The 288358-nt window shown below is 42.2% G+C and overlaps 4 protein-coding genes across 4 annotated transcripts; 2 read left to right on the top strand and 2 right to left on the bottom strand.

Moving 5' to 3' along the window:
* Positions 1 to 65380: 65380 nt before the first annotated feature.
* Positions 65381 to 194812, bottom strand: LOC126416049 (WW domain-binding protein 4). The gene is made up of 6 exons (XM_050083520.1): positions 194658 to 194812; positions 107613 to 107685; positions 96413 to 96547; positions 87562 to 87814; positions 82633 to 82927; positions 65381 to 65711 (listed from the first exon to the last, which is right to left on the bottom strand). Coding segments are annotated over exons 1-6 (981 nt in total). The 5' UTR covers positions 194660 to 194812; the 3' UTR covers positions 65381 to 65488.
* LOC126416052 (uncharacterized) lies at positions 129325 to 145374 on the top strand. The gene is made up of 2 exons (XM_050083523.1): positions 129325 to 129354; positions 144775 to 145374. The coding sequence occupies exons 1-2, from the start codon at positions 129345 to 129347 to the stop codon at positions 145077 to 145079; spliced, it is 315 nt and encodes a 104-aa protein (XP_049939480.1). The 5' UTR covers positions 129325 to 129344; the 3' UTR covers positions 145080 to 145374.
* On the bottom strand, positions 186613 to 192026 carry LOC126416050 (calmodulin-lysine N-methyltransferase). Its single transcript, XM_050083521.1, has one exon. It carries the CDS (start codon positions 191915 to 191917, stop codon positions 190961 to 190963), a length of 957 nt encoding a protein of 318 aa, XP_049939478.1. The 5' UTR covers positions 191918 to 192026; the 3' UTR covers positions 186613 to 190960.
* Positions 194804 to 256006, top strand: LOC126416051 (post-GPI attachment to proteins factor 2-like). Its single transcript, XM_050083522.1, has 4 exons — positions 194804 to 195328; positions 227040 to 227286; positions 235266 to 235481; positions 254679 to 256006. The coding sequence occupies exons 1-4, from the start codon at positions 195140 to 195142 to the stop codon at positions 254804 to 254806; spliced, it is 780 nt and encodes a 259-aa protein (XP_049939479.1). The 5' UTR covers positions 194804 to 195139; the 3' UTR covers positions 254807 to 256006.
* Positions 256007 to 288358: the final 32352 nt, after the last annotated feature.

The raw sequence follows: 288358 nt of genomic DNA, 5'->3' as shown, positions 1-288358 counted from the left end.
GTTATTATTTTTTTATCATTCGGTTCTTAGTGCCGGGAGTCTCCAAAGAGATGCTCAGCTCGCCTTCGATGCAGCTTTTTTTTATTTAGGGAGAGGGGATTGCGATCTGTCAGGAAAGAAAGGTATTCGGAACGAACTGGTTGTGGCCTATAGTAAGGGACTAACTCAGGAATTTGCCTAAACTGAAAATGGGAAACCATAGAAAACCATTTTCAAAATTTCCGGCGGGTGGATTCAAATCACGTCGCCTCCCGCATCCAGGGATTGCTATCTCAGAGGCTCAAGACGCAGAGCTACGCCAAGTCAGTGGAAAATTTTGAAATAATGGTTGTTTTACATCGTTTAAAATAAAATAAGATGCATCATCACAAAAGACTGAATTCTGACATTGCATGTTTTTCCTTTAATTGTGCATGTTTAGTCATTTAATAGTGCCAGAATGCAAGCATATTTTAAGATTTAATTGTACAGTGAATTGTTAGCTTTAGTTCTTATAATATTAGAAAAGCATAAATAGATTTAGGACCAAAGAGGGACGGAGGGAGGCAGAACGCAGTTAGTTCGGTCGAATTCAAACAGTCCGCTGAAAAAATATTTTATAAACGAACTATAGAATGTGCTGTCATCACATACCTTTTTCCGCTCTCCACAAACCCCTCCCCAACGTTCCGTATTGGAGCTGGTTTCATAATTGAGAAGTGTCCTGGTGAGCAGATAGGACAATTTTTGCCTTTTGGGTTACTAAGGATAGGGCATTAAACAATTTTTTTTTTTAAGAAATGCAGCCCCCACCGTTTGGGCGATAGTTTTGTTGATAAACGCGATTTTTGGGCCACTCAGACAAATCCAAGTGTATTTTTATGCACTGGTTTTAATTTAATATTTTTTATAATGATATTTACCGCTATGCTTTCTTGTGAAATACTAAAATATTCCAACCCCAAAGTTCTACCAGCCTCCAAATAACGAATCCAGTGGTAACATTAAACTGCTATACATAGGGAATTAGGCTATTATAGCAGAGCGTAGATACCTTTAGCTTACGATAATGCTGGCGGACGAATCAAAATCGGTTTTCCTCTTCTTTCTTTTACAGACTTATCCATGATTAGAAACTATCGCAAAAGCACACACCAACAACAAACTGTAGCACTTACATTACATTCAACTGCAAGTAAAAACTGAACTGCTTAACAAAACAACAACTGAACTGAAGCATGGTTAACAACTGGTTTTGGCTAGAAGAGGGATGGGCGATAGCCGATAGGGCTATGGATGTATAGATAGTTTAAATCTGTAGCTGGCCTTGCTGGCTATGGTGCGTATTCGTTTTTCGTCGTATGACTGAAAATCAAAAGCTCTTTCAAATTCACTACTCGGCGACTAGGTCGTGTGTAATTTCATATAGGTGACAGGGGAGGGTCCCCACTTTGGTTACATCGTTAAAATGAAACGGCAGAGATTACACTATTATTATAGAGTCATTGTGATAGCACATGTATTTTTAATAGAAGTAGCTGTAAAAGTCTGTTTTATTAAATGCTATTGGTTCACGGGGTGATCGGCGTCGGTGTTAGCCGTATCCAGTTGTGACTGGTGCCGATCCTCTATCCCAGTGATGGCCAAACTTTTTTGTTCAAGAGCCAATGCTCTCATAGTAGGGTGAAACGCATAGTTGTGGGCGTATGGAAGAGGTTGGACTGAGAGGGGGAAAGTAAAGTGTCATCTCAAAGGGATATTGGATTTTCACAAAACTGTTGTTATTAAAACACATTATGAATCTGCGTAATTTATAAGGTATCACACCAAATATTCTTTAACGAAAGGAAATAAAATATTTAGGAATTACATGCATTCTTCTCTAGGCGTACAAGGTGACTAATTTTCCGTACCTAAGAGGTTAGTATGTCCAATGACTTCGCAACAGGATCCCATGCTTGTTTCTCTGATTTCCGTACATACGAGGGTAATCCCAAAAGTAAGGTCTCCTATTTTGTATAAGTACAGAAGTCTGTTTGTGTGGCAGTTGGTCACACTGTTATGAAGACAGCTTCACACGCTGTGTGTGAACATGCGCACGCCGCGCTGAGGCGCTCAGTCTTGGCTTGGCAGCCGTTGAGAATGGAGCTCCCGTTGGATGTTACCGCCTAGTGCGAACTGCTCGCTATTATTCGGTTTTTGAACGCAAAGGGCACTGCGCCGATTGAAATCCATCGCCAATTGACGGAAGTGTATGGTGAGTCCTGCATGGATGTCAAAAATGTTCGTAAGTGGTGTAGAGAGTTTGCGGCTGGTCGGACCATAATTCACGACGAACAAAGGACCGTCAATTTCTGAGGAGACAGTGTTGAAGGTTGAGCAAAGCATGCGTGAAGATCGGCGGATCACCCTCGATGATCTCTGCACGTTGGTTGCTGAGGTTTCCCGAAGCACCGCTCACAGAATTTTAACGGAAACATTGAACTACCGGAAGGTGTGCGCAAGATGGGTGCCACGCATGCTGACTGAGGCCCACATGCGGAATCGAGTTGATGCTTCCCGCGCATTTCTTCACTGCCTTCCAGCCGAACAGGACAACTTTCTGGACTCAATTGTCACGGGTGACGAAACCTGGGCATATCACTTTACACCTGAGACCAAGCAACAGTCACGCCAGTGGCGGCATCCTTCTTCGCCAAAGCCGCGGAATTTCAAACACAGTCTGCCGGTAAAGTCATGATAACGGTTTTTTGAGATCGGAAAGGGGTATTGTTGGTCGATTTTATGCCCACTGGGACCTTTTTTTTTTAATAAGAGGTGGAGCCCCTCCACGCCCACACCGGCATGATGGCCAACACAAAAGGTCTACTGCCATCTCTGCAAAAGGGTTAGTATTCACTAAAGTGAGGTGTCGCAGGCTGTGGGTACTGCGATGTTTGCGTACGTCTGGTTTGGATTAACCATTAATACGCGCTCATCTGGAGATAGATTGGTCGAAATCTGACGAAGGGTAGCGGTTTGAAAGGCAGAGGAAAAAAAGTGCCAAAGCAAGAGCCAAGGGAAAGAAAACCTCTGCGAAAGTTAGGTCGGGCGGCAAGAGCAGTAGCGTTTGTCTTGCTGCCTGCGATAGGTTGTGCTAGGTTAGGCTTTGTTAGTAGTGGGTATCATGCATGTCGATACCTTGACGTTGTGCGTTTGTGCTGCTCGGCGGCTGGCGCTGGGTGCTGGTACAGAGTCCTCGTTCAGCGTCCTGCAACCTGCAACAGTTAGGTTTGTTATCGGTCTTGTGTCCGATAGGTCATATACCGGAGGCACAGTGTGAGGGAGTGTTGGGAGATTGTTCGTGCGTCTGTGGGCGAGCTCGTCGGTGTCCCTGCTGTGGCCTGTTGGTCGGCACTAATAGCAGCTGGTAGTTGCCAGTCAGTGTTGCTGATATGCAGGGGCTTACCGGCGTTTGTCGCTGTTTGCGTATGTTAGTTTACCATAGGTGGTTATGCCCTAGCTAGCAGTGTCTTTGGCCGCTTGTGTTTCCACCTGTGGTTGTGAACGTAGTTTCCCAGAGTGAGGATGAAAGGATTGTTCGAGTGTCTCGAGTTCCTGTATAGTCGTGTGGCGTGTTTCTTGAATACTTCCTTGAGGGTATCAAGGCGGTATTCATGGTGAAGATCCACGGTGCGTGTGTAGCGTGGAGCATTGCTGATGATTCGTAGCACCTTGTTCTGTATGATCTGCAGGCGGCGCAGTCGTGTGGGAGCTGCATATCCCCAGACGGGAGCTGCGTACGTCATCAGAGGAACTGGGACCACAATTAACGCTGACAGGTACTGTGAGACTCTGAAAAAACTCAAACGGGCAATTCAGAACCGGAGAAGAGGAATGTTGAGCAAGGGCGTACACATTCTCCATGACAACGCTCGCCCACACATCGCTCGGCAAACCGTTGCTCTCCTGCAACAGTTTTAGTGGAACATAATCACCCACCCACCCTATAGTCCCGACTTGGCGCCCAGTGACTATCACCTGTCCCCTAAGTTATAAGAACATACGGCCGGAAAGCAATTCAGCTCCGACGACAAGGTGAAAGAAGAGATTCGTAACTTTCTGAACAGCATGGCGGCGAGGTGGTATGACATGGGCATACAAAAACTGCCACAGCGTCTACAAAAATGCATCGACAGAAACGGTGATTATGTCGAAAAACAGCTAAATGTTCAAGCTGTAAACTGATGTAAACCATTGTAGAAATAAACAAGTCTATGTACTTATAAAAAAATTGGAGACCTTACTTTTGGGATTACCCTTGTATTTTCTAGGCTTTTTCACGGCCTACTGTCTAAAAGAATAGGAGACAGCTGAGCCACACTGCTTTCGATTGGGCTTTTGTATTAGGCAAAATACAACAGAACAGAGACGGTTTGAAACAATATGACTTTATATGTTGAAAATTGTTACAGAGGGACAGAATGGTGGATGATATCTTTATGTGTAAAAGGGTTTAGAGGTCACTTTCATCTGTTGCATCATACATATTTTTCGGAAGTAACGAACTCTTATTGGGATAAACGCCTTGGCCACTTTCCACAACAAGTGCTGTGACCACTTTTCACGATCGGACGCCATATCGGCGTTAGTGATCCATACAGAAACTATCAGACTGAAAGAAATAACAAGGGACTATATTTTTAGGCCAAAAGACATTGCTTAGACATTGATATGGTGAAAAGTGACTATTCTCCATCCAAATAAGGTAACAGGAATAATATGAATGACTTACCTTATATTAGATAACCCAAAAATCAAAAAAACGTTTTACTAAAAAATAACGGAATAAGCTTCCTCTGTGAATCTCACTGATAACGGGTGGCGGTGCATATCAGAACTAGTGTGACCTCTCCTCGGCAGGAGCAGCACTTTTCAGGGCAAAAACTACGCAAAGGCCACTTTTCCCCCCTAATCATTTTACCAAACCTTCTACTACCAATCTTATTGTTAACTGATAGGTAAGCTCTATATACTAACCAATAACAAGAACTGCAATTTCTGATACGATTGCAGTCGTTTACCAAATTTTTTGAATGTCATTTCTCTTTTACTGATTGCATTTTATTACAACTGCCTTAATTTTATTTCATATTACTTGCTACATACATGAACCACATTTAAACATGACCGTCTCTATAATGCGCATTCAAGAATCCACGTTACTTCCGTTTGACATTTGTACCATAGCAGCTGAGCAGCTGATTGGTGCTGGTTCCGCACGCTCGTGAATTGTCGGCACTGGAAGACAAACAATAATATATCCCCCGTATCACTTGCATTAATCCTGCAGTGGCTGCGCTACATACGACTCTGCCTCTGATGTAAGCGGGAAAATTGACTGCTCACCGCCAAATTCACGAACGTCAATTAAAATTGAGTAATTCTTAATATACAGAATTACTGTCTGTATTTTTTTGTCACTGAGCAAGAAAAACATACGCTTAAGAAGCTGGTAACATTAGTTAATATTTTTTGATTCTGCTGTTAGGTAGTTGCTGGAAGCATATTGTTATTCTGGTCTTCAGTCCGAAGACTGGTTTGATGCAGCTCTCCATGTTGCTCTATCCTGTGCGAGACACTTCATCTCCGAATAACCACTGCAGCCGACATCTTCCTGAATCTGCTTACTGTATCCATCTATTGGTCTCCCTCTACGAGTTTTGCCTCCCACACTGCCCTCAAATATTAAGTTGGTGATCCCTTGATGCCATTGCAGTCTACACTTATATGCTCTCTACTTCGGACATCACAGTTATTTTGCTGCCCACATAGCAACACTCATCTGCTACTTTCTCTCTTTTCCTAATCTGATTCCCTTAGCATTATCTGATTTAATTCTACTACATTCCATTATCCCTGTTTTGCTTTTGTTGATGTTCATCCTATATCCTCCATTCAAAACACTCTCTATTTCGTTCAGCTGCTCTTCCAAGTCCTTTGCTGTCTCTGACAGAATTACAATGTCATCGGCAAACCTCAAAGTTTTTATTTCTTCTCCATGGATTTTAATTCCTACACCAAATTCTTCTTTGGTTTCCTTTACTGCCTGTTCACTGTACAGATTGAATGACATCGAGGATAGGCTACAACCGTGTATCACTCCCTCCTCAACCACTGTTTCTCTTTCATGCCCCTCGATGCTTATTACTGCTGTCTCGTTTCTGTACAAGTTTAAATAGCCTTCCGCTCCCTGTGTTTTACCCCTCCTACCTTCAGAATTGCAAATAGTGTATTCCAGTTAACATTGTCAAAAGCTTTCTCTAAGTCTACAAATGCTATATGTGTAGGTTTGCCTTTTCTTAACGTACGTCCTAAGATATGTCGTAGGGTCAATATTCCCAAGCGTGTTCCTACATTCTCCGGAATCCGAACTGATCTTGCTCAAGGTCAGCTTCTACTAGTTTCTCGGTTCTTCTCTAAGGAATTCGTGTTAGTATTTCGCAGACGTCACTTATTAAACTGATAGTTCGGTAATTCTTACACCTGTCAGCGCCAGCTTTCTTTGAAATTGGAATTATTGGTTCAAATGGCTCTGAGCACTATGGAACTTAACATCTGAGGTCATCAGTCCCCTAGAACTTAGAACTACTTAAACCTAACTAACCTAAGGACATCACACACATCCATGCCCGAGGCAGGATTCGAACCTGCGACCGTAGCAGTCGCGCGGTTCCGGGTTACAGCGCCTAGAACCGCATGGCCACCGCGGCCGGCTTGGAATTATTATATTATATTCTTCTTGAAGTCTGAGATTATTTCGCCTGTCTCATACATCTTCCACACAAAATGGAATTTTGTCTTGGCTGGCTCTCCCAAAGCTGTCAGTAGTTCTGAGTGAATCTCGTCTACTCCCGGGGCCTTGTTTTGATTTAGATCTTTCTGAGCTTTGTGAAATTCTTCTCGCAGTTTCATATCTCCCATCTCATCTTCACCCATTTCCTTTCCTATAACATTTCTTTCAAGTTCATCTCCCTTGTACAGACCCTTTGCATACTTCCATCTTTCAGCCTTCCCTTCTTTGCTTAGGACTGGTTTACCACCTGAGCTCTTGATACTCATACTGCTGCTTCTGTTTTCGCCAAAGGCCTCTTTAATTTTCCTGTTGGCGGTATCTATCATTTCCCTAGTAAAATATGCTTCTAAATCCATACATTTGTCCTCTAGCCATTCCTGCTTAGCAATTTTGCACTTCCTATCAATCTCATTTTTAGACGTTTTTATTTCCTTTCGACAGCTTCATTCGCTGTATTTTTAAATTTTCTCCTTTCATCATTTAAATTCAATATCTCTTGTGTTACCCAAGGATTCCTGCTAGCCCTTGCCTTTTTAACTATTTGATCCTCAGCTGCCTTCACTATTTCATCTCTTGAAGCTAGCCATTCGTCTACCGTATTCCTTTCCCCTGTTCTAGTCAACCGTTGCTTGATACTCCCTCTGAAGTTCTTGTTCTTTCAACTTATCTAGTTCCCATCTCCTTAATTCCATATCTTTTCTTCCAATTTCTTCAGTTTTAGTCTACAGTTCGTATCCAATAAACTGTGGTCAGAGTCCACATCTGCCCCTGGAAACGTCTTACAAATTAAAATCTGGTTCCTAAATCTCTATCTAACCGTTATATAATCAACCTGAAACCCTCCCGTGTCTCCAGGTCTCTTACACGTACACGACGAAGTTTTATGCGATGTTTAAATTATGCTCTGTACAGAACTCAACCAGGTGGCCACCTCTTTCATTCCATTCCCCCACTCCATATTCACCTACTATTTTTCCTTCTCTTCCTTTTCCTACTATCGAAATCAAGTCCCCATCAGTTAAATTTTCGTCTCCTTTAAAAATCTGAATGATTTATTTTACCTCATCATACATTTCTTCAGTCTTTTCATCAGCCGACCAAAGTGGCCTTGCAGTCTAGGCGCTACAGTCTGGAACCGCGCGACCGCTACGGTCGCAGGTTGGACTCCTGCCTCGGGCATGGATGTGTGTGATGTCCTTAGGTTAGTTAGGTTTAGGTAGTTCTACGTTCTAGGGGACTGATGACCTAAGAAGTTAAGTCCCATAGTGCTCAGAGCCATTTGAACCATTTATTTTCATCATCTGCGGAGCTAGTTCGCATGGAAGCGCAGCCGCACGACCACTTGAGTTTGGCGAGCTCTGCTCTTACCCACGGGTGGGCAACCGGCGGCCCGTGGGCTGGATCCGGACCGTCATTGGTACGGAATGAGAGAGAGAGCGAGGCGCTACAGAAATCTGCAACGGAAGTTTTTAAGACAGCTATTACAAAAGGTCGTAAGTAAAGAAATAACGTTCACGACGCGTAAATAAAGGTATACATCTGAATATGGGGTGAACATAAAATAATTGTATTGTCAAAAACGCGTCTTTTGAGGTACAATTTGTTGGCATCGTGTTTCGGGAAAGGGGTTCACTTCATATCGGTGCGTTACCCCATAAACATTAACGTCAGTGATGCTACAGTTTTGACTTCATGCACTGAGCGTGCCGCTGTGACGAAGCAGACCGCGAGCTAAGTGAGCAATCAGGCTGGTGGGCCACCAAACGTTGCAGATACTTTAACCTGAGAACGAGGTCCCTTTCAGACGTGGAGTGAATTAATTCCAAAATGTGCAGCCGTACGGAACGAACGACGAGAAAGTATAACAGAGACCTTACACTCTGGACTCCCGAATCGTGTCGGATTCATTGTCGACAAGCAGGCATGGTGAGCCTGTGAATCGCTGGAATGTTCTTTGCAGCGTATGTCCCCCCAATAAGACAACAAACGCATCCACGTGAGCAAGCCCTTAGGCAGGCAACTGAATAATGAATAGTACGAGGGCTATTCGAAAAGTAAGGAACGATAGGTCGCGAAATGGAAACCACAATGAAAATCAAAACTGTTTTATTTGCAACAGTTAGCTACAACTTCCAGCTACTTATCTCCATAGTCGTCGATCCGACTTAGGCGTTTGTCGTAGCGTTGTACCAACTCTCCAATGCCATCGTTATAGAAGGCAGCCGCCAGTGCTTTCCACCAATTCTCTACGCTGGCCTACAGCTCGTTGTCTGTGCCAAAATGTTGTCTTCATAGCCAGCTGTTCACGTGAGCAGAGACGAAACTCACAGGGAGACAGTTATGGGCTATATTGTGGGTAATCAAACATTTTCGACTGAAAACGATGCAGGAGCATCTTCATTACCCCTGCAGAATGCGGCTGAGAATTGTCTTGAAGAAGAAAACGCACGTCAGTTATGTAATGTTGGCTGCATAGCTTCAGGCGAAATTTCTCACCAGGTCCTCGTACTTGGCGGGAGACACTATTGTTCTAGGTATCTTTATGTGCTCCCTGTGTGTTCAGAACTGAAAAGAACGACGTAACACGATCGACGAGCATACTAGAGACACTGCCCAACACACCCGTGCAAAACTTCATCAGATTTTCACTGTGGTTTCCATTTCGCGACCGATCGTTCCTTACATTCCGAATAACCCTCGTACCTTGTTTCAAACACAGCTTGTAGCTTTCTAGAGAGCCTTGTAGTTTCCGAGGCTTTGTTTCCATGCTACTTTTATCTCCGAAAGGTAGCTGGTGTAGATTTGGAAATTCATACACGTAAAAATATAAACACTTTTATACTCTGATTCACGAACGACGGCGGTTCTCGCAGGTCGAGGCAGGGACTGGTATTGCATTTTCGCCGATTCCAAACGACAGTTGCGATACACGTGCTTGAAGAAAGCGTATATCCTGCAAATTATGTCTCTCCCTTGCTTACATAGAAGTTGTCGCTTCCCAACAGCGTCAGCAAAAACAACTCGCAACAAATGGAATAAAAATTCTCTAAATAACCCGCTACGGTGAAGTTTAATGCTCGCAGTGACTATGACATTCCCAGCAGAGCGTTCTGACACTGCTCATTGGCTGTCGAAGCATGCGTGTTGTAGGTGCGTAGAACAAGCCTAAACTCGATCGCCATCGTCGCTGACTAAAGCTACAGTAAAATAGCCTTTGTAGCCGTGGCCGGGGGGGTGGGGTTGGGGTGGGGGGGAGGAAACGACCCCATTGACTGCCCATCCCTTCCCCTCCCCCTCCCTTGTTTCCATGCCCGCTTTTATGTGATGGAATGTGATGTCTAGCCAAAATTCAGTTTTCTAGTAGGAACCATCCGTTCTAGTAAACGGCTAAAACGTCCACGCGATCCCTATCACTGGTTAGCTATCTAACAGCTTCCAGGGACAATAAAAATTTGTTTTTGTGTATTTCACGTAATAATTAAGCTAATGTAAAAATATGAAATGTTGAAATGATCTTCTTATTAAGAAGTATAATCCTACGTCAAATGCTTTATCACAGTAAGCGAAGTATTAATATCAGACAATGTATGTATTGTCCTGAAACAACTTAACTCATGGCGTGCATATTACACAGACTATGTTCATGCCGTATTTGAGAATGAGAGTACTTCGCATTTTCCAACAAGCTTTACATACAATTTCGAATCGATGCGAATATTTTTCTCGCTGACACCCCCCACAAAATAAAGAAAGGATAGAAAAGCTTATCGCTTACTACATTTTCGCTGTTTGTGTAGTAAAAGTTAAGCATCAGGACAGACGTTTTAATCGATTATTTCTTTAATATTAACACAGTATTTGGGCTGTATTCACATACAGGTATACCACAGAATTTACTTGCAAAATTATATAATTGTATGACGCGTAGTTCTACATCTACATGGATACTCTGCAAATCACATTTAAGTCCCTGAGGGTTCATCGAAGCATCTTCACAATTCTCTATTATTCTAATCTCGTATAGCGCGCGGATAGAATGAACACATATATCTTCCCGTACGGGCTCTGATTTCCCTTAATTTATCGTGGTGATCGTTCCTCCCTATGTAGGTCGGTGTCAACAAAATATTTTCGCATGCGGAGGAGAAAGTTGGTGATTCAAATTTCGTGAGAAGATTCCGTCGCAACGAAAAACGCCTTTCTTTTAACGATTTCCAGCCCAAATCCTGTATCATTTCTGTGACACTGTCTCCCATATTTTGCCCTTCTTTGAACTTTTTCGATGTACTCCATCAGTCCTATATGGTAAGGATCCCATACCACGCAGCAGTATTCTAAAAGAGGACGGACAAGCATAGTGTAGGCGCTCTCCTTAGTAGGTCTGTTACATTTTCTAAGTGTCCTGCCAATAAAACGCAGTCTCTGGTTAGCCTTCCCCACAACATTTTCTATGTGTTCCTTCCAATTTAAGTTGTTCGTAATTGTAATTCCTAGGAATTTACTTGAATTTACGGCTTTTAGATTAGACTGATTTATCGTGTAACCGAAGTTTAGCGAGTTCCTTTTAGCACTCATGTGGATGACCTCACACTTTTCGTTATTCAGCGTCAACTGCCACTTTTCGCACCATTCAGATATTTTTTCTAAATCGTTTTGGAGTTTGTTTTGATCTTCTGATGTCTTTATTAGTCAATAAACGACAGCGTCGTCTGCAAGCAACTGAAGACGGCTGCTCAGATTGTCTCCCAAATCGTTTATATAGATAAGGAACAGCAAAGAGAATAAGAGGCGTGGCAACTTCCAATAGACTTTGAAAATAGCTAGGGTTTTGCGACTTCAACCATAAAGTCTTCGTTGATCCATTATGAACTGTGGGACAATGGCTGGCATTTATTTCTTGATGCAATAATTTACCAATAGCCGTATGTATTGTAGAAATTTATTTTATGAACTTCTTACGTGCTACCAGACTCGGCATTACATTGATGCCATCTTCAGGCCCCACACGTCGCGTGGGCACCAAGAGCTGTTGCATAACAATTTGATTAACGGATGCAGTTGTATGGCTCCTTCCATGTATAGCGATTTTACGACTATGACGTGTGAGGCCTGAAGATGGCATCAATGTAATGCCGAAACTGGTAGCATGTAAGAAGCTCATAAAATAAATTTCTACAATACATACGGCTATTGATAAATTATTGCAGCAAGAAATTGTTGTGTACATAGTTCCGCGTAGTCAGCGCGTACACAACTTTCCCACTAGAGCGCGCCCCGCGAAGCACAACAGCGTAGGCGCAGCGCTTGTCCATCTCCGCACTACGAGATGGCGCTGCCTTAGAGACGGACCAATTCTGCTTCCGCCGATCCGCGTATTAATATGTAACGCAGCCAATGAGATTGCTGCTAACGTAGAACCTTTTCTCCTCGCGGATCACACTTGCGCAGTGATACCTGAACGCGCGAGGTATTATAACGAGTGTACAGACCTCCGATTAGTCAGTCTGCATTAGTCTGCATTTGTCTGCACCAGTCTGTACCAGTCTGCATTAGTCTGTATCAGTCTATAGTCAAGATTCAGTCTGCGCCTAATAAGATTATCATATTCCTGTACATAGCCATGAAGAGAAATGTATAAACACTTTGTCAAGTACCAGAGATATGTGAGAATAAGATTAACGTACCGAGACCAAAGGAACTTCAGATTGTCAATTGTAAATAGCATCCAGAATCAAGTTAAGTAATTTTTATGGTTGTTATTATTTTAATACATGTGTGTGAAAATTAATCAAGTTCTGTTTAAAGTTGGACACCGTCAATCTGCTACTCTAAGCGTGCAAGTGGCATTTATATCGTCTGACCTAACGGCAGAAGATCAACACGCCACAATAAGACCACGAGACATATTGCTGACACTCGCCTACTTCGTTAGAGCGACAAGTCAAATCATCTGATGGTGTGTGTACCGAAGGTCTTACACTATGCACACCACAGAAATCAACCATAAAGGTTTTTCATGCCTAACGTCAAATATTCAACGCGTTACCTGGTTCGCAAAATAAAGCTGCTTTATGTATGGGAGTTCGATTCCTTAAGGAACCGGTTTGATCGGTGGGTAAAGGGGGGGGGGGGGGGGAGAGAGGTGCTACTGGTTATTTCTCGTTCCATAAGCTTCGCACTGAAATATTGTTTGGACAAGATAGTCGAGAGACGTATTTCACTTGTCGTGAGGAAGGTGGAGGGCAAGAAGGAGATGCAGACTGGATAGCAGAGCAGCAGATATGAAAACATGGCAATATTTCGCTTTTTATGGGTCATTACTACGGCGGAACATAGGGCAAGCAGGGCCGGAAAGACCCCCACAGTGCATTGGCGGGCCTTCCGGTCGCCCGCGGTTCTCTCACCAGAAGCTGCGCGCTGCGGCTGCGGCCGGCCCTCTCGCGGCGCGGTCTCTTCCCCGGGAGAATGTATTGCCCCGTATTATACATTTTTTCGCCGGCACGGGGGAAGAGAAAGGAAGTACTCCTCCCTTGCATCAATCTGAGGGCTGAATGCTGCCGCCGCTACAACTGGGGGGCGGCTATTTAAATTCAATTATCCTCGCGGGCCGGGTGATGAATGGCGGTGCGGACGCGCGGCAATCCATCACGAGCGGACGTGAGTCACCAGCGCGGCTCCTTTGGACCGGCCCGAGGCTCCTCGGTGCTGTGGCAGTGGCTGTGGCCGCGGTCACCTGCCTCCGGCCGCCACCGCCGCACCCTGCCAAGACCTCCAGGAGCCGTACCAACTTACTCCAAACAGTACCTTTTCGTCTTCTCAAATCATTCTCCTCCAACTGAGCTTTGATTTTATCCACTCTGGATGAGAGGTCGTGGTTGTGAACGTCAATGTTAAAAAATATATCGCCTCAACCCCTTTTTTGTAGTGTAAAACAGTAAGATTGACGCGTTTCGGAAGTCAATCTTCCATCATCAGAATAATAAAAAGTAAAAGAACCTGTTAAAACTCGCTAAAATGGAACATGCACCAGGTACCATAAAATTAAAACATCGTGGCTACTTCCCTGGTTGCAGACGTGTCTTCCAAGGCGCATCTCCACATAGTCGTCAAAATATAAAAAAAAAAACTCTAAAACGGTGTCGCCTATGGTGTTCAACATCTAACCACATGGCTCTCTCCGCTATCGTCCTAAACCGCACCGTGCGTCTTCGTTGATACCACACACCACGTAGCCAAACACGACACTGAGACGTGCTCAGAACCAGCCAGCCCAAACACGACACTGAGACGCGAGTGAGCTCACGCGCAAGTAAACAAGGAAGTCACAGAGATGTCTATACAAACAGATAACGTATACATGTTCCAAGGACCTCATGAAATGATGGTATCCTGCCAATTGCTAAAAATGTAGTTACTAAAAGAAGCCAGTGATATGTTTGAAAAAGTTATTTGTATCACCGGTTAGCTTTTCATTCGGTGTGTTCTGACTATCCACGCTATGTATCGTAATTTCCAGCTGTTCTAGTAGATCCAGCTTTTTGCCTTTGTCCTGTCTATGTAAAATAACGAGATCCTGGTCTATTCCCAACATGGGGTGTCCCGTTTCCCAAATATGCGTGGTTACAGCTGACTTTTCGAAATTATTAAGCCGGAAAGAATCGCTATGTTCTTTGTAACGTACTTTAAAGGACCTACCAGTATGGCCTACATAGCTTGCCTTGCACGCGTTTCACTGAATTTTATAGACCCCAGCTCTCTCATATTTATCGGTTTCTTGCTGCAAATTATTTCTTAGAACAGTTGGAAATTACGATACATAGCGTGGATAATCAGAACACACTGAATGAACAGCTAAATGGTGGTACAAATAACTTTTTTAAACATTTCGCTGGTTTCTTTTAGTAACTACATTTTTAGCAATTGGTAGGATACCATCATTTCATGAGGTCCTTGGAACATGTGTACGTTATCTGTTTGTATAGACATCTCTGTGACTTCCTTATTTACTTGCGCATTAGCTCATTCGCGTCTCAGTGTCGTGTTTGGCTACGTGGTGTGTGGTATCATCGAAGACGCACGGTGCGGTTTACGACGATAGCGGAGAAAGCCATGTGGTTAAATGTTGAACATCATAGGCGACACCATTTTAGAGTTTTTTATATTTTGACGACTATGTGGATATGAACCTTGGAAGACACGGCTGCAACAAGAGAAGAAGCCACGATGTTTTAATTTTATGGTGACTGGTGCATGTTCCATTTTAGCGAGTTTTAACAGATTCTTTTACTTTTTATTATTCTAATGATGGAAGCTTGACTTCCGAAACGCATAAATCTTAGTGTTTTACACTATAAAAAAGTAGTTCAACCAATATATTTTTTAACATTAACATTCTCCTCCAAATTGTGTGCACTAGTGCATCCTCTCAGACAGCTGACCAAAAGCGGTAAATGTAGCGACAAGTTAAAAATGGTTCACACTGTAGAGTATCGATCGCATTCGGCCAAAAAATACGCCAGAGCAGAAGTGAGTTGCAACAGAGTAAGCAGCAGGTGGGCTAGAGCGTGACATGCTGCAAAGCAAAACATGGCTGACGCATTTCGAAGCAGAGCCAGCTGAGCGCAGCATAGCAACAGCCGACACTGCAGTACGCTATTGGAAGGATGGAAGCCTTTCCTCACTTGTCACCACGGAAGTGTTTAGAGTACGTGCCTCAAACCATAAACGAATACAGTATGGAGCGTTTAAGTATTCAACTATTCGTGTATTTAATGATTCTCGTTTCAGTATAACAGTCTACACCATGAGCCTGTGACACCCGAAGCACATTCCCACTCCAGTGTTCGACCACGACACGGGGCAGCCTTCCTGAGTCACGAGGGAGCCGCCCGCTCATCTACATCTACATTTATACTCCGCAAGCCATCCAACGGTTTGTGGCGGAGGGCACTTTACCTCCCCTTCCTGTTCCAGTCGCGTATGGTTCGCGGGAAGAACGACTGCCGGAAAGCCTCCGTGCGCGCTCTAATCTCTCTAATTTTACATTCGTGATCTCCTCGGGAGGTATAACTGGGGGAAGCAATATATTCGGTACCTCATCCTGAAACGCACCCTCTCGAAACCTGGACAGCAAGCTACATCGCGATGCAGAGCGACTCTCTAACAGAGTCTGCCACTTGAGTTAGCTAAACATCTCCGTAACGCTATCACGCTTACCAAATAACCCTGTGACGAAACGCGCAGCTCTTCTTTGGATCTTCTCTATCTCCTCCGTCAACCCGACCTGGTACGGATCCCACACTGATGAGCAATACTCAAGTATAGGTCGAACGAGTGTTTTGTAAGCCACCTCCTTTGTTGATGGACTACATTTTCTAAGGACTCTCCCAATGAATCACAACCTGGTTCCCGCCTTACCAACAATTAATTTTATATGATCATTCCACTTCAAATCGTTCCGCACGCATACTCTCAGATATTTTACAGAAGTAACTGCTACCAGTGTTTATTCCGCTATCATATAATCATACAATAAAGGATCCTTCTTCCTATGTATTCGCAATACATTACATTTATCTATGTTAAGGGTCAGTTGCCACTTCCTGCACCAAGTACCTACCCGCTGCAGATCTTCCTGCGTTTCGCTGAAATTTTCTAATGCTGCAACTTCTCTGTATACTACAGCATAATCCGCGAAAAGCCGCATGGAACTTCCGACACTATCTACTAGGTCATTTATATATATTGTGAAAAGCAATGGTCCCATAACACTCCCCTGGGGCACGCCAGAGGTTACTTTAACGTCTATAGACGTCTCTCCATTGAGAACAACATGCTGTGTTCTGTTTGCTAAAAACTCTTCAATCCAGCCACACAGTAGGCTCTACTTTGTTTATCAGGCGACAGTGCGGAACTGTATCGAACGCCTTCCGGAAGGCAAGGAAAATAGCATCTACCTGGGAACCTGTATCTAATATTTTCTGGGTCTCATGAACAAATAAAGCGAGTTGGGTCTCACACGATCGCTGTTTCCGGAATCCATGTTGATTCCTACAGATTAGATTCTGGGTTTCCAGAAACGACATGATACGTGAGCAAAAAACATGTTCTAAAATTCTACAACAGGTCGACGTCAGAGATATAGGTCTATAGTTTTGCGCATCTCACTGCAGGAAGTTCACGGTCATCGTCAGCCCACCGCCGAGCTGCCATCACGATCGCGACTGGAGACCTAGCTGACAGTGGTATTTGAGTGACACCACGCTCAGCCCCACTTTTTGATCTGCCGGCAGTGCCAGACGTCTTTTATTTCACATGAGAGGCAACTCAGCGGCTCCACTAAGCTGTTCCCGATGTACTATCGAAGACGTCCAGAATAAAGAAATGAAATGAACAAAACTGCTGTCTTCCTGGCGCCTCATTTCACTCCCCACAGCTGACAGTTCAAGGGTCATTCAACAACACAGGCTTTGGGCTGGCAGCCAGACGTCATTCAATACATCCCACGATATTTCAGCTGGGCACCTGCCAGTCTTCCTCAAGTGAGCCATCCAAGAGTGACGAACACGTCCTCCATTCTGCAGTACATAGCACGCTGTGAGTATTCAGTGCATGCCTCAAAATCAGATTGACAGGCGAGACCACACTACCCTGCGACAGCACCCTCTCTGGCGGGACCATAGAACTCAGCTGTCCTCTAGGATGCAGCTCAACATGCACTCTGTTGTCTTTGATTAGAGCAAATCATGGAGACCGATGGAGTGGGTTGGGTTAGGACACTGTCCAACTGGTAGCCACTATCATGGTTCATCAGATTTTCCGCCATGCGTATTTCCACGGATTCTTCAATAATGCAGTCCCAAAAAGATGTTGCTGTGGTCAGAATCATTGTTTTACCACACTCCATTGAATGTCCAGTCGAAATACAGTGTTCGGCAATAGCAGACTTGCTTGGTTTCAAAAGCTGAATGTTCAGTGCAGCATTCTTTTACAATGCGTGTGGTCTACATCTACATACATACTCCGCAGTCCACCATACGGTGCGTGGCGGAGGGTACCTCGTACCACAACTAGCATCTTGTCTCCCTGTTCCACCCCCAAACAGAACGAGGGAAAATAACTGCCTATATGCCTCTGTACAAGCCCTAATCTCTCTTATCTTATCTTTGTGGTCTTTCCGTGAAATATAAGTTGGCGGCAGTAAAATTGTACTGGAGTCAGCCTCAAATGCTGGTTCTCTAAATTTCCTCAGTAGCGATTCACGAAAAGAACGCCTCTTTTCCTCCAGAGACTCCCACCCGAGTTCCTGAAGCATTTCCGAAACAGTCGCGTGATGATCAAACCTACCAGTAACAAATCTAGCACCCCGCCTCTGAATTGCTTCTATGTCCTCCCTCAATCCGACCTGATAGGGATCGCAAACGCTTGAGCGGTACTCAAGAATAGATCGTATTAGTGTTTTATAAGCGGTCTCCTTTACAGATGAACCACATCTTCCCAAAATTCTACCAATGAACCGAAGACGACTATTCGCCTTCCCCACAACTGCCATTACATGCTTGTCCCACTTCATATCGCTCTGCAATAAGCCATACCACAATGGCAAACTCTCCTCCCGAGCAGGCCGTGAAGGCCCAAGGGTACCGACCAGGCGCCGTGTCATCCTCAGCCCATAGGCGTTACTGGATGCGGATATGCAGGGGCATTTGGTCAGCACACCGCTCTCCCGGCCGTATGTCAGTTTCCGAGACCGACCACAATGGCAAGGTGTTCTGTAAATTCTGGCCTTCCGCAACAACAAATTTATCTCAAAAGGTCTGCCATCTTTAGACAGTGTGCGGAAAAACACTTTCATCTGAAATTTATAGAGTATTCTTGCTGTCTTAAACGAAATGTTGCGAACAAAAGGAATGAAATCTAAAGATTTTGGCAGCGTGCTCTCCTCTCTATCCACTTCCTGGTTCTTGGTTTTAATTGACAGTGCACTGTTAATCTGCCGGGTAGAATATCATTTTTTCCTGAAGCTGTCTTTAGGTAGGAGAGCTCTTTAGGCAAACTACCTAGATCTGGAACTGAGCGAGCTCTATGTGCAAGTTTTTTTTCAAGCACGCTCATAGTTTGCAATGGGTGATGACAACTGGAAGCTTGTAAATGCAAATCAGTATGAGTGGGCTTCCAATAAACTGAATGTCTCAGACAGTCATCATTCTTCAGTCTAATCCATTACGTCTTCCGCTGCACGCTGTGTTGTTCTTTAGTGGATACAGGAGCGAGGAACAGATGTTCAAGAAGAGCAGAGAATTCAGATATTAATTTATTCTACATCTAATATCAGATAGTTCGAACCTAAATACTTCCAGTAACGACGGAAGCTGAAGAAATGAAGTAAAATTTGTGCCATGGCAGACACTTTTTTTTGGTTGATCTCATTTTGTTCGTATTTGATCGTTGTATTTGTTCGGGGTGGACGTCCTATGACACTTGTTCAAGTTCAGCGTAGATCCATTAACTCACCTCTTTTTCTTTCAGAGGGCAGCTAACCCTCTGACCGAACACGCTGTGTTGTTCTTTAGTTGATACAGGAGCGAGGAACAGATGTTCAAGAAGAGCAGAGAATTCAGATCTTAATTTATTCTACATCTAACATCAGATAGTAAAAATAATAGATAACTTTGCTGCGGTTGTTACAGCGTCAGTTTGCTAATAGTAGCTTTGAATGTTGAATGATACACAGATACAAAAGATTTATAAATCTCTCACTCTTCAATACAACGTGTATTCAGATGTTGAGCCCTGGGCACTACAAAAGTCTATAAATTTTATTCGACTGGCAACACACAAAAAAGTGCTCATTACATGAATGTTCGAACTTAAATACTTCCAGTAACGACGGAAGATGAAGAAATGAAGTAAAATTTGTGCCGGCTGTGGGTCTCGAACCCGGGTTTTCTCGCTAGACAGAAATGCTGACCATTATACCACTAGTAAGCAAGAAGACCCGGGTTCGAGTCCTGGGCGTAGCACAAATTTTAATTCATTTCTTCAGTTTCCATCATCATCGTACATAAAGGTGAGACTTAAATGTCTTGGGGAAAATTTAATTATAAGATATTTAAATACACACGACGCTGGAGCTCCGAAGAGGGGATGCATGCACGTCGTTGGAAACGGCGTAATAGTTCCTGCCAGCGCCCTCGCTCCGCGCTGGCGGCTGTAGCAACCGCGATGGTGTTAATTGACGGCTCGTGTGTTTGAAAGTGCGACCGAGCGGATGGCGTCCGATACCGAATAACCAAGACATCCAATAAAGGCAGACAATCATTGTTCTCTATCTCCATACTGAACCGAGTGTTGTTATGAATGGAGCTAAGATGATGTAATTTATCTTTGATAATGATTAATATATCTTCGGCTGGCTGCTGTGACCGAGCGGTTCTAGCCGCTTCAGTCCGGAACCGCACTGCTGCTACAGTCGCAGGTTCGAATCCTGCCACGGGCATGGATGTGTATGATGTCCTTAGGTTAGTTAGGTTTAAGTAGTTCTAAGTCTATGGGACTGATGAGCTCAGGTGTTAATTCCCATAGTGCATAGAGCCATTTGAACCAATTTATTTTCTTCATGAAGCAACATTGCGAAGGTATCGTCCACCTATCTCGAAAATACAGTTGGGTTAGGGGCATCTCATTCAAGCATTATCTCGTCGAAATCGTTAGTACAATGATTGGCCACCACGGGGCACGGGGGGCTGCCCATGTCCACGTTGTCAGTCTACTCAAAATATTCTTCGTTTGAACGTTGAGTAAACAGCGTGCCGAAACAAAGCACTTCCACCTGAAACCTATTCCCAACTGCTGCCAAAGAATCTGCGAGAGGGACCTATGTAAGAAGGTACGCCTATGGCCGCGCCGATCGCAACCCAGAGGACAGCTGAGTTCCGCAGCTCCACCAGCGAGGTCGCTGCCGCCGGATAGTGCGGGCCATCTGTCAACTTGATTTTGACATGCCTGGAACGCACACAGCGCGATATGTATTACGGAACGGAGGAAGTCTTCGGCAGTCTTCGATGGCTCACCGGAAGAAGACTGGCAGGTGACCCGTCTAAACACCGTCGGGTGTAATGAACGACGAGCGGCTACAAGCCTGAAATTTGTCTGAACATTCAGTTCACCCATTAAATTTTAAAATTCACTATGACAAATGATCCCGCTTCAGTGGATTCGCAAATTATTCGAGGAGTTCCATTATGAGATGCTAAGCCAACATGAGTACGATCGTTGAAAAAAGTAATTAGATAAGCGTACACTGATGGGCGGAAACATTATGACCACCTGTTTTGCAGCATGTTTCTTCACCTTTTGAACCCAGTACAGTAGCGATACTATGTGACCTAGATTCGATAAGTGCTTCCAGTGAATTACGGGTCGGCTATTTTTGGATGCGCAGCTGACACCCGGTAGCATCCCTGATATGTTCCATTGGGTTCAGGTTACACTTATTTGTTGGCCAAAGCATCAACTTGACTTCACTGCCACCCTCCTCAAACCACTCTAGCAAGGTTCTGATTTTGTGACATGGGACAGTTTTCCAACTGGAAAAACACTCACAGGAACGACATCAAGCATGAAGGGATGCAGATGGTTCACAATAATTTTCACATAGTCTACAGCTGTCATGATCTCTTCGACTACTATCACACTTCCCATGGACATCCAAGTTCCCCAAAGCATAAACCTACCCCACTGACTTACGTGGGAAGGTTACCTGTTTCGAGCAGCCATTCGCCTAGATGACGGCATTTCCGGAAATAACCGTCTACCTGGTGTAACAAGAAAGGTCATGGACCCTACCACGCGTTTTCACTGATCCACTGCCTAATCCCGTGCCCATTGCTATCGTACTTCACGATTTCATTAGGTCAACATGGGAATATGTAGGGATCGTCTGCTACGGGCACCACGTTCAACAATGTGCCCTGAATGGTGCGCTCCAAAACACTTGTGTCTGCATCAGCACTGTACTCTGTCAACAAATCTGCAATAGATCGCTGGCTACTCTAGTTAACATAGTAGGCAAACCTTCGACCTCCATGTACTGTGATGAAATGCGGACGTCCAACAGAATCTGTGGAAAATGGTACAAGAACGGTGAAGCCGTTAGTCATCTACTAGCGGCTTCACCGTTCTTGAACCATTTTCCACAGATTCTCACGAAAGTAGGACGCGAAGCTTCGCCGTTTCCCAGATGCCCGTTCTCAGGCGCTGGACCATAACAATCTGCCCTTGGTAAAAGGCGCTTATGTCAGTGGATTTCCCAATTTGCGTATCGTACAGTCGTTGCAATGATTCCTCATATGTCTCTGCTGTGCTTACACACTGTCCTTACTGAGTCGCATGTCCGCAACGTTACCAGGTTGATCATAATGGAACCAGTTGACTTGTGATAAATTTGTGAATTTCTTTTACTTTTTAGTTTTATCTTTGCACTTGCCAGTATAATGGAAGTCTACTATTCTGCACTGGAAATGACAGACATGATTTTCTGTTATGATCTGAAAAATGAAAGCAACCACGCCTCTTGTCCTGTACACCGTCTGTCCAAAATGTTCCGGGACTAATGTTATTCTTGGCAATTGCTATAGTGGCAGATTGAACTAACAACTGGGAACAATAGATGTGGGAAGTTTCAAACAATTCCTATAGATGGTAGAGCCATAATGAAGCGTCACAACTGCGTCTACTGAAATCACTCGTTACGGCAACATGCTGTAACTGAACTGATGATCGATGAGTCATGGTGTTATCAAACGACGAAATTCAGAATGGATATCGGATGATTTGCCAAGAAGAAGGTGTGAATGACAAATGAATTCTGAGGACAATGTTTTTTCTATCCACTCTGCGTAAGTAGAACGCAGCTTATGATAACTCGCACTGTTTTTGGTAAATTAGGCACTGGCGGGACGAGACAGCCGGTTCCGGAGGTAAATGACAGTGGAGTTTATGAAGTGAATGGATAACCAAAACGAGTCCAGAGTGTAGTAAAGTCCTCTTGAGCATATACAGGGTGTCCCACTCGACAGAGGGCCCACAAACAAACATTTGCTTAAATTACGCTTAAAGGCTTTGCACAAAAATCAGGAAATGAAATTAAATGAGCGTATCATATTTTGTTCATGGGGAAATAAAGGTGAATCACGAAAGGTGCTGGAAGAGACAACCCTCGACTTGTAAACACACTTGAACACGATGCTGCAGATTCTCGAATGTTGCTGCCAGAACCTCTGGTGTCATTGCCTGAGTTTCACGGATGATGTTCTCTCGTAACTCTTCCAATTTGTATGTTTTGATCCTTAGAAGTTGCCCCTTAGGCCACCCGAGAGGAAAACGTCAGGTTATGTTAAATCAGGTGACGTTGGGGACCACAGTCGTTTCGAAATCACTCTGCTGGGTAAAAATGATTCGACCTCAGTCGTGGCCACTTGAGACATGCAGCATGTGGCGTCATCCTGTTGGTACCAGCCGAGGATAAGTTCTTCATTGTCCAACTGGTTCACAAATTCCCATAGCATTTCGATGTAAACTGCACTTGTCACAGCAGAATCGAAAAAAATTGGTCCGATGATGCGACGCTATGATATTGCACAGAACGCGCCAATCTTTTGTGAATGCAGCTGTTGTCGACTGATGCATGTGGATTTTCATTACACCACAAATATGTTCTGAGACTTTACTTAACCAGAGAGGTGCAACGACGCCTGATCACTGAACCATGTGTACTGCAATATTCCTGCCCTCTGAGCAATAAATCGCTGAAACCAACGGCAAAATGTAATGCATTTGTCTTTTTCATTGACTTTCAGTTACTGAACAACTAAAACCTGTATGCATACATGCCGGCTCTTTTCGGAGCTCTGAGACATGTGCTCCATGTCATTCCACATTCCTGAGACAAAAGAAGAACAGACTTAGCAGGAGAGGCCAACAATCATTGTTTCACGTCAGTCACTTCTTCTTCCGATAATGGCGGCCATCTCCTGCATGAAGATCCAATTCCGTTCCACTGTTCTCCATCTTGTTCACTAACTTTTGTATGCAGCATTTAGACGTACATGCTGGTCACCAAACACTCGCTGACATGTCTTAATGGAACCATAATCCAATATGTTGTTGTTGTTGTGGTCTTCAGTCCTGAGACTGGTTTGATGCAGCTCTCCATGCTACTCTATCCTGTGCAAGCTTCTTCATCTCCCAGTACCTACTGCAACCTACATCCTTCTGAATCTGCTTAGTGTATTCATTTCTTGGTCTCCCCCTACGATTTTTACCCTCCACGCTGCCCTCCAATACTAAATTGGTGATCCCTTGATGCCTCAGAACATGTCCTACCAACCGATCCCTTCTTCTGGTCAAGTTGTGCCACAAACTCCTCTTCTCCCCAATCCTATTCAGTACCTCCTCATTAGTTATGTGATCTACCCATCTAATCTTCAGCATTCTTCTGTAGCACCACATTTCGAAAGCTTGTCCAAACTATTTACCGTCCATGTTTCACTTCCATACATGGCTACACTCCATACAAATACTTTCAGAAACGACTTCCTGACACTTAAATCTATACTCGATGTTAACAAATTTCTCTTCTTCAGAAACGCTTTCCTTGCCATTGCCAGTCTACATTTTATATCCTCTCTACTTCGACCATCATCAGTTATTTTGCTCCCCAAATAGCAAAACTCCTTTACTACTTTAAGTGTCTCATTTCCTAATCTAATACTCTCAACATCACCCGACTTAATTCGACTACATTCCATTATCCTCGTTTTGCCGTTGTTGATGTTCATCTTATATTCTCCCTTCAAGACACCATCCATTCCGTTTAACTGCTCTTCCAAGTCCTTTGCTGTCTCTGACAGAATTACAATGTCATCGGCGAACCTCAAAGTTTTTATTTCTTCTCCATGGATTTTAATACCTACTCCAAATTTTTCTTTTGTTTCCTTTACTGCTTGCTCAATATACAGATTGAATAACATCGGGGAGAGGCTACAACCCTGTCTTACTCCCTTCCCAACCACTGCTTCCCTTTCATGTCCCTCGACTCTTATAACTGCCATCTGGTTTCAGTTTCACAAAAAACACGCGCTCTTCGACAGAGTAGCGATACTTTATCATTAAACACTGAAAACTGAGCTCCAGCTACAGCGAAGCCCAGAAACATACTGCTGCGTCAAACAACGTTTCAGAGTGCTGTGCTGCCTTGTCAAACGTCACAGATTACATGGTGCAATTTCAGCAGAATTCCTACATATGTTTGTGGGGCCTGGTTCCTAGTGGAACATCCTGTACAACAATCCAGCAATCGATCCAAATTGCAAACGTAAATCAGGCAAGGTCAAGATGGTGGGTAACCAATGGTTTCTGGAACGCAGGTTACTATACGCACAATTATGCAGCCGTCTTTTCCAGTGACTAACAGTCTACTTTCCACAACGAAGACACTGTTCACAGACGAGGCTGGTTTCACGAGGCGGTATTGTCAATTTTCATAACCAACATATGTGAACCGATGAAAATCCATGCACAGCTGAAGAAGCAAGGCATCAGTGCCACTTTTCAATTAATATATGGGCAGGAATTGTTGGCGACAGACTAACGGGACCTTACATATTATCAAACAGGTTGACTGGTGCAAGGTATCTTCAGTTCGAATCAAATTACTTGCCTTTCTGGTAAAGAAGGTACCGTTCCAGCAACGGGTGGAGATGTGGTTCATACATTTCCTCCGTGATGTCCGTGAACACTTCACACAGACAGTTGATGAGCAATGGAGCGTTCGGAGAGGTCAATTACGCTGGCCAGCTCGTTCCCCCGATCTTAATACCCTGGACTTTTGGTTGTGGGAACACTTGAAATCTTTGGTGTATGTAAGCCTCATTAAGGACATACCAGCACTAGGAGAACGCTTCATCGATGTCTGCCAGCGTGTCCATTACCAACTTAGAGTTTTCAGAGGGTGTGTGATTTCCTATAACGCGTAACAGAACCTCGTCTTACTACGAATGAACATTACACTGAGAACCACCCTTAGTGATGACTCTCAACTGCAGGTCGTGCGTAATAGCAAGCAGATTATACAAGAAGCTTTGAAGCTTCACAGTAACAGAAAATATTTGCTCATTTTTTTTAACTGCATTCGGTACGTCATTCGTAATAGCAAAAAGCTTGCAGTAGATGGTATTTGTTTCACAATAGCGAAGACGAAGAAGTGCTCATAGCTCTTAAGGTATACATTTGAGAGCCCATGTTTACGGGACATTTCTTTCTTGGTTTGGTCCGTACTACGAGTGGCGAACAATAAGCAATGCAACACATTTTTTTCGAAAGCAGGTTGATTTTATTCAGCATTCCAATTCAGCGTATTATTCCTCACTCTTTCGGCTACAAAACCCTATTTTTCAACGTATATCTGTTAAGTGCAACAGCTTTAAGCCACCTTACTGGCAGGGCCTGTATGCCCGCGAGGTGCTGTTCTGCTGGTGGGCGTCAGAGCCAACGCCTTGTTGCATCAATAAACTCCCTGTTATCTACACCACTCGCCATTAAAATTGGTACACCACGAAGGTGACGTGCTACAGACGCGAAATTTAGCCGACAGGAAGAAGATGCTGTGATATGCAAATGATTAGCTTTTCGGAGCATTCACACAAGGTTGGCGCCGGTGGCGACACCTACAACGTGCTCACATGAGGCAAGTATCCAACCGATTTCTCATACGCAAACAGCAGTTGACCGGCGTTGCCTGGTGAAACGTTGTTGTGACGCCTCATGTAAAGAGGAGAAATGCGCACCATCACGTCTCCGACTTTGATGAAGGTAGGATTGTAACCTATCGCGATTGCGGTTTATCGTATCGCGACATTGCTGCTCGCGTTGGTCGAGATCCAATGACTGTTAGCAAAATATGGAATCTGTGGGTTCAGGAGGGTAATAAGGAAAGCCGTGCTGGATCCCAACGGCCTCGTATCACTAGCAGTCGAGATGACAGGCATCTTATCCGCATGGCTGTAACGGATCGTGCAGCCACGTCTCGATCCCTGAGTCAACAGTTGGGGACGTTTGCAAGACAACAACTATCTGCACGAACAGTTCGACGATGTTTGCAGCAGCATGGACTGTCTGCTCGATGACCATGGCTGCGGTTACCCTTAACGCTGCATCACAGACAGGAGCGCCTGCGATGGTGTACTCAACGACGAAGCTGGGTGCACGAATGGCAAAACTTCATTTTTTCGGTTGAATCCAGGTTCTGTTTACAGCATCATGATGGTCGTCCCGTGTTTGGCGACATCGCGCTGAACGCACATTGGAAGCGTGTATTTGTCATCGCCACACTGGCGTATCACCCGGCGTGATGGTATGGGGTGCCATTGGTTACACGTCTCGGTCACCCCTTGTTCGTATTGACGGCAATTTGAACAGTGGACGTTACATTTCAGACGTGTTACGACCCGTGGCTCTACCCTTCAGTCGATCCCTGCGAAACCCTACATTTCAGCAGGATAATGCAAGACCGCATGTTGCAGGTCCTGTACGGGTCTTTCTGGATATAGAAAATGTTCGACTGCTGCCCTGGCCAGCACATTCTCCAAATCTCTCGCCAACTGAAAACGTCTGGTCAATGGTGGCCGAGCAACTGGCTCTTCACAATACGCCAGTCACTACTCTTGATGAATTGTGGTATCGTGTTGAAGCTGCGTGGGGAGCTGTACCTGTACACGCCATCCAAGCTCTGTTTGACTCAATGCCCAGGCGTATCAAGGCCGTTATTACGGCCAGAGGTGGTTGTTGTGGGTACTGATTTCTCAGGATCTATGCACCCAAATTGCGTGAAAATGTAGTCACATGTGAGTTCTAGTGTAATATATTTGTACAATGAATACCCGTTTATCATCTGCAGTTCTTCTTGGTGTAGCAGTTTTAATGGCCAGTAGCGTATGTACCGCTTCCCGCGGAGCGCTCCTTCAGTGGTTTAAACGGATGGAAGTCGGAATGTGTGAGATCCGGGCTATTGGGTGGATGAGGAAGAACGGTCTAATGTAGTTTCGGGAACCCTTCTCGGATAGTTAGACTTGTGTGAGGCCTTGCGTTGTCATGTAGAAAGAGAAGTATGTTTGCATTCATTTTTGTGGCGACAAACACATTAAAGTCGTTTCTTCAATTTCCTGAGGATAGCACAACACAGTTTAGTGTTGATCATTGCACCATGAGGGATGACATCAAACAGAATAACCTGTTCAGAGTCCCAGAAGACCGTGGCCACGACTTTTGCCGATTGAAGGTACGTCTATGAAATTTCTCTTTGGAGAAGAGTTGGTGTGGCGCCACTCCATGGATTGCTCTTTTGCTTTCGGTTCCAAGCGATGAACCCGTGTTTCATCGCCTGTGATGACGTTCGACAAAAAATTGTCACAATCAGCCTCGTAATATGGATGCAATTCCGCACAGACGGTCTTTCGTTGCTCTTTCTAGTCTTCTGTTAAGCAGAGAGGAACCAATTGAGCACGCACCTTTGAGTAACAACCATGTCGTGGACGAGTGTGTTCGCACTACCGACAGAAACGTCCAGTTGTGCCGTGACGTGTTTGATCGTGATCCGTCGATCACCTCGAATAAGAGTGTCTGCACGTTCCAACACTGCAGGAGTCTCTGCCGTGTGCGCAGGAAATCGGAGAAGTTTGTGCGACCTCGCGATGACGAGAGGTGCCTCGCCCAACGACTCACTGTGCTTTTGCTCACTGCCTGCTCTCCTTAGACATTCTGAAACTCAACGCGTTACGGACGGCATTTTGAAAGCGATGGTTAGCGCTGCAACCTGTCATAACTTCATGAAACTGTTGAGGCTGAAGTAGGAGTATTCCACGAAGTCCCACAACAAATACTTCATTTTTACAACCGAAAATGGCCGAGAAAAAAGTCTTGCTTTACTTTTTTAACGCCACTCGTACCACCTCCCAAAATGTGGAATAGTTTTCTTTCGGTACCCTGTATATCTCTCAACAAATTAATGATATTACAGTACTTGAACAGCCAAACCTTCCCCAGTAAACATCACAGAAAATGCACATGCAACGTAACCAAGTAAGCTTAGGAATTTGAAGTTTTCCTAGCACAGAAACTTGCCTAGCTCTGCCTGTTCAGCTGAAACCATTAGCTTCAGCTAATTTAATTGGTAACTGAGCTCTTAAGCATAACAGGCATTAACCGTTGAAAGTTTATTTCGATGCAAACTCGTCTCTGAATGGGTGTTGGTCTATCGCTGTAGCTGCACAACTGTGCGATTCCTGGATACGGTTTTTTGGAAAAATTTGCCCCATTCCATGTCCTCTACTTGCTCTGAGCTTGTTATCAGGATTTTTTTCTCCTCGTTGTATACCATGTGCGCCTATATCGACATCTACACTACGTAAACCACTGTAAACTGCGTGGCATTGGGTACTTCCCATTGCACTATACAGTGTGTCCCATTTATCTTGACCATCCTAAATAACTCTTTGTCCAGGTGCAAATTACAAAATGTTTCAAGCAAATGTTCTTTACCGTCAGGGGGACATCAATCAGCTTGATTACCTTCATTGTAGCTTTGTGTTTTTGTTTTTTTTTTCAAAGATACGAACAACGGTATGACTTTTTTAAATGGCACTCTGTATTTTTTATTCGATAATTCATTTCCTCTCCTAAAGACCTATTCAAAAATGTATCACTGTGTACCATTCACTGAAACAGAACGTTATTAATTACATAACGTAACATTGACTTTGAGCCCGGGATCACAAACTCGTCCACTTGCTGGAGTTGTCAGAAAACAAATGAAAACCAAGTAAAAATATAACACAAAATTGACTTTGACTCTCCTGTACCATTGCCCAGGAGTAGAACATTCAAAGGTGCTCAAAGTGGTGACCCTGGACACCAATACACTGATGCAGTCGTTGAATGAAAGAATTATTTACTGCTTCCAGTGTTGCCTGCTGAAGAGAATTTCAAGCAAGCACGATACGCTCCCGCATGTCCTCTAGAGTTGTTGGAATATCGCGATAGACAACGTCTTTAATGGATCCCCAAAGAAAATAGTCCAGAGGATTTAAATCAGGAGACCTAGCAGGCTATTAACTGTTCCTCCTCGATCAATACATCTGGCAGGATACCTACGGTTCAGAAGACGACGTGCACGCAAGACATTATGTGCTGGACATCCATCGTCTTGATACCACATAAACATTCTGGTTCTTAGCGGCACTTCATCCATAAGAGGAGGAAGAATTCGTCTGAGGAAGTTGGCATACGCTGTGCCGTTTAGACTACCATTGATGAAATTAGCGCCAATAATTGTAGTACCAAGCATCCCACACCAGACGTGAACTCTCCACTGACGCTGATGTTCCATATGTCTAACCATCGTGGGTTGTCGCTGGACCAATAATGAATATTCGTTGTATTTACCTGTCTTTTGTTTGAGAAGAAACATTCATCGGTAAATAGAACATTGGAGAGAAGTTCGGGTTGGCGAGGGTTTGCTGCTGGGCCCACTGACAGAACTGTACACTATTGTGAAAATTATTCCCATGCAATTCTTGATGTTGGTGTACATGGTAAGTGTGGTGTCACCGCCAGACACCACACTTGCTAGGTGGTAGCCATTAAATCGGCCGCGGTCCGCTAGTATACGTCGGACCCGCGTGTCGCCACTATCAGTGATTGCAGACCGAGCGCCGCCACACGGCAGGTCTAGAGAGATTTCCTAGCACTCGCTCCAGTTGTACAGCCGACTTTGCTAGCGATGGTTCACTGACAAATTACGCTCTCATTTGCCGAGACGATAGTTAGCATAGCCTTCAGCTACGTCATTTGCTACGAACTAGCAAGGCGCCATTATCAATTGCTATTAATCTTGTGACGCATGTACCGTCAGACCGATGTTCACCAATTATGGATTAAAGTTAAGTATTCCAACAGCTACGTACTTTATTTGCTAGACTCAAATCCTTTAACTGTTCCATACCTCACGCCAGCCTGCGTGAGCTTAAACGCGTGCCTTTCGGCTTCACCTCCTAGTGGCTTGGCTGTCTTGCCAAGTCACAGCAGTAAGAATGAAACCGGCGACGTGTAAGAATACGATGTACATTAGTTTTAGGAATGCCAATCTCGTGTTCAAGTTGTCGTGTGCTCACATGTGGATTCATAGCAATGGAAGCGAGAATAGTAACTTCGGCAGCTTCGTGTGTGCGAGTACTACGACGATTGCGTTGTCGTGGGTTGAAACTTCCAGTTTCCTGAAGCGTCGCAACAAGACGAGAAAACATCCGTCGGGAAGGTGGGTTCATGTCGGGATATCGCTCTCTGTACAGTTCCGCTGCCTGCGTAGCATCTCGCCTACCTTCAACAACAACAATAAAATAAACATTATGTCGATGCAGTTTGTAGGAAGGACAGTCTTTACTGTATGCCTGCTCTACACAACAGTACTTAAAAGGACTGAACTACTGTACTAAATGTACCCGTACATAAGGAAACAGTATTGCTGATACTGTTCTGCTAACTTACATTCCCCATAGATGAGTAGCATTTCTACCTTCTCTTCGCTGGTGTACATTCTACTCACACAACTCTTCAACTGACGATTGTTGACGGAATGACGGGTGTGCATTCTACTTATGTTTACATATGTCCTCTGTCAACATCAGCATGTGGATGTGTTCCATTACCCCGAGTTCCTGCACTAAGCGCTGGGAGCGTCAACGTCGATGTTGTGTTATGTAATTAACAACGTTGTGTTTCAGTGAATGGTACACTGTGATACATTTTTGAATAGGTCTTTAGGAGAGGAAACGAATTATCGAATAAAAAATACAGGGTGCCATTTAAAAAAAGTCATACCGCTGTTCATATCCTTGTAAAACACAAAGCTACAACAAAGGCAATCATGCTGGTTGATGTCCCCTTGACGGCTAAAGAACATTTGCTTGAAACATTTTGTAATTTGTATCTGAACAAATAGTTATTTAGGGTGGTCAAGATAAATGGGACACCCTGTAGATTAGCGTTTCTTCTTGCTCCATTCGCGTATGGAGTGCGTGAAGAACGACTGCTTAAATACCTTTTCACTCGCGGAAATTACTCTAACTTGCCCTCGCGGCCCCTAGGGGCTATACTGAATTCCTAGATTACTCACAACATTGATAACTGAAATTCTAGAAGAAGGTTTTTTGCGGAATAGTTGACGTTCATCTTTGAGCGTCTGTCAAATTCCGGTTTTTCAGCATTTCCAAGATTCTCTCCCGTAAGCTAGTCGAGCCTTGAAGCTGTTCGCTTTGCCTGTTTTCGTATAAACTTACTGTTCACTGATAAGCAATGCAATGAGAAGGTAGTCCGCAGAATCAGCGAGGAAATAAACTTGGAAAGAAAATGGTTCAAATGGCTCTGAGCGCTATGCGACTTAACATCTGAGGTCATCAGTCCCCTAGAACTTAGAACAACTTAAACCTAACTAACCTAAGGACATCACACACATCCATGCCTGAGGCAGGATTCGAACCTGCGACCGTAGCAGTCGCACGATTCCGCACTGAAGCGCCTAGAACCGCTCGAACACCGCGGCCGGCAAAATTTGCAAGGACACTGACAAACACAGAAGGAAAAGGATGATCAGACCTGATTTGAGACTTACTTCCACGGTACTAGAGGCATCTGTAGAGGGTAAAAACTGCAGCGGAAGACAACGACTGAAATACATCCAACAAACATAGGAGGATGACGGGTATAAGTTTGGTTTTGAATGGATCTCACACACTAGAACAATATTCCAGGAATGGGTCACATGAGTATTTTGCAACTTGTCGTCCACTACTTTTAATAGTGTACGTTGCTTATCTTTATCACGCTATATTAGACTGGATTTAACAAAAAATAAAAATAAATGAATGTCTCAAATCCGCAGAGCATTATTTAAACGTTTTCCTGCATAGTAAACGTACAAGTAACTTGTCCGTGTTTTAGTAATGTGTGACTTAATAGTGTGTTGTAAAAACACTAGTGTTATCTGTACGCGCTCAAAATGTATGACCACATCCCACGGACGTTTACAATTCATTACGTTTTTCACCGATTTCTGTGACTTTTCAAGACGGTGCACATTTCAAACAAAAAAAGAAAGAAACCGAGGCTGAAAAATGACCACACTGCATTATTAAAACTATTGCTTTGTACCAAGTCTACAAATATTGTCCTTCCACTATTAACGAGGCCCACGAGAAAAACGTGACACTGCAGGTCTTACGAGTGCTAGCAGCCGTCTCCAGCGGTGACCAAGTAACTATTTCAGACGAGTTTAATAATTCTTAACTGCGTGTTTAAATACAAGCAAGTCTTCGATAACTCACGACAAAATGAAGACCTTTAGTGACTAACTCCTCCCGAACAGGCCATGAAGGCCCAACGGCACCGTCCGGCCGCTGAGTCATCCTCCGCCCATAGGCGTCACTGGATGCGGATATGGAGGGGCAAGTGGTCAACACACCGCTCTCCCGGTCGTATGTCAGTTTCCGAGACCGGAGCCGCTACTTCTCAATCAAGTAGCTCCTCAGTTTTCCTCACAAGGGCCGAGTGCACCTCGCTTGCCAACAGCGCTCAGCAAACCGGATGGGCACCCATCCAAGTGCTATCCCAGCCCGACAGCGCTTACTTCGGTGATCTGACGGGAACCGGTGTTACCACTGCGGCAAGGCCGTTGGCCTTTATTGAGTACCTTTCCAATTAAATATTGATTTCCCGTGGGCCCTGCACGGAGCTGAGCGATCGTGAAGTGTGGCGGACAAGCCGACTAGTGTGACGTCACAAGTTCGTTGCAGGGCCCGTATATCTCGTTGGCCCCGCTATTAATCAATGACGTCATAATGTCTTACACAAAATTGCATTTTCTGTAAGTACTCACAACATATGGTCGTCTCCCATTGCAGTCTATAATTTGTTACATTTTTTGACTAATTTTCTCCCACTTTTCGAAAATGTTAACCAAAACGCACATAAAAATGGGATTGAAAAATTAGCACTGACCTGTTTGGTATGTAGGTTGATTACTTGGTTGTAAAGTTTATTGACGTTGATGCATTTGAAAGTGTGTATTTTTCTACTCAGCCAATAAGAGCAATAATAATAGTAATAATAATAACATTCATTTAGTAATATTCATTTATAATTGCAATTTTTACAACAGTGTAATAGACCCCTGATGCAGCACTAGCTGAAATCTTGGGGCAGGAGATGCAGGTGTTCGAGCTTCTGGCGACTGCACCACCACAGCAGCAGCCTACAGTCGACCTGCCAGATTTATCGGATCTGCCATTTGAGTATCATGCGCCAACACAGCTGCAGCAGACAGCTGCCGCAGACACCTGAATTATGTGATCTGGAAATGCAGTCAGCGTATGTATCCCAGGAGCAGAAACATGGTGATGCGTTATCTGATGTACAGATTCATCTCAGCATCCTACAGTTCTAATATTTAACAATTAGCACAATGCATCAAATTCGATCTTTCTAAATAGTGGCACTGTTGAAGGATTAGCTCCTTTCAAGTATATAAACACTATGTACTGCTACTGTAGTTCTGCAGTAATAAGGGAACACACAAGTTACCTTTATCACGATCATCACCACCACTCATCAGATTGCTGTTAAGAGAATAATCTGTATAACGTACAATCTAACCGTGTGATGATAAATGTCTGGTTGTAGCTTTGTCCTCAGGTCATGAGTTCAACATAATTGTAATGATCGGAAATCCTCAATGTGATGTAATGCTTTCAGACTACAAGTGACATGTATTATGACAGAATTTTTCAGATATATCTGTGATGTTCAACAGTCAAACGCCACTAGATTGTCACACAGTAAGTGCTAGGAATTTATAAGAATGGGAATTCCAAGAAGTGCACTCGCTTTCAGAAATCATCATTCAGAGACATGATGTGCTCTATCTCGACCATTCAGTGGACTGTGAATGAACGTCTTCAGTGGTGCGAGTATGTATATGAGTATTTAGGAAATGTGTGGTATGTGCTTATGGAGCCTACCCATCAAAACACTTCAGAGGACGTTTTTACAAAGAATTTCGATAGGTGTTGTGCATATTTAACCGATATGTGTGGTGCATCGTCACTACCTGACGTTGTTAAGAAATTCCATATTTCCTCACATTTTTTGATTGATTGAAAAATTAGTACAATGTAACAGATACATACCAAGTCTATGAGGAACTTGTCTTGCATTACTAATCACTAACGTCGTAGTGCATATTAAAAAACAAAGGTATTTTCTGTAAGCCCCCGAAGCTATGAACACCTCCCATCGCTCTTTACATTATTGCGACCTATGTTTTCCCCACTGCACTCCAAAGACGAATGTGAAAGCGAGACTAAACAATTAGTACGCTATAACAAATATGTTTTAAGTCAGGTGCACAGCTCTGTAGATCAGTAACACAGTGCCTAATGTCAACATGCCACTGCCAGTGTTGCCACTGCTCCGTGAAAATACTAGCGTGCAGCGTTCACACCTGCCGAACACCTCTGTTCTTTTCATATTGAGTCATAGCTGGTGTCCAGTAAGTCATCACAGCATCCTATGGTTCTAATATTTAAAAATTAGCACAGTGCAACAAATTCGATCTTTCTACATAGTGGCACAGTTGGAGGATTAGCTCCTTTCCAGTACCTATATAAATATATATGTAGTGCTACTGTAGCTCTGCAGTAATAAGGGCACACAGAAGTTGATTGGTGTGGATGCACACTTTCCAGACAGTCATAACTGAGTATAATGGTTGTAAATGACGCTCTGTTGGCCTATAGATTTAATTACCGGTATACATGCTAATAATTTAGGATGAGATAGTTAACACACATAAGATTATATGTATTATACATAAATATTGTAATGCTAGACACAACCGATAGTGGTTGGTTGGTTTGGGGAAGGAGACCAGACAGCGTGGTCATCGGTCTCATCGGATTAGGGAAGGATGGGGAAGGAAGTCGGCCGTGCCCTTTCAGAGGAACCATCCCGGCATTGGCCTGGAGTGATGTAGGAAAATCATGGAAAACCTAAATCAGGATGACCGGACGCGGGATTGAATCGTCGTCCTCCCAAATGCGAGCCCAGTGTCTAACAACTGTGCCACCTCGCTCGGTCAAACCGATAGTGCAACCACTAAGAACAGAATTTATTTATCCACATTTAAGTAACCAACAAACATACAAACAGCAGAATAAGCAGTAGAATACATTCTGAGGGGGAGTGCCAGCTGCACCAGACGTCTTCACATAGAGGCAGGCTCTGGTAGATGGTGCAGCAGATGTCATGCCGTGGACACTAGTCTTGTGACCCACTGCAGGTGGCCTCTGTTGACCAGTCCACACAGTTGCCATTGGCAAACTATCTGAGCGTAGCTTGCTTGTGGCCTGTTACCATGGCATGTATCCGTGTATGATGTAGAGTGCTATTGCACCCGTTCCCCTTGAGGAAAGGGCGCTTCTCTGATGCAGGCACTGAGGTGACTGAGGACACATCCACGGCCTCTGTGCTAGGCACTGCAGTTGATGATGACAGCACAGGAAGGAGATTGTCATCTGGAACTGATGAGTAGCAGTGGAAGTGGCACAACCACAGACATATATGGTAGCCACGCCCCTTGAAGCATCATATGTGAGGACTGGTAATAAGAACACTGGTAACATCTTTACATCTGGATCCTAGAAGTGGTGGAATTTTGCTGATGGTGAAAGCGCTGGTCATTTGAGTAGAGGTGTCAGGGACACTGGTGGTGATGGGCCCTACAGTGCGAGACTGGGGGAGGTGCTGAGGGAGGAGGTGAAGTTGGCAGCAGCGGACCCTTGGCCCTCACAGTGGTGCAAGGACACAGCTGTTCATGATGGCGCACCACGAGACCCTCATTCATGTGTACCATACAGAGGCAGTGGCTGCAGCAGCTGTGGACCATGGCCAGAACCCCTTTCAGTTCACAGCCAAACACTTGAGCCTAGACCACTGAGACGGAAATGAACCATGATGAGAAAAGTGCCAATGGATGTTGGTGCAGGAGGATATGTGGCTGGTGACCATGTAGTGTCTCAGCTGGACCCCAATCCCCCATCAATGTAAACCTGTAGGAACTCAGGAAGTGTGTCAAGGTGTCATCCATGAAAGAGTTTGTAAAGTACTTCTTCATCTGAGACTCGAACATGCAAACAAACCATTACATCTCACTGTTACACTGGGTGCGAAAGTGAAGGGGCAGTTACTTCATGATTGCCTTGATAGGTGTAAAAATCATGAAAGATCTGAGACACCATCTGTGGACCATTATCGGTCACACATGTATAAGGCAATTCTTCAGCAGAAAAAAATTTTGAGAGGACCTGAACTGCAGCTGTGGCTGACATGGAAAGACAGCGGATAATGTATAGGGAATTTCAAGAAAGCATCAATACCCAACAACTAGTAATAATTTGGGAAGGGTCCCACTAAATCAGCATGGATGCATTCCCATGGATGCTGTGTTTTGAGCCATGGAGAGAGAGAACAACACCATTAAACACTGCATATGCCATGTCAGCACGCAGGACACCTTATAGCATGTGTAGTCAACCACTACTATTACTACTATGTTGGTGACAAACACACATAAGTGTCAGCTGCAGGACCCAATATCTTACCAGATAACGTTTATGATGGGCACTGTCCATTGCTTGACGTATGCCCGCAGGAATATATTTTAATTGGTCAAGTGAGGACAGTTCATCATGATTTTAACACAGACTGGTCCTTCATCAGTGTAATAGTTTTACCAATAGAAGCAGGCTGAGAGCTTTGCCTAAGCATGCCAACTGTTACTCTGCAGCATTCTGTAATAGCTGCCTATACCTCAATGCATAGTATTACGTACACCAGAAGATGTAACTTAGAAGCTGTGAAACTAATCATGTAAATTTATAATTGTTTTCAATAAATACAGCTATTGCAGATTATTATACTTTTCATTCAGTTTTATATTTTAAAAGTTTTAACAGCTGTATGTAAACACCTGCATTATACTTTATGAATGGACAATCAATTATGCTGGTAAGGGACCTGATCAGAAATGAGATGCATCTCATCCACAATGGATAAACCAAAAGCACTGAAAGCCCCAGACCAAACAAATTGTCAGCACCAGCATCACCCACTACCATAAAAATCAAGGAATGAACCACAGATGTACACACAGTGGGAGCCATAAATTGTCACAATATTGGGATATACTGCTTACTGTAGCTCACCAAACATCAAGTGATGGAGACAATACCAGAGATCACATTTCCACATACGTTTGTGAGTTGAGCAATGTCGCAGCTGTACCCCTGTCCATTTGCAGTGCTCTGAACACTTTGTCCATCAGTAACACTTAACAAACAGTTTGTTCATATGCCAACAATTAACATCCATGTCCTGGCAAAAACACACACACACACACACACACACACACACACACACACACACACACACACACACAAATATGCACATAATTCCTAAACAATGTCAGATAGTGACATTGATGTACTGTACAATTTGCTTAAAAAAGCACAACACTCCTCGAAATTCTTTGTAAAATTGTGTTCTTGTGGGTAAGCTCTGTAAGCGCACACCACACATTTCATAAATATCTATATAAAAACTTGCACCACTCACAATGTTCAATCACAGCACACTGGATGGTTGAGTTAGTGCACTCATATCTCTGAATTTTGGTTCCTGAAAGTGAGTGCACTCCTCGGCATTCCCATTGTTATATATTTCAACTGTTCTCAGGTGCCTCCCAGCAGATACTGTGTCATAACCTTGTAACACATGTGACTTATGACTATTGAACATCGTAGATTACCTGCAAAATTCTGGCATGATACATGTCATTTGCAGTGCGAAAGTGTTGCATCATACCACTACACTGAGGATCTTCAGGCATTACCATAATGTTGAACTCATGGTCTGAGGACAAACCTACAGCCAAACATTTACTATTATTCACACATAGATTTTGGATTATAGATAATAAGATCACTTTAATAATGGTCTGATACATGGTGCTGATGATTGTGATTATGGGAATTCAAAATCTGTGAACAATAGCTGTCTATCAGAGAACCTGTCACTGTGTTGCTGCTCATGGGGTGCAACTGCTGATTGCATTTCCTGATCACATAATTCAAGTATCTGCTGCTGTTGTGGTGACGCATAATACTCAAACAGTAGACTTAATAAAGCTGGTAGATCCACTGTCGGCTGCTGCTTATGTGTCATAGACAACAGAAACTCGAACACTACATGTCCTGGTCCAACATTTCAACTTGTGCTGTATTAGGGGTCTGTTGGACTGTTGGAAAAATTATAAGTATAAATGAATATATTAATAAATTATTATTATTATTGTTGTTGTTAATGAATGATGGACAAATACTTACCCATATGCAGCAACAAAAATAAACAAAATAATAAAATAATCAGTCAACATATAAACAGATCAAGGGCACGGCCATGGGTACCAGGATGGTTCCAGCCTATGGCCATCTTTTTATGAGTCACTTGGAAGGGGCTTTCCTGGGATCCATAAGCCTTCAGCGCCTGGTCTGGTATAGATACACTGATAACATCTTTGCTATATGGACTGATGGTGAGGTTGACCTGCTAAAATTTTTGGAATCTCTAAATACATTTTCCCAATCTCATTGTCCTATTCTGAATCCCATAGGGGGGGGGGGGGGGGGGGGGGGCCGGAGGTGGTTTTTCCATGGCCTTGAGGATGACAAATCCAATTACTTCAGGAAATGACCTTGATATAAGATTGTTATCCGAGTGAGTACTGGTATGATACCCTACTAACAGGACTGCTTACTGGAAGTGTGACAGTGAAATAGTGCTCAGTAATTTTACTATTTTTCATATCGATGCTCATACATGAAGCTGTTACTATGCACCTATGCTTGTATCAATACGTAAAGTAGCTTCTGCAAATTTTCCCTGCTGAAAACATGAAGAACCCTCTTTGTGACTGTCTGTTAGCTGGAGAAAGCGTAAGTATGGAAATAAACCATATAGTAATAGTGTAAAAGTGAGTATTAAAATAAGAACAATTAACACACTTTTGAACAAAATAATTGGTGTAACATTATAAATGTATAAACAGCAGACAAATGAAATTGTTGACTGCTAATGTTTAAAGATTCAGGTCACTACAGATAAATCACAGTGTGAACTTAAGTTTTTTAAAGCTACAATGTGGCCAATGAGAGCATAGAAGAATAGAGCCAGTTGATGTGCTTTCACGATATAGCTTAGTAGGCTGCTTTGATACAAATCAACATTTGATTGGTACGCATCAACAAGAGACACTGACTGGCAAGTTACCATACAAACATAACCCTATTTATGTCAGTCAGTGCAAATTGTGCAAAATGGTAGCTCAAATTTTTTTCCAGTTAACATTCGAATTATGAAGATGACATGGATATTGTCAGTATTGTCACTGTCTTACTAAAATATAGTTCCAGGAAAACACTAAAGTATGAGTAAAATACTAATGCAAATTATAATGCAACAGAACACTTATAAACCTATCTATTGACATCTTGAGCAACTGTGGATTCTGAAGACAAGCAGCAGTATTTACATTCTTCACCCTTTAATCCGAGTTTCAGAAAAGGATATTGACCTGCTTTAGGAGGGAAATGGGAAGTCATAGTGTTGACAAAAGCAGTCTTGTTCTACATTTAGAGCATCTACATCCATTGCTGTGCAGTGTTTTTGGCAAAAGGTAGGCTCTAAACAGCATGGTGTGAAGATCATCAGAAAGCATCTGTGGTGGCCAAAATACCATCTCACTGTTTAATGTTATATGAATACAAAACTTGTATTTCCATTGTGTGTTTGCATTTGTATGGTTTTTGTCATCACACAGTTATCTGGGCCTTTTGAAGGCGGGAAGGGGGGAGGGGGTTTGAGGGTCACAGTTTGATACTCTCTCTCTCTCTCTCTCTCTTTCTCTCTCCTCTCTTACCAGACACAGCCAGGGGAATGATGGAACAGGCTTAAGACTAGTTCACAGTCAACAGCTTAACACATATTCCTACAGAACCTCATATTATGCAACTCTGAACCAACCAAAGTGACATTCAGCTACCAGAAGAAGAGATCAAGGGACATACATTGAATGAGGCTCCATGTGTGAAGTTCCTGGGCATCCAGAAGAATAAACAACTGAGTTAGCAGTAGTATGTGAATAAGCAATCACCTTATTTCCACCTGCTTCACACTTAGAATCTTTCTCATTGTGTTGACTCACAGGCAAGATTTCCATCACACTTTGCATACTTTCACCCAATATGGTCCTATGGCATAATCTACTGGGCCAATAAGAAAATAATGGATTTATTCTACAGAAGCATGCATTAGGGATATTATGTGAAGTTGTTAGCCATGCATCTTGCAGAAGCCTCTTCAGGAAACCAGGGATTCTTATACTTAGCTGCCAAACATTTCCTCCCTGATGATATTTGTGACTAATAACAAGACTGAATTTAAGGTGAACTCTGCAAATCACAATAACAATTTCCATACAGACTATTAATCCCTTTCTAGGGTTGAGGATGGAGTTTTATACTTTGGTGAAAAGATTATAACACGTTGCCATTGACCTCAGGCAATAAATTGAAAATCTCCAAATATTAAAAATAACAGTAAAGGAATATTTCACTACCCACTCCTCCTACAATTTATAAGAATATTTGGAATCGCAAATCTGAATTCCATGTAACTCTAATATTTATGTTTGATAGATGTTGACTTCTTTATAATACGGAAAACTGATAGTGGTCTGTATAAATTTATATAAATGATTGTTTGAAAAACTAGATAAAAACAGTAGATGAATAGCATAGAGGACAGAGCACTGTTTTTTTACTGGTATACATATAGAAATTTCTGGTCTTGGAAAGTGACATACAGCTGGGAGAGCCGTGTGCTGACCACACGCCCTTCCGTATCTGTATCCAGTGACGCCTATGAGCTGAATATGACACAGTGGTTGGTCAGTACCATTGGGCCTTCATTGCCTGTTTTGGAGGAGTTTTTTTATACACACAGAAATTAATGTAGAGGTAATTGCCATACTTATCAATGTGAGTAGGTCACTTCTCTTAATTTCTTGTTAAATCTATCCCTTTAGTCCAAAAAGTTTTGAGATTGGATTAATAAAAAAATAGAGAAACATTAGGATGGTGCTTTAAAGCTTCAGCTGTCCTCCATAGTCTCCCTCCACATGAGTACATCACACAGAAAGTTCAGATAACCATGTGAAAGAGTAGAGACTCCTTCTTTGGGGTGCTGTGAATGGCACTGGCTTGAATGTCAATTACATCGTAAGAGTGTTGACCCTTCATGTGAATTTCAGCACTTTGTCATTTGAGGTAGGTTCTTACTGATAATACCAAGTCTTGTCACTTGTAATGATTTATTCAAGAAAAGAACTTTTGGTATTTTGCATTTTGGTTAAGTCGTGACAGGTGTCCACATGTCCTTGATTTGTAATAAATGGTGTTCTAGTACTATGACCTCCCAGGGGGTGTTTTTGAAATTTAGACTTCATAATAGTTTATTTTAATGCTTTTCTGAGCATTTTAAATGCATGACTACAACATTTGTTTTACACCACTTCAACCACATCAAAAGTTCTATCATACTACATCTGAAAATCTGTGGTTCAGATTTTTTTTTCATCAGAGGTACTGGTACAGCATACCAGTGTGTACTGTCACAAAACAAGCATTGGTTATTTGTTTGTGTATGCAAGTATGACTTCACGAGATTCCTTTAATTCACTTGTCTTTTTTGTTACATTTGTGATAGCTTCATAATCAAGAAATATTACTGACATTGCTGAAGATTATGCTAGTTGTAACCATTACAATGAGTTAGAGCATGAGGAACATGAGTACTTAAAAGTTTGTTGACAAAAATCTTTGCAAGGCACCAAAAAGTTCCATTTCAGTGAATGAGTTCTGACAGTGATATTGTTATAAGAGCATCATTCTGCTTTGGGAAATCAGTGGTTAAGAGAGAATCTCATAACCACAATTTACTTTTACTTTATATAAGGTGTGTGGTTTCAACCTCAAAAAGAAGCATTGAAAAGAAGGAGGCAATTTTTTATTCAAATTTGCCATCAGCCGTTCTCCTTGTATCTCTTCAACCATTTACACATATACCTTCACCCTTGGAGACACTAGATTCTCTTGGAATTTCTGTGAACAATGGCTCAGAGCCTGATGAAGTCTTTTACACCGTCTGAATCAACTCCTGTAGTGAGAGATTTTGTCCTTCATACAGTTTCATCAGAACTGTTTGGCCCCTGGAACATCTTTTCCATGCTGCAGAAGGGGGAAAAAAAAGAGTTCATCCTATATATTTCCACAGAATCTCTTCCAGTGTACTGTAACAACAATTCGGAATTGTCAGAGGTATTTAACACACATCATAACATGTTGTTGTTGTTGTCTTCGGTCCAAAAACTGATTTGACAAAACTCTCCAGACTAACCTACCTTGTGCAAGCCTATTAATCTCTGCATAACTACTGCAACATACATTCATTTGAATCTGTATACTATGGTCAAGCGCTGGCCTTGCTCTACTACTTTAACCCTCTCCCCCCACCCCTCTCTGTCTCTCTCCAGTACCAAACTGAGGACTCCTTGATGTCTCAGTTTGTGTCCCAGAAATTAACCCTTTCTTTTAGTCAACCTGCACCATAATGTTCTTTTTCTCCAATTTGATTCAGTACCTCTTCATTAGCTCATCTACCAATCTAATGTTCATCATTCTTTAATAGCACTGTATTTCAAAGTCATTTATTCCCTTTTATCTGGACTGCTTACTGTACATGTTTTACTTTGGAAAAAAGCAGCACTCCATCAAACACATTCACAAAACAGTTTCTATCACTTAAATTTATATTAAGTCTTAAGAAATTTACCTTTTTTGGAATAAGTTTTCTTGCTTTTCCTACTTTGCATTTTATATTCCCTCTACATCAGCCTTCATTAGTTATTATGCTGCCCAAATGTCAACACTTGTAGTAAATCATATCCTAATCTAATTCCCTAAGTCTTTGATGATTTAATTCAACTTCATTCAATTATCTTTGCTTTATATTCGTTAATATTCATCTCATAACTTCTTTCAAGTCAATATCCATTCTATTCAACTGCTCTTCTGAGTCCTTTACCATTTCTGAGAGAATTACAGTGCATCAGTAAGCCTCAAAGTTCTTACTTTTTCTCCCTAAACTTTAATTCCCTTTCCAATTTCTCTTTGGTTTTCTTTTGTGGCTTACTCAATGCACAGGCTGAATAAAATGGGGGATAGGCAGCAATTCTATCGCACTCCCTTCTCAACTACAGCTTCCCTTTCATGTCCTTCAAGTCCTGTAACTACCATTTGACTTCTGTACAATTTGTAAACACCTTTCCATCCTTTCATCCCTGCTGCCTAAAGAATTTCATAAAGTATATTCCATAAAAAGTTGTCAAAAGCTGTCTCTAAATCTACAATTGCTATAAATGTAGCTTTACCTTTCTTCAGTCAAACTTCTAAGACAAGACATAAGGTCAGTATTGCTTTGCAAATTCCTACATTTATCCAGAACCTGAATGGCTTCTAGCAGTGCTTCCATACTTACGTAAATAATTTGTATTAGTATTTAGCAGACATCGCTTATCAGACTGATGGTTATGTAATATTCACAGACATTAGAACCTACCTTCTTTGGAATTGTAAATATTGTTTTCTTTTGAGGGTATTTCACCTGACACATATGTATTTTGCAACTAGTCTTGTCTCAGTGTTTTCCTAATGATCTTAGTAATTCCACTCCAGCTACATTGTTTTGCATTAGGTTTTACAATGGGCTGTCAAATTCTTCTTGCTGCACCAGATCTCCCATCTCATCTTCATCTACTTCCTATGCCCTTTCGATAATATTCTCAAATTTGTTTCCTTTGCACAGGCCTTCTACACATTCCTTCCACTTTTTAGCCTTCCCTTCTTTCCTTAGCACTAGCTTGTCACCTGACGTCTTGGAATTCATTTGTCTGTTTCTCTTTTCTCCAGAAGTTTCTGGGAGTATCCTATTGGCAGCATCTGTATTTCTACTAGCTATGCATAGTTCTATTGCTTTGCATTTCTCCTTCAGCCAATTCTGCTTTGACATTTTTCACTTCCTGCCATTAAACTTTTTTGGAGTCTGTATTTCCTTTCATTTGTTTCACCTGTTGTGCATTTTATTGTGTCTTTTTGCCAGTTGAATTCAATATCACTAGTGTTAACCAAGGGTTTCTATCAGGTTTTGTCTTTTTGGCTGATTTACTGTACCATCTACCCATTCACCTTCTGGCATATTCCTTTCTCCTGTTTCAGTCAGACTGAAACTCTCAACAGTCTTTATTTCTTTCTCCTTAACCAGGTCTCATCCCCTTAATTTCTTACATTTCTACAAATTCTTGAATTTTAATCTGTAGTTAGTAAGCAATGAATTGTGGTCAGAGTCAACATCTGCTCATGGAAATTTTTGACGTTTAAAATGTGGTTTCTAAGTCTCCATTTCACCATAATATAATACATCTCAAACCTTCCAATGTCTCCAGGTCTCTTTCAGGCATACAGCATTCCCTCATAGTTATGAAACAAAGTAACAAGCAATGATTGAATTGTGCTCTCTCTAAAATTCTACTAAGTGACTTACTTTTCATTCCTGTTCTCCAGTCCATTTTCTCTCACCAGTTTTCCTTCTCTTCCTTTTCCCACTATTTATTTCAAGGCTCCCATCACAACTGTTTAATTCCTTAACAATCTAAATAATTTCTTTTATCTCATCAGGTATTTCTTCAGTGTCTTTGTTGTCCACACTGATGGTAGGCATATGTAGATGTACTTCTGTGGTGGGAGTTGGCTTTGTATCTACATCTACATGTATACCATTTCAAACTACTGTGAAGTGCATGGCAGAGGGCACTTGCTATCATATAGGTTTTTAGGGCTATTTCCTGCTCTATTCATGTATGGAGTATATATTCATGTATGGAGTATATATTGCTTCCTATGGAAGCAACATATAAGGGGTTGTAGTGTGTATTTCCTAGATTCATCACTTAAAGCCACTTCTAAACACTTTCTAAGGTGGTTTCCAATGGATAGCTTGTGTCTATGTTCAAGCATCTGACAGTTCAGTTCTTTCAGCACCTCCATGCCACTCTTCTATGGGTCAGACCAACCTGTGATGATTCATGCTGCCCTCCTTTGTATACATTCAATATCCCGTATTGGTCCTATCTGATATCGGTCCCACACACTTCAGCAATATTCTAGGATGAATCACACAAGTCTTTTGTATGCAATCTCCTTTGTAGACTGATTGCCCTTCCTAGTATTCAACCAGTGAACTACAGTCTGTCACATGATTTACCTACGGCATGATAATCTTGGCTATGACAATTTGCTTATTATGCTGTTCACTGCTGCTCACTGCATTTCTGTTTTCATACTCATTGGCCACAGCTCTGCTGCAACCATTGCACAGCTTTTTATATTTGTATGACTACCAGTGAGCTGTCCAAACTGTGGCCAAGAGTAAAGTAGACCACTCTTTGGCACAACATGCAGTTGAGCATTACATTCTGGATTTCGATGGCTGCTTCACATCCTGAGCCATCTGGATCCTCCCCTCCGTTACCAGCTTTTCGAAACTGCACAGATGGAAGTTATCCTTGCAACACATTTTCAGCTCCCACAATCATCCTTGCCTCAACCTATAGTAACCTATTGTCCCCACACCTCCCACCCAACAGTTTCCAACTCCTCATCTTATCACCACCTCCCTTTCCACATTCCCTCACCCTCTTTTTGTGCTGTCCTCTGCCATTGTACCTGACTGTCCTTCCCCTTCCCTGCACCTCTGCTTTTCTGCTCCTCTCCTTTCCACTCCCTATTTTTCCCCCCATGCCCCACCTACTGATGCTGCATCTGGAAGTCTCCTGACCCTGCACACTCCTCCAAACAGCACTCTTCCCTTCTCCCACCCATACCCTGCTGTCTCTCCAATTTCCCCACCCCACTCCAGAGTGCCATTCATGAGTGCATGAGGTGTATGTGCTTGTGTGAATGTGTTTGTGTTTTCAAAGAATGGAAACTATAAGGTCAAATATCAACAATATAGGAAAAAATAGGTCACTACTTACAATAAAGATGACACATTAAGTTGCAGACAGGCACAATTAAAGGACACTTGTACATAAGATTTTGGCCACAGCCTTGGTCAGAAAAAGAAAGAAAAATATATACCATTCATTCACACAAGCAAGCACACCTCATACACACATAACTACCAACTCTGGCAGCTCGGCTCAGTATGCACGCTAGTTCAAGCTGCTGAAGATTACTGTACATATTTTGGCATTGTTTGGGATTTGATTAAAAGTGATATATTGAGATCCTCAAAATCTGGAGCCCCCCCCCCCCCCTCTCTCTCTCTCCGCCAGGACCAGAGACCCAAGGGGGCTACTCCCCTCCCTTTTGTCTATCACTGACTTACTTGTACCACCTGCCATTACTGCCATGTTTCCGACTCGACATCTGAAGGGGGGCTATTCTATGTCTGAAATATTTACCCAATAGCCTACCAGGATATCATTGTTGTTGACCATTGAGAAGATCTGTATGTCATCTGAAAATATAACAGCTGTAGTGACCCCTTATTTTCAGCCATTCACAGTTGCAGCACAGCAAGGCCATGTTGACCAATATTATAATATGAAATCAATCATCAAGACTGCTGCCTCTGCTACTATTGAAAAGACTGCTGCCTTCTTCAGGAACCATAAGTTAGTCTGGTCTCTCTGCAGATACCCCTCTGATACAGTTTGACTTACAACATAGCTATCTGTATTGTTGAGACATACAAGCCACCCTACTATGGTAAGTTCCATGGTTTGTAGGAACATAATGTGAGTTACATGGAAACTGAGAACAGTGCTTCTCCATAATAGCAACAAGGTTGCATCAGTACCTGTAGGGTAATCAATAAAGCTGAAGGAATACTATGAAAACCCAATTTTTGTTCTAACAATAATAAAATATAGTGTTCATAGACAGGTCATATGACATGATTTTAAAGTTATTACCATGCTTCTTGGGTAACAGTGAGGTTACATAAAATATTTCTACTTTTTATTTGAACATGTCAGCCATGACTGAGGCAGACAATGGGTTGAAAATGAATGTCTTCCAGATAGATCTCTGAACCTCAAAGTAAAAATACACTTCACTATAATTTGGTTGGCCGACTGAGGCAGACAATAGGTTGAAAATGAAGGTCTTCCAGATAGATCTCTGAACCTCAAAGTAAAAATACACTTCACTATAGTTTGGTTGGCCCAAAGTAAGCAGTCCTGCATCCGTTTTACACCAGGATGAGATTAATGAAACAATTTGTAAAGACTGTCTCAAAATATATTAATTTTATTAAATATGTTTGCATAAAATTTTCAGCATTACTAGAAGTAAAACTTGTTTACCCTGAGTTTTGCAAATGTTTTTCTTATTGTTACTAGATGTTACACAGAGATCAGTTGTACTCATTCACAGGAGAGCATTATCACAATAAACTTTGACGAGATGTACCAAGGGAAATACAAGGACCTGTGAAGACAGGGAAAATTTGGAGACTTACTTTTCCTTTTTAGGTACAGTAATTAAAAGTCAGTCAGCACAATATAGACAGAGGTATTTTCTGAATGGCATGAATAACTGTACATTAAACATGATAAAGCATTAGAATCAGCTGCAATTTAAAATAAATCAATTACCCAAATTTTGGTGGCCAGTGTAATTAGTAGAGAAAGAAGAGCAGTGTATTTAACCTTGAGTCTATTAACTAACTTCAACACATCATGGAGACACAAAAGAGGCATTTTACATCACAGTGTGGTCTACTGCTAGAATTATGTGTACATACCAAGAGGAGTTGAACAGTATGTCCTATCCTACTACATATATCTCACAGCAGTAAAGTTATAGGAATTTAAGTTCATGCGGAAGTGCGCCAACAGTTGTCCCCCCTGTGCATCAGTTTTGGTTGGAAGAGAAAGGGAATACTCAAAAGCATTACACAAAATATGCTCACTATGCACTGTAAGATAGCTTGCAGATTACAGATACAAAACAATGGAAATTCCAGGTTGGAATATCAATAATATTAGGAAAAGGATAGATTGCTAATCACTGTGAAGATGACATGTTGAGTTGCATGCAGGTACAATGAAAAGACTGTTACCCATCATAGCTTTTGGCCAAAGCCTTCCTCAGAAAAGAAAACACACACACAAAAGCACACCTCATGCACACACGACCACTACCGTCAGCAGCTCTGACAGGAATGCAACTGTCACATGGACTAGGGTGCTGTGGAGGTTGGGTGGATGGCAGAGTACCACTTTAGGAGGGATAGGAATGATCTTGGGGATGTCCCTTATTTCAGAGTGTGATGATAGATAATCAAAGCCATGATGAAGGATATGATTCAGTTGTTCCAATACAGGGAAGTATTGGTGACAAATTGGCACTCTAGTAGCCAAGAGCAAAATAGATCACTGTGGCAATACATGGAGCTGAGCATAACATGTTTGACTTCAATGACTGCTTCACAACTTGGGCCATCTGGATCCTCCCCTCCATCACCAGCCTTCCCAAACTGCACAGATGGGAGTTACCCTTATAACACATTCTCCACTCCTGCAATCATCCAGGCCTCAACCTAAGGCAACCTACTAACCCCACACCCTCCACCTAGCAGTTTCTGCCCCCTCATTCTATCATCTTTTCCCTTTGTGTGCTGCCCTCAACTAATGTACTCACTTGCTCACTTGTCATTTCCCATTCCCTGCTCGACTTCATTTTCACACCTCTCCTTTTCCACTCCTTTTTTCCTCACACCGCACCTTCCGACACTGCAATTGGCAGTCTCTAGCCCCTGCACGCCACACCAGACAGTGCTCTTCTCTACCCCCACCTGTACCCTGCTATCCCTCCCCCTTTCCCACCCCATTACAGATTGCTATTCACTGACAGTTTCTTTCTGGTTGGATCTGCCACTGGTAACAGTCATGTGTACATGAGGTGTGCTTGCTTGTGTGAATGTGTGTGTGTGGGGAGGGGCGGAGGGGGCTTTGGCTGAAAGCTATAATGTGTAATGGTTTTTTCATTGTGCCTGTCTGCAACACAACATGTCATCTTTATAGTGAGTACCAGTCTATCCTTTTCCTGATATTGTAGACTACAGCTCTAGATATAGAAATTGTGCATGAAAAAAACCATCAGTATACCTTCTGGCAAGCTTCAGATAGTCTTACTGTGCTGTATGGACTTTACATAAGATGTGTATCAGAGGAAGCAATGTGTTTCTTGACCAGTTTTGGGATGCTCTCGGAATAAGGAGTAAAACTGTATTTGATGTTCAACAACTTTCCTGTAGCAGCCTCCACTGCAAATTGTTGAACCTTTCTGTGATTTCTGAATAAATCTGTGATGAATCATGCAGCTCTTCCCTGAATCTTTTTTTCTCTCTTCAGTTAATCCACATTGGTCTGTAGGTATTCTGTGCAGTAAGTGTACTGAACGAAACTCTAACAACACAGGATACATTCATACACGGTTTATTAATATTACGAATGCAATGAAAACACATTTGCATAAAATGGAAGTCAGTAACAGACTAACTCCAGAGAGAGTACATCTGCCCTCCCACCTTGCAGAAGGACAAAGATGTTATTAGTGTCAAAGATAGTATTTTATGACATATTCCATGTTGTGTCAGTAGCTGGGCCGACACCGTGAAGTTGAGATGGCTGAAAATGCACGCTAGACTAACGCAGACGGGCGTGAAGTACTGGAACAGGCTACGTAATTAATGTTATTAAGAAAAGTACGTAGCTGTATTAATACTTATCTTTAATATCATTGTGGTACATCGATCTTGACGATACACAGGAGACTTTAATTACAATCACTGTATGGCTAATGGCGCCTTGCTAGTTCGTAGCCATTAACTTAGCTGATGGCTATTCTGTCTCTCGGCTAATGAGAGAGAAAGGCTTCGTACATCTGGTCGGTAGCTAGGTTCTCATACAACTGGGGCGAGTGCTCTCTCGTATCACGAGACGTGCCTTGGTGGTGGCGCTAGGTCTGCGATTACACAGTGGCGACACGCGGGTCCGACATGTACTAAATGGACCGCGGCCGATTTAAGCTACCACCTAGCAAGTGTGGTGTCTGGCGGTGACACCACATTCCACATCTCCATTGGCGAAGTCACCTCAGGTATTTACACTAGAGAAATGCATCTCTGCCTTACTTCTTAGCATAAGTGTCATAGTAACTGAGTTACTTGTCACTGCATTAAGTGAATTTTGGATATCTTGAGCAAAAAGGTTCCTGCCTTTGTGTTAAGCCATTCTGTAGTGGTCAGTGAAAATTGAACTTCTCTCAATCCTCCAGAATCAGAAACCAGTCAAGATTGTGGATTAATACACATCCAATAACAAAACAATAACAATAATAATACTAACAATAATAATAGTAATTATTATTATTATAGCAATAGTAAAAAACTTTAAGTAGTTATTCAGTACCAAAGAGAGCTAAAGTGTTATGGAATATAAGGGGTATTGCTTTTGTGTTTTTAATTATTTTTTCCATTTTGAGTGTCATTTTATACAACTTGTAAGTACATGGTGTTCATAAATTAATTATACAAAAGTAATCTGTAATTGTGAAAAGGGTAGATAACTTACAGAAATGTTTGATACAGCCCTGAATGCAATATATCTTCAAGTTTTATTCCAAATTAACACTGTTGGTTCTTGACATTTCCCACTGTGTGGCAAGCATGAATGAGTTATTCCAGCAGTCATCACGGAGTCATATAATGGTGTAGAGTGCCTGCAATGTTGTTTATGGTTTCATGTATCCAAATCTGCCACTACTCTTCAGAAATAATTCAGGACTAAATATTGCAAACCAGCATCTGAGACAAATTGTTATTAATTGGTACAATCATTTCACCAAAACTGGCTGTATATCACATAGGACACAGGGTTAGTGTTGGCCAGCAGTCTCTGATGCAGCAGTTGATCAAGTCTGGCAGTCTTACATTTGTAGTGCGAGTAAATCAGTGAGATGCACCAGCTTAGAATTGAATATGCCTAGTGTCACAGTGTGGAAGATATTATGGAAACGTTTGTCATTCATACTCTATAAACTGGAATTGTTGCAAGCTTTAAGAGAAAGTGACAAAGGAAAACAAGCTGAGTTTTGTGCAGAAATGTTTAACAAAATGGAGACTGAAGATGATTTCCTTAACAAAATTGTGTTCAGTGGTGAAGACACCTTCCACAACTGTGGTAAAGTGAATTGGTATAATGTTCGGATAGGAGTTAGCAGGAACCAAGTCATGTAACTGAACATGTACGGAACTCGCCTAAGGTAAATGTTTCTTGTCCTGTTAGTTGTAACAAGATTTATGGGCCTTTCTTTTTTGCTGAGTCAACTGTATCTGGAACATCATACCTGATCATGTTTGAACATTATCTAATGCCTCAGTTACAATAGGATCTGGGCCCAGAAATGATTTTCCGGCAAGATGGTGTACCACTGCATTACCATCATGAAGTTGCTGTGCATCTCCAAAGGAATGTGCAAAGTTGGAATGGACATGGTAGAACAATATCTTGGCCACCATGATCACCTGATTTAACCCCAGCTGACTTTTGTGTATGAGGTTACATTAAAGACAGAGTATTTGCCCCTTCACTTCTGGGAAACATTAAATGAGCTGCGACAATGGATAATACAAGCAATTACCACCATATATCAAGACTTGCTTTGTAGGATTTGGTAGGAAATCAATTACAGATGAGACATTTGTCATGTTACAAAAGGTAGCCACATTGGACATTTGTAAATAGATGTTGAAGATATACTGCATTCGGCACTGTATCAAACATTTCTGTAAGCTATTTACCTTCCTCACAATTAAAGGTATTTTTGTATAGCTAATTATAAACACCCCGTAGAAAGTTACTACTCATCATATAGTGGAGATGCTGAGTCGCAAATAGGCACAACAAAAAAGCTTTTGGCCGATCTCTCTCTCTCTCTCTCTCTCTCTCTCTCTCTCTCTCTCACACACGCACACACGCACGCGCGTGCGTGCGTGTGTGTGTGTGTGTGTGTGTGTGTGTGTGTGTGTGTGTGTGTGTTTTTTTTTGGCAAAGGCCATTGGCCAGAAGCTTTATGTGTGACCATCTTTTTGTTGTGCCTATCTGTGACTCAGCATCTCCACTATATGGTGAGTAGCAACTTTCCTTCTCATAATATTGTTACATACCATACTGGATTTTCCATTGTTTGATTATAAACACCCTGTACATCACCTGGATGTAGAATGAGTCACATGCAAACACAAAGAATCATATAATTCATATGTCCTTAATTTTTTTCAGTACTCATGCCTTCAAAACACATGAAACACAATACAGTGTCAAATATTCCTATAAGTAGCAGAGAGATTTTCACAAAAGATACGTTCTTTTGTTATTTTTTTAGCCTGGTCACCAGTAACAGATTGAACATAAAGAGGCAATGCATTACATACACTGATCAGTCAAAACATCATGACCACTGACCTAATATCAATATAAACCTGTCCAGGCTACAGCAGTGTAACCGGTGAGGGATGACTGCTAGTCAGACGCTTGCATGATGCATGTAATATCAGTGGAATGTGACGTCTGTGCATAGAACAGGGGAAAGTTGTGATCTATCTGAGTTTGAATGAGGGCAGATTGCGAAGGCTCAGAGGTTCAGCATGAGCATTTTGGAAACTTAATGACTATTCGAGTGTTTGAGGAGTGCTGTGGTGAGGGTCTTCAACACCTGCCAAGGTGAAACCATATCCAGACATCATGGGATTGGGTGGTCACCCCTAATTACAGATGTAAAACATTGTAGGCTGGGCAGACTGGTAAAACAGTACAGAGGGCAAGCTGTGGCAGAAATAACATCAGACTTTAATGCTGGGCAGAGTACAAGTGTGTCTGAACACACAGTGCGCCGAACACTCCTAACAATGGGCCTCTGCAGCCAATGACCCAAGCCTGTGCCACTGTTAACACCGTGACATTGGCAATGACTGAAATGGGTATGTGACCATTGGCACTGGATGTTGGCACAGTGGCAATGTGTTGCACAGTCTGAAGAATCGCAATATCTTCTTCATCATGTTGATGGGAGGACGCAAATCTGTCATCTTCCAGTGGAACAGCACCTTGACACCTGTACTGTGAGACAGAGTCAAGCTAGTGCTCGCTCCATTATGCTCTGGGGAACATCCATGTTGGCATTCATGAGTCCAGTAGAGCTCATACAAGGCACCATGATGGCCAAGGAGTATCGTACACTGGTTGCAGACCACATACATCTCTTCCCAACAGCAGTGGCATTTTTAACAAGATAATTCACCATGTCACAAGGCCAGGAATGTGATGGTGTTGTTCAAGGAACACAATGGTGAGTTACAATTGATGTACTGGCCCCCCAACTCACCAGGTCTGAACCCAATTGAACACATCTGGGATGTGATTGAACATGGCATCAGAGCTCATCGCACCCTCCCTGGAATTTACAGGAATTAGGTGACTTGTGTGTGCAGATGTACTGCCAAATACCTCCAGTGACCTACCAAGGCCACATTGCTTCCATGCCGTGATGCGTCGCTGCTGTTATCTGTGCGAAGGTGGACGTGTCAGCTATTAGGTAGATGATCATAATATTCTGGCTAATCAGTGTGTATTTATTTCACTTTAAAGTGCAGTCATTTGTGTTCCTTTTAAAATGTTTTACTTCCCTCTGTAAAACAGAATGAATTCTTATATCATGAGGCCACATATTTTCATTTATGTAAAAACAAGTGCCTTACCTCAAAAGGTGACCCGCATTCAATTGTAAATTAATATAATAGGCAGTTTACTCTGATATGCCTTAGGCATCATAACAGCATAGCAAAGGACAACCAATGAAGACTAGATGATGTTTTATTTGATTTGTAATACTGTTGCAGAAGAAGCTGAATAGCACAGTCACTGTAGTGTAGTGGTTATGATACTAGACTGCTGCATAGAGGGTTGTGAGTTCAAAACTCACCTGAGCTGTGAAATTTTAATTTCTGTATTTGGTTCGAGAACATTCTAGAAGTATCCACAAATGTCAAGAATCATTGGACTGGAATGTTCTGTTGCTGTATGTATACCGTGTATGCTCTGGCCAGAGGCAGTTCACTCCACACTCTTGTATGTGCAAGTGCTGAATAAACCTTTGTTAAGTGAAGTTAGAGTTTGTCATTCATCTAATTACACCTTCTTCTACGTGACATTGTTCTGGTGGAGACGCTGGGTATTAGAACTTGTGATAGCGTGCATTATCGATGACACAGTGGCTCCCATCAGGCCACGACAGAGCCGCCGTTTACGTGACAAGAACACAGATCGCAATCTATCAGACACAGAAGAAGAAGAGGATGCTACAATGACAGCAACTGTGTGCTACCGTGAGACATACTTCCGGGTTCTCTGGTGATGATGGCCAAGATCCAAACAAGTGGCTTAAGGTATATGAGCGTATGGCCAAATTTAACAAATGGGTGGACACCGTGTGTTTGTCTAATGTATTTTTCTACTTGGAGGGCACTGCCAAGCAATGGTATGAGAGCAACGAGGAGAAATTCACAAGCTGGGAAGTATTCCAAGTTGAACTGTGCAAGTATTTCGGTGACGCACAAAGACAGAAGTGCAAGGCTGAAGTAAAATTAAAGAGTAGGGCACAGCGTCCAGGAGAAATGACAGCATCCTGCAATCAAGATGTCTTGGAGCTGTGTAAAATAGTGGATCCTAGAATGAAGGAGGAAAATAAGGTTGCACATCTCATGAAGGGTGTTGCTGAGGACGTGTATCAAGCCCTATTCCTGAAGGAGGTTTTGACAGCAGACGACTTCATAAAATGGTGCCAGTATATCGAGAAAATGCATCAAAAAAGAATTACATACAAGAAGTTTGAATGGCTTCCAAACGTTGTATCAATGTCTGTGATGGAGGAAGAAACTGATTTCACAAGTGTTCTTCGTCAGATAGTAAGAGAAGAAGTTCAGAAGGCACTTGGATTGCACGGCGAGCAGAAAACCGAGACACTTCGAGAGGTCATAAGGGAGGAAGCGGAACAGACATTGAACCCAATCTCTCGTCCTTCATTTCCCTTTAAAACAGTAAAAAGATCCAGACAAAGTTACATTCCTACAAAGCCGCATGAGGAACCTGTTTGGGCACCAAGGAAGACTGACATCTGAAGGACTCAGGATAACCAACCAGTATGTTTCCACTGAGGATGACCGGGACATGTGGTGTGCTATTGTCAAGAAAGGCAGCAGATATTTGATGATATCCATGCCAGAAGACAGCAGACTGATCTTAGCCAATGCCAACTTCAGGACGACAAAGATGAAGAAGAAGATGTGGGTGCAGGATGATGTAGGTCACCACTGCCACAAGCTAGCTGCTGGAGGGGACGCTCCCCAACATGCCGATCAAGGTCTCTATCACCATTTAGAAGCTCCAGCCAATCACCTAGCTGCTGCAGCTTGGAAAACTAAAGGGTGCGATCTTCCTTGGAGGTGAGGCTGCCGAAGAGAAAAATCCTCCATCATCGATCACTACAAAAATGATAGGAAACTACATTGATATCCTCATGGATGGCCGACCAGCCTCAGCTCTTTTAGACTCTGGAGCATCATATTCAGTCATTTCGGAGAAGTACCGTAGCCAGTTGCAGAAAGCCTTATTTGTCGACAACAAAACATCTCTGCTGAAGGTAACTAATGGGAAATATGTAAAACCTACAGGAAGATGTACCATTTGTGTGGGTATAAGTGGCCATACACAGCCCTTAGAATTTGTCGTCTTACAAGAGTGTAGTCATGACGTCATTCTCAGATGGGACTTTTTGAAAGCTTCTCAGGCAATTATACACTCCTGGAAATTGAAATAAGAACACCGTGAATTCATTGTCCCAGGAAGGGGAATCTTTATAGACACATTCCTGGGGTCAGATACATCACATGATCACACTGACAGAACCACAGGCACATAGACACAGGCAACAGAGCATGCACAATGTCGGCACTAGTACAGTGTATATCCACCTTTCGCAGCAATGCAGGCTGCTATTCTCCCATGGAGACGATCATAGAGATGCTGGATGTAGTCCTGTGGAACGGCTTGCCATGCCATTTCCACCTGGTGCCTCAGTTGGACCAGCGTTCGTGCTGGACGTGCAGACCGCGTGAGACGACGCTTCATCCAGTCCCAAACATGCTCAATGGGGGACAGATCCGGAGATCTTGCTGGCCAGGGTAGTTGACTTACACCTTCTAGAGCACGTTGGGTGGCACGGGATACATGCGGACGTGCATTGTCCTGTTGGGACAGCAAGTTCCCTTGCCGGTCTAGGAATGGTAGAACGATGGGTTCGATGACGGTTTGGATGTACCGTGCACTATTCAGTGTCCCCTCGACGATCACCAGTGGTGTACGGCCAGTGTAGGAGATCGCTCCCCACACCATGATGCCGGGTGTTGGCCCTGTGTGCCTCGGTCGTATGCAGTCCTGATTGTGGCACTCACCTGCACGGCGCCAAACACGCATACGACCATCATTGGCACCAAGGCAGAAGAGACTCTCATTGCTGAAGACGACACGTCTCCATTCGTCCCTCCATTCACGCCTGTCGCGACACCACTGGAGGCGGGCTGCACGATGTTGGGGCGTGAGCGGAAGATGGCCTAACGGTGTGCGGGACCGTAGCCCAGCTTCATGGAGACGGTTGCGAATGGTCCTCGCTGATACCCCAGGAGCAACAGTGTCCCTAATTTGCTGGGAAGTGGCGGTGCGGTCCCCTACGGCACTGCGTAGGATCCTACGGTCTTGGCGTGCATCCGTGCGTCGCTGCGGTCCGGTCCCAGGTCGACGGGCACGTGCACCTTTCGCCGACCACTGGCGACAACATCGATGTACTGTGGAGACCTCACGCCCCACGTGTTGAGCAATTCGGCGGTACGTCCACCCGGCCTCCCGCATGCCCACTATACGCCCTTGCTCAAAGTCCGTCAACTGCACATACGGTTCACGTCCACGCTGTCGCGGCATGCTACCAGTGTTAAAGACTGCGATGGAGCTCCGTATGCCACGGCAAACTGGCTGACACTGACGGTGGCGGTGCACAAATGCTGCGCAGCTAGCGCCATTCGACGGCCAACACCGCGGTTCCTGGTGTGTCCGCTGTGCCGTGCGTGTGATCATTGCTTGTACAGCCCTCTCGCAGTGTCCGGAGCAAGTATGGTGGGTCTGACACACCAGTGTCAATGTGTTCTTTTTTCCATTTCCAGGAGTGTAGATTGTGGTCACTCGAAGATTATGCTAGATGAGATGAGATATTATGGACAGGAAGATGTGCATCCGAGTGTGTGAAGATTATGTGTGCTGGATGAAGTGATCATTCCTGCAGTCAGTGCTAGAAAGGTGGCATGCATCACTCCATGGATCTTATAGTGGAATGTAAAAGAAGCTTACCAATAAAGAATAACTTGGTAATTCCAGCCTCTGTTGTCTCATTTAAGAATGGATTCAGTGAATTGTGGATAGTTAACTGTTGCTGAGAACCACAGATCCTGCCAAGATGCATGTGTGTAGCAAATGCTGAGCCGTTAATTGCAAAACAGCTGAGCATCATAGAAACCTCCTATGCTGAATCTGTGGGCGAAATTAGCGCTACCACTACGAGACAAGATCTTCTAGCTCAACTATCACCAGATCTCCCTAAGGAACAACAGAAGAAACTACTTGCCATTCTTCAAGAGCTCTCTGAATGCTTCAATCGACAAGTGAAGAGCAAGTTCGACAAATCGATGGTGTAGCGCCGGATTAGCACTGGAGACCATCAACAAATAAGCCAGAGAGCATATGATGTGTCAGCAATGGAACGTCGTATAATTTGCGATGAGGTAGAGAAAATGATGAACAATGACATCATTCAGCCTTCGCAGAGCCCATGGTCATCACTCATCAGGAACAAGGATGGCAGTTGGTGCTTTTGTGTTGATTACAGGAAGCTTAATAAGGTAACTAAAAAGGACATTTACCCTGCCCTATGAATTTACGATACACTAGGTTGTCTGAAGGGGGCTAAGTTTTTCTCAACTATGGACATGTACTTAGTATACTGGCAAATCGAAGTAGATGAGGCTCATCATGAGAAAACTGCATTCATCACCCCTGAGGTATTGCCGTTTGGTTTGTGCAATGCACCAGCAACTTTTGAACGGATGATGGATAATCTTCTAAGTCACCTGAAGTGGACGATGTGTCTTTGTTATTTAGATGACATTATAGTGTTCTCAAAGGCATTTGATGAACACACAAAAAGACTGAGGGCCGTTCTTAAGTGTCTCCAACAAGCCGGACTGAAACTTAATCCCAGAAAGTGACTCTTTTGAGCAAAAGAAATCAAAATACTTGGACACCTTCTGTCAAATGAAGGTGTGCGGCCAGACCTAGAAAAGGTGAGATCTATAACGGAATTTCCTATTCCTAAAAGTATTAGAGATGTGAGCAGCTTCCTGGGATTATGTTCTTATTACTGTCGTTTTATCAAAGACCTTTGTATCAAAGCCAGGCCACTCCAAGAGTTGTTAAAAGCCATTGCTAAATTTATCTGGGGTGGTGCTCAACAAGATTCTTTCGATATGCTGTGAAAAGCTCTGATGACTGACCCTGTACTTGGTCTGTATGATGAGAGAGCACCTACAGAAATACACACAGATGCCAGTAGATATGGGATCAGTGCTGTTCTGGTGCAGATTTTGGATGGAAAAGAGAAGGTTATGGCCTAAGCTTCTAGGACACTTACAAAAGCCGAGAGAAACTACTCAACTACAGAAATAGAATGTCTTGCTGTGATCTGGGCCATGTACAAATTTTGACAGTATCTCTATGGAAGGCCATTCACAGTTGTTACATACCATCATTCATTTTGTTGGTTGATAGGTCTTAAGGATCCAACAGGATGACTCACCAGATGGGCACTACGTCTTGAAGAGTGTGAAATTACCATAGTGTACAAAAGTGGAAGAAAACACCAAGATGCCAACTGTCTCTCAAGAAACCCTGTGCAAGAACATGAAGACTTTGATGAAAATAGGGACTGTCTCACTGCACTCCATGATCTCTCTGCTGAGCAGAAGAAGGACGCCAAGATATTTCAAATTGTGCTTGACTTAAATCAGTCAGAGGATGTGAAAGGACAATTTAAGGTAGTTATTGGATTACTTTGCAAGAAAAACTTTGATCCATTTGGAAAGAGGTGGCTACCAGTGATTCCTAAAGACATGCACTTAGATGTTCTACAGAAATTCCATGACACACCTGAGGCCGGACATTTAGGATTTATTAAGACATATGATAGGATCTGCAATAGATTTTTCTGGCCAGGTTTATTTAGGAGTGTCCGTCATTATGTGTCGCACAGCTGAGGGTGCCAGAGGAGAAAGGCATTTCCCCAGAAACCATCTGGCCAACTCATACCAATTCCAACAGCCGAAACACCTTTACAGTATCTTGGGATTGACCTCCTCGGTCCAGTGTCTGCTAGTGGCAACAGATGGATTATTGTTTGCACTGATTATCCATCACAAAAGCAGTGAAAACAGCTGAAGCATTCAAGGTGGCCAAATTCATCGTAGAAGACATTGTATTAAAGCACAGTGCCCCAAGGTCATTAAATACAGATCGAGAAAAAGTTTTTCAATCCCGTATAAGGATCCTGCAACCCAGGGTAAATTCAAAGCTCCAGTGACAGGCAACAAGCGGAAAGGTGATGAAGAACGTATCAGCAAGGGAAGTTCTAAGAAGATCACCGCCAGGGCGAACATCAGTCATCAGGAATCGGGGTACGCAGAACCGATGACTCGTTTCCGGGCTAGGAGGGCATAACACCGAGGCGCTGTTCTCTTAAAGAGGCAGCAATGTTGCAGAAGAAGCTGAATAGCACAGTTGCCATAGTGTAGTGGTTCTGATACTAGACTGTTGCATGGTGGGCCATGAGTTCAAAACTCACCTGAACTGTAAAATTTTAATTTCTATATTCGGTTTGAGTACATTCTAGAAGTATCCACAAATGGCAAGAATCATTGTACTGGAATGTTCTGTAGCTGTATATATACCATATATGTTCTGGCCGGAGGCAGTTCACTCCACACTCTTGTATATGCAAGTGCTGAATAAACATAAATTATGTGAAGTTAGTGTTTGTCATTCATCTAATTACACCTTCTTCTACGTGACAATATCACATCTATTTGGACAGCTGAAGAAAATATTTTTGGCATCTTCTGTTTTACCGTAATTGGGATACCATCAAGCCAATGCAATGTATGTCTTTCCTGTAGTAGCTGCTGTTGAATGTGAAACCTATAATAGTATATCTGAATATTCAGGAACATTGATGTTTCTTGTGCTACAAGTTAGTCATCAGTATTGGGTTAATTTTGGCATAGTCTCTAAATTTACCTCTCTACATTTCAGTTCTCGTAATTATTAGTTTGAGGACATTAAAAAATCTGCAGCAGTTACACCTCTATGTTGCCTCTCTCCATTGTTAAGTGGCTGCTTTGACTAACTTGTCTATCGTTTCATTCTTAAGAATACTAAAGAGCTTTTATCTAGTACATGGTGACACCCTGTTTCCTAGTTGTCAGCTTTATAATCAGAATCATAATTTTATCTGCTATTAGATTACGGTTTTGTCAAGCTCAGTAATCAGTGCTCTTCTGGTATCAGAGAAGATAACAATCTGGTAATGCAGATGCTTCTCCCTGTCTAGAAGTGGTCACTGTATAGAAATTTGTGCAGCTGTCATAATAAATATTTCTTTAGATGGCATGAATGTGACATCTGCTATACCAGTAAGCACAACCATATCCATCTTTGTCATTCAAAGCCTCCATGTAGATGGCCTTGCATTTCTATAATCTGAACCACAGTAAAATAGTCCTTGTGAAAATAAACTTCTTTTGATCAGTGGATAGTTGCTATATACTCTACAACAAGAGGAGGAAGATTCTTGTTGACAAGTCTCTCAACATAGAACACAAGCCTATTAAGATATGAATGTCTAACAGTATCTGATCTTGTTCAGACTAAAGCACTTTAGTAAAAAATTCACACTTAAGTATTTCCAGCATAAGTCTAGGGGTGTTTCATTTATCTTGATGAAGAGAGCATTAGTCAGAATAAATGTCACTGTCCCCCTCCCCCCCCCCCCCCCTGACCCCCGCCCCCCCTTACCAGATGTGCTTTAAGTACTTCGTACTGACTTTTATATAGTTGTTTAAGACTTGCACCTAGAACTGACCCAAATTAACAATATTCATGACTGATAGTCTTATAAAGGTACAGCATAATCTTAGGCCAATGTCTGTATTCACAACTCACTTGGCTTACACCTATGACTGCACACAATATATTGATGTACTTTATGCAGTTTTGGCAGCTTTTGAGATATTTGCATTTCATCAAATTTCATGCTGAATGTGGAGTCCAATGTATTTCACTATTATCTCCTCTGACAGTTTGTATAGTTCAAGCTTCAATGTCTGCTCAAGGGGGACTCTGAGTCTCAAATGCAGCAAAACTGAGGACTTTCTACATGAAATATCAAAACAGTTCTGCTACATAGATGTGTGCAGTCTTCAAACAGCTTGGCCTATCCATTCCAAGTCATCATGCAGAGTTTACCCAATGAACAAATACATAAGTCATCAGTGTACTGTAAATCTGTTACACTTGATGATGACAACGTGGCACGTAAATCTAGTTTCAATATGTTGAGTAGCAGGTTAAATAGGATTGATCCCTGAGATAGTCTTTTGTTGTCCGGAGTCTCCCCACAAAGATTTTCTTTCTTGATTGCCACTGACCCTGTGAAAATAAATAAATAAGTCTGCTCACAAAGATGTCAGAAATATTTTGTTTCAGCATTTTGGCAGCCAGTAGATCAGCAACTGACACGTTATTTTGGCTGAAATGTTTATGACAACTTTTCTTATGCATTTTATTTGTAACAATATTATGAGAAGGAAGTTGCCACTCACCATACAGCAGAGATGCTGAGCCATGCAAATGTAACTCACACACATGACTGCAGTCTCAGGCAACTGAAACCACACTGCCGGTGTAGTTTCAGTTGCCTGAGACAGAGAGAGAGAGAGAGAGAGAGAGAGAGAGAGAGAGAGAGAGAGAGAGAGAGAGAGAGAGAGTGAGTGAGTGAGTCTATTGCTAATGAAGGCCTTAATGGACAATAGCTATAATTGTGAGAGTCATTTTGTTGTACCTATCTGTGTACCTATTTGCGACTCAGCATCTATGCTATATGGTGAGTGGCAACTTTCCTTCTAATAATACAGGGTGATTCAAAAAGAATACCACAATTTTAGGAATTTAAAACTCTGCAACGACAAAAGGCAGAGCTAAGCACTATCTGTCGGCGAATTAAGGGATCTATAAAGTTTCATTTAGTTGTACATTTGTTCGCTTGAGGCGCTGTTGACTAGGCGTCAGCGTCAGTTGATGTTAAGATGGCGACCGCTCAACAGAAAGCTTTTTGTGTTATTGAGTACAGCAGAAGTGAATCGACGACAGTTGTTCGCGTGCATTTCGAACAAAGTATGGTGTTAAACCTCCTGATAGGTGGTGTATTAAACGTTGGTATAAACAGTTTACAGAGGATGGGTGTTTGTGCAAAGGGAAAAGTTCTGGACGGCCGAGAACGAGTGATGAAAATGTAGCACGCATCCAGCAAGCATTTGTTCGCAGCCCAGGAAAATCGACTCACAGAGCTAGCAGAGAGCTGCAAATTCCACAATCAACTGTATGGAGAGTCCTACGAAAAAGGTTAGTTATGAAACCTAATCGTCTGAAATTGGTTCAAGCACTGTCTGCAGCTGATAAGATTAAAAGAATTGATTTCTGTGATTTTATCCTTGCTCAAATGGAAACAGATGAATCTTTCGTTTCAAAGATTGTGTTTAGTGATGAAGCAACTTTCCACACTAACGGGAAAGTCAACCGTTACAATGTCTGTATATGGGGCACTGAGAATCCGCGGGAAACAACTCAGTATGAACGTGACTCGCCTAAGGTGAACGTTTTCTGTGCCATTTCAGCCAATAAAGTTTTTGGTCCCTTTTTCTTCGAAGGTGCTACTGTAACTGGACTACAGTATCTGGAGATGTTAGAGAATTGGCTGTTCCCTCAGTTCGAACAAGAAGCGCAACAATTCATATTTCAGCAGGATGGAGCGCCACCACATTGGCACTTATCTGTCCATAACTACCTGAACGTCAACTACCCGAGGCGATGGATCGGCCGCCAGGCAGCCCGTGACAGAGCACTTCATCACTGGCCTCCAAGAAGCCCTGATCTTACCCCCAGCGATTTTTTCTTATGGGGGTATGTTAAGGATATGGTGTTTCGGCCACCTCTCCCAGCCACCATTGATGATTTGAAACGAGAAATAACAGCAGCTATCCAAACTGTTATGCCTGATATACTACAGAGAGTGTGGAACGAGTTGGAGTATCGGGTTGATATTGCTCGAGTGTCTGGAGGGGGCCATATTGAACATCTCTGAACTTGTTTTTGAGTGAAAAAAAAACCTTTTTAAATACTCTTTGTAATGATGTACAACAGAAGGTTATATTATGTTTCTCTCATTAAATACACATTTTTAAAGTTGTGGTATTCTTTTTGAATCACCCTGTATTGTTACATTCCATCCTGGATTTTCCATTGTTGCATTATGTGTTTGTTGCACAGTGCCTTGAGCCAGGATCTATGCTATTTGCGGGCTTCACTTTGAGAATATTCTATGAAATGACACAATAATTCAATGTGCTACAAAGCTATCTGTCTCCCTAATGTACCAATCTACACTGATGTTCCTCTTCTGTAAATTCTAGTATCCATGGAAGAAAGAAGATTCCAGAAATGAGTAGTCATGATATATACCTGTAACTTTTCTTCCAGCACTAGAACCAGTTTAACTCATGGATTTGAAATATAACCACAATGATTTAAAAAAGCATGAAAGTTGTGACTATATTGCAAAATACATATTCTTTATAATACCTGTGTGTCCTATATAAATTTATTTTCTTTGCAATACTTCAGGGAAACATTTTTAATGAAGTATTTGATGACAAAATACATATGTAACACAATTATTTTTACCAACATCTTTATTCTCTTTATTTATTAAGTGTATAAAACTGTAATAAGATTTTGTACACAAGTCACAATCACAGTATGAGCAAACATAACTGCTTAATTTAGTCCTCGTCCAATCTTTGCCTCATATTTCTTTTAACACCAGGAGCAGCTTTTCTCTTTTTAAAACCTGATACACTGACTTCATCATCATCATCTGTCACTATTGTTCCTGTTGCAACAGTTTTTTCTTTGAACTTTACTTTTGGTTCTTCAGTTAGAGTTGGGACTTTGATTGGTATAAACTCTTGTTCAGGTAGCTGAAGATCCACTGGTTTGAATTCCCTGGAAATAAGATTGCCGCTTTCAGTAATTGAATAAATCTAAAAATCCATTGGAATATACGGGACTTCATATCAGGCTAATACATATGATTCCTGTAAAGAGAAATTATATATTAACCTCAAATGAAGAGTACAAAAGGTACAGCTATAGCAGTTTCAGACAAATTCTTCTCAAAGCCACACAACATGGTGCTACAGTTGCATCATGGTAAGTGGTACTGTTGAAAACTGAGATCATTTTCTAGCTCAGAGATTACAGAGAAATTTTTGGTTAACCATTATCTGCCACTTTTACAAATTCGAGGAAAGTAGAGAAAAGCCATGGTGTAAGCTATATTTAAAACTATTTTAACTTTCAGTCACTGTTGTGTCTTGAGCACCCAAAAGGTTAGTTCATGCAAACAGGAAAATATAGACATGTTCCATAAGTACTGGAAATGAAGAAACACAATAGCTGAGAACACCAATAAAGGTCAGACTCAACTGTGCATTATCAATAACATTCTGACTGGATTTTCCATTGCTCATTTAAAGTATCAGCATTACACAGAACTCTCCTTCAAATGCTTAGTGGAACACCCTACTGCCGCCGTTGGATAAGCAGCTGCAGCAGCAAGTCGTATACTCCTAGCTCACTCATTTGTTACATAGTTTAATTCTTAATTTCTTTGCGTGTTTTTGGTACTTGCATTGTTTAATTCATAAATTTCGGGCGTATTATAGTATTTGAGAGTTGTAGCATCGCGTTTTAGTACCTTAATAGTGTAAAATCGTGTAGTCTCCTTCCGCCGCCGAGCAGTGTGTCAGCAGTGCACAAGTAGCAGCATTACTGCATTTACTAGGCAATCTTGTATTTTAATAACTGTTTAAATTTTGTGTCGATTTGTTTGCGATCTCTGTAGATTAGTTCAGACGTTTTTTGCACAACAGTTTTTATCATGGATAGGGACTGCAACTGCTGTGTTCGGATGGAGGCTGAGTTGGCATCCCTTCACTCCCAGCTTCAGGCAGTGTTGGCTTCGGTCACACAGCTTGAGGCTGTTGCCAATGGGCATCACTGTGGGGGTCTGGATGGGGGTTTGTCGGGGACGGCCAGCTCGTCCCATGCATCCCCCAATCGGACTACGACTGTGGTTGCCCGGGATACTGCCCACATTGAGGCTGATCCCTCACCTGTGGTAGAGTGGGAGGTTGTCTCAAGGTGTGGCAGGGGGCGAAAGACATTCCGGAGGGCTGAACGGAAGGCCTCTCCAGTTTGTCTGACGAACTGGTTTCAGGCTCTGTCTCAGGCTGATACTGATCTTCGGCCTGACATGGCTGCTTGTCCTGTTCCAGAGGTTGCCCCTCAGTCTGCAAGATCCGGGCGGTCGCAGAGGGTGAGCTTACTGGTAGTTGGGAACTCCAACGTCAGGCGCATAATGGGGCCCCTTAGGGATATGGCAGCAAGAGAGGGGAAGAAAACCAATGTGCACTCCGTGTGCATACCGGGGGGAGTCATTCCAGATGTGGAAAGGGTCCTTCCGGATGCCATGAAGGGTACAGGGTGCACCCATCTGCAGGTGGTCGCTCATGTTGGCACCAGTGATGTGTGTTGCTATGGATTGGAGGAAATCCTCTCTGGCTTCCAGCGGGATAAAAGCAGAGCTCACCATCTGCAGCATTGTCGACAGGACTGACTGCGGACCTTTGGTACAGAGCCGAGTGGAGGGTCTGAATCAGAGGCTGAGACAGTTCTGCGACCATGTGGGCTGCAGATTCCTCGACTTGCGCCATAGGGTGGTGGGGTTTCAGGTTCCGCTGGATAGGTCAGGAGTCCACTACATGCAACAAGCGGCTACACGGGTAGCAGGGTTTGTGTGGCGTGGGCTGGGTGGTTTTTTAGGTTAGATGGCCTTGGGCAAGTACAGAAAGGGCAACAGCCTCAACGGGTGCGGGGCAAAGTCAGGACATGCGGGGACCAAGCAGCAATCGGTATTGTAATTGTAAACTGTCGAAGCTGCGTTGATAAAGTACCAGAACTTCAAGCGCTGATAGAAAGCACCGAAGCTGAAATCGTTATAGGTACAGAAAGCTGGCTGAAGCCAGAGATAAATTCTGCCGAAAATTTTACAAAGGTACAGACGGTGTTTAGAAAGGATAGATTGCATGCAACCGGTGGTGGAGTGTTCGTCCCTGTTAGTAGTAGTTTATCCTGTACTGAAGTAGAAGTGGATAGTTCCTGTGAATTATTATGCGTGGAGGTTACACTCAACAACCGAGCTAGGTTAATAATTGGCTCCTTATACCAACCTCCCGACTCAGCAGCATTAGTGGCAAAATAACTGAGAGAAAATTTGGAATACATTTCTCATAAATTTTCAAAGCATGTTATAGTCTTAGGTGGAGATTTCAATTTACCAGATATAGACTGGGACACTCAGATGTTTAGGACGGGTGGTAGGGACAGAGTGCACTATCCAAAAATTACCTCGAGCAATTAAACAGAGAACCGACTCGTGGAGATAACATCTTGGACCTACTGATAACAGACAGACCCGAACTTTTTGACTCTGTATGTGCAGAACAGGGAATCAGTGATCATAAGGCCATTGCAGCATCCCTGCGTATGGAAGTTAACAGGAATATAAAAAAAGGGAGGAAGGTTTATCTGTTTAGCAAGAGTAATAGAAGGCAGATTTCAGACTACCTAACAGATCAAAACGAAAATCTCTGTTCCAACACTGACGATGTTGAGTGTTTATGGAAAAAGTTCAAGGCAATCGTAAAATGCGTTTTAGACAGGTATGTGCTGAGTAAAACTGTGAGGGACGGGAAAAACCCACCGTGGTACAACAATAAAGTTAGGAAACTACTGCGAAAGCAAAGAGAGATTCACTCCAAGTTTAAATGCAGCCAAAACCTCTCAGACAAACAGAAGCTAAATGATGTCAAAATTAGCGTAAGGAGGGCTATGCGTGAAGCGTTCAGTGAATTCGAAAGTAAAATTCTATGTACCGACTTGACAGAAAATCCTAGGAAGTTCTGGTCTTACGTTAAATCAGTAAGTGGCTCGAAACAGCATATCCAGACACTCCGGGATGATGATGGCATTGAAACAAGGATGACACGCGTAAAGCTGAAATACTAAACACCTTTTTCCAAAGCTGTTTCACAGAGGAAGTCCGCACTGCAGTTCCTTCTCTAAATCCTTGCACAAACGAAAAAATGGCTGACATCGAAATAAGTGTCCAAGGAATAGAAAAGCAACTGGAATCATCCAACAGAGGAAAGTCCACTGGACCTGATGGGATACCAATTCGATTCTACACAGAGTACGCAAAAGAACTTGCCCCCCTTCTACCAGCCGTGTACCGCAAGTCTCTAGAGGAACGGAAGGTTCCAAATGATTGGAAAAGAGCACAGGTAGTCCCAGTCTTCAAGAAGGGTCATCGAGCAGATGCGCAAAACTATAGACCTATATCTCTGACGTCGATCTGATGTAGAATTTTAGAACATGTTTTTTGCTCGAGTATCATGTTGTTTTTGGAAACACAGAATCTACTATGTAGGAATCAACATGGATTCTGGAAACAGCGATCGTGTGAGACCCAACTCGCTTTATTTGTTCATGAGACCCAGAAAATATTAGATACAGGCTCCCAGGTAGATGCTATTTTTCTTGACTTCCGTAAGGCATTTGATACAGTTCCGCACTGTCGCCTGATAAACAAAGTAAGAGCCTACGGAATATCAAAACAGCTGTGTGGCTGGATTGAAGAGTTTTTAGCAAACAGAACACAGCATGTTGTTATCAATGGAGAGACGTCTACAGACGTTAAAGTGGCCTCTGGCATGCCACAGGGGAGTGTTACGGGACCACTGCTTTTCACAATATATATAAATGACCTAGTAGATAGTGTCGGAAGTTCCATGCGGCTTTTTGCGGATGATGCTGTAGTATACAGAGAAGTTACAGCATTAGAAAATTGTAGTGAAATGCAGGAAAATCTGCAGCGGATAGGCACTTGGTGCAGGGAGTGGCAACTGACCCTTAACATAGACAAATGTAATGTACTGCGAATACATAGAAAGAAGGATCCTTTATTGTATGATTATATGATAGCAGAACAAACACTGGTAGCAGTTACTTCTGTAAAATATCTGCGAGTATGCGTGCGGAACGATTTGAAGTGGAATGATCATATAGAATTAATTGTTGGTAAGGCGGGTACCAGGTTGAGATTCATTGGGAGAGTCCTTAGAAAATGCAGTCCATCAACAAAGGAGGTGGCTTACAAAACACTCGTTCGACCTATACTTGATTATTGCTCATCAGTGTGGGATCTGTACCAGATCGGGTTGACGGAGGAGATAGAGAAGATCCAAAGAAGAGCGGCGCGTTTCATCACAGGGTTATTTGGAAACTGTGATAGCGTTACGGAGATGTTTAACAAACTCAAGTGGCAGACTCTGCAAGAGAGGCGCTCTGCATCGCGGTGTAGCTTGTTCACCAGGTTTCGAGAGGGTGCGTTTCTGGATGAGGTATCGAATATATTGCTTCCCCCTACTTATACCTCCCGAGGAGATCACGAATGTAAAATTAGAGAGATTAGAGCGCGCACAGAGGCTTTCAGACAGTCATTCTTCCCACGGACCATACGCGACTGGAACAGGAAAGGGAGATAACGACAGTGGGACGTAAAGTGCCCTCCGCCACACACCGTTGGGTGGCTTGCGGAGTATAAATGTAGAATGTAGAACACAATTTATCAACAGTCAACACCCTACTACCAAAATCCATATGTTTTTCCTATTCTTGATATCTTTTTGATTTGGATTTTCTCATTTTATGCTCATCTTTTCTCTTGCTTTTAGATCCTAATTGTAATACTCCACTACTCTAGCAATATAGACACAGATTCAGAAAGTGACAAATGATATTAGCTGTGTGGCAGTAAGTTCATGTTTTGGCTGGTGTGACTCCAGGGGTCACAGCAAACATGTCACATGGCAATGGCTACTGGCTAGCTACAACAAATAGATACCGATTGCCAAGGCTGTATTAACATGCATGGACATAGCGGGCAGAGGTCAGGACTGTTCATTGCAGCAGCCCTCCCCCCCCCCCCCCCTCCCCCTCCCCAGGACAAGTTTTCTGATGCTGTATCTACCAGACCTGGCCTGTTCCCACCATTCCCCCACACCCTCTCACAGACAACACTAGCATCTTCTTACACCCCTCTTCCTGCTATCCCTCCGCCTCCCCACCATATGCCTCCTCTCCTCCTCTTTACCCTCACCACCCACCCAAGTAGACTGCTGCCCACATCAGGCGTATTTGCAATCTGGCCTTCGTGCTTGAGGACAGTAGCCATGTGGAGTGTGAGTTGTTGTTATGTGAATGTGTGACAGATCAGTTTTTGAGAAAGGACTTTGTCCAAAAGCTTACATATTTCTTGTACTCTTTTTTGTTGTGCCTGTCTGTGACTCATCACCTCCTCCATGTGGCAAGTGCCAATCTGTCCTTTCCATATTATTGATGAACTTCTTTCAAGTTCATTTTCAAATGAGCCAGTGAAGAAACTTCAGCCTCATGCAACCACACCAATTATGCTCTATGGACTCCCACAGGTGCACAGGGAGGGCATATTCCTGAGATGCAGAGTAAGCTCAATAAGTTCAACAATGTATCAGATTGCAAAATACCTGACATCAGTTCTAAGGCTGTTGGGTGGCAGATGTGAGCACCACACCAAGTGCTTTGCTCAGATCATGGTATGTTTATAATAATTCAACTTGGCTAGCTCAAATCTCATGCTCAGTTTAAATGTTGTGTCACTCTTCACCAGAGCTGCAGTCAAGGAATCGCTAGAATTAATTGCAGAAAAAAATGGCATCCACATTTAGAAAACATTTAATTTAATGCTGATGTCTTCTTGGTTTTTCTGTGGTTGCGTTACTATGAATACATGGATAAAATGCATCTCTGTCGTCTGAGATTGCCAGTACAGACATGGAAGCCTCCGTGGACAGGGCACTAATCTCAGCAGCATTAAAACGAACAGTTTTCTACAAATATGTTGATAATACTTTTGTTATAATGCCTCATGGGAAAGAAGTGCTACAACACATGAACTCCATTGACAATCAAATGCAGTTCACTGTGGAGGAAAAGCAAAATGACCAATTACCTTTTTGGGGTGTACTGGTACAGGGAAGGATGGACGGAAGACTGCAACACTGCATGTACCGTACATCAACTCACAAAGATCAATACATTCATGACTCCAGTTGTTGTCACCCACTAGAAAGGGAAGGTGAGCTGAACCTGCTAATCCACAGAGCTCATGTGATGACTGAACAATGAAGCTGAATCCTACATTCAGTTCAACTGAAGGCCTTGTTCAACACGTCTTCAGGCACAGAGGGTCACACCAAAACCAAAACCTGAGCAGACTAAGCCCACAGCAATGGCCTACATCTTGTACAATGGCAACATAATGAAAAAGATTGGCAGAATTTTACACTATCACAAATTAAAATGCACATATTACCTGTTGGCCAACACTAAGTCTCATCTATGGTCATCAGAAGATCGTGTAGTAATCTGGAAACCTAGCAAACAGCACATACTATGCAAGTGTGGAAAGGCATAAGTCAGATAAGCAACTGACTGGTTGAAGAAAAGTGCACTGAACATAAATGGCACACCGATCTTCAGCAGCCAATGAAATTATCAACTGCTTAGAGAATAACACAGAATGGAGTGTGAAGGCAAAAAAGTTTTGAAAAACATCTCCCTCTTTCAAGAATGTGTATACAAGAAGGCCATTTAAACTTAGCTTCAGAAGAACATAATCAACAAGGGCAATGGATTTCAACTCAGCCACGAACAGATCCCAACATGGAAGCTGCTTCAATTTCAGTGGAGTTAGAACACAGCAGAGCAAAGGCAGAGTGCAGACTGAGGTTCACCATGTCACTCCTGAGAGTGAGCTGTCCCCACCACTATGGCCAGCACTTTGTATGGTCCATAAATGAATGTGTTCCTTTACAAAGAAAAGTCCAGTAGTACTGCCCCAATCTAATCCTCACTGCAAAGAAGAGAGATAATAGTGTCAGTGGTATTCAGAAACAGCTAAAATTGCTAAAACCAAACAAGATCCCTTGGCTCAATGGTTGTTCTTCTTCTTTTTTTTTTTTTTTTTGTGTGTGTGTGTGGGGGGGGGGGGGGGGGGTTAGGGTGCAAAACATCTAAGGTCATAAGCGCCCACTATAGCACTATAGAACCATAGAATGCTGGGATCACGAGGGTAAAAAATCGTTTCGAGGTCCAAGACAGAAAAGAAGAAAAAATGAATCTAAAACGTCAAGACATTACGGAAGAGTATCTAAAAGATGTCGACAAGATACCGGAGTCCCCAGGTAGAAATCAGATCTCTTTTGTGATATTCCTGCTTTTTAAAAAACTTAAAATGCAAGCCACAGCTCGCACGTCATCTGCTAAAATGTCTGGCAAAGCGGGCAGCAGCCAGACCCTGAGACATAAGTGGCAAAATAGAGGCACAGGATCAGGAAATGTCTGACTGCTATTGGCTGGCTGCAGAAAGGACAGCTGGGTGCAGGGTCACCACTCAACAAGTGGCAGTAACTAAATCAGCAGTGCCCTATTTGCAACCGAGCTAACATTATTTCCTCAAGGTGAGACGACCGGGAGGAAGTTGACCAGGCTGCTGGGTGAGGTTTGACTTCTCTGAGTTTGTCCCCATGAAGAGACCACCAATGGTCATGCCAACGTGATGTGATATGCCGACAGAGAAAAGTACAAATATCTTGCGAGGGGACAGAGTAAGAGGCGGGCCGACCGAGATGGACTGTGGCCTTGGCTGTAGCATCAGCAGTGTCATTCCCACGCACACCAACATGGCCAGAAACCCACATGAACATCACTTGGGCTCCCCCATCTGAGAACAAATGGAGGCAGCCCTGGATCCGTTGACTGATGGGGTGGACTGGATCTGGAGCATCCAGACTCTGAAGGGCACTGAGGGAGTCAGAGCAGAACCCACATGAACATCACTTGGGCTCCCCCATCTGAGAACAAATGGAGGCAGCCCTGGATCCGTTGACTGATGGGATGGACTGGATCTGGAGCATCCAGACTCTGAAGGGCACTGAGGGAGTCAGAGCAGATCACACAGCGAGTGAGCTGGTGCCTCCGGACATAGTGAACGGCCTGACAGAGGGCAAAAAGCTCTGTGGTAAAAATTGTGCACTGGTCGAGAAGCTTATCATCCCTGATGACAAAAGCACAGCCAACACCGTGAGTGGACTTGGAACCATCAGTGTACAAAAATATGCTATCGGTAAGTTGTGAGCGAAGTTCGAGAAATTTGAAGCGATAGGTCAGCTCCGGAGTTTAATCCTTCAGGAACGAGCTGAGGTCAAAATGAACACAAACCTGTGCCTGAAGCCAAAGTGGTGAAGGGCTCTCACTTATTTGGAAAGTGGCAGGAAGTAAGAACTGTAGTTGATGAAGCAGGTGACAAAAGCAGATGATGGGAGGCCGCAGAGAAGAAATGTACATCTCGTATTGGCAGTCAAGAATGTCATAAAAAAAAAAGGTCAAAGGTTGGGTGGCCTGGCATGGAAGAAAGCCAACACCCATACCTACTGAATAGGATGTCGCGCCGGTATGACAGTGGTAGTTCACTGGCTTCTGCGTAGAGACTCTCAACTGGGCTAGTACAGAAGGCACCAGTGGCAAAACGGATCCCCAAATGGTGTATCGTATTTAGACGGCATAAGATAGACGGCCCTGCAGAGGAGTAGACAATGCATCCATAATCCAACTCAGAGCGGACAAGAGAACGATAGAGGTGGAGGAGGACAGTCTGGTCAGCTCCCCAAGAGGTACCACTCAATACACCAAGGACACTGAGGGACCGGGTGCAGCATGCAGCCAGGTAGAACACTTGGGGAGACCAACTAAGATTCCTATAAAATGTAAGCCCTAATAACTTTGTTGCATCCATGAACGGGAGAGCATTTTGGCCCAGTCACAAGAAAAGTGGAAGAAACACCTTTTACCGCCAGAAGTTGATGCAAACGGATTTGGTAACAGAAAAGCGGAAACCATTAGTGACACTCCACGATTAGAGATGGTCCAGACAACACTGAAGACAGTGTTGCAAGAGACACGTCTGCTGGAAGCTGCAATAAATAGCAAAGTTGTCAATGAAAAGAGAGCCCAAAATGCCAGCTGGAAGGCAGTCCATAATTGGGTTGATGGCTATGGCGAAGAGGATGACACTCAGTACGGAGCCCTGAGGCACCCCATTCTGTGAAAAGGTGTGGGATAAGGGGGAGCCCACACATACCCGCAAAACTCAGTCTGTTAAAAATTCCTGGATGAAAGTGGGAAGACGACTGCGAAGGCCCCATGTGTGCATAGTACATAGAATGCCTGTCTGCTGACAGGTATCATAGGCTTTCTCCAAATCAAAGAATACGGCTACTGTTTGTCACTTCTGCAGAAAATTATTCATGACGAACATCAACAGGGTGACAAGACGATCAACTGCTGAGTGGAGCATTCGGAACCCACACTGAGCATTAGTGAGAAGATGGTGAGACTCCAGCCACCACACTAATCGACCATTGATCATGCATTCCATCATCTTACAAATGCTGCTGGTAATGGAAATTGGACGGTAGCTGGAAGGAAGAGCTTTATCTTTACCAGGCTTAGGTAGGGGAACAATAATAGCTTCACACCAAAGCATGGGAAATACACTGTCAGTCCAAATACGGTTGTAGGTATCAAGGAGAAAGTGTTTTCCCACAAGAGGAAGATTCTGCAGCATGAGGAAACGGATTGTATCAAGCCCAGGAGCAGAAGACCTCATAGTAAAAGGAGTATTGTAGCATTCTCGAGTCAAAGAGACAAAAGAGATTGCATGAGCCTCCTCTGCCTGTTTCCAAGGAAGGAAAGCAGGATGGTAGTGGGTGGAGCTTGAAACCTCCGCAAAGTTGGAAACATTGATAGGGTCGACTATGACGTTTCCCGCCACAGTCAGACCAGGGATCAGGGAGTGGGTGGTAGTCCCAGAAAGCCAGTGCACACCACCCCTTATGAGAGAGGATGGAGTAAAACTGTTGAATGAGCTGGTGAAGGAAACCCTGCATGCTTTCCTCCTTTCCTTAATAGTGTGACGGCACAGCGCATATAGTTGCTTGGAGCGGAAGTAGTTCATTAACGTAGGATGATGGTGAAAGACATGAAGCGCACATCGTCGGGCACAAATTGCATTGCCACATTCCACAGTTCACCAAGGGCCGGGACCCGATGGGGAGAAGTAGTAATATGAGGGATAGATGATTCGGCAGCTGAGAGATAACGTCCACGAGGTGCTCAACCTGATTGTCACAACTGGGAAATGGCCTCATCAAAGACTGCCAAGGAGGAATATAGCCTCCAGTCAGCATGAGAGAATTTCCAATGAGCAGGCTGCTGTGGCGGGGTATGATTGTACAGATGAGTCACTCAAGGGAAGTGGTCACTCAAGTAAGTATCAGAAACAGCATACCACTCGAGATGTCGAGCGAGCTGGGCAGAGCAGATCGAGAGGTCTATCTGGGAATAAGTGTGTGTGGGATCAGACAGAAACGTGGCTTCACCGGTGTTAAGACACACAAGATTAAGATGGTTAAGAAGATCTGCCAAAAGATAACCTATCGGGCAGGCGACAGGTGAGCACCAAAGAGGATGATGGGCATTGGCGTCACCAAGGAGCAGAAAGGGTGGAGGAAGCTGAGCAACAAACTGCATCAGGTCCGCCATAGTGGCAGCAGAAGATGAAGGGATATAAATGGTGCAGAGGGAAAAGGTAAATTCGGGAAGGAAAACACGGGCAGCAACTGCTTGCAGGTGGGTGTGCAAGGGATAGGAGAATGACAAACATCATCTCGTAGAAGCAGCATGACCCCTCCATGAGCAGGAATCCCTGCCGTAAGGGGAAGGTCCATCCATAGTGAAGTAAAATGGGAAAGAGCAAAATAGTCTTGAGGACATAGCTTGGTTTCTTGGAGACAGACTACAAGAGGACATTGTGATCGCAGGAACAGCTGGAGGTCCACCCTGTTAGACCGAAGGCCACAGATATTCCATTGTAAAAGGGCCAAAAAATTTAGGAGCATCAGAGAATGAAGAAGAAACACTCATCTCAAAGGCCGCTTAGGGTGAGCCATTGAGGGAGGATGGCCATTCGAATCCACAGGTTGAGGATCTTTGTCCGTCAACTCATCGGGATGATCACAGCTTCCCCGGTGTCAGTCAGTTGAAAAGGACTGATAAGTCGAAGAGGGCCAATGAGACGGAGAGGGGGAAGACTGTTTGCCTTTCGATGATTGTTTTGACTTTTGGCGATTGGCAGAAGAGCCAGACGTCTGCGAACTCGAGGTACACAAGAAATCTTCCCAGGAATAACCCTTTTTGAACTGACGGTTCGCTGGCTGCGTTGCAACTGTCTTCGCCGGTGCAGGTGAAGAACGGGTAGCAGAATCTACAGCCCGGGAAGTAGGAGACGGAGTGTCAGCTTGAGGGCGAGGCGACTTTGCCACTATCGAACTGAACTGTAAGTCACAAGTTTGCTTAGCCATGTTTTTTGTGAGATGGGGAGAGGCTAACACGGTGCTGTAGATTCCAGACGAAGGGACATTCAGTTTACAGCTTGCCAACAGTTTCCGGGCAACAGGAAAAGGTACCTTCTCCTTCACCCTTATCTCCTGAACAGCCCGCTCGTCTTGATAGACAGGACAAGAACGAGAAGAAGCAGCATGTTCTCCATGACAATTAATGCAGCGGGGGGAAGGAGGTGGACAGGCACCCTTGTGTGCAGCCCTGCTACAAGTGACACATTTGGCTGCAATTTTACATGATGTGCTGGTATGATTGAACTGGTGGCATTTATAACACCTCAATGAATTGGGAATGTAAGGGCATACAGAGATGACTTCATGGCCTGCCTTTATCTTGGTAGGAAGCGTTAACCGATCGAAAGTCAGGAACAATGTGCGAGTGGGCACCAAATTGGCAGCTTCCTTCTTCATAACTCGATGAACAGCAGTAATCCTCTGATCCAATAAATAATTAGTTGTTTCATCCTCTGTCAAACCATCCAACAGCCGGATGTAGATAACACCACGGGATGAGTTAAGTTTCCTGTGAGCCTCCACTTTTATAGGGTATTCGTGGAGGAGTTGGGCCTTGAGTAGTTTCTAGGCCTGGAGAGCACTATCAGTTTCCAAAAGCAGAGTTCCATTGAGGAGATGGGAGCATGACTTCACAGGGCCGGTGATGCCATCCATGCCTTTCTGTATAACAAAGGGGTTTACAGTAGCAAAAGTCTGGTTTTTGTCTAAACATGAGAATAGTAGATATCGAGGCACAACAGGACGAGACACTGAAGCAGGAGCCTCATTCCACTTTCTTTTATGTGAAACACTTGGAGAAAGAGAAGAAAAATCAGTCATTGGGAAGAAGTCCCCCATGATTGTCAGTGTCTCTGATGGCATGCTCCTTCCATCAGGAGCCCTCCAAAGGGGATCCTCCCCCCCCCCCCCCCCCCCCGCCCCCACCTTAGGTGATTGTCCTCACCTTAGGTCACATCTCCCAAATGACAGATGGAGGGACCAATCAGCAAGCAGAGGAGGAAGGTAATAGCTCAGGTAATCACCCCTCCCTGGGCGTGGCCGGTACCAGGGGGTATGTGCGGGCCCAACACGCCCACCTGCGGCTGGGAATTACCTGTTACCCAGTCTCCTGATACACATCAAACGCATGGGTGGCCATCAGGTACGCATAGGGAGAGGAGATGAAAAAATAAGAAGGAAAGGAAGAAAGAAAGGATTGCCTCAAATGCCACAGCGGAGGAACAAGAGAGCAGAACAAGTAAAGAAAGGGACAAGGAAAAAACTGAAAAGGGAAAGAGCAAAATGAGGAAAGAGCAGTACAGGGAAAGGGCAGTACAGGGAAAGGGCAGTGCAGGGAAAGAGCAGTACTGGAAAAGAGCGGTGCAAGGAAAGAGCAGTACTGGAAAAGAGCGGTGCAAGGAAAGAGCAGTACTGGAAAAGAGCAGTACAGGGAAAGAGCAGTACAAGAGAGAATATTCCTACAAGTAAGCCAATGCAAATGGGCTTCAGGAACCCATGAAGGCACAAGACATCTCCCAAAGAGAGGGGAAAAGGACAGGAGAAGAGGAGGCAAGCAGCACAGAAAGAGAAGCAGTGCTGTGAGGGTTGAGGCTCCGTCGGTGCCAAGCACGTACTCACCAAAGAGCGTTGAGCCCCCTGGGGGGGTGGCTCAGTGGAACACACTCAGATTCTGTAAGGAATCTGCAGATGAATTAGCCCCTTTCTTAATCATAACATGTCGTAGATCATTTGAACAAAAAACTGCACAAAAAATTCCTGCACATGTATTCAGTTCAATCTTCATAATATATCAAGATTGACAACTTCCTTTAAACGTCCATAAATTTAGAACTGTGTACTTCTGAAAATGCTATAATGTTGAAATCTGTGACTGCAACCAGTTAGTTACAATCAGAATCAACAAACTTGTACAAATACCTGATTGCAACAATTTGTTGGGATTGAAGTGGGACGGTGACATAGGCTTGAAAATAGATACAGAAGGTGAGGTGGTAGACTTTATTTCATTGACAGAATACAGGGAAAATGGTCAATCTACAAAGGAGATTGAAACTTCCTGGCAGATTAAAACTGTGTGCCAGACCGAAACTCGAACTTGGGACCTTTGCCTTTCACGGGCAAGTGCTCTACCACTGAGCTACCCAAGCATGATTCACACCTCGTCCTCACAGCCTTACTTCTGCCAGTACCTCGTCTCCTACCTTCCAAACTTTACAGAACCTCTCCTGCGAACCTTGCAGAACTAGCACTCCTGAAAGAAAGGATATTGCAGAGACATGGCTCAGCCACAGCCTAAGGGATGTTTCCAGAGTGAAAATCTCATTCTGGAAACATCCCTTAGGCTGTGGCTGAGCCATGTCTCTGCAATATCCTTTCTTTCAGGAGTGCTAGTTCTGCAAGGTTCGCAGGAGAGCTTCTGTAAAGTTTGGAAGGTAGGAGACGAGGTACTGGCAGAAGTAAGGCTGTGAGGACGAGGCGTGAATCATGCTTGGGTAGCTCAGTGGTAGAGCACTTGCCCGCAAAAGAGAAAGGTCCCGAGTTCGAGTTTCGGTCCAGTAAACAGTTTTAATCTGCCAGGAAGTTTCATATCAGCACACACTCCACTGCAGAGTGAAAATCTCATTCTGGATACAAAGGAGATTGCTTACAAAATGCTATTGGAATATCCCTCAGGTATGTGGGAACCATACAAAATATAACAAGGGATACTGAACATGTACACAGAAGGGCAGCACAAATGGTTACAGTTTTTACTCATGGGAGAGCTTCACAGGAATCCGAAAAATCTGAACTGCTGGATGTTTGAAGAACAATGTCAACTAATCCTCTGAGGTGCCATTCCCATAGAATTTGCACACAGAAGATGAGACCAATTACAGCACACACAGAGGATTTAAATGGTCATTTTTCCTGCACTCCACATGTGAATGGAATGGAAAGGAACCCTAATGTGTAGTACAGCAAAAAGTATACTCTGCCAGGCACTTTTCAAAGCGGTTTGCACAGTATGGATGTAGACCATAGACCATAACAACATTCCTTTGGATGTCTTGGCATTTATGCACAAACATTGGGAGAGTGCTATAATACAAGGGCATGCTGAAAAGTAATACCTCCAACCTTTTTTTTTTTTCTATATCGGTGTGTGAGAAACAGCATGCTGTAATCAAGATTCTGAAAGCACAAATTTGAAGAATTTAACCACACATGGGGCACTCTCTCCTTCAGCATGACAGTGCCAGATCAGACATGAGCACTGCAACAACTCCAACAGTCCATCACCTTAGATTCACTGTTATTGATCATCCTCCATACAGTCCCCGACATGGTTCCATCTGATTTTCATCTGTCTACAAAACTTAAAGAACACCTTTGAGGGCTTCACTTTGATAGTGATGAAGCAGTGCAAGCAGAGAGGTTGTGACTCTGTCAACAAAGTCAAACATTCTGTAGTGACTGTATCAACAAACTAACCTCTAGTTAGGATAAATGTCTTTGTCACCAAACAGGGCAGCTGAGTTGAGGAATAAATATTTAGCCATGAAGAATAAGGATGCAGAATGTTAATACAGTTTGTTTTATTTAAAAATCTTTAAGAGTTCTCTTATAAAAAAATTGGAGGCATTACTTCTCAACATGCCCTCGTAGCTAACATAATAACACAGATCTGTTCCCTCTAAATACACTGCCTGACAAAAAAGAAAAAAAAAAGTTAAGCACCCAGAAGGGAAGGCAGATACAAAATGGAAGTTCAGAGGTTGATAGGGTATGCAATGTTGTCTCAGTAATTACAAAACTAAGTGAAATTTGTAAAGAATTTGGCAGTATGAACACACTTATCCACAAGATACTGCACTTCCTCTGGACCGAACCCAGGCACTGATTTGGTTAGGAAGATTCACACAACCATGCATCCTCTCCTGATGCTAACTAGTCAACACCTGTTATAACTATTTCTCAGAATCTTGGGTACTGGCATTGGGATGGATATGTCAGGGATAGACCTGGGGATCTTGATGGTGATGAGAGTATCTCAACATCACATGGACAGTTCGTAGAGCTACATGCTGCATGTGGATCAGCATTATCCTGTCGAAAAATAGCACCATGGTACTGTCGCATGAGAGACAACACTTGAGGACACAGTGAAATAATGGTACTTCCCCCCCCCCCCCCCCCGCCCCCCCCCTCCCGGTTGCCACCACACTCCCTAACAACAGTTATTCGGGGTAATGCACAACCAGGATTCATTGCTGAACATAATGCAATGCCAGTTGTCAGTAACACATGCTTCCTGATCACAGTAACACACCAAACAGAGCCATTTGTGTTTGTGGTGTTGATGGCAGCCTATGCAAAGGGCACTAATTTCATAGTCTGGCAGCTGCTAGTCTCCAACCAATGGTGTGGGATGACACAGAATGTTGCAGGAAGTCCGTTACTCATTCTCATATGGTAAGCACAGAAGTGCAGTGGATGATGAACCTCCCTTGTGGCGGTCGGATTTGGCCAGCTGGAACCTTGATGACAAGTATGCCTGCCCTCATTTTCCCACACTGTCTAATATCTGGCCGTTGTCACACTGACATGCCCCACAAATCTGAATATTGCAAGATTCAATTACTTGGCTAAAAGCAGACACACAATGAGAACCCTTTGAAACTCTGTCTTGTGCTGATAACACTGTCTCTTCATACAGATCACACAACATTTGATTTTGTTCGTGCTCCTTAAATACCTTAGCAGGCCAGACAACAATACTACATATGAACAACATTAATCCATTCAGGTCACCATTCTACATGCCACACAGAACTGTCTAATCATATACATACATGCCAACGGTGTGTACATATACAAAGTTATACTGACATTCTACCATGTCTCCTGGGTGCTTCCCTTTACTGTCAGGCAGTGTAGTTACATACTCACATGCTCAGTATCATCAAAGTTATCACAGATTATCTATAAACATTTGCTTGATACATACAAAGGTTGAAACTTTCATTGCAACTAGGAAATTTAATTAATTTTTACACAGAGTGTTAGTGTTACGAAAATTCAAACTTTGGTGATAGTGTAAGGACCTGTGAATTGGCATTTGGAATGTCCACTATTCCTTCAATCTTTTTACTTTTGACGTATTTTTATGAACAGGTTTCAAGCTTTGTTTGCAGTACACATCATTGGTATCAACAAGAGTAATCATAGATCTTTAGCAAACTTACTTTTTCTCTATAACTTTCCATGAGCCATAAGGATCAATCCTTGGAGCAGGACCTATAGGAGCAGACATCTTGGGTTTCTCCTTGGCCTCTTCTTTTTCTTTCCTCCCATAAATTTCCTTCATTTTCTCACGCTGTATGCGTGCTTGTTTTTCTTCACTTATTTGTTTTTCTTCTTCTTTCTTCTTCATTTCATCTGTTGCTTTCTTTCTCTTTGCTGCCTTTTCAGCTCTTTTGGCCTCTTCTTTTTGCTCTGCTAATGAAACATAGCCATCTTCTGGTGGTTCCCACACTGATTCTAAATAAAGAGAACACTATATTAGCACATAAACTTATACTCAGTGGAAGATAACACTGTAAGGAAAATAACACTGTAAGAATTGCAACAACGTTGAACAACTGTGAGACATTCTGAACAGATCATGTAGAGATATAACAGTTGTGAAGAATTGTCTGTCACTTGAGTAAATCCATAGCTGACAACAGAGACAGTGGAAGATAATATTAGCTAGCTCAGTTTACTGTCTGTGGGTTTTTGCTTTCTATTATGTTTTACATGAATTTCAGAGTTGCTACTCCATCACTTTTGTCTCACTGATTTTGTGCTAGGAACTCCTTTTTGTAATTGTCAAGCAGTTATATATGTATGACTTTGATTTAGATTGAACTCAGGCCTAGTCATCGAGTGGTAAAGCATGAGGCTGGAAACAAAGATATCGCGAGATTAAATCCTGATCAACAGGAAATTTTCAGTCTGCCTTTAATCTAGCAATCACCACTCAGTGACGTGAAGGCTTTTCAGGAATGAAATGTGGTTAAAGTTCCAAGTTAAACTGTAGATCCCCTTTCTCCAGGTGGATAAATGTGATAGATTCCGGACAGGCAAGTTGCCAAAGTGGTGTCCAACTGGAAGACTTGCACTTACCCACTGATCCACACACCATTATCAGTTAAGCGGAACAGATAAGAACAAATGCATCATCAAAAAACAAGAAGCTCATAACGTAAAGCTTGTAAAATTATAAAAATTGAACTACCTTTGAAATACAAATAGGTTACAACAAATCAATATATACAACAATTCACTGATTATTACTTACAATAGATGAACTGCAAAGAAAGTTGTTTAGTAACTGATGAAATATACAGAAATATGAAATTAGTAAAAATATTTTATCTTTTGACACACCCATAATTTTTTTTTTTTTTAGATAACTTGTTTCCACCATCTCAAATGGTCTTCACGAGATCACAAAAACCATTTTAACAATTATAGCAGTCATGATCCCACAGTTTATAAAACAGTTAAGATGCATCATTACACAAGAACCAGTGAGACAATTCGCAAATGAAAAATTACAACATAATAATTTCCTCATGGGATGAAAGAGTATTGGGAATGCTTGAATTACATTCTGAGCAGTTTCTAAAAGAATAAAATGGTATTAGAAAGCCATGGAAACTACAGAGCAAACAAAAGATGGGAAATATTATGTGGTTTGTGGCACTAGCTACTTTTGCTTCATAGTTTTCCAGCATCAGAGATTACATCTATTAGAGTGTTGAAGCTAAAACTCAACAGGAAATCTAACAGGCACTCAGTACACGGAAGGAACACCTCAGTTCCTAGATGGATAAGGTATAGCAACTCAACTTGGCAAAAATCTAAGGTACCTAAATTCTGATGCAAAAGGGGAAATTAGCTAACTTCCAGCATTAAATCATGAAGCAAACAGAGAGAGAATCTCTAAGATACAAAAAGCCTACAGAATCACATGGAGAAGATCAAATTTAAAAAAAATTGCTGGGATTCAAAACTATGATTAAAACACTACAATACAATAATGAAAACCATAATTATATACATCAAAATTGAACAGCTGAAAATCCAGGATGGAATGCAACAATATTATGAGAAGGAAAGTACCTAGTCACCCACCATACAGCGGAAAGCCGTCCTTTTTTCCCCCTAAGGTAAGTCTTTCCGCTCCTGGGATTGGAATGACTCCTTACCCTCTCCCTTAAAACCCACATCCTTTCGTCTTTCCCTCTCCTTCCCTCTTTCCTGATGAGGCAACAGTTTGTTGTGAAAGCTTGAATTTTGTGTGTATGTTTGTGTCTGTTTGTGTGTCTTTCGACCTGCCAGCACTTTCGTTTGGTAAGTCACATCATCTTTGTTTTTTGATAAAATTTTCCCCATGTGGAATGTTTCCCTCTATTTGATGATGTGACTTACCAAACGAAAGCGCTGGCACGTCGATAGTCACACAAACAAACACAAACACAAACACAAACCAAAACATACACACAAAATTCAAGCTTTTGCAACAAACTGTTGCCTCATCAGGAAAGAGGGAAGGAGAGGGAAAGACGAAAGGATGTGGGTTTTAAGGGAGAGGGTAAGGAGTCATTCCAATCCCAGGAGCGGAAAGACTTACCTTAGGGGGAAAAAAGGACGGGTATACACTCGCACACACACACACATATCCATCCACACATATACATATATGTGTATATGTATATGTGTGGATGGAATGACTCCTTACCCTCTCCCGTAAAACCCACTTCCTTTCGTCTTTCCCTCTCCTTCCCTCTTTCCTGACGAAGCAACCGTTTGTGTGTGTGTGTGTGTGTGTGTGTGTGTGTGTGTGTGTGTGTGTGTGTGTGTGTGTGTGTGTGTGAAAGTGCTGGCAGGTCGACAGACACACAAGCATACACACAAAATTCAAGCTTTCGCAACAAACTGTTGCCTCATCAGGAAAGAGGGAAGGAGAGGGAAAGACGAAAGGACGTGGGTTTTAAGGGAGAGGGTAAGGAGTCATTCCAATCCCGGGAGCGGAAAGACTTACCTTAGGGGGGAAAAAAGGAAAAAAGGACGGGTATACACTCGCACACACACACATATCCATCCACACATATACAGACACAAGCAGACGTTTTTAAAGACAAAGAGTTTGGGCAGAGATGTCAATCGAGGCAGAAGTGCAGAGGCAAAGATGTTGTTGAATGACAGGTGAGATACGAGTGGCGGCAACTTGAAATTAGCAGAGATTGAGGCCTGGTGCATAACGGGAAGAGAGGATATACAGAAGAGCAAGTTCCCATCTCCGGAGTTCGGATAGGTTGGTGTTAGTGGGAAGTATCCAGATAACCCGGACGGTGTAACACTGTGCCAAGATGTGCTGGCTGTGCACCAAGGCATGTTTAGCCACAGGGTGATCCTCATTACCAACAAACACTGTCTGCCTGTGTCCATTCATGCGAATGGACAGTTTGTTGCTGGTCATTCCCATATAGAATGCGTCACAGTGTAGGCAGGTCAGTTGGTAGATCACGTGGGTGCTTTCACACGTGGCTCTGCCTTTGATCGTGTACACCTTCCGGGTTACAGGACTGGAGTAGGTGGTGGTGGGAGGGTGCATGGGACAGGTTTTACACCGGGGGCGGTTACAAGGGTAGGAGCCAGAGGGTAGGGAAGGTGGTTTGGGGATTTCATAGGGATGAACTAAGAGGTTACGAAGGTTCGGTGGACGGCGGAAAGACACTCGTGGTGGAGTGGGGAGGATTTCATGAAGGATGGATCTCATTTCAGGGCAGGATTTGAGGAAGTCATATCCCTGCTGGAGAGCCACATTCAGAATCTGAGTTTTCTCTTTGTCTTTAAATATGTCTGCTTGTGTCTGTATGTGTGGATGGATATGTGTGTGTGTGTGCGAGTGTATACCTGTCCTTTTTTCCCACTAAGGTAAGTCTTTCCGCTCCCGGGATTGGAATGACTCCTTACCCTCTCCCTTAAAACCCACATCCTTTCATCTTTCCCTCTCCTTCCCTCTTTCCTGATGAGGCAACCGTTGGTTGCGAAAGCTAGAATTTTGTGTGTATGTTTGTGTTTGCTTGTGTGTCTATCGACCTGCCAGCGCTTTCGTTCGGTAAGTCACCTCATCTTTGTTTTTATATATAATTTTTCCCACGTGGAATGTTTCCCTCTATTTTTTATATATATATGTATATATATGGATGGGAGGGGAGAGAGAGAGAGAGAGAGAGAGTGTGTGTGTGTGGGGGGGGGGGGGGGGGGGGGGGTGCAAGCGCGCACGCGTATGTGTGTCTGTTGCTGACAAAGGCCTTAGTGTCCAAAAGCTTTAATTGTGAGAGTCTTTTTGTTGTGCCTATCTGTGACTCAGCGTCTCCGCTATATGGTGAGTAGCAACTTTCCTTCTCATAATACTGATACATCAAAAGTGTTAATAACTGGAGGCATATCACTAATTCATGACATCAAAGAGTGAGAAAGAGAAACACTAAGGAAAAGTTTGAGTCCAGTTTGCTTAAGCACAATTTTAATCAAAAAGAAGTCTCGAGCATTATATGAGCATAGTGGGAAAAACCTTTGACACTTTCGGGAATGAATGATAGAAATTTTACAATGAAATATGATAGGATGAATGAAAGATTTCTCTATCTAGTCTTCTCAGTTAAGGTTAATAAGAACTGACTGCTTGAAACTGAACGATATCTTCAGGAAATTGGTATCACAAATGATACAGTACAGGATAGAGATGCAATGAGAACACTTATGGGAATCATCGACTTGAAAAGCAAGAACTGGAAGCAACAGTATCTGGGCAAAAGAATGGAAGAGAAACTTCATTGAGAAGACGAATAGCTCTTAGGAGAAAAAAAAAAAAAAAAAAAAAGAAAGCAAATTCATCAGCTAAATAAGTGCAGTTGGGCTCTTCAGTTAGGGATAATGATGGGAAAATAAGAGTTCCTAAATTACATTTAATTTGCAAATTAGAGCAACACCTATTCATTTGTTTAACTTATCTAATATGATCAATAAATGTATATTATAAAATAGTAATTGAAATGTTGTTGACCATGTCTTTAAAATGGAATGAAAACCTTTTCACACATATGAAGTGATCATACCTCCACTTTCTGTATTCCAGTAGTATGTATGGCCTTCATCTGATTTGGCTTCCCACCACACTTTTTTCTCCTCCTTTTTTTCTGTTTCAGTGGTTTCTGCAGATTCTTTCACCCTAAAGGCAATATCTACCAATTCTTTTTCTTCCGAGGTGCCACCTTCCTCTAGATTTTTCTGCATTGCTTTCTCTTTGATAATTTTTGATGTGTAATCTGCTTCAGCTTCCACATCCTTCAGATACGCTTTCATGGCAGCCTGTTGCAAAATTTTACCAATGCATTTGTTACAACTCTGAGTGATTTTCAGTATGTCTAACATACTATCAACTTAAGGAGAGAAATAAAAGTCACTGATATTTTGCTGGAAGAGAAAGGTCTTAATTGGTGATTTCCCCACACATATTAACAGAACAGCATTATGCAAGAAATCTAGAAAGCTTTTAAACAAAATTTAAAAAAAAAAAAAAAAAATTCATAGACCACACAGCTCTGATCGCAAAAGTCAACCTTATTTTCTGGTGCTTTTGTCCCTCATTGGTGCCCAGTCAGCATGCTTATTAATGGATTTAGCAACGTTAATCTAAGGGGTGACCAGATGCCCTTCCTGTCACCATTCCATTAGCCCCAAGAACGGAATACGTGTACCCCAATTGGCTGCATACTGCTATTCATGTGAAAGTGAGAGAAGGTTTCTAAATGTTTATGAACCATGTAACTGATGTGGGACTTGGGTACCAGTCCAGTATTTACCTAGTGAGATGCGGGAAACTGCCTAAAAACCACATTCAGGCTGGCTATCACACTGGGTCCAATCAGGTGCACCTCCCGCACCTGAAAGCAGCACTTTAACATGCACATCTGTCTAGGTAGGTAATAGCAAAAGTCAACACTATTCCAATTTAAATATAATTCTCTCTCTATTGGCTTATGTACTGTGGGTCTGAGACACCTCTGGAAAACATTCATCTGATGTGGGGAAATTATGTTGGAGCAGCTGTCTTAGTTTTTTTTTTTTTTTTGTGGTTTTAGGGCGCACAACTTCAACGGTCATTAGCGCCCGGACTACGTGAGGAATGCACCGCGAGTCACAAGTTTAAAACAGCAACGAAACGGAAAACACGATAAAAGACAGACTGACAGGCACAGGATTAAAAAAGGAAAACAGCAGAATCAAATGTCCTTTGAGAGGGTTGTCAAATTGATAAAATGAAGAACGCAAGCAGCTGCTCATGGGTCATCCGCTAAAATGGCTTCTACAGTACATGGCAGGCCAAGATCAAGACGCAGGGTGTTAAAATCCGGACAGACCGTTAAAATATGGCAGACCGTCAGCAATTGCCCACAGGGGCAGAACGGCGCCGGCGCAGCCGTCAGCAGATGGCGATGGCTGAACCGGCAGTGGCCAATTCGTAACCGGGCCAAAACGACCTCCTCCCACCGAGAAGGGCGTGAGGACGACGTCCAAGCCACGGGAAGAGGTTTCAGGGCCCGAAGTTTGTTGTCTGTGAGTGCAGCCCAATCGGCATGCCACTGCGATAAAATGCACCGACAAATTACCCTGCTACAATCGGACAAAGGCACACAACAAGATGCTGTCCGAGGCTGGAGGACCGCAGCCTTGGCCGCGGCATCTGCAGCCTCGTTCCCAGGGATACCGACATGGCCAGGAACCCACATAAAGCTAACCGGATAACCGACGTCCACCAGCTGCTGAAGAGAGCGTTGGCTCCGGTGCACGAAAGGGTGAACCGGGTACGGATCACTGAGGCTCTGGATAGCGCTCAGGGAATCGGCGCAGATGACATATGCAGAATGTCGGTGGCGGCAGATGTAAAGGACAGCCTGGTAGAGGGCAAAGAACTCAGCTGTGAAGACCGAACAAAGGCCATGGAGCCGGTATTTGAAACTTTGTGCCCCGACAATAAAGGAACACCCAACCCCGTCATTGGTCTTAGAGCCATCTGTATAAATGAAGGTCATATTAATGAACTTCGAACGAAGTTCGATAAAACGGGAGTGGTAGACTGAACCGGGGGTAACCTCCTTCAGGAGCGAGCAGAGGTCAAGGTGGACGCGAACCTGAGCCTGAAGCCAAGGTGGCGTGTGGCTCTCGCCCACTCGAAAGGTTGCAGGGAGTGAAAAATTAAGGTGTTGAAGGAGGCAACGAAAGCGAACTCCAGGGGGTAGCAGGGCAGAGACATACAACCCGTATTGACTGTCGAGAGAGTCATCAAAAAAGGAACGATAAGACGGGTGGTCGGGCATTGCCAGTAGCCGACAGGCATACCGACAAAGCAGTATATCGCGCCGGTAGGTGAGTGGCAACTCACCAGCGTCAGCATGAAGACTCTCGACGGGACTAGTATAAAACGCTCCGATCGCAAGTCGTAAACCCCGATGTTGTATGGAGTTGAGGCGGCGTAAGATAGATGGCCGTGCAGAGGAGTATACGAAGCTCCCATAATCCAGCTTGGAGCGGACGATCGACCGATATAGACGAAGCAGGATGGTTCGATCCGCTCCCCACGACATACCACTGAGAACACGGAGGACATTTAGAGAACGGGTACAACGGGCAGCCAAATATGACACATGTGGAGACCAACTAAGTTTCCTGTCAAATGTAAGACCTAAAAATTTTGTTGTCTCCACGAATGGGAGAGCAACGGGACCGAGTCGTAAGGACGGTGGGAGAAACTCTTTGTAGCACCAGAAGTTAATACAGACCGTCTTCTCGGCAGAAAAACGGAAGCCATTGGTGACACTCCAGGAGTAAAGACGGTCAAGAGAACGCTGAAGACAGCGCTCCAGGAAACACGTACGCTGCGCGCTGCAATAGATGGTAAAATCGTCTACGAAAAGGGAGCCTGATACATCAGCTGGGAGGCAATCCATTATTGGATTGATCGCTATGGCGAAGAGAGCGATGCTCAAAACTGAGCCCTGTGGCACCCCATTCTCCTGGTGAAAGGTGTCTGACAGGACAGAACCCACACGTACCCTGAACTGTCGATCCATTAAAAAGGAACAAATAAAAAGAGGGAGGCGACCGCGAAGGCCCCATGTATGCATGGTGCGGAGAATGCCCGCCCTCCAACAGGTGTCGTAAGCCTTCTCCAAATCAAAGAACACAGCCGCAGTCGGGCGCTTCCGCAAGAAGTTATTCATAATGAAGGTCGACAAGGTAACCAGATGGTCGACAGCAGAGCGGCGCCTACGAAATCCACATTGTACATTGGTAAGTAGGCGTCGAGACTCGAGCAGCCAAACCAACCGAGAGTTAACCATTCGCTCCATCACTTTACAGACACAGCTGGTAAGCGAGATGGGTTGATAACTGGAAGGCAAGTGCTTGTCCTTCCCCGGCTTAGGAATCGGGACAACAATAGACTCGCGCCAGCATGCGGGAACATGTCCCTCAATCCAGATGCGATTGTAAGTACGAAGAAGAAAACCTTTACCCGCAGGAGAAAGGTTCTTCAGCATCTGAATATGAATAGAATCAGGCCCTGGAGCGGAGGACCGTGATCGGCCAAGTGCGGTTTCGAGTTCCCGCATGGTGAATGGGGCATTATAACTTTCACGATTCGAGGAGCGGAAGTTAGGTGGCCTAGCCTCCTCTGCCAGTTTGCGGGGGGGGAAGGCAGGGTGGTAATGAGCGGAGCTCGAAACCTCTGCAAAAAAGCGGCCGAAGGCATTGGAGACATCCTCAGGGGCCACAAGGACGTCATTCGCGACCGTCAAGCCAGAAACTGGTGAGTGGACCTTAGTGCCAGACAGCCGGCGCAGGCTACCCCAGACAACAGAAGAAGGAGTAAAACTGTTGAAGGTGCTTGTGAAAGCAGCCCAGCTGGCTTTCTTGCTGTCTTTAATAACACGACGACACTGAGCACGTAATCGTTTATAATTGATACAATTCGCCACTGTAGGGTGGCGTTTAAAGGTGTGTAAAGCACGTCGACGAGCACGTAAAGCATCTCTACATGCTGCGGTCAACCAGGGGACCGGTACGCGACGTGGAGAAGAAGTACGGTGAGGGATGGAATATTCAGCAGCAGCGAGAATGACTTCCGTGAGGTGTGCGACCTGACGATCGCAGCTTGTGAAGGTTTGATCCTGAAAGGTCGCCCTGGAAGAGAAGAGCCCCCAATCTGCCTTGGAGATGGTCCAACTAGAGGAGCACGGAGAGGGGGTATGCTGCAGGAGATGGAGAACACACGGGAAGTGGTCGCTCGAATATGTATCAGAAAGTGCATACCACTCAAACCGGCGTGCAAGTTGGGGAGTACATATAGAGAGGTCTAAATGGGAATAGGTGTGAGATGTGTCCGAAAGAAAGGTAGGGGCGCCAGTATTGAGGCAGACAAGATTGAGCTGGTTGAAAAGGTCTGCTAACAGGGAGCCCCTCGGGCAGGATGCTGGAGAGCCCCAAAGGGGATGGTGGGCATTGAAGTCTCCAGTTAGCAAAAGTGGTGCAGGTAGCTGAGCAATAAGTTGCATCATGTCTGCCCTGGTAACGGCAGATGACGATGGAGTGTAGACAGTACAAATGGAAAATATAAAAGTGGGGAGAGTAATGCAGATGGCTACTGCCTGCAGGCCGGTGTGCAACGTGATGGGATCGTAGTAAATATCATCCTGGACCAGCAACATAACCCCTCCATGAGCCGGGATACCTACCACAGGGGATAGGTCAAAACGCACAGAGGTGTAGTGTGCCAAGGCAATTTGATCGCATGGGCGTAGCTTCGTTTCCTGGAGGGCTACGACGAGCGGACGGTGCAAGCGGAGCAGCAACGTCAAGTCCTCTCGGTTGGAGCGAATGCTACAAATATTCCAGTGAATAAGTGCCATCATAAAAAGAAAAGGAAGACGAAAGAAGGGGTCACCTCGAAGGCCGCTGAGGGCCTGGCTTCGAGCGAGCACTGCCGCCGCTATCAGTAGGCGGACAGTCATCGTCCATTGGGTCTATAGGTTCATCGGCCACCTTGGGAAGATGGCCGGGAGGGGGAGCTTCCTCCGCCGGTGAACAGCCAGATGTTCGGCTACCAGCGGTGCGGCCAGGCGAAACGGATGACGGCCTGGGGCGGCAATCGCTGGGTGGCGCAGGAGAAGAAATGCGCCGTGGCGGAGAAGGAGAGCAGTGCTTCCTATGCGCCTTCTTGGAAGGACGTTTGGTGGAAGTACCGGTCGAAGGCTGGGAGGTTGAAGTACGTAGGAAGTCTGCACGGGACGGTTCCTTCTTGAAGGCCCGTGCATCTGACTTCTGGGTCTTCGTCTTGGCAGAAGCTGATGAAGGTGCTTGTGTCTGAGGGGTGACGGGAGGAAGAGGAGACGTCGACCGGGCGATCTTAGCACTGGCCGAACGGACGACCGTGGTGCTGAAGGTCAGATCGCATGTCTGGGTGGCCACCTCCCTGGTAGTCCGAGGAGAGGCGAGGACAGTACTGTATTTCCCCGCTGGGAGCAGCGTGGGCTTCCTACTAGCCAATAGCTTGCGAGCAGCCGAGGTGGACACTTTCTCTTTGACCCGAATTTCTTGGATACAGCGTTCTTCCTTGTAGACAGGACAGTTGCGGGAGGATGCGGCATGGTCACCCTGACAGTTCACACAACGAGGAGACGGAGGTGGACAGTCACCCTCATGGGCATCCCTGCCACAAGTGACACATTTAGCCGCATTGGAACAAGACTGTCGAGTGTGATTGAAACGCTGACACTGGTAACAGCGCGTAGGTGTCGGGACATAGGGGCGAACAGAAATAACCTCGTAGCCCGCCTTGATGCGCGATGGCAGCTTAACACTATCGAAGGTCAAGAAAAGTGTCCGGGTCGGTACAAGGTCATTGTTGACCTTTTTCTTGACCCTATGGACAGCCGTCACGCCCTGCTCAGCGAGGAAAGATTGAATCTCCTCGTCAGTCAGTCCATCGAGGGAGCTAGTATAGACCACACCACGAGACGAATTCAAAGTTCGGTGAGCCTCCACCCGCACAGGGAACGTGTACAGGAGTGTGGCCTGAAGCAGTTTTTGTGCCTGAAAGGTGCTCTCAGTTTCTAGTAAGAAGGTACCGTTACGCAACCTGGTACAAGATTTGACAGATCCGGCTATGGCATCTACACCCTTCTGGATAACGAAACGGTTGACAGAGGAAAAATCCTTTCCGTCCTCAGATCGAGAAACGACGAGGAACTGTGGGGCAGGCGGTAGTACTTTTGTCGCTGATGGCTGGTCACGTTTCCGTTTTTGGGCAGAAGTCGAGACAGATGGAGTGAAATCCATTGCGGAGGAATCCCCCATGATTGCCAGCGTCTCCGATGGCGCGCTCCTTCCTTGTGGGGACCCTCTCAGAGGGCACTCCCGCCTTAGGTGAATGTTTACACCTCAGGTCACACCTCCCGAGAACCAGACGGAGGGACCAATCGGCATGGTCAGAAGGTATCAGCTCAGGCAATCACCCCTCCCCGGGCCTGGCCTTTACCAGGGGGTACGCGCGTGCCTTACGTGTCTACCCAGGGCGGGGAATTACGCGTTACCCCGTCACCGGCTACGCGTGCGAACGCGTGGGTTGGCCTTCAGGCACGCACAGGGAGGAAGGAAGAAGAGGAAAAGGAGGAGAGAGAGGGAGAGAGAGCAGCAGTCTCAAACGCCGAGGCGGAGACCAGAGAAGGCAAGGAGAAGAAGGTAATGAGAAGGCAAGGAGAAGAAGGCAATGAGAAGGCAAGGAGAAGGCAAGGAGAAGAAGACAAGGAAAGAGTAAGGAAGACAGTGAGGTGGAAAAGAGCAAAGAAAGGAACCTACCAAAGGAAGGAAGAAACGAGAAGTGAAAAAGCAAAATGACCGCAAATAGAGGTCGTGGAACCGTCCGTCTCCGGACGCAGGCGCTAACGACCCCCTTGAGGGGGTGGGACTCCTTTTAGTCGCCTCTTACGACAGGCAGGAATACCTCGGGCCTATTCTAATCCCCGGACCCGCAGGGGGGAGCTGTCTTAGTGTTCTGCCTCAGAAGAGAAAAGAAGAGAGAAACACATACACACACACACACTTGCTTGCAGAAGAAGTATGTAGTTTTATTTAACCTTTCATTTGCTTTCAGTATCACCATTCAGTTCCATAACAATAACAATGCAATACTTTTTTGAGATTCCCTAATGCAAATCAGATAAACTGTACATTTACCTTCCTCACCACTGGACTGAGGATGAAAGGGAGGGGCCATAATGTGACAGATGCCACTCTTTGTACAAAAATCTTCAAAATCTTGAAACACAAACTATGGGCCATTGTCAGTCACTATCATATATGACAGTTCTTCTAGGAACAAAAAAACATTGAGAGGGTTGTGGCGGTAGCTGCTGTGGATATGGCCAAGTAGAAAACAACATAAGTGAATTTTGAGAAAGGATCAACTACTACAAGCCAAAAGGTTTTAAGGAATGGACCTATAAAATCAGCATTAATATGCTCCCAAGGGGAGCTGGTGGCCAACACATGGGGAAAGAGAGGCCCGTGGTGTCACCTGATGGGTGGCGCACTGTGAGCAGGCTGACACAATACATGTGATGTTACTGTAAACACCCAGCCAAAACACATTGTGGTGGACCAAAAATTTTGTACAAGAAACACCCCAATGATCCAGGTGGACAAAGCGCATGACACCCCACCACAATGTGGACAGGATCGCAACCGTGTGCACTGACTCTTCAGTAGCCAACAGTAACACACTATCGAAAATGAGGCAGAGGTGGTGAGCACAGTAATTACACAAGGGATCCAATGCTTGGCTTGATGGTTTATCTGTTCAGCCGTGATGGACATTTGTAAAACAACCAGACACAGGACAGGATCGGCCACGACAGCCACCATCCATGGGGTTTCAGGCTTCAATGTCTAAATGGAGAACCTACAATTTATCCTGATCAAATGCTGGATCAGGGCCAACTGGCTACTGAGAAAGAGCATTTGGATTAGCATGTTGGCAGTGGGTTGGAAATGAATCTCATAGTTATAGCATGACAAAAACGGAGCCCAGCATTGCAGGCAATGGACTGCTTTGTCCAATAAAGATGCCAAAGGGTGGAAAAGAGAAACAAGAGCGACAAAACGAAATTTAGAACCATATATGAAAACATGAATTTTTTTTTAGTGTGGCTTCTTTTTGTATCTGTGAGTGGCACTGTTGTTCCTGAATGAGAGTTTTGGAAGTGTATACAATAGGGTGTTTGGAAGAGTCCACATATTTGTGCATAACAATGGCCCCAAGGCCATACTGGGAGGTGTTGGTGAATGAGCTAAGATGTTGGCCTGCTTGGAAGGTAACTAAGCACGGTGCAAAGTGTAATTTTGACTTCAGTAGGGTAAAAGCACACTCACAGGTGGGCAATGAGTGAAAAGAAACACCTTTCCATAAGAGAGCACGAAGTGGCTGAACCACTGTGGCTGCAAAAGGAAGAAATTTAAGGTAGTAAGAAATCCTTCCAAAAGAAAGGCCGGCAATTCTTTGGCAGTGGTAGAACACAGCAAAGCTGCAATGCTTCAACTTTGAATTTCACCTTCCTCTACCTAGCACAAATATTTCTCTCATTTCTTGATTAAGAAAGCAGTTTATATCTGGCACAGCATGAAATTCATTAGCAGCTGCTGAATTTCTGCTGTTGTTTTTATATGTTATGCTAGTATACCAGAATGTACCATTAAGTTATAATTTAAATTTATTACTCTCACAATATCTGTGTGACATGGTGTATGGCAGAAAATGAACACATTTCACTTTGAATGACCTTTTAAAATAAATGGTGGCTGCTTATATATTATGATACTGATGAGTAAGTGAAACAAATAATTTTACTATACCTCTTCCATCTTTTTCATCTCATTGTCAATGTTTTTATTACTCTCATATTCCTCTCGGCTCTTCTTACTAATTTCTGAGATGCGTTTGGCAACATTCTCCTTGTGTCTGGAACCACCCTCATGGAATTCAATGCTCTAGAAATAAACAGTTACAAGTTACAGGGTTCCAAACAAATATTAAAAAGTTGGTAGGAACTGGCATATTTCCAAAAGTTTTAGGCTCTGAACTGTTCAATTTAGCATAATACAGATGAATATTAAAATGAAATACAGAAGGACTATTTATTTGAAATACACAAGAAATTGCTAATGGAATAGGGAATACTGTAGGAAAAGATTTCAATTAATTGTGCACAAATTAGTTCAATGCAACTTTAATTTATTCTATTAGTTAGCAAGAATCAACAACACACTTTACTCTTTCTCGTGCTGTTACTTTTAGCAAAGATTAATGCTGTGGAGGATTTGTGCCATTCCAATGTAAAATTAGACTTCTGTTGTGATGATTTGCTACACATTTCAACCCATGTAGACATATGGATAGCTTATAGCCAGGAGCAAATACATTGCAGAACTATATAATAATTGAGTAATGCAAACATAGAACCACTCAGGCCACTTAAAATCAAAGACATTATAAGCATCCATATACAACAATGTGTTGGTTAATATGTTGCATCTGTCAGTTTCTGGTAATTTGATATTCAAAGGTATGGTGTGTATAAATAGAAGACACATTTCTATGGCAAAAAGTTACTTTCAAATTTTTGTGAACCAAAAATCCAGAATTGTCCTCCATTTCCCTCACTACTTTGTGTGAGAGTCAAATGGCTAAGTTATGAGTGATTTGGCATGTGTTTAGGTACGTAAATAACAATTTTCTCCTTACCAGTTGCTGCACACCATGACACCAATGGCTTAGTAACTACTTCAATGCCCATGCTATTTGGGTTCTCCAGTTCCAGCACCTGCTCAACTAAACTGAGCATCTATCTCTCTCTCTCTCTCTCTCTATCTATCTATCTACCTATCTACACCTCCTTCTTCCCCAACATTCCCTTCCTTGCCACTTACATCCCATATTGCCAGCATTGCCACCAGCTTTAATGTGTGTGGCATCCACATTCCCAAGCTACAAAAAAGCTTTTCACATTCTATATTGTTTTTCCTCCCATATAGCCTCAGATTTTTCAGACAGGTTCATTAACACAGACAGCACACTACCACCCTTTTTAAAAGAAAAGAGTGCAGAAAAAAAGAATGGCTTTCTTGAAGGAGTGCTTCTAGAGTTTACCTAGGATGGTTTAAGGAGGCCACAGAAATAGCACATCTGAATGCATATGCACCCAGATCTGAATTTTTAATTAAAAATAAGTATATTGCATCTTGAACAACTGATTATTTGTCAGGTAGAATGAACAGCATCCTTAAGAAACCGTCAGTCACGTTGAACAAGTCATGTAATAAACTGGCCAAAATAAGTGTGTGTGCACATGTATGTTAACCCTCCAAACCTCCCTTCCCTCCCCAAGCCTCCTTCTCAATACTCTGCAGACCACTGGAAATCACTACATACAGCAAACAGCTACCTATGTAACAGACAGTGTGAATTAAGGCCCAAACACCACAAGCTGCTTCTTGGAGCACTACACTGAGAGGGGTGCCAGAGGCGTCACAGATGTATGATTTCTATACAGGGTGTGTCACAATTAATAAGGACTGCCTGGGGTGCCAGACTGAAGTGGGCACTAGGGGAGCCCATATGCAGTATTTGAATTCAGTGCACATCACGACTAGTAGCGAAAACTTACATAGGTGAAAGAGTATAAGGGAAACAGGGGGGAGGGGGGACACCAAATAAAAGTTGATTATGTAGAAAAATGCTCTCAAACCAGCCCCAGTAATGGAGGGAAAAGTAAACTTGCATTCTCAGTGCAATTTAGTGGAGCATGCCACATCTTTAGTTACGAACCAGACAGTGCAACTCATACATACTGTTCAGCCAATCAGTGTGCCTGAAAGAAGCATTTCAAGCTTAGACCATGTGGGCTTTGTCACTTTAATACAAAAAGGGTGTGTCACTACATGAAGTTGTCCACTGAAATGGTGTACACCACATCAACATCATTTGGACATTCTGCCACTATCATGAGAAACAGAACATTGAAGATTCACTTCACACTGATCACCCAGATGATGACTGAAATTTACAAATTATGGCTTGTAAGCCCCACAAGGAACATGAAATCTAATGGGTTCACCAGGGAGGTGTGTCCATCATATTTTGGATGGGTTGTTGTTGTTGTTGTGGTCTTCAGTCCTGAGACTGGTTTGATGCAGCTCTCCATGCTACTCTATCCTGTGCAAGCTTTTTCATCTCCCAGTACCTACTGCAACCTACATCCTTCTGAATCTGCTTAGTGTATTCATCTCTTGGTCTCCCTCTACGATTTTTACCCTCCACGCTGCCCTCCAATACTAAATTGGTGATCCCTTGATGCCTCAGAACATGTCCCACCAACCGATCCCTTCTTCTGGTCAAGTTGTGCCACAAACTTCTCTTCTCCCCAATCCTATTCAATACTTCCTCATTAGTTATGTGATCTACCCATCTAATCTTCAGCATTCTTCTGTAGCACCACATTTCGAAAGCTTCTATTCTCTTCTTGTCCAAACTATTTATCGTCCATGTTTCACTTCCATACATGGCTACACTCCATACGAATACTTTCAGAAATGACTTCCTGACACTTAAATCAGTACTGGATGTTAACAAATTTCTCTTCTTCAGAAACGCTTTCCTTGCCATTGCCAGCCTACATTTTATATCCTCTCTACTTCGACCATCATCAGTTATTTTGTTCCCCAAATAGCAAAACTCCTTTACTACTTTAAGTGCCTCATTTCCTAATCTAATTCCCTCAGCATCACCCGACTTAATTAGACTACATTCCATTATCCTTGTTTTGCTTTTGTTGATGTTCATCTTATATCCTCCTTTCAAGACACTGTCCATTCCATTCAACTGCTCTTCCAAGTCCTTTGCTGTCTCTGACAGAATTACAATGTCATCGGCGAACCTCAAAGTTTTTATTTCTTCTCCATGAATTTTAATACCTACTCCGAATTTTTCTTTTGTTTCCTTTACTGCTTGCTCAATATACAGATTGAACAACATCGGGGAGAGGCTACAACCCTGTCTTACTCCCTTCCTAACCACTGCTTCCCTTTCATGTCCCTCGACTCTTATAACTGCCATCTGGTTTCTGTACAAATTGTAAATAGCCTTTCGCTCCCTGTATTTTACCCCTGCCACCTTTAGAATTTGAAAGAGAGTATTCCAGTCAACATTGTCAAAAGCTTTCTCTAAGTCTACAAATGCTAGAAACGTAGGTTTGCCTTTCCTTAATCTTTCTTCTAAGATAAGTCGTAAGGTCAGTATTGCCTCACGTGTTCTAGTGTTTTTACGGAATCCAAACTGATCTTCCCCGAGGTTGGCTTCTACTAGTTTTTCCATTCGTCTGTAAAGGATTCGTGTTAGTATTTTGCAGCTGTGACTTATTAAGCTGATAGTTCTGTAATTTTCACATCTGTCAACACCTGCTTTCTTTGGGATTGGAATTATTATATTCTTCTTGAAGTCTGAGGGTATTTCGCCTGTTTCATACATCTTGCTCACCAGATGGTAGAGTTTTGTCAGGACTGGCTCTCCCACGGCCGTCAGTAGTTCCAATGGAATATTGTCTACTCCGGGGGCCTTGTTTCGACTCAGGTCTTTCAATGCTCTGTCAAACTCTTCACGCAGTATCATATCTCCCATTTCATCTTCATCTACATCCTCTTCCATTTCCATAATATTGTCCTCAAGTACATCGCCCTTGTATAGACCCTCTATATACTCCTTCCACCTTTCTGCTTTCCCTTCTTTGCTTAGAACTGGGTTTCCATCTGAGCTCTTGATATTCATACAAGTCGTTCTCTTATCTCCAAAGGTCTCTTTAATTTTCCTGTAGGCGGTATCTATCTTACCCCTAGTGAGATAGGCCTCTACATCCTTACATTTGTCCTCTAGCCATCCCTGCTTAGCCATTTTGCACTTCCTGTCGATCTCATTTTTGAGATGTTTGTATTCCTTTTTGCCTGTTTCACTTACTGCATTTTTATATTTTCTCCTTTCATCAATTAAATTCAATATTTCTTCTGTTACCCAAGGATTTCTACTAGCCCTCGTCTTTTTACCTACTTGATCCTCTGCTGCCTTCACTATTTCATCCCTCAAAGCTACCCATTCTTCTTCTACTGTATTTATTTCCCCCATTCCTGTCAATTGCTCCCTTATGCTCTCCCTGAATCTCTGTACAACCTCTGGTTCTTTTAGTTTATCCAGGTCCCATCTCCTTAAATTCCCACCTTTTTGCAGTTTCTTCAGTTTTAATCTACAGGTCATAACCAATAGATTGTGGTCAGAGTCCACATCTGCCCCTGGAAATGTCTTACAATTTAAAACCTGGTTCCTAAATCTCTGTCTTACCATTATATAATCTATCTGATACCTTTTAGTATCTCCAGGGTTCTTCCATGTATACAACCTTCTTTCATGATTCTTAAACCAAGTGTTAGTTATGATTATGTTGTGCTCTGTGCAAAATTCGACCAGGCGGCTTCCTCTTTCATTTCTGTCTCCCAATCCATATTCACCTACTATGTTTCCTTCTCTCCCTTTTCCTACACTCGAATTCCAGTCACCCATGACTATTAAATTTTCGTCTCCCTTCACAATCTGAATAATTTCTTTTATTTCATCATACATTTCTTCAATTTCTTTGTCATCTGCAGAGCTAGTTGGCATATAAACTTGTACTACTGTAGTAGGCGTGGGCTTCGTATCTATCTTGGCCACAATAATGCGTTCACTCTGCTGTTTGTAGTAGCTTACCCGCATTCCTATTTTCCTATTCATTATTAAACCTACTCCTGCATTACCCCTATTTGATTTTGTATTTATAACCCTGTAGTCACCTGACCAGAAGTCTTGTTCCTCCTGCCACCGAACTTCACTAATTCCCACTATATCTAACTTCAACCTATCCATTTCCCTTTTTAAATTTTCTAACCTACCTGCCCGATTAAGGGATCTGACATTCCACGCTCCGATCCGTAGAACGCCAGTTTTCTTTCTCCTGATAATGACATCCTCTAGAGTAGTCCCCGCCCGGAGATCCGAATGGGGGACTATTTTACCTCTGGAATATTTTACCCAAGAGGACGCCATCATCATTTAATCATACAGTAAAGCTGCATGCCCTCGGGAAAAATTATGGCTGTAGTTTCCCCTTGCTTTCAGCCGTTCGCAGTACCAGCACAGCAAGGCCGTTTTGGTTATTGTTACAAGACCAGATCAGTCAATCATCCAGACTGTTGCCCTTGCAACTACTGAAAAGGCTGCTGCCCCTCTTCAGGAACCACACGTTTGTCTGGATGGGTATCATGCACAAATGTCGGACACATGTCTTCACTTTCAAGCACAATTCTGAAGACTGTGCAACTTTGTGAAGGGATCCTGGAACACATTGTGTTGCCCTAGAGTAAACATTTTGGTGACAAATTCATCTTTCAAGATGATAATGGCTGAGCACACTGGGCTCTTCTCATGGAAACCTCCCTCCTTTTGAGTTATCAGTCTTCTGACTGGTCTAATGTGGTCCACCAAGAATTCCTCTCCTGGGCCAACCTCTTCATCTTAGAGTAGCACTTGGAACTATTTGCTAGCTACATTCCAATCTCTGTCTTCCGCTACAGTTTTTATCCTCACAGCTCCCTCTAGTACCATGGAAGTCATTCCTTGATGTTGTAACAGATGTCCTATTATCCTGTCCCTTCTTCATGTCAGTGTTTACCATATATTCCTTTCCTCTCCAATTCTGCACAAAACCTCCTCATTCCTTACCTTATTAGTCCACCTAATTTTCAAGATTTATCTGTTGCACCATATCTCAAATTCTTCAAATTTCTTCTATTCTGGTTTCCCCACAGTCCATGTTTCACTACCATACATTGTTGTGCTCTAAACATACATTCTCAGAAATTTCTTCCTCAAATTATGGCCTATGTTTGATACCAGTAGACTTCTCTTGTCCAGGAATGCCATTGTCTCCAATGCTAGTCTGCTTTTGGTGTCCTCCTTGCTCTGTCCGTCATTGGTTATTTTGCTGCCTAGGTAATAGAATTCCTTAACTTCATCTACTTCATGACCACCAATCCTGATATTAAGTTTTCTTTCTTCGACTTACTCTCAATCCACATTCTGTACTCATTAGACTGTCCATTCCTTTCAGCAGATCATGTAATTGTAATTCTTCTCCACTTTTGCTTAGTACTGCAATGTCATCAGCGAATTGTATCATTGACATTCTCTCACCTTTAATTTTAATTCCACTCCTGAATCTTTCTTTTATTTCCCTCATTGACTCTTCAGTGTACAGACTGAACAGTAGGGGCGAAAGAGTACATCCCTGTCTTACATTCTTTTTAATCTGAGTACTTCATTCTTGGTCTTCCACTATTATAATTCCCTCTTGGCTCTTGTACATTTTGTGTATTACCCATCTCTCCCTCGAGTTTACCCCTAATTTCCTTGCACCATTTGACATTGTCGAATGTGACGAACACTTTTTCAACATCAGCAAATCCTATGAACACATATTGATTTCTTTTTAGTCTTGCTTACATTGTCAATCACAATGTCAGAACTGTCTCTCTGGTGCCTTTACCTTTCCTAAAGCCAAACTGATCATCATCTAACACATCCTCAATTTTCTTTTCCATTCTTCTGTATATTATTCTTCTCAGCAACTTGGATGCACGAGCTGTTAAGCTGATTGTACAATAAATCTCAGACTTGCCGGCTGTCAGCTCTTGCTGTCTTCGGAATTGTGTGGATGACATTTTTCTGAAATTCAGATTGTAGATCACCAGACTCATACAATCTACATGCCAACGTGAATAGTCATTTTGCTGCCTCTTCTCCCAATGATTTTAGAAATTCTGGTGGAATGTTATCTATCACTTATGCCTTATTTCATCTTATGTCTATCAAATCCCTTTTAAATTCTGATTCTAATACTGGATCCCCTATCTCTTCTCAATCAACTCCTACTTCTTCTTCTTCTATCCCATCAGACAAATCTTCCCCCTCACAGAGGCCTTCAATATACTTTTTCCACCTATCCATTCTCTCCACTGCATTTAACAGTGGAAATCCATTGCACTCTTAAAGTTACACCCTCGCTTTTAATTTCACCGAAGGTTGTTTTGACTTTCCTAAATGTTGATCAGTCCTTCCGACATTCATTTCTTTTTCGATTTCTTCACATTTTTCATGCTTCCCTGCACTTCAGTAACTTGTATTTCTATATTCCTGAATTGCTGTGACCATTTTTGTACATCCTTCTTTCATCAACCAAGTGAAGTAGTTCTTCTGTTACCCATGGAATATTCACAGTTAATTTATTTGTATCTACGTTTTTCTTTTCAATTTCTGTCATTTCCCGTTTTAGAGATGTCCATTCCTCTTCAATTGTACTTCCTACTGAGCTGTTACTTACTGCAGTATCTATAGCCTTAGAGAACTTCAAGTATATCTTTTCATTTCATAGTATTTTTGTATCCCACTTCTTTGCATATTGATTCTTCCTGAGTTATCCTTACACTTCAGCCTACTCTTCATCACTACTACATTGTGATCTGAGTCTATATCTGCTCCTGGGCGTGCCTCACAATCCAATGTATGATTTCAAAATCTCTGCCTGATCATGATGTAATCTAACTGAAATCTTCCCGTATCTCCCGAATTTTCCAAGTATACCACCTCCTCTTGTGATTCTTGAACAGAGTATTCACAATTACTAGCCGAAACTTATTGCAGAACCCAATTAGTCTTTCTCTTCTCTCATTCTTAGTTCCTAGCCCATACTCTCCTGTAACCCTTTTTTCTATTCCTTCCCCTACAACTGCATTCCAGTCCCCTAAGACTATTAGATTTTCATCTCCCTTTACTACTGCTACTTGTTCAGTATCCTGCTATCTCTTTACCTTTAGCTTGCAATGGCAGCAAGTGCACCTGAACTATTGTTGTCGGTGACAGTTTGCTGTTGATTCCAACAACTGTACCATTGAACTGTTCACAGCAACACTCTCTCTGCCATACCTTCACATTCACTACACCTGTTACACAGTTTTCTGCTAACGTTGATATTACTCTATACTCATCTGACCAGAAATCCTTGTTTTCTGTCCATTTCACTTCACTGATCTCAACTACATCTAGATTCAGCCTTTGCATTTCCCTTCTCCAATTTTCTAGCTTACCTCAAGCTTCTGACATTCCATGCCCCAAATCATAGAATGTTATCATTTCATTGGTTATTCAATCTTTTTCTCACAGTCACCCTCCCCTTGGCAGCCCCTCCTTGAGATCCAAATGGGAAACTATCCTGGAATCTTTTTGGTTGGGCTTGGGTTGTTTGGGGGAAGAGACCAAACTGTAAGGTCATCGGTCTTATCGGATTAGGGTAGGATAGGAAAGGAAGTCAATCGTGCCCTTTCAAAGGAATCATCCCAGCGTTTGCCTGGAGTTATTTAGGAAAATAATGGAAAACCTAAATCAGAATGGCTGGATGTGGGATTGAACCGCCGTCCTCCCAAATGCGAGTCCAGTGTGCTAACCACGGCACCACCTCGCTCGGTCCGGAATCTTTTGCCAATGGAGAGATCATCATGACATTTTTTTGAATTACAGACCACATGTCCTGTGGACACACTATATGTGTCTTTGATGCAGTGGTTTCCATTGCCTTCTGCATCCTCATGCCATTGATCATTGCTGGTTCTTCTGCCTTTAGGGGTAGTTTCAAACCCCAAAAGCAAGAGAGTGCCCTGAATCTCTGTCTGCGCCTCCACTCTCTTTGACATGTGACTCCTTATGCTGGAAGTCTTTGGCTGCCAATGCTGATTATCATTCAAAATTTAAGCGGAGGTGGAATTTGAACCCAGGACCGAGTGATGTTTTGATTACTAACTAAAGATGCTACCCCTACATGGGGACAAGGATAAGATACATGGAATGTCCTTCAGTATTTGCTGATCTGCTTGGGACCAGTTTAAACTTGTAATGTGTATTGTAAGACACCTCTACATGCTAGATGAAGAAGCTATTCATCAGATAGTGGGACATATGTGGGCAGCAATATATTGATCAACTTATGGACTAAATACCAAGAAGGATTTAAGCATGTTACAATGGATTGGTTGGAACAACATGGTATTGAATGTTAGTCAATAGCAGATTCTGATTTCATGGTACGCAAAAAATGTGTACTTCCAAATAGATGGCCTTGATTTTGGTTATTGTTTTGTTTTTATTTGTCAGTAATTTTTTATATTTATTTTTATTTTCATAACAATTGTTCTCTCATTCTTCACTCCCCTTGACTCTAAGACTTCACATGTTTGCAGATATGCGTTAAGGGACTGTGCCCAATGCGGAGGCGAGTGAGGAGAACCTCATCCCGCCTGCACGACTGGTAGGGCGTACGCCATGGCCGCGTGGTGGCCTTGACCAAACGCAGCTTATTTTCACCGACTGCCAGCCGCTCCTCTTCCCATTGACGCATAACACGAAAATGTAAAAGGGAGGTACAGCATGGTGGGGGACGGCACATTCAACAACTTGAGGGAGGGAACATGCATCTTTGGCAGCCACATCCGCCAGTTCGTTTCCCCTAACACCCACGTGCCCTGGCACCCAGCAGAAAGAAACCTCCTTCCCCTGCCGTTGCAGGTGGAGTAGGGCATCATGGATGTTCTGGATGACCGTATCCGCTGGGTACAAGTGTTGTATGGTCTGAAGGGCACTCAGGGAGTCAGAACAGATGAGAAACTTAAGACTGGGAATACATCTCATCTGCTCCAATGCCCGCAAGATCGCAAACAATTCGGCATCAAAGATGGTAAACGCCGCAGTAAGCTGTAACTTGACGACTCGATCAGGGAAAACAACAGCACAACCAACAGAGTCCCCCTGTTAAGAGCCATCCGTAAATACTGGTACATGGTCTGGATGCTGGTTTAAAATATCGTAAAATAAGGACGTAAAAACAAACGCAAGAGTGCAGCTCCTACGGTACTCTGACAAGTCTAAAAGGATGCTGGGCCTCTGGAGCAACCAGGGAGGCAGGCAGGTAAAACCCTGGAGTTGGGGTGCCACACACTCCATACCAAGGGACTCAAGCAAATGCTTGGCACAAATCCCAAATGGCCTCATTGCCCTGGGACGACTGGAAAAGAGACGTTCCATAGGCGATCAGGCAATGGTAGGGTATGCAGGGGAGTTAGGACAGGCAAGGAATTGACACACTCGTCGCACCATGAGGAGTTTCCGCCGGATGGCGAGCGGCGGTTCCCCTGCCTCAGCACACAGGAGTTTGTTTGTTTTGATACCATATTGGCTTATTAACACATTGTTTCCTTGTTTAATAGTTTAAATGCAGAAAATAAATACTGAAGTCTCCCCAAAAAACCATTCAACTTAGTACCCACTAACCTGTACTCCATGTGACTGGCATTTTTTTTAATTTTTTTTTTTTTTTTAATACAGAAACCATTCCGCCCTTTTCCTTTATATCTACAGTAGCATGATATTAGCTTATGTCCCTCAACATGTAAATATTCAGTATCAGTGATTCCAAAATACTTGCCTAATAAGCATAACACTAACACTGGTATTCCACTTCTCTTTCATTTTCCTGTATTGGTACTACAAGTTTAACACATTAGTTTATGAAGCTTCATACTAAGTACATGAAAGGTGACAAATACCTGATAGGCAACAATAAGTCAGACAGTACAACAGTAAATTAAGGCAACTACATGTATTAAAATTGCCTGATACTGACAACCACACCACTTATTTACTTATTTTTCTCTCTCTTTTCTCCAGCTTGCAACTGAAAAATTCACTTGGTAAATTGTGGTTTTTATTGATGAACTCTGTGTCAAGAAAATGACATTAATTGCTAATGTGAAAAATTTAATGGAATTGTTACAGAAAACAATATTTTAAAATAATTACAAAATTTGATCTTTGCTTTCAGACAAAGGAAAAAATATATTTCCCAAAATAGTATGACAATTCCATACTTACAGGTTTGTTATCTGCAATCCAGCATTTACAAAATTTACAGAACTTCTTTGCTTGTGATTTCCAGTAATCAGCCCTAAAATAAAGAAGAAATGACATACAGAAAATGAAGATGCAAAAAATAATGTAGCACATAAGCAAAAGAATTAAATTTTATAAGAAGTGAAAAATACAGCAATTCATACGAGTACTTATATCCCATAAAGAAAAATGTTACACCTTTCCTCTCTGAACTCAAACTTGGTTCTCTGCATTGAACATCAGTTCAAATGAGTGCTTACACTCAGACAACTATTCTTTCCGCCCTTATAGTGATTACATTATTTTAAAATGTCCTTATTATTACCACCACCCCCCCCCCCCCCCCCCATGAACCATGGACCTTGCCGTTGGTGGGGAGGCTTGCGTGCCTCAGCGATACAGGTGGCCGTACCGTAGGTGCAACCACAACGGAGGGGTATCTGTTGAGAGGCCAGACAAACATGTGGCTCCTGAAGAGGGGCAGCAGCCTTTTCAGTAGTTGCAGGGGCAACAGTCTGGATGATTGACTGATCTGGCCTTGTAACATTAACCAAAACGGCCTTGCTGTGCTGGTACTGTGAACGGCTGAAAGCAAGGGGAAACTACAGCCATAATTTTTCCCGAGGACATGCAGCTTTACTGTATGATTAAATGATGATGGCGTCCTCTTGGGTAAAATATTCCAGAGGTAAAATAGTCCCCCATTCGGATCTCCAGGCGGGGACTACTCAAGAGGACGTCGTTATCAGGAGAAAGAAAACTGGCGTTCTACGGATCGGAGCGTGGAATGTCAGATCCCTTAATCGGGCAGGTAGGTTAGAAAATTTAAAAAGGGAAATGGATAGGTTAAAGTTAGATATAGTGGGAATTAGTGAAGTTCAGTGGCAGGAGGAACAAGACTTTTGGTCAGGTGATTACAGGTTTATAAATACAAAATCAAATAGGGGTAATGCAGGAGTAGGTTTAATAATGAATAAAAAAATAGGAGTGCGGGTTAGCTACTACAAACAGCATAGTGAGCGCATTATTGTGGCCAAGATAGACACAAAGCCCATGCCTACTACAGTAGTACAAGTTTATATGCCAACTATCTCTGCAGATAATGAAGAAATAGATGAAATGTATGGAGAGATAAAAGAAATTATTCAGGTAGTAAAGGGAGATGAAAATTTAATAGTCATGGGTGACTGGAATTCGTCAGTAGGAAAAGGGAGAGAAGGAAACATAGTAGGTGAATATGGATTGGGGGGAAGAAATGAAAGAGGAAGCCGCCTTGTAGAATTTTGCACAGAGCATAACTTAATCATAGCTAACACCTGGTTCAGGAATCATAAAAGAAGGTTGTATACCTGGAAGAATCCTGGAGATACTAAAAGGTATCAGATAGATTATATAATGGTAAGACAGAGATTTAGGAACCAGGTTTTAAATTGTAAGACATTTCCAGGGGCAGATGTGGATTCTGAGCACAATCTATTGGTTATGAACTGCAGATTGAAACTGAAGAAACTGCAAAAAGGTGGGAATTTAAGGAGATGGGACCTGGATAAACTGAAAGAACCAGAGGTTGTACAGAGTTTCAGGGAGAGCATAAGGGAACAATTGACAGGAATAGGGGAAGGAAATACAGTAGAAGAAGAATGGGTAGCTCTGAGGGATGAAGTAGTGAAGGCAGCAGACGATCAAGTAGGTAAAAAGACGAGGGCTAGTAGAAATCCTTGGGTAACAGAAGAAATATTGAATTTAATTGATGAAAGGAGAAAATATATAAATGCAGTAAATGAAGCAGGCAAAAAGGAATACAAACGTCTCAAAAATGAGATCGACAGGAAGTGCAAAATGGCTAAGCAGGGATGGCTAGAGGACAAATGTAAGGATGTAGAGGCTTGTCTCACTAGGGGTAAGATAGATACTGCCTACAGGAAAATTAAAGAGACCTTTGGAGAGAAGAGAACCACTTGTATGAATATCAAGAGCTCAGATGGCAACCCAGTTCTAAGCAAAGAAGGGAAGGCAGAAAGGTGGAAGGAGTATATAGAGGGTTTATACAAGGGCGATGTACTTGAGGACAATATTATGGAAATGGAAGAGGATGTAGATGAAGACGAAATGGGAGATAAGATACTGCGTGAAGAGTTTGACAGAGCACTGAAAGACCTGAGTCAAAACAAGGCCCCGGGAGTAGACAACATTCCATTAAAACTACTGATGGCCTTGGGAGAGCCAGTCATGACAAAACTCTACCATCTGGTGAGCAAGATGTATAAGACAGGCAAAATTACCTCAGACTTCAAGAGGAATATAATAATTCCAATCCTAAAGAAAGCAGGTGTTGACAGATGTGAAAATTACCCAACTATCAGTTTAATAAGTCACAGCTGCAAAATACTAACGCGAATTCTTTACAGACGAATGGAAAAACTGGTAGAAGCGGACCTCGGGGAAGATCAGTTTGGATTCCGTAGAAATGTTGGAACACGTGAGGCAATACTAACCTTACGACTTATCTTAGAAGAAAGATTAAGAAAAGGCAAACCTACATTTCTAGCATTTGTAGACTTAGAGAAAGCTTTTGACAATGTTGACTGGAATACTCTCTTTCAAATTCTGAAGGTGGCAGGGGTAAAATACAGGGAGCGAAAGGCTATTTACAATTTGTACAGAAACCAGATGGTAGTTATAAGAGTTGAGGGGCATGAAAGGGAAGCAGTGGTTGGGAAAGGAGTGATACAGGGTTGTAGTCTCTCCCCGATGTTATTCAATCTGTATATTGAGCAAGCAGTAAAGGAAACAAAAGAAAAATTCGGAGTAGGTATTAAAATTCATGGAGAAGAAGTAAAGACTTTGAGGTTCGCCGATGACATTGTAATTCTGTCAGAGACAGCAAAGGACTTGGAAGAGCAGTTGAACGGAATGGACAGTGTCTTGAAAGGAGGATATAAGATGAACATCAACAAAAGCAAAACGAGGATAATGGAATGTAGTCAAATTAAATCGGGTGATCCTGAGGGAATTAGATTAGGAAATGAGACACTTAAAGTAGTAAAGGAGTTTTGCTATTTAGGGAGTAAAATAACTGATGATGGTCGAAGTAGAGAGGATATAAAATGTAGACTGGCAATGGCAAAGAAATCGTTTCTGAAGAAGAGAAATTTGTGAACATCGAGTATATATTTAAGCATCAGGAAGTCGTTTCTGAAAGTATTTGTATGGAGTGTAGCCATGTATGGAAGTGAAACATGGACGATAACTAGTTTGGACAAGAAGAGAATAGAAGCTTTCGAAATGTGGTGCTACAGAAGAATGCTGAAGATAAAGTGGGTAGATCACATAACTAATGAGGCGGTATTGAATAGGATTGGGGAGAAGAGAAGTTTGTGGCACAACTTGACTAGAAGAAGGGATCGGTTGGTAGGACATGTTTTGAGGCATCAAGGGATCACAAATTTAGCATTGGAGGGCAGCGTGGAGGGTAAAAATCGTAGAGGGAGACCAAGAGATGAATACACTAAGCAGATTCAGAAGGATGTAGGTTGCAGTAAGTACTGGGAGATGAAGAAGCTTGCACAGGATAGAGTAGCATGGAGAGCTGCATCAAACCAGTCTCAGGACTGAAGACCACAACAACAACATATTATTACCATCCCTTCCATTTCATCTGCTTCCCTTTCTCTCTGTCTTTACAACCCATCACATAGTATATTACTATCCAAACAGTGTGTGTGGCCCATGTACATTTTTATTCCTCCTTAAGATTTTTCATTTCCATACACCAACAGAATAGTTGATCGAACACTGATCATACATGCACCTAGTGGAGCAATGCATAATGGAAGGATCCTCCACGGTATTCCATTTTCAAATGTTCCTTCACTTATGAAGAAGCAGATGCACAGGCCCAATTCATTTTCTCTCACCACTGCAAAGATGAGTGACATATATGCTGCTGTCAGTGGTATTGAGAAACAGCTAAAATCACTAAAACAGGCCTCCAGGACTTTATGGGATACCTGTCATGTTCTATACAGAATCTGCAGCTGAGTTAGCTTCCACTTAAACCATAATACACCACAGAGCCCTGGAACAAAAAGCTGTGCCCAGTGACTGGACAAACGGACTGGGCACACCTGTCTAAAAGAATGACAGCAGACGTGATCAAAACTACTACCCATTCCCTTTTATGTCCGTTTGTTATGATATCTTAAAACATGTGCTGTACTCAAATAAATTATATGTTTTGAAGAGATATACCAAACAGCACAGATCCTAAAAACATTGATTATGTGAACCTCAGCTTGCTCTTTTCTCATGCGACATCCTGAAAGCCATGAGTCAAGGCAGTCAAGCAGAAGCGGTATTTCTTGACTGCTAAAAAGCATTGGACTCAGTATGACACCACACATGTTGTTGAAGGTATATAGGGGGTAACAAATGAAATTTGAGACTGGATTGAGGATTTCTTATAGGGAGGATGCAGCAGGTTACCTTGGAGGGAGAGTCATTGACAGATGTAGAGGTGCTCCCCAAAGTAGTGTGTTGAGACCCTTGTTGTTGATGCTGTATGTGAATCACCTTGCAGACAATACTAATAGTAAAGTCAGACTTTTCACAGCCGAAGCAGTTATTAATATTGAAGTACTTGACTTGATTTGATTTGATTTATTATTGGTCCTGTAGATCATACAATTTGTACAGCAAAGCACATCATGATATAGGACAAGTCAATTTGAAAAATTACGTTAAGATGGTATATGACGAGAGATGACAGTAGTGGTACATAACTCACATAGCAGAATATACATAGGATATATAGACAAAACATAAAAAAGGTGGTGTGTGATGAGAGATGACGGTGGTGCATACTGCACATAGCAGAATACATATAAGAGATACAGACAGAATATGAGTAGCAAACAATAATTAAATTATCTTACTAAGTAGAAATATGTACAAGTGAACATACAGCTTATTTCAAGTAATAAAAATATTGTGGTACATGGTTCACATAACAGAATACATATATGAGATACACACAGAACACAGATAAGATATAATAATTAAATTATCTTACTAAGTAGAAACATCTACAACTGAATAAACAGCTTATTGTAAGTAATTAAAATTTTGTTTCAAGAACTTCATGTACAGAATATAAACAGTGATTTAGTAGCAATTCCTTTAATTTAGTTCTCATTATTTTTGGGTTTTTGCTTGTTTTTATGTCTGTTGGGAGGTGCTTTTATATTTTAATGCCCATACATTTAACCCCATTTGCATATAATTTTGTGTTGTGGGTTATAATTTGTAACTGTGTTTTGTTTCTGGTGTCACGTGTGTGGCGGTCTGCATTTCTGTCGAGGGCGTCCAAGTGCTGTACTGTTAAACAAGCTAGTTCCAATATTTAGAGGCATGGCAGTGGCAGGATTTTTAGCTGTTGAAATAGTGGTTTACAGTGTTCAGTTCTTTTTTTACATTTCATTATTCTTACTACTTGTTTTTGTAACTTGAAAATTGTGAGAGAATCAGAGCTCTTTCCCCAGAAGATTTGGTCATAGCTCAAGACAGACTCAAACAGGGCATGGTACACCAGCTTCAAGGTATCTACACTGGCTGTGTCTTTTAATGATTGTAATAGATAGCAGGTTTTACTAAGCTTTTGTGACAATGCCTCAATATGTGGTTTCCAATTTAGTGTGTTACTGATGGTAAGTCCAAGAAATTTGATGTCCTGCCTGTACGTAATGTCATCTTTGCCAATAACTATAACTGCATTGAAGGGGGTTAGATTTTGTCTAGTATGGAAGTTCATACTTACAGTTTTTTGAGTACTTATGAGTAGTCTATTTGCTTCAAACCATGATTGTAAATGACAAGTAGTTTCCTTAACCGCATCTTGCAATGTGTCACCTCTACTGGTTATCAGGATATTTGTATCTTCCGCATACAGAAAGGAGCTGGCATTTGGTATGTGTTCTGGGAGATCATTTATGAACAATATGAAAAGAACAGGGCCAAGGACAGATCCTTGAGCGATGCCATTTGTTGTATGTAGTATATCTGTCTGATAAAAGCTGCACCAATATTCAGTTAGATCTTTATAAGGTTTCAGAGTGGTGCAAATATTGGCAATTTGCTTTAAATCATCAGAAAAATAAAGGTACAACATCAATGACCCAGAATTAGAATTCAGTAATTCATACAAATATTTAGATCAAACAATTTGTAGAGATACAAAGAGGTATGATCTTATAGGCTCAGTCGTGGGAAAGAAAGGTGACATACTCCAGTTCACTGGCAGGATACTAGGAAAATGCCGTCAGTTTTCACAGGAGACTGCTTACACAACACTTGTGCATCCCACCTTGGAACATTGCTGAAATATGTGGGACCCATACGTAATAGGACTAACTGGGGATATTGAATGTATGCAAAGAAGCGTAGCACAAATGGTCACATGTTTGTCTGATTATATATATGGCAGATTCTTGAAGATCTATTCAATCCCACAGTAGACTAGTTACAAAAATTCAAGAACCAATACTAAGAGAAGGATCTAGAGATATTATTCGTTCCCTGATATACTGCTTCTGTAAGGGCCATGAAGACAAAATATAGACTAATTACAGCACACAGAGAGGCTTTCACGAAGTCATGTTTTGCACGCTTTACACATGACTGGAATAGGTAGAAATCCTGAGATGTGGTATCATGCTAAGTAATCTCTGCCATAAACTTCACAGTAGTTGACAGAGTAGCATGTAGATATATCCTGCTAATGGCAAAAGTGTTAGTTACATCAGATATCCCAAAAGTCAATTGAACGTTTTATTTAATTTCTGTGCTTTCTAACTGATGTAAAATATAAAATCAGCACTTCCAAATCTGATCAAATATTTCCAGCCTACTTTGAGTCATAAGAATGACTTAAACAGTGTTGAACAATCAGTGGCATTACACTGATGAAATGCCAACAGCCATCTCCAGTGCTTAATAATTAAGAGAATGTTGGATGCTCAGATCTGAGTGCTTTTTATAAGCATTTTACCTTAAATGGTATGTTGCGAAAAGGGCATGGAAAGACATGATAGTGTGTCCAAAACTATGCATTATATTTTTATTTGTATACACCACCTCACAGGAAAACATTACTGCAACAGGTCAAAAAAGTATCACCTTTTTTTCTTTACAGAAACAAACATGGTCAGAAAAATAAATGAAACATTTGAGATAGGTAATCGATATGGTACATCTGTTGATATGTAACTGAGCTTGTTAGCACTAAACTGGAAAGAGGAGATGGATAGAGAAGATCCTGCCCCCCATAAAAAGCCTAGGAGATTGGTTGGTGCCTAGGTGACTTATCACTCAAATTAAGGTCTCATCATATCATTTTTGTTCATCCCTGCAGATTCCACAGAATAATCTATTAGCGTTCTCTGCGAGAAATTGCTGGCAATTTTTAATGCAGTTAGTTGGAGAGCCTTGTAATAAATGCAAGAATAGTAATAGTGTAAGGAAAAGTCGTGGAATTTGATACAGATTGAGAAAGTTATATACAACAGGATTATAAACTTTCTTAACAAACACAACCTCATGTTCGAAAATCAAAATGGATTCCTAAAAGGTAAATCAACTAGCACTGCAGCTGCTCAACTAATTGAAGAGGTGTTAGGGGGTATCGAAAGCAAGGAACATGTGGCAGGTGTATACCTAGACCTGGAAAAAGCCTTTGATTGTGTGAACGTTGACATCCTATTAGACAAGCTATGGAACATGGACATTAGAGGCGCTACTTATGACCTAATACAGTGTTATATGAGCAATAGAAAACAGTTTGTTCTACTTAAAACGGAAAGTGGTGTCTACAAATCAGAGATCACTCGCATAAAATATGGCGTGCCCCAGGGCTCGGTGTTGGGCCCCCTTCTGTTCTTGATCTATATAAATGATATTAAATACTGTACTATAAATTCCAAAATTGTTCTGTATGCCGATGACACGTCCATTGTATGTAAAAAGGAATCATGTAATGAACTAGATGCCGAGTGTAATAATGTGACAGAAGAAATAGTTCAGTTTTTTAATGAAAGCCGCTTAAATGTAAGCACCAGTAAAACATGTTTGATGGAGTTTCACAGAAGTAGTTTGAATAATGAAATTAAATTATACATGGGCAACGAATTGGTAAAGAAAGAGTCTAGTGTAAAATTCTTTGGCTTAACAATCCAAAGCAACCTGAAATGGGACACACATATTGACTTCCTAGTAACTAAGTTGTCAAAAAATATATTTTCAATCAGTACCATGAGCAAGTTCTGTAGAGACACCGTAGTCCTGAAGACTGCATACCACGCTCTTTTCTCCTCTCACTTGAACTATGGTATTGAAATTTGGGGGGCACCAACCAAAGATAATCTAGATAAGCTACTCATTCTTCAAAAAAGGGGTGTGAGAATAATCTGTGGAGCAAAAATAGGGAATCTTGTCGCAACTTGTTTCCAAAAACAGAGGTGTTAACTGTTATAAACACATACATTCTAAAAGCCACATTGCTTGTGAAAAGACTGCACCCAAACACCTATTCAGATTTCCACCAGTACAATACTAGAAATAAAGGAAGATTTTACATTGGCAGCCACAGAACAGCACTTTACGAAAAGGGGCCTCAGTACGCAAGTATAAAATTAGCTAATGCACTGCCTAGTGCAGTCATGGCTCTTCCTACAATTAAACTGAAACATCAGCTTAAGAAATTTTTTGTAAAACACCCTTTCTACACATTAGAAGAGTACCATACTTATATGAAGAACGACAAATGCTTTGTGAAATTATGTGAATAGAAATCAGTTAACATCTTATTGCAATTTTGCTGTAAATTAATGACGTATTCAGAACAATGTGTCTTGTGTATTGTACAAATAACTTTAATCATTACTGTTTCTTTGTACATGTGCAGTGTACCATTCGATGTTGAATAAAGTTATTATTATTATTATTATTAACATGAACTATCTCATCTCTTTTCTGAGGTTATTCTTCTGTTCCTCAGGACGGAAGGGAAAGGGTTGATACTTGCGCTGGTGCAAATGATTAGACTGCAACATACACACAAAGATCTCAAGCTCCAGGCGGACGAAGGATACACAGCAAAAGCCCACATTTGCTCAAACGTTCAAAAAGTTGTGTACGAAACATAACTGCTCAGGGCCACTACAGTGTTGCTGAAAGGCATCACGTAACTTTAAAACATGAGTACCACCTCATAATAGGCTTCAAAAATGAGAATTAGGGGAAGGTAATCACGTAATGAAGGGGCGAAAATACTCCGCCAGTTCTTGGCGGACGTAACGTTAAGAAGTGGAGAAGCACTACAATGTTGCGCAACCAAACGGAACGCGAGGCCAAGTCGATCGTCAAACAAAACAGCGGGCCCAATATCAGCGCTCTGTGGTAGCGGGGCTTTGCTCGCGCTTCTTCTGCAAAAATAGAAGCTAAAACGGTGCCTGAAACTCTGAACAATGGGTAGTTGAGATTGATTTTTGTCGCGAGACTGTTAAAAATAAAGCAGCCCGGGAGAGGGGCAATGTAACTGCCCGCCGCTTCAACCTATGGCCCGAGGGTCCACACAACTCTTCTCTCTGTTGCTGCAACGTCTTGCCTCCTTTCTAATATCTCTCGCAGTCTTGAGAACGGGTCGTATATTTGTTTCTGATACAGATACTTTAAAATCGGACTCGATTTCTAAGGCGTTGTTAATAATCACTTAAAAATGCGGTGTTTATAGACCGTAATGGCAAAGGAAAATATCTACGGTATGGCATACCAAAAATAATTGCAACCCCGTTAAAATACGAAAATCAGATCTAACCTGATTAATATACAGATGAATGGAAATGAAAAGCGAAACTCTTGTTACGAGACGATTAGTTTGGCTTTGGGAAAGGAAAAGGTACCGAAGAGCCATTTCTAATAACGGAAGCAAGATTTAAGAAGCAGAAGTAAAGTTGCGAGGACGGGGCGTGAGTCGTGCTTGGGTAGCTCAGGCGGTAGAGCACTTGCCCGCGAAAGGCAAAGGTCCCGAGTTCGAGTCTCGGTCCGGCACACAGTTTTAATCTGGCAGGAAGTTTCATATCAGCGCACACTCCGCTGCAGAGTGCAAATCTCATTCAAGATTTAAGAAAAACCGAGACACTTTCGTAGCATTTGTCGACAAAGAAAAACCGCTAGACAATATAAAAGGTGTTAGAAATTCTGAAGAAGACAGGACGAAGCTAAGGGGAAGCACGGGTGAAAACCAGGAGGGCAAATTAGGAATGAAAAACCAAGAGCGAAATGTTCGGATTAGAAAGGGTGTAAGACAGGAATCTTCCAACACCCATTGTCACTCTGTAGATCGAAGAAGCAACAGCAGGTATGAAAGAAAGGGTCAGGAGTGGGATTAAAATTCAGGATGAAAAGATATCAATGATAAGGTTTTCTAATGATACTGACATCCTCGAAAAAATGTGAGATACAATTGCATGCGCTGTTGAACGGAGTGAACGGTCTAATGAGCACCCAAGAAAGATGGAAGTAGCGAGGAGTAGCAGAAACAAAATTAGACAATATACCATCAAAACAGGGAACAACGAAGTGTAGGAATTTCGTTACTTCGGAAGCCAAACAACACATGACGGACGAAGCAACGAAGACATAAAATGCGGTCTAGCACACGCAGAGAGGACATTCCTCGCCAAAAGAAATCGACTGCCTCTCAGTATATTTACTCCTTAATGAAATTTGTCCCAAATAATATATCTCTTTTTCCAACAAACAGCTCAGTTCATACATACAATACCAGGAACAAAAGTGATCTGCACAAGGACTTCAAAGCACTTACTTTAGTTCAAAAAGGGGTCCACTACTCAGGAACACTCATCTTCAATAATTTGACAGCAAACATAAAAAATTTAGTTACAAATAAAGATCAGTTTAAAAGGAGCCTGAAAGACTTACTAGTGGCCAACTCCTTCTACTCAATTGACGATTTTTTAATAGAAACAAATGATTATTGTATATACTCATACTATTAGTATTGTTATTTAAGCTTAAAAAAAATTGACATGTTCCACATCCACGAGGATCTCCTCAGCACGGATCTATGGAACGAAAAACTAATCTAATCTAACTACAGTCCGATTAAAATTACTTGATAGTTCACAATCCACGCGTTAGAGCTGGTTTCCTCCAAATAGAGCGCTCAACGTCACGCTTGAACCGTTCGCCGTTGCCAAACTGCCACAAACCCCCCCCCCCCCGACACACACACACACACACACACACACACACACACACACACACACACACACACACAAACGACGCCTGTGTAACACATACGCTTCATACAGAGCACTAGCCGAACACTACGTATCATTCGGCACAAGACGTGATTTAGCGTTACATATAAGTTATTATATTCTTATATTCACAGAGATCGGAAGGCCGCACTTCATGGTTGCGACCGGGCCACAGAGTCATATGCAGCTATCTACCGATGTGAATTAGCGTAACGTAGTGGTTAGCGGATACACCTGATGAGTGAAAAGGTCGTACGATTGAATCTCGTCAAATGCAGCGATTTTTTATTTCTAAATCTAATAAAAAATAGCTTTGATAATTAAAAGTTAAAGCAATAACAGCATCCGGTCGCAGTTTGACCTAGGTTTCGGCCACTTGTAAGAGTGCCTTCATCAGAAATAAAACATTTAAAGAGGCCTATAACATAAGTACAAAGTTTTAGGGAACATTTTTTATAAGTGTAAGTATTGACTAGCAGTATAAAAAGAAAAGATATAGTACTTACATGTCACGTATAAAACAAACATCAAGCGATAAAGCTTAGTCACAATATTTTTTAAAACAGAAAACATAGAATGGAAGACACTATGGGCTGCTCACATGTCTAGCAGCGGTAGCATCAGACTTCTATGTTTTCTATTTTAAAAATTTTGTGATGGCGAGGTACTCCCCGACCAGCAAGATCCCCACATCTGTCCCCGATAGATCATGTCTGGGAATAGCTCGGACGTCAACTGCGTCCCTGTACCAGTATCCAGGTCTAGTTACAATAGCTGTGTGCCATTTCGCCCGAGAGAGGGTACAACAGCGTTATGAACCCCTTCCCAATCATATCAGCTCAGGTATCCAGGCCAGAAGGGGTTACAACTTCATAGTGGTAAGTTCTTTGTAAATTTGACTCGATATTGTTAGCAATTAAATAGCATCATATAGCCTCTTAACCTGTGAAGTTTCATTTCGTTTCATCTTCCCATTCTCGGCGCGTTTTTTTTTTTTTTTTTTTTTTTTTTTTTTTTTTTTTTTTTGAATTGGGTGTAGGTTACATGATTGTGAAGTGCTGGAAAAAATACACTACTGGCCATTAAAATTGCTACACCAAGAAGAAATGCAGATGATAAACGCGTATTCATTGGACAAATATATTATACTAGAACTGACATGCGATTACATTTTCACGCAATTTGGGTGCATAGATCCTGAGAAATCAGTACCCAGAACAACCACCTCTGGCCGTAATAACGGCCTTGACACGCCTGGGCATTGAGTCAAACAGAGCTTGGATGTCGTGTACAGGTAAAGCTGCCCATGAAGCTTCAACACGATACCACAGTTCATCAAGAGTAGTGACTGGCGTATTGTGACGAGCCAGTTGCTCGGTCACCATTGACCAGACGTCTTCAATTGGTGAGAGATCTGGAGAATGTGCTGGCCAGGGCAGCAGTCGCACACATTCTGTATCCAGAGAGGCTCGTACAGGACCTGCAACATGCGGTCGTGCATTATCCTGCTGAAATGTAGGGTTTCGGAGGGATCGAATGAAGGGTAGAACCACGGGTCGTAACACATCTGAAATGTAACGTCCACTGTTCAAAGTGCCGTCAATGCGAACAAGGGGTGACAGAGACGTGTAACCAACGGCACCCCATACCATCACGCCGGGTGATACGTTAGTATGGCGATGACGAATACACGCTTCCAATGTGCGTTCACCGCGACGTCGCCAAACACGGATGCGACCATTATTATGCTGTAAACAGAACCTGGATCCATCCGAAAAAATGACTTTTTGCCATTCGTGCACCCAGGTTCGTCGTTGAGTACACCATCGCAGGAGCTCCTGTCTGTGATGCAGCGTCAAGGGTAACTGCAGCCACGGTCCTCGAGCTGATAGTCCATGCTGCTGCAAACGTCGTCGAACTGCTCCTGCAGATGGTTGCTCTCTTGCAAACTTCTCCATCTGTTGACTCAGGAATCGAGACGTGGCTGCACGATCCGTTACAGCCATGCGGATAAGATGCCTGTGATCTCGACTGCTAGTGATACGAGGCCGTTGGAATCCAGCACGGCGTTCCATATTACCCTCCTGAACCCACCGATTCCATGTTCTGCTAACAGTCATTGGATCTCGACCAACGCGAGCAGCAATGTCGCGATACGATAAACCGCAATCGCAATAGGCTACAATCCAACCTTTATCAAAGTCGGAAACGTGATGGTACGCATTTCTTCTCCTTACACGAGGCATCACAACAACGTTTCACCAGGCAACGCCGGTCAACTGCTGTTTGTGTATGAGAAATCGGTTGGAAACTTTCCTCATGTCAGCACGTTGTAGGTGTCGTCACCGGCGCCAACCTTGTGTGAATGCTCTGAAAATCTAATCATTTGCATATCACAGCATCTTCTTCCTGTCGGTTAAATTTCGCGACTGTAGCACGTCATCTTCGTGGTGTAGCAATTTTAATGGCCAGTAGTGTACATTTAATGAGGAAGAATAAAGAAGACTACGTTCTTCGAACATTTGACAGTGCGTACCGTTTTACGTCAATAAATCCACACTGCGAAACAAAATTAAAGGGTCGCTTTTTCGGAACCCCGTAACTGTCTACCACTGCGGCGTATAAGTTTGAAATTTGGCTAACACGTGCCTACAGCCTTCCTCTGTAATGCTGCAAAAGCGAGCGCCCTGCAACGTCATCTTAGGGCTCGACGGAGCTTCAAATTACAAGGTACTGACACACGCGAAAAAAGGCCAGGGGTCAGATTACCACACATTTAGAAGCCCAAAATGACAAAAAAAGGTTCAAATGGCTCTGAGCACTATGGGACTTAACTTCTGAGGTCATCAGTCCCCTAGAACGTAGAACTATATAAACCTAACTAACCCAAGGACAACACACACACCCATGCCCGAGGCAGGATTCGAACCTGCGACCGTAGCGGTCGGGTGGTTCCAGACCGTAGCGCCTAGAACCGCTCGGCCACCCCGGCCGGCCCCAAAATGACTGTTCACAGTCCGACGAGCAACAGGGAGACGGTCTTCACAGCCTTTGACGCTGCAAACACCCGCCGGACGATTCAACCCTTCTCTAAAGGCATCGTCGGCCTGCAATTCCACTGAACGAGATCGCATCCCGTTGTCGTGTAGCGCGACCGCAATTTTTGCTCTGTTGTACAGGGTGGAACCACTAGGGGCCACTCAAAATCATTCAACGAAATGTGAACGGGATCCGAAGCAGCAAAGGGTGTTTATGCTTTTTCAGCCCCCCGGTTTCGCGACCTCCTGTGGCTCGTGACACTGACACGTGTGTGAATAAACGGCGAAGACCTCCCCCAGTTTGGCATCACCCTCGGAGCCATCTGCACGGTCTTGCTGAGTACTTAAAATGTGTACCTGTACAGAGAGAGCCCGTCCTTTACTACTAGGCACCGGTGTGACAGGTAAGCCTTTAGACACCCCTCAGAGGGGCGCTACGCCGCTGTACTAGTGCCTGCTGGCCCATACAAAAAGGGTGTCGAAAGCGAAAGGGCTGCCCATCATGTCGCCGCTACAGATCAATGATTCGCTCTCTCTGTATAGGAATGTGTTTAGGCAGTAATTCCCCTGGGGATAATTACCCCCTGAGGGGTAAAATGAAATTTTCTGAGGGGTAAAAACTAAACGATTCCATTCTGTTTCAGTAACGAAATAAATTATTCTCAGAAGACTCCAGATACACACTGTAAAAATGGAATCGTAAATGTCGGACGAAACATCAGAGGAAATAACACCAGAGAAAATACGTCTGATGACTCTTAGGAGGCACACCCAGTATAATATACAGGGTGTTACAAAAAGGTACGGCCAAACTTTCAGGAAACATTCCTCACACACAAAGAAAGAAAATGTGGTATGTGGACATGTGTCAGGAAACGCTTACTTTCCATGTTAGAGCTCATTTTATTACTTCTCTTCAAATCACATTAATCATGGAATGTAAACACACAGCAACAGAACGTACCAGCGTGACTTCAAACACATTGTTACAGGAAATGTTCAAAATGTCCTCCGTTAGCGAGGATACATGCATCCACCCTCCGTCGCATGGAATCCCTGATGCGCTGACGCAGCCCTGGAGAATGGCGTATTGTATCACAGCCGTCCACAATACGAGCACGAAGAGTCTCTACATTTGGTACCGGGGTTGCGTAGACAAGAGCTTTCAAATGCCCCCATACATGAAAGTCAAGAGGGTTGAGGTCAGGATAGCGTGGAGGCCATGGAATTGGTCCGCCTCTACCAATCCATCGGTCACCGAATCTGTTGTTGAGAAGCGTACGAACACTTCGACTGAAATGAGAAGGAGCTCCATCGTGCATGAACCACATGTTGTGTCGTACTTGTAAAGGCACATGTTCTAGCAGCACAGGTAGAGTATCCCGTATGAAATCATGGCGGTGAGTCGAGGAAGTACAGTACATACTGACGAAACTAAAATGAGCTCTAACATGGAAATTAAGCGTTTCCGGACACATGTCCAATTAACATCTTTTCTTTATTTGTGTGTGAGGAATGTTTCCTGAAAGTTTGGCCGTACCTTTCTGTAACACCGTGTATATACCAACACTAGAACCTGGTCCTGCACCTACGCAGATAACACCGCTGTCGCTGCTCAAGGAGCGACGTTTGAAGAATTAGAATCCAAGCTAACATCTGCTCTCGAAGAACTTGCTGTCTGCTATGACAACTACCTGAAACCAAATCCGCATGAAGGAGGCAAAACAAAGCTGAACATCACCTGGAAAGGAAGCAATTCAAATCACTGCGTTCATTCCAAATACCTAGGATTGCAACTGGATTGTCCCTTTGCTTGCAAACAGCACTGTACAGACACCAGACAGAAGGTATGCACCAGGATCAATCACGCCCGCAAACCGACAAACTCCACACGGGGAGCACAGTCCAGCATCCTCTGCGCATCCGCTCTTGCTCTATGTTCCTCTGCTGCCGTTCCAATCTGGAGGAACTCTGCACATACTGATCATGTTGATCTGGCTCATCACGAGTCCCTACGATCAGCGCCAGATACAAGAAGACGGGTAACAACAGAGATTGGAAAAAAAAAAGCAATAAGTAACAGATCTAAGACATCTATTATTTGTAACACACGCTTCTCCACCACGATAGAAATCCAGAAAAGCTTCCTTCTTACAACAGCACCAATCCAAACTTCAGCAAAAGCCCGCCCAACTGAGCTGTGGAGAACAAAGTCCACGGGAGGATTGTGGATGCAAAAGAGAAGCTACAATCAGGCTGCCATCTCCAATACGGGACTTGGATGACGTCTACAGACTGAGAACAGCAGCGACAAGATGCGAAATAAATTTGAAGACGTGAGGTACGAATGATGGATTTCGTGAATGTGGGACAAGGCAGGGTTCGGAGCGAACCCTGTGACGTGTTTGCATGACAGTGTCGTTCTAACTGCTGAACATTGATCTCACAGAGCGTGAAATTCTCTCAAGCGTTAATATTAGGTTTTGCTTTTAGGATTATATAAATAAACCCATGATTCTTTAAAGAATCGAACTCCCATGTATAAAAGAGCTTCAAAAGTCTGGTTACTTTACAAATGCATGTAAGAGAAAGTTTGGAAAAGGCATGAAATTATACTTTAAGTTTGTTAGAAGTCATAAGTCGTTCTGATTATGAAACACTGGATGAATATAGTGTGGGTAATCTGCGCAACAGTTTGAACAAAAGCTAGTTTCTCACTATTCTCAATGTTTATGACGTCATATATCCTGACCTATGTGTCGTACAATTGTATGGTTTTGCATGTACATTCAGTGCTGTATGTGGATACTGTCCGCAAAGTGTGTCACGTATATAGTTAGTAGTAAAGACGTAATAAATTAAAAAGTTATGCCTGATGTTGAAGATTTACTGCGCGCCATTTTAAGCAGAAGCTAGTTTTTCATCCAGCTAATTGTATATGATGTCAAAAAATGGCTCTGAGCACTATGGGACTTAACTGCTGAGATCATCAGTCCTCTAGAACTTAGAACTACTTAAACCTAACTAACCTAAGGACATCACACACATCCATGACCGAGGCAGGATTCGAACCTGCGACCGCAGCGATCGCGCGGTTCCAGATTGCAGCGCCTAGAACCACTCGGCCACCCCGGCCGGTGTATATGATGTCATATGTCCTGAACTATGTGTCGTATAATGATATAATTTTGCAGGTACATCAGTGGTACAAGTGAATACTGTCTGCAAAATGTATTGCGAATACAGTTAGTAATAAAGAAGTTATAAATTAATACGTCGTGTATGATGACTGAAGTTTGACTGCATGAACAGCGAAAATGTAGTAAGAGAGATTTTTTTTCCTTTCGTCGGTTTGTTGTGGTGTCAGCGAGGAAAATTTCGTCAAGGTTTGGATTTATAAGTAAAATTTGTTGGAAGTTGGTGCTCTCATTCCCAGCTACTGAAAGAATAAACTCAGAATATCTGCCCACCGCCAGTTACGCTCTCTCAAGCCAAACACATTATCTCCAACTGTATTTCCTGTCTTATTTTGTTAAACTTTTAACATAAGAGTATACATCTTAGTGAGTAGATTATCTTCGGTCAATAATCAAGCGAAATATTGAAAATCAATTTTTGTTGCCCCTGGAAGCCGTTAGATAAGTAACCTACAACCATTTCCAGGCTAGTCGCTTGCTGTATTATGTTTTGGTGTTTTTGGACTCGTATAAATAAATAAATACATAAGTAAATAAATAAAGCCTTGTAACGTGAACTGTATGTTTGTAGGGATCTAGCACTAGCAGTATATACGACTGCTTATTGCTGGGTAAGCGACTTTAAACAAGCACTTGCGAGCGCCCCAGACGCGCCTCTGAAGTCTATTCTGAAAGTTTTCCTGGTATCGTTAAAGTAGATCGTCAAATCACGAGTCAGCTGATGTTTTGAAACGGTAGTCTTCTGATAGTGTACCTCGGTGGCTGAGTGGGTAAGTAGGAAGCCAGACCCCGAAATGAGAAGTTTCAATATTCAACGCTCATTAGCTCCTAAGGTGTTTTTCCCTTCATTTATTTCTCTTTTCCCCTCTTGCAGTGATTCGTACACGTGAAAAATCAACCGTGACCAGCCGTGCACGTTAAAGTGTAGCTCCCGCTGTAACTGGCCCGGTAAAAACTGTTTACACGGACACAGCGTGACTTCATGTCAAAACTTTCCACAATGCTTTTCACACAGTGGTATTCACACCAAGCGCCAACGGAACAGAGTGACGTCAGAGATTGTCTGAAGGAAAGTTCTGACGTTGACGGGATGGTGGTATCACCTGCTAGCACTGTAGTTAACCTATTCTCTTTGCGCTTGCGCATGTTAAAATGGTGGATCTTGTATCCTCTTGGTATTCACATTATTGCCTGCTCGTTTCCTTGACAAACTGAGAAGTTTGCATGAGAAAATTATATTTTTTCTACCAGTATTATCTCTTGAAAGAGGCGAAATTCATTCATATTTTAGAAAAGACATGCAAAGGAAGGTCTACACCACGTATTAATATGAGAAAAAAAATAAAGCATCTTTTAATGAATATTTTTCAACAGCACATTATTTGGCATTTAGGAAAGAAAAGACGCAAAAGATAAAGCGAAAAGGGCAAATGTGTACAACATTCGAAATATTATTGCTCTGTTTGCATATTTTCTAGAGCGAAGTTTCAAGTTGTATAATGTTTGCAGGACGCGCTTCCTGTCACTTCAGTTCTCAGAAGCGTGTACAATATGATGTTTGTCAAGAACATCAATAATTAATTTTGCTTTTGCCAATGATTAACGCAACTACTACCAGCGCTAGTTCGATAAAGCTGATACAACATTCCGACGTTTTGTAAGACGGAAACTCCCTCACAACCTCACTTTTAACGTCCGCTACTGAGCATTGCAACATTACATCATAATGGTGTTTCGTCCGGCTCGTACTTAAGTCAATTGAAAAGTTAGAGGAAGGAAAGGCTACCATCTCCAATAAGATCATACCTATTTTAAGTGAAAACATACACGTTTTTAAATGAATAATATCTATCGATATTAACAGACTAAAAGTAGGGTAAATTAGAAAGTCAGTGATGTTTGTTGCAAGATTCTGGAGAGAATTGTTTACGACATACCGTATATTGAAAAATTTCCACACCAACACCTGTTTATGACATTCAACTTGCGCAATTGCTAGGTACGATGTTGTTAAGTTTTCTCACATCCTTGAATGCATTGCGACTTGCTAGTCAGCGTGTGACAGTCCAAGCAGCAGAAATAGCATGTTTTACGCGCGTGACCCATGCATTCTCCATTGACATAGGTTCCATCCCTATCACATCTCTCTCTCTCTCTCTCTCTCTCTCTCTCTCTCTCTCTCTCTCTCTCTCTCTCCATCAAGAGCAGCATGGCAACGATTCTGAGAATCATGTTAACTTCTGCACACGTGCAATAAGACAGGATACTCCAGATGTATCATGTATCTTGTTTTGTGATGAACTCACATTTACCAATCATGGTCTGGTAAACTGTCGATTCAAAAATGGTTCAAATGGCTCTGAGCACTATGGGACTTAACATCTGTGGTCATCAATCCCCTAGAACTTAGAACTACTTAAACCTAACTAACCTAAGGACATCACACACATCCATGCCCGAGGCAGGATTCGAACCTGCGACCGTAGCGGTCACGCGGTTCGAGACTGAAGCGGCTAGAACCGCACGGCCACACCGGCCGGCTAAACCGTCGAAACATGCACTATTGGCCTGTTGGCATTTCCCGTTGGCTTCACTAGGTGGAACGTCATCACCCATGGAGTGTAAATGTGTGGCGTGGGATAGTGAACCGTCAGATCACAGGCCCGTTTTTTATAGACGGAACACTGAAAGCGCACAAGTATCACAGCCTCCCAACAGACCATTTTCCACGGATGCTACATGACGTTCCACTGCACACTGGGAGCAACCTTTGGTACCAGCATGATGGCTGTCCAGCCCACTCTGCACGAAGTACTACATCATGTCTTCACAAATTGTTTCCAAATCGTTGGGTTGGATGCTGAGGACCTATACCCTGGCCAGCCCCTTCCCCAGATTTGACATCTGCAGATTTTTTTTTCTGTGGGAAAGGCTGAAAGACACTGTCTACAAGGACATACCAACTATATCCAGTGATATGTAACGACATATTACCTGCAACCTGCTAGGGCATCTTTGCTGAAATGCTAGCATATGTGCAGCAGTCGTTCCATACCTGACTGGAAGCCTGTATTGCTGCTGCCGATGGCAATTTTAAACACAACATTTAATGGTCAAGTGTCTCGTTACCGGTCAGAATCTATGTAACTAGTGCATGCAGTTGTATTGTTCTTTCGTGTGTGCTACCGCGGGTACTGTACAAGTATTGATGAGTGAAATTTTCAAAATACAGTATCTAGTAAACGACTCGCAATAGAATCCTGCAACAAACACCTATGACATTCCAATTTACACTAAGTTTAGTATGTTAGTGTCAATAGGCATTCTTACACAAAAAATACAGTTTCTAAGTATTATTACAAACTGTTGATTGGCGAACAATACGATCCCCTGACTACCAATCCATTCTGTCAACCCTGCACATCAATAGCACTTTCCATTTCTGCAATATTTGTGGTGCAAATTTTAGGTGATTCACCCTACACAAAAAAATACAAAAATCCGAATGCCCTGTGCTCCCCTGGTAAGACCAACACAAATTGCGCATTTCAGAAGAGAGTGCAGCACATTCACGTAATGGGTGAGGAAAAGTGACTATGTCTATTTACATGCACCAATACGCGATTGACCTCGATAATCTTATTCTCACGATCCTTACGCTGGATATACTATGGTGCCAGCATAACTACGGCACTGGTTTCGTCGAATATATATTCTCCGAAATTTCCCGACAGAGTGTCGCGAGATTGGGCCCCAAGTGGTATTTTTTTCCAGTTTATAGGGTCAAGCAAGCTTTAGAGAAAAAAAAATCTTCAGATAAAGGGGTTATCTGTACTGTTAACGAGTACTATACAGTGCTAGAAACAAATTTGTCGGGGAGGAACGGAATATCGCTGGCTCGAGCTCGACAAATATTATGTTAGGAATCAGCTTTTCTTTTCCTTTTTTTAGCAATTCAGTGTCTTTTGCTACAATTTTTACTTATTTTATTTATCCGTTCTTGTATAAGACCGTGTCCCTTCGTGGGAAACTGTTACATAGCTTGTCGATGATCGATTTTAAACAATTCAAAAAGATTCTCCCCTTTTCAGGTCGCCAACTGAAAAGTATTCCATCACCAATAGGCCCGCTGTAAACTACGAGATGGCGCATGGTAAGAAGTACATTTTCATTTGGTTATTATGAGGGTTAGCGTACATTTACACCAATGTATCCCATATGCAACTGTACTACACACATTGCCGTTACTTAAAAGTCAAACACGAATATATTTGTTAAAAAGAACATGACACAAATGGCTTCCATCATGGCAATGCATTGCTGAAACCGTTTGCGTTAGTTACTCATTACGTTTACAATCGTTATTGAGGTATGACCTCAATCTCCTGTAGGATTACGGCTTCCAACTCATCAGTATTGTGGAGTCGCCGTGAAAAACTTTGTTCTTCAGGTGAACCCAGAGAAAAAGGTCAAGCGCTGAAAGATCGGGATCACGCCGGTCATGGGGTATCACCTATCTGTGAGAGTAATAGATGTGGAAAGCGGCGCCTCAGTATAGTCGTTGAATTACGGGATGTATGGGTTGTAGCCCCAACTTGCTGAAACCTTATCTCTTTTAGACCTTATCTCTTCAGACGGCAACGTCCCTGCAGCTGTGGAGTGAAGAAATTGTTAATCATGGCCGCATACTGACATTCACTGTTGTCCTTTAAGATATAAGGCCCAGTGGTTCCAATGGACTGGACTGTCCAACAGCACAACAGACACGGACGACCTTCGGGCTACACTGGGCATTTTCATGAATGAACTTCAGGTTTGTTGTCCGCGTAATATCAGAAGTTTTGTTTATTGTGAAACCCATTCATTACAAGATTTGTTAGACATGTGTCAGCCTGGTCACTTCTGTCCAGCAATGTTGTGCAGAAATTACGCCTACTCACTTCGTCTCCAGACCATAACTGTTTGAGCCACTTGCAGCTTAAAAGGATTAAATGTTAAATCCAGTTTCACGATCTTCTGCAGAGACGCCCAAGGGACGAACAGGTCGCTGTGGCCTTCGATTCAGAGCTGCGCAAATGCATCGGATAATTCCCGGCGTTCGAACTGTTATTTCAAGTCCGTAGTGATTCAGTTTTGTTATAGAACTCGTCTCACTCTTTGTTTTATCCCCCTGGATATTGTCCTTCGGTCTGGAACACGGCAATCGCAGTCTCTTCCATGGTGCACTGCGCGCTGGACAGCCGCAACGCCCTCTGCACACAATTGATCTCATCCACTGCCTCAATACGCCCATGTAATGGCCAAATTTCCGTGCTGAGCTGAATGGAAAACTAGTGGGTCCGATTAAATGAGGCAGACGGTGCGTGTACATCTACATCTTAGAAACTGAAATGTGCTATTTAAACTGAAATGTGCTATTTCCCGTGGGTCACTGTGTACAACTGCTGCATTCCAGACGAAGAAAAGAAACGAGAGTGTGGAACTGCGAAAACATCTTCGCAATTTAATAAAAGGTGGTAAACTTTCTGGACACACAATCAGTTTATAAACGGATGGAAAAGTTCACGAGAACAGCATTCGCAAAGGTAAGAACGGCGGAAAGAGTGCAACTGGAGAGTGAGGAGAACACTTAATTCCGCAGAGAAACATAATTTAATACAAAATAATACATTTCCCACAAACAATTTTAGCGAATGAGAACGTCACGATCACAACGTGTGACGGGGAACTGGGAATCGTTGTCGCTACGAATAATTCAGCTGTGGCTGATTCTGGCAGAATTTGTCCTCAATACGATGGAAAGATTGTACAGATTTCTTTATCGCAAAACTTCCGGTAACTGAAACTTCTTATATATACTTTTATGTTTAGTATATTCCTCAGATGCAGCAAAAAATTGATATTTTAGTAGTACTTTATCAGCGTCACAGTGTGCATTTGTACTTGGACAAACAGTTCCGACCATGAAGGACATGATACATAGCAAGTGACGGGCGAAAACTTCCGCAGTGATCGGCGATTTGTGATGGGCGGAAATTTATGCAGTGATTTCTTTTTATGACGATTTGTGATGGCCACAGTGTACCGCTCTTGCAAGGGACTGGCGTACCTACACTGAAGGTCTGAAGTGTTACAGTTTCAATAAACACAAGGCACATGTTGGAATTAGTGAGAGTCGACATGAAGAATTAACTAGAGGGTTCGACTTGTAATTTGCGATACTTGAATGCAGTACATTTAAAGTGCTTGAAGCAAAGCATTTTCTACCACGCATAGTCTATGACGTCTGTTCAAAAAATTCCGGAACTTCGTCCACAAAATTTTTCTACTCTTACCTTTTGCTTATTGTGCATGGTCTCCTTCGAAATACTCCCCTCCACAATTGATACACCGCTCCCAACGCCCTTTTTCAGTTCTGAAAGCAGTGTTGGGAAGACTCTTACTGGATCGCGGGAGCGCCGTCTGTAAATTATCTTTTATCTCGTCTATCGTTGCAAACTTCGTTCTTTCAACGTCGTTTTCGACTTTGGAAACAAAAAAAAGTTCGCAGGGGCCAGACCTGGAGAGAACGGAGGATGAGGCAGCACGGTGATTTTGTTTTTCGTGAAGTACTCTCGCACCAACAGGGATGAATGTGGGGGTGCGTTATCGCGATGCAAGAGCCATGAATTGTCTCCCCACATTTCAGGACGTTTCCTCCTCACATTTTCTCGCAGGCGTCGCAGCACGTCCCGATAGTACCGTCGATTAACAGTTTGTCCCTGTGGCACGAATTCATGATGAACTAATCCATCAAAGTCAATGAAAACTTTCTGCATGGCTTTGATATTTGACCTGACCTGAGGAGCTTCTTTTGGTCTTGGCGAACCTTTCCCGGCCCATTGTGAAGATTGAACCTTGGTCTCAAAATAATAACCGTAGATCAACATCCCATCACCAGATATGATTCTCTTAAGGAACATCTCGTTCCCATTTGCGCGATCCAAAAGCTCTTCACTGATTGCGAGACAAAGGTCTTTCTGACTTGACTCAGAGCCGTGGGGCGAACTTAGCGGCAACACGATGCATTCCAAGATGCTGTGTCAGGATTTTATGACGTGATCCAACTGAAATGCTACATTCTTCTGCAATCTCTCGGACAGTCAGTCTCCGGTTGGCACGCACAGTTTCGCTGGCGTTAGACGACGAAGGGTGTCCTGAACGAGGGTCATCTTTAACTTCCGCCCGGTCATTTTTACACCATATGAACCATTCGCCGGCTGCGGTGGCCGAGCGGTTCTAGGCGCTACAGTCTGGAACCGCGCGACCGCTACGGTAGCAGGTTCGAATCCTGCCTCGGGCATGGATGTGTGTGGTGTCCTTAGGTTAGTTAGGTTTAAGTAGTTCTAAGTTATAGGGGACTGATGACCTCAGATGTTAAGTCCCATAGTGCTCAGAGCCATTTGAACCATTTTGAACCTCTCGTAACACCGAGTACGGCTTAAGCACTTATCACCGTAGGCTTTCTGCATCATTTAGTGTCTCTCTGTAAACGTTTCCTTGAGTTTCACGCAAAATTCAATGCACACGCGTTGCTCCTCTAACTCTGCCATCTCGAATTTCGCAAAACTGTGCGACAAGATGTTCTGCTCGATACAGCACTGAACAATAACCAACAGACATATAACAATGAAACTTCCGGCAGTTACACATGAAACACAGGCATGTACAGGGATGCTACCCGTATTTCGCTCCAACACACCAATGGCGCCAAATTACGAATGTTCTGGAACTTTTGGAACAGACCTCGTATCTCGTACAGTAGAGGAACAGCATGAAAATGCACCCTGTCATTAAACAACATCTGTGAGGCAATTGCTTGTAGTCAGTAACATTCCTGAAAAGCACTGGGCTGCCCAGAGTCCCGATCTGTACCCAATGGAACACTTTTGGTATGAGTCTGAACGCTGACTTCGTTCCAGACCCCAGCACCATACATCACTACATTTTCCGATTTCGGCTCTTAAGGAAGAATGGGCTGCCTTTCCTCCACAGACATTCAAGCATCTCATTGAAAGTGTCCCCAACAAATTTCAAGCCACGGTAAAGGCGAGCGCTGGACACACCTCTTATTAGTGTCTACTGATAGGTGTCCAGATGCTTGTGATTGGATAGCGTAAATCTGGATGGCGTGAATGGGATTTGAACTACCGTCCTCCAAAAAACGAAGCGATTTTGTTAACCACCTCGTTCGGTTAAAAATGTTCGAGAACATCGGAAATAAGTGATCTGGTAAAGGATTGAGACGAAAACTTCACCGCTGCAACACAGAAACTTATTCCATAATTAACAAAATTACACATTGTAGGCTTTCACGGCCTCCGAGGTAAAGCGGCGAAGTTCTACATCTACATTTATACTCCGCAAGCCACCCAACGGTGCGTGGCGGAGGGCACTTTACGTGCCACTGTCATTGCCTCCCTTTCCTGTTCCAGTCGCGTATGGTTCGCGGGGAGAACGACTGCCGTAAAGCCTCCGTGCGCAGCTGATAGGCCGTAATCGATGTATGAAACTGTCCCCTGATGTTTCGTCTCCGACTGCGGGAGACATCCTCTGAGGTAAAGCGGCGAAGATAAGTCCGGATATTCATTTTGTACTGTCACTGGTAAAGGCTATGGGTGTACCCACACGTCCACGCTGTTCAAGGTTTGGAATGTTACCAGTGTCGGTACAGAATGAAGATGCGGACTTAACACTCGTTCGACCTATACTTGAGTATTGCTCATCAGTGTGGGATCCGCACCAGGTCGGGTTGACAGAGGAGATAGAGAAGATTCAAAGAAGAGCGTCGCGTTTCGTCACAGGGTTATTTGGTAAGCGTGATAGCGTTACGGAGATGTTTAGCAAACTCAAGTGGCAGACTCTGCAAGAGAGGCGCTCTGCATCGCGGTGTAGTTTGCTGTCCAGGTTTCGAGAGGGTGAGTTTCTGGATGAGGTATCGAATATATTGCTTCCCCCTACTTATACCTCCCGAGGAGACCACGAATGTAAAATTAGAGAGATTCGAGCGCGCACGGAGGCTTTACGGCAGTCGTTCTCCCCGCGAACCATACGCGACTGGAACAGGAAAGGGAGGCAATGACAGTGGCACGTAAAGTGCCCTCCGCCACGCACCGTTGGGTGGCTTGCGGAGTATAAATGTAGATGTAGAACTTCGCCGCTTTACCTCGGAGGATGTCTCCCGCAGTCGGAGACGAAACGTCTGGGGAGAGTTTTATACATAGCCTATCAACCCGGAAGTTTTAAGTGAAGATAACAAATTACAATTTCGTTTTCCGATCGTCAACCCTAAGGGGCACACAGTTTTAGTTTGGGAGGAAGATTCAGACCAGCGTGAACTCAGCTGCAGAATGAAAAATTCATTCTGTACATCATTCTTTCATTTGGGCACTACCAAGAGGAAACATAGATGCATGACTTTGAGGCGAATATAAAATAAATTTCTTTGTTGCAAAAAACATGGAGAATGTTATCAGAATGGTAACGAATTATTGGCTATAGATTTAAGTATGGCAGTCAACAAATAGTCTAATTCCAAGAAAGTTTTCCCGAATTTTGTAGCTTTTGCAACCTTCAACAACATATGAAAACCAATTTTTCACAAAGGCTCAGAATTGATGAACGATTCAATTTCTCGATTGGGGTGAGAAAAACATCGCCATCATATCTAAGGGCGGATGGAGAGTAGTCGGGTAACTTTCTCCTCTTGTGTTGGCAAGATATGAAAATCCCTCTAAGATATTTACCAAGAAGAGAAAACAAAAAACCTCAAGGCAGTTTTTTTCTAACAGGGAATAAAACGGTAAAAGAAATTGCCCAAGGAAATGAAAAAGGTTACTAAAATACATTTGTTTAAAAAGGCAGCTTCATCATCCTTCATGAGAAATGTATACTACACAGTTAACGGTTATTTACAGTACTCAGACTAGTGGTTCGTAATTAAAGGGTATAGCTACAACACTCTGCGTATTACAATACATGATCACAATGTAAAGCATTTACAAGAAAATCATGCGACAAGATCTATAGCGCATGATAGGAATGCCCTGTCATTCTTCTGAGTTCAGAATGTCAGTCAACATGGGGAGATGCTGACTCTCAATTTTTCAGGTGACGCAGAGACGTGCATAGAGCATAGCTGCATGTTTACGGGCCTGAAGTAAGTTTTCCTACCAGACTGGAGTTAGTGGAATGGGCACAACACCACGTTCAAAAAAATGGCTCTGATCACTATGGGACTCAACAGCTGAGGTCATCAGTCCCCTAGAACTTAGAACTACTTAAACCTAACTAACCTAAGGACATCACACACATCCATGCCCGAGGCAGGATTCGAACCTGTGACCGTAGCGGTCGCGCGGTTCCAGACTGAAGCGCCTAGAACCGCTCGGCCACTCCGGCCGGCACACCACGTTCATGTTACAGGAGTCACCAGCGGGTGAGCTTAGTGTGTGTGCTGCAACAGAGAGCAAATCTATGTTTCACGTTATGAGTTATCTGGAGCAAACTATGTGGAAATGAAAGAACATTTTACAATAGGGACCAACCGAATGAGCACCACAGTTGTGAAGACACTGCCCTCATATTCGGGAGATGGAGTCTGCAATATCCGGTCATCCTGATATACGTTTTCCCAAATCATTTCAGGCAAATGCTGGGTTGGTTCCTTCATTAAGGTCACAGCTGACCACCTTTCCTATCCTCATAAAAGCATACTTACATGTTCTGTGTGTATGCATGTTTCTGAGATATTAATTTTCATTGTTTTACAAAGACAAATATCACATCATTGTAAGACGATCCTTGGATGAATAAATAAATATTCTGCATTAATTATCCGAAGCTTCAACTTTTATAAAAATTCGTTTGAATCATCAGGTGTGGAACAGTCACAACAAAGCTTAACATTATGTAATTCCCGTAAAGGGATGGGCATTTTAATTGAAAGTCACCGACTGAGAAAGGCGGATAAATATGATATTATGTATGTAACGTACTCAGGAATGACATTTTAATTGAAAATCCTGCCTGGTATCGGCGGAGAAATACATTGTACTGCCTGCCTGTATTTATCCGCGGATACCAAGCAGCGCCTTTAAATTAAAATGTCCTCCCGTGTACTGGAATTACACAATGTGTATACGAGTACAGACTGTGACGCAGGAACGACGATACATGGAAATTTGGGTCTGGCTGTGAGTCGCGAACAGGTAGCCAAAGCAGTCAAAGCGACCGTTCGCGGGTTCGAGTCCCGGGCCGGCACAAATTTTCACTGTCGTCATTCACTTATACAGCTGATGGTTGTTCGTATTCGTATTCGCTGCAGCGTCACACATTTATCCGTCGGGCTGCAAAGTTTACGGTTTTGCATTTTCCGTCGATACCTCTAAGAATATAAATTTGTGACCAATTTGCATAACTCCTTCGTCTTTTTCTTCCTGTGTTAGAGTGCAGTTACAGTGCTCATCTTCCTGCCGTTACAATTTCACTAATATAAAACAAATCAATACAGTTCGTGTCTTGTCTCTGTAATAGGCAACCTCAGAATTCCATCTCGTAACCTATTACTCCCAAATAGTTCCGTGCAGCCAGGATGTTAACCGCGGAAAGTACACGTTCTTTGAACGGTAGCTGGTTGTTACATCGTAGCCGTGCTGCAATACTGGCTCTGCACGACCAAGCTGTTACTCGCAGCTGGAAAGTATTCGTTCTTTCGTTAACAGTGCCAAGTGTCGTTTTGTTCAGCTGCACAAGCAACACCACCGATTCCTCGCAGAAGCCGTGACACGTTAAAGTCTCCGAGTGTGCTGTTCGCTTCGAGCACTCCTGTATCCGCGCACTACGGAAATACATGTACACTATGAGATTAAAAGTATCCGGACACCTGACTGAAAGTGACTTACAAGTTCGTGGCGCCTCCTATCGGTAATCTGAATGTATTTCATAACGGCTTTGGTAATGCATGCATGTCCGAAGGAAAACTGCGTCGTTCTTCTTAACAACACGGGCACTGCAGTGTCGTATGTACCTTTAGTACGGTGTACACTAATGATCAACAGCATGCAGGGGGCAGACACAACAGAGCTGCTGACTTGACAATGTGCACCGAAACTGCACGAGAAAAGCGATAAGCCAATGATGCACACGGCTGGGCGCAAGCGGCCCATTGTGGAACGTTTAGCCTGACAAGCTACACGACAGCTATAGTGATCCGAAGACGCCTCTCGTGTGGACGACGTGTAAAGTTCAATGTAAAACGAAGCGCTTCACCTCATCGCATCCGAATGCACGGTCTCCCGCGTAAAACAGCCTTTACAGGTGTTGTAGTCAGGACATACGGCAATCTCTGCCACACTATCATCAACTTGGCGGTATTAGGCTAGGCGCTGGCAACCGCTATGAGACATGCGACCGATGTGTGGTAGCACCCTGCTGACCTGGTCTGCGCTAAATAGGCTTAACTATTAATTACGAGCAACAGGTCACAACGTTGTAGTTCCAACAACGTGACTGGTACCGGAAACACATTATTTATTTAACAGATTCCACGTAGGACACGAAGTACGCCAACACCAGCGCAACACTTCGCATTATTATAGCAGCGCTTACTACCATTAACTCTTCTATCTGGTAGCAGTGTCTGGCTGACAAAACCCCTGTAAATTTTGATGTACTTAATATTCAAAACAATGCAGCCATGCTTCCTTCAACAAATACGAATTCACATTTAACACAGCCGGCGAAAGTGGTCGTGCGGTTCTAGGCGCTGCAGTCTGGAACCGCGAGACCGCTACGGTCGCAGATTCGAATCCTGCCTTGGGCATGGATGTGTGTGATGTCCTTAGGTTGGTTAGGTTTAACTAGTTCTAAGTTCTAGGGGGCTAATGACCTCAGAAGTTGAGTCCCATAGTGCTCAGAGCCATTTGAACCATTCTGAACATTTAACAACAGAATATTTTCTACTCCCAAAATTCAATTTAAAATTACTACTCTTAACTTTGCTTTAGTACACTATGCAATCAAAAGTATCCGGACACCCCCAAAAACATACGTTTTTCATATTAGGTGCATTGTGCTGCCACCTAATGCCAGGTACTCTTTATCAGCGACCTCAGTAGTCATTAGACATCGTGAAAGAGCAGAATGCGGCGCTCTGCGGAACTCACGGACTTCGAACGTGGTTGGGTGATTCGGCGTCACTTGTGTCATACGTCTGTACGGGAGACTTCCACACTCCTAAACAGCCCTAGGTCCACTGTTTCCGATGTGATAGTGAAGTGGAAACGTGAAGGGACACGTACAGCACAAAAGCGTACGGGCCGACCCCGTCTGTTGACACATAGAGACCGCCGACAGTTGAAGAGGGTCGTAATGTGTATTAGGCAGACATCTATTCAGACCATCATACAGGAATTCCAAAACGGATCAGGGTCCACTGCAAGTACTATGACAGCTAGGCGGGAGGTGAGCAAACTTGGATTTCATGGTCGAGCGGCTGCTCATAAGCCACAAATCACGCCGGTAAACGCCAAACGACGCCTCGCTTGGTGTAACTAGCGTAAACATTGGACAATTGAACACTGGAAAAACGTTGTGCGGAGTGATGAATCACGGTACACAATGCGCCGATCCGATGTTAGGGTGTGGGTATGGCGAATTACCGGTGAAAGTCATCTGTCAGCATGTGCAGTGCCAATAGTAAAATTCGGAGGCGGTGGTGTTATGATGTGGTCGTTTTTTTCCATGGAGGGGGCTTGCACCCCTTGTTGTTTTGCGTGGCACTATCACAGCACAGACCCATATTGATGTTTTAAGCACCTTCTTGCTTCCCACTGTCGAAGAGCAATTCGGGGATGGCGATTGCATTATTCAATACGATCGAGCACCTGCTCACAAAGCACGGCCTGTGGCGGAGTGGTTACACGACAATAACGTCCCTGTAATGGACTGGTCTGCACTGAGTCCTGACCTTTAGAAAATCTTTGGGATGTTTTGGAAAGCCGAGTTCGTGCCAGGTCTCACCGATCGACATCGATACCTCTCCTCAGTGGAGCATTCCGTGAAGAATGGGCTGCCATTCTCCAAGAAACCTTCCAGCACGTGATTGAACGTATGCCTGCGAGAGTGGAAGTTGTCGTCAAGGATAAGGGTGGGCCAACACCATACTGAATTCCAGCATTACCGATGGGAGGCGCCACGAACTTGTAAGTCACTTTCAGCCAGGTGTCCGCATACTTTCAAACACATAGTGCACATATATTTCCGTAGTGCGCGGTTACAGGAGCGCTCGAAGCGAACAACACACTCTGAGACTTAAACGTGTCACGGCTTCTGCAAGGAATCGGTGGTGTTGCTTATGCACCTGAACGAAATGACACTTGGCACTGTTAACGAAAGAACGAATACGTTCCAGCTGCGAGTAACAGCTTGGTCGTGCAGAGCCAGTATTGCAGCACGGCTACGATGTAACAGCCAGCGACCGTTCAAAGAACGTGTACTTTCGGCGGTTAACATCCTGGCTGCACGGAACTATCTGGGAGTAATAGGTTACGAGATGGAATTCTGAGGTTGCCTATTACAGAGACAAGACAAGAACTATATTGGTTTGTTTTATATTAGTGAAACTGTAACAGCAGGAAGAAGAGCACTGTAACTGCACTCTACCACAGAAAGAAAACGACACAAGACGAAGGAGTTATGCTAATTGGTCACAAATTTATATTCATACAGGTATCGACAGAAAATGCAAAACCGTAAACTTTGCCGCCCCATGGATGAATGTATGACGCTGCAGCGACATTTCCTGCGTAGTTGACAAGGATAGTAAAACACCGGACATGTCAATACCAAGGCATAAAGTCGTTGCGAATTTCATTCCGCATACTCAGCTGGACGGTAACTATACCTCGCTGACAGAGGCGTGAACAATACACGCAGATGTAAGCATTTGAGAGAGGACGTGTTGTTGGGCTCAAATCAGCCTGTAGGAGTAATCGGCAAATCGCTCGATATTTCAGTAGGAGACGCCCCTGTCCGACGATCGTGGCAGTAATGGATGAATTAGGGCCAACACAACGCCAAGAAGTAAGCGTCGACCTAGAGAGACGATAGAACGTGAAGACCGAGCAATCGTCTGAGAGGCACCCGAGGATTACAGATCCGGCGTGCAACTGATGCTTAAGTGACCACAAGGACCATTAATGGGCGGCTTACAGATACGGGGCTGTGCTTTGGGCGCCCCTTGCGGTGACTATCATTGACCTCTGTACGCCAACAAGCCCATTTCCAGTGTTGTCGGGAACATTCGGCCTGGTATCTCCTTGACTGGAGTAGAACTGTCCTCATTGATTAGTTTCGCTTCAAACCAAGCTCCAAAGACCTGTCTGGAAACGCCACGGTCGGTAGTGGGGACCAGCCTCACTGTCTTCCGCATACGGCCCACAACCAGGGCCACTGGGGAGCCACTGCATTTCGTAGCAGTACCTCTTTGGTTGTCAACCGGGGTACGCTTACAGCACAGCACAGTGATCACACACAACTGGCCATTGAAATTTCTACACCAAGAAGAAATGCAGATGATACACGGGTATTCATTGAACAAATATATTATACTAGAACTGACATGCGATTACATTTTCACGCAATTTGGATGCAAAGATCCTAAGAAATCAGTACCCATCACAATCACCTCTGGCCGTAATAACGGTCTTGATATGCCTGGGCATTGAGTGAAACAGAGCTTGGATGGCGTGTACATGTACAACTGCCCATGAAGCTTCAACACGATACCACAGTTCATCAAGAGTAGTGACTGGCGTATTGTGACGAGCCAGTTGCTCCGCCACCATTGACCAGACGTTTTCAATTGGTGAGAGATCTGGAGAATGTGCTGGCCAGAGCAGCAGTCGAACATTTTCTGTATCCAGAAAGGCTCGTACAGGACTTGCGACATGCGGTCGTGCATTATCCTGATGAAATGTAGGGTTTCGCAGGGATCGAATGAAGGGTAGAGCCACGGGTCGTAACACATCTGAAATGTAACGTCCACTGTTCAAAGTGCCGTCAGTGCGAACAAGAGGTGACCGAGATGTGTAACCAATGGCACCCCATACCATCACGCCGGGTGCTACGCCAGTATGTCGATGACGAATACACGCTTCCAATGTGCGTTCACCGTGACGTCACCAAACACGGATGCGACCATCATGATGCTGTAAACACAACCTGGATTCATCCGAGAAAATGACGTTTTGCCATTCGTGCACCCAGGTTCGTCGTCGAGTACACCGTCGCACGCGCTTCTGTCTGTGATGCAGCGTCAAGGGTAACCGCAGCCATGGCCTCCGAGCTGACAGTCCATGCTGCTGCAAACGTCGTCGAACTGTTCGTGCAAATGGCTGTTGTCTTGCAAACGTCCCCATCGTTAACTCAGGGATCTAGACGTGGCTGCACGATCCGTTACAGCCATGCGGATAAGATGCCTGTCATCTCGACTGTTTCCGATACGAGGCCGTTGGGATCCAGCACGGCGTTCCGTATTACCCTCCTGAACCCACCGATTCCATATTCTGCTAACAGTCATTGGATCTCGACCAACGCAAGCAGCAATGTTGCGATACGATAAACCGCAATCGTGATAGTCTACAATCCGACCTTTATCAAAGTCGGAAACGTGATGGTACGCATTTCTCCTCCTTACAGGAGACATCACAACAACGTTTCACCAGGCAACGCCGGTCAACTGCTGTTTGTGTATGAGAAGTCGGTTGGAAACTTTCCTCATGTCAGCACATTGTAGGTGTCGCCACCGGCGCCAACCTTATGTGAATGCTCTGAAAAAATTATCATTTGCATATCACAGCATCTTCTTCCTGTCGGTTAAATTTCGCGTCTGTAGCACGTCATCTTCGTGGTGTAGCAATTTTAATGGCCAGTAGTGTATTCTAGGCTCCGTTTTGTTGCCGTTCATGGCGAGTCATCCTGGGTACACATTTCAGCAAGATAATGCCCGTCCGCACACTGCGAGATTTTCTACTGCTTGTCTTCGTGATTTCCAAACCGTACCTTCGCCAGCAAGGTCACAGGATCCTTCGTCAATTGAGAACGATTGGAGCGTTATGGGCTGGACCCTCCTTCCCGCTCATAATTTTGACGATTTAACGCATTAGTTTGGCACGATACCCCTCTCGAGGACATCCAACAATTCTATCAATCATTTCAATGTCGAATAATAGCTTGCTTAAGGGCCAGTGGTGAACCAACGCGTAACTGACTTGCTCAATTTCTGAAGCTCTTTCTACTGAATAAATCGTCCAGTTTTTCTGAAACTGTAGTCATTGGTTTGTCTGCACACAACCTTTACATCTACCGGTTGCCATCCCATTCGTGGCTTGTCTTGCTTTGTCTTCAAGTGTATTAGTCCATAGTTGTCGCGTGACTATTCAACTGTCGAATCCTACCCTATTAAAAAATTCAGTGGGGTCTAGCACGAACGTATTATTTACTTAGCAGACATGGCAAAGTAACATCATTATATTAATAGTTACGTTAAGTATCGACTATCTCTAGTCCATACCACGTTACGTAGCACTAGCTGAGAGACAGGAAGTGAGTGGGGTATGACTGCTACAGCAATATAAAATCCTAGGTCACCATGAAACTGGCCAGACAGAAATTGCAGTCTCAGCAGCGTTGTGTGTGCTATAAACTGTCAATTTTTGGGCATGGATGCGACTCCGAGAAACTACATACATTTTTCGCAGACCCATTATATGAGCGCACTTTACCTTGTCCGAAATTAGAGAGGTGTAAGCAGGGGTGAGATAGCAAGTCCGGTTTCACACAGAGAAGAAAGGAAGATTAGGGTTTAACGTCCAGTCAACGACGGCGTCATTAGAGACGTTGCACAAGCTCGGATTGGTGAAACGAGTGATTGGCTCGGTGGTTAGCACGCTGAGCTCGAGTTTGGGAGGATGACAGTTCAAATCCCCATCCGGCCATCCAGACTTGGCATTTCCTGATTTTCCCAAATCGCTTAAGGCAAATGCCAGGGCGATCCCTTGGAAAAGCACACGGCTGATCCTTCTCAATCCTTCTGTAATCCGAGCTTGTGCTCTGTCGCAAATGACCTCATTGTCAATGGAACGTTAAACTCTAATCTTCCTTTTCCGATTAGGGAAGCATATGGAAGTACTAAAAAATGGGCCTATAACTCGAAACTAGGTCGTACAGTAATAAGAACGTTTGTGAAACAAGGTAGAAAATAGTGTATCGTTTGGTTATTACAACACAGAAGTATATTGGCTGTGCCCTTTCTAAGGAACCATCCCATCATTTGCCTTAAACAGTCACAAATAACCTAAATCTGAGTGGTTGGACAGAGGTTTGAACTGCTGTCCTTCCAACTGCAAGTCTAGTGTCTTTTAACACTGCGCTACCTCGCTGGGTAAGTAGACGCGAAGACGGCCGCAAGTGAACCCCGTCACAGAAAAAAAAAAAAAAAAAAAAATTAGATTACGTCGTTCTTACGTGATCAATACCTAGCATCACCTTCCATATGGATTTATATTCTCTGTACCTTGAGAATGCATAATGAACTTCATTTTCTGAGGAGCCATAGGTAAATAGACAATGCTTGCAGCATTCCAGAATCTGCTGTGTCATTCATTCTAGCACCAATTCTAACACAGTAGATGGAACGGAACAAGTAGGGCGGGTTCGAGAACATTTTTTCCCACCGGAGCGACTTATAACGACAAAGCCCCCTCGCCCACCCACTCCTACACGTCCTAACTTCCTTTACCATCCTACACTTTCACCCGTGTCAGTTTTTGCACTAACGGTGACACACAATGTTGACAAATCTTGCACTTGGGAGCCCCTCTCAGCTGATGTCCCCAAGCGACGGCTTGTTACGCTTGATCCTTAAGGTTCCGTTCCCCTCAGTCAGACTAAAAAATAAATGATTTTTACAACTCTTTTTTGAGAAACTTATGAAAATCTTTTTGTACATTATTTATTGGTCCTTGGAGAACATTTTCTGATTTTTAAAAAAAAATGCAGTCATTACTAAGCCGCCGCCCCCCCCCCCCCCCTCAATCGAGAGTTAAAGTTGTTCTGTCCAAAATGAGCTGCGTCTATGACAGAAGTCCTGCAGCAAAATTAGCCTGTTACTCCTTGCGGGCCTGCCCAAGAAGTTATGCGGCCAAATTTCAGAAAGATGTCTTTATTAGTGTGCCTGCAATCGATTCATTCTATCGGTTTGAGCTTATGGATTGCAGACTCACTAATAAGGATATCTTTTTGAAATTTGGCTGAACTCTCGAACATGTCCATGACGAATAATAGGCTAATGTTTTTATTTTAATTTATTTATTAGTTATTGCAAAAAACGTGATCGAAAACACATGCCAAAAAAACATCTTTGTTTCAAATGTCCACAGTTTTATTACTTCTTAAAATTTCAAAAAACTGTGCTATTACTCTGCGCACAATATCCCATAATTTCATTTTTGTTTTGTTTATTTTATTTCAGGTGAGATGAGAGAAATACCTTGGACATTGGCACACCAGGGAATAATAATCTGTGGGCGTGAGCTCAACTCCAGTCCACCGCCAGCAATGGAGCATGAAGCTTTGACAATGCCAGGCATTCGTACTTGCAAAATGCCAGAAAAATCATCAAACAAACATCGGCTGAAGAACCCTATACAGAAGCCAACAGGAAATTTGCCAACTAGTGGCCATGAAAGCCTCAACAATGAACTCTGTGTCAGCATACAGCCAATGTTCTCGAATAGTCCAAGGGGACCAACATTGCCATACGCCTACACTCTGTGAGACTACATAGATGTTTATGATCTTACTCAGGACACTAATAACCTAACTATATAGGTGTGTGTTTCAGTCAAATGGATGCCCTAGAATACCATGATTCCAAAAATCTCTCTCTCTTTTGTTGCCAACAAAAATTCATCCAAAATTGGTGATCATTTATAATGAGTCTGGTCCCCTACTTACTTTAGTTTAAACTGGGAGGCTGAATTGAATAATGGCCGTGTTTATCTCGAAGACAATCTGCATAAAGGGAATCCTGAAATTGCAATCACAGACAAACCACTCAAAAAGTGTAAAATATGGATTTAGATGACAGATGGTTAAAGTCTGTGAAAAAGCTGATACTACAGATGTGCCTCAAGAGAAGTACTACACTTTACATGAAAAATGAACTACGAGAAAATTAATGCAAGATATGTGTCACTTTTGTTGAACATTGATCAAAAACAAAAGTTGAAACATATATCTCAGCAATGTTTTCACCATCTTAAAATGAATGTTTCTAATTTTATATGTCAGTGTTACAAGGGTTGAATGAAAAGTAATGCCTCCACCTTCGTTAATTGGGTTTGGATGGGAACATTTTAATAAATCAAACGCAGAAATAATCCTTAGAATGTGATCTGCAATTACCAATATTCACTTTTCCACATAACCACCAGCCAATTGGATACATTTCTGCCAACTATGAACAAGTTTTCTGAAGCCCACACGAGAGTCGACACACTGTTTCCACAACCACAGTCTCACAGTTCTCTCGTAATGGTGTACCCACGTTTCGTCTCCTGTCACAATTGAATGGAGAAAGGTGTCACCTTCATTCTCATAACGCAAGAGGAGTTCCTGGCAAATTTCAAGTCTCTGCGCTTTCATTTCAGGAATCAGCATCCGGGATACCCATTGTGCACATAAGCAATAATATGGCCTACACGTGAAATGCCGATTGTGCTTGCAGCTTCTATCTGAGTGATACGACGATCGTCCTGAATCAATCTGTCAACATTTTGCTTGTGAAACTCGGTGGTTGCTGTCACAGGACATCCAACTCTTTGTTTCTCACGCAGGTCAGATGTTCCCACCTTAACATCTTTAAACTTGGAAAGAAATTTTCACTCTGCAGCGGAGTGTGCGCTCATCTTTAAACTTACTCGCCCAACGACGCACAATACTAACATCAACACAATCACCATAACCTGTTTTCATTCTCTGATGAATCTCCGGGGTGACACGTTCTGCTTTCAAGAATTCAATGGCTGCACATTGCTTAAATCGCATTGACTGACCGTCTGCGCAGGTTTCCACACTTTACACTGTAACAACACAACTGTTCAGTGCTACGGCTTCCCTCTTAACTGGTGCTGTAGAGAAGAGCCTACGGAACAAGCCAGTACCTGCTGCATACCAATGCTGCCAACTGTTGAAGAATTACGAAGGTGGAGGCACTACTTTTCAGTCAACCCTCGTACTATGGAAGAGATGTGAGTCCACCACTTTCATATCAGATATGAAAACAGCACTCATAATAATGAGAGGAAGTCGGTGGCCGTTCGCTAAAATGGATATTAGTTTTGTCTGCCATAAAAATGGTTACTTTTTTTTCGATTTTAGAAGAGATTTTTCTTGTTGACTGCCCCACATCCAGTTGTACAATAACCATCAAATCTTACCCAAGTCTTCATTCTTGACAAGGTAAACCCCTGCGCACAAAGGTGCTTTGGAAATGAAAATTAAAGTACAAACTACATTATACTATTTAGATGATCTGGTATCCTCCTCCTTCCATCGATTTCCACACAGAGAAAAACTGCAATAGGCAAACAATTTGAGTTCCCTGAATAGATTATGGCAGCCTTAGATGGATAATTTGCGGACTTTAAAAAATAAAACTTCAGGGACTGAATCTACTTACTGGAAATACACTGGATCAAGTCCATCAGAACTTATTATTCTGTCTGCATGTACAAATAGTCGCTGTCAGACTTTGGATAAGTGCAAATGCAAAGACCTGATGGCTGGATGTGATGAACAGAACGCCACCAGTGACTTACGCAGCTGCTGGTTCAATATCTGTTCCATTTGTATCTTCCCCTCTCACAATATCGGCTTCTCTGAATCACATAGGTGGGAACTGCTCCTTCTACATTTCCAACATTACGATGATTCCTCATGCTTATATCTCCATTAATCTGCATGTAGATGTAGATATTTCCCCACCTTCATCCCATTCTCTACCATCTTGCCATTTTCCATCCCACTCCTTAATTGTGCAGAGATTCCAATTTATTACTCACTTTTTTAGTGTTAATTAACAAAATAAATAGGCCATTTCTGCTCAGCTGATGAAAGCCTTTGGTCAGCCTAAATCCTTCATCATCTCCCAGGGTAACAGTGTATGTTAGTCACATAAGAGAAAAAAAGAGATTAAAAGAGAGATGATCGTTTCAATTAATTTCAAAGTTGACCGTCCACTTCCTGCCCAAAATTATCACTATATGTGAACAATTTCATAATTAAATAGATGTTTCCTTATAAATAATAAATAAGTTATTGATGTTTTCCTCCTTATATTACCACCTGGAAAATGATGCTGATTACTACATTTCGCTATAAAAGGGATTGTGGGGAAACAGACGTAAAAATTAAGTCCAATGCTGGCATCCATAGAAAGCACTCTGTCTGAAGATTAGAATGATTTGTGCATGTAAAGTCATAAAATTGTATTTACATATGAGGATACAACCATATCATGAGATGCTAGAGCTGGCGGTCGTGTGTGTGTGTGTGTGTGTGTGTGTGTGTGTGTGTGTGTGTGCGAGCGCGCTTGTGAGTGTATGTATGTCTTTTACTGACAAAGGCTGTAGCCGGAAGCTATATGTGAAAGTGTGTTAATTGTGCATGTCTGCAACTTGACATGTCTTCTTTACGGTAAACAGCAATCTGTCTTTTCCTACACTGTTGATATTCCTACCTGGAGCTTCCATCGTTTGATTTTCACTGTGAGACATACTGATAGAAGCCCTACGTATTAAGGACAATTACACTTACCCAAGGCCTTGGCACAATTCCATTTATATTTTACATTGAGAATACCCCAAAATCAGTCCCTTCCACTAAAATAACTTTGTGATTAATTTCACTTTCTACTCGTGCTCACTGTATTGCTTGCTTTGAAGGTACCTGCAGAGCAGTGCCACATGAAGCAGTTTATGTGATGTGCAGGGGAGAAAGCAATTGGTAGTGTTGCCTCCTGCCCCCCCCCCCCCCTCCCGCGCCGCCTCGCATTCGCCAATCACAAAGTTATTTTATTTAAACTGTAGTTCGTTTTTACTCAATAACTATTTCCAACCATTTGTTGCAGGATCCCACAGCATTTTCTATGCTCGAACATGATGTTCCTGGAGGAAAGAAGCTAATCCCAAACAATCAATATGGATTCCAGAAAACAGCTTGCTACTATTATATGAGGGTGGTTTGAAAAGTTCTCGGAATCACCACGAGAGGTCAGCGCTAGTGCAACGAGTTGTTCATGTGATATTCACTGGACTATTTCCTGTAAACACTTGCCACATCAGTGCTCTTGGAAGACAGCTGTACATGTGACGTGGCTCTGTTGTTGTTCCCGCGTAGTGATTTGCGAAGATGGAAAAAAATCGAGAGTCAAGCAGTGATTAAGTACTTCGTAAAGAAAGGTACGAAAGCAAAGAACATTCAAGCCAATTTCCAGAATGCCCTGGGGGACTCTGCTCCTTCATATTCAACTGTTGCCAAGTGGACAAATGAATTTGACTTTGGTCGGGAGAGCTTAGATGATGATCTGCGCAGTAGTAGGCCAAGATCTGACACTACTCCAGAAATCATTCCAAAAGTGCAGCACAAAATTCTCATGGAGGATCGCCGATTGAAAGTGAATTAAATTACTCGTGCTTTCCAGATGTCATCTGAAAGGGTATATCTCATTTTATCAGAAGAATTAGAAATGAAAAAATTATCTGCAGGATGGGTGCCGTGACTCTCGATGAGCACCCGCACACATATGCCGTCGCCATGGAAAAATTACACGAACTAAGGAATGGATTGTTGTCACACCCACCTTCTTCACCTGACTTCCGTCAGACTTCCATTTCTTCCGAAAACAGAAAATTTTTCTTTGTGGATGAAGATTCACTTCAAACAAAGATTAGATAGCCGGAGTTGACAACTGTTTTGCAGGCCTGGAGGAAACTCATTTTCGAGATGAGATCAAGGCACTGGAACATCGTTGGATCAAGTGCATTAATCTACAAGGAGACTACACTGAAAAATAAAAATAAAAAATTCAGTGATGTACGTACTTTTTTCTATTCTGTTCCGAAAACATTTCAAACCACCCTCATATCTTGTACCCAGTAGATGCAACTGAGCATGTGAACTCAACCTCCCTACATTTCCACAAGGCCTTTGACACTGCACCACACTGTCAGCTACTAAGCAAGGTATAATCATACAGAGCATCATCATAGATATGCAGTTGGCTTGATGAATATTTGACTACTAGAAACCAGTAGATTATTCATTTACACTGGTTGATGGATCTTCTATAGAAATGAAAGAAACATCAGTTGTAGCACAGACACTTTGATGGTGTTAACACACAATTTATTAGATACATTCGGAAGCCTTTAAGATTGTTTGCCAACAATGCTGTTGTCTGCTGGAAAGTATCAATATCAGATGGTTAAGTACACAGAAAGGTTTGCACAAAATTTCCACTTGGGGTAATGAACAGCAGCTCTCTTTAACGTGGATAAAGGTGGAATATTGCCTACAACAAAGAGAAAGAACTCAACAGTGTTGCTTATAAGATGAATGGTAAACATCTCGAACTTATCTTAGGGGTAATCCTAAGAAGTTATGACATTGTGTGATCTAATATGATTAGTATTAGGGAAGATGAAGGGAACACTTAGATTTGTTGGAAGGACGATAATAAATGGGCAGCACATGTTTAATGTAAAATACATACAAAATGTTAGTGCAACCAACTGTTTCAGCGTTTGGCGTCCTTATCTAGCAGACATGCCAATAGGTATCAAACAGATTGAAAGATACACTGCTAGGACTGTAAATGGTGATACAGTCTATATGAAAGTGTAGCAGAACTGCTTGGGGAACTTAAATGGGAATCTATCCGAGAGAGGCAACGGGTTCTCAGCAATCCCAAACTGGTGCATTTCAATAACAAGTATTTGGGGGAGACTATGCACCCATTCAGCTACCAGTAACATACATTTTGCATAGAGATCATGAAAATAATATAAGAGAGATTAGGGGGTGATAAAAGCATACAAAGTCACTTTCTCTCATTCAGTATGCAACACGAATATGGTAAAAAACTGATATTATTGGTATGAAATACCCTCAGTCACACATCGTACAGTGGCTTTCAGAGCATACAGGATGGTCAGAAATAGTCTGAAAAGCTTGTAAGGGTGTTGGAGGGTACGTTGTGCTTAGAAATAATTGTTAAAAAAATCGATATTCTGCGCATTTCTGAGATAATTAGCATTTAAGTTGTGCATGTAGTTTCAAGCAGCTTACCAGATACAATTGGTCTCAGTTGTCACAGTGTAGATGATAGCACATGAGACTGCTCAACCTTTGGCTCAGGTTCAGTCCTTACTATCATCCCATGACCAATTTTGTATTGCTCTCTCGTTTGGTTTTAGGAGACCAAATGAAGAACATGTTTGGTGACACCGTCGCTTAGGAGTCGCTAGAATTTGCATGCGCAACAGTCTGACTTGCTAACTTCAATGCTAATTAACTTGGAAATTGTGCAACGTGTATAACTGTTTTCTTAATAATGATTTCTAAGTATGATCTGCCCCAAAACACCCTTACAAGCTGTTCAGACTGTTTCTGAACGCCCTGCATAAACAGATATAGATTACAAAATTTATCAGACATGGAGTAAAATGCCACTTATTTATTCAACTGCAGCTTGCTGAAGCTGCATCCCAACTTTTGAACAATTGAGTAGGAGAAGTTACAGAAAATTTCAGTGTCAAAATTATAATTTTGGTAAACCTGCTGTTTTGTTGATATGTAACACTGATGAACTTCTACAAACTGATAGTGATAGAATGATTTTCTGGCATGAGTGGGCTTGCAAACTAAAGAGATTATGTATAATGATCCATGACTGTATAAGGTTAAATTTCTCTTGTTTTATAACATTACCAATAGTCATCCTTTTGACAGATACGGAGGACTGAAACGGGCTGGGGGTGGGGCGATACTGACATACTACAACCCATCTGATACAAACTGCACTCTCGCTCATAAAGTACAAAATATGAATATGTAGATTTAGACCTTTCGTCAACTTTCTGCATGAATGAACATTATGAAATAGAAGAAAGGTAATAAATATGTAAATTAAGGGAAAGGTAACTATTTACTTATGGAGAACTGGTGTGTGGCACACAGGAACATGCTATAGAAAACAGTTAATATTAGCTTTAAGCTCTTGCTCTTTTTTTTTAGTAAGAGTACACACATTCACACACACACAACCACACAGACACTCTAACATAAATGTTCATGATAGTCACGAGACTGATTATTGAATATTGGTCAATGGACAGGGTATCAGGTTAATATTGTTTGTTTGTTTTGTTTTAGGGCACAAAAATGACTAAGGTCATATGTGCCCATATCAGAGCCATAGATAGAACCAAGATAAAAAAGGAGTTAAAAGTGACTACACGTTAATCCCAGTCAATGGATGGAAAGACAGCTAAAAACAGGGACTTCTTCTTGGAGAAAGGTCTGTAAAATACGCCATAGAGACAACAGAAGTCTTGAAATAAAGATCAAATGTTCTTCACCATATTGCTAGGATGCATAAAATGTAAAACGCGACCAACATCCAACGCGTTGTTCACTAAAACGGCCGATAACTCAGACAGCAAACATAAATTAGAACGTAAGCGGCATTCGGTCATGACATGGTGAACTGTCAAAGGGCGATGACAATGAGCACAAATTGGTGGGGGATCAGCACTTAACAAATTGCGATGCCTCATACAACAGTGCCCAATCCGCAACCTTGCTAAAATGATCTCCTTAAGGCGAGATGGCCGAGAGGAGCTTGGCCAAGCCAGTGGGAGAGGTTTAATTCCCCGGAGCTTGTTCCCATGAGGGGAAGACTAGCAGTGATGCTAAAGGGACACCACCTGCTGACAAACAGCAACACAGAGAACACTGGAGGGTTCAAAATGGTTCAAATGGCTCTGAGCACTATGCGACTTAACTTCTGAGGTCATCAGTCGCCTCGAACTTAGAACTAATTAAACCTAACTAACCTAAGGACGTCACACACATCCATGCCCGAGGCAGGATTCGAACCTGCGACCCTAGCGGTCACTCGGCTCCAGACTGTAGCGCCTAGAACCGCACGGCCACTCCGGCCGGCATCACTGGAGGGAATGGAAAAACTAGCAGGGTGAGGTAGGAGGACTGCGGCCTTGGCAGCACTATTGGCAGCCTCGTATCCCATCAGACTGACATGACCAGGGACCAACATAAACATTACAGTGGCTCCATCAAGAGTCTGCAACTGCAAGCTTTCCTGACCTGTTGCATGAAGGGATGGACCGCGTACAGCACACAGAGCCCCTGAAGGGCACTGAGAGAGTCAGAGCAAATGACACAATTGAAAAGCCTGAGTCTACAGATGTACTGCTTGGCCTGATAGAGGGTGAAGAGCTCTGCTGTAAATACTGAGCAGTGTTCCAGGAGCTGATACCGAAAAATTGTCCATGCACACCCTACACCATAGTCAAACTGACAGCCATCAGTTTATAGAAAGGTACTATCGCGAGGTTCTGTGCGAAGGTCGAGAAACTTATGGCAATAGAGCAAGTCTGGAGTAGTGTCTTGAGAATTTCAAGTAAGTACAAGGTGAACATTGGCCGCCACACAAAGCCAAGGTGGTGAAGGGTTCACATCCATCAGGAAACTGGCACCCAATGCGAAGTTAAACTGCTAAAACAATAGCAACAGCAATAGAAAGTGAACTCATGAGGTAACAGAGGAGGGGGATGCGCCCCATACTGGCATGCAACTGAGGCATCGGAGAAGGGGGCATAGGATGGGTGGCTATGCATGGCAGACAAACAGCATCCGTATCAGCTGAGGAGAACACCAGTTTGACAGCTTCTGCATTCAGACTCTCAGCCAGGCTAGCGTAAAAAATGCCAGTGACCAAACAAATGCTACAATGGGGATTGTATTGGGATGGCGTAAGATGGATGGATGTGCAGATGCATAAACAAAACACCAATAGTCTAGTTGGTACAAACAGAGGAGAGTGTTCCCATCTGCTCCCCAGGAAGTACCACTGAGGATGTGTAGGGCACTAAGGGACTAGGTACAGTGGGCGACCAGTTAGACACATGGAAGGACCAAGAAAGTTTTCCATTGAGCATGACCCCCAGGAATCTCATGGTTTCAGCAAACCGAAGAGCAACAGGCCCAAGATATAAAACCAGTAGAAGAAACAAATTGCACTGCCAGAAATTCATACCAACAGTTTTGTCAGTGGAAAACCAAAACCATTGTTGATACTCCATCTGTACACGACCAAGACTTTGCCGAAGATGCTGCTCAAGGAGACCAGTCTATGGAGAACTGCAATAGGTCGCAAAATTGTTAAGGAAAAGGGAGCCAGAGATGCCTTGCGGGAGACGGGCCATAAGAGGGTTAACGGCAATAGCAAATAAGACAAGGCCCACGACGGAATCCTGAGGCACACCGTTTTCCTGGATAAAGGCGCCCGACAAGGCAGAAACTGCACACACCTAGAAAATCCGGTCTTTTAAAAATTCCTGAAGCAAATGGGGCATACGGCCTTGGAAGCCCCGTATGTAGAGAGTATGGAGGATACTAGTCCTCTAGCAGGTGTCGTAGGCTTTCTCCAAATCAAAGACACAATCACAGACTGTTATTTCCGCACAAAACCATTCATGACATGGGTTGACAGTGATGAGATGGTCAACTGCAGAACAGTGCACTCGAAATCCATATTGTGCAGTTGTTAATAAAGGTATGGGTATGACAGTGGCTTCATGCCAGTGACTGGGAAGTGTACCCTTTGCCCAGCAGCGATTGTATGTATGAAGGAGAAAGTGCTTGCCTGCAAGAGGAAGGTGCTGTAACATCTGAATGTGAACATTGTCTGGCCCTAGGGCGGAGGATTGGGATGAAGTGAGAGCATTATCTAGCTCCCTCATAGTAAAGGCAGCATTTTAAGACTCACAATTCTGAGAAGAGATGGGTAGTGCCCAAGCCTCCTCCACTAGTTTCTGATGGAGGAAGGCAGAGTAATAGTGGGTGGAGCTCGAAATCTCTGCAAAATAGTGGTCCAAAGTGTTGGAGATAGCAATAGGGTCCAGTATGACATCATCTGCTACCGTCAGGACGAAAATTGGGGAATTGACTGTGGTCCCAGGGAGTCATTCGAGGTCAGCGCACACAACGGAAGAGGCAGTAGAAATGTTAAAAAAACTAGTAAAGGAAATCCAGCTACCTTTTTGATATTCCAAAGAACACACCGACACTGTGCACACAACTGTTTATAATGAATGCACTTAACCATCGCAGGATGACATTTAAAATGTGGAGCACTTGTCTCCCCATGCAAATTGCATTATGGCACGCCTTGCTCCACCAAAGGACCGGGACACAGCATCGTAAAGATGAAGTGTGAGGAATGGAACGTTCTGTGGTGACAAGGATAACGCTGGTAAAGTATTTTACCTGGTCATTACAACTCGGGAAAACTTGTTCATCGAAAGTCACCAGGGAGGAGTAAAGCCTCCAGCTGGCCTTAGAAAGCTACCATTTGGGTTTGCTGTAGTTGGGGTGGAAGTCAGCAAACGGACAGCACAAGGGAAATGGTTGCTCGAGTTCGTGTCAGAGAGAACGTACCACGCAAGGTGACAGGCTAGCTGGGCAGTGCAGAATGAGAGGTCCAAATCGAAATAGGTGTGTGTGGAGTCTGAAAGAAATGTGGATTCTCCATTGTTAATGTTTTGGCGTAAAGTCAAGCACCAGCACACGAGGCAGGAACGTTAGAACAGAGAGGGCTGTGAGAAAATGTCAGCCAATTACACGCTGACCGACCCCTCTCCAGGACGACAACGTGACAGCAGTGCCTTCTACATGAAGAGAACATAAGCACCGCACCACCTGGCTTCAGCAAGTTCGCCAAGTACTACAGAAGCTTAAAGACCAGCGACCTGGATAGAAACATCAACTGTCTTACTTCACTTGTATTAGGAACTGTATATACTGCACGTTGGCCTTTGCTTGTGACCCATCTGTATAAATACAAAGTTAAGTATTGTCATTTATTTTCTGTAATAAAATTCATTAATACAACTTGCTTTAATTGTTGTCTCGCAATCCGAGAAGCAGGTTTCCTAGGCACACCACATTTGATGAGAAGGCAGGATACAACAGTTAAGGCAGATGAGATTGAGTTGATTAAAGTCAGTCAAGAGGGCACCTCTCTGACAGGTTCTGGGAGAGCCCCATAGGGAATGGTGCACATTTAAGTCACTGAGCAGCAAAAAGGGGTGAGGGAGTTCCCCAACAATCTGGAGGAAGTCTGGTTTGGTGACACTGTATGAGGGAGGGATGTAAACGGCACAAAGGGAAAAGGTGAAGTGAGGAAGAAAAATGTCGAATGCAACAGCTTGCAGCTGGGTGTTCAGGGTGATGATTTGACTACAAATGTCATCCTGGATGAGCAGCACGACTCCTCCATGAGATGGAATGCCATCCTATGGGTAAGGTCAAAATGGACCAGAAAGAAATGCGAGATGTCAAGGCAGTTGTGTGGACACAATTTTGTTTCCTGGAGGCAGAGAAAAAGTGGACGCTGCTGTTCCAAGAGCAGCCATAATTTCTCTTTGTTGGATCTACGGCCGCGAACGTTCCACTGGAGGAGAGTCATGACAGGGAAAGGGGAGGTGGGAAGAAATGAAAGGGTGTCACCATTGTGGCTGCTGAGCGCCAGACTTTGAGGAGTCTCTGCTACAGAGCACGGAGGATGGAGGATCCTTCACCATGAGATCTACAGAGGCGTGGGCATTCTCCCTCGGTTGGTCTGCCGATTGCAGTGATAAAAATGGTTGGCAGTGTGCACTGGTGACACAGAGGTCGGCCAGATGAGGGTATCACGTGGCGACACCATTGAAGAGGATCTCCGAGTTTGTAAAAGAGAAGACAGTTTGCCTTTGTTTGATTTCTTGTAGCCTTTCCAGTTGGCAGATGGAGATTTAGATGTTTGTTGGCTAGAAGGATATCAAAGGTTTTCATGGGAGTATTCTTTCCATCCAGTCTGATCTGCTGGTTGTGTAGCAGTTGATTCTGCTCGTGTGAGGTGAAAACTTGATGGCCTGTTGCACAGCTGGAGGATAAGGAGATGAGGATGCTTCCGTGACACTGGGCAATTTACAACCACGGTGCTCAATTTGAGGTTGCAAGTCTGCATGGCCGTGTCCTTCATGGAGTGAGATGCAGCAAGAACAATACTGTAAGTGCCAGCTGGTAAAATACAGGGCTTCTGAACAGCCAACAACTTGCATGCAACAGGGTATGGCACTTTTTCCTTCACTTGGATCTCCTGGATGGCCCCCTCATCGAGATACATGGGACATTCTCAGGAGGAGGCGGCATTGAGCATCCCCACTACAGGTGGGTGTCAACAGGACATTTGAGTGTGGTTGTAATGATGACACTGGTGGTAGTGCATCGGGTTCAGAATGTACAGATTGTGATGACTTCATATCATGCTTTGATCTTTGATGGAAGCACTGCTCTATCAAATGTGAGAAGAAGAGTGTGAAGAGTGTGTGTGTGTGGGGGGGGGGGGGGGGAGGGGGGCACTCAGGATGCATTTATCTTTTTCATCACCTGATGGACTACAGTGACACCCTGATCAGAGAGGTATGTTTGTATTTCTGCCTCAGTCAGACCATCGAGCAGCCTAGTTTGAATTAAGTGTTTGATGGGCCACAACATGAGCAGGTTAGCCATTGAGGAGTAAAGCTGCATGCAGTTGTTGTGCTTGAGAATCATGTCTTCAAAAGCAAAGTGCCATTGCACAACGAGAGCATAATTTTACAGGGCCGCCAATGGCATCAACACCTTTCTGAGTAATAAATGGTTTAATCATAGCAGACGCCTCGCCGTCTTCTTTATGTGAAACCATGAGGAACTGAGGTGCAGCTGGGAGGGTCTTTGAATCGTTAGCCTCATGCCATTTATGTTTAGTAAACGTAGACTGAGAAGATGATGTTTGGCTTATTGCAAGAAAATCCCTCATGATTGCCAACATCTCTGATGGTGCACTCCTTCCAACTGCCCCCCCCCCCCCCCCCCGCCCCGTCAACCCCCTCACAGGGGAACTCACCCACCTTAGGTGATTGTTCACATCTCAGGTCACACCTCCCAAACATGTGACAGAGGGACCAATTGTCGATTTAGGAAGGTAACAACTCAGGCAATCACCCTTCCCTGGGCATGGCCTCTAACAGAGGATACATGTGAACCTTGTCTGTTGACACAGTGCTGTGAATTATGTGTTACACAGTCACCTGTTAACACATCAGATATGTTGGCCAAACTTCAGGAGCGCACAGGGAGGAAGAAGAAAAAGAGGAATCTCAAACCCCAAAGTGGAGGACGGATAGGAGAAGGGAAACAAAGAAAGAATAAAAAAACGGAAAAACAATGGAGGGACTGTTCTGATGTCAGACTACTGAGAATACAGGACGTATTCCCAAAAATATCGCAGACATGTTTCCAAAGGGAGGTGAAACAGAATAGCAGGAGGACAGACAAGCAGCATGGAAGGGAAAAGTGCTGCAAAGGCTGAGGCCCTGTGGTAGCCAAGCACAAACTCACCAAAGAGTGGTGAGCCCCTGGGGAGAGCAGGGTAATGTGAGGCAGGTCTTTTGGCAAATTAGTCAGTGGTTGCACAACAAGATGAAAGGTGATCAGAGGGTACAGCATATAAAGGATAGAGACAGGGAGAATGGAAGGGGGGAAGGAAAGGGGAGGAAGGTGGTGATGAAGAGGTAGTCAGGAATGAAGGAGAGTAAGGAAGAGGAGTGGAAGAAAGTGGGAAGAGTGGTGGAAGAAAGTGGGAGGAGGGGTGGAAAAAGGGAGATAGTCGTCGAGGGGAAAATGGGGAAGGGGATGGGAGTGGTAGAGGGAGAGGAAATAAAAAGGGGAATGGGGAAGGGGAGGGGAAGCGGAAGGGGAGTCAGAGTGTCGGATGAGGAGACATGGGAGATAGAGAGAAGAGTGCCCCACTGGAAGGGAGGGGAAGGAGAGCAAGAATGGTTCATGGTCAGTACACAATGTAGATGGGGAAGGAGCTATGTGAACACAGGAGAGAAGGGAACAGATAAGGTGAGGCAGTGGGAAACATGTTAGCAGCCGGTTCCAAATGACTGAAAAAAGAGCAGATATAGTTCCAGTTTTCAAGGAGGGTTGTCGAGCAGATGTGCAAAACTACAGGCCTATATCTCTGACATCGATCTGTTGTAGAATTTTAGAACATGTTTTTTTGCTCGCGTATCATGTCATTTCTGGAAACCCAGAATCTACTCTGTAGGAATCAACATGGATTCCGGAAACAGCGATCGTGTGAGACACAACTCGCTTTATTTGTTCATGAGACCCAGAAAATATTAGATACAGACTCCCAGGTAGATGCCATTTTCCTTTACTTCTGGAATGCGTTAGATACAGTCCCGCACTGTCGCCTGATAAACAAAGTAAGAGTCTATGGAACTTCAGACCAGCTGTGTGGCTGGATTGAAGAGTTTTTAGCAAACAGAACACACCATGTTGTTCTCAATGGAGAGACGTCTACAGACGTTAAAGTAACCTCTGGCGTGCCACAGGGAAGTGTTATGGGACCATTGCTTTTCACAATATATATAACTGACCTAGTAGATAGTGTCGGCTTTTCGCAGATGATGCTGTAGTATACAGAGAAGTTGCAGCGAAATGCAGGAAGATGTGCAGCGGATAGGCACTTGGTGCAGGGAGTGGCAACTGACCCTTAACATAGACGAATGTAATGTACTGCGAATACATAGAAAGAAGAATCCTTTATTGTATGATCATATGATAGCGGAACAAACACTGGTATCAGTTACTTCTGTAAAACATCTGGGAGTATGCGTACGGTACGATTTGAAGTGGAATGAACATATAAAATTAATTGTTGGTAAGGCGAGTGCCAGATTGTGATTCATTGAGAGAGTCCTTAGAAAATGTAGTCCAACAACAAAGGAGGTAGCTTACAAAACACTCGTTTGACCTATACTTGAGTACTGTTCATCAGTGTGGGATCCGTACCAGGTCGGATTGACAGAGGAGATAGAGATTCAAAAAAGAGCGGTGCGTTTCGTCACAAGGTTATTTGGTAAGCGTGATAGCGTTACGGAGATGTTTAGCAAACTCAAGAGGCACTCTCTGCAAGAGAGGCGCTCTGCATCACGGTGTAGCTTGCTCTCCAAGTTTCGAGAGGGTGCGTTTCTGGATGAGGTATCGAATATATTGCTTCCCCCTACTTAAACCTCCCGAGGAGATTACGAATGTAAAATTAGAGAGATTCGAGCGCGCACGGAGGCTTTCCGGCAGTTGTTCTTCCCGCAAACCATATGCGACTGGAACAGGAAAGGGAGGTAATGACAGTGGCACGTAAAGTGCCCTCCACCACACACCGTTGGGCGGCTTGCGGAGTATAAATGTAGATGTAGATGTAGATATGCGAGACTGCAGAATATGCTGGTGAGACAATTGCCACCTGTATAGTTCAGAGAACATTGTTCTAGGAGGGAGTATCCAAACGGCCCATGTAGTGAAACCACTGTTCAAGACATTATTGTTGTGATGCACATATTGTTTGGCTACTAAATGGTGAATTTTGCAGTTTGTCATAGTTTGGCAGTGGCTATTCATGTGAGTGGACAGTTGGCTACTTGCCATATCCACATAGAATGCTGTAGAGTAGTTGCAGCGTAGCTGATATACAACACATCTGCTTTCAAACATGACTCTGCCTTTTATTGGGTGGGAGATGCCTGTGACTGGACAGGAACGAACATTGTGGGTGACTGCATAGGACAGGTCTTGCACCTGCCACAAGGGCATGACCCATAGGGTGCAGAGAAGGGAGCAGATTGGAGTAGGGATGAACTAGGATATTCTGTAGGTTGGGTAGCTGCCGGTACACTACTTTGGGTGATGTAGTTAGGATTTTGGGTAGGCTATTCCTCAATGAAGGGCACGACATGAGGTACTCAAAGCCCTGGCGAAGTATGTGGTTGAGATTTTCAAGGTCAGTGTGTTACTGATTGATTAGAGAAGTGCTGGTTGGTGGTTGGTTAACAGGGTTATTGGTGTCAAGGAGATGGCACGAGCCATCTGTTTATGAATGAGTTGGATAGGATTTGCCTGTCCATAAAGGTTCTGGTAAGGTTTGAGGTGTAACGAGACATTCGGAGAACATGATACGTTACACACTCTGTCCTTCCAACTGATGAAGGATGGTTCGTTGGTTTAATGATTAAAGAGACCGACTATGAGGTCATCAGTCTCTCTTACCTGGAGCAAGCAAGTCAACAAAACTACACACCAAAGAAGAGCCCAGTGAGTGAAACTCAAGGAAAGAAAACCCAAAGGTCTACTGAAGGTCAACAAAGCCTAGAGAAAGGAACAAAGAAGAAGAAGAAGAGGGGGAAAGGGGGAAAGGAGGAAAGGCAAGGGAGCCGCCAGAGGGCCTCAAAAGCAGAAAGTGCGAGAAGAGACATACCAACCGCCACTTATCAGAGTCATCCCGCCCAACAATACACAGAAAAGGCTAACGGCATGGTCAGGGCGAGAGAATCACAGGAAAACAGAGAAAGAACACCAGGTCAAACAGAACACACAAGGAGGAGGAAGAGAAGCAAAAGAATGGGTAGGGCGAGGGCTGGGGCACAAACAGCCACTAACGTCGGGGCAGAGGAGGCGAAAGGGCATCCTGCCAACCCCTCAATGGGCCGACAAGGTTGAGGAGCCCTTCACAAATAAACGATAAAACCAAATCAGCCACGGAGGCGTCATCTGCCTCCACCAGGGGTAGCGAGTCAAGAAGAGTCCATCACAGAGTAGCTACATTGAAGACATTGAATTAATACTTATTCATAGATCATGAATATGACATTTCGTAATTATGTGGAAGGTGTCAGTTTAAGAGACGTTTTCTTTACACGATATAAGTTGGTTTTTTTTTACAACTTCATATCTGAAAGTTCATCTATTGACTAGAAGGCGTTGTGTTTTAGAAATTCTTTTAATTTTGTTTTTAAATGCTGGTTAGCTGTCTGTCAGACTTTTAACGCTATCTGGTAAAATACCAAAAACTTCCATGGCATCATAATTCCCTCCTATCTGTGCCAAAGTCAGATTAGCTCAGAATAGTGAAGATCATCATTTCACCTACACTTTGCTATTATTTTTTTAATTGGCATGGTTTATTAATAACAGATAAACAGTGCAACGTTAGCTTCAACAGGCAGACGACACGCTTTGTTGGTGGTGCATTTTAGCGATTTTGACCGGGATACACTCAGGCACGCCTAAGTAGATGTGTGCACAGAATCACCTAAGTGAAAAATCGGTGCAGTACGCACGTTTATTTATATATAGAAGTCGACTTTGGAATTTTCCTTTGTGTGAGATCGTGTGTACAAGAACCGTGTGCCGATCTGAAGTTGTAGATACGCTTATTTTACTGTTTATGTTGCTTCTGCTTTATCTTTCAATGACTATATCAATACCCGTTTGTATTGTGATATCTGTGAAATTTCGAACATTTGCGAATGCCGCGATAAACGCTTATTGTTATCGTCAATTGCAGGCTTAAACTTAATTGTGCTCTTTTAAAATTGTTTGAGCACAGTAAGCCTATCCTTGTTCAAAACAAAAACAATCGTTCTCTAATTTCACTGTACAATTACGTGAGAAGCAGGTTATTTTTGAGACTTCGGAGCCTTGCAAACCTATATTTTCGACGTTACCGCCACGAGTGTTTTTATACGAAATTTATTTCATAGCTTTTGCATAATCTACGAGCAATTTGTAGTCCATAGGAGTTTATGATTTAGTTACTGGAGCACGTGTTCTAACATACTGTGTTATATCTAGTTTTCCCTTGAAGACCAGTAGCCATATACAGGGTGGTCCATTGATCGTGACCGGGCAAAATATCTCACGAAATAAGCGTCAAACGAAAAAACTACAAAGAACGAAACTTGTCTAGCTTGAAGGGTGAAACCAGATGGCGCTATGATTGGCCCGCTGGATGGCGCTGCCATAGGTCAAACGGATATCAACTGCGTTTTTAAGTAGGAACCCCCAAACGTAGGTACGTTTGAACACTTTATTTCGGTTGTTCCAATGTGATACATGCACCTTTGTGAACTTATCATTTCTGAGAACGCATGCTGTTACAGCGTGATTACCTGTAAATACCACATTAAATGCAATAAATGCTCAAAATGATGTCCGTCAACCTCAATGCATTTGGCAATACGTGTAACGACATTCCTCTCAACAGCGAGTAGTTCGCCTTCCGTAATGTTCGCACATGCATTCACAATGCGCTGACGCATGTTGTCAGGCGTTGTCGGTGGATCACGATAGCAAATATCCTTCAACTTTCCCCACAGAAAGAAATCCGGGGACGTCAGATCCTGTGAACGTGCGGGCCCTGTTATGGTGCTTCAACGACCAATCCACCTGTCATGAAATATGCTATTCAATACCGCTTCACCCGCACGCGACCTATGTGCCGGACAAATGCTGGAAGTACATCGCCATTCTGTCATGCCGTGAAACATCTTGTAGTAACATCGGTAGAACATTACGTAGGAAATCAGCATACATTCCACCATTTAGATTGACATCGATAAAATGGGGGCCAATTATCCTTCCTCCCATAGTAGTAGTAGTAGAGGGGTTTGTGGGCGCACGACAGCAAGGTCTTCAGCGCCTTCCTCCCATAATGCCGCACCATACATTAACCTGCCAAGGTCGCTGATGTTCCACTTGTCGCAGCCATCGTGGATTTTCCGTTGCCCAATAGTGCATGTTATGCCAGTTTACGTTACCGCTGCGCTCTTCGTCGGTAAATAGAACGCGTGCAAAAAATCTGTCATCGTTCCGTAATTTCTCTTGTGCCCAGTGGCAGACCTGTACACGACGTTCAAAGTCGTCGCTATGCAATTCGTGCTGCATAGAAATATGGTACGGGTGCAATCGATGTTGATGTACCATTCTCAACACGACGTTTTTGAGATTCCCGAGTCTCGCGGATTTTGTCCGCTACTGATATGCGGATTAGCCGCGACAGCAGCTAAATCACCTACTTGGACATCATCACTTGTCGCAGGTCGTGGTTGACGTTTCACATGTGGCTGAGCACTTTTTGTTTCCTTAAATAACGTAACTACCCGGCGAACGATCTGGACACTTGGATGATGTCGTCCAGGATACCGAGCAGCATACATAGCACAAGCCCGTTGGGCATTTTGATCACAATAGCCATACATCAACACGATATCGACCTTTTCCGCAATTGGTAAACGGTCCATTTTAACACGGGTAATGTATCACGAAGCAAATACCGTCCGCACTGGCGGAATGTTACGTGATCCCACGTAATTATACGTTTGTGGCTATTACAGCGCCATCTATCACAAAGCGAAAAAAGAGGTGCAACTAAAACATTCATATCTCTTTACGTACTACACGAATATGTAATAAAAAATGGGGGGTTCCTATTTTTAAAAAAACGCAGTTGGTATCCGTTTGACCTATGGCAGCGCCATCTAGCGGGCCAACCATAGCGCCATTTGGTTTCCCCCTTCAAGCTAGACGAGTTTCCGTCTTTGTAGTTTTTTCGTTTGACGCTTATTTCGTGAGATATCTGGCCCGGTCACTCTCAATGGACCACCCTGTATATTATCTGCATTTATCGTAAATTAATTGTGTTTCTTAATAGAAATCTCACTTCGTGCATTAGCTTCAGTTCTTATAGGGAATTAGCAACTTTTATCTCAACTGATTAAAAGATAATCATTGGCGTAATTTAAAGTTATTTTTCCGCTGCCTTGTAATGCATTGCACCAGCCAAAATGCAGCCCCACTGTGAATGCTGTTCTCAAACACGGGATGAATTGCTTGAAATTCGTAAGCAGCTGAAAATCGCCCTGACTACTGTCAAATGATTGGCAGCTGCTGTGAATCGGTGTGTCAGAAGAGTTACCAAGAGTGGTTTACCCGTGATACTGCTACCAGAGGTACCTCAGTATTATCTTCTACCGTGGATCCTGTCTCCTCTGCTGAAAGTACAAGATCTGCATTACTCGTCCACCTGACTTCGAGTGGCGTGTGAATGGTAGATCTAGGCATCTCTTACAGTGCGGACAGGGACCAGGGAGGGCTCGAGTATTCTACTGATCCCCCTAACCAACAAGTTTGAGGTGCTCCCTTTCACTGAAACTGAGCCAGTGGGACTCTCTTCACCTGTTTGGAGGAAACCTGTTTTGTCTGGTATCAAGAGGAGGTAAACGCAAAAGGGTAGGGGCTGTTAATCATCGGCAGTTCAAACATCCGGCGAATGGTGATACTCCTTAGGGAAATGGCAGCAAGGGACGGGGAAGGCCGCCAGGTGAACTTAGTGTGCATGCCGGGAGGCCTCATTCAACATATTTAAGAGGCTATTCTGGCAGCCATTGAGGGAACAGGGTACAATCAACTGCAGATTGTGGCACGTAAAGTGCCCTCCGCCACACACCATTGGGTGGCTTGCGGATTATAAATGTAGATGTAGATGTAGATACGTTGGAATAAACGATGATTGTCATCTGGGCTCTGAGGTCATTCTTGGATCATTCCAATGACTGGCAGAAAAGGTTGAGAAGACCAGCCTTGCACACAGAGTTTCAACAAAGCTCACAATCTGCAGCATTGTCTCCAGAACTGACTGTGGCCCTTCGGTCCCGACTTCAGTGGAAGGACTGAACCAGAGACTTCAAAGGTTCTGTGACAAGCTAGACTGCAGCTTCGTAGACTTGCGCCATAGAGCTGAGAACTGCAGGGTCCCCTTAAACGGATCGGGTGTGCACTATACGCCACAGGCTGCCAATCAAGTAGCTGACTGAGTGTGGGGTGCACACAAGGATTTCTGGATTAGGCGACTCTCCATCCAGTCCAGATAACGATACCTATAGGAAACCCAGAAGTATCAGTGTACCATCAAAAGAAATGGCTCCCACACGTGAGAGTATTAAAATCCTAATGGTAAACTGCTGAAGCATTCACAACAAAGTCACAAGTTTGAAGCACTCATGAAAAGCAGTGGAGCTCACATAATACTAGGTGCAAAAAGTTGTTTGAAACCTAAAATTGATAGCACTGAGATTTTTGCTGAAAATTTAAGTATATATCAAAAGGATAGGGAAATTTGCAATGGAGATGGTGTATTTGTCACAGTAGACAAGACTCAGTATCAGGGGTGGGCATAAAATGATAACTGGATCCCTCTGTCCCCTCAAAAAATCTCATCTCCTGATGTAACCGAAACTTTAGAGAAAAACTCAGTTCACTTGTACGCAAGTTCCCCAATCATATTGTAATCATTGGCGGAGATTTTAATCATCCAACAATTAATTTAGAAAATTATTGTTTTGTTAATGGTAAGGCACTCTGTGAAACATTACTAAATGCCTTGTCTGGGAACTACCTAGAACAGATAGTTAGCAACCCCACTCATTATGGAAATACAGGGTGGTCGGAAATTCCCGTTACAAACTTCTAGTACTTGTAGTAGCGAGTGAGTACATAATATTTTGAATAGGAACCCATGTTCAGAAATGTACCATTTCTGTGCTATAACCATTTGAAAATGTGTTGCTAATGCAACCATTTTTACAAGTAGTTGACTGGGTGTGATCCAGTAAATCACTTGTTTTACAGCTCCGCTCATTAATAGACAATGAGACTGCTCATGTACTTGTTGACGGGTTCTCATCAACGTGATACACTAACGCCTCTTCCAGTTTGGGCGTGTGGGTGCCTCCCTGGAGTGCCACAGTCACGCCTGCTGCTGGTGCAGATACCCTTTCTCGAAACCGCTGCGTGATTGTGGTGAAAAGGGTACGCGTTGTAGTCTGAAGTTGTGGAGAACTATCTTGATAGACGCAACGAGCAGCTCTTCCATTGCTGTGAGCTTCCCCATTCAGGAAGATCATGTCGGTGTGTCCTTCAAACTTGTACTCAACCATGTTACTCTAACACTGACAGATGCGTGAAGAGGCTCAACCAGGTCACTGAGGTTGGATAGGATGTCAAAGGACATCAGCCGATTTGACGTAAGCACCCATCACTATCACTATCCTGTTGCAAACATATGTAGCAAACATGTTTTCAAACGGCTGCAGCACAAAAACGGTACGTTTCCGGACGTGTTCCCATTCAAAATATTACGTACTCACTCCACTCTACAGGTCCTAGAAGTTTGTAACGGGAATTTGCAACCACCCTGTATATTGGATCTAGTGGTAACAAACAGACCTGACTTCTTTAAGGATGTCCACATCGAAACTGGTATCAGTGACCATGATGCGGTTGTGGCAACAATGATTACAAAAGTACAAAGGACAACTAAAACAAGCAGAAAGATATATATGTTCAGTAAACTAGCTAAAAATCAATAGTGTCATATCTCAGTGAGGCACTTGAAAGTTTCAGCATAGGGCAGGAGCATGTAGAGGAAATCTGGCTCAAGTTTAAAAGAATAATTGACCATGCACTGGATAGATATGTACCCAGTAGAACAGCTCGTAATGGGAGAGAACCTACAGTCACTGTAAAGAAACTTTTAAAGAGAAAGAGATTATTGCATAATACACGTAAAACAAAGTGTAGGGCTATAGACAGAGAGATGCTGAATGAAATGCATTTGGCTGTCAAGAGAGCAATGCATGATGCTTTCAATGACTACTGTAGCAGAATGTTGTCAACTGACCTCTCGCAGAACCCAAAGAAATTCCAGTCATATGTAAAGGCTGTTAGTGCACCAATAAAGTTCAGTCCCTAGTGAATGAGACAGGGTAGCAAGGCAAAACCTGAAATGCTTAACTCTGTTTTCAAAGAAAACCCAGGAGAAATGCCCCAACGTAATACTTGTGCCACTGTAAAGATGACTGAAATAAGTATTAGTCTCAGTGGTGTTGTGAAACAGCTTAATCAAATTGAACAAAGCTCTAGGGCCTGATACTGAATTTGCAGCTGAGTGAGCCCGGCTTCTAACTATAATATATCGTAGATCCCTCAAAACTGTGCCCAGTTCTTGAAAAAAGAAAAGGTCACACACATCTTCAAGAAGGGTAGTAGAAATGATCCACAAAATTACCATCCGATATCTTTGACATTGATTTGTTGTAGACTCTTAGAACATATTCTGATCTCCTCGATGTCAACCAGCATGGATTCCAAAAACATCAATCATGTGAAACACAACTTGCACTTGTCTCACATGATATACTGAAAGCTTGAGGTCAAGGCAAGCAGGTAGAGGTACTATTTCTTGACTTCCAAAAAGCATTTGACTCAGTACCGCACCCACTCTTATTGTCAAAGTTATGATCATACGCGGTGTCAAGTGAAATTTGTGATTGGATTCAGGTCTTTTTCATAGGGAGGATGTGACATGTTATCTTGGATGGAGAGTCATCATCAAATGTAGAAGTAACTTTTGGTGTATCCCATGAAACTGTGTTGGGTCTCTTGATGTTCATGTTGTTTACTTGCAGACAATATTAACTTAGTAACATCAGGCTTTTTGCAGATGATGATGATGATGATGATGATGATGATGATGATGAAATGGGATGATCACATATGCTCAGTCATGGGTAAAGCAGGTTGGATTTATTGGTAATACTGGGGAAAGTCCAATCAGGCTACAAAGGAGCTTGCTTCCAAATCACTTGTGTGACCGATTCTAGAATATTCTTCAAGTGTGTGGGACCCATATCAAATATGACTAACAGGGGATGTTGAATGTATACAGAGAATGGCAGCACGAATGGTGACAGGTCTGTTTGATCCATGGGAGAATGTCACAGAGATGCTGAACGAACTGAACTGGAAGACTCTTGAAATTAGATGTAAACTAACCCGAGAAGTCTGATAGCAAAGTTTCAAGAAACAGCTTTAAATGGTGACTGTAGGAATATACTTCAGTCCCCTACTCACACAGGGGTCATGAAGATAAGATAAGAATAATTACTGCATGTACAGAGGCTCCATACACGAATGGAATGGGCAGAAATCCTAATGACTGGTACAATGGCACATACCCTCTGCCATGCACCTCACAGTGGTTTGCAGAGTATAGATGTAGATGTCAATCCAGATTTCATGAGTGAATATATGTAATGCGAAGGTAGTGTAAATATACCTAGTTCCTTAAATATATGGCTGCAAGGTGATCCTGAGTGGGTTCCAACTATTGTTTTGGTTACACGCATTTGTTAAATGAATACTTTTTCTCTTAATGATGAATTACCCCAAAATAAGAGGCCATATGAAAGCAGTGAATGAACATAGGCACAGCGGGTTAATTTACTGATACGTTTTTTACGAAAATTTGCAATAACCCTAGCAGCATAAGTAGCTGAACTCAAATGTTTCAGCAGATCATCAGTGCATTTCTTCCAGTTCAATTTCTCATCAATGCACCCACCTGCAAAATTTCAATATTCAGTATTAAATGTGATTTGAACTCTGAACTGTCCCACTAGTACCACAATACTTATGGTAATGTAGAAGAATTTCATGATTCACACAGTCACACTTCTGTTCTAAGTCTGTATTTATCAATGGTGATGTGCCATTTACTGTACAGAACTGTATGAAAGTGTACAGTGTTTTCTCAATATTTAGTGAGAATCCATGTGCAGAGAACCACTTAATAATTTTCTGAGACATTATTTACAATTTCCTCAGTTAATTATTGTTTGTTGGGTGTGATAACTATGCTTGAACTGTCAGCGAAAAGAAATCTTTGCATATTCATGAATATACTTTGGCAAGTCACTAATATATATTGAGAACAATAAGGGACCCAAGTTTGAAACCTGTAGGACACCATTCTTGATACCTCCCCAGTTTGAGGACTCTGCCGATATTTGCAGATCATCTGTACTATTAATTTCAACCTTCTGCATTCTTCCGGTTAAATGTGATTTAAACTCCCACTCGTACCACAATACTTATGCTAATGTAGAAGAATTTCATGATTCACACATTCAAAAATCTCTGAGAGGTCACAAAAAATGACAATTGGTGATTATTAGTTACTCAGAGAACTTAATATTTATCAGTCAAAGCGTATACAGCATTTTCTGCTGAAAAGCCTTTCTCCAAACCAAACTGACATTTCACAAATATGTGAAGCCACTCTTGAATACATTACTTTTTCAAGAATTTTGTATAAATCTGTCATAAGTGAGATTGGATGGTAGTTATTAGCATCGGACACATCTCCCTTTTTAAGCAATGGTTTAACAATAGCATGTCAGTCTACGCAGAAAAATGCCATTTCAGTGAGCTACCTACGTATGTGGCTGAGAATCCTACTTATCTGTTAGGAATAAGCTTTTAGTACTCTGTTCAAAATGCCATCAGTTTCATGTGAGCTTTTATTTTTGAGTGACTTTATTATTTTCCTAATTTCAGTAGGAGAGGTGAGTTTAATTTCAGTTTTATCAAATTCCATAGGCATTGCCTCTTCCATATACAGCCTTACATTTTCTAATGAACATGCTGGATTCTATTTTTCTCTGCAGCTCTTAAAAAATCTACTCCAGACTTTTCATTGAGTGTGATAGAAGTACAGTCTTCATGTGCTCTTGGTTAACCTGTTTCCCTTTTAACAATATTCCAAACTGTTTTAATTTTATTATCAGAGGTGCCAATCTCAGACATAATGCATACACTTCTCGATTTTTTAATACTTTTTCTGAATACAGTGTATTAGTTTTTATAATGTTTCGCTAGATAGTTTCTTACAACTATGTTTCACTGTTTTCTTAGGGAAACTACTTTCAAATATACTCGCAAATGTATCATGAAAGAGCTTAAATTTTAAATTAGCATCAGGTTTTCTGTACACCTTATCCCAGTCTCACTGTTGCAAGTTTTCCCTAAAATCCACAATTGTTAAATTGTTAATTGATTGCACTATTTTGGAGGGCTGTTTTGCATTACTTATGGAGCTATGACATACACTGTAACTAGCTGTGCATCATGATCAGAAAGACCATTCTTAACAGGAAAAGTTTTTTTTTATTAAATTTAACTTGCTCTATAGAAATATTATCTATCAGTGTACTGCTTTCCTGTACTACCTGAGTAGGAAAATCAGTAACTGATGTCAAATTGAACGAACCAAGTAATACTTCAGGGTCATTCTTTCTATCAGATTCTTTCAGAAAATCTACATTGTAATCCCCACACACAATAACTTGCTTCCCTCCATCTGACATATAGCACAACAAAGAACCCAACTTTTTAATAGCTGAAAATTTCTCAAAGGGGAAGCTATACACAGCTACAATTAAAAAAGCATCATTATTCAGTTTAAGCTCACAGGCATAAGCTGCCCATTAAAATTGCTACACCAAGAAGAAATACAGATGATAAACAGGTATTCATTGGACAAATATATTATACTAGAACTGACATGTGATTACATTTTCATGCAATTTGGGTGCACAGATCCTGAGAAATCAGTACCCAGAGCAACACCCTCTGGCCGTAATAACGGCCTTGATACGCCTGAGCATCGAGTCAAACAGAGCTTGGATGGCATGTACAGGTACAACTGCCCATGCAGCTTTAACACAATACCCCAGTTCATCAAGAGTAGTGACTGGCGTATCGTAACGAGCCAGTTGCTGGGCCACCACTGACCAGACGTTTGCAATTGGTGAGAGATCTGGAGAATGTGCTGGCCAGGGCAGCAGTCGCACATTTTCTGTATCCAGAAAGGCCCGTACAGGACCTGCAACATGCGGTCGTGCATTATCCTGCTGAAATGTAGGGTTCCGCAAGGATCGAATGAAGGGTAGAGCCATGGGTCGTAACACATCTGAAATGTAACTTCCACTGTTCAAAGTGCCATCGATGTGAACAAGAGGTGACCGAGACGTGTAACCAATGGCACCCCATACCATCACGCTGGCTGATACGCCAGTATGGCAATGACGAATACACGCTTCCAATGTGCGTTCACTGTGATATCGCCAAACACCGATGCGACCATCATGATGCTGTAAACAGAACCTGGATTCATCCAAAAAAATGACGTTCTGCCATTTGTGCACCCAGGTTCATCGTTGAGTACACCATCGCAGGCACTCTTGTCTGTGATGCAGCATCAAGGGTAACTGCAGCCATGGTCTCCGAGCTGATAGTCTATGCTGCTGCAAACATTGTCGAACTGCTCGTGCAGATGGTTGTTGTCTTGCTAACATCCCCATCTGTTGACTCAGGGAGAGAGACGTGGGTGCATGATCTGTTACAGCCATGTGGATAAGATGCCTGTCATCTCGACTGCTAGCGATACGAGGCTGTTGGGATCCAGCACGGCATTCCGTATTACCCTCCTGAACCTACTGATTCTATATTCTGCTAACAGTCATTGGATCTCGAACAACGCGAGCAGCAATGTCGCGATACGATAAACCGCAATCGCAATAGGCTACAATCCAACCTTTATCAAAGTCGGAAATGTGATTGTACACATTTCTCCTCCTTACACGAGGCAACATAACAACATTTCACCAGGCAACGCTGGTCAACTGCTGATGGTGTATGAGAAATCAGCTGGAAACTTTCTCATGTCAGCACGTTGTAGGTGTCGCCACTGGTGCCAACCTTGTGTGAATGCTCTGAAAAACTAATCATTTTCATATCACAGCATCTTCTTCCTGTCGGTTAAATTTTGCGTCTGTAGCACATCATCTTCGTGGTGTAGCAATTTTAATGGCCAGTAGTGTACATGTGCTGAAAGCTTACATCCTTCTACCTTTACCTTTCCCATATCTGTGACTATTTGATGTTCAGAAGGGCATAGTACACCTATTCCACCCTCAGTTTCTAAATCTCGTAAGAAGCTAAACTACTTTGTTGTTTAATCCCCTGATGTTCTGATGCAGTATATTAACACTATATTTCACTGCACTTTTATGAGAATTTTGTGATATTTTAACATCTCTAGTACCTGCTGCCTGAGCTTCTCATTAAGCATAATTTCACTCAGTGGTTAATTATTGGACATTGATCTTAGCCTAAAAAAAAGAGAGAGAGAGATATCCCCTTGAGTTGTAGTGCCCTCCCTTTAAAGATTTTGCTATCATTCCAGCCAATTTGCCCTTTCCTTTCCTACTGAGAGTCAGGCCATGCCACCTACCTAGGCTAGGACAATCCAGCAGAATGTAGACCCCCGTCAAGTGGGCACCACAACAACAGTGGGATGGATCTTCGCTATGGAGGAGATTGTCATGCGTTAGCCAAGTATGGCCAATCAATGCGGAGGTGGAGTTCTTGTGAGAGACTCACATGGAAGACATCGACAAATTCTTGGTCTCCTTTATCACCTGTAGTTTGTTTGGTGAAGTCAGTCTATGCCATTCCATATTCCAAATCCTTAGAACTTCATAGCAGAATACTGGCCAGAAGTCTGGTTTCTGATTCTAGAATACCAAGCTCAAGAGTCAGCTTGCCAGCAGCCAAAGTCACCAACCTGTCTGGAAGTTCATTCCCCGGGATCCAGACAAAGACCACGGAGTGTCCACATGATGGCAAAAAGAGAACCCTGGATTGTCAGGACCATTGGATGGCAAGAGTAACACTGGTCATGAGGTTGTCAACTGCTCACAGATTTGCAATAGATGAGGAAGGACTCATGGTGCAGGACCAGATATGCTCAAGAACAATGAGAGACGTCTACCTATTCCACAGTGAAAACACTGAACTACCAACAAGGAGCAGAGTTCATTACAACATGCATGAACATAAGCAAAGCCAGTGTGACCGGCAACCACTGAGCCATCAGTATATACTTCTGAAACCTAAAACATGTGAGAATGAAGAAGAAACAGTGATGGAAAGCCCCAGGCAGAACCGAATCTGTCCGACCTTGTGAAAGGTTAAGAGAGAGCTGTGGATGGGGAATACGCCATGGAGGTGTATGTGAGTGGGCTCAGAGGAGAAGTGGTGGAGGAAAATGATGGAGTCCTAAAAATGGGTCCAGGTGCAGATGGCAATCATAACCCTATACCTGGGCCGCCGTTGTGGGAGTTGGATCTCCATATCTGGAAAAAGGATATGATAATTCAGTTGCTCCAGGGAGCAGCAGATGTATAACACTAAGCATCAACTGTTGTTGACAGAGAACCTGCAACAGTGGAACTCCAGCCTCCTCTAGGAGGCTGATTATAGGGTTAGTCCAAAAAGCATCAGTTGCCAGTCATACCTCACAGAGGTGTATCAGATCCAGCGTCTGCAATGTTGAATGTGATGGCGAGTTGTATGCGAGACTCTTGTAATCGGGATGGGACTGGACCAATGGTTTGTAGAGCCATAACAGAGTAGAGAGTTCTATGCCACAACTGGTATTGCTGAGGCACTAAAGACCATTAAGGTATGATCAATACGTCTGCTTTAGCTGACGAAGATGGGGAAGCCATGTCAACCGGGCATCAAAGACCAGTTCCACAAAATGATGAGAGTCCACCATATTGAGAGACTGGCCATCAAGGTACAGATCCAAATGGGCACTGATTTTAGGTGGCAACAGAAACAGCAGCTGAAAATTGGAACCCATAAGAGAGCCCATGACTATGCTTGGTGTACTGCTCCCTGCAGTCTGCATTCAGCAGCACCCAGTGCAGACAAACAAAAATAAATGCAAAAGTAATCAGTGTACAAAGAGGGGAATGCCTTAGGTTCCACAGTCAACACCAGACCATTGACAGCCACTAAAAAGAGAGGGACACACAAAACAGAACCCAGAAGAACCCCATTTTCCTGCAGATAGGAGGTTCTACGGGAGGCATCACCTTGCACCTGGAAAGTGTGACTTGAAAGTAAGCTTCGGATAAAAACTGGGTGTGGGCCATGGAGGCTCCACTCATGTAAGATGTGGTGGTGCCATAAGCTTTACACATACTGAAGAAGACTGCAACAAGGTGTTGACACCACGAAAAAGCCACATAGACTAAATTCTCTGCAAAAGAGGGGTCTCAATGAAAACCATCCTGGGCCGGAGACAAAAGATCCCAGGATTCAAGGATCCAGTACAGCCTTCAACTCCTCATACATTCAAGTAACTTGCAGTGGACACTGGTTAAACTGACATGAAAATAGCTGTCCCTCTGAAGAGGTGCTTTACCAGATTTCAAAACTCATATAATGACACTTTCTCGTGACTGGGAAGAGAATTTCTCCCCACTCTAGAGACAGTTAAATAGGGCAAGTATATGACATTGGCTACCTACTAATAAGTGTTGCAGCATTTTGTTGCACATCCGGTTGTTCTAGGAGCTGTGTCGGGGCACAGAGCAAGGACACCGTTTTGCACTCACTAAATGGAGTGTTATATGGCTCCAGGTGGGGGGAACAAAGGTAAAGGGGATTGTTCCAGAGGGTGTTAGAAAGGGCAGAACACAGGCAGACAGAGGACCAACACTGAGGCACGTGCGAAATGCTGAGCAAAATTCTCAGTGATAGAGTCAGGGCTGGTGAAGATAAACACCATTCAAGGAAATCCCCAGGACACCTGCAGGTGGACGGCAGCCAAAAATGCACCTGATGCTCATATCTGCGAAGAGTAAGTGAGCGGCCCTATGGTTGCTGCATATCATTCCCAACAAATCTGTTTCTGGTGCTTAAGAAGATAACGGGCCCTGACATGAAGCTGTTTGAAAGACCAGGAGGTGGTTGAGAGATGGGTGCCATTTGTAGCATTGGCAGTCTTTAACAGCTTCAGCAATTTAGGGGATCACCAAAGGGAAAATCTTCTATCGGGGAGAACATGACGAAGAGGGAATCTCTGAAGCAGCTACCTAAAGGAGGCATTGGTCAAACTATGCAGTCTCATTAATGCCGTCATGTAGTGGAGCAGTTGGGATGGCATCTGAGGAAAAAGCATCGTAATCCACATTAGTAAAGGCACACATGGGAAGGCGTTCAGGTGGGTGATGCTGAAGATAAGACAGTTGGAAAATGATTGCTGTTACACAAATCATCATGAACTCCCCACTGATGGAGGGGAGATATCCAGAGCTGCAAGATTTATGGCTGAGAAAGTGCCCTGTGCCACACTAGGGCATGCGGGAACTTCAGTGTTAAGAGGTGGCAGAGTTCAAGCACTGCCAACAGGTCTTCAACAATCCTGCCCCTGGACAGTGATTGCAGTTCCACCACACAGAGAGTTATGGGCATTAAAATTTCCAAAAAGAAGGAAGGGAGGAAGCAGCTGGTGAAGGAGGGCAAGAGGAGAACAACCATTGTGTCACGTCAGTGTCCATCACTGGCAAGGCTGGAGTGACATCAGACCCTTATTGAGATGGAGGAATCGACATCCCTTGGGATGTCACTGGGGCCTTGCCCGAGACTTACGCATCTTATCCATCAGAGCATGGGACAAGGTGTGGTTGGGAAGACAACAAGTTGCAGCAATATCGGGATCCAAAAGAGAACGAGCAACATCGAGGCCCGCAGGGAATGGGTCCTGTGTCCAATTCTAATAGGCTTCTCGTCCTGGAGACGCCGCGGAGGGGGGCTCCTACAGGAAGCCCCATCCTTGGTGGGTGGCAGTTTCTTTTCTGGCTGAGGAGAAAGAGTGGTTCCATGAGGGAAGGGAATGGGAACCTCCATGAAGAAGGAAAGGGAAGGGAAGGGAAAGGGGACAGGATGGAGGTAAGGAGGAAGGAGGAGGAGGAGGAGGAGGAGGAGGAGGAAGAAAGGACACAACAGAAGCAAAGGTATACATTAAAAGATACCGGGTGGAAATGGATGAATTTCTGTTGGGCCTCAGAGTAGAATAGATGGTCAAGAGTTTTGAATTCCTGAATCTTCCTTTCCTTTTTATAGGCTGGGCAACTGGGTGAGTGAGGAGAATGTGGGCGGGAACACTTCACATACCTGGACCATGGGGTGCAAGGACTCCACATGGAGAGGTTGACTGCAGTTGCCACAAATAGGAGTCAACTCACATCACAAAGACAGGTGAACAAAATGGAGACATAGAAAGCAGTGCATGGGAAGTGGAGTATTGGGCTTCAGATCACAACAGTAAACCTACATCTGTCTTCTTCCAGAAAGGTATCCCTGCTGAAATCCAGGATGAAAGCACTGGTAGCAACACGATTTTCTTTAGAACCTTTCTAACTCACTGGACAAAATGAATGCCATGCCGTGAAAGATTATTCCTAAAATCCTCATCAAATTGAAGGATGATGTCCCAAAAATAAAGCACTGGGGTGTTTTTAAGGACTGCTGAGGACTAAAGCTCACTATGATGTCTCGTAAGTGCTCACAAGCACAAAAGGAAGACGGTTGACTGTCAGAAGAGGTTTGAATCAGCAAGAACGAAATGCAACTTACTACGGGAGTCAACTTCAAACTTATTCTCAAAGTGTTCTGCAAAAAAGAGCTGTTTGGTAGAGCAAAAGTCTCCCTGTCTGTCCTGGAACAAACCAAGTAATGGGGAAAGGGTTTCACTCCAAGCCAGCACACCTGACCCTCCTCCCAGGGGGTGGACAGGGAGGTGAAGGCCAAGGAAGTAAAAGTAAGGGCAGAGAGAGAACTGTTCCTGTCTGAAGAAACAACTATGGAGCAGTGAACAGAAGTATGGAGCATAGTATGCTTCAGGTGCAGACTGTCAGCTCTGGTACCACCCACTCTGATAAGGGACTCATCTCACCGTCACCACCCAACTGCTGCAAGAATCACCTGGCACAGTGGTTATTATCAGGAGTTCCAGTGCCCCAAAGGATGAACAACCACTCCAAGGTATACACAAGGTAGTGACAGCTCAGGTACTAGAAATGTGGACCCTGTGTTGTCATGGTACTCAGCTAGCTGGGTACGTAACAGCCCCACTGTAAGGACTGGCTACTGTACTGTTGACCTAATGGGAAAAGGGGGCACACTATGGCAGGGAAGGAAGGAGGGAAGGAGTGAGTGGGGGGAAAGAAGAACCCAAGCCAGAGATGCTAAAGAGGAAGTACTTCCCCAAATGGCGCACACTAAAGAAACATTTAGAAAAGGAGGTCAAACCCCAAGGGGGACCAGAAAAAATAAAGAGAAGGGAAACACTAGACAAGACCATAACGGAACAGCAGAACCAAGGGAATATCTGGGTCATCATAAAAGGGGAACACGTAGAAAGAGAAAGGGGAGCAGGGGGAGGAGGAGCTAGGATGGGGAGTGGATATGGTCAAGGGAATGCAGTTTGGGAGATAAGAAAAGCTGCAATAACTTGGGGACCCATGCGCACCACACATACGCCGACAGAACAGGTGTGGACCGTTAGAGATGGGCAGGATGAACAATGGTCATAACTTCTAGAAAGTGTTTGCTTAATAGTAGTTGGTATCAAGCCACATGTTGTGCAGGATATTTTCTGTTTTCTTGTGCATGTGATACGAGTGGAGCTGAACACGGCATATCTGCAAGACAGGACAACAGGCAGCCGGTCTACTTCCTGTTGCAACACTTGCTGTTTAGGCAATTATTCCGTGCCAGCAGCATTCCAGCTACAAGATTTGCTGTGGGCCCCAGAACTTAGTACCTTGAGACAATCCTGCCAATGTCACAGGAGAAAACAAAGTTCAGTTTAGTTAATATACATCTAGCAGAAGAGACAGATGAAACGAATATAATTGTAATATCAGATTCCGTGTTGTATGTACATTGAATGAACAATTGTTCAAGAAGAAGATGCTCTGAGAAGCAACTGGAATTCTTAGACTATTTTTCAGCTGGTACAAGCAGAGCAGCTTCAAGGATGGTGTCTGAAGCCTGATGATATTGTTTATGGTCATCCGAATGCTTGTTACAAAGCAAGCAGTCTACATTTACCACAAGTGGTGACTGCAAGAGAATTCTTAATAGCACAGCTCCTTATAATGCTGTACAATAACATTGCCCACAAACATTCCATTCAATTCCCTCCTGGTGCCCCATGACTAGGACATCTGTACACACTTGTACTAGCTCAACGAGAATATTGGTTTGAGAGGCAGAAAATAATACTGAATTAATAAGAAATAACATACTGAAGGGATGGTTAGAGGACAAATGTAAGGATGTAGAAGCATATATCACTAAGGGTAAGACAGATACTGCCTACAGGAAAGTTAGAGAGACCTTTGGAGAAAGAGAACCACCTTTATGATTATCGAGCTCAGACAGAAAACCTATCCTAAGCAAAGAAGGGAAAATAGAGCATCTATACAATGGTGATGTACACGAAGACATTATTGTGGAAATGGAAGAGGACGTAGGTGAAGATGAAATGGGAGATACAAACTGACATTTCTAGCTTCATAGACTTAGAGAAAGCTTTCGACAATATTGACTGAAATACTCCATTTCAAATTCTAAAGGTAGCAGGCATAAAATACAGGGAGCAAAAGGCTATTTACAATTTTTACAGAAACCAGATGGCAGTCATAAGAGTCGAGGGGGACGAAGGGGAAGCAGTGGTTGAGAAGGAAGTGAGACAGGGTTGTAGCCTATCCCTGATGTTATTCAATCTGTATACTGAGCAAGCAGTAAAGGAAACAAAAGAAAAATTTAGAGTAGGAATTAAAATCCATGGAGAAGAAATAAAACTTTGAGGTTTGCTGACGACATTGTAATTCTGAGAGAGAGAGAGAGAGAGAGAGAGAGAGAGAGAGAGAGAGAGAGAGAGAGCAAAAGACCTGGAAAAGCAGCTGAACGGAATGGGCAGTGTCTTGAAAGGAGGGTATAAGATGGACATCAACAAAAACAAAATGAGAATAATGGAATGCAGTCAAATTAAATCAGGTGATGCTGAGGATATTAGATTAGGAAATGACACACTTGAAGTAGTAAATGAGTTCTGCTATTTGGGGAGCAAAATAACTGATGATGGTCGGAGTAGAGAGGATATAAAATGTTTCTGGCAATGGCAAGAAAGGCATTTCTGAAGAAGAGAAATTTTTTAACATTGAGTATAGATTTAAGTGTCAGGAAGTTTTTTTCTGAAAATATTAGTACGGAGTGAAGGCATGTATGGAAGTGAAACGTGAACGATGAACAGTTTAGACATGAAAAGAATAGAAGCTTTTGAAATGTGGTGCTACAGAAGAATGCTGAAGATTAGACGGTTAGATCACGTAACTAATGAGGAGGTACTGAACACAATTGGGGAGAAGAGGAATTTGTGGCACAGCTTGACTAAAAGAAGGGATTGGTTGCTAGGACACATTCTGAAGCATCAAGGGCTCACCAATTTAGTACTTGAGGGAAGCGTAGAGGGTAAAAATTGTAGAGGGAGACTAAGAGATGAATACTCTAAGCAGATTCAGAAGGATGTAAGTTGCAGTAGTTATTTGGTGATGAAGAAGCTTGCAAAGGATGAAGTAGCAACAACACCACGATCATATTGAAGTACCAATATTTTCACCAAGATATGACATGGTTTTTGACAGCAGCCATATCAACAGACCTGTTCACACCAGTGCAACCACTATAAATCACATTGCTATTTTGAAAAAGTCTATGAGTTAATAAATAATTGAGGAATAATAACAAACTCTTAACTTAAAAGTTCATTCAAGAAGACAATATTAAATCTACAAAATGGAAGATAGACGTATATGGCCACAAGACGTAACCACAGCATTACTGAAGACAAGCCACTGCTACAGCAGCTGACTGCAGCACCTTAATGCAGGCATCAGCTACCTCAGTTGAACATCCAACCATGCACCGAAATGAACTGAACGGAGCCTAAGCCAATAAATACTAAGACAGATGCTACGAATAACAGAATAAATCATTCCAATGCTGACTAAAAAAAAAAAAAAAAAAAGAGAGTTAACTTCTTGTGTGAAGTTGATGAGCTTTGTCCTAACTTAAGAAATAAGATACAAACTAGCAATTGTAATCTAAGAGACAAGTTGTCTGCCGGGCTAGGTACAACAAAGGCAAGCCTGAAGATTAATGTCAAGGGGACCAAGGAAAAGAAAGAGATCAGTAATAAGATTTCATAATTGCTAACAGCTGTAAGTATGTTCACTGGCAAGTTACATGCAGAGCTAAACAAGCAATGTGATGTAGTATGAAATGAAGCATAATGACATAATGCAAATGAAAAAAAGATATAGAACTAGAATTTCACAATGTTCATGAGCAAATCTCAGATACACAGGAACAGTTGAACATATCAGAGCAGACTAATGATTCAAGTGTATTGATTAGTCCCCATTGTACTCCTACAAGTTTGGAGGAACAAATAAATGACCTAGTTGAGAAGAAGGTGCAAAAGAGAATTGACTCAATTTTAACTATGCCTAATTCTGCAGTTGATTTTGTTAAAAATGACCGAGAATTGCAGGGACTATGGGAGGAACTCACAAAAAAGCAGAGTTAAAGAAAAAGCAATTTAGGGGAAGCACTAGATTGTCCTAAGAGTTAATCATGGAGCTGCAAATAGGACAAATTTGTCTAAATAATTTCCAAAATTTAAACCAGATGGAGAGGTAAACCTGACACATTTTTTGAGAATATTTTATAGATAATTTAATTTCTAAATGATGAGAGAATTGAAAGAAAACTGATTTTGCACTCACTCACTTGGAAGGGGATGTGACAGTGGGGAATGACACATTATGAAGAGTTTAAATCCTGGGATTATTATTAGCCTCTCAATTTAAAAGTGAGAGAGATGATATGACACTACTGCGGCATCAATGGACGAGCATCTTCTCTGTTGCAAGGATAGTACATGTAGAAATATGATAGTGTCTAGCAGTTCTGTAGATAAAGCATAATATGTGAAGTCTTGAGACTAAGCCAGCTTGTATAAGTATTTTTCCTGTTGGAGGTTGAGTCACACATACATGACATTCTCATTCTCAATAAGCAATAGAGAAATACCAAAACTGCTATTAATACAACTGACTGATGAGAAACAGTGATAGAGATTATAAACTTCGCGTAGTATCCAGTACATATAGTAAAGATGAGATATATATGGAGCACAAAAAGCTGAAAACCATATAGCACATTTGAGAGTGGGTTATTGCAGATGGATGTGTGCCAGATGTCAGCACCATCACATTTAACAAGGGGAAGAGAAGGTTTAGTACCCACCAGGTGAGTTATGTGATGTGCTAATGTTCACACAAGAATAATTCATAGATATAAGACTTCTAGTGCAGAGGAGGAAAAAAAAAAGGTTCAAATGGCTCTAAGCACTATGGGACTTAACTTCTGAGGTCATCAGTCCCCTAGAACTTAGAACTACTTAAACCTAACTAACCCAAGGACATCACACACATCCATGCCCTAGGCAGGATTCGAACCTGCAATCGTAGCAGTCACGCGGTTCCAGACTGTAGCGTCTAGAACCGCTCGGCCACTCTGGCCAGCACAGAGGAGCACATTAGCTGTTGCCAATGGTAGGTTCTGTCTAAGGAGAAATTACCTCAACAAAGTAAATAGGAAATTAGGATGATTTTGGACAGTGTATTGTACATCTCATAAATTAAAGTGTGTGGAAAAAGATTTAGGTGGACCCAATAAAGGGATAACAGGCTAGGAGTAAAAAAAATTATGGGAGGGATGCTATCATCATAACAATTTATAACTGATTAGGTGCTAACTTTTCGCAGAAGAATGTATTCAGACAGTTCTAACAATGGTAAGACATTGTTGAATTTTTTTTTTTTTTTTTTTTTTTTTTTAGCCGTTCTCCAAACTAGTAATGTAAACAAACTTGCAGGATTTGTGCAGGTCATTGGAAGTACGACTTTAAATGCACACATGACCAATGAGACCAGTGTCTGTGTTTTACTATTGTGATAGGGATGTAAGTATTTTTGTTTAGTTTTTGTGTATGTGTGTCTCCTCCAACACAACAGAAGCTTTATGAAAGAAAGTATTAAGGGCCTATGTATAACCTGAGGTAATCCCAACAATAGTTTGGTGAACACCTCGTTGAACAATAGTCACTATACAATTTTAAATGTAGCGTGGAAACATGAAACAAGGAGCATCTCACGTACTCTACGGCATTAAGGAGCAGAAGAGTTTATCTTAACTGTTTGAATTTTCTTTCAAGGTTTTCAGAACAAATGTGGCATATGTGAAAGTAACTTGAGGAGGATGATGATGATGATGATGATGATGATACATTTGTTACTGAAAGCCCAGTGCTTACTGAATTACTGAGTAAATAAACTTACAGGACTAGGTTGGTCACAGCACAGCCGCGTGCCTCATGCCATGTGGCTAGTGGCGGCCCCAGCAGAACATCAAGCTTAACACCAGCCACGTGCCTGGCCTGATGGCAAGACATCCAACCCTAAGTGGGTGGCACTCAACATCTTAACTACATAGGTGTTTAGTGTGAGCATACTTAGTTACTGATAAGCAACATGGTATTTTAATTTTTGCCTTTTCCATTTCAAGGCAAGTGGTATCAGCGGTGACATTCATGATCCCTCCTCAACTATGTAGACTGTACATTTATTCCCACAGGAAAGAAACTCTCATGGGGTTACAAAAAATATCTGTCAAAAAGAGTGTCATCACATAAAGCAAAACCACTGATTTTGCATTAAGACGATAACATGTCAGAGGGAACATTAGTTGGTGTGGCCTCATAAAGCAAAATGAAGTAATCACTCTTTTTTCTGTAATTTTAATACAGTCGTTCCTGCTGCACATAAGCAACCAGGCTAATTTAATTTGTGGAAAAACCAATGAATTGTCTTTACTGTCTGAACTTCAGCTTTGTAGAAATTTTTCAATAAAACACCAAAACTGTCTCATTTAGCACGTCCAGGGATGAAAAAGTGACATGTCTACCAAGTTGACAAGCTATTGCTCCTATTGACAAGTTCTGGGAACTCTAAGATAGCAGGAATTATTAATGAAACTTCAGAGCACTTTGATCAGCTAGTGTATGACTTCCAGTTGTCTGCTGTAATTATCACACGATAGTATTCCAAAATTTCAGAGGTACTGTAAATGATAGTGAACCCTGGCATTACCCACTGGACTGACATCATCACTGCAAACCTCCCTTACTATGAAAAATCGTGCAACAAACAGTACGTAATACACTATGTCCTCTTGACACATAATGTAATGATTTTGGTCAGCTGCTGCAACATAACTAGAGCATTAGAAGCATGTGCGTACGTGTTCCTCTCTGTGCTCATTCTAGCTGTTCCTGTTATTACAGCTGCTATATAAATATCCCTTCTGCACAAATATTTTTGTTTAACTAGTGAAAATTTGATTTTGACAACTATTTCTTTTCATATAACTATCTTAAAATAAATTGTACTCACTACCTTATTCGTTTTTCAAATTTATACACAAGCTGATAGCAATATTCTTTAAAATAATTTCCCATTTTAAGTGACAAATATTTTATCCAAAGCTCAATACATTATTCATGCGTTTGGCTAGTAAAGAAATTACTGTGTTACAGACATCACAATTGTTAGTCAGATATGGTCTTAGAGGCAGTACACCATTGCCTTCCTCCAAGTTACGTAGGATCTCTGGGAGGCAGATCACAATCTGCATTCCCATATTTTTTTTTTTTTTTTTTTTGTGTGTGTGTGTGTGTGTGTGTGTGTGTGTGGTTTGAGGTTTTCGGGCGCTAAACAGCGTGGTCATCATTTTTCCATTTGCAAATATTATATTTCAGTAAGCCTTCAAACTTGACATCACCACCTTTTCCCTTTTAAAGTTTGATCATCCATATGTTCGTTCTAAAGTTACATGTTTTTGATACATTTTTTACTTCCTCAGCTTATTCTTTCCTAGTTAGGCATGAATCTGTTTCCTTGTTGAAAACAAAATATATACAACTATTATACGGCACCTACTATACGATAAGTCACTGCTTTGTGTGCATCTTTTATGTTCTAACACAACGGAACACTTTCAGCATCTATATTATTAACACAAATAGTAAGCAGAGGGCTTCTATCAAGGACGGATTATTGGAAGGGTTTCTAAATAAAATACAACAGAATGTTGTGTACTAAACATTCAATCCAATAAATATATGTGTACATTTCACAATAGCTATGTAAATATAGGCTCAGCTGCAACATTCTTTAACATTTATTATCATGTAAATATATGATTTATAGTTATATTTGGTTCTAGGAAAGGAAAAAAATACTGGATATTTCAACTATTCAACAGAATAACTCTCATAAGACAAGGAATGGAAATGAAAGAACAGGAAATGTGTGTCACCTCATTACACATATCACAAACTACAGAAAAATGTGCATATCACACAATTTTAGGGAAATTAAACAGTATATTAATTACATAGTGCTGCAATATGCATCATTCTAAGAAATTACAGAAGAATAGGTAGGAACCAATAAATACACTATTTCAAGTGCCTGTAATATTTCAGTTTTTGTTTGCATGTCTATAGTTCATACTTTGTTATCGTAATGTTCCATGCAACAGTCCCATAATGTACTACATATACAAGCTGTGCATTCATTCAGTACAGAGAAGTTCTGCGGACACTATAAAAAACAGTATAGTCCTGCTAGTTGTATTTAGGCCCAATGTAAAATATGAGAATATTACAGCTCACTGAGGTCACACAGTTATTGGTTCCTAACTTTCCCTTACAACAAAAGTAAGAATTTACCAATTCCAAGGAAAAATAGGGAAAACCAACAAAAGTTTACAGATTAGTGTAAATATCATAACCATGATAAACATTTTGTTTTAGCAGATTTGCTCAACTTCCAGTATATCACATAATACATGGGCATCAACAATGTACAAGTTCTCAATTTCTGACTCGCAAACTAAATTTACAATTTAAAGATGGGCTATCACTGAACTATCAAAAGATAGTTATCTGATCTTTTTCCCAACATTCAATGACTTACAAGCATCCATGCAACTGATCTAACCACATTTCAATCATGTATGACCAACAAAGCATACACGAACAAAATAAATATACACCATAGTACATTTGCTAATGTGATACACATTTGACATTAGTTCTACTACCTTTGCAAACAAACATTAGTGTTTCGTCAGTTAAATGTTGGTTGTATGTTGATTTTTTTTTAAATTCCTAAATCAATCACAACTTCAAGGTGGCAAATAACTACAATGTTGAGAAAAATTCAACAAGCAGATTACACTTGCTGGAAGAAAGAATCACAGGTTGGTAATCTATTACAGATAAGTCAGGTGTTAAATTTGAGCCTTTGACACTATAATTTGTCCTGACCATGTAGAAGGAAGTTTGTGGAGTTGGGAGCTGTACAATGAAGTGCCCCAGACTAAAATAAGTGCTATCAAGCTTCAAGAAGAAAACCATTGTTGATGAATGTTGTAGGATAAGAAGGCTATACTTCAGTTTATAATTATGCTGTATTTTGTAGAACAGAACATTGCAATTTTAATAAGTAAGGAACATAATCATCCAACATATCAGATCTTAGATCAAGAAACTTCTTTACCAAAGGAACTACTACTTCTTAAATGACTATTAACCACAAAAAAATTAATCTCATCAAATTGTGCACGTCATTTGTTATGGGTTTTGTGGTACAATACATATTACAAGTAGTTATGCACACAGAAAGCAGAAACTGTGTATAAAATAGATTTCTTCATAACAGTTCAATAACTGTGTGTGCTTCTGCACCCACACACATATCAGAAATTTGTTCATTTTAGGCTGTTTGCCAATGATCGTATGAGGTGAGATTTAATCTTCTCCTATCTGAAAACTTGAAACATATGATCATAAGGCCAGTTTCTAGACAGTAAGGAGATAAATGGAAAGCTAGAACTTTTTACCTACAACTAAAAACGTGGAGAGGGGAGTAAATGACTACGTAACAAGATATCCAGCTGACTGGCAAGATATCTAATAATGAACACCAACCACCTATTTGAACCATGCATATGCTAATGAGAAATAAAGTACTAATGTTTGTAAAACATGCCACAAAAGGGGAAAAGAAGGTTTCCTTGTGTGCGTGTGTGTGTGTGTGTGTGTGTGTGTGTGTGTGTGTGTGTGTGTGACAGAGAGAGAGAGAGAGAGAGAGAGAGAGAGAGAGAGAGAGAGAGGGGGGGGGGTTGGCGACACTTTGATAGTCATCAAAGGAATAATCTTATGGCCAAGTTGATTAACTAAGTATTGGCTGCTTCTGCCTAGTTTGCACCAATTACTACAAGGAAAAAAATCTAGCCACTCTAAGTTCCAATAGATATGCCACACTCATCTAAATATGAAATAACAATCAAGTAAAAAAATAGCTAAATGGAAATATTAAGGCTTGCACAGCACATATTCAATTCCTTAGATAATGTAAAAAAAAAAATCAAAACTTGTGAAGTGGGTAATTTCATGCAACATATTTCAGTGATTTAATGTAATGGAATGTATGAATAGTAATTAGTTGTGTAATTTAGAAACACGGGAACTGAGCAACTATAAATACCCAGTGAAAATTTAAGTTTTTGTGTGTGTTTTGGGCTGAAGGAAGATCACTGTTCTGAAAAATCACAGACTTCCTAGCACTATTTATTGCATTTCGGAATGAATGTTCTCTCAACTTCAGCAAAGACAGTTTACTGAAAATTACGATAAGTAATACTATTATTTGAATCCTCACATTATGAATATACAGATACATGGTGACTAGTGTGGATATATAATTTTGCAGTATGTATATCAATAAAGAGAACTTAAAAATGGAAATTCCAGGATTGTCAAGAAAAATTAATAAGAACATTATACAATTGTTTTAGAACAATGTATGTGGAGTACTTGATTTGTGCACACAAAAGACAACTTTTCTACAATTTATAGAGCATGAAATTTGTAAAGAATACTGTAAATGTCTTTTATTGTCTGAAAGATGGCTGTTGTGTGCTTGAATAGCAGTACTGACAATGTTTTTGTATAGAGTATTCAGACTCTTTTTGAGAGTGAGCAATGCTGCTTTTGTTGGAAAGAACAACTAAGCTGTATATCCCAAAAAGATACGTCATTACCTTTTCTCTTAAAACAGAACAAGACTTGGGCCTGTGTGACAAGCAATTTTCATTAAAGATAAACATGAGAGTAGCAACACCAGTGCACATGGCATCTTTCAAGAAACTGTAATAATTTGTAATCATTCAACACAGGGATCATTCCTTCATTGCAACTGATATTTTTATTGGATGCCTTCTCTGGAGGGCACAGGCCCCTCAGAGTCAACAGAAGGATATTCCTAATTCCTGTTATGAAAGTTAAATAATCTCTTAATGTCAGTTTATTTTGGATTTCAATATGACAGACAATGGCGAAAGTATGAGGTCATCCAAAGAGCACTACACTAATTTAAGGTATTAAGAATTTTTATCACAGGCACGTTAAGTTGAGAAAGGACTATACTACATATTTTAGCTTAAATCAGTATGGCACTGTACCAAAAGTTCAATCCCAAAGAAACACTATCAAATGGAAAATTCTGAAGTTAATTTTCTAGGTAAGAACTAAATCAAATACTCCCCTTTCCAGCGGAAGAACATTCACAAAGAACATTAAATATTATGTGACAGGTATAAAGGGAAAGGTATCACTAATACTGACTTGTTACTTTAACACACATCACTTATGATGTGTTTAGGAACACAAAGACTTCGAACATTTTCTCAAGCACTGTACAAACAAAACAAAATAAAAATGTAGTTACATACATTAAAAAATTATTTGTAAGTATCTTAGTTGGCAAGAAACAAAATAAATAATAACCAGAAGGCAATGTGGTCACATCTCTAGTGTAGATAATATATACCTTTAACACAGATTTCTTTACTGTGCCAGAAAAAATGTATGTACCAAAGATGATTAACAGTGAATGACACACTGCTGGCACAAGGTTATACACAATATTCCATACTTCAGTCACCTTACGGCAGTAAAGCATTCTGCTCAATACGTTAAAGTTAACACCAAAGCCATATGTAGGAGTAATATGATAAAACAACATACAACAAGGAAGCAAGTGAGAGTCTTATGGCACCAATTATAAAAAGAAACCTAGTTACATACAAGTATTTTAAAATAATATTGTGCACATTATCTCCAAAAGCCAAAATCGCTTTGGCTTCTAAAGCACCCTGCTACGCTAATGTATATAGTTTCTCACAACTGTTAAACTGTACTGAACAATGAGAAACATGAACTACATGTTACTATCACTATTTTCTTCAAAATAGTGTTGTTTAAAAATAGCTTCCTTTTTATTCACAAAGATGTAAATCTTATTAGTTTTACTGACTAGGAGGAGAGTATTAACTACCATAGTACTCCATAATCACTCAAAATAGCCACATTACTTGCCAATAAAGTGCAACATGGCTCAGTTTATATAAAACATCAAGTGTGTGTACCACAATGGTCAGAGTTTAAAATACACTGTGTCTCTCTCAAATAGCTGTCAAAGATATAAAATATTTTTGCACCGAGAAAGCATTATTCTGAGATTCATAACTTCAGTCAATCCTCATGAACAGCCACTAATTCTTGTTATGCACATAATGGCTATTTCATACCAATAGAAAAACTCTTCCCATTTTCTACATTTATCTGTCTATAACATTCTAAAATGGCATCCCTGAGAATTACAAACTATTCACAGAGTGCGGTGATATAAGTATCAATCTGTAAAAACAGATAAGAATGCCTTATGAAATGTATTAATTGCATATCACCACCATTAAATAGCTTAGGCTAATTTTCTGTTACAAAATGAAATCAATTCCTTTTAAGAATTGTTAATGATAAACTTCAATTTTTGTTTGTACATTGCTTAAAGCACACACAAACTACTACATATAATGACTAGTCAATATATTTTAACAATTTTTTATGCAATACACAGAAATGTTTACCACTGTAACATCCACAATGCTGTACTAATACCTCTGACATTTCTCAAGGAGAATGAAAGGAAATCACTGAACAAACATAATTTTCAAGTAAAAGATATTTTGTGATTTCTGGAAGGAAGTAAATGAAAACTAACTGGATGGGATACAGAAAAAACCTGATGGTCCAGAACAATGAAGAGTGCATTAATACCATACAGAAATCAAAATACATGTGTGTGTGTGTGTGTGTGTGTGTGTGTGTGTGTGTGTGTGTGTGTGTGTGTGTGTAAAGACTGGTACCAACAATATTCCGACCAATCCTATCAGTCAGTACAGCACTCGTGCTTCAAAATGCCTGTGTTTAACCTGTTTCATTAGAGAGACTGTCCTTGTGAACATCTATGAGTAAGTTTCCTCATGCCATACACTCTCCATTTTCTAGCCTCCAGGTTAACAACATTTTCAAATATTTTTATGAACAAGAATTTTGAAATTGCATCCAGGTGTAAACTTCCAACACTACATTAAATTTTCTTCATTACATTAAAACAATAAAAAATAGATATGTAGAAAAGGTAAAAAGAGGAATGTTAGGAAATAACTGAAACATAAAAGAAAGATGCATCTAGCAACTGCAGTGACATAGGTACTGAATGGTTTCTCACTGATACAGTTTAAAACACACACTATTTCATATATTCATCTTAAAATAGAGTTACAACATAAAATACGGTGTGCACTGGCAGGTAAGAACAAGGAAATAATGAAAAAAATCACTGCAGTTGCAAGACACCATCTGTCTATTACATCTAGGCTACAGAAGTACAGATACTTAAAGCTTTTTCAAAATAGTTAAGTATGTACTGGATGTGACTGTCAAGTAATATCTTTCACAACTTGACACAGAATCTATAATTTACGGCAAGTATTCATACAATCATTCGAGCCCATCCCGCACAATGGAAAGAATAGGAATGAAAGAGCGGTAAGTGTTATTACATATGTCAAAAAGACAGGCAATTTGCTCACTGGATAGGAATGACACACTCAATACAATCATCAGAATCAAACATTCCACCTGTTACATAAAAAAGTATACGTACACAACAGGAACACAAAGATATACAGTACTCAAAAGTCCTCTTTTGTACGCTTTAAGTTACTGAAAATTTGTGAATCATCGTACCAGTTGATTTGCAAATATTATAAAGTGCTCTGTTTCAAATAAATAATCCTCAATAAAATAATAAAACTAAGTTCACAAATTTTTTCAGTCTTTTACACAATGGCACAAACGTTTCTGATCCTTGGATATAAAATTCCAAACACTCCAATAAATTTACAACAGTATACTTGACATCAATTCTACTCAATTGTAGTATGACTAGATTAACTTTCATCATTTACAAAACAACAATGTGAAAATACTGATATCTCTTTCAAAGTTTCATTATGGCACCATAGTTCAGTAAAATGATCAAATATAATTACTTCTGAAATTTTGTAACTTTTTAATACATTTCATTAATTTCTGTAAAGGCAAGATATAATCCCTAGAGGTTGAATTGGTCTCCAATTTCTGCTGGCATAGACTTTTTCAAAATAAGTAGCAGTGGATAATGGATATTTTCATCATAATCACAGTTTTGTTTGACCTGTAAGTGTCTGTTCCAAACATGATCACTGTAATGCTTTTTGCTTGAACATATAAACCCCCTTGCCTTTGCCTCTTGTCTAAACTTGTCAAATGTATCACCCCTCTGCGGTGCCATTACAAAAGCTGTCCCATTTTCACTCAAGACTGTCCATATAGTCTCTACTAAATCATTTCTTGCTTCATCAAAGAACAAACAATCAGCAGACAGTATTATGTCATAAGGCTTAATATGCTGATTAACAGCTAGCCTCCAAAAGCTTCCCCATTCTAATACAGAACATACAAGTCTGTCATTTCCCTGTGGAAAGTTACGATCAACAATATACTGAACATTTTTCATGGCAGATTCATTTCCATCAGTAAGATGTATCTTGAAAGCTGATGAATATTTAGCAAGGAAAAGACCAGCAAGACAAGTGCTGCCACCCCCTAGTTCAAGAATTGTTTTCCCAGCAAACTGTTGTAAGTTACACAGTGCGTAGAATGCTAGTACTTCTTCTGAAGGCCAAATACAAATATTTCCTGTATTATTGAATCCCATCAGTTCTGTGGCTGTGAAATTTGGAAAGGGGTGGCGAATAAATATGGAATATTTTTCACGTGCAACGACTACAGAGTACTCTGACCATGATGCCACAGAGCTAGTGGAATTATTATAAGATGGTAACAATTTCATTGCGAAAAGATGAAATGAGGTGAAGCGTCGAACAGATACATCTTCATCTTCATTTGTCTCGCCCTCACTACTTCTTTGAAGGGCACGTGCAAGTATCTTCCATCGCCGACGTGCAATTTCATTTCTTTTTGAACTTTCTTTTGTTTGCTGGCATGTGTTGCTGAGCACTGCAGACATGGTTCTGTAAGATAGTAGTTGCACTCGAGCCTATTCTGTTTCTCTCCAAACCATGTTTCTCAATGAAGCACACTAAGATAATGTATCAATAACTTGTAGAATATTTAGCGAGAGCCTGAAAGGAAGGAGAAAAATCTAATATTACTCCCTCATTTAAAACAGTACTTATCTGTAATAAATGCCACAAAGCAAGTTAATTATTGAGAACAACAGTGAATAGAAGGGAAACATTTAACTAATAACAAAAATCAAATTTCTGTGGTAGTGTACATATTTTGTCTTCTTTTCTTCAAATCTTTATAATGTATTAACATCTAAAAATATACCATGTAGAAATGCAACAGTATAATGAGGTGACAACAAAAACATTTTAAAAATTATTAGTGTGCTCTGTTTATGTGACACACCAGTAGAATGGGCTTCGATATTTACAACTTTAACTGTAGATGAGTTATTTAATCATCACTATATGCAATCTGTCTTGCAGCATGCAAAGCTATTCTTTTTGGGAAGCAATTGGATGCTTATAGAATTTCATCTCTATGCAAGTGAAGCAATGTTCTGTGTACTTAATAAATGAGAGTCTTTTTATGGTCTTGTGTTTATGGTTCACTAAACATAACTTATCACAAAAGAAAAAAATCCACAATTACAAAATAAGTGACTGGTTTGGATAAATAAATCACACCATGCAAACTGCTGTCATAGGTAATATTCTTTTTTTCATATCACAAACTGGAGAGTTCAACTAAATCTACTGCGATTCCCACTTTTGACGGCGTAATTCATCTGGTACAGGAATTAAAATATTCCCCAAATAATTCAAAAAGGGGGAACGTCTCGCTGCAAGTTGCCAAAATAGGAACAACAAAAGCATGGCTGTCAAAATCGAAATGAAACACAAAATTATATTTACAGAACTAACAGTTAATTTCCTTTGGGAACAAGCAGGGAAATAAACAGAAAAAAATAAAACTCAACTGGGTGAAAGTACTCTTAATTGGATCTGGGCTTCTAAGTATTTCACCGCATTTCACTTTCCACACATATTTCTACTTCTGAGATTTCTTATGTAGATTTTTACCAGTAAGAAGTAACTGACAGATTTAGCCATTTGGTCTCTGTCAGTCCTGATATATATGATCCCTTTCTACCTCATATCCTATGTCTCCATTTGTTTTATACACAGAGTTTATGATTTTATACACTATTATTTATCAAGATTATCTTCTTTCAGATTTAAATCTGTGTTCCAGACTGAATGTGACCGCCAGCTCATTTTTTTGATGACAGACTATTCTGATAACATTTCCTGAATCCTTATATCTGCTTTATGAAATAAATTTTATAAAAATCTTGTTTAGTTGGTAAAGTACAAAACTTTCATCACCCTAAAATGAGAAACTCTGTAAAGAAGCAGTAAAAATTTTTTAAATGATTTATTGCAGGTGTGATGGACACAAAGTAACTAACCTACTGTAGTTGGACTGATAATGCAACTAAAAATTTGCATTATTACCATTCATAAAATATCTATAATTTCAACTTTGATCATCTGATGAACATTCACCTTCCAATTTCAGCATGAATGGATGCAACTGTGTTAGAAACAATTTACAACAGCAGTTCCAACTCAATAATAATTGCATAGATAAAACTTTTGAAATTTGTAAGTTAAAAATATAGTGCCCAAGACAAAAAGGGTAAAAATCAATTGCTTTAACATCTCAGACATGGAATCTTTGATGACCGATATGACAATATCTACTATGTAGTCAGGCATTTATTCGATATTAATATAATGATGGTAATGTCAACTTTTTTTCCATTGGCGATGTCGCTTAAAAATGTTTCTCATTTACAGTACTTCTCTCTGTAAATTTCCTCTTCGTCTTTACGTTTCAAACTGGGAAATGTAGGCACTTCGCTTTCACAACTAGGCTAATTCAGAGAATTTATTTACAGCTAAAGATGATCAATTATTAACCAGCTACTTATTCCATCTAACGCACAATTGTGCTACATGTCAGAAGAGTGCTTAATCTGAATATTGAAGAAAATCATTTTTGAAAATCTTATCTTGCTGAGAAATTCCAAAAGGATATGGGTACGGATGATATTTATTTTTCTTTCTTGCCAGAATTTGATGAAGGCTGATATCAAAATGTTGAAAACAACAACATTGCAACATTTAAAACCTTTCAGGGAAAATACTGAAAACAGCTGCGATATACTAAAATAAAAAAAAGAAATTAGATGAAAGGAACAGAAGGAAATTACCGACACGTTCATTAACAATGCATCTAGCCAATTAAGAAAGGATACTATGGCATTATTCCACGCGTTCAAAAATTACGCCCTGTTACAGTATTAACAGCCAACACACTAATAAGTATGATCAGAGGAATCTTCACTCTTCCCGCAATCCTCACGATGCCGCGACAGACTGACAGAACACCTACAGCGTTCCTACGTCGCTAGCAACAAAGTCAATTAACATGTTTTTCGACTTCAGTTTGAGAAACCAAATCTAATTATACGGACCTGTCCATACAATGATTGCCTACTCTAATTTTCGTTTGAAATGGAGTGCGAACGTATTTGTTTACCGTGGCACTATTCTTAGTCCATTCAGCGCTTGGTTCAGATGATATGCTCTGCTTCACGATTCATTCCTTAGTATAATGAAACAAAAACATTAACAAGTGATCAGTATTTCGATCAGCTTTAAGTTACTTACATTTTGTTTGTTTCTATGGCACAGCAACTAGCATTCTACGCAAACTGCACTACCTAACTGCAAGCTTACAGGCACAGCGACATTGTTTATACCCAAAGATTACATAATAGTTAACGCGCCACAGTAGCGCAGTGCCGGGATATATGATAAACAACCAAGATTGGGGAACAGTAGCATGTCGCAATGCGTGCGTGTTTTGTAGGTACGTCAAGTGGTTGTGAGAATAGGCGACAGCTGTTTAGTAGTTGGTGCTCTGCAGGTCACAGAGATTGACAGATAATTCCAAGTCAGCAGCAGAATATTCCACCAAAATGTGACATTCAGTGATGGTCTAATGGTTTGCATATTTCAGTACAAAGGCAGGCAGAGCGCTATACAGTTCACGCCTCACTATGTATTTCACGACCACATAATTCTGCAACATGAACTAACTCCTAGAAAAGGGCGTCCTGTTCACAGTGACGAAATAAAAAACCGTAGATATGTCTACGACGATAACGCTTGGTCAAGACTATTTACCTTTGCATCATAAGAAAAAAGGATATACACTATCAATACCATTCGGTAAAGTGGCTTGGGTTACTGTTTCCTTGCCGTTGACAAGTTTTATCTTCTGTGTAATATGGTCAATATTGTTTAACTTTGAAAGATCAACCTATACGCACTGTCAGGTAAGATTTTTACTATAGATAGCTTGTTTTATTTGAGATTAACAATATATTCCAGCTGAGCTACCCTTCCGTCCCCCCCCCCCCCCCCCCACTCAACCCACATTTAGCTACTAAAATATTTTGTATTTTGCCTTTCAACACTATTTCCAATTTTTGGCAGATGCAAAAATAGGCTATATCTCTGCTGATTGAATTACAAGCAGTCTTTGTTTCGGAATGAGTGTGTGCCATAATCATAAGGTAGACTTGTACACAGTTGTTCACATTATTCCATATGGTTGGCCTATAAGGAGAGAATAATGCAAAATTTACGTATTGTATTAATGCCTCTATACGGTATCCATACACTGTGTTGTAGCTCCTAAATGAGTGTTCTTGGCGGAACCTAGAAGATGGTGTGGTTCACAGATGTCTTCAGATATTACTTGAAAAAGGGGATTTTTTCTCACAGGCCAGCTGCTGTATTGGTTTTTGAATTTCATCTATGTTTTCTAGATTGTTAGGATTCAACCACCTGTGCTCTACGGAAAAAAAATTGTTGATTGTCAGTTTTCCTCATACAACAACTTTTAATCCACAAAAATTGTAAGTCTGATTTGTGCAATGCCCCAGCTGCTGCAACTTGCTAAATAGGCTAATCACATACAGATTAAGATTATTCATAACAGATATGTTTTAGACAGTTTATTAACTGTAAATATAAAAAACTACAAGCAGTCACTTTTTTGAAATAGTTATTTATTTTTCCATGAACCAGTTTTGGAACCTTTTCAGGCCCATCTTCAGACAGTTTTCCAGAAGTCCCATAGCTATTTCAAGCAGATTCTGAATGATGGCTCATTGACAAGAGGATGGAACATGTTTTATTGCATCACCAGGAGTACTGTTTGTGAATTTGGATTCAAAATTTAGTTGTGTACTTACAGTGACATTATGGACGGCTTTTGTTGTTAGTGAGTATTGTTTATCTGACTATTTGGATCTAACAGAAAAGATGCCCATAATATCACAGTAAGTGCAAAACTAAATTTTGGATCCAAACCAACAGATGAACAGTACTCATGGCAATGCAACAAAGCATGTTCTGTCTTCTTGTCTCTGAGCCAGCACACAGCACTATGCTTGAAACAGCTATGTAACTTCTGGAAAACCATCTGAAGATGAGCCTGAAAAGGTTTGAAAATTGGTTCATGTAATGAACAAATAACCATTTCAAAAAAGTGACTGGTTGCAGTTTTGGGTGTTTACATTTAACTGCTTAGAGCTTCAACATTGTAGGAACCTATTGTGTGACCTTAGTTTTGCTATTATGATCTGTACACATTCTTGTAGGGAGATTACTTCATGAAGTAGGAACTATTCATTTAGTGCACCAACAAATCAGTTTGCCCAGTGAATGGATACCATACATGAAATGTGAATCTGGAAGATTCGGGAAATAACCATCTGTGGTTGCCACCACCTCCCTACAGTACTCGAATCTGTGGAAGTGGAAGGGGATACTGGTGCTGCTGAAAGACTTCATGTTGCAACAGTCTGTAGCCTACTCTAAATCCTTGACTTTTTCCCCCATTTTGCAATCCAAACCTCACATTCTCTCCTCTCTTCCATTCCCAAAAAATTCAATTAGTCCAGAAGAATAGCATAATATTTTCCATTTATAGTTTTACTTGTTGCAGGCTAACCCATTAGATTTATAACTTTTGGATCCCAGGAGATAGTGGCTTTAACCCTTCTGGCAAACAAGATCCTCTTTGGTTCCATCACAACCTGTACTGCATTCACTGCTTTTTAATTTATACTCCCTGTCTAATTCACTATAAGAAATTTGTGTAAAATCATTTGGATTCTTGTTAAAATGATCCAGACATTGCGCACCCTGAATTTGTGTATACCTGTGTTTGTGGTTTTTGGACGTCCGTTATGTGATGTCCTCCTTGTGGATCATCTTCAAGAGAAGGATGACCATGTTGAATGAAAATTCCCATTAGTGAACTACTGAAAATGAAGCAGCAGAATTCTTATAAATCTTTCTGAGCTGTTGGTAATAAATCATCCACACAGCCCAATTTGTTTAAAAAGGTATATAAAAAATCTATTCCAGGTATATAGTTTAAATTTGACTTACATTTAGCATGTACACTATATGTGACAATATTAAGAAGAATCATTGCTTCTGTCTGCTTTTTGCCAGGGTGATAATTTTTCACGTTTGCTGTCGAAACGTTGTTATGCTGTGGAAGACAGAAAAAAAAACTCCAAACAAACCTATCACTAAGTTACATCCATCAAAAATTACAATGCTTGTCACATGAATTTTTATTTTCTTCCTGCCCCTTAATTTTCTGTGCCATTTTGTACATCGTCATTCCCTTACCATATCCTGAGAGAGATTCAACCATATAACTAATTCCTTCATTTAGTCAAGTTGTGCAGTAAATTTCTTTAGCCTCATTAGGTACTGATACCTGATGTACTTATTTAATCTTCAACATTATTATATTGAAGCCCATTTCAAAAGCTCCTATTCTCTTCGTGTCTGAACTTTTTATCATCCAAATTTCACTTCCATTCAAAGCTACACAGCAGTCAGATACATCCAGAAAAGACTTTCTAACACACATATGTATATGCTTGATGTGAAGATATTTCTCATTTTGAGAAATCCTTTTGTTGCTGTTGCCGGTCTGTATTTGATATCCTCTCTACTGGGTCATTACATATCAAATCACCCAATAAAAAATAAATTTTACACCCACCTCCTTAGATTTTCATGAAAGTTGGCTCAAATGGTTCTAATACCATCCTGACAACACCTGCAATTTTTGTTGCTGGATCTCTTATAGCTTTTTTTTTTATAAATTTTTAAAGTTTTTATGTTTTGCGTTTTCCGAACCTTCGGAAATGGTAAATTTAATTTGTATTCGAAACTTTAAAATTGCTTATCTTAAAAACTCTTTTAGATAACATCATGAATTTTTGCAGCAAGTTTATTTATTATACATATTTGAAGATAAAAATGATACTATTAAAATATATTAATATTTTCTATGATATATATATTTTTTTTAACGGATGTTTTGTTTTATAAGAATTGCAATATCTAGAGTCTCAGACCTGATAGAATGCTCAATTTTTTTTTAAATTTACTCTTAAACATATAGGCTACTTGATAAAATAATGATGGCTTTTTAACATGTTTATTAATTATAGTAGATTACATTAGAATTATGTACAAAGATAGTGTTCTTACAACACTTATGTATAACCCAACTGATTGCTTGAAACATTGAATTTTTTGAGTAATTTTGTCTTTTTAATGAACATTAATGCTGATTCAAACTGTTTTTCCACTTCATCCAAGAGCTTTCAGTTCTTTTGATACAGTCTTTTTTGAAGTAATACATTCTTCCAGTGCCGCTTGATTGAGGTGCGTCTACTACAGAGACTATGTGCTCCAAAGGCACTATGCAAGAATCTTCTCTTTCACGCCAATAAAATGATGCAGCTGGTCCTGAAGGATGTAGAAATAGAATTTCTGCATCTTCTTCATCATTGAATATTGTTTTTACCTGTCCAAAGTACCAGTTACCATCATGATTTGCATGGTTCAACACGAACCCAATCAGAAGAAGAATGGAAAGAAAAGACTAAGGAGGGTTTTACACTATCTGTAGTCCTTCTAATTTCAAGGTTGTTTGTTGGAAGTGGTTTGAAGTTATGAAGACTTCTTGTTCCAGGAATGGATCGGGTTGCTGAAAAAACGTTTTTCTAGTTTTAACCGTAGCAAATCAGCTTCTTTTTTGTCAATAAAGTGAAAATGAATGTTTTCAATATTTTTTTCACAAAACTTGAACACATCGATTGCTGTCATTATTTGTTCTTCATCCGAAAGCTGTATACTGGCTTTCCTTAAAATTCTTTTAATAGTTCCTCCTAGGCCATCACAAATTGACTTCCAATGACTTGTTGCAAAAAAAGAGTGTTGGGCCTTCAAATTAAAGTCTCCCAAGTGTTCAGTCAAATTTTTAAAACTGTTTCTATTTTTGTACTGCCCAGCACAACCATCTGTAAAGTAGTGAACTGAGTCAATGTCAGTATGATGTAATGACAGCCACTTTGTAATTTCTTTTTGTACAAAGTTAACAAAACCAGTGTCATGTTCTTGGTCATCACTAATAAAACAGTGGTTGGAACCAAAAACATTGTTTTCCTCATATCCTAGGAAAATTCCAACTGGGTGTAGAGTACAACCACCTCTATTCCAGTGGTAACTTTGGATCTCATTTTGTATAACAAAGGAATAATTTTCACTGAAATCCATCACAATAATTGCTGTTTTGGGTGGTGGGTCTTCTTTGAATCTTTTAAAGGCTGCTGATTGGGATTTTGCTATAAACGAGTGCGGGGTGACCTTTTCCAATGACCTAACCAATAAAGAAATGTAGTCTTCAACACTGATAGACTGTTTGATCATTTCTGCCCTGTCTGTGTTAACCCACTGACTGATTACAATTTCTTCTTCTAAATCATAATCTTCACTTAGTTTTTCAGTTAAGTACTCAGTTAGTGCAGCATTTGCAGGACAGCTGTCGCAATGATGCATGCAGTTTTGGTTTTCCGTGTTGCACACAAGCATCTTAATTAGGTCTTTATAAGATTCTTCAATTTTCACAGCATCCAATAATAGTTTAACATTCTGGTGGATACTGCATGCACATACAGGTGTGTGCCTGCAGCACCAGCAAGGATACACCATTTAGGTCTCAAGAAACAAAATTTTTAAAATCCTACTTCTACCTCGGGATTATCCCATTTGAAAGAATAATAGAGTTCTCTCAAGTTACACAAAATGAGTCTTTTTTGCATGTACACATTTTTTTTGAACACTTACTTTGTCTTTTGTTCCAGGTAGCACTCTGGAACTTTCATCCTTTTCATAAAAATCTGTTACAAGTCTTACTGTATTTTCAGAAAGAGTTTTACCTTTTTTTGGACCAGGAGTTTCCAGAATACCCTTTTCAGATTTTAGCTTTCTAGCTTGTCGCACCATGTACTCACTTACATTAAATTCTTTCATCACTTTATTTCGACTCCAAGAATCTGGAGCCAAGGTCAGAATCTGGATTTTTCTAGACCTCCAACAGATGACATATTCTCTTTCATGAGAGAAATCATTACATCAAAATCCTTTGCTTTCTCAACCACACTTGTATCTTCTTCGTCATCATCAGAACTTGGTGCATCATATTTTAATGCTTTTGAAACCGCCTTTTTTGCAGTCTTTTCAATACTACTAACCTTCCTTTTAAAATAAGACTCTTTACTTCGTTCTGACAAGCCATGAAGCTTTATCGGTGTTAAACCTAAATTATCAAGAGCAATGTTTGTTTGTACGAGGGATTCATTTCTGGATTCCAATGATTCTAATTCAACCATGACTTCATCATCTGTTTCACTTTCATTGACTTCAACTCTTAATTTTTCCTCACAAAAGTTACAGCATGTTGAGCAAAGCTTTTGTCTAGGTTTTATGCTACTATTTTTTGTCAGTAATTGTTTAGAAAGATCCAAGCCTACACTTCTCAACGACTTTTGATGGGCTTTTTTTTAAAGTGGGTCTACACATGTTGTTTGATACTTTTCAAAAACATTTAAAACGTAAGTGGATCAAATTTTTTTCTTCCTCACTCAATTCAGGTACCGGTTGTAACTTTTTTGAAGGTGTGTAGGTTGTTTGGAAACAGATTTTTTAAATAACCCTACGCTACAGGTTTGAATATCTGACATACTGATTTCACTTTTGGTCTGATTACTGTTCTGGTTACTTTTATAGGATATTGGAAAAGAATCTCTGTAACTAAGTAACAGTACTTACTGAAAGTTCGAATAAATTTAATAAAATACTATCCAAGCACTATTTAACACTGTAATAATTTTTTACTTCAAAACACAGGAATAACAAAACAAAATCCAAGCATACATTGTTACTCCAAGAAGACAAAAACTTATTTTTGGTGTCTAAGTCGCTTGGTACTTTTTATTTTTAAAATATCATCATCATCATCATCTTGGACAGTTTCCAGCCACTGGCTGGGTCTGTCGGGAACACAAGCCTCTCCATCGTGTTCTGTCTTTCCACCATTCCCCCCTTCCACCTTCGTCCAGTTCTCTCCTCTTCTCGTCACACATTCCTTCACTCCCTTCACCCATATATCTCTTGGTCTTCCTCTGGGCCTCTTTCCCTCCAGTTGCAGATCATACATCCTCTTTGGAATTCTATCCTCATATATTCTCTTCATGTGTCCATACCACTGCTGTCTCGATTTTTCTATCCTGTCCTTTACTGGTTCCTCCTTTAGTCTTTCCTTCACATACACATTTCGCAATCTGTCTCGTCTTGTTACACTCAACCTGCTCCTCTGGAACTTCATTTCACTAGCCTGTATTCTACCTTTGTCGCTTTTGTGCTTTACCCATGTCTCACTTCCGTATGCCAATACGGGGACAAAGTAGCTTCGGTATATAATTCCCTTGGATTTCTGTGGCACCTCCTTGCTCCAAATAAGCCCCCTAATGCATTTGTAGAACTGCCCTGCTTTTCTGCACCTTTCATTTATTTCCATTGCATTTCCCCCCTTACTTTCAATCATGCTTCCCAGGTACTTGAAGTTCTCTACCACTTGTAGTTTTTCCCCTCCACAAGTTATATCCACATTTGGCCTATTCTTCTTCCTTGTTGTGACAATTATTTCACTTTTCTTTGCAGAGAAATGCATTCCATATTGTGCTGCCGTTGCCTCCCATACATCTAACTGCTCTTTTAAATTTTTTAAATAATATTAATTATATTTTTAAAATATAATTAATATTATTTAAAAAATTAGATAACTATTGAACAGGTTAAAAAGCCAACATAATTTTTCTTTTCTCTAATAGCCTATACAATTAAGAGTATTTTAAAACAAATTTGAGCTTTCTATCAGGTCTGAGACTCTAGATATTGCAGTTTTTGTAAAACTAAACAAAAAAAAAAACCCAACAACTAATTGTAATTTTTTTCATTTGGAAGATTTTAATATATCTTTATGGTAATTTTTTTAACATTTAGATATAATACACAAACTTATTCCAAAATTTCATACTGGTATCTTGAGTATTCTTTAACATACAAATTTTTTTAGTTGTGAGGACACATTTAAGTTACGATTTCCGACTGCTGAAACAACGCCAAATCTAAAAACTTTAAAAATTTATAAAAAAAAAACTATAAGAGATAGAGCAAAAAAATTTTACAAGTGCTTTCAGGATGATAAAAGAAGTAATTGTACCAAGTTTCATCAAAATCTGACATGGTTGGTGTCAAGGCCTGGGTGACTTGACATGGAATGACCCTACTTCTACCTTCATCAGCTATCTTTTCTGCCCAAATAGCAAAATTCTGTAAAATTCACATAGTGACTCACCATTGGTTTTTTTGTAATTTGTCTACGATATATAAGATGTACATAAGGTACCTCAAAGTATTTGTTGCAGACTTGTTCATCAACTAATGTAAGTTTTCTGAGTGTTTCAAAAAACTCGTGGCACTGAACTGCATTTACTGGATTTTATTAGTAGTGTTAATGAAATCCAGTTAATGCAGTTCAGTGTCACAAGCTTTCTGAAACATTTATCAACTGCTGAAAATTGCCTGCAAGCAACCTATTTTCCGAATCGGGTCGACAGAAGCGTCCAATCCAACGCGTCGGCTTTGACCCATGACGTAAGGGTGTTGTCGTGTGTGATGTCATGACGACGCGGAGTTTGGTTTGAGTGTGGCTGTCTCCAGTTCCGTTTTATCTTATTTTATTTACTTTTCTGATCTGTTCGTTCTATCTCGTGAGATAATTTTTTTTTTAATTTAAAAACACTTATTACTTATTTTAATTATCTGTTTCCTCGAATTTCTGTTTTAGTTTATTATATTTATCTTTCTGTTCTGTTCGTTCTATCCCGTGAGATTTTTTTTTTAAAAAAGACAGAAAACACTAATCAGCTACTGAGGCATCTTTATCTTCTATGGGTTGGGGTTGCAGGGGTTACGATCCCTGGGGAGGTGGGTGCGTATTCATGCATGGCTGTCTTCAGTTACACGTTGTAGCTACGCAAGGCATCTAAATTTGTTTATATTTAGTTTGCCCCCCACCCAAAACACCCCATTTCCCGCACTTGTCCCGTTAGTGTCATTAGGCTTCTTGTGGAAAGTGTGTGTGTGTTTGTTTTTGTTTCCGCCATATTTGTGACGTCATGGGTCAAAGCAGACGGGTGGGATCGGACGCTTTCGTATTTCCTCCGAATGTACCTTGCAGTTATAACAATAATGGAATTTCATGGATTTCCGTCTGTAGGATATTTAAAAGATGTTGTGTTCCACCAAGTGCCAACAGGCCATGAAGACGTGGTTGACCGCATCATAAACGCCTGTGCTTCTGTCCCATGTATGGTCATTTGAAAAGCGTATCACTAAGTATATTGAGGTTGGCAGTACAACATTTGCGCTCTTACTCTAATTAGAAAAGTAGAGGAGCACGTGCAGCCACAGCCTACGGCATGGCTGGTGCAGAGACCTCTAGTGGTCATTGAGTTCCAAGCTGTCTGGCACGGATTCAAAACCTGTGGTGCTTGGTGCCAGATCCCTCCCCCCTGAAACTTGCGCACAGGGGCAAAAACGCCCCGGATGGTGCCGCGGTGGTCGGCAGATTGGAGAAGACCTGGACTCGTCAACTGCCATTGTCAGGGAGGAAGGGACAGCTGACCCAGGGGCCAGGCCGTCGGAGGGAGCCTCCACTGCACCTGGAGGCAGGAAGGGCAGGCAGCAGGCTCGTGGGGAGGCAGCAACCTGGGGCAGTGGCGGCAACTCAAGGACTACATCTGTAGCAGAAGGAGGTAGTGTAGGCGGTGGCGGTGGCGGTGGCGGTGGCGGGAGTCCCGCAGGGGTACGTGGGGTGAGCTGGTTATGATGGCAGTGCCCCAACCCTTTTGATGTCTGCACTGACATCACACACTGCCCATGGGCCGCAATTACCATGGTGGGCGTCCAACCCGCCTTGCTCCCGTGTGTGCCGGCCCACACGGCAGTGCTGGGTCCGTAACGCTGAGAGGGCCAGGAGCGGGGATGGGAGGGTGATGGCATCGGCAAATGAAGCAGGGTCTGCGGCTGTCACCCAAGGAGGAGCTCCACCGGACTATGTCTGTCAATTGGCACGGTGCGATATGTGCTCAAGAACAGGGTTAGGGCTGATGTGTTCTGACCACCTTTGTCAACTGTTGTTTAAATGTGTGGACAAGCCTCTCCGCTGCATCATTGGAGGAAGGGTGGAAAGGTGGGCTACGGATATGTTTGATACCATTGGTCTGACAGAAGTTGTGGAAGGAGGATGCCGTAAATTGGGGGCCATTATCGGAGACCAATGTGCAAGGCAGGCCCTCAGTGGCGAGGACCTGCCAGGGCCATGAGTGTGGCCTCTGCGGTGGTGTATGCCATTCGGACGACATATGGATATTTGGTGTAGGCATCAACGAGAAGTAACCAAATGGACCCCAAAAATGGGCCCGCAAAATCGAGATGGATGCCCCCCCCCCCCTCCCCCCCCCCCCCCCCCCCCCCCCCCCTGCGGGTCCGTGGGTTAGAATAGGTCCTAGGTATTCCTGCCTGTCGTACGAGGCAACTAAATGGAGTTTCATACATTTCAGCCTTTATGTGATGGTCCCTGTAGGGTTTGACCTCCATCCTTCAAAATGTTCAGAGCAAGCCAATTGGGGAAGGGCGCCTTACAAAGTGCATCGTGTCCATCGTGCATTGAGATCTTTAGCCCACTTTCTCATCGTCACATTGCAGTCCTGCCCATTCTCCACCTCTTGGGTGAGGACACCTTCCTAGGTGCGTTTTCCACCATGCACTATGCAGTGTCGGTTTCTGCATCGACGATGACCATGGACTTCTTTGCGTCTGATATCCAGCACGGTAGCCAGTCCGTTGTGGTGGGGCCGCCATGTACCCTGTTCATTGTAGCCCCCTGACCACACAGGGATTACTCTGCTGATGCCTACACCGTTAACTCCCCACGTATGCCAAGGGGTAGATGCCCATCCCCCTGGGGCATCGGGACTCCCGACAATAGCCATCGTGCCAGGTGGCCTTTGCTGCGGCTGGGTGGCACCCATGGGGAGGGCCCCTGGTTGGAGTGGGTGGCATCAGGACAGATGACACGCGATAAAGCATAGTGCATCATCTCTTGCTGGTGGGGGAAACACCAGCAGTCTCTAAGTGATCACGAGTTCAATTCAACGCACAGAAGTACGACTCCAAATCATTCCTCTCCCTGGCACACCATGGGAGGAACGTCAGGCTAAGGATGGCAGCAAATCTTATTTGCCCCGGTACCTTGTATGTTCGAGAGCTGATGGGGAATCTTTCATGACGATGAAGCCTCAGTTTTTTGTTGAGCATTTAGAGGACAAGTTCGGGGAGGTGGAGGGCTTGTCCAAAGTGAGATCTGGGTCAGTCTTGATCGAAACAGCATCCTCTGCCCAGTCACTGGAGTTACTCCCATGTAACAAGCTGGGGGATGTTTCTGTAACCATCACACCTCATAAGAGCTTAAATATGGTCCAGGATATCATATTTCACAGACACCTTCTTTTGCAGTCTGACGATGATCTGTGTGCCAATTGAGAGCGGCGAGGTGTACATTTCATCCGGCGTGTCCACCGGGGTCTGAAGGATAATCAGGTTGCCACTGGTGCCTTCATCTTGGCCTTTGAGGGTGATACATTGTCCGAGAAGGTCAAGGTGATGGTCTACCGTGTGATGTAAAGCCCTATATCCCTCCCCCGATGCGGTGCTTTCTGTGCTGGAAGTTCGGCCATATGTCTTCCCGCTGTACTTCCAGTGTCACAGGCCGAGATTGTGGATGCCCATCACATCCCAGTACTCCATGTGCCCCGCCTCCCATCTGTGTCAATTGCGGAGAGCACCATTCGCCTTGCTCGCCTGACTGCAGGATTCTCCAGAAACAAAGGAAAATCATTAAGTACAAGACCCTGGACAGACTGACCTACACTGAGGCTAAGAGAAAATTTGAACGCCTGCATCCTGTGCGTATGACATCGTCTTAAGCTGCCGCTACAACAGTTCTGGCGAGTCATTTCTCCTGTGTACTGACTCATTGATCAGCCTACGAGCTATCAACCAGTGGTACCCTCGCCACCCTGTGGTAGCGTCCATTCAGGGGTCCATCTATGCCCTGGAAACAGTCCTGCCGTTCCGTGGTGTTTGTGTGAACCCCAGGACACGCCGGAATCCCCGGCAACCAACTTGCCGACAGGCTGGCCAAACAAGCGACGCAGAAACCGCTTCTGGAGAGAGGCATCTCCGAAGCTGACGTGTTCTGTCTTACACCACAGGGTTTTTACGACTTTGGGAGACGGACAACAAACTGCATGTCATTAAGGAGACTATGAATGTGTGGAAGTCTTCAATGCAGGCCTCTTGCAGGGAATCAGTTGTCCTCTGCAGCTCCGCATTGGCCATACGTGGCTAATGCATGGTTAACTATTCAGTCACAAGGACCCACCTCAGTGTCGCTGTGGCTCCCAAATGACAGTCGTCCACCTCTTGCTGGACTGCCCACTTTCACCTGCTCTGCGGCAGACTTTTAACTTCCCCTGCACCCTGCCTTCGGTGTTGGGTGACAGTGCCTCCACAGCAGCATTAGTTTTACATTTTATCCATGAGAGTGGGTTTTATAATTCTATGTGGGTTTTAGCGCATGTCCTTTGCCCCTCTGTGTCCTCCACCCTAGTGCTTTTAGGGTGTTTCAGAGTGGCTGGCTTTCCCTTTTTATTCTCATGGTTGGCCAGCCACTGTAATCTACTCCTGCCACTGTAATCTCCTCTCATGTTTTACTCTCTTCTGTTTCTAGAATCTCTCTGTTTTCTTGTCTTCATTTGTTCCTTTTAGTGTTCATTGCCTTCTCTTCGTTCTTGTGGCTTTTCCTTTCTTTCCGTTTTGTGTTCTATATTTCGTCTGTTTTATTCTCACAATTGTGGCATTGTTTTATTAAGAACAAGACCGATGACCTCATAGTTTGGGTCCCTTCGCCCACCCCTAAACCAACCAACCAACCAACCAATCAAGATGGATGTGATCCCAGGACCAGTGAGGCACAGACCAGGGTGCGAATGACTGAGGGGCAGGGGGGGGGGGGGGGGGGGGCCTTGCCTGGTGACGCACACACACAGTGCACCCATGGACCAGGCAGTCAATATCACCATCAATGCCGGGCCAATACACATGCTGGCAAGCCAAAACTTTCATGCGGGACATACCCCAGTGCCCGCGGTGTAACCAACTGAGCACGTGATGTCGAAAAGCCGGAGGGATGACCACCTGATGGGCATCCAACTCCGTGGCCAACAGAAGATCATCATCAACCACAGAGAGCCTGTGGGACAGGTGGTGGCAGAGGTTGAAGTCAGTCCGCATCCGACGAGTAATATAGGAGGGCCAACTGTGGACCACATTGCGGAGAACCTGCCTGAAGATAGGGTCGCGGTGTTTAGCCATGGCAATGTGAGCAGCCATAAGAGGCAGACTGTACATTGAATCCCAGCGGGTGGAATAAATGTGAAAGCAGAGGACCTCCAGTTGGTCAAACACAGGAACAGGGCCTGCTGGGAGACGTGACGAAGCGTCCACGTTAGCATGGTGGGCGGTGGGCTTATACCGGATCGTGTAAGTGTAATTCCATAAAAATAATGCCCAGTGCTGGAGACGTTGAGCCGTCCTCTCTGGAAGGTGAGAGTGGGGTCCAAAAAGTGTAACTAAGTGTTTATGGTTCGTCAGGAGGGTGAAATTTGCCCCAAAGAGATAGATGTGAAATTTTTGGATGGCGAACACTATCGCCAGGGCCTCCTTTTCAATCTGGGAGTAGTTCCATTGTGCTGGGGTTAACGTCTTAGATGCATAAGCGATGGGATATTCTGAGCCATCAGTGTTCCTATGTGCGAGGACTGCCCCAATGCCGTATGCTGATGCATCAGCTGCCACAACCAAGGGGCGATCCAGAGAGAAAGGAGTAAGGCAAGGGGCAGACTTCAGCATTGTCTTTAAACAGAGAAAAGCCTGGTCACAGGCAGGAGTCCAGTCAAAAGTCATCCCTTTGTGACTCAAGTGATTGAGGCGATGAGCAATGGAGGCAGCTTGGGGTAAGAACTTAAAGTGATAAGTAATCTTGCCCAAAAACACCTAGAGTTCAGATAAGTCCTTGGGACGAGGAAGGGCCTCAATGGCCGCGACTTTGTGATCCAAAGGATGAATGCCATCTTTGCTAAGCCAGTGACCTAAGTATTCCACTTCCAGGTGAAGAAAACAATACTTGTCCCACCAATAGTGTAAACCTGCAGATTGCAGAGCATGAAATAAGCTGCTGAGGTTGTGTGAATGTTCCTATCAGAAACACCCGGTGACCAAGATGGCATCCAGATAATTCATGCAGGCGGGGATAGGCTGCGTAAGCTGCTCCAGGACTGCTGGAAAATCGCCGGCACCGAAGAGACACCAAATGGAAGGTGCTTGTACTTGTATAATCCGAAAGGTGTGTTGATAAACATGATGTTCTGGGAATTGGCATCCAAGGGTAACTGGTGGTATGCCTCAGCCAGGTCGATCTTAGAAAAGTACTTTCCCCCTGCAAGCTTGGCGAGGTCTTCCTGTCGGGGAATGGGGTAAGTGTCTACTAAGGACTGAGCATTGACAGTAGCACCGAAGTCCCCAGACAGCCGAAGGGACCCATTGGGTTCCCGTACAACCTCGAATGGTGTCGCCCAAGCACTATATGTCACAGGCTCTAGGACGCCAGCAGCTTGGAGTCGATCAAGTTCCTGCTTCACTGCTGGCCGTAAGGCCACTGGAATGGGTCTGGCCCAGAAAAAGCAAGGCTGCGCATCCAGCTGAAGTCTGATGTGTGCCTAAAAACGTGAAGCACACCCTAGATCCAGTGCAAATAATGATGCAAAAGCCAAGCACAGATCGTCCAAGTCCTGAAAAGGATCAGCCATGGGAATGACCCTTAACTTCATCGGAAATTGAAAAGCCAAACAGTTGAAATGCATCCAGGCCAAAAATATTCGAAGCCAACAGATGTCGACAACAAATAGAGTAAGGAGCTGGGAAACTTGTTTGTATGTTGCCTGGATGACGAACTGTCCATGAAGGGGAATGAAACTGTCGCTGTAGGCAACCAAATGCCGAGAGGGAGGTGACAACGCAGGGGAGCCCATGCGGGCATATGTTGCAATATTAATCAGGGAGACGGTGGTCCCAGTGTCGACCTGAAAACTGACATCCCCAGTAAAAAGGCAGAGCATGAGGAATAGCTACCGTGCTGATGGGTCCTCCAGGAGGATGACCGATTGCAGAGCATGTGCTGTATCCTGAGGTCCAGTAGGGGCAGGACAGGAGAAAGTCAAGCAACTACAACAAACAGATCGGATGTGGCCCTCCTTCCCACACCGCGTGCACGTTTTCCAGCAGTGGGGGCAATCAGCTCGAGAGTGTGCGATAAAGCACTGTGGGCGGGATGGAAGTGGGCCGTGCGACTGGCGACGAGGAGCGACTGGAGGCTCTGATGCTACAGAGGCGTCAGACAAGGAGGAATCCCGTTGGCGATGGCATCTGTTGGCCAGGCCACACCTACATTGCAAGGGCAGAACCCACAGAGACGCATCGATTGCCGCCACTTGCAGCCGCGCCGTGAGACGCTCGTTAGTTGCCTGAGCAATTTCAAATGAGTGGGCAATGCAGAGAATCTCTTCCAGTGAGGGATTATTGAGTTTCAATGCTTCAGGATTGGGAGCCGGCTGAACCACCACATCCCAAGATCTGGGAGTCCACATATGAAGCCTTGCACTGCTGATTGGTGCATGTAAAATCGCATCGACAGCTGAGACCCTGCAAGTCCATGACCCAGGATGATATGATTGACCAGGCTGTTTATGGCACTGGTGGAACTCCAGCCGAGAGGTGGCCACATGGTGGTGGTTGTTGTTGTTGTTGTTGTTGTTGTTGTTGTTTTCAGTCCTGAGACTGGTTTGATGCAGCTCTCCATGCTACCCTATCCTGAGCAAGTTTCTTCATCTCCCAGTACCTACTGCAACCTACATCCTTCTGAATCTGCTTAGTGTATTCATCTTGGTCTCCCTCTACGATTTTTTCCCTCCACGCTGCCCTCCAATGCTAAATTTGTGATCCCTTGATGCCTCAGGATATGTCCTACCAACCGATCCCTTCTTCTAGTCAAGTTGTGCCACAAACTTCTCTTCTCCCCAAGAAATTTTACATATTCACAAGTACCTTTACCTTTAATCCAAATAAATACAGTTTCATTAACAGATATCTTACGTCTATTACGTGTATACAAGGAGAAGGGTGAGGGTGAGATATATGATGATTTGCCAAAGTCTTTATTTGCATTTTCAACAACATGATATGTGCGGTAAGCTATAATGTCTCTGTCTACAAAACTTTCCAATCCTGATACATTGGGTACACCTGTACCACCTCGTACAACAGCGACGGTTAACCAGCCATTACCATGGGAAAATGTATCATTCAGATCAATACTGAAATTCATACCTCCTCATTTGTTACGTGATCTACCCACCTAATCTTCAACATTCTTCTGTAGCACCACATCTCGAAAGCTTCTATTCTCTTCTTGTCCAATCTATTTATTGTCCATGTTTCATTTCCATACATGGCTACACTCCATACAAATACTTTCAGAAACGACTTCCTGACACTTAAATCTATACTCGATGTTAACAAATTTCTCTTCTTCAGAAACGCTTTCCTTGGCATTGCCAGTCTACATTTTATATCCTCCCTACTTCGACCATCATCAGTTATTTTGCTCCCCAAATAGCAAAACTCCTTTACTACTTTAAGTGTCTCATTTCCTAATCTAATTCCCTCAGCATCACCCGACTTAATTTGACTACATTCCATTATCCTCGTTTTGCTTTTGTTGGTGTTCATCTTATATCCTCCTTTCAAGACACTGTCCATTCCGTTCAACTGCTCTTCCAAGTCCTTTGCTGTCTCTGACAGAATTACAATGTCATCGGCGAACCTCGAAGTTTTTATTTCTTCTCCATGAATTTTAATACCTACACCGAATTTTTCTTTTGTTTCCTTTACCGCTTGCTCATTATACAGATTGAATAACATTGGGGAGATGCTACAACCCTGTCTCACTCCCTTCCCAACCACTGCTTCCCTTTCATGCCCATCGACTCTTATAACTGCCATCTGGTTTCTGTACAAATTGTAAATAGCCTTTCGCTCCCTGTATTTTACCCCTGCCACCTTTAGAATTTGAAAGAGAGTATTCCAGTCAACATTGTCAAAAGCTTTCTCTAAGTCTACAAATGCTAGAAACGTAGGTTTGCCTTTCCTTAATCTTTCTTCTAAGATAAGTCGTAAGGTCAGTATTGCCTCACGTGTTCCAATATTTCTATGGAATCCAAACTGATCTTCCCCGAGGTCGGCTTCTACCAGTTTTTCCATTCGTCTGTAAAGAATTCGCATTAGTATTTTGTAGCTGTGACTTATTAAACTGATAGTTCGGTAATTTTCACATCTGTCAACACCTGCTTTCTTTGAGATTGGAATTATTATATTCTTCTTAAAGTCTGAGGGTACTTCGCCTGTCTCATACATCTTGCTCACCAGATGGTAGAGTTTTGTCAGGACTGGCTCTCCCAAGGCTGTCAGTAGTTCTAATGGAATGTTGTCTACTCCCGGGGCCTTGTTTCGACTCAGGTCTTTCAGTGCTCCGTCAAACTCTTCACGCAGTATCGTATCTCCCATTTCATCTTCATCTACATCCTCTTCCATTTCCATAATATTGTCCTCAAGTACATCGCCCTTGTATAGACCCTCTATATACGCCTTCCACCTTTCTGCTTTCCCTTCTTTGTTTACAACTGGGTTTCCATCTGAGCTCTTGATATTCATAAAAGTGGTTCTCTTTTCTCCAAAGGTCTCTTTAATTTTCCTGTAGGCAGTATCTATCTTACCCCTAGTGATATGTGCCTCTATATCCATACATTTGTCCTCTAGCCATCCCTGCTTAGCCATTTTGCACTTCCTGTTGATCTCATTTTTGAGATGTTTGTATTCCTTTTTGCATGCTTCATTTACTGCATTTTTATGTTTCCTCCTTCCATCAATTAAATTCAATATTTCTTCTGTTACCCAAGGATTTCTACTAGCCCTCCTTCTGTTACCCAAGGATTTCTACTAGCCCTCGTCTTTTTACCTTCTTGATCCTCTGCTGCCTTCACTACTTCATCCCTCAGAGCTACCCATTCTTCTTCTACTGTGCTTCTTTCCCCCACTGCTGTCAATTGTTCCCTTATGCTCTCCCTGAAACTTTGCACAACCTCTGGTTTAGTCAGTTTATCCAGGTCCCATCTCCTTAAATTGCCACCTTTTTGCAGTTTCTTCAATTTTAATCTGCAGTTCATAACCAATAGATTGTGGTCAGAGTCCACAACTGCCCCTGGAAATGTCTTACAATTTAAAACCTGGTTCCTAAATCTCTGTCTTACCATTATATAATCTATCTGATACCTCCTTCTTTTATGATTTTTGAACCAAGTGTTAGCTATGATTAAGTTATGCTCTGTGCAAAATTCTAACAGCCGGCCTCCTCTTTCATTTCTTAGCCCCAATCCATATTCACCTACTATGTTTCCTTCTCTCCCTTTTCCTACACTCCAATTCCAGTCACCCATGATTATTAAATTTTCGTTTCCCTTCACTATCTGAATAATTTCTTTTATGTCATCATACATTTCATCAATTTCTTCATCTGCAGAGCTAGTTGGTATATAAACTTGTACTACTGTAGTAGACGTGGGCTTCGTGTCTATCTTGGCCACAATAATGCGTTCGCTATGCTTTTTGTAGTAGCTTACCCGTACTCCTATTTTTTTATTCATTATTAAACCTACTCCTGCATTACCCCTATTTGATTTTGTATTTATAACCCTGTATTCACCTGCCACCGAACTTCACTAATTCCCACTATATCTAACTTTAACCTATCCATTTCCCTTTTTAAATTTTCTAACCTACCTGCTCGATTAAGGGATCTGACATTCCATACTCCGATCCGTAGAATGCCAGTTTTCTTTCTCCTGATAACAATGTCCTCTTGTGTAGTCCCCGCCCGGACCACATGGTAGCACTATTAATAATAGTTTGTCAGCAAAAGGCGTACCTCCTGGAAAGAGAGCCACAGGATCAGACAAGGGTGCCAACTTGTGGAGAAGAAAGAATGTGTCTGGGGAGGCCCAAGACAAAAACAACGACCGCTGCAAGGGGGCATCTGTGACTTGAAAAGCGGTGAAATGTTGTTTCATCCGATGTAAGTATGTTTGCCAGTCTTCTTTAGCATCATTTAATGGTGGGAACGACCGCGGACATGGGAAAGCATCGGACACCCGAGGACTTGGAAGCTTTTGTGGTAATGTGTCCCTGGCATCGACTGTGTCCATTAGCAACTGCATCGACTGTTGTAAGATGTCTAACTGGAGCTGCTGCTGCTGCTGCTGGTGTTCCAGAAGTCAGACCATGCTAACAACTACTACCATTCACCTCATCGCCAAAATGTTGTAATGGCGACAGGAATGGTCGCAGGGTTGCCGCTAACGAAAATGCAGCGGGACTGAATGGGAGTGGCCCTCGAACAAACAAGATGGGTGAATGTGAATGGAATGACAAGCACGATGACAGACAACCGAGCAAGACACCAAGATCAACAAAAATTATTAAGCAATGGTACCACAAGAGATAACCTGAAGAAATCAAAACAACGTCCATTCGTAAATGGGAAGTAAGCACACGCAATGTAAACACAATGTCTGTAAGCGAGATATCAACTGACTCAACGTGAATACCAGACTGCCTCGCCGAGTGAAAGGCAGCCACCTAATTACACGACAGGGTATGTTGCTATTGGCCACTGGGACCACATGCTCCATAGTGGCGCCTTCACGTTAGACGGCCAGGAGCACGTGCAGCCACGGCCTAAGGCGCGACTGCTGCCGAGACCTCTAGTGATCATTGAGTTACTTGCCGTCTGGTGCAGATTCGAAACCCACGGCACTCGGTACCAGACTGTGTTACTCTTATCCGTGGTGTAGTACCCTTAGATGCACAGAACTGAATATGTTGTGTCTTTTTAAAACTGAGGGTGAGACCATTCACAGAAAACCAGGTTGTGATACTATTGGAAATGAAGTTCCATACTTCCTGACAGAGCATAGGGGAACAATGCCGCAAGACCACAAGCTGCAGACATTGATACTATTAAGAACATTATATACCATTTCTTCTTACATTGATTACAATAGTAGTTTCATCTGCAAAAACAACTAATTCTTCTTCAGGTGTATTAGATGGAAGATCATGTACATGTATAAGGAACAAGCGTGGACCTAAGATTGAGTCTTGGGGAACTTCATATGTGATTTCTCTCCAATAAGAATTACTTTCCTGGATGGTTTTGGTTAAATCACTAAGTATAGCTTTCTGTATTTTTTGGTTAGATATGACTAGAGACCAGATTATATGCATTTGCATATTTGACCTCTTTTTCACTGGTTATTGCGTATTTTAACTAAAAACTAGTGACAATGCATATTTTCGCTCTATGTTTACAGTATTTTAAAATTTTAGATGGGCAGTCTCTAGCTCGATCTAATTTTGATGTCTCACAGATTGACTGCGACCTAGAGCTGTGTGCAATCACTAACCAAGCGGCGGCTGCCTAGCAAAATCATTACAGAAGAGAAACAAGAAGAGCCAGACAGAGTCAATGCTCCTGTGCCCGCGCCCCCGGTTAATTCCCTCCGCTGTCATACCATACGCGTCGGCAACAATTAAATTAAACTATGCAAGCTTTTAGTCGCACATCCATCGTTTCAGTTTAGCTTTCTATTTACTTGCACACAGTTGAACATGTTTATGACGTGTAGTGTGGAATGTGTTGTGCGCCATGATGCCCAAAAAATGAAACGTTGTTTTGTGGATAGCTGACCATTCTGGAACTTTTACATATGACAGAATTGTTTTATATTGTCGAGTTTGCAAGAAAAACATTTCGTGCAAGAAAGTAAGTTTCAAATAGACCAGCATGTCAATACAAGTCTTCATATCACAGGAATGCAGAAGAAAGGACCACGACAACAACTTCTGATAGCAACAAGTTGCAGTAGTAGGGATTTGTCCGAAGGTAACCATTAAAGTCAGTTTAACATGGATCTATGTGACGCATTCATTGCAAGCAATGTTCCTCCTCACAAACTTACAAACCCTATCCTCAAAGGCTCTCTGCACAAATATTGCTTAAATCAAAATATACCAGATGAATCAACATTGCATAAAAATTAAATATCGACAATTTACGTAAACGTTCTGTAAGAAATACCCAATGAACTCGAGGACAGCATTATCTGGATTTCAGCTGACAAAACTACAGACATTTCTGGGCGTTACATTGCAAATGTAATTGTTGTTGCTTGAAAAGAAGAGCCTACTTCTTCTTCTTTAGTGGCCTACAAAGAACTACGACCGCCAGATTTGCGAATGAGTGTATTAGAAAAATATTTCCAGAATCTTCTGCAGATGAAAGGGTGTTTGTGCTTATTTCAGATGCTGCTCCCTATATGATCAAAGCAGGAAAAGCCCTCTCGAGTATTTTATCCCAATTTTATTCGTGTGACGTGCTTCGCTCACGGAGTGCATCGCCTTGCTGAAGAAGTTTGTTCGACATTTGTGAATGTAAATAAACTGATTTCATCCACAAAGAAAGTGTTTCTAAAGGCTCCTGCTCACACCTGGACCTACAAAGAAAAATGACCAAATGTGCCTTTACCTCCTGAACCAGTGGTGACTCATTGGGGTATGTAGGTCGAAGCTGTGTTGTTTTACAGTGAACATTTTGAGGCGATTAGAGGGGTAGTAAACGACTTCGATAGTGCAGAGGCTTTGGCAGTTTGCCTGTGCAAGGAAGCTTTTAATGATTCCGGTATTAAAAAAGGCTTTGCTGTAATTAACATTCCTTTTTCCCATATACCTGCAAGTATTGAAAAGCTTGAAAATCAAGGTTAGGCATTTAATGAATCTATTCAGTTAATGAATAAAATTATTCTAGTAAACTCCTCATTGCTGGAGGTATTCCCAAGAAAACTTATAGAAAAAATTTGAAAACATTTTAAACTACAAGCCAGACTTTGAACCCTTGTGCCAAATTGATAGTTTTACCAGAAACAATAAGTGCCAACATAGCACCCAAATTCAAATACTGCCCAGTTACCTCAGTTGATGTAGAATGGTCCTTTTCTGCTTACAAAAATGTTTTGAGTGATCGAAGACACAATCTTACTACCGAACATTTGGAACAGTACTTGGTCGTTTATGTTTACAATAGTAGAAAAATGTAAAAGAAATTGTAAATGATGCTTTGGTCGAATAGTATTAATTAAAAGTTAATGCTGTTCAAAAAAATTCATTATTGTATGTCCCCCCCCCCCCCCCCCCCCCCCCCCTCCCCCAAGGGGCTCGCCACTCTTTGGTGGGTTCATGCTTTGCTACCACGGGGCCCCAGCCTTTGCAGCATCTCTTCCCTTCCATGCTGCATGTCTTGGGAATGTTCCACATTGTCTGTCGATGGTATAAGATCAGTCCGACCACTGTTTTTTGTTCCCTTTTCCTTTCTTTGTTTCCCTTCTCCTCTCATTTCTCTGCTTCGGTGTTTGAGGTTCCTCTTTTTCTTCTTCCTCCATGTGTAGTTCTGAAGGCTGGCCCATGTGTTTGACGCATAGCAGGTGACTGGGTGATGCATAATTCCCAGCCCCGGGTTAACAGGTAGGGTTCACATGGACCCCCTGGTACAAGTCAGGCCCAGGGAGGGGTGACTGCCTGAGCTGCTACCTTCCAAAATAGCAGATTGGTCCCTTCTTCAGGTGTCCAGGAGGTGTAGCCTAAGGTGTGAACAATCACCTCCTAAAGCGGGTGTGCCTCCTTGTGAAGGGGACCCCGTGTTGATGCCATTGCTGGCCCTGTGAAAACCTGCTCTGATTTACGGAATGGCACTTTGCTTTTGGAGACTACTTCTAATTCTTAAGCACAAGAACTGCTTGCCCCTTGCTTCTCCATAGCTGTCCTGTTCATGTTGAGGCCCATAGCATCCTGAATTCTTCCCATTGTGTTAATTACACAAGGCTGCTCTATGGTCTGACAAAGGGTGCAATCCAATCTTACCTCTCTGATCAGGGTGTCATTGCCGTCCATCGTGTGATGAAAAAGGTAGACTCCTCCTCAGTGCCCATCCACACTCTTTTCCTCACCTTTGATAGAGTGGTGCTTCCATCCAAGATCAAAGCAGTCTATGAAATTATCGCAGTCCGACTGTACATTCCGAGCCCGATGTGCTGCTATCGTCTCGTCGTTTCAATCACACTAACATGTCTTGTTGACATCCAGCCAAATGTGTAACTTATGGTAGGGATGCAAATGAGGGCGATTGTCTACCTCCTTCCCCCTGCTGTATCAACTGCAATAGTGGCCATGCTGCCACCTCTCAGGATTTTCCCACGTATCTTGATGAGTGGGCTGTACAGGAGATCCTGGTAAAGGAAAAAGTGCTTTACTCAGTTGCTTGCTAGTTATTGGCTAGTCGCAAACCCTGCTTTTTCCCATCTGGGACCAATGGTTCTGTTCTCGTCACCCCTCACTCCATGAAGGACGTGGCCACGCAGACATGCAACATCAAATTCAGCTCTGAGGTGATGAAATCGCCCATTGTCAAGGTAGCATCGCCATCGACCCGCCCAGGTGTGCAACAAGCCATCACATTCTCACCTCAAGGAGCGAAGCCACCAGCTACACAAGAAGTAGGCTGGAAAGGACAGGAGGAGTACTCCCCTGAAGACTTCTTATGTCTCTCCAGCCAGCAATACCTGAGTCTTCCTATGCTAACCAGAAAGGCTTGAAGAAGTCCACCAAAGGCAAACGGTCTTCTCCTTCACCGACTCAAAGATCCTCTTCGATGATGTTGCCATGTAATACTTTAGCCCAGCTGGCCTCCATGTCGCCGGTGTGCACCACCAACCATTTTTATGCATTGGACTCCACAGACCGACAGCACAAGCAAGCCGATGCTTCTGTACACCTCATGGACCAGGATCCTCGGCAGGCTCTCTCTCGGCTGCCACTTAGGTGACACTCCTTCGTTTCTTCATCATCATGACTCTCATCCAATGGAACATTCATGGCCTTTGGTCCCACAGAGAGGATTTATGGCTGCTTTTAGCATCACAGCATCCCCTTGTACTCTGCCTTCAGGAAACAAAATTGCATCCTCATGACTGCTTTGAGCTTCCACATTTATTCCCAGTTCATTTTGACCTTCCAACTGAGGTCGGCGTTCCATCTCACGGGGGCGTCATGCTGCTCATATGGGATGATGTTCATAGTCAACCCATCTCCCTGATTACCCATCTTCAAGCTGTTGCAGTTCATCTTTTCCTTCCTCACCTGACATTTTCGCTCTGTACTATTTATGTCCCTCCATCATTAGATGTCACCAGAGCAGACTTCCTTCAGCTTTTGGGCAGTTACCTTCCCCATTTCTGCTACTCAGTGACTTTAATGCATATCATCCCCTTTTGGGGTCTCCAAGAACCTGTCACAGGGTGCCCTCTTGGCTAATGTTCTTAATCGACTCAACCTCTTCTGCTTTAACGATGGAGCACCCACATTCCTCTCAGACTCCTTGCACACCTGTTCCCATTTGGACCTATCCTTCTGTACTGCCCAGCTTGCCCATTGTCTTGAGTGGTCCATTCTTTCTGACACCTACTCGAGCGACCATTTTCCAAGTGCCATTCTTTTGTTGACTCCTACCCCACTTGCATGCATGCCCAAATGGCAGCTTACTAAGGCTGACTGGTGGCTTTACTCCTCCCTAGCAGCCTTCGAAGAACAATATTTCCCAGGTTGTGATGACCAGGTGGAATATCTCACAAACATTATCCTTATTGCTACAGAACATTCCATTTGTCACACTTCCTCTTTAACATGCCGTGTCCCAGTCTGTTGGTGGACTGGGACATGCCACAAGGCATTTCACACACGGAGATGTGCTCTGAGTTTTTAACCATCATCCTACAATGGCAAATTGTATTCATTGTAAATAGATACATGCAAAGTGTCGCTGTGTTCTTCGGGATAGCAGAAAAGCTGGCTGGATTTCATTCACTAGTTCCTTTAACAGTTCCACCCCTTCCTCTGTTACCGAGCGAGGTGGCGCAGTGGTTAGCACACTGGACTCGCATTCGGGAGGACGACGGTTCAATCCCGTCTCCGGCCATCCTGATTTAGGTTTTCCGTGATTTCCCTAAATCGTTTCAGGCAAATGCCGGGATGGTTCCTTTGAAAGGGCACGGCCGATTTCCTTCCCAATCCTTCCCTAACCCGAGCTTGCGCTCCGTCTCTAATGACCTCGTTGTCGACGGGACGTTAAACACTGACCACCACCACCACCACCACCACCACCACCTTCCTCTGTCATGTGGGCCAACCTCTGGCAGCTCTCTGGGACTAAGATTCATTTACCAGTTTCCGGCCTGGCAGTAGCAGACGATGTCATCGCATACCTAAGCCTGATACGGACAAAAACCTTCCTTCTAGCTACCGCCCCATCTCTCTCACCAGCTCTGTTCACTAGGTGATGGAACGTATCACTCGTGCCCTGCTGTTATGGTGGCTCGAGTCTCGCAATTTACTAACAACTGTGCAGTGTGGACTTCGAGTGCGCCATTGCAGTTGACCTTCTTGTTACTTTGTCCACCTGTGTCATGAATGGTTTTCTGCAGAAATACTGGACTGTGGCCGTGTTTTTGGATTTGAAGAAGGCCTACAACGCCTGCTGGAGAACAGGTATCCTCCATACTCTACACGTGGGGCTTATGGAGTTTTCAAGATGCATGTGGATTATACCTTGTTGGACACCTTTATCCAGGAAAACGATGTGCCTCAGGGTTTGTTCCTGTGCGTCATCCTCTTTGCTATAGTCATTAACCCTATAATTGCCTGTCTCCCGCCAGACATCTCCGGCTCCCTTTTTGTTGATGATTTTGCCATATGTTGTATTTCTCCATGGACCTGTCTCATTGAGTGGCTTCTTCAGTGATGTCTTGATCATCTTTATTCCTGGAGCATTGACAATAGCTTTCATTTTTCCACTGACAAAAACATCTGTATGAATTTCTGGTGGCGCAATTGATTTCTCCCACCATCTTTACATCTTGGGCCTTTGCTTTTCCATTTGTTGAAACTACGAAATTCCTGCGGCTCATGCTCAATAGGAAACTTTCTTGGTCCTCCCATGTGTCTTACCTGGCATCTCACTGTACGCGGTCCCTGAATCTCCTGTGTGCCCTCAGTGGTACTTCCTAGGGTGCAGATCGAACCACCCTCCTCCATTTGTGCCAGTCCCCTGTCCATTGCTTATGCATCTGCACGTCCATCCCTCCTATGCCGTCTCAAAACTATCCACCATCGTGGCATCCGTTTGGCCACAGGTGCCTTTTACACGAGCCCGATTGAGAGTCTGTATGCAGAAGCTGCTGAACTACCACTGTCCTACCGCCGTGACTTTCTCCTCAGCAGGTATGCATGCCTTTTGTCTGCCATGCATGGCCACCCATCCTACGCCTCCTCCTTTGATGATTTCTTTGATCGCAGGTATGGGGCACGTCCCTCTTCTCTGCTACCTCCTGGAGTCCACTTTCGGCACTTGCTCTGGCGGCCTAACTTCATTCTACCTCCAACTTTCCCAGTGGGTGTGAACTCTTCACCACCTTGGCTTCGTGAAATGGCCCGGTTAACCTTGGCCTCCATTTGTTTCCTAAGGACACTACTCAAGCCTTGCTCTATCACCTTCAGTTTCACGACCTTCGCATGGAATTTCGCGATAGTACCTTTGTGTACACTGATAGCTCTGGGGCTGATTGTAGTGTTGGGTGTGCCTTCATCATGGGCATCCATGTCTTTAGATATCAGCTTCCAGCACACTGCTCAGTGCTTGCAGCCGAGCTCTGTCCTCTGCTCAGACTCTCTCAGTGCCCTTCAAAGTTTATGTGCGCTGTACACCACCAATCCCTTAGTGAAATGGCTCCAGGAAAACTGTCATGTGCTCACTCTTGGTCGAACCACTGTGCAGTTTATGTGCGTTCCTGGTACTGTCGATCTGCCAGGAAACAAAGCTACTAACGCTGCTGCCAAGGCTGCAGTCCTCGTACCCCAGCCTACTAGTTCCTATATTCCCCCCAATGATCACTGTGTTTCTGCCTGTCAGGTGGTGGTGTCCCTTTGACATCGCCATTGGCCCTCCCTTCAAGGTAATAAGCTCAGGATTATTAATTGTCTGCCAGCGGCTTGGATGATCTCCTCTCAGCCTTCGCACTGGGAGGAGGTCATTTTAACTATGATGCATATTGGGCACTGCCTGTTTAGCCATCGTCATTTGATAAGTGGCGCTCCTCCACCAATTTGTACACATTGCACCCAAGTTTTAACTGTCCGCCACTTCCTGACAGGATACCCATTTTTTTAACCATTTGCATTCCCGCTTGCGTTTGCCATCTGAGTTATTGGCAGTTTTAGTGAATGACATGCGGGCCGTTGCCTGTGTTTTACATTTTATCCGTCAAAGCAATATGGCGGAGGCCATTTAATTTTTAGTTTTGGACTTCCGTTTCCATGTGGTGTTTGTAGTAGCCCTTTCTCCACACCCCTGTTTTTAGCTGTCTTCTCTTACATCGCATTATTGTGGCCAAGATAGATACGAAGCCCACACCTACTACAGTAGTACAAGTTTATATGCCAACTAGCTCTGCAGATGACGAAGAAATTGAAGAAATGTATGATGAAATAAAAGAAATTATTCAAATTGTGAAGGGAGACGAAAATTTAATAGTCATGGGTGACTGGAATTCGAGTGTAGGAAAAGGGAGAGAAGGAAACATAGTAGGTGAATATGGATTGGGGGACAGAAATGAAAGAGGAAGCCGCCTGGTAGAATTTTGCACAGAGCACAACATAATCATAACTAACACTTGGTTTAAGAATCATGAAAGAAGGTTGTATACATGGAAGAACCCTGGAGATACTAAAAGGTATCAGATAGATTATATAATGGTAAGACAGAGATTTAGGAACCAGGTTTTAAATTGTAAGACATTTCCAGGGGCAGATGTGGACTCTGACCACAATCTATTGGTTATGACCTGTAGATTAAAACTGAAGAAACTGCAAAAAGGTGGGAATTTAAGGAGATGGGACCTGGATAAACTAAAAGAACCAGAGGTTGTACAGAGATTCAGGGAGAGCATAAGGGAGCAATTGACAGGAATGGGGGAAAGAAATACAGTAGAAGAAGAATGGGTAGCTTTGAGGGATGAAGTAGTGAAGGCAGCAGAGGATCAAGTAGGTAAAAAGACGAGGGCTAGTAGAAATCCTTGGGTAACAGAAGAAATATTGAATTTAATTGATGAAAGGAGAAAATATAAAAATGCAGTAAGTGAAACAGGCAAAAAGGAATACAAACGTCTCAAAAATGAGATCGACAGGAAGTGCAAAATGGCTAAGCAGGGATGGCTAGAGGACAAATGTAAGGATGTCGAGGCCTATCTCACTAGGGGTAAGATAGATACCGCCTACAGGAAAATTAAAGAGACCTTTGGAGATAAGAGAACGACTTGTATGAATATCAAGAGCTCAGATGGAAACCCAGTACTAAGCAAAGAAGGGAAAGCAGAAAGGTGGAAGGAGTATATAGAGGGTCTATACAGGGGCGATGTACTTGAGGACAATATTATGGAAATGGAAGAGGATGTAGATGAAGATGAAATGGGAGATACGATACTGCGTGAAGAGTTTGACAGAGCACTGAAAGACCTGAGTCGAAACAAGGCCCCCGGAGTAGACAATATTCCATTGGAACTACTGACGGCCGTGGGAGAGCCAGTCCTGACAAAACTCTACCATCTGGTGAGCAAGATGTATGAAACAGGCGAAATACCCTCAGACTTCAAGAAGAATATAATAATTCCAATCCCAAAGAAAGCAGGTGTTGACAGATGTGAAAATTACCGAACTATCAGCTTAATAAGTCACAGCTGCAAAATACTAACACGAATTCTTTACAGACGAATGGAAAAACTAGTAGAAGCCAACCTCGGGGAAGATCAGTTTGGATTCCGTAGAAACACTGGAACACGTGAGGCAATACTGACCTTACGACTTATCTTAGAAGAAAGATTAAGGAAAGGCAAACCTACGTTTCTAGCATTTGTAGACTTAGAGAAAGCTTTTGACAATGTTGACTGGAATACTCTCTTTCAAATTCTAAAGGCGGCAGGGGTAAAATACAGGGAGCGAAAGGCTATTTACAATTTGTACAGAAACCAGATGGCAGTTATAAGAGTCGAGGGACATGAAAGGGAAGCAGTGGTTGGGAAGGGAGTAAGACAGGGTTGTAGCCTCTCCCCGATGTTGTTCAATCTGTATATTGAGCAAGCAGTAAAGGAAACAAAAGAAAAATTTGGAGTAGGTATTAAAATTCATGGAGAAGAAATAAAAACTTTGAGGTTCGCCGATGACATTGTAATTCTGTCAGAGACAGCAAAGGACTTGGAAGAGCAGTTGAATGGAATGGACAGTGTCTTGAAAGGAGGATATAAGATGAACATCAACAAAAGCAAAACAAGGATAATGGAATGTAGTCTCATTAAGTCGGGTGATGCTGAGGGAATTAGATTAGGAAATGAGGCACTTAAAGTAGTAAAGGAGTTTTGCTATTTGGGGAGCAAAATAACTGATGATGGTCGAAGTAGAGAGGATATAAAATGTAGGCTGGCAATGGCAAGGAAAGCGTTTCTGAAGAAGAGAAATTTGTTAACATCCAGTACAGATTTAAGTGTCAGGAAGTCATTTCTGAAAGTATTCGTATGGAGTGTAGCCATGTATGGAAGTGAAACATGGACGATAAATAGTTTAGACAAGAAGAGAATAGAAGCTTTCGAAATGTGGTGCTACAGAAGAATGCTGAAGATTAGATGGGTAGATCACGTAACTAATGAGGAAGTATTGAATAGGATTGGGGAGAAGAGAAGTTTGTGGCACAACTTGACCAGAAGAAGGGATCGGTTGGTAGGGCATGTTCTGAGGCATCAAGGGATCACCAATTTAGTATTGGAGGGCAGCGTGGAGGGTAAAAATCGTAGAGGGAGACCAAGAGATGAATACACTAAGCAGATTCAGAAGGATGTAGGTTGCAGTAGGTACTGGGAGATGAAAAAGCTTGCACAGGATAGAGTAGCATGGAGAGCTGCATCAAACCAGTCTCAGGACTGAAGACCACAACAACAACAACTCTTACATCGATTGGTATTGGATGTATAGTTGTTTATTAACTCCCCTCTGTCTTTGTGTTCTGTAGTTTTGACTTTGGCGCCTATGCCTGCAATTGTTTTTGCCCCTCAAAAGAAAAGAAAACGAAACAAAACAATGATTGTTTTTCAAATAAAATATTATGGAGTTTTTGAGCATGCCACAGCACGTGCAAACATCTCGAAGTCGATATTGTACATATTGATTGTTTTGCTGCAGCTCACTCGCATCACATCCACCTGTTACTGACAACAATAGCAAAGAAGGAACAATTCTTGAAACATGGTATGCGTCCCCATTTTGCAAATTTTTAGAAAATAATCCCAGAAAGGCCCCCTTCCTAACCTCTACCAGCAAGTATTCAGAAAATGATATCAGCATTCTAACTGTACAGATTTTCGCGTGGCCGGCACTCTTCCTCATAATTGATATGCACAGGTTCGACATTGAGATATAATGCACGCAGTGACTACCATGTCTTTTTACTATCTGATCTTGCACATTTCTACACTTTTCATGCATTTTTAAGCTTTTTTCTGCATATTTTAAGGTTTTCATCATTCATATAATCCGGTCTCTAGATATGGCATTATCCATTGGTTGGCTTTGCCATCAGTCCCATAAAACTTCAATTTATGAGTGAGAATACTGTGATTAACACAGTCAAATCCCTTAGATAGATCCCAGAAAATACCAGCAAGTGTTGTTTTATTATTTAATATTTGTAAAATTTGCTGAGTGAACATTAAATTTCATTCTCTATAGAGCAAATCTTCTGAAACCCAATCTGTGATTTGCTGAGAGTATTATTGTTGCTGAGGTGAGGTACTACTCCAGACTACATCACCTTCACAGAAAGTTCGGAACATGATTTTAGATGAAAATTCCTTTCAACATTAGGATTCAAACCAGTTACCTCTGAATTTGTCACAGCACTGTCCAGTGTTAGTGTCCATAACTTTGGATAAAGATTAATATTTATTTTTAATTTCATTTTCAAGGCAAAATTTCCAGTAATCATCTGCATGAAACTTGTCATTACGTTGAATGTTTCCCCTGCCACACGACTCTAACGAATTCGTGCCATATGTTTCTATGCTTATGCCATGCCCATCATTTGTGGCAGTATCTTAATGGATAGTTGCACAAATGGTCCATATTACTTACTCAAAAGATCATTTTTGTAATGAAACAGTTTGTTTTTTAACTTAAGTCGTTTAAGAGGATGTCAAGAGATTTTTTTGTCTGTGAATGTTTATGTTAGACTATTAATTAGCAAACAGAGGGGTCGCTTTCCTCCTAGTTATTCATTTGTGAATAACCTTGTGTTCAAATTGTGTCTGATTGTTAAAGTTTTTATAAGGGAGTAAACATAAGAGTGTAGTGTTCAGTAGTTAGAGCCTGTTTTGGAAAAATTATTTTGAGTCATGTCAGGATGTAAATAAAGCTGTCATTGTCTTTTATTTTACAGGTAGCCTTCTTCTATTATCTTATGAAGGCTGCCTGTGACACTAGGCAAAAAACTGGATGTTTTATTTACATGACGACAAGGTAATTTTACTGAAGCAACGTAAATATAGTTTGCAGCTGTTTTTGGTACGCTCAGTGTTTTAAAAGTTGTTTTCAGTAGGTTAAGACTCCAAAGAGTGTATTTTACCCCTGTAACAAATTCATTACACTGTCTCAGGTACTATTTTAATGGACATCCCTGAATAATGTGGAATTTCACTATGTTTTATCAAATGGTTTATACAGATGGACTTAGTCTTGAATCCTCTTGTCAGTTTTAATTGAAACACTTTGTACTCAAAGCTCTGTATAAAGTAAATGTGTTTGAAATTGAATAGTTCTCACACCTCATAATCAATGTGATAAGCAAAAGTTGTATGTAACTGGCTTAGTGATATATGTCTGACTGGAATGTCTTATTTTTTTATTTTTATTTATTTTTTTATTTATTGGTAAACTTAATGCATTTTAGTAAGTCCTCACTTGGTATAGCAAACCAGAATATACAAAAAGCTTTGCAATTACTTTTTCACACATTTCCCACTTCATATATTCAATAATGTCTCGTTGTTGTAATTACTGAAAAATTAAGATGTGTCTTAATGACAGTATTCATTTGTCTACTTACAGGTAAAAAATTACCTGCCTTCCATCTCAGCTGCCATTGGTGTATTTACCCCACAGCGATATGTATGGAGGACAGCAATAGCTGTACATGCACTACCTAGACTGCTTGTTGCAAAGATGTACCACCGATATTATCAGAGTGTTCTATATCCAGGGATACATTTTCTTGCTGCCATTGCTTGTTGGCTCAATGTGATGGAGAATTTAGCTCTAATAGGTTTAACTTTTATATCATCAGCAGAAAATTATGGTGAGTTCTGTAATTTCAATAATAAGTGTTCAATTATTTATTATGTGTCATTGTTGAATAACATTGTGTGTAAAGATAGCACACCTTCTTTCATTCACCATGTTCCATAGATCCCATCAAGATAGAGACTGTTAAGGGTCTTGGAATGAATCAGGATATACATTAACAAAAGAGAAGCAAATCAGGGACACTTAATCTTTATGATGTGAAGCAGTAAAGTATCACTTCTTCTTCTTCTTCTTCTTCTTCTTCATATTCATCATCATCTCATGAAATGGTTTTGCATATGCAAGTCATTCATAGAACCTCTCCCAATCTTCTCATTTCTCACACAGTGTATTGTTCAGCATTTCCTGCCATTTTATTCCTCTTTGATTCACATCAGCCTTCATTTCCTCTCTCCATTTTTTCATGGTGTTCCAATTGGTCTTCTGCTGGATTCTGTCCATTCTAGAGATTTTGTTGGTAGTCTTTTTTTCCATTATTTTGATGTGGTCAAACCATTTTGCCATATTTCTTTCCATAATTTCTTTTACTGGATTAATCTAAAGCATGTTTTATATTGTTTCATTTCTGATCCTATCAAGTAATGCATTACCCAGGATTCCTCATAAGAAATGCATTTCTGTTGTTTGTATATTTGATTTCTGGCCAGGTCGGAGATTTTCTCCATGTTGTGACGGGATTTTATGTTGTCCTCATGATCATTTCCTCATCATCGACAAGCAAGTCACCCAGTATGGCATCAACTGAAACTAATTGCAACTTCGCAGCTGAACTTCCCCAGGTAGGGAACCCCTGGCTGTCAGTGCCCATACACTCATTTCATTTTCGTTCTTGCACTGATCTTTCTTTGTTCAGGTCCAAAATCCTAACAAATAGGTCAGAATTGCTGAATAATATGACTTGCTTATCATGATCTTTGCTTTGGCAGCTGTTTTCCATTGTTCCTGATTATGTCTGATACAAAGTAAAAAAAATCAAACAATGGAAAATCCAGGATGAAATGTAACAATACCAGAGAAGGAAAGTTGCTACTCACCGTATAGCGGAGATGCTGAGTAGTGATAGGCACAATAAAAAGATTCACACACTCATAGCTTTCGGCCATTAAACCTTTGTCAGCAGTAGACACACATACAAACCTTGGCGTCTTCAGAGGCCCAAAGTGATTTTAAGCTTGACACAGTACAAGAAAACTGGTACTCCAGGTTTTGTTTTTACAACTTTGTTTTCGTCTATTTTAAGTACGTACTGTAGTTTTATCATTTTTTATACAGATGGATCCCAGCAGGACAATGCTCTCGGTTGCTCTACTGTTTTCTCTGATAGGGCTTTTAAAGTGGGTCTTCCAGAACGATTTACAAATTATGATGCGGAGTTGTATGGCATTCTTTGGCACTGGAGAGGGTTCACAGACATCACCGTATGAGTTTTCTTGTCTGTTCCGACTCTCTTAGTGCACTGCAAGCACTTCACCAAATTTGAAGACCCACTGGTTCAGCTCATCCATGACTCCTTACAGCGGCTCCAATACTGTGGCAAGGAAGTGATCCTCCTAGTGCACTGCAAGCACTTCACCAAATTTGAAGACCCGCTGGTTCAGCTCATCCACGACTCCTTACAGCGGCTCCAATATCGTGGCAAGGAAGTGATCTTTCACTGGGTACCTGGCCACGTAGGGATACAGGGTAACGACATGGCCAACAAAGCTGCCAAGGAAGCATGTTGGGATATTGCTGTCCATGAATGTCCCATCCTGTTGCACACCATTATCTCATTTTCTGACAGATCCATCATATGTCAGTGGGAGACTAAGTGGTTGCAGGTGACAAACAACAAACTGCGGTCACTCAAATCAACCACAAAGTCTTGGTAGACTTCATGTCAGTGTCGCCACTGGAAGGAGGTTTTGCTTACCAGACTGCACATTGTGCACAGCCCTTTCATACATGACTTCCTCCTCCGGCAGGAGGATCCACCACTCTGTGAAGTTTGTGGCATGCTGCTTTCAGTTCAGCATATTGTGGCTATGTGTGTCCTGTAATCTGATATTAGGGCAGCGCTCAGTCTCACTGGAAATCAGCCCACCATCCTCGCAGATACTGATAAGTGTTACAAGAGTGGTGAAATTTTGTGAACTGTCAGGACTTATCCCTAAATTGGTGGTGAAGGGCGGCAGACTTTAATATGTTATAAACTGCTCCGCATGTGGGGACAACCTTTGTCCCTAACCATGAGATTTACATGCTGAATTTTCGTCAGGGTGCTGATGACCATGATGTCAAGTGCCCCTCAACCCAAATCACCACCATTGGCCAACGAGATCTTCATTGGAAATAGACAATACAAACACACACACACACACACACACACACACACAATGACCACACACTGGCTGCTGAGGCCAGACTGCGAGCAACAGCACATGAGGGGACAGGCAACTGGGTTTTGGGGGTAAGGAGAAAGTTAGGACAGGGAGGGGGAGGGATAGCATGGTAGGGGTAGGGGTACGGGATTGTAAAGTGCAGTTTGTGGGAGTCTACAGGTATGAGGTGGAGAGAGGGTAGGGCAGCTAGGGGCAGGCAGGAGGTTAGATGGATGGCAGGGGGAGGGGGGTTAGTGGAAAAAGTATAGAAGTAAAGCAGTGGGTGCGTTGGTGGTATAGAGGGCTGTGTAGTGCTGGAATGGAAACAGGGAAGGAAGCTAGATAGGTAAGGACAATGACTAATGAAGGTTGAGGCCAGGTGGTTTACAATAACATAGGGTATATTACATGGAGAATTCCCACCTGTGCAATTCAGAAAAGCTGGTTTTGGTGGGAAGGATCCAGATGGCACAGGCTATGAAGAAGTCATTGAAATGAAGAACGTCGTATTGGGCAACGTGCTCAGCAATGTTGTGGCCCAGCTGTTTCGTGGCCACAGTTTGTCAGTGGCCTTTGATGCAGACAGACAGCTTGTTGGTTGTCATGCCCACGTAGAATGCAGTGTGTCACATGACTGATTTTACAATTTTATGCCTTTGATAGGATAGGTGATGGTTGTGAGTGGACTGCAGTAGATGGTGGTGGGAGGATGTTTGCGATAGGTCATCCATCTAGGTCTATTACAGGGAGATGAGCCATGAAGTACGGGGTCGTGAGCGAGGGTTGTGTTGGGATGGACAAGGAGATTGTGAAGGTTCGGTGGGTGGCAGAATACCACTGTGGGAGGGGCAGGAAGGATAGTGGATGGACATTCATCATTTCAGGGCACAACAAGAAGTAGTCAAAACCCTGTCAGAGAATGTGATTCAGTTGCTCCAGTCCTAGGTGATACTGAGTCACGAGGGAAATGATCCTCTGTGGCAGGATGGTGGGACTTTGGGAGGTGGTAGGTGACTGGAGAGATAAGGCATTGGATATCCGTTTTTGTACAAGGTTGGGAGGGTAATTACAGTCTGTGAAGGGCTCCACGAGACCCTTGGTATATTTCGAGAGGGACCACTCTTCACGCAGATGGGACAGTCATGAATGGCTAGGCTGTATGTAAGGGACTTCTTGGTGTAGAATGGGTGGCAGCTGTCAAAGTGGAGTTATTGCTGATGGTTGGAAGGTTTGATATGGATGGAGGTCTGATGTATCCATCTTTGAGGTGGAGGTCAACATCAAGAGAGGTGGCTTGTTGGGTTGAATAGGAAGAGGGTGAAGGTGTTGAGGCTCTGGAGAAATGTGCTTAGTGTGTCTTCACCCTTGATCCTGATCACGAAGATGTCACCACTGAATCTGAACCAGGTGAGGGTTTTGGGATTGTGGTTGTTTGGGAAGGATTTCTCTAGATGCCCCATGGATACATTGGCATAGGATGGTGCCATGCAGGTGTCCATAGCCATACCTCAATTTGTTTGTGGGTAATACCTTGAAAGGACAAGTAATTGTGGGTGAGGATATAGTTGGTTATGGCAACTAGGAAGGAGGTTATATGTTTGGAACTAGTTGGGTGAAGGGAAAGGTAGCATTCAGTAGTGATAAGGCCATGGGCATTAGGGATGTTAGTCTAAAGGAAGGTGGCATCATTAGTGACAAGCAGGGCACCATGTGGTAAAGGAACAGGAACTGTGGAGGAAATGATTGCTATCTTTTATATAGGAGGGTAGGCTGCAGATAATAGGCTGAAGTTGTTGGTCTACGAGAACAGTGATTCTTTCGGTAGGAGCATGGTAAAGTCACAATGGGGCATTCTGGATGGTTGGGTTCATGGATTTTAGGAAGCATGTAGAAGGTAGGGGTGCGGGGAGTGGTAGGGGTGAGGAGAAAGATGGACTCTGGGGAGAGGTAATGGGATGGGCTGAATGATTTGAGGAAAGACTGGAGATAATGCTGGATTTCTGGAATGGGGTCACTGTGGCAGCATTTGTGGGTGGCTGAATATGACTGCTGGCAGAGTCCTTCTCCCAGGTAATCCTTGTGATTCAGAATGAGAGTGGTGGAGCCTTTTTCGGAAGGTAGGATTATAAGGTCAATATTAGTTTTTACGTGGTGGTTTGCTGCTCTTTCTGCAGTTGTAAGGTTAGTTTGTATGTTGAGGGATTTGGGGAATGGTGGTGAGGCAAGGTTTGAGGTTAATAAATTCTGGGAAGTTAACAGGAGGTGATTTGGGGGCAGGGGTGTGGATCATAGTTGGATGGAAGAGTGAACTGAGTCAGGCAGGGTTCAATATTGGTCTTTGATTGAGTCTGTTTGGTAGGATTGGTGATGAAAAAATGTTTCCACTGTAGGGTCCAGGAGAAGGAGAGAAGGTCCTTAACAAGTCCTACATGACTGAATTTGAGACTGGGGCAAAAGGTGAGGCCTTTGGAAAGGACTGATACATCTGCAAGGCTAAGGATTTTGTAGGAAAGGTTCATGATTGTGTTTCAGGTTTTGACTACCTCTCGTCGTACCCTGAAATGAGGAACATCCTACTCACTATCCTCCCCAACCCTCCCACAGTGGTATTCTGCCACCCACCGAACCTGCATAATACCCTTCTCCATCCCTACACAACCCCTGCTCCCGACCCCATGCCTCATGGCTCATACCACTGCAAAAGACCTAGATGCAAGACCATCATCTAACCCATCAAAGGTAGGACTACCTGTGAAACAAGTCGTGTGATCTGCAAGCCAAGCTGCAATCACTGTCCTGCATTCTACATGGGCATGACAACCAAAAGCAGTCTATCTGAATGAATGACCACTCACAAACTGTGACCAAGAAACAGCTGGACCACCATGCTGTTGAGCACGCTGCCCAACATGACATCCTTCATTTCAGTGACTGCTTCACAGCCTGTGCCATCTGAATCCTTCCCACCAATACCAGCTTTTCTGAACTGTGCAGGTTGGAACTCTCCCTGCAATGTATCCTATGTTTGCATTACTTTTCTGGCCTCAAACCCTGTTAGTCATTGTCCTTATCCATCTAGCTCCTTCCTTGTTCCCATTCCAGCACTACACAGCACTGTATTTCACCATTGTACCCACAGTTGTTTTACTTCTCATTTTCCACTCCCCCCCCCCCCCCCTCCCCCAACCCCCTGCATTGTTCTCCGTCTAACCTCTGACGGCCCCTAGCTGCCCTACTCTCTCTCCACCTCATCCGTGTGTGCCCCCACAAGCAGTGCTTTCTGTACCCCTACCCTGCTATCCCTCCCCCTCCCTGTCCCAACCTCCTCCTTAGCCCCACCATGCGATTGCCTCTCCATCATGCACTGCTGCTCCCAGGCTGCCCTCAGCAGTCTGTGTGTGTGTGTGTGTGTGTGTGTGTGTGTGTGTGTGTGTGTGTGTGTGTGTGTGTGTGTGTGTGCGTGCGTGCGTGTGCGCGCGCGCGTGTGTTTGTTTCCGACGAAGGCCTTGCTGGCCGAAAGCTAACTTTCTGACAGTCTTTCAGTTGCACCAATCTGCAACTCATCTCCTCTATATGGTGCCTAGCAACTATCCTTTTCACAATATTGTTATTTCAAATATATATAGTTAACGTCACCCTCAATATTCTCCCTACCTCTGTCCTTACAATTCTCCATGCAAATTTTGCATTGAGGAACATAGTGCTGGAAGTATTCCTCTGTGTGCTCCTTGATGTACATGCCACTTTTTCTTTCACTGCTTCAGCAGACTAATACCTTGTTCCTTTTAATGCAAACTTGACCTTGGGGAATAGATAAAGGTCACATGGTGCTATGCCAGGTGAATAGGGTGGGTGACCTAACACTGGAATGCTGTACTTTATTAGAAACCTCTTAACAGACAATGTGGCATGAGTAGAGCATATGAGCAGTTTTTCCACAATTCAGGTTGTTTTTTTCTTATCTTCTCACAGAGTTTAGCAAGAATCTCAAGGTAGTAATGTTGATTAATAGTTTGACCAATATTGAAAACAACAATCATCACCACTTTGAATGTAGTTTTTCTCATTCACGCTTTTTTGGCTCTCAGTGATGGGCACTTCGTTTGCTTGGATTTGTCCTTAATTTGTGGATCGTAAGTGAAAAAAGAATATTCCTCACAAGGTATCACTCTTTCCAAGTAATTAGAATCATTTTCAATAGTACTCAAAGTCTCAGTACAAACATTTTCACAGGCTCTTTTTTTGATTGTGAGGATTTTCATCACCAGTTTTACACAAACTTTTCTCATATTAAATTTGTTATGTAAAATTTGCCTCGTGCATTCTTTGCCAATTCCTACAGTTTGTCAATCAGTTGAATACTCAACTGACACACACATTGAATCAGATTTACTACTTTTTTGATATTTTCATCCGTTTTTGGCATTTAATGGGATCTCGGGTGTGTGTCATCTTCAGTGTCTTCTTGACTATCTTGGAATTCCTGAAACTGCTCAGAAATGTGCGTACATAATGAAGAGTCTTCGCGGTAAACTTCTTGTAGTAAAAGGTAGGTTTCAATAGCAGTTTTTCCTAGTTTTGTGTGATACTTCACAACAATTCATTGTTCCGTAATTACAATTATCATTTTTCTGGCAAAGCAAAATAACTGCTTTTACACAAATGAAGGCCAGGACCGCAATGATTTGTCTACAGACACAAGGGATACCGCATTCGACTGAGAAAGCTTCACTCCTCAGAACTGTTGGTCATTATCTTTGATACATGCAGGCTTACTGTGTGACAGCATCAGTCCAATTATTTTATAGCCACACCTCGTATTCATTTTCTACCATTGGTTCCTATTTTATACTCAGCGCAGGGTCCTCTACTAAGTGTATAATTTTGACTCTAAAGATCTGAGACACCCTGTACATCCTGTCCGTTTGTTACTGCAACAGGTGAGGATTTTGTTCTACAGACTCACAATGCTTGAAGACATAGAGCTTACTTGGTATTTGGATATCTTGAACAGCAGACACTTCATTGCCTGAAATGGTCAGCTTGATGTGAAATTCTTATAGCTCACTTATGATTGTCTAAATAATCATGCAGCTCACGGGGCTCCTCCTCCAGCTTATGGTGGAATTGAGCAGCTGTGCAAGAATAATGACATTCATTTTCCATAGAGCTGCAGATACCATTTCTTGTGGCACTACTTTTTATTGTAAATGCTATGTTGCTGTTTGTATTAATCAACTTTGTATTGATGTTACTTGTGCCCAGCCATGTATTCCTCTTTATGGACAAATTTCATTACATTCATCTCGAAAAATTGTAGGATATTACATTTTATATTTTGCTTTTGTTGTTTTATGGATTCCAGTATAATGAAAAACTCTAGTTTTTTTGTTATTAGCATGAACTTGTTCACAAATGCTAATTTTACACATATTTTGTATGAATTCTACTTCCATGATGACACTAAGGGAGGGGGTATAGAATTTATCGCCATTTTGTGACGTTTTTTAAGTGCATATACACATGGTAGATGTCATCACAAGATATGCAGTGCTTTTGTATATCTGTTGCTTTCTGTTATTCCTAACCATGTTTTCATTTTTCTTTTCAGCTATACATGAGAAGTGCTTTATCACATTTATGATAACATCAGAGCTTTACATGTTGCTGACATGCTACTTGCTCAGAAAATTCCGCAGATTTCCTCCTGATAATGTTGAATCAAGGTCATTGAAGATTAAACATCAACTCTTAGTGATAAACTTAACATCATTTGCCATGGCAGGGTATTTCTTTAAGAGACACAATTGGTACTGTGAACCTGGAGGTAATACTTTCACTTCCAATTTTGCATTTTTTTTTAAAAAAAGATGCAGTAGAAAGGTTGTATGCATGCAAGAGATTCCATTTATTTTATTAATCATAGTTCAAATGTGTAACAAACTATGACCATTAACAAATATTTTGAAATTTTGTGGCATATTGAAACTGTGAGCTGGACCGAGAGCTGTCCACAAAAGGCAAAGGTGCCAAGTTCGAGTCTTTGTCTGGAACACAGTTTTAATATGCCAGGAAGTTTCATATCAGAGTGCACTGTGCTGTAGAGTGAAAAATTCGTTTTGGAAACACATATTTTATTTGGCTCTGAAAATATTAAATGGTTTCACACTTTCAGACAATTAAGATGAAATGAGTTTAGCTTATTTAATAGCCTTTACATGTATTAAGTTCATATATGCTGCATTGTTACATATGGACATTGCAATTGTAAAGTTTATATACTTATGGTGCTTTACACCTTATTAGTGTGTATACACTGATACCTGTCTGTAACATATGGTTTTGTCTTTTGGAGTACAGTGCCTTTCACCATGAACAGTTTTAGCTTTTGCGCAACTGTGTTGTGATCTCCTAAGTCAAAAGCTTTTGACAAGTCACACAGTAGTCCCTGTTTCGTACTTTCGGTAAAGGGTCAATGAGTTTTTGTACTACTTTTTATATCCTTGTTGACTTGTGGATAGCATGTTGTATGCTGTAAACAAAACTTGATCCTTTATAAAAACACGTATTCAGAGGCTTAATAAAATAATTGTTGGTCTTTAGCTTTGAGGGTCCCTGGAATTGTCGCTTTTGAACAGTGGCAATACCCTTGTAATTTTTAAGCTCTCAGGAAACAAGCCTTCTCCCATGGATTTTTTAATTTCATTGGTCAGCGACTTAGCAACTGAGTCTGAAACAATTTAGTTATTTTGTTTGAGATGGCAAATGTATTGGGATTTTTAGTGCTTTTCAACGTATTTATGACACTTTTTACTTCTTCCTCATTTGTGAAAAGGGAGAAATGGAATCACTTAGTCGGCATCTTTTCACTTTTAAAACATTTATATCTGTGGTATAGAAAGTTCTGATTGGATGTAAATCATTGACTAGTAGAGAAATTGGGTCAGTGACAGCCACATTAACAAGACTGACTACTTTGCTAGTTTTTGAACAAATCCTTTCCTGAGCTTGAGTGGACATTCCACGCGTGCGCGCGCGCGTTCCCACACACACACACACACACACACACACACACACACACACACACACACACACTCTTGTTTGACTACATTGTGCATTGTGTTGGCTGAAAGCAGTTCAGCAGGTAGAATTGGGTGGAGAATCATTTGAGTGGAGTGGTTGAGGGAAGAAAAGAGGTGGGGGTGGCTGATGGCTCAGGAGGACACAGCAGGCATACAGGATAGGAATGCCAGTGGGAGAGGCAGCAGGCGCATGGGACAGAAATGCGACTCATGGGCTCTGGAATTGTTGAGTTTATGCAGCACACGATGACGATGATGTGGAGGAGTGAATTGATAGAAAATGACAGAATGAAGGAAAGGGAGACTGGGGAAGAGAGTGTGGGTGCATGATGTTAGCAGAGACTGAGATCAGAAGGATTATGGGAACAAAGGATAACTCTCATCTTAGTAATTCAGAAAAGCTGGTGCCGATGGGAAGGATCCAGATTGCCCTGGTTGTGAAGCAGCCATTGAAATGATGTGCTCTGTAACATGTTCCGCCACTGGGTGGTCAACTTTGCTCTTGGTCATAGTTTGGCAATGACTGTGCATTTGGCTGCTGGACAGTTGGTTGGTCTTCAGGCCCCACAAAAAAGCTGTGCAGAAATTGTAGCAGAGCTTGAATATGGCATAGCTGCTTTCACAGTAGGCCCAGCATCTGATGGGATATGATAAGCCTGTGTTGGGACTGGAGTAGGCTGTGTTGGGTGGCTGAATCAAAGAAGTCATGCAACAGGGTTTCAAGGGGTCAGGAGCTGGTGTGGCATATGGGTGGGCCAGGATATTGTACAGACTGGGTGGGCAGTGGTATACTATTTTAGGAGGTATGAGAAGTCTTGTGAGTAGGATGCCCCTCATTTCCAGGCATGATGATATGTAGTCAAAGCTGTAATGAAGGACCTGCTTCAGCTGTTCCAGTCTGGGATGATACTGAGTGATGTGCCTGGTGCTCCTTTGCAGCTGGTTCTTGAGGCAGGAGGGAGGTATGTGATGGTATGGCATGTAAAATGTGTTTGCAAACTAGGTTTGAAGGGTAGTGTCTGTCGGAGAAGCTCCAAGGCAGAACTTAACAACTCGCTGATTTTGAGTGTGAGCACTTGTGTCTGCTCCGACTCTTACTCATGAGCAGAGCAGTTGGAGCGTGGAGGGGAATGAGGGAAATGTGTTCGCACTATGTGATTGCAACAACACGGGGGAAAGTTGAACTTTGAAGTAGGGGAGGGTAAGTTTTGAAACCAGAGCCATGCAATGGTGAACTGACAATGACTATGCCAACAGTGTCTTCACACTTTTCACGCTTCAATCTGTAGTGCAAGGAATCTTATCATTTTACACAAAGTTGGGTTTAAAAAATGTTTATCATATTGTAAAGTATGGAAACTTTCAGAGTATTCTGTTTACAAAAGCACTAAATGTCTTAAGAGATCAGGTAATACAGAAATGGAAAATATGATGGATCTGAGTGAGTATGAGAGGTTTTAAAACTTAAAAGTAAACACTCTGAAGAAGGAGAAAAAGAGGAAGAAAAGCACTACTTTTACTGAAGTCCTTGTACCCTCACAGATGAAGGTTTACTAAAAGAGCACTTGGATGTGGCAGCTGAAAATGTATGTCCATGTCAGGTAGAACATCTTTGTGTTGCCACAGATGCCAATCATGCGTCTCACACAGGTTATGACAGACAACATTCAGAACCAGCTTGCAAAATATTTGTAAAGATTTTTGCATATTCTTCAGTGCTCTACAGAAGTATGGATATTGCAGACATGCAGCTGGATGTGCCATTCTCAACACCATTGAAGAAAGTGTAGAAAATAAAAGTTTGTCATGGAATTAATTAGTTTGTATCTACAGACAGAGCACAAGTCATATTGGGGGGAGGGGGGGGGAGGGGGTGAATAAGGACCCAAGGCACAACTGAATGGGAAAATGAAAAAGCTTAGAGTGCCCAATTTGTGAGCTTATCTTTAGCTTGAAGTAATTGATCTGTAGTGCAATGGGGCATGTAGAGTGAGTCTAGATTCCTACAAGCATTTCCTTCAGGATCAGTTTCTTCATTTACACAAATTTGCACATGGTTCTCCACCCTGTTCTCTGTGGCAGTGGAGGGGATACATACTCACTGCTTGCAGGCCTTTGCTCATCCTCTGGCCATGGGGCACATTTGCTGTGAATCCTTGCCTTAGTGAAACCTTCAGCATACTTAACAGGGAATTCACGTCAGTGCAGTTGCATGCATCCATGGGTGGTCAGGCTATATAGAAGTAAATTTTGTTGTGGAAGGAGGTGACATCTATCAAAATGCATGTACTGTGGGTGGTTAGTGCACTTGATATTGTCACACTGAAACAACAATCAGCGCCAAACCTGAAGGGAGGTTTATTACTGACACCAATGTACAGCCAGAACAAAGCTGAATTCTTGGATGGAGAATGCTGCTATTTATACGAACATTCGTCCTGGTCATCAGGTGTTTTACATAGTCATCCTGAATGTCATCTGGTTGAAATAGGAACAGTGTACCCAGTGAATCAAAAAGAATGATGTGGAGCCTGTATTGTCCGATTTCTCTGTATTGTACATGAATGTCACGCTGGGCAGTATTGCATCCCAATCTCTCTGTTAGATATCATCATCCATTGAGAGCATATCTGCCAATGTCTTATTAAAGTGTCTGTGAGACCATTTGTCTGTGATGTCGCAGTGTGAAGTTACCTTTGATAATAATCTCAACTGGAAAACTTTTCTATGATCAGAGATCATCACACAGGGTGCTGCATGCTTCGAGGAGCTTTGCAATTTTTGAGGCTTTTGCAGTCAGCACAGCTCTGTTGACAGGATAGTGGATGAAATACTCAGTGCAGACTATTATCCATGGATTCCCATTTGTTGACTTCAGAAACCTCCCCAAGGGCCAATTTCAATTTGTTGGAATGCCACAACTGCAGGCAAGATTGGTTCTAGATCCCTTGAGGTAATTCCAGCACATACTTCCATCATTGGCATTACTTACAGTGGCTCACATCTTGTCTAATGAATTGGTAGAGACCTTGTCAGTGAAAACTGTGTCGGATTCTATCTAGAGTTTTCATGAATCAAAGGTAATGAGATGTTAGAGCTTCATGCAAATGCTTAATGATAGCTGGCTGTAGATGAGTTGGGATCACAATTGACCGATCATAGTCAACCATTTCCACCGCACTGGTTCTCTTATACAGTGTTCCATTTATTAACTGGAATTTACCTTTGGTCTGCTCTACCTCCTTCAAAGCTTCTGCAATTTTTCCCCTGTCAGAATCAATGTCATTTAAAGCAGCAACGACTGAGATTTCATCCATGGTGCTGTGTCCCACCAAAGGATTGCCTGGAAGGCAGTTCGTATCCTCATATTTGCATCCACTTTTGTATAACATTGTGAGATCATATCAGAAGCTGCCCCCCCCCCCCCCCCCTGCCCAGTTCAGGTTTTCCAGCATTTGCATGACACTTTTCCATAGTTTTTGCTGATAATTATTGTATGGGCCATAAGGCTGTGGTCCAGTGCATAATTCTCGGCCTAATATTTCATCTACCAATGTTGGAGACATCATCAGAGGCCGTAATGCCTCAGAAAACAGTCAGTCATGAAAAAGCTCAGCAAGCCACACTTTTTATATGTATCCACACAGCAGCAGATGAATCATGTCTTGGATCATGGCATCATCCCCCTAAAGCAAATACTAGCCATGAAAGCCTGAATTCTATGACTCTTCCGTAGGTCTGACAAACTTGTCACCCTTATTTCTGCCCTTCTATGTTTGCATTCAGTAGCCCGTGTTAAGATTTGATACAGGTCCCACACATTTGATCAATATTTTAGGATAGGTTGCGCAAAAGTTTTGCATGTTATCTCCTTTGTAGACTAACTGCATTTTTTCAGTATCCTAGCAATGACCCAAAATCTACTTTGCCTATGTGAGCATTCCATTACATATTTACACAAATTAAAACTCTCAGACTTTTTTATGAAGTGAATGTTTCGAATCATCATTCATCAACGTTTTTGCATTTTGTGAGATGCACAGTTGTACATTTCTAAACATTCAAAGCAAGTTGTCAGTCTTTGTCCCAATTAGAAGTCTCACTGGATACTTGTGTGGCTTTCTTAAGACAGTAGTTATTTATAGATAGCTGCATCATTACTAATAATCTTTTATGCAAGGTCATAAATATACAACATGAACAGAAATGGTCTAGAAATATTTCCCAGGAACATGCCTGAAATTACGTCTATGACTGTCGGTGACTCTTCATCCAAAAAATTTTCAGTCTAATCACATTTTTTCTTGTGTTCCATCACTGACAGTCTTGACCTATGACCAGAATTTCTTTATGTTCTTAAGTGGTCATTCGGCAAGGTATTGCTACTGCAATCATTGAAAGTTTCACACAATACCCTTTTGGCTGCCAGATGTGTTTCATGTTGCATTTCTCTATCCATAGCCCCATGCTTTTTTTATTGCTAATTCTATAGTAATAGCTGTTTATGTAGAAATTACTATACAGTATCCCCCCCGGAAATGAACCATTCTTCTAACTACATAACTATCCTTTGCTTGATTAAACATTTTTCTTAACTCGATTCACAGCCCCTCTACATGATTATGCCTGGAGCTAAATGTTATTAGTTTTTCCTTGAGAATATGACACTACTTTCTCTTTATCCACTTTATTGATCATGTAAGTCTTACTATTTGTTTTAACTGCCCTTTATATAGCGGTGATCATTGTTGCTGCTATTACCTCTTGATCACTGATACTGGTTTCACTGTGGACATTCTCAGAGGGCTTAGGTCCATTTATTGCCTTTATATTTCATGAGTGGACTTCCAAACTACCTACTCCAAGCTGTTTTCAGTGAAGGCATTTAATGATGTTTAACAGGTCGCCTTGTCACATCAACTCCTTAAAAACTGTAACCTGCTGGTCAATTGTTGGGTGGCCAGCCTCTTCAGCATGGTGATTGAAATCCTCAGGAATACACAGTGAATGCTCAAAGTGATCCCTCTATCCCCTTGCTGCCATTTCTACAGGTCGTACAGATATTCTCCATATGTATGAACTAGCAATGTTTTATGATGGAATTTCGGGATGGCTTGGAGTGGGCGAGTGATTCTCTACCAGAGATGGGTGCAGTAGAAGAGGGCAGCCCATTGATATAAATACCCTTATTACCTACAGTCATTCAGTTCTCGTGGCCATGGGTGTTGCTCTCTAAATCCTTGATGAGTGTGGCAAATACACTGTCACAGCATCTCCTGGCACATCGTCCTTGCAGTCTCATCCTTGACAGTATCAGCACTTACTGAGTGGCCACTGATTCTGTGCAGCCCCCCTTGGACATCTCATGTAACCGAACCCATAGAGGGCCTGGCCATGGTGTCTGCTGTTGTCCTCCCCAGGGGGCACACGGTTCTTTCATGAGTACGCATGTGGCGAGCACGGGGCCCCGAGCTATTGCAGCCTTCCTTCTTTCCCGGGCTGCATTTCCTTTTCCTTCCCCTCCTTTCCTGTCCTTGCTCCTTCCCCTCTGCGCTCTCCTCTCCCTCTGTCCTCTCCTCTCCCTCTCTTGGTGTCCTGGTTTATGTTGGCCCGCTATCCTTCTGGTTATGTTGGCTTTGCACTTTGGTTTTGTTGAGTAATTACCTCATCCTTTTGGCGTTCTCTGGTCCCCCTCTGGGGTTTGACCTCCAGTACTAAATTTCTATTCTGTAGTGTGAGCCATCTGGGGAAGAGCACCTTACCTAGTGTCTACTGTGTGTGTGCTCCTAGTTCCTTCCATCTTTTCCTTCATGTCATAGTCTGATGCTAGGTAGCCAGCATGGTAGCCAGACTATGTGGTGGGGTCACTGTGAACCCTTTTGGTTGAGCCCCCTGAAACCCCAGGGATCACTCTTCTGATACCTGAACTGTGACCTCCTCATGTAAGCCTAGGAGTGGTTGCTTGTCATCCTAGTGCATCGGAACTCCAGGCAATGGCCGCCGTGCCAGACGGCCCTTTCTGTGGCTGGGTGGTGCCCATGGGGAGAGCCCCTGATTGGAGTGGGTGGCATCAGGGCAGACGCTATGCAAATGAAACGCATACGGGTCCAGAACTCTGGCCGTTCTTCTACAGCCGTCTCTTTGCATGGAAATGATACTTTTAATGCTGCTTCTTCTGCCCCTTCAGCCTTCCCTTCCATGGCTACCGCTTGGGAGGAGGGTCAGGCTCATCGGCTAGGGGCGAAACCTTTCCCCCACTATCTGGTTTGTACCAGGACTGATGGGGATACTTTCACCAATACTAAACCTTTATTTTTTGTGGAACACATTGAAGACAAGTTTGGCGAAGTGGACTCTCTGAACAAGATGCGGTCGGGTTTGTTGTTGATCAAAACTGCTTCAGCTGCCCAGTCTGCAGCCCTTTGTGACTGTGACCATCTTGGCACAATTCCTTTTTCCATTACCCCCCACCAGTCTTTGAATATAGTTCAAGGTGTAATTTTTCACAGGGACCTCATCCTTTATACTGATGAGGAACTTAGGGACAATCTAGGATGGCGGGGTGTTCACCTTGTTCGGCATGTTCAGAAGGGCCCGAAGGACAATTGCATTGATACTGGTGCCTTTATCCTGGCCTTTGAAGTGGGTACCCTCCCTGAGAAGGTCGAGATTATGGTTTATTGATGCGATGTGAAGCCATACATCCCACCACCTATGAGATGTTTTAAGTGCTTGCGTTTTGGCCACGTCTTCCCGCTGTTTGCAGACCCCTCTCTGTGGTGACTGTGGACGTCCACTCCATGAGGGGAGTTCCTGTGTTCCCCCTCCTGTGTGTGTTAATTGTCATGGCAATCATTCTCCATGTGCACCGGATTGCCCAGCTTGCAAGAAGGAAAAGAAGATACAGGAGTATAAGTCCCTTGATCGTCTAACCTACGCTGAGGCTCGTAAGAAGTATGAAGTCATCATCCTGTGTCAATGATGTCCAGCTATGCTTTAGTTACATCTTCACCCCTTCCTCCCCATTCCTTAACCCAGTCCCAAACTCTTCCCCTCCTCCCCTCCCCTGCAGTTCCCACACCCTCCCATCCGGGAGCTGCTCCCCTCCCCAGCCAGAGAAGTGTCCCACTTCTTCGGTGTTCGCCATTCAAGGGTGCCCCTCCAGGGACTCCCCTTCCTGGCACCTTCCAGGCCAAAGGCCTGCTGCCACACGACGACCGTGAGAACCATGGTCTGTGGGCTCCCAGGTCCGCTCTCTTTCTGCTCCAGATCTTGCTGCAGCTGCCTCCTTTTTGCAGCATAGCCCTCCTTGATCTCAAACAGAAAAGAAGAAGAAACGTAAGTCCCGGGACAAGGAGCCTCTGGTGTTGTCAGAGGTCCCGTCCCCACCTTCGCAACCTGCCTCTGACCTGCTGTTCATGGATGTCGCCCTCTCCTTGTCGGTGATGGATGGTGACCTGGCAGCATGACTGGCTTTAGCCTGTTCACCCCCCATTTGAATCATCATGCTGTGGTTATTCGGTGGAATTGTAATGGATATTACAGTCACCTTCCGGAGTTGAAATCCCTTATTTTGTTTTACTCTGCAGCTTGTGTGGTTCTACAGGAATCTCATTTTACTGATGATCACTCACCGACCCTCCGTGGGTTCTGTGCTTTCTGTCTAAATCGGGTCTGCCTCCTACGGGTCTCTGGTGGCGTTTGTATGTTGGTCCATACGGACGTTGCTAGCATGTGGATTCCTCTTCAAACTACATTGGAAGCGGTTGCTGTTATGGTTCACCTGGACTCTGGGGTCACAGTTTGCAATCTTTATCTCCCTCCTGACAGGACTCTTACACGTGCTGCCTTAACTGCCCTTCTTCAGCAACTTCCTCCTCCCATCCTCCTTCTCGGTGATTTTAATCCTCATCATCCCTTGTGAGGCAGTGCATTTCCATCTAGTCGGGGTCTTCTCATAGGCCAGTTTCTTGCAGACTACGACTTGTGCCTTCTTAATGATGGTTTCCCTACTCATTTCAGTGCCGGTCATGGTACCTTTTCTGCCATTGATCTTTCTCTTTCTTCTCCCTCCCTCCTCCCTTCTCCCTCCACTGGTCGCCACATGACGACTTTTGCGATAGTGACCACTTCCCATTGATTCTCTCACTCCCTTCCTGCTCCCTGATGGACAGGTTACCTCGTTGGTCTTTCCAACATGCTGATTGGCCTCTATATACTGCACAGGTCGCTTTTTTTCTCCCTCTTTGTCGGGTTGTATTGAGGACGTCCTACATGACATGTCTGATGCGATTGTTCATGCTGCTAGCTTTGCTATCCCACACTCATCTGGACCATTTCACCACCGGCAAGTCCTGTGGTGGAGTACGGCCATTGCCATTGCCGTTCGTGATTGCCGTCGAGCTTTGCAACACCTTAAGAGGCACCCTGCCACTGCCATTCCTATTACCTTTAAACACTTTCACACCAAAGCCCGTTACTTAATCAAACAGAGCAAACAGGTGTGTTGGGAACGCTTTGTGTCTTCCCTCGGTTCTACTGTCCCTATGTCACGGGTATGGGCTACATTTCGGTGTCTCCAAGGTTGCCATCAGCAGTCTACCCTCCCGGCCCTTGCCCTCCCGGATGGCCTTTGCACAGACCCATTGATTCTCGCAGAACGTCTTGCGACGCATTTTACAACAGCATCAGCATCAACCTCCTATCCAGCTGCTTTCCTTCACCAGAAACAGTGGGCCAAAGCTTCTGCCTTATGTTTTACCCCCTGTCAGTCAGAATCTTACAATGAACCTTTTACTGAATGGGAACTTCTTTCTGCCCTTTCTTCTTCCCCTCATAATACGGCCCCTGGCCCAGACTCCATTCATAACCAATTGCTTCAACATCTCGGTGCTCCACAACGACAACATCTTCTCTGGGTGCTTAACTGTATTTGGCTCCAGGGTGACTTCCCTTCTCAATGGAGGGATAGCCTCGGAAAGCCTGGTAAGAACCCCCTGTTTGTCGAAAGCTATTGGCCAATTAGTCTGACAGAGGTTGTTTGCTAGTTACTTGAATGGATGGTGGCCCGTTGGCTCAATTGGGTCCTCGAATCTCAGGATCTATTGACCCCTTACCTGTGTGGCTTGCAAGAGAGACGGTCTCAGATCGATCATTTACTTCGCTTGGAATCCAAAGTTCGGCCAGCATTTTCCCAGTGCCGCCATTTGGTTGCAGTATTTTTCGACCTTTGCAAGTTCTATGACATGGTTTGGCGCCATCCTATGTTACTTACACTTCATGAGTGGGGTCTTCGGGGGCCCGCTCCTGATTTTCATCCGCCAGTTCCTGTTCCATCAGTCATTCAGGGTTCGGATTGGTACTGTTTTTAGTTCTCCATGGATCCAGGAGAATGGCATCCCACAGGGTTTCGTATTGAGTGTACTTCTTTTCTTCATTGCTATAGATGGACTTGTGGGCTCCGTCGGTCATTTGGTCACCCCCTGCTCTGTATGTGGATGGTTTCTGCATTTGGGTTAGTTCCTCTTTGATGGCCTCTGCAGAGCGGCAGCTCCAGGGTGCTATATGGCGTGCCTCTGCATGGACCCTCTCACATGGGTTTCAATTCTCTCGTTTAAAATCGCGGGTGGTCCACTTCTGTCACTGTACTATGGTCCACCCCAATCCGGTGCTCTACCTCGATTCACAACGATTACCTGTGGTCCCACAGTTTCATTTCCTGGGTCTTCTTTTTGACAAAAAGATCACTTGGCTGCCTCATATCAGACTTCTGAGGATAGGGTGTTTCCATAAACTCAGTGTCCTTCGCTTTCTTGCCCACATCTCTTTGGGTGTGGATCGTTCCACTCTTCTCCACCTTTATCAGGCTTTAGTGCTGTCTTGCTTGGACTATGATTGTCAAGTTTATGGTTCGATTGCTCCTTCGACACTGCTCCTCCTGGATTCAGTCCACCATCGTGGTATGCGTTTGGTCACCGGTGCCTTCCCTACTAGCCCTGTTGATATTCTCCTGGTTGAAGCTGGTATCCCCCCCCCCTTTTCTGTCCAGCGGTCCCAGCATCTGGTTTCTTATGCAGTAGCTGTTCATTCCTCTCCCACTCATCCTTCCTATTCTCTCCTGTTTCCAGACCAAAGACACCCACCTGATTCCCACCAACGGGCATGTTTACTGGTTGGGCTCTGCCATGCATCTCTTTGGCGTGTTTTTCAGCTTCCTTCTTTGTCCTGTCTCCCACATTCCCTCCCCAATACCCCCCACCCCCCCTCCCCACCCCTTGCCCCTTGGTTAGTTCCTCGGCCCTGGATTTGGATGGATCTCTGTTGAGGTCTGAAAGATTCTGTTCCCCCGATGGTGTTCTGTTATTTTTTCTGCCGAATTTTATGGGAGTTTTGCGATGCTGTTGTTTTTTACACCAATGGCTCTAAATCTGCTGACCAAGTGGGATATGCCTTCACGTGCTCTGTTGTCATGGAAAATCATCTCCTGCCAACTGCATTTGGGGTGTTTACTGCGGAGTTGATGGCAATTTCCCGGGCCCTTACCTTTATTAAACAGTCGCAACTCAACCGTGTTTTGTTATGTCTCGACTCATTGAGTGACCTTCAGGCTATTTACCAATGTTTTTCCTGCCATCCCTTGGTCTCGGCCATCCGTGACTGCCTCGCTGATCTTCACCATGCTGCTTGTTCCCTTGACTTCCTGGCCTTGTGGGTATCCCAGGTAATGAGCTTGCTGATTGTTTGGCTGGGGGAGCAGTCACTTAACCCCCCTTCTCTGTAACCCCTCATGTGGTGGATTTACGGCTTCATATCAAATCCCACTTAGCACAATCGTGGGCCATCTCTTGGGAGGCTACCTCCCTGTCTAATAAACTTTGTGCGATTAAAGTGACACCTGTCCCAGTGTTCTTCCTTCCGCCTCTCCTGGAAGACTCAGCCATCCTGTGTTGTCTCCGCATCGGCCATACCAGGCTGACCCATGATTTTCTTTTGGTAATGAGCCACCCCTACTTTGTGGTTGTAGAGCCTTCCAGTCAGTAGCCCACATTTTGGTAGAATGCCCCCTTCTTTTGGCCCTGCGTACTAAGTACAGACTTCCCCGTACTTTACCTTTAATATTGGCAGACAATTCCCAGATGGTTGACCTGGTTCTCAGTGTCCTCCGTGAAAGTGGTTTTTATTTTCAGTTCTAAGGTTTTTAATCTCCCTCTGGAGTAGGGGCAGGGCGGTGAGGGTTGAGGTGTCTCGCACTGTAATCTATGTTTGGAGATTCCTGCTCACATCCCTGGCCAACATCCTCTTTTCTCTCCCTTTTACTCTGTTTTTATCACTTTTTAGATTTGGTTAGTCTCCTTTTACACTATGCACTTTTCAATTCTAGTGGTTGAACACTTTTGAATAGCATGTGGTCTTGCCTGTACTGCATCAGAGGTGGGATATTTCCTGCCTCTAGCATAGCCTTGGGCTTGCCCACTTGCTGACTTCTCTCCTTTTGTTTTCACCATTTTTAGTTTTTTACCTTTTATCGTTATGACTCTTCTGAGATGTAAATCTGTCTGAATGGACCACCTTTGAAATAAGGAACTGATGACCTTGCTGTTTGGTCCCTTAAACCCCAATCAACCAACCATCTGCTGTTGTCTTGGAGAAGGCAGCTTAGTGATGGCAGGGCGACCCAATACCTCAAACTCCACACCAGAGGATGAACGATTGTGTGAGGCACCAGTGGCACCAGGCTGAGGAGACCCCATTTTAAGCAGTGGAACATGTGAAGACAGCTGAATCACTGCAGGTAGGCCCATGATGGTGGCAGAGAGGAAGGCTGGCAAGAGCCTGAGCAGTTGGGCAGCAGTCGAGGTTTCCAGGCATAGTGACTGTGGTAGTAGCTGCGTCATAGGTACATCGTTGTCTTCATGGCAGCTTATGACACAAGGTGGGGATCATAACATAGCCCAGCAGTCTGAAAATGACTGTCAGGCCTCAAGAGGTGGGGGGAGGGTGGTCAGGTAGGGGGGTGGTAAAAATACTGCTGTCTATAAGCTGATCACACACAAGAAGTACCACTGCTGCATTCTTCCATCATGTGGAAGCTTCTCAAAGGATGGTCAGTGTTCAAGAACTCGGTCACAGCCTCATGGATCAGGCTGGAAATGGTTTGCTGCTCCTGGGGGTGCCGTGTCAACATGGATTGTTGACTGTGGCAGATAATGTCCAGAACAAGGTGCTGTGGCAACAGCACCATTTGGTTCATTACAATTTGACACTTCTCTACAAGTGTAGAGTACCGCACTGGCTCACCTTTATTTTCAGTTGAAGGTGGCACCTCAGACCTGCTAGTAAGGGGGACGAGTGTATTTGCTTGAGTTTTTCTGGGCATCTGCCTCCCTTGTTCAGCACCTCTAGACCTACTTCTGACACCCTCATTACAGACTAGCTGTAAAATAAGTATAGACTGAGCAGTAGAATTTTATAGAGATACTGTTGAACAGCCTTCCAGCCACTCAGCAATACTTTAACAATAAAACAGCAGCCTACATCAGAAGGCAATGCTTTGCTGCACAATCAAATCTGAAGAACTGCATTATCACCACCCACAATCTGGAGGGTGTGGAGACAGCATGTTACTGCAGGTGGAGGCCAGGATAATTGCATTTCAGAAAAGCTGATGGTGGAGGGGATGATCCAGATGGCGTGGGAAATACCCATTGAAAGCAAGCACATTATGTTCAGTTGCATGTTGTGCCACAGGGTGGTCTACTTTGCTCTTGGCCACAGTTTGGCAGTGGCTGTTCTTGCTGAAAATGAACAGTTGCTTACTAGCAATCACTATGTGCATTGAACATGATGACACACTGTACATTTAATACCTCTGTCTTTTATGTAGCCATAGCATTCTTGCCAATAGCTGTGATTACTAACTGATCATTACAAAGCAGTGTAAAATTAACCAGTTTTTACAAGCAAGCCACAGACGAGAAAAGTCATTCATTTTAATAAAATAGTAAAAAAACTTATCCAAGGACAAGGCCCAGTTAGTAGTGAATTTAAAACCTCAAGAAGAATAAAGAAATACCAAAACTGTGTGTACTGCATCTGGCACAGTGAAACTGAAGACTAGTACTGAATGGATGTATTATTGTATCTCCAGGTTGACTCATAGTTACTGTTTAATTCAACAATGCAGGAAAAGATGGGATTACACATTAAATTGTACACAGGCACGATTAAAAGGCACTTACACATAAGCTTTCGGTCACAGCCTTCATCAGAAAAATAAAGATAAACACACGCCATCATTCACTTGTAGTAAACACACCTCACAAATACATGACCGCCAGCCCCGGCAGTGGGACCAGAGTGCAACTATCACATAGAAAGGGAAGTGGCAATCTGGAGGGGGCAGAGAAGGGAAAGGGATAGTAGTGTATGGGTGGGAGAGAGAGAGAGGAGTGCTGTCTAGCAGGTTCTGCAGGGATTAGAATGCCAACAGGCACAGCGTCAAGAGGTTGTGGGTCAGGGAGGTGGGGAAAACAGAAAGAAAAAGGAGAGGACTGGTGAAAGATGGGTAGGTGTGTTGGTAGGGGCGACAGACACAGGATGTGACGAGAATGGGAAGGAGGTGATAGGACAGAGAGGGTGGAAACTATTGGGTGGAGGGTGTGGGTACAGCATGTTACCGTAGGTTGAGGCTGGGACAATTACAGGAGGAAAGAATGTGTTGTAAGGATAACTCCCATCTTCACAGTTCAGAAAAACTGGTGGTGGAGGGGATATTCCAGATGGCTTGGGAAGCATCCATTGAAATCAAGCATGTTACATTCAGTTGCTTGTTGTACCACAGGGTGGTCTACTTTTTTTTCTTGTCTACAGTTTGGCAGTGGCTGTTCATGCTAGTGGACAAGTGACCGGTAGTCATACCACAGGAATAGAATCCTTGTGGCAAGGGGTTCAAATAGGGTATGGCATGGGGATGGACTAGAATTTGTGGAGATTGGGTGGTTGTAAGAATACTGCTTTAGGAGGGGTGGGAAGGATCTGAGGCAGGATGTCCCCCATTTTGGGGCACGATGGTAGATGGTTCCATCTGCACCTCTGTCCACATTAAACTCACCAACCTCCAACAGTACCTGCATTTTGACAGTTGTCAACGCCTTCACATCAAAAAATCCATCCCATACAGCCTGGACAGCAGGAGATGGCATATATGCAGTAATGAGTCCCCATGTTCCGTATGCTAAGGGTCTCACCAAGGCCTTCACAGACAGGCAATATCCCCTGGACCTATTCAGCAGACAAATCTCCCCCATTCTTCCAACCAGCCCCAGGAACCAGCAGCAAAGGAGTGGAATTCCACCTCATACTGGGACAACTGAACCACATCCTTCACCAGGGATTTGATACATATCATCATGCCATGAAATGAGGGATATCCTACCTGAGATCCTTTCCACCCCTCCTAAAGTGGTGCTCTGCCACCTACCCAGCCTCCACAACATCTTAGTCCACCCCTATACCACTCCCACTCCCAATCCGAATCCCTTGCCACAAGGATCCTATCCCTATGGGAAACTGAGGCTAATGACCTGCCCAATCCTCACACCCAACACTTCCTACTCCAGTCTTGTCATGGGTTTATCCCACACCATCGGAGGTCGAACCACCTGTGAAAGCAGCCACATAATTTACTAGCTCTGCTGTAATCATTACACAGCTTTCTATATTGGTATGACTACCAACCAGTTGCTCACTAGGATGAATGGCCACTCTTCAATTGTAGCCAAGAGCAAAGTAGACCATCTTGTGGCACACCAAGCAGCTGAACATAATGTGCTTGATTTAAATTGCTGCTTCACTACCCAACCCATCTGGATCCTCTACTCCACCACCAGCTTTTATTAAATGTGCAGATTGGGGTTATCCTTACAACACATTCTCTACTCCCATAATTATCCTGGCCTCAACCTACGGTAATGTACTGTCCCCACACCATCCACCCAACAGTTTCTACCCCGTCTGCCCTATCATCTCCTCGTTCTGTTCCCCCACCTCACTGCCCCAAAACCTCCAGACGCTGTCCTGCTTGTTTTTCTGCTGAAGGCTGTGGCCAAAAGCATATGTGTATCTACGTCTACATCGATCTACATGAATGCTCTGCAAATCACTCTTAAGTGCCTGGCAGGGGATTCCTGGAACCACCTTCACAATAATTCTTTATTATTCCAATCTTACAGTGTGTGGAAAAAGTGAACACCTATATCTTTCTGTGCGAGCTCTGACTTCCCTTATTTTATTATGATGATCATTTCTCCCTATATAGGTTAATGTCAGCAAAATATTCTTGCATTTGGAGGGGAAAGTTGGTGATTGACATTTTGTGAGAATATTCTGTCGCAACGAAAAACACCTTTGTTTTAATTATGTTCACCCCAAGTTCCATATTATGTCAGTGACACTCTCTCACCTGTTGTGCGATAATACAAAATTCGCTGCTCTTCTGTGAACTTTCTCCATGTTCTCTGTTAATCCTATCTGGTATGGATCCCACACTGTGCAACAGTACTCCAAAAGAGAACAGAAAAGTGTAGTGTTGGCAGTCTCTTTAGTAGATCTGTTACATTTTCTAAGTTTTCTACCATTTAAATGAGTCTGAGGTTTGTCTACCACACAACATTTTCTGTGTGTTCTTTCCAATTTAATTTGTTTGTAATTGTAATTCCTAGGTATTTAGTTGAATTTACAGTCTTTACATTTGACTGATTTATCATGTAACCACAGTTTAGTGGATTCCTTTTAGCACTCAGTTGCCAATTTTTGCACCATACGGATATCTTTTCTCAATTGTTTTGCAGTTGTTTTGATCATATGATGACTTTACTACATGTTAAATGACAGCATCATCTGCAAACAACCTAAGGTAGTGGCTCAGATTGTCTCCTAAATTAGTTATATAGATAAGGAACAGCAGAGGGTCTATAACACTACCTTGGGGAATGCCAGAAGTCACTTCTGTTTTACTCGATGACTTTCTGTCAGTTACTAGAAACTGTGATGTTTCTGACAGGAAATAATGAATCCAGTCACATAACTGAGACCATGTTCGATTAGCACGAAATTTCACTACAAACTGTTTGTGTGGTACTGTGTCAAAAGCCTTCTGGAAATTTAGAAATACGGAATCAATTTGAAATCCTTTGTCAGTAGCACTCAACACTTCGTGTGGGTAAATAGCTAGTTGTGTTTCATAAGAACAATGTTTCCTAATCCATATTGACTGTGTGTCAGTAGACCGTTCTCATCGAGGCGATTCATAATGTTTGAACACCTGTGCAACTTTCCAGTCTTTTGGAAGACTTCGATCTTTCATCGAGTGATTGTTAAGGATGGAGCTGTTGCATTAGCATACTCTGAAATGAACATAATTGGTATAAAGTCTGGGCCAGAAGATTTGCTTTTAGTAAGTGATTTAAGTTGCTGAGAATATCTACTTCAAAGTTACTCATGTTGGCAGCAGTTCTTGATTTGAATTCTGGAATATTTATCTTGTCTTCTTTGGTGAAGGAATTTTGGAAGGATTTGTTTTTTAACTCTGCTTTGGCGGAACTGTCGTTGATAGTATTTCCATTGCTATCGTGCAGAGAAGGCATTGATTGTGTCTTGCCCCTGGTATACTTTACATACAACCAGAATCGCTTTGGATTTTGTGCCAGGTTTCAAGACAAAGTTTCATTGTGGAAACTGTTGTAATCACCTCACATTGAACTCCAAGCTACATTTTGAGAATCTGGTAAAAGATCGCCAATCTTGGAGACTTTGTGTTCATTTAAATTTGACATGCCTTTTTTCATTGTTTCTGCAACAGTGTTCTGACCCCTTTTTGTGTGCCAAGGGGGATCAGGTCCATCATTTAATTCATTTGGTATAAGTCTCTCAACTGCTGTCAAAACTATTTCTTTGAATTCAAGCCACATCTGGTTTTACATATATTATTAATTTGAAAGTAGTGGAGATTGTCTCTCAGGAAGGCATCAAGTGAATTTTTATCTGCTTTTGTGAATAGGTGTATTTTTTGTCTATCTTTGGAGGATTTTGGGGTTACAATATTCAGCCTCTGCTTGTTATTAGCTCAGAATTATTTATTGCTAAGAGGTCAAATGAGTTTTCACAGCCATTTACTATCAGCTCAAAATAATTTTCAGAATGCATTTAGCATAGTTTCGGATGATGTTTTATGCGTACCTCCAAATCTGAACATGTACTTTCGTCAAAATATCGAGGGTAAATTAAAGTCACCACCAACTATAATTGTATGAGTTGGGTACATGTTTGAAATTAGACTCAAGTTTTCTTTGAACATTGCAGCTGTTGTATTATCTGAGATCAGAGCTCGGTAAAAGGATCCAATTATTATTTTATTCTGGTTGCCAAGAATGACCTCTAACCATACGAACTCTCAGGAACTATCTACTTCAATTTCGCTACAAGATAAACTACTTCTAAAAGCAACAAACACACCAGCATCAACTGTGTTAGTCTATACTTTTGAAACACTGTTAGGTTCCTTGCAAAAATTTCATCGGAACTTATCTTGGGCTATAGCCAGCTGTCAGTGGCTATAACGATTTGAACATCAGTACTTTCTGTTAGCACTTGGAGCTCTGGTACTTTCCTAACACAGCTACAATGTGTCATATAAGCTTGCCTGTCTCCAACTTAACATATCATCTTTATGGTAAATAGAAATCTGTCTTTTCCTACATTGTTAATATTCCAATTTGGAGTTTCTATTGTCTGATTTTACTGTTTAGTTCTCTATTTAGCGTTTTAGAATTCATCATCTCTTCCTGATTGATTTAACTTATGAGTGTCATATTATATGAACAATAAAAAAGTAAGTGAAACCATTTTATATGGTGACAACACTAATGATGTATTTTTGATTGCAGTGTACTCCATCTTTGCTTTCTTTGAGTACATAGTTGTACTCACCAACATGGCATTTCACATGACTGCATTTTGGGACTTCCATGACCGCTCACTGGAAGTGGGACCACTTGGCTTCGGTCACAGCTGACAGTATGAGATGCCAGCCGAGCACACACAATAACAAGTAGAGCAGTCCACCCCGGCAACTGGCAACTTGGTAGATACCACAAGTGTTCCCTGTTCAATAGCCTTCCCACATGAACTGTCACATCAAGCTCCACTCTATATTGATGATGAACTGGGCAGCATACAGTTATCTGTTGATTTGCCGTTAGAACAGATTCCAGTACCAGCAAGCCCTGCAACATTTCCTCCAGTCAGTATGATGAGGGATGCTTTGCCAAATGACCAGTGTTGCCATTTTTCATCTGAGAGAGGCATCCATTCAAGAGATTATCTTCCTGCATATCAACAGTATGTTTACATGATAGTTGACCACACTGTATTGGGAACTAGAGTGTAACCTCCCGTATATGAAAGAAAGTATTTATTACTACAACAATACAATTCTGAATGAAATTTGTACCTAAAGAGCATGTGCTCATAAAGCCAAAGCCGAGGTGTGACTGCTGACTATTACGTGTCTGCTTTTGACAAATGTGACTGAATACTTATTGATCTCAAATGTGATGGTGATATTTTTAAAGTGTGGAAGATTCCATTGTGTATGGTTGTGGTAATTGAATGTATACACTAATATTTTTATATTTTTAATTAATAACTTTTGTAACTCTTGCAGTGGTACTTAAAGATAAATGTTCATATTGAAGGATACCTTTTGGTACTGTGAAAAATATTTGCCACTAGCAAAAGTAGCTGACACCCCAGTCTATCCTGTAGAAGCTAGTCTCACCTTCAACTCAGAACTGTAAATTATTGTCAAATCTTCTAGTACATCCATAATAGCTGAGCAAGAATTACACATATGTTTTGGGTTAGTACATTTTGAAGTTTACTGTCTGCTACAAATTTTGATACTATAATTTATTTATAAAAGCCTTCTGGTGTCATATTGCCTTATAGGTCAAGAGTACTAGGTGTGTGTTTAAAGAGTTTATCTCATGTTCTGATCACGTTTTCACCATTGTCTCTTAGGCTTTGATGTTTCAACTGCATCATATAACAACAAAAAATTTTGATGTCAACACATATTTTTAAATTTTACTTGAACTAAGATGTAGATTATCTCACAATGTATAAATGTGAACAAAGAGTCTTTATTTCTGTCAAATTATCGTTGATATCACAATGTGCAACTGTGAATAAAGAAAATCTTTATTTCTGTTAATCTTTTATCACTATAATAATCTATCAAAACAAAACAAAAAGCTTTATTAGGTAATACAGTACAAATACTGTTGTGGTATGAGTTGTTATATGTAAGGCCAAGGTGGTTTGCTAAAAAAGTAAAATCTGTTGTGTATGCTACATACTGTTGCATAGCTAACATGACAGTGGCAAAAAATCATCAGGTTATCAAAAAGTGTTACATGTTCTGGCTAGTATGATGTTTCTGGTAGAATATTAAGATGATGTGCTGAATTGATAGGATTACCCTTAGGCTATCTTTGCAATCAGTCAATGACTTGGAGCATATTTCTTGAATGACTTAAATATGTTGTAGTAAGACCTATCTATAAAACTGGAGAGGAAGAAACTAGCCCTATTTACACAGCTATTTTGCTTCTTATGATCTTTTCAAAAAATATTCAAGATTTTTTAATGACAGAATACTGACTCATCTAACTGAGCAAAACTTGCTGACCGCTTCTCAGTTTGGTTTTAGTATAGGGTTGACAAAACATACAGGACTTCACAAATGATATGCTAGCACAACTAAAAAGAAAAGTTTTCCTGTTGGTATTCTGTGACATTATCAAAGCCTTTGAATGGATCATACAACACTACTTCCCAGTAGACCAAATGGCAATTCAATTTTTTTTATACAGAGTGTATCATTATAGTTAATGGTGTAAGCACATACAGTTGAAATCATCTTCACTACTGTGAAACACATCTCTTCTGCTGAAAAAGTGCTCTTAGCTCTTAAGGGATGCATTTTAGAGCCCGAGGCCACGTTGACTGATTTTGTTTTTCTAGTATCATGCACTTTCAACTGTATGTATTTTTGCCATTAATTATTATACACGCTGTGTTTAGGATACGTGAAGTTCATAGCTCAGATATCATTCATGTATAGGTGTTCAATAGAACTCCCAATTTTTTTTTTTTTTTATTTTTTTTATTTTTTTTTATTTTTTTTTTTTTTGAGAAAATTGACTGAAGTTTTCTGATCATGTTTAATATGTTAAAGTAAGGTCAACTTTTTACCAAGCAGCTTGGCTCTGTAGTGGAGTGCTTGCCTGCCCTATTGGGAGCCAGGGATCAATTCTCAGTGGATTCAAATTTTTAAACGAAGTTGGAAGTTCTATGAGTAGTTCCATGAAGTGTAAAATACATAAAGGTGGAAAAAATGGTAGCACTCGAGACTGGCAATCGCTGGATCGAGTCCTTTTTTATATTACCTTTTTTGTTTTTTCTGTTCCTCATTCAGTTTGAATACCTACATCATTTAAATATAAAATTCATCAAATACATGGTAATTGGCACGTATTTAACTGTCATTTTATGAAAAATGCAAATCATCTTTTATCTAATTATGTGTTGTTGTTGTTGTTGTTGTTGTGGTCTTCAGTCCTGAGACTGGTTTGATGCAGCTCTCCATGCTACTCTATCCTGTGCAAGCTTTTTCATCTCCCAGTACCTACTGCAACCTACATCCTTCTGAATCTGCTTAGTGTATTCATCTCTTGGTCTCCCTCTACGATTTTTACCCTCCACGCTCCCCTCCAATACTAAATTGGTGATCCCTTGATGCCTCAGAACATGCCCTACCAACCGATCCCTTCTTCTGGTCAAGTTGTGCCACAAACTTCTCTTCTCCCCAATCCTATTCAATACTTCCTCATTAGTTATGTGATCTACCCATCTAATCTTCAGCATTCTTCTGTAGCACCACATTTCGAAAGCTTCTATTCTCTTCTTGTCCAAACTATTTATCGTCCATGTTTCACTTCCATACATGGCTACACTCCATACGAATACTTTCAGAAATGACTTCCTGACACTTAAATCAATACTGGATGTTAACAAATTTCTCTTCTTCAGAAACGCTTTCCTTGCCATTGCCAGCCTACATTTTATATCCTCTCTACTTCGACCATCATCAGTTATTTTGCTCCCCAAATAGCAAAACTTCTTTACTACTTTAAGTGCCTCATTTCCTAATCTAATTCCCTCAGCATCACCCGACTTAATTAGACTACATTCCATTATCCTTGTTTTGCTTTTGTTGATGTTCATCTTATATCCTCCTTTCAAGACACTGTCCATTCCATTCAACTGCTCTTCCAAGTCCTTTGCTGTCTCTGACAGAATTACAATGTCATCGGCGAACCTCAAAGTTTTTATTTCTTCTCCATGAATTTTAATACCTACTCCGAATTTTTCTTTTGTTTCCTTTACTGCTTGCTCAATATACAGATTGAACAACATCGGGGAGAGGCTACAACCCTGTCTTACTCCCTTCCCAACCACTGCTTCCCTTTCAAGTCCCTCGACTCTTATAACTGCCATCTGGTTTCTGTACAAATTGTAAATAGCCTTTCGCTCCCTGTATTTTACCCCTGCCACCTTTAAAATTTGAAAGAGAGTATTCCAGTCAACATTGTCAAAAGCTTTCTCTAAGTCTACAAATGCTAGAAATGTGGGTTTGCCTTTCCTTAATCTTTCTTCTAAGATAAGTCGTAAGGTCAGTATTGCCTCACGTGTTCCAGTGTTTCTACGGAATCCAAACTGATCTTCCCCGAGGTTGGCTTCTACTAGTTTTTCCATTCGTCTGTAAAGAATTCGTGTTAGTATTTTGCAGCTGTGACTTATTAAGCTGATAGTTCGGTAATTTTCACATCTGTCAACACCTGCTTTCTTTGGGATTGGAATTATTATATTCTTCTTGAAGTCTGAGGGTATTTCGCCTGTTTCATACATCTTGCTCACCAGATGGTAGAGTTTTGTCAGGACTGGCTCTCCCACGGCCGTCAGTAGTTCCAATGGAATATTGTCTACTCCGGGGGCCTTGTTTCGACTCAGGTCTTTCAGTGCTCTGTCAAACTCTTCACGCAGTATGATATCTCCCATTTCATCTTCATCTACATCCTCTTCCATTTCCATAATATTGTCCTCAAGTACATCGCCCTTGTATAGACCCTCTATATACTCCTTCCACCTTTCTGCTTTCCCTTCTTTGCTTAGAACTGGGTTTCCATCTGAGCTCTTGATATTCATACAAGTCGTTCTCTTATCTCCAAAGGTCTCTTTAATTTTCCTGTAGGCGGTATCTATCTTACCCCTAGTGAGATGGCCTCTACATCCTTGCATTTGTCCTCTAGCCATCCCTGCTTAGCCATTTTGCACTTCCTGTCGATCTCATTTTTGAGACGTTTGTATTCCTTTTTGCCTGTTTCACTTACTGCATTTTTATATTTTCTCCTTTCATCAATTGAATTCAATATTTCTTCTGTTACCCAAGGATTTCTACTAGCCCTCGTCTTTTTACCTACTTGATCCTCTGCTGCCTTCACTACTTCATCCCTCAAAGCTACCCATTCTTCTTCTACTGTATTTCTTTCCCCCATTCCTGTCAATTGCTCCCTTATGCTCTCCCTGAATCTCTGTGCAACCTCTGGTTCTTTTAGTTTATCCAGGTCCCATCTCCTTAAATTCCCACCTTTTTGCAGTTTCTTCAGTTTTAATCTACAGGTCATAACCAATAGATTGTGGTCAGAGTCCACATCTGCCCCTGGAAATGTCTTACAATTTAAAACCTGGTTCCTAAATCTCTGTCTTACCATTATATAATCTATCTGATACCTTTTAGTATCTCCAGGGTTCTTCCATGTATACAACCTTCTTTCATGATTCTTAAACCAAGTGTTAGTTATGATTATGTTGTGCTCTGTGCAAAATTCGACCAGGCGGCTTCCTCTTTCATTTCTGTCCCCCAATCCATATTCACCTACTATGTTTCCTTCTCTCCCTTTTCCTACACTCGAATTCCAGTCACCCATGACTATTAAATTTTCGTCTCCCTTCACAATCTGAATAATTTCTTTTATTTCATCATACATTTCTTCAATTTCTTCGTCATCTGCAGAGCTAGTCGGCATATAAACTTGTACTACTGTAGTAGGTGTGGGCTTCGTATCTATCTTGGCCACAATAATGCGTTCACTATGCTGTTTGTAGTAGCTTACCCGCATTCCTATTTTCCTATTCATTATTAAACCTACTCCTGCATTACCCCTATTTGATTTTGTGTTTATAACCCTGTAGTCACCTGACCAGAAGTCTTGTTCCTCCTGCCACCGAACTTCACTAATTCCCACTATATCCAACTTCAACCTATCCATTTCCCTTTTTAAATTTTCTAACCTACCTGCCCGATTAAGGGATCTGACATTCCACGCTCCGATCCGTAGAACGCCAGTTTTCTTTCGCCTGATAACGACATCCTCTTGAGTAGTCCCCGCCCGGAGATCCGAATGGGGGACTATTTTACCTCCGGAATATTTTACCCAAGAGGACGCCATCATCATGTAATCATACAGTAAAGCTGCATGCCCTCGGGAAAAATTACGGCTGTAGTTTCCCCTTGCTTTCAGCCGTTCGCAGTACCAGCACAGCAAGGCCGTTTTGGTTATTGTTACAAGGCCAGATCAGTCAATCATCCAGACTGTTGCCCTTGCAACTACTGAAAAGGCTATCGCACAAAAAAATTGTGAATTAAAATTGTTTAAATTTTAAAAAATCTACAAATTAATTTTTTCCATCTTATTTTTTGCTTCACAGAAATGCTCATGGAACATGCACCCTCATTTGAAAGTCTGAATGCTCCAGGGCCTCCACATGACAGCAAGTATGAATTTTATTGCAGTGTATTAAACATGGCCGGAAAACTTAGAAGTCCATTTTTTTGAGAAAATTTAAGAGTCGCATGGGTCTGCTCTGGATGATTAATATTTGAGTTCTTAAGTTCACATACCATAAATGTAAAGAAATACAATAATCCAATTGCTGTGTGCTCTCCTTGTTAGCACACTAAAGTCTTATGGTATTAATGGTATCCCTCTTACTTAGATGAAATCTTACTCCGTAACAGAAAGCAGAAGGGTCTCAGCATCAGACCTTATCTCATGCATAGGGAAACCTCATAATGTGGAAACATTACACGGCATTCCGTAAGGATCAGAACTGGGCCCTGTCTTGTTTCTAACTTAAATAAATTAACAATGTAGGAAAAGACAGATTACTACTTACCATAAAGAAGAGACATCAAGTTGAAGACAAGCACAATTAAAAGACACTCGCATAAAGATTTTGGTCACAGCCTTCATCAGTGAAGAGAGATACACGCACGAGTACAACACCCCCCCCCCCCCCCCCCCCCCCCACATACACACACGTAAGCAAGTACTCATCACACGATCCTATTTTCTCATTCATTATTAAACATACTCCAGCATTACCCCTATTACAGTCTGTCTTTCCCTGCATTATTGAGGTTCTTACCTTGAGTAACATACCTAAATGATCTCCCAATGACTTTAAATGGTATTTTAAAAACTGTTAAGTTTTCCAATGACACGAGCATGCTAATCGAGAGTCCAACTTCAGCTCTGGCAAACACAGCTCAAATGATAGCAGAACAGGCCTAAAAAGAGCTTCACAGCTAACAGTTTAAATCTTAAAATCTCACAAAGACTGATATTATACAGTTTCAAATAAGCAAACAATAACAACCTTGTAGCACCAGAAGTAAAGATTAATGATCACACAATGAAGCACAGGTGCAGCTTGGAGTCCAGCTCGATAACATGTGGGAATGATGTTAATGCATAGGTAAGCTATTCAAGAAGCTCATTTCAGCTTGTAATGCCCTTAGAAGTCTCTCCAATTATGCTGATGTAAAGACAAGAATTTTGGCTTACTTTGCATATTTTCACTCCCTGTTGTCTTGTGGAAGTATCTTCTGGGGCAGTGCACCTAAAGTAAATGAAATTTTAAAAGGAAAAAATGGACAGGTTGAAGTTAGATATAGTGGCAAGAGGAACAGGACTTATATTCAGGTGAATACGGGGTTATAAATACAAAACAAAATAGAGATAATGCAGGAGTAGATTTAATAATGAATAAGAAAGAAATGGGTCTGTTGTATTAAGCTACTATGAACAGCATAGTGAATGCATTATTGTAGCCAAGTTAGACACTAAGCCCATACCCACCACAGTAGTAAATGTTTATATCCCAACTAGCTCCACAGATGATGAAGAGGTTGAAGAAATGTATGATGAGATAAAAGAAATTATTTGAATAGTTAAGGGAGATAAAAATTTCATTGTGATGACAGACTGGGCTGCGATTGTAGGAAAATGAAGAGAAGGAAACGTAATAGGTGCATATGGCTGGGTGGAAAGGAATGACAGTTGAAGCTGCCTGGTAGAATTTTGCCCAGAGCATCACTTAATCATAACTAACACTTGGTTTAAGAAACGTGAACGAAGGTAGTGTACTTAAGACCTGGAGACGCAGGAAGGTTTCAGATTGATTATGTGATGGTAAGACAGAGATTGCAGGTTTTAAATTGTAAGACATCTGCAGGGGTAAATAAGGACTCTGACCACAATTTATTGATTATGAATAGTAGATTAAAACTGGATAAATTGCAAAGAAGTAGTAAATTAAGGAGGAGGGGGCTGAGTAAGTTAAAGAACGAGATTGTTGAGAGTTTCAGAGGGAGCATTAGGCAACGATTGACAGGAGAAGGGAAAGCAATATAGTGGAAGGCAAACAGGTAGCTCTGAGAAATGAAATAGTGAAGGCAACAGCAGAGGATCAACTTAATTGATGAAAGGAGAAAATATTAAAAGCAGCAAATAAAGCAGGCAAAAGGTAGTACAAACGTATAAAAAAATGTGAATGATAGGAGGTGTAAAATGGCTAACTAGGAAGGCTGGAGAACAAATGTAAAGATTTAGAAGCATAGTTCATGAAGGGAAAGACAGATACTGCCTACAGGAAAATTAAAGAGGCCTTTTGAGAAAAGAGTAGCAGCTCAGATGGAAGGAAGTACTATGCAAAGGATAGAAACTTGAAGATAATATTATAGAAAGGGAAGAGGATGTAGGTGAAGATGAGAGGGGAGACACGATAGTGCGAGAACAGTTTGAGAGAGCAGTGAAAGATCTAAGTTGAGACAAGGCCCCTCGAGTAGACAACATTCAGTTGGAACTTATGATAGCTGTGGGAGAGCCAGCCATGACAAAACAATTCCATCTGGCCTGCAAGATGTTGCGGACAGATGAAATACCCTCAGTCTTCAAGAATAATGTAATAATTCCAATTCCAAAGAAAGCAAGTACCAACAGGTGTGAATGTTACTGAACTATCAATTTAATAAGTAATGGTTGCAAACTACTAATGTGAATTCTTTACAGAAGAATGGAAAAATTGGTGGAAGCTAACCTCAGGGAAGATCAGTTTGGATTCCTGAGAAATGTAGGAACACATGAGGCAATACTGACTCTACAACTTCTCTAAGAAGATAGGTCAAGGAAAAGCAAATGTGTTTATAGCATTTCTAGACTTACAGAAATCTTTTGACATTGTGTCTGGAATACTGTCTTTGAAGTTCTGAAGGCAGCAGGGGGTAAAATACAGGGTGTGAAAGGCTATTTACAAATTGTACAGAAACCAGATGGCAGTTATAATAGTCAAGGGGAATGAAAGGAAAGCAGTGGTTGAAAAGAGAGTGAGAGAGGGTTGTAGCCTAACCCTGATGTTATTTAACCTGTAGATTGAGCAAGCAGTAAAGGAAACCAAAGAAAATTTGGAATGGTAATTAAAGTTTAGGGAGAAGAAGTAAAAACTTTTGTGGTTTGCCGATGATGTTGTAATTCTGTCAGAGACGGCAAAGGACTTGGAAGACAGTTGAACAGACTGCACAGCACCTAGAATGGAGGCTATAACAACACCACCAACAAAAGCAAAACAAGGATAATGGATTGTAGTCAAATTAAATCAGGTGATTCTGAGGGAACTAGATTAGGAAATGAGACACTAAAAGTAGTAGACGAGTTTTGCTGTTTGGGCAGCAAAATAACTGATGACGTGTGAAACAAAGAGGATATAAGATGCAGACTGGCAATGGCAAGAAAATCATTGCTGAAAAAGGAGAAATTTGTTAACATTGAATACTGATTTAAGTGTTAGGAAGTCTTTTCTGAATGTGTTTGTCGGAAGTGTAACCATTTATGGAAGTGAAATTTGAATGATGAGTAGTTTAGACCAGGGTGACCAGACATCCCATCTTTTATGGGATCATGCCTTATTTAGCTTGAGTTGTCCGTAGCCCAACAAAATATGTACAGGATGTATATTGTCCCATTTTTCATTAACTGTCCCATGTATTTTGAAACAGCATGTTTTAAAGTAATGTGTAGCATAACCAAATGAAGGACAAATGAGATCATACCCAAAGAATCAAGACAATATCCTCTTTGATTAAACCAAACTAAACATGGCATGGTTTTTTAAGTTATTTGGATAGTACTACTTAATGCTTCCACATGGTGAGCAGTTTATCACTTTTTAGTCCATTGCCTATTGTATCATGTCACTGCATTTAGAAGTATGGTTATCACTTCTTAGTCCATTGCCTATTGAGGTCGCTGCATTTAGAAGTATGGTTTCAGTCAGTTGAGAGTCACAGATTATGGCACTTGATGTGATGTATTGCAAACTTTTCAGAGAAATGTCAAAAAGAAAGTGTGCTTTTACTGCAGAAATTAAAACCTGAATTTCCATTTCTGAAATTATAGCAGCAAAGTGAGAAATTATTTTGTCTGTTGTGTAAAAGTAACTTTTTAATTGAGCATGCAGATCAATCTGACATTGCACAACACATTAAAGTGAAGAAACACAACCCGGCTGTATCAAGCATAACTTTATTGGAAAATTTTTATACAACATGTGAGAATTGTGCCATTGTATATGATGAATCTGCAACTGAGGAAGGTTTACTAGCTGTCCATGCAATGAAACATTGGCATTCCTTCAGATAAATGGACTGTACTGGTGCAATCAACAGGAAGCTTTTTGAGAAGAAATTTATTTGCTTCAGAACAAAGTGAGAATTTATAATTGTAAATATGTTGACAGTGTCTGCATTGCATCAAATTTGTGAGGACCAGAAAGATGCGAAATATCCATACATTTCAGTTATGGTAGGCACTTCTAATCACAAAAGTGTAAAATTGATACCAGTGCATTGTGCCAGGTAAGGGTATCAAGTAAAGGTGACAGACTTCCACAATATAACATGTGAAATGGCTGATGATACAAAAAAAAATTAATCATGAAAGTTTTTAATAAATTCCATCTGAGGTTTAAAATTGTTGCATTCTGTGGTGACAACTGCAACACAAACTTTGGGGGTGCAGGAGGAAACTACAAAATGTAGACTCATTTCAGTTTCTAACTTCTGTCCCGTATTTTGATTTTGTGAATCTGGTCACCCTAGTTCAGACAAGAAGAGAATAGAGGCTTTCGAAACTCAGTGTTACAGAAGAATGCTGGAGATTTGATGGGTAGATCATGTAGTTAATGAGGAAGTAGTGAATGGGATTCGGAAGGCAAAAAGTTTGTGACACAACTTGAGTAGAAGAAGGGATCTGTTGATAGGACATTTCTATCATCAAGTGTGTGTGTGTGTGTGTGTGTGTGTGTGTGTGTGTGTGTGTGTGTGTGTGTGTGTTTTGCATTGTTATTTAGTTATGGAGCTACATTTGACTATTGAATGTAGTTGTTGTTGTGCCTGTGCTACTTTCGTGTAAAATTCTTCAATCTAGTATTCACCATTGACTAACTCCCTGTGCAACTGAATGAAGTGTTCACTGATTCTAATGAGAAGAGTTTATTTCACGCCATCGGTCGCTAATATTATACACATTGCAATTTGTTCAGACAGCTGCAGCCATAAGTCCACTCTGACACTGGTGACCCTGACATAAAACAATTAACTGCATTATATCACAGGAAGGACCTGCATTCAACATGACATGTGCACCAACGGAGGCCATGCCTTTTGTCTGATGACTTAAAGTGTGTTTGCCACACATTTGGCTGCACACCCCAGCATTAAGGTTTGTACAGGGAGAAGCAAGCTTTGCCTATACCAGAATTACAGTAGACACAACCAAATTTGCAATCATAGCAAGCCAGCTAGATCAGAAATACACAGTGCAGATCAAAGATGATCACCACTCTGCCTACAATGAATGCCTATCTGAAGTTAAAATAGGAACTTATGTGATGAGGTACCATATCACAGGAAGAATGCATCAGACAAATCCTAACCCAAAAAGACATGCTGACAGAAAGCCCTCACAATATTTGTGACACCTGGAGAAAAAGGTGGATATGGGAACTATTGTTGTGGAGTAATCACTTGAATCCTAGGTGAAAGCCATTATTGCATCACAAACTGGCATTGCTTATCACTAATAGTGGAGTTAGCTGACAAAATATTTGATGCTATAATACCTGTGCCAGTGGGTTCAGTGATGGTGGTGTGCAACAGCTTGTTGTCGCACAATGTAACATGGACCGATTATGACATGCAGTCTGTCAAACTGGATTTACTGACCAAGAATGGGGAAGAATTATTGTCTCAGCATAACTGCAGCAGAAATAGGAGTCATTATTGCAAGCAATTGAGGAGCCATTCGTCTATCACTTCCTTGACATCAGATACTATCAATCCCACAATTTTCTTGTATCACAGGAGATCTGGAGACCAGCAAGAGAGTGTACGATGCCCTGCTCACATCCAAATGCCAGTGGCAATCAGATGTAGGTGCATCGAGCAACTGCTGGGCATCATCTCAGTGCTTATTCACCAGTGGTTGTAAGTCCGGGCAGAAATGTCTCGCAGGTACCAGATCTGACTTATATGCATTCCCACACACAAAGTTGACCAGAAAGTGACTGGTCACTCCCTTCTGTTTGACTGCCACCAACAGTTCTATATGTCAATGTATGGAATTCTGTGAATGAGCCTGAACCTCGGACTGAGATGTGGCGTTATGTGGGATTTCATGGTTGCAGATGTGTCATAACCTTTAATAGGTGCGGATTTTTTGGCATATTATCAACTGCTTCCTGACATGGCAGATACATAGCTTGTCAATGGCTTCACTGGGCTAACAGCTCCAGGTTTTCGTTGAGGTGCGACAGTGCACACAGCCAAGCTCATGCAAGACACCAGCAGCAAGTATGCTGACTTATTGAAGAGATTCCAGCAAGCACCAAAGGAGATACCCCACAACATGGTGCACCACATACAGACTGCTGAAGGTCTACAAGTGTCCTGTCAACATTGGCACTTGCCATAGTGAAAGTGGAGTTATGAAGGCATGATGTGACCATCGAGTAGCTCTGGTTATCTTCACTACACATGGTACCAAAGAAGGCAGAGGGTACCCTTGTTGTGATTATCAGGCCATAAATGCTACAACTGACCCCAATTCTACCCCATACCATTACTTTGGGACTATAATTATGCTTTATGTGGTGTGGCTGTATTCAGTGTTTTAGGCTGTACAAAGGCACACACAGAGATTCCAGTGGTAAGAGCAAATATATAAAAGACAGCCATTGTCATTCCTTTTGGCCTTTTTGAGATTCAGTTCATGATATTTGGCCTATGAAATACAGTGCAAACATGGCAAATGTTCATTGACTCTGCACTACAAGAGCCAACCTTATTCTTTGCTTACCTTGATCATATTCTGGTTTTCTCTTCCTCTTTAGAGCAACATCAACAGCATATTACTGGAATGTTCAGAAGACTGTAATGGTATGGAATCATTGTGAACACCACCACGCAAGTCTTCAGACAGGCACAAGTTGATTTTTTGGGCCTCAGTGTCACATTGTTGGGTCTGCTACCCTTGTCAGAGAAAGTTGAAGCAATACTGCAGATGACCTGGCCAAAGACATTTACAGAACTACGTCATTTCTCTGGTGTCCTCAGTTTCTGTCACTGACATCTACCTCACACAGCTAAGTTACAAATGCTGTTAACAGTGCCACTCACTGGGCTGAAGAACAAGGGAAACTCACCAGTTTCATGGATGGACGAAATGATCTTGGCTTTTGAAGCAGCCAAGCAGAGTATAATGGAAGCAGCATCACTCACTCACCCAGAACTGAGTGTGCTATTAGTACTGGTAGTTGACATGAGGCAGATGGTAATTGGTAGAGCATTACAACACCTAGGTGAAGAATCATGGCAGCCACTGGCATTCTTCTTATGTCTCAACAGAAATGGAGTGCCTGTGAAAGAGAGCATTTAGCAATCTACGAAGCTTTTAAAGATTTCCAGTCTCACCTGGAGGCCAGAGAATTTACCTTCTTTACCAACCATAAGCCATTTGCATGTACCTGCCAACAAAACAGCATGAACTTTTCACCTTGGCAGCACAACCAGTTGGTCTATATTTCTCAGTTCAGCACAGACTCAAAGCACATTTCTGGGATCACCAGTGTAGCGGCCAACTGCCTCTCCCACACTGACAGCATCACTCATTCAATGGATTTCATAGAACTTTCAGTGGGCCAACAGTCAGACTAGGAGTTGCATGGCCTGCTTGCAGACTCTATCACCCAAACTTAGATAGTAAGGATTCCTGGCTCTGACGCCAAGTTGTACTGTGATGTGTCCAGTGGCATACCTAGTCCTTTCCTATCCATGGCCATCCAGGAGTCCATGCAACAACGTTATTCTCCAATTGCTTTGTTTGGCCAGAAGTCAAAAAAGACTGCCAAGTCTGGACACAGATGTGTGTTAAATGCCAGTGCATCAAAGTCAACAGTTACGTGCATGGACCAGTGGGCAACTTTCGGGATATAACTGCTTGATTTGCACATATTCATATTGATGTGGTCAGCCCCTTACTTCCAGCGAATGGCCAGTGTTATTTATTAACAGCTGGCCGGAAGCTGCACCAGTAGACAACACCTTCGCAGAGACCTTATCTTCTGCAATCTGCAATATTTTTTTTTTTTTTTTTTTTTTTTTTTTTTTTTTTTTTTTATGTCACATTTTGGCCGGATTTCACATGCCGCGATGCATGATGGATGCCAATTTGAGTCTGACCTGTTCACACAGCTGACTGAATTCTGTGGTATTGTGCATCAGAGAATGACAAGCTACCATGTTGCCAGCAATTGGGTGATAGAACACAGGCCCCAATCACTGAAAGCAGCCCTGATGTACCATGAAGCAAGTTGGACCACAACTCTACCAATGGTTTTGCTCGATCTGAGAAACACTTTATTTGGATGCTTCAACTGCCGAACTTGTGTATGGTGAAGTGTTGTGCATGCCATGGGAGTACGTGAATTCACAGTTGTTACAGTACCAAACTTGACAGATGGTGATTTTATTTGTTAGTTGAGGGAACACATTCCCCGCACCTGGCCCCGGCAAGCATTTATACATGGCATTAGTCCCATGTGTATACACTAAGTGCACACACATAATGCTACACTCCAACAGTGACAAACACCCATCACAACCACCTTACGCAGGACTGCATAAAGCAGTACAACAAGGAGACCGCACACTTGGCGTATCATTAATGGCAAAACCACTACTCTTTCACTGGACTGTGTAAAACCTAGATACCTTGTTCAAGAAGAAATTCCAAGGAGGACAACACAGTGCGATCGTGACGTAGTTCCAATTGCTTTGTCATCACTGGTTCTGCCAACTGTCGGTGCAAAGAAGCCCTTAGGATGAGCAATATTATCAGATCAATGAGTCCATTTCCCTACAAGGTTTTTGGTCATCTCTCCAACTCCCCTGCAGGGGTTGATGTAGCAGGCAGATCGGATACTAAAGTGCAATGGAAGCTGCGTGCTTTTTGCACAATATTTTGTAACATTGTCAAAGTGCTTCAGCACTGATCGCCAGAGGCACTGCATTCTATGATGCTTGTATGCTGACTCTTAGGATAGTTTTTCTTTCCATTATTAATTAGTTATGGAGTTACATCCAACTGTTGAATGTTCTAGTTGTCAGTCTGTTTTACTTTCATGTAAAATGTCTTTACCTAGTATTCATTGTTAACCAAATCCCTGTGCAACTGAATAAAGTGTTTACTGCTTCTGATGTGAAGTCTCTTTTTGCTGAATCAGCAGCTACTAGAATGCACACAGTAGTTTGTTCAGACAGCCACAAACACAAGGCCACCCCAACAAGCTCACATTCAAAAGAGACCTTGTCATTCAAATACAATGTTTGCAAGTAACCAGACAATAGATTTTTCCCAAAGTAACATGTTGTGGTTTAATTTTGGCACTTTTAAGTACCGGGTGATCAAAAAGTCAGTATAAATTTGAAAACCTAATAAATCACGGAATAATGTAGATAGAGAGGTACAAATTGACGCACATGCTTGGAATGACATGGGGTTTTATTATAACCAAAAACATACAAAGTTCAAAAAAATGTCCGACAGATGGCGCTTCATCTGATCAGAATAGCAATAATTAGCATAATAAAGTAAGACAAAGCAAAGATGGTACTCTTTAAAGGAAATGGTCAATATGTTCACCATCATTCCTCAACAACAGCTGTAGTCGAGGAATAATGTTGTGAACAGCACTGTAAAGCATGTCCAGAGTTATGGTGAGGCATTGGCGTCGGATGTTGTCTTTCAACATCCCTAGAGATGTCGGTCGATCACGATACACTTGCGACTTCAGGTAACCCCAAATCCAGTAGTCGCACGGACTGAGGTCTGAGGTCTGGGGACCTGGGAGGTCAAGCATGACGAAAGTGGCAGCTGAGCGCACAATCCTCACCAAATGATTAGGCGCAAGAGATCTTTCACGCGTGTAGCAATATGGGGTGGAGTGCCATCCTGCATAAATATCGTACGTTCCAGGAGGTGTTTATCAGCCAGGTTGGAGATGATGCGATCCTGTAACATATCGACGTACCTCTCACCCGTCATGGTAGGAGTTACAAAACCAGAATCATGCATTTCCTCGAAGAAAAAAGACCCGATAACGGTAGGTGTGGTAAATCCAACCCATACCGTGACTTTCTCATCGTACAGTGGGGTTTCCACAACAGTTCTAGGATTTTCAGTGGTCCAAATTCTGCAATTGTGAGCATTGACAGACCCTCGGAGCATGAAATGAGCTTTGTCGGTCCACAACATGTTACTCAACCAATCTTCATCTTCCGCCATCTTTTGAAACACCCAAACCGCAAAAGTCCTCTGCTTCACTAAATCGCCAGGTAACAGTTCATGATGCCAATGGATTTTGTGTGGATAGCATCAGAGGGTACACCTCAGTGCCAACAAAACAGTAGTGTATGGTTTGCCAGTGCGACGTGCGACTGCACGAGCGCTGACTTCCCCATGCATAGACGAACCCGCTACAGTCTCCATTTCTTCCTGAACTGTCTCAGCAGCATTACGCCTTGTGCTTGGTCGGCCACTACGGGGTCTATCGTCTAAACAACCCATGGCTTCAAACTTTGAAATCATTCTCGCCACAGCTGCATTTGTCAACGGACCTTTACCCATTCGAATCCCCTTCCTATGGTGATAGGATTGTAACGCTGAACTAGCACATTCCCCATTCTGATAATACAGCTTCACTAAAAGCGCCTTTTCAGGTAAAGTTAACATGCTGCGACTGCTGGCGCATCTGATTCTCTCTCTCATTACAGCTCTTTATACACGATTGTCATGCACAGTCACTGACGTTTTGCTGTCCAGCGCCATCTGTTGGACATTTTGTGAACTTTTTTGTTCTAATAAAACCCCATGTCATTCCAAGCATGCGTGTCAATTTTTACCTCTCTATCTACATTATTCCGTGGTTTATTAAGTTTTCAAATTTATACTGACTTTTTGATCACTCGGTACATACATATATATTACAAGAATGCAATAAGGCACACTAACAAATAAATGTACAGTAACAAATCATTAAACAATTCTGGACATAGCTGTTTTTGATTGAACTAAAAGAACATGATACATGTGTTTGCATGAAAATAGAACATAGATGTCTTTGACTGTACAGTATTTTAATAAAGTTTGAAAAATTATTTTAAAGAGTTCAATTAGTGTAATAAGGAGAGCATGTTAATGTGCTTTGTGTATGTAAACATACCTTGCTGTTTTAAGAAAATAAAGATAAATCTTAAACATGGAACTGCTGTGGTCTTCAGTCCTGAGACTGGTTTGATGCAGCTCTCCATGCTACTCTATCCTGTGCAAGCTTCTTCATCTCCCAGTACCTACTGCAACCTACATCCTTCTGAATCTGCTTAGTGTATTCATCTCTTGGTCTCCCTCTACGATTTTTACCCTCCACGCTGCCCTCCAATGCTAAATTTCTGATCCCTTGATGCCTCAAAACATGTCCTGCCAACCAATCCCTTCTTCTAGTCAAGTTGTGCCACAAACTTCTCTTCTCCCCAATCCTATTCAACACCTCCTCATTAGTTATGTGATCTACCCATCTAATCTTCAGCATTCTTCTGTAGCACCACATTTCGAAAGCTTCTATTCTCTTCTTGTCCAAACTAGTTATCGTCCATGTTTCACTTACATACATGGCTACGAACCATACAAATACTTTCAGAAACAACTTCCTGACACTTAAGTCTATACTCGATGTTAACAAATTTCTCTTCTTCAGAAACACTTTCCTTGCCATTGCCAGTCTACATTTTATATCCTCTCTACTTTGACCATCATCAGTTATTTTACTCCCTAAATAGCAAAACTCCTTTACTACTTTAAGTGTCGCATTTCCTAATCTAATTCCCTCAGCATCACCCGATTTAATTTGACTACATTCCATTATCCTCGTTTTGCTTTTGTTGATGTTCATCTTATATCCTCCTTTCAAGACACTGCCCATTCCGTTCAACTGCTCTTCCAAGTCCTTTGCTGTCTCTGACAGAATTACAATGTCATCGCCGAACCTCGAAGTTTTTACTGCTTCTCTATGAATTTTAATACCTACTCCGAATTTTTCTTTTGCTTCCTTTACTGCTTGCTCAATATACAGATTGAATAACATTGGAGAGAGGCTACAACCCTGTCTCACTCCTTTCCCAACCACTGCTTCCCTTTCATGCCCTTCGACTCTTATAACTGCCATCTGGTTTCTGTACAAATTGTAAATAGCCTTTCGCTCCCTGTATTTTACCCCTACCACCTTCAGAATTTGAAAGAGAGTATTCCAGTTAACATTGTCAAAAGCTTTCTCTAAGTCTACAAATGCTAAGATGTAGGTTTGCCTTTCCATAACCTTTCTTCTAAGATAACTCGTAAGGTTAGTATTGCCTTCACGTGTTCCAACATTTCTGCGGAATCCAAACTGATCTTCCCCGAGGTCCGCTTCTACCAGTTTTTCCATTTGTCTGTAAAGAATTCGCATTAGTATTTTGCAGCTGTGGCTTATTAAACTGATTGTTCGGTAATTTTCACATCTGTCAACACCTGCTTTCTTTGGGATTGGAATTATTATATTCTTCTTGAAGTCTGAGGGTATTTCGCCTGTCTCATACATCTTGCTCACCAGATGGTAGAGTTTTGTCATGACTGGCTCTCCCAAGGCCATCAGTAGTTCTAATGGAATGTTGTCTACTCCCGGGGCCTTGTTTCGACTCAGGTCTTTCAGTGCTTTGTCAAACTCTTCACGCAGTATCTTATCTCCCATTTCGTCTTCATCTACATCCTCTTCCATTTCCCTAATATTGTCCTCAAGCACATCGCCCTTGTATAAACCTTCTATATACTCCTTCCACCTTTCTGCCTTCCCTTCTTTGCTTAGAACTGGGTTTCCATCTGAGTTCTTGATATTCATACAAGTGGTTCTCTTCTCTCCAAAGGTCTCTTTAATTTTCCTGTAGACAGTATCTATCTTACCCCTAGTGAGACAAGCCTCTACATCCTTACATTTGTCCTCTAGCCATCCCTGCTTAGCCATTTTGCACTTCCTGTCGATCTCATTTTTGAGACGTTTGTATTCCTTTTTGCCTGCTTCATTTACTGCATTTTTATATTTTCTCCTTTCATCAATTAAATTCAATATTTCTTCTGTTACCCAAGGATTTCTATTAGCCCTCGACTTTTTACCTACTTGATCGTCTGTTGCCTTCACTACTTCATCCCTCAGAGCTACCCATTCTTCTTCTACTGTATTTCTTTCCCCCATTCCTGTCAATTGTTCCCTTATGCTCTCCCTGAAACTCTCTACAACCTCTGGTTCTTTCAGTTCATCCAGGTCCCAACTCCTTAAATTCCCATCTTTTTGCAGTTTCTTCAGTTTCAATCTGCAGTTCATAACCAATAGATTGTGGTCAGAATCCACATCTGCCCCTGGAAATGTCTTACAATTTAAAACCTGGTTCCTAAATCTCTGTCTTACCATTATATAATCTATCTGATACCTTTTAGTATCTCCAGGATTCTTCCAGGTATATAACCTTCTTAAAAATCATATTCTGAACAGTCGCACAACACTTCCTCAGGAGGAGCACCTACTGTAGATGTATCCACCAATAGTCTCTTATACCACTTCAAATTGTTCTTTTCATACTAGTTATCACCAAACAGTTTACCAAGAAGTTTCCCCGCATCTTCAATTTTCTCAGTTGCCAATGGATGAGATGTCTGGATTTCCTGTAGGTTGAAATCATTGTTTCCTTGAGCTCCAACATCTGTTCTGTGCCGATTGAAACATGTGTATCTCACTTTCAGATCTGTAATATTCAGAGGCCTTCATTTGAACATGATTTTCTGTACATGTAATATGTATTTGTTTCATTTCACTGATTTTCTGTAACTTCTTGAAACATTTTTCAAGCTGTTTGACGTCATACACTTTCCAGTCAGTGCCTAATAACGCACTGCTACCCACTTCTCTAAACACATTAGCTTAATCCTCTTTCACAGGAAACATTCATAATTACAACCTCTTCAGTGCCTGTTGTTCTCAGCAGAAAATGAATAAGAGTATGCAGTATATGTTATTTTTGTTCTGAGCAGCACACCCACCACAAAATAATCTCATTTTCTTCTTATTCTCCACGCACAAGATACTGGTAGTATTTCCTTTGGTTAAAAGTTCAGAAATTATACAGATTTATTTGTCTCCTATAGTATGTCTCATGAATAGGAGTCTTGAGAAGAAGCTGTACTTGCTGTAGATCAAAACATAAAGTGACTGTATCTGGTGCTTGATTTTATCAAAGATCTTCATAAAATGCATTAACATAACATTTGTACTCTTTCTTTTTTTCATCATGTAATTTAATTTTTCTGTATTTTCATTTGGTTTGATAAGAAACGATAATTTTGCACAGTAGGTATAAATGAGGTGCTAGTGTTCTAAAACCAAGGTTGAATTCTGATATAAAAACTTGACAAAACATTGCGAAGCTGACTTTGAGTACAACTGCATCTCCGTTATACATTCTATAGAGTTTAGTTGTATTAAGTGAACAATATAAGTATATCTTCTCTGACTTTTGCATATTGTAATGACTTTCAGCTTTTAACATTCTTCAAAAAGTGATGCACACTTTCTTTCTTCTCTATAGACTTGCTAGACCTTCTGTCACCAACTCATTTCACCGTTACATATTCACCACATTTAACTTTATGTACCATATTTCTTGGTCTTGTTTGTTTTTACCTAAAGCACAGACATAAAAAATTTCTTGCAGACATTCACTGGCTTTCCGAGTTTTGTTGGTAAGATAAATTTCAGACTGCATGCATGTGATTGTTTATTTAGTGTGTGTCGAGGTTGTCTTCTGTTAATTGATCCAATGATAAGTTTGGAATCAATACAATTATCTTGAGAAACTTTATCAGAGATTGACACTAACGTATACCTTACAAAGGAACAAACAATCTGAACGTCTGAACTGTTTACACTGAAAACAAACGAACAAGTTCTGTCCAAACCTTCCTTTCCTGTATCTCTCTCATTTTCCTGGTTCTCTTGCTGTTAAACCTGAGACACTCTTTGTAGTAGCTCTGCTGCATTCTCCAACTAATTGATTTTCACAAAAAACATATTAATAATGTTCATATGAATAATAACCATGTACTTCCTGCATCTACTTGCTTCTTACTACAGCTGGTGATGCTATGCATTATGGTAATATTTCTGACTGGCTGAACATGACAGTGTCTTGTTTGAATGAATGCAGCTGTGGACAAAGTTGCTTTCTTGATGAACAGTCTACTTGGATATATCAATATCACTGTGACAATTTTTTTATAGTAAACAAAGTACTGAGACCACAGAATGAAAGTCATATGGTGAAAACTGTACGTAACTCTCTTTTTTTTATTTTATGGACAAAGTCTATTTTAAATGGGAGCTTCTCAATTGTACACCTCGCCAAAGCCTTTTTAAGGATCTTGGAATTCTTACACTCACTTCCCAATATATTTACTCCTCAATGCTTTTGTTGCTGATCATAAAAATCAGTTTCAACTGAACTGTGACACAAGCAATCACAATACAACAGACAAAAATAATTTTCATGCAGATTTTATCTCCTTGTCCAAGGCTCAGAATTGAGTTGTGTACTCGCTGGTAAGGTAGTCAGAAAGTTCCTGTCTAACATAAAGCAAGAAATTGAGAATCCCTACCAACTCAAAAAAAAATTAAAAACATACCTCAGTTTCCAATCTTTCTACAAATTGTCTGAATTCAGAGTTCAAAAGTTCTATTAGCTAGATATCAAATGGCAAACTATGTGACAGGTAGCAACGTACTGTAAATAGGTTTCACTATTTACAGACTGAAGAAAATATTTTCATTGAAAGGTACTATTGTAAAATACTAAATATAATGCTACTCTTAGCAGATGAACAGCAGAAACATGGAAAAAATGTTAAGTCAGCAGCATCGTTTAAAGCATTAGCTTTCTTTATAATTTACTTGATTAAGCTTAGGGGCAAAATGTGAATAGTATTAAGCAGTACAGTGTTAATATAAGGTGTGGTTATAAAATAACAGAACTATTGTTGTAAAACATTTTATTCGAAAAACATATGTATTAGTTATTTTCACCCTCAGTATATTCCCCTCCCTTATCCCTACAATGCTCGATGCGAATTTTCCGTTGATGGAAACAGGACTGGAAGTCTTCCTCTGTAAACTTCTTGATGACATGTGCCACTTCTTCTTTCAATGCTTCAACAAACGGAATTTTAATCCTTTTAATGCAGAAACATATGTTAAACTGGTCATACGTAAATGGTACAAAGGTAGTACATTGACAGTTAGTCAGAAAAAGGACCACATGTGCTGTTACAGGCTAAAGAAATAATGTCATGACAGCTACAGTGTTCTTTTTTTGTAATCAGTCTTCTGACTGGTTTGATGCGGCCCACCACGAATTCCTTTCCTGTGCTAACCTCTTCATCTCAGAGTAGCACTTGCAACCTACATCCTCAATTATTTGCTGGATATATTCCAGTCTCTGTCTTCCTCTACAGTTTTTGCTCACTACTACCATGGAAGTCATTTCCTGATGTCTTAACAGATGTCCTATCATCTTGTCCCTTCTCCTTGTCAGTGTTTTCCACATATTCCTTTCCTCTTCGATTCTGTGCAGAACCTCCTCATTCCTTACCTTATCAGCCCATCTAATTTTCAACATTAGCTTGTAGCATCACATCTCAAATGATCCGATTCTCTTCCATTATGGTTCTCCCAAAGTTTCACAACCGTACAAGAGTAATGACCCAGAAACAGCCAAATATTATAAAAACTACTGTTCTACATTAAGAAAGATTATTAAAAAGTCCAGAAGCATGTGCATCATGTCTGAGATTAATACTTCTGATAACAAAATCAAAACAATTTGGAATATTATTACAAGGGAGACAGGACAACCAAGAGTACAGGATGACAGCATCACCATCAAAGCGAATGGGAACTTGATAAACAACAAGCCGGAAGTCAAAAACATTTTGAATAATCATTTTTTAAGTGTTGTAGAGAAAATAGGACCTAAATGTTCATTAGAAGAAGCAAGGCAGTTAATAGAAGAGGCTTTACCCACACCATTTGATACAACTGAAATTCCACCCACCTCTCCTTCTGAAATTAGGAAGATAATACTCTCTCAAGAATAAAAGCTCACATGGAATTGATGGCAGTTCCAGCAGGATAATAAAAGCTTGTTCCCAAGAAATAAGTGGGATTCTTAGCCACATATGTAATAGCTCTCTGAAGCAGGGTATTTTCCCAGATAGACTGAAGTATGCCATTGTTAAACCATTGCATAAAAAAAGGGAGACATCTGATGTCAACAACTACCACCCAATCTCTCTTCTGACTGCCTTATCCAAAATTCTTGAAAAAGTAATGTATTGTAGAGTACCTTCACACCTTTGTAAAAATAAAGTTTTAACAAAATGTCAGTTTGGTTTCCAGAAGGGTTTTTCAACGGAAAATGCTATATATACTTTCACTAATGAAATATTAAATGCTCTGAGTAACAGGAAGTCACCCATTGGGATTTTTTGTGATCTATCTAAGGCTTTTGATTGTGTAAATCATGGAATACTTCTAGACAAGCTCAAGTACTGTGGTATGAATGGGACAGTGCTCAAATGGGTTAAATCATACCTAACTGGAAGAGTGCAGAAAGTTGAAATAAACGGTTCACATAATATGCAAAAAACTGGTGATTTCTCAAACTGGGGAACAATCAAGTATGGGGTGCCGCAAGGTTCGGTCTTGGGTCCTCTGCTGTTCTTAAGATATATTAATGACTTGCCATTCTATATTCACGAAAATGCAAAGCTGGTAATTTTTGCCGATGATACAAGTATAGCTATCACACCCGACAGACAAGAATTAACTGGTGAAATTGTAAATGATGTTTTTCAGAAAATCATTAAGTGGTTCTCTGCAAATGGGCTCTCATTAAACTTTGACAAAACACAGTATATACAGTTCCACACAGTAAATGGAATGATCCCATTAATAAATATAGATCAGAAATCGGTAGCCAAGGTAGAATATTCAAAATTTCTAGGTGTATGCATTGATGAGGGGTTGAACTGGAAAAAACACATTGAGGATCTGCTGAAACATTTGAGTTCAGCTACTTATGCTATTAGGGTCTTTGCAAATTTTGGTGATATACATCTGAGTAAATTAGCTTACCACGCCTACTTTCATTCTCTGCTTTCGTATGGCATCATATTCTGGGGTAACTCATCATTGAATAAAAGAGTGTTCATTGCACAAAAGTGTTAATCAGAATAATTGCTGGAGCTCATCCAAGATCATCCTGCAGACACTTATTTAAAGAGCTAGAAATCTTCACTGTAGCCTCACAATATATATATATTCACTTATGAAATTTGTTAGTAACAATCCGAACGAATTCAAAGGTAATAGCAGTGTACATGGCTACAACACTAGGAGAAAGGATGATCTTCACTACTCAAGGTTAAATCTAACTTTGGCTCAGAAGGGGGTAAATCATGCTGCCACAAAATTCTTTGGATTAAAAGAATTTCTTAATGGCAACTCCTTCTACTCATTAGATGAATTTTTGGATATAGTAAGTGGGTAATTTCCCAACCCCCACAAAAAAAATTAAAGATATTGAGTGTCATGTAATATTTTGTCTAATGTAATATCTTGTATAGACACCTTTTATTAACCTGACATGTTCCACATCATTACAAAGTGTCGTATTCATGATCTATGGAACAAGTACTAATCTAATCTAATCTGTTCTCCAGACATACATTCTCATAAATGTCTTCCTCAAATTAAGGCCTATGTTTGATACTAGTAGATTTCTCTTGGCCAGGAATGCCCTTTTTGCCAGAGCTAGTCTGCTTTTGATGTCCTCCTCATTCTGTCTCTCATTAGTTATTTTCTGCCTAGGTAGCAGAATTCCTTAACCTCATCTACATCGTGACCATCAGTCCTGGTGTTAAGTTTCTCACTGTTCTCATATCCGCTACATCTCATTACTTTCATCTTTCTTCAGTTTACTCTCATTCCATATTCTGTACTCATTAGAGTGTTCATTCCATTCTGCATATAGTGTAATTCTTCTTCACTTTCCCTCAGGATAGCAGTGTCGTGAGCGAATTGTATCATTGAGATCCTTTCACTTTGAATTTTAATTCCACTCCTGAACCTTTCTTTTATTTCCATCATTGCTTCTTTGACGTACAGATTGACAGTAGGGGGGAAAGACTACATCACTGTCTTACAACCTTTTTAATCTGAGCGCTTCATTCTTGGTTGTCCACTCTTACTATTCCCTCTTGGCTATTGTACATATTGTATATTACCCATTACTCCCTATAGCTTACTCCTATTTTTTCTCAGAATTATGAATGTGTCTTGATTTTTCTTTAATCTTGTTTCCATTATCAACCGCACCATCAGAATTGCCTATCTGGTGGCTTTACCTTTTTTAGGCCAAGTTGATCGTCATCTGGCACATCCACAATTTTCTTTTCCATTCTTTTGTATATTATTCTTGTCGGCAGCTTGGATGCATGAGTTGTTATGCTGATAGTGCGTTAATTCTCACACTTGTCAGATCTTGCAGTCTCTGGAATTGTGTGGATGATAATTTTCCGAAAGTCAGATGGTATGTCGCCAGATTCATACATTCTACAACCAACATGAATAGTCATTTTGTTGCCACATCTCCCAATGATTTTAGAAATTCTGATAGAATGTTATCTGTCTCTTCTGCCTTATTTGATCATAAGTCCTCCACAGCTGATTCCAATGCTGGATCCCCTCCCTCGTCTAAATCATCTCCTGTTTCTTATTATATCACATCAGACAAATCTTCCCCCTCATAGAGGCCATCAGTGTAGTCTTTCCACCTATCCGCTCTTTTCTCTGCATTTAACAGTGGAATTCCTGTTGCACTCGTAATCTTACCACCCTTGCTTTTAATGTCACCAAAGGTTGCTTTGACTTTGCTATATGATGAGTTAGTGCTTCTGACAATCATTTCTTTTTTGACTTCTTCACATTTTTCATGCAGCCATTTCATCTTAGCACTTCCTATTTATTTCATTCCTCAGTGACTTGTATTTCTGAATTCCTAAACTTTCCTGAACATTTTTGTACTGCCTTCTTTCATCGATCAGTTGGAGTATTCCTTCTGTGACCCATTGTTTCTTTCCAGTTACCTTCTTTGTTCCTTTGTTTTTCTTTCCAGCTTCTGTGATTATCCTTTTTAGAGATGTCCATTCCTCTTCAACTCTACTGCCTGAGCTATTCATTATTGCTGTATCTATAGCCTTTGAGAACTTCAAGCATGTCTTCCCTTAGGTCTTCTGTATCCCACCTCTTCCTGATTTATCTGTTGAACTTCAGCCTACTCTTCATCACTACTATATTGTGATCTGAGTCTATATCTGCCTCTGGGTACACCTTCTGTCTGACCATTATGTAATCTAACTGAAATCTTCCCGTATCACCCAGTCTTACATGCACACACACACACACACACACACACACACACACACACACACACACACACAGAGAGAGAGAGAGAGAGAGAGAGAGAGAGAGAGAGAATGGAAAAACAAAAATAATTATAAAAAGAAAAGGAAAAGAGCAGACATGCATTACAACAGTTAACGAAAAAGATCGAAGAAATGTTCCTCCCGAAAAATCGAGTTGCTCATTTAATAGGTAAAATGGCTGTTTTGTGTAATTCCCTTTGCAGATGTTGTGGAGAATTTTTAGCTGCTCTTGAAAAAGACCTGAATGTTGTGTTTTAGGTGCTGACCAAACAATGATTTAGTACAGGCTACATATTTTGTGTGCTCTTTGAAGCAAATAAGAAAATTACAACTTGTTTGTCCTATATACTGACTATGGCCATTGTTACAAAAAATTTTGTAAGCCACTGAGTTTAAATATTTATTATCTCGACTACCAACTATATGTTTTAGCTCTTTAGCTCGTACTTTTGTATGACAGATACCAGCCTGTAAAGGTGGTAATAATATCATTGTACCTGTCATAACATTGAGTCATTTGCCAATTCGCACTGGCCATTGTGGCACCATCACATTACAGCTCTATCACATTGAGGTGTATTCACATTGAATGCCTCATTACAGCACATCAAGCCAATTCATGTCACTAGATCTCAACTCACATGACTGTCTTCAGTTGTTTGTAGGCACTGCAATCTTTGCAAGATGATTTTCAATTGTTTTTATGCACAAAGTGCACATATACAATGCGGTAACTTATACACATGGATGCTGGAGTCCACATTTGTATGAAAATTACATTTATTGGACTCAAATGGTTTACAGCTGGCAGGGATAGCTTGTACGTTAGAGAAGGATGACAGAAATGCAAAACAACAACAACAAAAAGAGTGCGGATCCAGAAAATACCATTATGTGGTACACAATGGGAGTTGCACAGACTATACCAGGAGCTCAAGGAAGAGGGATCTGCATTTTATAAGTATTTTAAGAAGTGGAAGCACTAGTTTTTTTCATTGGTTACATCAAATTGCACCCAGAATTACTAAAAGGAACACAGCATTATGAGCTGCCATCACATACTATGAAAAATTGGTTTGTTGAAGGTTAAGTTTAGTTGCCAGTCCGTGCAAATTTTTGTCCAATAACCATGTCCTCCACAATACCTTTCCCTTCAAGATTTATACGTTTTATTTACATCTTGTATTTGGCTTTTAGTAGTTTGAGTACTCTATCTGTACTGGGGTTAGGTACTGAAACAAAATAAATATTGACAATTGATGCTTGCAAAACTATTTTGCACATTTCAGAGAGCCTGCCACAAACAACTCTCATACATTAATTGATGTATACTTCACAAAAAATACATTTTTCCACTGCTGGAATGTCAAAGGGTTTTAGTCCATTTCCTTATGAAACATTACAAAAGCCTGACAACGTACAAACAAATTATGCTTACTAATCAGATTCTACCCACAGTACATTTTTCTTTTCAAGTTGCAGCCATACTGCAATCCATTTAATTGTAAAATATTAAATACAGTACCAGTGTGTATAAAAATCCACTTTATAAATGTAGTAAAGGGCAGTAATTTACAAACACAAATAGAAAAGTTTTATTCCACTGTTGAGCATATTTACAAGCAATTGGTGTCATCAGTGTTAACATAACAATAATAGTTATATAAAGTTCGACATGACAAATGTTATTAACTACAGTATAATAATCCAAGATGGATACAATACATATTTGTGCAAATTTCAATAACGACAAGAAGTTTCCCAATAGACCAATTACAAGCTAAATGAACTACATAGTACATTGAATGACAAATAAATAATCAAACAGATAATTAACAATAAGTACATGAAACAGTAATAAAATAGTTGCACAGTATGGCATATGTTTAGTTTGCAGTTGATTTATAGTTCATTCTCATAAGGAAAATTTAGTACATTGATATCACTGCTTCAATTAATCTTTTGTCCTTTATTATAAAATTATAAATTATAACAAAATAAATAACAAAATGAAATAATTTATAACAAATAAAAGAAATAACAAACAACTGATTCCAACCACAAAAACCATAATGAACAAAAGTTTGGAGATGTGAGCAAGGCTGCATATCGGGAGGAAATGAGCTTGGGGGCACCATTTGATCAACAATGGTAAGACGACATCAGCCATCAAAACTTTCTTCCCGAGAGATCTTGACTGTGCCCTGATGTAATACAATGTCATGGGATGGCCGGTGTGGATGCTGCCATTTGAAATGTATTGCAGAATGTTTTGACATGACATGACAGCCAGTGTGAATTGACCTTCAAAGTACACATGGTTCTTTTTCCAACTGTCAGTATACTACTGTTGTGCCATTTTAAGTGTGATCAATTTAACATGTGTTCAGAAATTTTGTCACCACTTATACAATTTTACCATTGGGTTTTAGGTTTTATACTTCCGAAACTATGATACTGATCATCATTCACCAATCCCTGTCTCCTAGGTGACTGATGGTGTCCTTCTGCCATTTCATCTCCGGTGTGCCATCTCTTTTGCCACTGACAGTACTGATCAAGAGGTCCCATGCTACCATCTACAAGACAATAGCTGGTGCCTCTGTGTTTATCTTTCCTTTTACAACTCAGTTTGGAATTGCACTAGAAATTACTATCATGGTCAACTTAGATTTACTTAATCTTTCATATTGTATTCTATTTGTCTCTAGATTGCTATTTCAAGTTCATACATGCATTACCATTATACACACATCAAAAAAAGTTTTGCATCACCTCGGTTCCATGAGTTCTGGAACCTGTACAGAAAATTGGAATAGAGATCAACATAAACATCATCTCCACCCTTTTTATTGCTCATGAAAACCACACATTGCATGTTGTACCACCATACAGTGAGACCTTCAGAGGTAGTGGTCCAGATTGCTGCACACACCAGTACCTCTAATACCCAGTAACACGTCCTCTTGCATTGGTGCATGCCTTTATTCATTGTGGCATACTACCCATGAGTTCATCAATGCACTGTTGGTCCAAATCGTCCCACTCCTCAATGGCAATTCAGTGTAGATTCTTCAGAGTGGTTGGTGGGTCACGCCATCCATAAACAGCCCTTTTCAATCTGTCCCAGGCATGTTTGATAGCGTTCTTGTCTGGAGAACATGCTGGACACTCTAGCCAAGCGATGTTGTCAGTATCAGTCGGAGGTTAGCTTTCACGTATCGTACAGCCATTATGGTGCCTTCCATGACCACCAGCAGCGTATGTCGGCCCCACATAATGCCACCCCAAAACAGCACGGAACCTCCACCTTGTACTTGCTATGGTACACAATGAATTAATAAATGATTGAATGAATGGTAAATGTTAATGGAATATATACTTTTGGAAAACATTACTTCTCAGTAAGGTAGTGGCCTTAAGTTCAAATGGTCCGTAATTTCCATTCTAAATGAGTTGATTTATTCTTGGAAGCAAAACAACACAGTTCCTACTTTGTTTGCACTCATGGTCTTTCTATTACACTATCGAGCTACATGTTGTGATAAGCCAATGACTAACTGAAATGTAAATACTTATTCTCCCTGTTCTTAAGTATCAGTTTACAAGAAAGTACAGTAATGCACAAAAAAACTGAGAACACTATCTTTACTAATGTCCCATAGATTACAAACCTACTGACTCACTTGGTGACCATATTGCAGCTTCTATGCCAACATATTCATGGCCTATCTAGAGGAATCCTCCCTAACAAGCCAGAATCCCAAACCCCTCAGATTCATTGATGACTTCTTCGTGGTCTGTACTGAGGTTGAGGGCACCTTAACCACATTCCTCCAGAATCTCAGCAACCTTTCCCTCATTATTTTCACCTAGTCCTCCTCAACCCAATAAGCTAGTTTCCTTGATGTTGACATCCTTCTCATGGGTGACTGCATCAGTACTTCCATCCACATCAGACCTACCAACCACCAACAATACCTGCACTTCGACAATTGTCTCCCATTCCATAGCAAGAAGTCCCTTCCACACAGCCTAGCTGTCCATGGTCAAGATGGATGTTCTCTCTCTGAATATGGCAAGGGTCTCATGCATGCCTTCACAGACCAAAATTATCCTCCCAACCTCTTCCAGAAAGAGAGCTCCCAAACACCCATTATCTGGCCACAAAGAAACACTCCTCTCTTGACTCCCTACCACACAGGACTGGAGCAATTGAATCACATTCTCTGCCATGGTTCTGATTACCTGTCTTTGTGCTTTGAAATGAGGAACATCCTCCCTACTATCTTCCCCACCTCTCTCGCAGTAGTATTCCACCACCCACTGAACTTAAGCAATATCCTTGTCCATCCCTAATACATCCCTGCTCCCAACCGTCTGCCTCATGGCTCATATCCCTGGAATAGACCTAGGTGCAAGATCTCACCCTGACATCTTCCCACCACCACATACTCTAGTCCTGTCACAGGTATCTCCTACCCCATCAGAGATACCCACCTGTGAAAACAGCCATATGCTCCACCTATTAAGTTGCAACCAATGTGCCGCTTTGTACATGGATATGAAAACCAAAAAGCTGTGTGCATCTTCATGTTTTTGTGGCAAAAAGACTGTTCCATAAAATTTTGGGCATGCACCCACATAAATTCAGCTTCTTCTTATAATATTTTGGCTGATTACTGTCCAGCCATCTTCAGGGTGAGCTGAGGTAACTAATGCTCCAGCACGTGCTCCGTCATTTTACACCAGAGGACCGAGCCATTGCGTATGCAGCCAAAGATACACAAGGTACCAGAGATGTTGATAGGCAGCAAAGAAATGTAACATATGTATGGAAATTAAATCTATAGCTGCACAGCCATTCCACACCATGATATCGATGTGTCACGGAGAGCTGCACCATCGTGATGTCTTTGTGATTTAATTGCAGAAATTGCCTGATTCCATGATTTGTCCAATCTGAAGCCACTATCTCTATTAATTAAATTCATCACCAACCAAATTTCAATCGCTTCTTTCACTACTGAGTCCCAGAAAGATGAAGTTGAGGCTAAAATTTCAACATTATCGTACACCATGGAGTGGCCAGTGTCAATACAGTGCTCCGCCACTGTGAGTGCGACCATTCATGCATCGGACAGACGAAAAATACAGTCCAGGAGGGATGCACAGAGCACTGCAGGTACACCTGCCTCTTACAACTTAATAAATCTGTTGTGGCAGAGCACTTCATTGACACTGGGCACTCTATGGTGTACAATAATGTCGAAATTTTAGCCTTGACTTCATCTTTCTAGGACTCAGTAGTGAAAGATGCAATTGAAATTCAGCTGGTGATGAATTTAATTAATAGAGGTAACAGCTTCAGCTTGTGAAAATCATGGAATCTGGCAATTTCTGTAATTAAATCACAAAAACGTCACGACAGTGCAGCTCTCCGTGACACATCGATGTCACTGTGTAGAATGACTGTGCAGCCATAGATTTAATTTCCATGCAAATGTTACACCTCTTTGCTGCCTGTCAATGTCTCTGGCACCTTGTGTATCTTTGGCCACATACACAGCGGTTCGGTCCTCGGTGTAAAAGGACAGAGCAAGTGCTGGAGCGTTAGTCACCTTGGCTCACTCTGAAGATGGCTGGACAGTATTCAGCTGAAATATTAGAAGAAGAAGCTGAATTTATGCAGCTGCACACCCGAAATTTTATGGAACAAAAAGCTGTCTGTTTGCTTGAATGGCCACTGTCAAACTGTGGCAAAGAGAAGGCTGGTCCACCCAGTTGCTGAACATGCTGTACAATATGATGTGCTTCAATTTAATGAGTGCTTCACAGCCTGTGCATCTGCATTCTCCTTACTGAGATCAACTTTTCTGAACTGCACAGGTGAGAACTCTCCCTACAATATATTCTTCATTCCTGTAACTCTCCTGGTCTAAATCTTCACTAGAACCTGTCTCCCATGTACCTATCCCCTTCCCTGCTCCGATTACAGTATTACACAGCTACACACATCTCCTATCCTGCCCAATGCGCACCTACAAGTTCTACCCCCTCCTCTTCTCTACTTCTCTTCTCTCCCCCCCTCCCCCCTCCCCCTCCTCCAACCTAATCCTGTCCTTAGAAAGCCCCTGCAAACTCTGGCAGTCTGCACTAGCATCTTCCCCCACCTCTATCCTGCCATCCCTTCCCATCCCCACCTCATGTCTTCTCCTTACCCCCATCACCCATCCCACCAGACTGCTGCTCCATCAGATGCAGTCACAGTCCAGCTCCACTGAGTGACAGCGGCCATATGTGAATGAGTTGTGCATGTGTGACTGCATATGTGTTTTCTACTGCAGCAGGAGGACTTTGTCTGAAAGCACACACACACACACACACACACACACACACACAGACTTCTAGCTTCAGCTGCCAGAGACTTTGGTCATCATGTATGTGTAAGTTTTGTTTGCATGAGAGGGAGAGAAGGGGGGGGGGGGGGGGGAGAGAGTGTGTGTGTGTGTGTGTGTGTGTGTGTGTGTGTGTGTGTGTGTGTGTGTGTGTGTGTGTGTGTGTGTGTGTGCGTGTGTTTGTGTTGTCTGTTTTCGACAAAGGCCTTGTTGGCTGAAAGCTCACTTTCCAACAGTCTTTTTGTTGTCCCTATCTGTGACTCAGCAAATCCTTTTCACAATATTATTACATTCTGTCCTGGATTTTCCATTGTTTTACTATGTGGTGATAACAATCTATCCTTTTTATATTGCTCTTAAAGACTGAGAGTGCTTTGAATTAGGTGTAGCACAGGAGTTACACTTTTTTCATGCTCTGAATGAAGAATGTATCATCTGAAAATGTACAGCACTTGCTCTCTCTCTGACTCTTACAGTTTCAATTAGGGAAAGGTTACTGATGTGGTGAAATTGATTGAAGTTGGAACAGTG

This window comes from Schistocerca serialis, chromosome 8 (genome assembly GCF_023864345.2).
Source record: "Schistocerca serialis cubense isolate TAMUIC-IGC-003099 chromosome 8, iqSchSeri2.2, whole genome shotgun sequence".
Lineage (NCBI taxonomy): Eukaryota > Metazoa > Arthropoda > Insecta > Orthoptera > Acrididae > Schistocerca > Schistocerca serialis.
The sequence above is the reverse complement of the archived record's forward strand: the minus strand, read 5'-3'. Positions and strand labels throughout refer to the sequence as shown.

Excerpts from the sequence above, each read along its gene's own strand:
- LOC126416051 (XM_050083522.1), top strand. The coding sequence starts at position 195,140 with ATGTCTACGACGATAACGCTTGGTCAAGACTATTTACCTTTGCATCAT. Across the intron at positions 195,329-227,039 it reads CAACCTATACGCACTGTCAG|GTAAAAAATTACCTGCCTTC; the intron begins GTAAGATTTTTA and ends GTCTACTTACAG. Across the intron at positions 235,482-254,678 it reads TTGGTACTGTGAACCTGGAG|TGTACTCCATCTTTGCTTTC; the intron begins GTAATACTTTCA and ends TTTTGATTGCAG.
- LOC126416049 (XM_050083520.1), bottom strand. Across the intron at positions 96,548-107,612 it reads GGATTGCAGATAACAAACCT|AGCATTGAATTCCATGAGGG; the intron begins GTAAGTATGGAA and ends GTTTATTTCTAG. Across the intron at positions 65,712-82,632 it reads TGGAAAGTTATAGAGAAAAA|GGAATTCAAACCAGTGGATC; the intron begins GTAAGTTTGCTA and ends TCTTATTTCCAG.
- LOC126416050 (XM_050083521.1), bottom strand. The coding sequence starts at position 191,917 with ATGTCTGCAGTGCTCAGCAACACATGCCAGCAAACAAAAGAAAGTTCA.